Source organism: Cyprinus carpio, chromosome A16 (assembly GCF_018340385.1).
Source record: "Cyprinus carpio isolate SPL01 chromosome A16, ASM1834038v1, whole genome shotgun sequence".
Lineage (NCBI taxonomy): Eukaryota > Metazoa > Chordata > Actinopteri > Cypriniformes > Cyprinidae > Cyprinus > Cyprinus carpio.
Window position 1 is genome coordinate 10,581,839 of NC_056587.1, and position 266,058 is coordinate 10,847,896.

The 266,058-nt window shown below is 37.3% G+C and overlaps 7 protein-coding genes, 20 non-coding genes and 1 pseudogene across 29 annotated transcripts; 23 read left to right on the top strand and 5 right to left on the bottom strand.

Annotated features, from left to right (window-relative positions):
• Positions 1-5,104: 5,104 nt before the first annotated feature.
• Positions 5,105-10,362, bottom strand: LOC109076049 (pyruvate dehydrogenase [acetyl-transferring]-phosphatase 1, mitochondrial-like). Its single transcript, XM_019091877.2, has 2 exons — positions 10,219-10,362; positions 5,105-8,986 (listed from the first exon to the last, which is right to left on the bottom strand). Exon 2 carries the CDS (start codon positions 8,957-8,959, stop codon positions 7,400-7,402), a length of 1,560 nt encoding a protein of 519 aa, XP_018947422.1. The 5' UTR covers positions 8,960-8,986; positions 10,219-10,362; the 3' UTR covers positions 5,105-7,399.
• Positions 10,363-12,731: 2,369 nt separating this feature from the next.
• On the top strand, positions 12,732-12,804 carry trnat-ugu. Its single transcript has one exon. It is a non-coding gene; the product is annotated as a tRNA-Thr (tRNA).
• Positions 12,805-17,766: 4,962 nt separating this feature from the next.
• On the top strand, positions 17,767-17,839 carry trnat-ugu. Its single transcript has one exon. It is a non-coding gene; the product is annotated as a tRNA-Thr (tRNA).
• Positions 17,840-19,079: 1,240 nt separating this feature from the next.
• Positions 19,080-19,150, top strand: trnat-ugu. The gene has a single exon. It is a non-coding gene; the product is annotated as a tRNA-Thr (tRNA).
• A 3,097-nt stretch (positions 19,151-22,247) lies between these two features.
• On the top strand, positions 22,248-22,320 carry trnat-ugu. The gene has a single exon. It is a non-coding gene; the product is annotated as a tRNA-Thr (tRNA).
• A 6,929-nt stretch (positions 22,321-29,249) lies between these two features.
• trnat-ugu lies at positions 29,250-29,322 on the top strand. The gene has a single exon. It is a non-coding gene; the product is annotated as a tRNA-Thr (tRNA).
• Positions 29,323-30,891: 1,569 nt separating this feature from the next.
• trnat-ugu lies at positions 30,892-30,964 on the top strand. The gene has a single exon. It is a non-coding gene; the product is annotated as a tRNA-Thr (tRNA).
• Positions 30,965-33,396: 2,432 nt separating this feature from the next.
• On the top strand, positions 33,397-33,469 carry trnat-ugu. The gene has a single exon. It is a non-coding gene; the product is annotated as a tRNA-Thr (tRNA).
• Positions 33,470-34,794: 1,325 nt separating this feature from the next.
• On the top strand, positions 34,795-34,867 carry trnat-cgu. The gene has a single exon. It is a non-coding gene; the product is annotated as a tRNA-Thr (tRNA).
• An 858-nt stretch (positions 34,868-35,725) lies between these two features.
• On the top strand, positions 35,726-37,830 carry LOC109076045 (annotated as a pseudogene).
• A 578-nt stretch (positions 37,831-38,408) lies between these two features.
• On the top strand, positions 38,409-38,481 carry trnat-ugu. The gene has a single exon. It is a non-coding gene; the product is annotated as a tRNA-Thr (tRNA).
• Positions 38,482-44,393: 5,912 nt separating this feature from the next.
• On the top strand, positions 44,394-44,466 carry trnat-ugu. The gene has a single exon. It is a non-coding gene; the product is annotated as a tRNA-Thr (tRNA).
• A 1,630-nt stretch (positions 44,467-46,096) lies between these two features.
• On the top strand, positions 46,097-46,169 carry trnat-ugu. The gene has a single exon. It is a non-coding gene; the product is annotated as a tRNA-Thr (tRNA).
• A 1,319-nt stretch (positions 46,170-47,488) lies between these two features.
• Positions 47,489-47,561, top strand: trnat-ugu. The gene has a single exon. It is a non-coding gene; the product is annotated as a tRNA-Thr (tRNA).
• Positions 47,562-49,951: 2,390 nt separating this feature from the next.
• trnat-ugu lies at positions 49,952-50,024 on the top strand. The gene has a single exon. It is a non-coding gene; the product is annotated as a tRNA-Thr (tRNA).
• Positions 50,025-51,688: 1,664 nt separating this feature from the next.
• trnap-ugg lies at positions 51,689-51,758 on the top strand. Its single transcript has one exon. It is a non-coding gene; the product is annotated as a tRNA-Pro (tRNA).
• Positions 51,759-55,515: 3,757 nt separating this feature from the next.
• On the top strand, positions 55,516-55,588 carry trnat-ugu. The gene has a single exon. It is a non-coding gene; the product is annotated as a tRNA-Thr (tRNA).
• A 1,661-nt stretch (positions 55,589-57,249) lies between these two features.
• On the top strand, positions 57,250-57,319 carry trnap-ugg. The gene has a single exon. It is a non-coding gene; the product is annotated as a tRNA-Pro (tRNA).
• Positions 57,320-61,055: 3,736 nt separating this feature from the next.
• On the top strand, positions 61,056-61,128 carry trnat-ugu. The gene has a single exon. It is a non-coding gene; the product is annotated as a tRNA-Thr (tRNA).
• Positions 61,129-62,488: 1,360 nt separating this feature from the next.
• On the top strand, positions 62,489-62,564 carry trnat-ugu. Its single transcript has one exon. It is a non-coding gene; the product is annotated as a tRNA-Thr (tRNA).
• A 3,467-nt stretch (positions 62,565-66,031) lies between these two features.
• Positions 66,032-66,104, top strand: trnat-agu. The gene has a single exon. It is a non-coding gene; the product is annotated as a tRNA-Thr (tRNA).
• A 1,520-nt stretch (positions 66,105-67,624) lies between these two features.
• trnat-ugu lies at positions 67,625-67,697 on the top strand. Its single transcript has one exon. It is a non-coding gene; the product is annotated as a tRNA-Thr (tRNA).
• A 2,824-nt stretch (positions 67,698-70,521) lies between these two features.
• On the bottom strand, positions 70,522-72,681 carry LOC109104700 (INO80 complex subunit C-like). Of its 2 annotated transcripts, XR_006161975.1 has the most exons (6): positions 72,354-72,681; positions 72,149-72,247; positions 71,963-72,074; positions 71,706-71,773; positions 71,322-71,531; positions 70,522-71,104 (listed from the first exon to the last, which is right to left on the bottom strand). XR_006161975.1 is itself a non-coding variant. In XM_019117988.2 (5 exons), the coding sequence occupies exons 1-5, from the start codon at positions 72,564-72,566 to the stop codon at positions 71,400-71,402; spliced, it is 624 nt and encodes a 207-aa protein (XP_018973533.1). In that variant the 5' UTR covers positions 72,567-72,681; the 3' UTR covers positions 71,181-71,399. The 2 variants fall into 2 exon arrangements, 1 of the variants encoding a protein (XP_018973533.1); XM_019117988.2 differs by lacking the exon at positions 70,522-71,104 and having other exon boundaries at positions 71,181-71,531.
• A 4,279-nt stretch (positions 72,682-76,960) lies between these two features.
• Positions 76,961-169,297, top strand: LOC109106312 (polypeptide N-acetylgalactosaminyltransferase 1-like). Its single transcript, XM_042771904.1, has 12 exons — positions 76,961-77,354; positions 114,113-114,233; positions 129,558-129,704; positions 131,908-132,076; positions 145,238-145,404; positions 153,971-154,178; positions 155,701-155,871; positions 157,319-157,372; positions 162,116-162,170; positions 164,296-164,394; positions 164,499-164,633; positions 167,354-169,297. The coding sequence occupies exons 3-12, from the start codon at positions 129,560-129,562 to the stop codon at positions 167,498-167,500; spliced, it is 1,350 nt and encodes a 449-aa protein (XP_042627838.1). The 5' UTR covers positions 76,961-77,354; positions 114,113-114,233; positions 129,558-129,559; the 3' UTR covers positions 167,501-169,297.
• Positions 169,298-170,284: 987 nt separating this feature from the next.
• On the bottom strand, positions 170,285-189,132 carry LOC109071561 (transmembrane protein 245-like). Of its 2 annotated transcripts, XM_042772586.1 has the most exons (18): positions 188,343-189,132; positions 187,123-187,240; positions 186,948-187,043; positions 186,741-186,863; positions 185,699-185,890; positions 185,447-185,616; positions 181,917-181,940; positions 179,688-179,792; positions 179,483-179,565; positions 179,313-179,403; positions 176,287-176,385; positions 176,070-176,201; positions 175,862-175,984; positions 175,633-175,778; positions 173,181-173,281; positions 172,334-172,508; positions 171,886-172,080; positions 170,285-171,804 (listed from the first exon to the last, which is right to left on the bottom strand). In XM_042772586.1, the coding sequence occupies exons 1-18, from the start codon at positions 188,934-188,936 to the stop codon at positions 171,759-171,761; spliced, it is 2,613 nt and encodes an 870-aa protein (XP_042628520.1). In that variant the 5' UTR covers positions 188,937-189,132; the 3' UTR covers positions 170,285-171,758. The 2 variants fall into 2 exon arrangements, with proteins under 2 accessions (XP_042628520.1, XP_042628521.1); XM_042772587.1 differs by lacking the exon at positions 181,917-181,940 and having other exon boundaries at positions 188,343-189,130.
• Positions 189,133-189,739: 607 nt separating this feature from the next.
• On the bottom strand, positions 189,740-195,821 carry LOC109105979 (DOMON domain-containing protein FRRS1L). The gene is made up of 5 exons (XM_019119286.2): positions 195,399-195,821; positions 192,709-192,793; positions 192,094-192,232; positions 191,766-192,012; positions 189,740-191,351 (listed from the first exon to the last, which is right to left on the bottom strand). The coding sequence occupies exons 1-5, from the start codon at positions 195,601-195,603 to the stop codon at positions 191,179-191,181; spliced, it is 849 nt and encodes a 282-aa protein (XP_018974831.1). The 5' UTR covers positions 195,604-195,821; the 3' UTR covers positions 189,740-191,178.
• An 18,038-nt stretch (positions 195,822-213,859) lies between these two features.
• LOC109106542 (ALG2 alpha-1,3/1,6-mannosyltransferase) lies at positions 213,860-217,339 on the bottom strand. Its single transcript, XM_019119875.2, is given in 5 exon segments — positions 213,860-214,705; positions 214,708-215,279; positions 215,281-215,306; positions 216,165-216,490; positions 217,129-217,339. Coding segments are annotated over 4 exon segments (1,203 nt in total). The 5' UTR covers positions 216,474-216,490; positions 217,129-217,339; the 3' UTR covers positions 213,860-214,409.
• Positions 217,340-217,493: 154 nt separating this feature from the next.
• On the top strand, positions 217,494-222,341 carry LOC109105977 (protein transport protein Sec61 subunit beta-like). The gene is made up of 4 exons (XM_019119284.2): positions 217,494-217,629; positions 218,071-218,168; positions 218,476-218,580; positions 221,975-222,341. Exons 1-4 carry the CDS (start codon positions 217,627-217,629, stop codon positions 222,060-222,062), a joined length of 294 nt encoding a protein of 97 aa, XP_018974829.1. The 5' UTR covers positions 217,494-217,626; the 3' UTR covers positions 222,063-222,341.
• The last annotated feature ends 43,717 nt before the right edge of the window (positions 222,342-266,058 follow it).

Consider the following 266,058-nt stretch of genomic DNA (forward strand, 5'->3'; position numbering starts at 1 on the left):
TGTACATGTACTCAATACTTGGTAAGGGCTCCTTTTGCTTTAATTACTGCCTCAATTCGGCGTGGCATGGAGGTGATCAGTTTGTGGAACTGCTGAGGTGGTATGGAAACCCAGGTTTCTTTGACAGTGGCCTTCAGCTCATCTGCATTTTTTGATTCTCTATGGGGTTCAGGTCTGGTGAGTTTGCTGGCCAGTCAAGCACACCAACACTATGGTCATTTAACCAATTTTTGGTGCTTTTTGCAGTGTGGGCAGGTGCCAAATCCTGCTGGAAAATGAAATCATCATCTTCAAAAGCTGGTCAGCAGAAGGAAGCATGAAGTGCTCCAAAATTTCTTGGTAAACGGGTGCAGGGACTTTGGTTTTCAAAAAACACAATGGAAAAAACACCAGCAGATGACATTGCACGCCAAATCATCACAGACTGTGGAACCTTAACACTGGACTTCAAGCAACTTGGGCTATGAGCTTCTCCACCCTTCCTCCAGACTCTAGGACCTTGGTTTCCAAATAAAATACAAAACTTGCTCTCATCCGAAAAGAGGACTTTGGACCACTGGGCAATAGTCCAGTTCTTCTTCTCCTTAGCCCAATTAAGACGCCTCTGACGTTGTCTGTGGTTCAGGAGTGGCTTAACAAGAGGAATACGACAACTGTAGCCAAATTACTTGACATGTCTGTGTGTGCTGGATCTTGATGCCTTGACCCCAGCCTCAGTCCATTCCTTGTGAAGTTCACTCAAATTCTTGAATCGATTTTGCTTGACAATCCTCATAAGGCTGCGGTTCTCTAGGTTGGTTGTGCATTTTTTTCTTCCACACTTTTTCCTTCCACTCAGCTTTCTGTTAACATGCTTGGATACAGCACTCTGTGAACAGCCAGCTTGTTTGGCAATGAATGTTTGTGGCTTACCCTCCTTGTGAAGGGTGTCAATGATTGTCTTTTGCACAACTGTCAGATCAGCAGTCTTCCCCATGATTGTGTAGCCTAGTGAACCAAACTGAGAGACCATTTTGATGGCTCAGGAAACCTTTGCAGGTGTTTTAAGTTGATTAGCTGATTGGCATGTCACCATATTCTAATTTGTTGAGATAGTGAATTGGTGGGTTTTTGTTAAATGTGAGCCAAAATCATCACAATTAAAAGATCCAAAGTCTGTGTGCATTGAATTTATTTAATACACAAGTTTCACAATTTGAGTTGAATTACTGAAATAAATGAACTTTTCCACGACTTTCTAATTCACAGCACCTTTAAGGCCTGCCCTTTTAATTCCCATAGTGCAACATGTAGTATTTATTTCAGTATAACAAGGAAATTAGTAGAAATTAATTATTTCCATATGGCAACTCCGTACCATAAATAAAGGGTTAACGAATAATGGTGAATATACAATAACAATACAATGCAATTTAGGATTACTAACTTTGCTTCCTCTTTTATATGTTATCACCACTTGGTTTGCTGTTGTCAATAGACTTCACTGGCTTTTTCACAATCTAACATAGAAAAGGATGATCAGATGGATTGACAGATGAGCATCGGTCCTCTTGACCTTGCTCGTGACTGAAAAAATGGATGGATGGATGAATGAGTGAGTGATAGATAGATGTCTGTCTAGTTCCCCTGGTCTTTTTTGCCTTGCCATCTGATCAGTCCTCAACCTCTGACTCTGTCTCTCCCACACAACAAGTGTTGTCATGGTAACAACCAAAATCATAGAAACAGGAACATGGGAGCTGATTCCTGTTCTTTTATCACATGTGTGCATCTTTTAGGCAGTTTAGACCCTCTGCCAAAACGTGAACAAAACAAACTGTTATGAGATACAGAGCCAAACTGAGAATAATAAAATCATAACAGTGTCAACTGTGTCATCCATCTGTAGCCCAGCACTAACACACCAGTAATACAGACCCCCCCCCCATCCGCACATGTTCATCCAGAGGCTTACAGAGCGTTCAATGTGCAGCGAGAGCACATGCACACACTTCTTTCATCTGCTTAGAGCAATACAACCATCTATGAGCACTCTACAATTAATGGAGGTATCAAATTAATTATAGGCCCCAGAATATTTTAATGAAATATTTGCCTCTGCAAGAGAATTTATATGAGCTACAGTTTCATTTATTTAATAAACAGTTTCTGTTTTAACTTTTATAATGATAAAGCAACAAAACAAAACACAACCAAACTACCTCCTCAGACTTACTATATCTGCCAAAGGTAATTTTTGATTCACCTAATCATCTGTCTTGAGTTGTAAAGATATCTTTTATCAAATGTGCAGTTGCTAAGTCCTCCCTAACGTTACTTGGGATCTGTTTTCCAACAGCTGTAGAGATAACATTCATAGTATAAAAAAGATGTCCACGAGCCAACAGCTGTATCAGTTTAACCACACATCTTAACTGTTAAATTAATTATAGAGAATTCTAGAGGGAATGACAAGTATATTGTTTATGATCATCAGTTGAATGTTTACTTATGAGATTTCTTTAATGGCTGAAGCACCTTTGACCTTAGAACTATTACAATGAAATGATAACCTATTCAAGACAAGACCAGAGTATGTATTCTTAAATGTGTACTTTGATATACTTTTAGACTCTACTATTTAAACTCTATTACACTTTGATGAATGCATAAAGGAAGTGGATAATGAAGAAATGCAACTGACGATGTTTGGTCTCTTTGCCTTCAACCTTACAGACTTTTATGTATTTATCTTTCTATTTAGTCTGCTCCAGCTAACTGATAACAACAGAACTGTGATGTAGAAAAGTAAGAACTTAAAGGAAAAGTTCACACAAAAACTAAATGTAGAGGGGTTTGTTTATTAATCTGGACAGAATTGGACATTTCGCATTACATCACTTGCTCACCAATGGATCCTCTGCAGTAAAATGTGTGCAGAATGAGAGTCCAAACTACTGATAAAAAACATCATAATATTTCACAAGCAATTCACATGTCCATCAGTTAATGTCTGTTGAAGCAAAAGCTGCACGTTTGTAAATTTCTCCAAATGAAGAAACCAACTCATCTTGGATGGCCTGGGGGTGAGTATATATTTAACAACAATTCATTCTTGAAAATTTGAACAAATCCTTGAAATTATCTGTAGCCTAATGACATTAATAAACCGAACTGCAGACAAATCTAAAAATAGTTGTCAGGTGTTCATTAACCCGTTTAAATGGATTCCGCTAATGAAGTGAATCTGTGTGTATTTTACATTACAGCTGCAATGTCAAAATTATGATATTTAAATATCAGTGCATTTAAATAGCTAAATGGCCAATCTAAATGACCAGTTTGACAGAATAAGTCAGTTTCTCTAACTGTTGAGTGTCTGGTGTGGAAAATGAATCATTATGCTTATTGTAAAATAATTTTCACTCCAGAAAGAAAATCTGTCAGATATTTGACCAACCTTAACATGCATGCACCCAGAGCTGGATTGGATGGTATATTGGAGTTTGTTCAAAGTCCTTTATTTAATCTATAGTTTGTTTTGCTGCAGGTAAGACCAATATTTATACAGTAAAATAAGCAAGACAGATCTGCGTCAACGTCTTTATTTAACGTCAATCGGTCAACATGCACCAGTCTGCTCCATATGTCAATCATCATCTCAGTCGCCACACATCTACTGACAATTAACGCACACCTTAGGCCACGTGCATTACAGATAGAAAGTTTATTTATGGATTTTGTTTCAAGCTATAGTGTATTTCATGTGTAAAATTAGTAGTTTTGATACTTCATAGACGTACCAGCCATTTGCGTTTGTTGCCGATTGGCGCCTCCATGCGGAGAACTGGATAATATGCAAATAGCACGATTAAAACCTCGTTTTGAATTTTTTTCTACTTTTGCACTGAATTAATTCCCTCGATATCTAATGTTACGAGAATAAAGGTTGTGTCTGCAAACTTTCTGGATATCTTTATTAGTTTTGTATATGCAAACACACCTCTTCAAGAGTCCACATAATCTGTCAGAGTGACCGAAGACCTCTAGGTGGATGAAGAGGAGCAGGGACTCCCTGGAAGATATTGTAAAACAGTCAGTGTTGCATATTAAGTCTTATCTAGAAGAACGTATATATAATGCCATATGAGTACAAAAAATGGTACTGAAGTTACTATTCATCAAAGAATTATCAAATGTGTCATGCTTTCCACAAAAAAAAAAAAAACAAACAACAAAAAAAATTTTAAGCAGCACAACTATTTTCAACATTGTTAATAAGAAATGTTTCTTGAGCAGCAAATCAGCAAATTACAATGATTTCTGAAGGATCACGTGACACTGAAGACTGGAGTAATGGCTGCTAAATGTTCAGTTTCCTTGGTGAGCATAAAAGACTTCTTTCAATAACAATAATAATAATAATAATAAAAATAATAATAATAATCATCCAGACCCCAAACTTTTAAATTGTATTGTCAGGATAGTGAACAATCAGGCTGTGAGCATTTGGCAAGAACATTACACTAGTAAGTCAGTCCCATAGGCTACATAACTTCAAAACAATGTCCTGAACCAGCTGAACACTTGACATTTAAAGTTTCAGAATTGCCATGTCATGATAGAGCCTTATGACAGACTGACCTACTTACAGTTTGCCAAATCAGAAACTGTGATCTGACACCATGATGGTTTGACCCCCGTCCCTGAGCCAGCTGCTCTGTTTGGGCAGCATTCCAAACACACATGAAGTTCAGTGATTCTTACTAAATAAATGTGCATTCCTAGAATGAAATGTAGCTTCTGGCAGCAAAAGTCACCTTGATCTGTTTAGGTCCGCTAGGCTGGCTTGCTCAGTTTAGAAACTTAAAACTTTACTCTTCATGCATTCATTTAAGCAAAATACAAAAATTGGACAATATTTACTTAGTTACATTTTTATTAAAACATTTGAAATACAAAAGGCAAGAGTACTTGCAGAAGTCATGCCCATGCACCAGCATAGTAATATTGTTAAATACATTTGTGACATGCTGCAAAACATTGTTAAATATATTTATTTAAAATTTAACAAGCTGCAGCATACATTTACTTCAAGTATTAAAGGTGGGGTATGTATTTAAAAAAAAATGCTTTAGAAAACTGAGTCTGGCCAAGTACCAAAAACTTGTAGCCAGTCAGCAGTAAGGGGTGTGTCTACTCATGATGTGGAGGAGAAAGTGCTCAGTGCACAGGATGGATATTAGCCGAGCCGAGCAACGACAGAAAGATAGAGATGGCGGATAAAAAATTAAAGAAGAAAACGTCTGTGGAACAAAAGAAGGCCTGCCATTGGATGCCAAGGTTGCTTTGTTTCTTCTCGATAGGTAACATTGGTTTTGCTTTGTTTCACAGAATATATGCTGTTAAAACACACAGTAATACCAAAACACACTTCACTTATTGATGACATCATACCCTCGGCCGCCTGGCACATCAGATCCTGCCATAATCGTTGCTGGGGTTGCGTACGTATGTGTGGGGTGGCGCTATCAAAATAGGGACGAGACCCTTTTGGGGTAGGGGCGTGTTTGTTTTGGTGACTTGAAATATCAACATTGGCTATCAGAAATCACTTACCCCACCTTTAAGCAATTGTTTTTCCAATATAAAGCAGTCTGTATTTACACTTTAGCAAGCCTATAACTTTATTACAGTATAACTTTTGCTGATTGACTATCATTCGAAACACTTCATGTGGTAATCAGCTGTGTTCTTGTGCAAGAGCTGAGAACATACTGAAAACGTGTAAGAAAGTACAATCACAGAGTTATGGTTTTAACCTTGTCCAATAACCCTCAGGCCAAAAAAATGACATTGAACTCAAGTTCTAATCTCCACCCTGTGGCCGGTAATCACTTGAAAAATTTTGACACACCTGAAAAAAATACTTAGAAACCAAATAAATTACTTTGGCAACACAATCTACAAAGCAAATGCTTCAGCTTCACATTTCTCCACTGTAGTGTAATCATACAGGTCTGTTGGCATCTTATATCTGGTTTGTTTTGTCATTAACCTCTATTTCCTTAAATACTTCTCCTTCACCTTTCAGAGAAAAGCAGCACACATCAGGAAACCAAACAGGGAATTCAGCAATGGCCAGCAGCATTATAAATATAAGATCACTGTCAGAAGGGACTGAAGAAAGAAAGATATGAAAGTAACCATCAAAAAAAAAAAAAAAAAAAAAAAAAACATCAAATGCCCAACTTCTGACTCCATGTACAGGCAAAAAAATAAAGCAGATCAATTTATCAGGACTTTAACAGTAATAAGAAAATAATTTGGTTGAGCAAACCATGTTTTGATGACACTTGAACTCCAAGACACGCTTCATGGAAAACTGTATCTACTGAAGGCATGCTGTTCAAAAAGAACAACAGTCAAATAAAGATGATACTAAAATAAAATATTTTACAAGAAAATGAAACAACACACCTCACTGCTGCTTTCATGTTGCTGGCTAATGGCATTAGAAGCTAATTTGGTTCATTAGAACCTAAATAAAACATTAAAGGAAGAGTGAATTCAAAAATGAAAATTCTGTCATAATTTACTTACCCTCATGTCATTCTAAACCTGTAGGACACAAAAAAAAAAGTCATTATGAGCAACTGTTTTTGTCCATATAAAGCAAGTCAGTGGGGTCCAAAATAAGACTGGACCCCACTGACTTTCAGTCACTGAGACATATTTCAAAATATCTTGCTTTTGAACAAAGAAAGTCATATAGGTTTGGAATTACACGAGGGTGAGTAAATGACAGAATTTAAATTTTTTAAATTGTTCCTTTAAGGTAACTTCTCATTTACACCTCTCAGTTACAGAGCACTAACTTAAAAGAACATATCTGGACCTATATTGCTTCCTATTCTCATTCTTCCTCACTCACCATTTTAAATGACCTTTGTTTCACTTTCCTTTTTCATTCATTCAAAAATTAAAAGCATACAACATAAAAGCAAATTCCGGCAGAATACAAGCACTATATAAAATCTCTGTAAAATCTGCTAATCCTACATTACTAAATTTCCCATCTTGATATATGCTTTTGTGTTACATTTTGAGGGTTTAATTGTGATAGTAGGTCTGCGGTAAGCTCATCATAATTTTTTTTCCGTTTGGCTTCATTCCGCATATTACGCTAGGAATCAACACTGCTCACCTACTGAATATTACGATTCCTTTCAAAAGCAGCTGCCATGAATATGTGAAAATAAAAATGAACATAAAAATACACTCATAGTAATACATTCCACTGGTATAGGTAACATTTTGCTGTGCTGATATTACTGATAATGCAGTGATGAGATTGTGCGTAAGATTAAAATTGATGATGTATGTAACAGAGCATGTGGAAGAAGGAGTCTGTCCGCTTCTACTGTCCACCAATGACGTGTGGGTTAAACTGCACTATAATGATTGTGATATCATCCCTATACATGCGGGCTAATTCCTCTGGCAAGCTTAATGTCTTCGACAACCTCTCATGGTCTACCATTCCAAACTCATTACTCCCAACCGCGTGCCGAATCAGATGTGTAGCCGCATTCTGGTCCTCGAAGGTGGAGGAGATGCGAGCCTTCCTCTCCTGCAACAATCCCTGCATCTGACCCAAGGTCACCTTATAGCCGCCAACACTGACCGGCTGCTCCTGGTGCACTCCGGTGAGATGTTCACCCACAATCCTCACCACCTCCTGCCTGTGTAGTGTTTCCCACAGCCCGTCCGAACCCAGCACCAGGAAACGATCCTGTGGACGAAGACGGTGTCGCATCACCTCTGGTTCCGCTGTAAGGTACGGTGGTGTGTGGTAGTTGGGTGGGATAAACTTGGCGTGCTCATTCTCATGGAGCTGGTCTGGTCCAGACTCAAGAACACGCCGCTGCAGCTCGATGCTCCACTTGAATTTAACATCTCCAAAGGCACGAAACGGCATGAGTAACCCCAACAGTCGATCCTGCTTCACCACAGTCTTGGACTCAGAAAGCGGGTGCTCGGACCGCACACGCTTCATCTCAGATTCATTCTGCGCATTGTGGTCATTGCTGAGTGTGAGGGCAGAAAATGAGCCATCGGGTTCTTGTACACCCAGGACTGCACGGCCATCTCCAGTGTTGGCAACATGCAGCTCATTACCATCAATGTGTGCAACGCATGCAGTAGCGCCTGAGAATGCAACACGAAGCACCCAGTAGTGCAAGAATGCATTTGGGTCACCAACCTGTGCTTCAAGGGATATGTCATTGTCCAACCTTTTAAAAGCACTCACAAAAGCTTCAGCAACATCCGGTTGCTCCCCAGGAACGCTCAGGTCCAGAAGTTCCTGCCAGTATGTGCGCAAGCTGGAGAAGTAGAGGCGTGAAGCTTCTTTGCTGAAGTAGTCGTTGGGATGCTTGTGCCACTGCAAAATCGGGTGAAGAGGTCGTCCGCTCTCCACCGCGTTCTCCAGATCAATCAACGTCTCGTGTGGCAGTAATGAAACGGCAATGTAATAGAAGAGCCGCTCGCTGAGTGCCTGAGCACAAGCGCAGCCTGCGTGGCCATCAAATACACCATAAAGCATGCCACGGGTCTGCAAGCACGTTGCTGCACTTCGGCGATCCTCAATGGGTGCATTTGCTGGTAGTTGGTTGCTGTCAAAGCCCATGACCGAACTGAGGTTCTTGCCATCAAACTCAGGAACTTTGAAGCTGTACTCATTAGCTTTAAGAATGCTGTTAACCTGAGGTGGGGTCAAGTAGTAGGTGTGCCAAGCAGGTGAGGTCCTGTATCCGCGCACATGGTGCCGCCAACTTTGTTCAAAGCTGTGCGGCTGAGTTGCATTGATGCATGGACGAGGAGACTGGCTGCAGTTTTGGCATGTCATGGCTGGCACCAGGATCCGACCAAACCTCCTGCCATGGATGACCCTGAACACCTGGGAGGTAGCAGCCATGATTATTTGACCTTACCCTCAAAGGACCTGCAGGAAAAACATAGTTCAATTAGAAAGATTAAACAAAACTCATATTTCATACTTGCTTATATTTCAAACAGAGCTATACAAGTAAATCAGGAGTCAGGTTTACAATTAAAATAAGTTTGAGACCATGATTGATTATCAAGTTCTTGAGTCTTAATGTAAAAGTAACTTCAAATGAATGTAGTTTATACATTTTAAGTCATCAGAAGATCACTCTTACTAAGTCAAGACTAAGACCAAGGCATGGAAGAGCTGTTCCATTCAGGATAGGATAGTGTCCCAAGGCTATTTATGGTGCTGCCACATTTTTGGCATTGGACGCATTGACTGTCCCCTGGCCCTTTAACATTTACCCATTACATAAAGCAAACCTTTTGCAACTCAATGTACATTGCAACAATTCCCTGTCCTTCAAGTCGGTCCCTTTTTTAAAGGAATTTCTGTCAGTGATTTTCTTTGCCCCAGCCAAATTGTCTTTTGGCGCCTCTAGTGCTGTTATCTGTCCTCATCTTATTGACGTCTAAGCACAACACAAAATTTCCTCTTATTTTCTTGTGATAAGTAAATAACATATTTACATAAAAAAGTTATATATATATATGTATGTTTAACGAATGTTTTATCCAATGGAAACTATGGTGGGGGTGGGGGTGGGGTCACAAAAATTTACACCCTTTTGCAAATAGAGTATTAAAAAGTGCCGTGTTCTAAAAACAGCTCACGGCTGCTCGCGCTCTGTCGTTCCATGCAGTTCAAATCAAGGAGCCAACACTCAACCAGGCGCGTTACTTGAACCATACCAAATAACCGATATATCAAAAGTTAAAACGATTTTAAGTTATAATTTCACAATAAAACGACAGATGCAAAAAAAGGGGAAAAGGCTCAGATGAGTACTACGCCCCGTCCACATCATCATACATCATCCTGCATACATACTCGCCACTAAGTTGCCATTTTGTTTACATTTGGGCTTGGCAACATAATTTAGTAGAAATCATCGCAGAGAAACGTAATCGGATAAATGTCTCTAAATTTAAAGCGAAAAAAAGTTCAGATAGCACACGCGTTTGCACTGCAAATCCCGTTATACTGCGTGACTGTAACACCGTGGAAAAATATCAAACGCTAATGCATCTAAAATATGCTGTATCTGGAAATTATTGCACACCACCGTCACACGAACTGCAAGCGCAACTCATTATAGCCTAACAAAACATAACTATTCTTACCTGAGGATATCACTGGAGGACTGAGTTTGTGGTCGATGTTTGATCAGGCTACATTAGTTCATGTGCAGTCCTGCGAGCCTGGTTCGCCTCCACTCCCACTGGACAAGATGATTGGTTCACTCACGGAGCTGCTACGTCATCAGAGGTGTGGCTGCGGTTAACCTTTCTTTTTCCGGGTATTATTATATGGAATGCCAAGGCAACATAACAAATAAATACATACGTAAATAAGTATATATATATATATATATATATATATATATATATATATATATATATATATATATATATATGAAAATGTGAAAATAAATAAATGCAGAAATACATAAATGTGGGAATATAAATGTTGACATAAATATGTATTTAAATAAATATAATTGGAAATAAATAAAAATGGAAATATTTTTTATTATATTTTTTATATAATAAATATAAAAAAATACAATTATACATAAATGAGTAGAAATACATATTTATTTTATTTTTATTTAATTTTTTAAACTTTACTTTGTATTTTTATTTATGCATTTATTTTATTTTATTTTTATATATTTCTTTGTATATTTATTTATATATTTATGTATTTATTTATTATTTTGGCAAGCCTTTGGAATTCCTTACATCAGCAATAAATATAAAAAATAAAATTATACATAAATAAGTAGAAATACTTATTTATTTTATTTTTTTTTGTTAAACATTTCTTTGTATTTTTATTTATGCATTTATTTTATTTTAATTTTATATATTTCTTTGTATGTTTATTTATTTATAAATTTATTTATTATTTTGGCAAGCCCTTGGCATTACTTACAGCAGCAACAAACACACAAAATATACATTTAAAAAAATGGATTCATGTGAAGTGTGTAATCCCAAATATATATATTTACAAAAGATAGATTGTTTCACTTACAGAGCTGCTACGTCATCAGAGGTGTGGCTGCGCTTAACCTTTCTTTTCTTTTACAGACAGAAGACTCTAAAATTTTCAACAAATTTCCACTTGGCTTACATTCTAGGGAGAGCTCAAAACAGCTTTGAAGTCCTTACAAGTGAAACTTGAGCATGCAAAAGAAATTAAAGCAGAATGTGATAACAAAGTTGGTGAGGGTCATGAGACATTATTAAATATTGACTGGTTTGCATCACAGGGATTATCATAGACAAAATTATGTAATGATTCCTATGTAGATTCCTTCCTTTTGTAATTTATGCCCATCTTAAGTAACTCACTTTGCCTCTACAGACTTTTTAAACTGGTCTAACACAACAAATTCAGTTTGGGAAAAGCAAAATTGATTCTAAATGACCCTCTGCTAAATATAAAAAATATGGGATGTTAAGCATGTTACAGACATGTTAAAAAGCACAAACAAACAAATATTATCATGTCATAATATTATCATTATCATTTTGTATTTGGCAGACACTTTTATCCAAAGAGACTCAAACTGCATTCAAATTTTATTAATTCTTGCTTTCCCTAGGAATCAAATCCATGAACTTGGTGCTGCTAATGCCATACTCTCTTTGAGCTACATGAAAATAATACCACAGTGTTACAAAATATTGTCCATTAATCTTTAACAGTTGCTAATTATGAACAAGTATACACAGCTTGCAAGCATTCCCAGCTGGCTGAGTAAGTTTTGCTGGAAGTTTGTTCAGTAATGTGCAAGGAATCACAAGGCTGCTGGTAATAACAGTCGTGGCCCATGTTGATATTCAGAACAACAGAAAATTAAAAGTGAGATGAAGTGTGATGAAGTAAGATTGAGATGAAACGATACATAAGCGAAATTCCACCTGACAGGTAAATCAGGTAGACAAATCCTTCCAGAAGAAGAACACACGTCTGGGATGTGGAGGTTTGAGAGAAACCAAAGGAAGGTAACAGCTTTCTTTAATACCAGTGTCTGGAGTGTATATAATATGATGATTAATATTTCTTACGATCTCCAGAAAACCCCAAAAATGATCATTCTGTGATCCACACACACCGACAACTACCCTCACAGAGAGAGTCTTTCCATTGTTTAACAGTCATGATGTAAATTCCTCTCTGAGGATGTTACCAGCTAAAGTGGATGTAACAACAGAAAAACTGTGTAACACATGATCATTTACATGATAACGAACAAAAATATATATTAAAGAATCAAATATATAAACTACAAAATAACACAATTATCATAGGAAAATGTCTGATGGTGTTTCAGAAATAGGATGATAAATATTTACTGATAATTCTATTCTGTTCCACTCTTTATTTTTGATCATTTGTCTGTGATTTATGTGATTTATGTTTCTTACATGTTAAAATAGGCATAATATGTGCAAGGATTCTATGTTACAGCAATTAAAATGCCCCACCAACTACTAGAGCCACCCTTAGCTTTGATATCTGTTAAGACATCTCAGGCTGCCTGCCAACTCTTAGGTGTGTCTTTGTTATGCAAACTCAACATGAGCTCTTTATGTCGCTTACATGAGTGACTTTCACCAGCTGAGGCTCCATAGCTCAGTGGTTAGAGCACTGGTCTTGTAAACCAGGGGTCGCGAGTTCGATCCTCGCTGGGGCCTAAATTGGTAAAATTTTGAAATGTGACCTGTACTGAAAATGACCCTGAAGATGACATACTGTGGTCATATAGATGAACATAAATCTTCAATAAGAAGGAAAGCTGGGAATTGCAGATATCAGGCTCACGTTGGGAAAAACAGTCATCCTTGAGGAGACCAACTTCAGTACAATAAAATCAGAGACTTTACCGGCAACACTGTGAGCTGTTCCAACCAGAGGCTTTCAAGAGAAAAAAAATAATAATTAAAGAAATTATTCCTTAATCTAGAGGGTGTGAGACTTATTTCTATGTTCTAATTTCTATTTTCTCAATGTACCAATGAGATGCCGGTAGATAGTAGCAAAATAGAATGTATCTATGAGCTATCAGGAGCTACAGCGTGCATTGTATTTTTTTTGGTTCACATACAGATACAAATGACTGATGTCAAATATTAAAATATACAGCATAAGAATGAAAGTTGTTCATTTGAAACAGTTTATCAAAGTCTATAAGTGTAAAGGGGGTCATTTCATTCACTTTATTTTGAGGCAACAAATTTCAAATTCACAATGGAAGCAGCCGTATGTATCCACAAGCAGATAAAGCTTACAAAGATAAACTGTATGACAGGACATCAGAGAAGGAACATGACGTGAGATGCTGAACTGTTTAGTACAGTTCAATCTGTGTGGTCCTATAAAGTGGATTTCTAACCAAACACTATCTTTATTCACCAGATGCCCTCATGAGAGAAACAAAAACACCAAACAGAATTCCTGTGATTTTGGTCTGATAAATCTTTACTTTCCTCAATAAAAACATTTGGTCAGCTTGCAAAAACAATAAAATGTGAGATCAAGATCATTGGGTTTATTCAAAAGCTGAGAACGGCTTCTGTGAAAATAGTATATGTAGAAGATCTTAATTGACCAGTGTGCTTTGAAATCTTTAAGACTCCTGTTCTTCTGTCATGTAGTCACATTATCTGTAAAGACTGTCTTCAACAGTTCTGGAAAAACAGGGATACTCAGGACTGTCCCATCTGCAGAAGAACATCCTCAAGAGACAAACCTCTGTGTAATCTGGTGTTAAAGAATTTATCCGAGTCAATCACAGCAGAAAGTGCTTCAGGGTCTGAGGAGGTCTGCAGTCTCCACAATGAGAAACTCAAACTCTTCTGCTTGGATGATAAACAGCCTGTGTTTATTGTGTGCAGAGATTCAGAAAAACATGCCAGTCACAGATTCAGCCCAATCAATGAGGTTGTTCCATCTTACAAAGTAGGACATATTTCTCTTGTTTTCTAGAAATAATAAAAACATAATAGGTTACAATTCGTTATATAATTGGTTCTCTCAGAAACTGCACTTTCACAGATTTTCACTTTGCTAAATTCAAGGATTTAACAATTTCTTTTACACTAATGTCTGGTGCATGTGGTATGAAGATGGTTAATATTTCTCACAAGCCCCAGAGAAACCCAATAGCACCTTTGCAGTTAAAGAAAAGCTTCAGAGGGTAAGAGTGGAGCTGGACTGGGACAGAGGAAATCTCTCATTCTGTGATCCTGTAAATAACACACATCTACACACAATAACAACCACCTTCACAGAGAGAGTCTTTCCGTTGTTTTATAGTTTTGATGGATCTGTCCCTCTAAAGATATTTTCAGCTAAAGTGGTTGTAACAACAGAAAAATAGTGTTACACATGACAGACTTTTACATGCTAGCAAAGGGAGATGTTTTATCAGGGGCAGATTTAGTGAACTGGGGCCCCAGGCAAAATATAGGAATGGGGCCCTATACATTTTCACACATTTTCTTAGCTCAACTTTGAGGTTCCTTTTTTTTATTTTTGATGCTTGCTGCTGCACATATAAACATATGTACATATATCAAGAGCATCCTCACAGATGAGAACAACACAGCGTTGGATAAAGTGGATTAGAGCCCTTCACGTGCCTCAAATACAGGCCCTAGCCTGTTTCCCAAAGCTACAGTTTCAGCTTTTAAAAGAGGTCAGTTTTGTATGTAATGTAAAAGTGATTAAATTTAGTTTCGTTTTTTATAAAGTCAATTTAGAAAAATGTTTGGAGCATTTTTTTGTTTGTTAAATGTAAGTTTTTTTTTTTTTTTTTTTTTTTTTTTTTTTTTTTTTAATGGCACTGACGTGATCACTTGCAATTTTTTCTAAGTGGAAACAAATTAACACACAGTCATTTTTGTTCATAAAGGTAAGAGTAATACCTCATTAAAATAAAAATAAAAAAAAAATATATATATATAGTCATAAAGTCTTTTTTTTCATCACCATAACTGATGGATAACTAAAATATAAAAATAAGGAAAAGCCTAAAACAGGCCCAATTATAATTTGCATTTATTTTATAATTCCGTACAATTAAAAAATAAAACAAAAATTATAATGGCATATATGGGCTATGTAAAACTTTGTCCTATAATTGTATAGCTGCTTTTTCTGATTTTTTTGTATGTTGCTCTGTTCTGAATACCTTAATGTAAAGGATTTTCTGCAACACAATTTTTTATGATATGTGAATTATTTTTTTTTTACCCATGTCATAAATTTGTTGTATTCCCGCTTGTAAAATAGCAAACAAATTAATTGTTGTAGGCTAACCCAATCTCATGAAAGTGTGTACAGCAAGGTTTTCTGCTTCTATTTAGCATAATATTTCTATGCAGAAATTGACTTTGGCATGCAAAAGATTCATAAATTCATAATTAATGGCATGCCTGGTTCAGTCGACAGAAATGCGGGACACACACAGGCCTATGATAACTGCTGAAATGTTTGCGGTGTAAATCAAAGGTCAGTCTGAGCGCTTGTGGTACTCACAATGCGTACACCTGCTGGTGCCACGGACTCAGAAGGTTGTCGTGGTAATTAACACCATAAACAGCAACCATCAACCTTTCATCACTCAACACACAACTCACAAATCAAAAACAAAAACGCATTCCCCCTGGCCCCATGGCTTCACAAGGCCCAAGGCGGTCACCTACCTTTGCCTAATGGGTAAATCCACCCCTGTGTTTTATTAATCTACTGACAAAGGGCATCTCAGGAACTGCACTCCAGTGGTTTGAGTCTTACCTATCAGATAGGTCCTTCAAAGTATCTTGGAGAGGTGAGGATTTCCAAGTCGCAGCATCTAACTACTGGGGTGCCTCAGGGCTCAGTTCTTGGACCACTTCTCTTCTCTGTCTACATGGCATCATTAGGTTCTGTAATTCAGAAACATGGCTTTTCATACCATTGCTATGCTGATGATACTCAACTATACCTCTCATTCCATCCTGATGATCCAACAGTACCTACTTGCATCTCAGCTTGTCTAACAGACATTTCTTGCTGGATGAAGGACCATCACCTTCAACTCAACCTTGCCAAGACAGAACTGCTTGTTTCATCACAATTTCACCATCAAGTTAGGCACATCAACCATAACTCCTTCAAAAACAGCCAGAAACATTGGAGTTATGATTGATGATCAATAACTTTCTCAGACCACATTGCTAAAACTGTCCGGTCCTGCAGATTTGCTTTATTCAACATTAAGAAGATCAGGCCCTTTCTTTCGGAACATGCTCCACAACTCCTTGTTCAAGCTCTTGTTCTGTCCAGGCTAGACTATTTCAACGCTCTCTTGGCAGGTCTTCCAGCCAGTTCTATCAAACCTTTACAATTAATCCAGAATGTGGCATCAAGATTAATTTTTAATGAGCTGAAAAGAATACACGTCACACCTCTGTTTATCAATTTGCATTGGCTACCAATAGCTGCTCGCATAAAATTCAAGGCATTGATGTTTGCATACAAAACCACCACTGGCTCTGCACCCCTTTACCTAAATTCATTACTTCAGACTTATGTGCCCTATAGATGCTTGCATTCTGCAAGTGAACGTTGCTTGATTGTGCCATCCCAAAGAAGCACAAAGTCACTTTTACAGACTTTTAAATTAAATGTTCCCTCCTGGTGGAATGACCTGCCCAACTCAATCCAAGCAGCTGAGTCCTTAGCCATCTTCAAGTATTGGCTTAAAACACATCTCTTCCATCTTTATTTGACCCTCTAACTTTTGCACTCACTATTCTAATTCTATTTAAAAAAAATAATTATTCTAACTACCTTTCTAATCTTTTTGTATTCTATCTATTTTCTTTTCATTTATTGTACAATTATAAAAAAAGACCTCTAACACTAGCTTGCTCTATTCTTTTTCTATTCTATCTGTTTTTCTTTTTATTTATTATATTATTTAAAAGCCCTTGCTACGTATACTGCGTTTAGGCTAACTGAGGCTTGTTATAGCACTTATGTATCATTGCTCTTTTGTTGTTTTTGATTGCTTCCATTGTCCTCATTTGTAAGTCGCTTTGTATAAAAGCGTCTGCTAAATGACTAAATGTAAATGTAATCTTTCAAATTAAATGTTTAATCTGTTTTTTTTTTCTCAGTACTAACCAAAATGTAGGATGTTTTATGAATCTGATTCTTCTGCACATTCTTTCTGACTGTAACAATGAGTGACTTTTGATGATTCCCTTTCAGAACCGTGTATGTATGTTTATGTATGTAAATAAAAACATCACTTTTAAAACAGATTAAGTCAGTTGGGATACAAGAAAATGGCCAGTCTGTTGTTTGGACTGAGTTTGATCATCTCAAACTAAAACAGCTTAAAACAGAGTGCTGATTGATATTCATGTTTTCTTACATGTAAGAATATGCATGTGCAGGGATTCTGTATTACAACAATTAAAGGCCCCACCAACTACTAGAGCCACTTCCCCAAGAGCTTCACACCCCAAGATTTGACTTTATCCTCAATCCATTGAAGCACGTCAAGACATCTCAGGCTGCCTGCCAACTCCTTTAGGTGTGTCTTTGTCATGCCAACTCATAATGAGATATTTATGTCACTTTCATGAGTGACAGCCATCAGGTGAGGCTCCATAGCTCAGTGGTTAGAGCACTGGTCTAGTAAACCAGGGGTCGCGAGTTCAATTCTCACTGGGGCCTGATTGCAAACTTTTTGAAAAAGTTTGCAATCTGGTGACAAAAGTGACCTGTTCTGAAAATGGGCCCTGGATTAGGGCTGATGAGGACTAAATACCACATGACATAATGTGATCATTTGGAAACATGAACCTTCACAGAAGAAGGAAAAACTGTCCTTCATGTCCTTAGATCAGGTCCTGTTCCTCCATACAGGCTCTTGTTGGCATGAGAAATACAGTCATTCTTGAAGAGACCAAACAGCAGGCAGACCGACATCAATACAATAAAATCAGAGAATTTATTTTTTGGCAACATTGTGAGCTGCTCCAAAAAGGGGCTTTTAAGAGAAAGAAATTATTAACTAATTAAATAAATTATTCCTTTCAGGTGTGAGACCTATTATACTGTCCTATATATACTGTATATCTAGATATACTGTAATATACTGTACACTAAAGCCATCAGCAGTCAGTTCTCAGCTCCACACACACAGGAACTCAAACCAACCACAGCACTACTAGACTGTTAGGTTAGGTTTAGCGTTGTCAGCTGAATGCCTCTTGAGGGACAAGTTACTTATAGTCAGCTGAATGCCTCTTGAGGGACCATCAAAATAATGTTTGAACAGATATTAAGCAGTCTACTAATTCATAATAATGATTGGTAGGTGACATAGTTACAAAGTAATGGCAAAGTGACAGTGACAAAGTTACTTATAGTTAGTATAAAGGTCTAAGACAGTACAGTATATAAGTCTTACAATCTCCAGAAAAACACACAAAAAACGATCAAAACCAGTCTGTGATCCACAAAAACACACTGACACACTACCTACACAGAGAGAGTCTTTCCATTGTTTTACAGTCATGATGTAAATTCCTCTCTGAGGATGTTACCAGCTAAAGTGGATGTAACAACAGAAAAACTGTATAACACATGATCATTTACATGATAACGAACAAAAAAATATATTAAAGAATCAAATATATAAGATACAAAATAACACTATAATCATAGGAAAGTGTCTGATGGTTTTTCAGAAATAGGATGATAAATATTTACTGATAATTCTATTCTGATCCACTCTTTATTTCTGATCATTTGTCTGTGATTTATGTGGCCTAGAAAGTAAATGCAGAAATAAGATCATGTCCGAATTAAACAGTTGATTTTATATTCATATTTTAGGCATAATATGTTACATGTTAAAATAGGCATAATATGTGCAAGGATTCCTATGTTACAACAGTGATGACATACTGTGGTCAGCTCAGTGGTTAGAGCACTGGTCTTGTAAACCAGGGGTCGCGAGTTCGATCCTCGCTGGGGCCTAAATGATAAAATTTTAAAATGTGACCTGTTCTAAAAATGACCCTGAAGATGACATACTGTGGTCATATGGATGAACATAAACCTTCAAGAAGAAGGAAAGCTGGGAATTGCAGATATCAGGCTCATGTTGGGAAAAACAGTCATCCTTGAGGAGACCAACATCAGTACAATAAAATCAAAGACTTTACCAGCAACACTGTGAGGCTTTCAAGAGAAAAAAAAATAATAATTAAAGAAATTATTCCTTTATCTAGAGGGTGTGCAACCTATTTCTATGTTCTAATTTCTATAACTTACCTGTGCTGTACAATGCAGGTTTATTTTCTCAATGTACCACTGTAATACCTTGAGATACCGGTAGGTGGCAGCAAAATAAAATGTATCTATGAGCTGTCAGGAGCTACAGCGTGCATTGTATTGTTTTTGGTTCACATACAGATACAAATGACTGATGTCAAATAATATTATGTCAAATATACAGCATAAGAATGAAGGTTGTTTATTTGAAACAGTTTATCAAAAGTCTATAAGTGTAAAGGGGGTCATTTCATTCACTTTATTTTGAGGCAACAAATTTCAAATTCACAATGGAAGCAAGCCGTATGCATCCACAAGCAGATAAAGCTTACAAAGATAAACTGTATGACAGGACATCAGAGAAGGAACATGACGTGAGATGCTGAACTGTTTAGTACAGTTCAATCTGTGTGGTCCTATAAAGTGGATTTCTAACCAAACACTATCTTTATTCACCATGAGAGAAACTCAAATGAGAGAAACAAAAAAACATTTGGTCAGTTTGCAAAAAACAATAAAATTAAGATCTGTAAAATCTTTTCTTTAAAGCTTGTGGATCTATCATTGTCTCTATTATTGTCTCTATTATACAAAAATGTAATTGATGCTCTTATTTCAATTATATCAAGACTTTTACATTTCACATTATAGGGCAGATTTCTTACCCAATCATATTTGTGTTTGGACATGGACATCAGAGAGACATCACATATATCATAGTACAGAAGGATCATCTAAAAAAAATTGTTCTGGAGAAAGGAGTCACTTACAAACAAATGAAGTCATTTGGGCTCCTATACTAGAATGTGACCAGTCTGTCATTTAGTCTGATCTTGTTAGACTAAAAAAGTTTATTGAGTGTGATTTGATTTTCTTGTTTTCTCACATGTAAGAATATGCTTATATCTGCAGGGGATTATGAGTTATTATGTAGTCGCTACAGTTTTTGTTGTGGCCTTTTGTTGTAGCTCATATTTACAAAACATGATAGAATACGTTAAAATCGGTAAAGAGATACACGAAATGAAGGGGGAAATAAAAGAGCTATTAGCCTACATAATAATGAATATAATAATATAACAGCAATAATATACAAATATTAAATAAAGAAACAATTAGTGAATGAATGTAAAATTGGAGGGGTGAAATGTTTTTTATTTTGTAGCCCTATATTATTTTATTTTTACATATTCTTTTAACATTTATAAAACAAGCTTTAAAACCTGTCTACATTGAGCGCAATATAGGCTATTGTATATATAGTGGTATAATATAGGCCAACATTGATCTCAATAAAGAATTTTTAAGAGTGTGTTACAGACAAAGTGACTACACGGAGTCGTCACTAAGACCCATGGGGTAGTTTTATGAGAAGTGGGCCCCCTTCTCTCCAGGCCCAATAAGTAGACTATACTATAGTACCATAGAGACCATTAGTAACCCTGTTGTTTGTATCTCTGATCAGCTCCTGTGACTCTGGACCCGAACACTGCAAATACACGTCTGATTCTGTCTGATGAACTGACCAGTCTGAGACATAGCAAGACACAGCAACCGGTTCCTAATAATCCAGTGAGGTTTCATCCATATGCTTGAGTAATGGAACAACATTCATTTAAACCAAGAACACACTTCTGGGATGTGGAGGTTGGAGTCAATTTATATTGGATTATCAGAGTAACCACAGAATCAATCCAAAGGAAGGGAACAGATTTCTTTTACACTAATGTCTGGTGCATGTGGTTTGAAGATGGTAAATATTCTTACAAGCCCCAGAGAAACCCATTAGCACCTTTCCAGTAAAAGAAAAGCTTCAGAGGGTGAGAGTGGAGCTGGACTGGGACAGAGGAAAACTCTCATTCTGTGATCCTGTAAATAACACACATCTACACACAATAACAACCACCTTCACAGAGAGAGTCTTTCTGTTGTTTTATAGTTTTGATGGATCTATCCCTCTGAAGATATTACCAGCTAAAGTGGTTGTAACAACAAAAAAAAAACTGTTACACATGACAGACTTTTACATGCTAACAAAGGGAGGCTACACATATATTAACTGAACAAAATAAACTTAATAAAGAAAGAATCAAATGTAAAATGTAAATGTAAAACACTATAATCAGAGGAAAATGTCTGACAGTGTGTCAGAAATATGATGTTAAATGTTTACTGAATATAATCTGTCCATGGTTCACTCTTTATTTCTGTTTGTGATTGATGTGTGCTAGAAAGAAAATGCAGAAATAAGTTAAACAAAAACTATGTTTTAACATGTTTTATTAATCTTTCAAATTAAATGTTTAATTTGTAACAGTGTTTTTTTTTCAGTAATAACAAAAATGTAGGATGTTTTATGAATCTGATTCTTCTGCACATTCTTTCTGACTGTAATACTGAGTGACTTTTGATGATTCCCTTTCAGAACCGTGTATGTATGTAAATAAAAACATCACTTTTTAAACAGATTAAGTCAGTTGGGATACAAGAAAGTGGTCAGTCTGTTGTTTGGACTGAGTTTGATCATCTCAGACTAAAACAGCTTAAAACAGAGTGCTGATTGATATTCATGTTTTCTTACATGTAAGAATATGCATGTGCAGGGATTCTGTATTACAACAATTAAAGGCCCCACCAACTACTAGAGCCACTTCCCCAAGAGCTTCACACCCCAAGATTTGACTTTTTCCTCAATCCATTGAAGCACGTCAAGACATCTCAGGCTGCCTGCCAACTCTTTTAGGTGTGTCTTTGTCATGCTAACTTTATCTCACTTACATGAGTGACAGTCATCAGGTGAGGCTCCATAGCTCAGTGGTTAGAGCACTGGTCTTGTAAACCAGGGGTCGCGAGTTCAATTCTCGCTGGGGCCTGATTACAAACCTTTTGAAAAGTGACCTGTTCTGAAAATGACCCTGGATTAGGGATGATGAGGACTAAATACCACATGACATAATGTGATCATTTGGATGAGGATGAACATGAACCTTCACAGAAGAAGGAAAAACTGGGACATGCATGTCCTTAGATCAGGTCCTGTTCCTCCATACAGGCTCTTGTTTGCATGGGAAATACAGTCATTCTTGAAGAGACCAAACAGCAGGCAGACCGACATCAATACAATAAAATCAGAGAATTTATTTATTGGCAACATTGTGAGCTGCTCCAAAAAGGGGCTTTCAAGAGAAAGAAATTATTAACTAATTAAATAAATTATTCCTTTTGGGTGTGAGACCTATTTCTATTTACTATATACTGTCCTATATACTGTAATATACTGTAAGCTAAAGCCATCAGCTGTCAGTTCTCAGCTCCACACACAGGAACTCAAACCAACCACAGCACTACTAGACTGTTAGGTTAGGTTTAGGGTTAGGTTTAGTTGATCTGTACCTGCAAAGTAGTCTTGTAAGTAGTCTTGTAAGTTATAGTCAGCTGAATGCCTCTTGAGGGACCATCAAAATAATGTTTGAACAGATATTAAGCAGTCTACTAATTCATAATAATGATTGGTAGGTGACATAGTTACAAAGTAATGGCAAAGTGACAGTGACAAAGTTACTTATAGTTAGTATAAGGTCTATAGTACAGTATAGTCTTACAATCTCCAGAAAAACCCAAAAACGATCATTCTGTGATCCACACACACTGACAGCTACCCTCACAGAGAGAGTCTTTCCATTGTTTTAAAGTCATGATGTAAATGCCTCTCTGAGGATGTTACCAGCTAAAGTGGATGTAACAACAGAAAAACTGTGTAACACATGATCATTTACATGATAACGAACAAAAATATATATTAAACAATTAAATATATAAGCTATAAAATAACACAATAATCATAGGAAAATGTCTGATGGTGTTTCAGAAATAGGATGATAAATATTTACTGATAATTCTATTCTGATCCACTCTTTATTTCTGATCATTTGTGTGTGATTTATGTGGGCTAGAAAGTAAATGCAGAAATATGATCATGTCCGAATAAAACAGAAGATTGATATCCATGTTTTCTTACATGTTAAAATAGGCATAATATGTGCAAGGATTCTATGTTACAACAATTAAAAGGCTCCACCAACTACTAGAGCCACTCTTAGCTATGTTAATACCACTGTAATACCTTGAGATACCGGTAGATGGGAGTAAAATAAAATAGATGTATCAGTATCAGAATTAGCTTTATTCGCCAGATGTGCGCAAACACACGAGGAATTTGTGGTGGTTCTTTTAAGGTGCTCACAAGGGAGGAACAACCTCTGCTGGGCCTTTTCCACAATGGAGTCAATAGCCGCGTTTCCACTGTCACTTCCAGGGGCTTGAATGATCGTGCCTCGTCGGGGCTTCCTCGGGGCCAACGGCCAGGGTTTTTTGGCCCGACGAAAACCTTGGGCCAAAGCGGGCCAGCTGGGGCTAGAGGAGTGGTTATGAACAAAGGCGGAGTTTCTCCGCGTCTAGACAGTGTCAGCGCCGTTCATTGCAGAAACATAACAGCAATAACATTAACATTAAAATTTTTTAAAAAAATAAGATGAGCTCAAAACTCACTTTTCAGTCAGCAGCGAGTGTTTGAAATAACGCGATCCGATGTGGATTATAATCATCATAAAAGGCAGAAATATTTATAAGCGATGTAAAAGACTATGCACGCTAAACATTAACGTTACCATAATAAACATGGTAAATGCAACCACTTGGAGAAATCAGACGTCAGCTTCTTATTCTCTATAACAATCATGTATTTATTTAGTAACATATTTTATCTGTTATAAGTCTCGTCTCGAGAGTTTAGCTCCGCGTAGCATGTCATCAAAATATAATAATGATTTTTGTTCAGGAGCTTTTATAAAAATAGAGTTATTATCATTCATTCTAAATGTGACGTATATAGGCTACTGTGGCTACAAATAAACAGAAACAGTCTCGACTGAATAAGCAGGCTATTTTCATAAGCGTTAAAAATAAATAAATAAAATAGAAATACATTTATTTCTGTGTGATTAATTTTGAGTCCTGATAAATTGATTCAGTATGCTCAATGTATCACTTATAGTAAAACATCAATGCTTTTGAATTTGAATATTTAACAAAGCATGCAAACAAAAGGCCGCTGTTATCATGTTCGTTTTGTGATCGCGCTAGTTCCAGTGACTTATTTCTCATTAGTTTTCTGATAACTTCTCTTTGTTGGTGAAACTGCAGCCTCCGGTTGTGCAGGAACATACTATTGGTTGCATGACGTTGTTCCTGAGATGCGTGTAAAGGGCGGGTTTTAGTGACGCGCAGCGGAGCTTCAGGCTCGACTGTGGAAACGCTGCGCTATTCTGGCCTCGTGCTACTGGCCCGAGGCTATTAGCCCCGCCCGGCCCGTTTTAAGCCCTGGCTCGCACTGGCCCGACAGTGGAAATGCGGCTAATGTGAATGTCCCACTTCAGGTCCTGAGAGAAGGTTGTGCCCAGGAATCTGAATGACTCCACTGCAGCCACAGTGCTGTCCATGATGGTGAGGAGGGGAGAGCAGGGGGGTTTCTCCTGGAGTCCATGATCATCTCCACAGTTTTGAGCGTGTTAAGCTCCAGGTTGTTGTGACTGCACCAGACAGCCAGCTGCTCAACCTCTTGTCTGTAAGCAGACTCGTCTCTGTCCTGGATGAGTCTGATGACTGTGGTGTTGTCTGAAAACTTCAGGAGCTTGACAGAGGGGTCTTTATAGGTGCAGGTATTTGTGTAGAGGGAGAAGAGCAATGGGGAGAGAACACAGCCCCGTGGAGCTCCGGTGCTGATGGTGCGGGTGTTGGATGTGATTTTTCCTTGCCTCACTAGCTGCTGCCTGTCTGTCAGGAAATAACAAAAACATTTGGTCAGCTTGCAAAAACAATAAAATGTGAGATGTTTATTTTCTCTTGTAAGAAAAAATGAACAAGAGAAAGTGAAACAAAAATCAAGATCATTGGGTTTATTCAAAAGCTGAGAATGGCTTCTGTGAAAATAGTATATGTAGAAGATATTAATTGTCCAGTGTGCTTTGAAATCTTTAAGACTCCTGTTCTTCTGTCATGTAGTCACATTATCTGTAAAGACTGTCTTCAACAGTTCTGGAAAAACAGGGATACTCAGGACTGTCCCATCTGCAGAAGAACATCCTCAAGAGACGAACCTCTGTGTAATCTGGTGTTAAAGAATTTATGCGAGTCAATCACAGCAGAAAGTGCTTCAGGGTCTGAGGAGGTCTGCAGTCTCCACAATGAGAAACTCAAACTCTTCTGCTTGGATGATAAACAGCCTGTGTGTATTGTGTGCAGAGATCAGAAAAACATGCCAGTCACAGATTCAGCCCAATCGATGAGGTTGTTCCATCTTACAAAGTATGACATATTTCTCTCGTTTCCTAAAAATAATAAAAACATAATTGGTTACAATTGGTTATATAATTGGTTCTCCCAGAAACTGCACTTTCACAGATTTTCACTTTGCTAAATTCAAGGAGCAGTTTTTTTTATGTTTAAACTCAGGCTGAGCTCACAGAGCAGCAGATTAAAGAGGAGTTTACGAAGCTTCATCAGTTTCTGCAAGATGAAGAAGAAGCTTCAATCACTGCACTGAGGAAGGAGGAAGAGCAGAAGAGTCAGATGATGAAGGAGAAGCTTGAGGAGATGAACAGACGGATCTCAGATCTATCAGACACAATAAAAGACATAGAGGAGAAGATGAACACTAGTAGCATGTCATTTCTAAATGTGAGAACTGTTTTCTTCTTGTATTCAAAACAATTAAACTTACCAGCACAGTCAAACCGTCACCCTGTTTTAGGAATCTCATTTAACACAATTATTTATGCAAATATTAATTGTTTGAGTATATAATAAAATTGTTTTGTTTATTTTCCAGAACTTAAAAGTCATCATGGAAAGGTAAGTGAGCCATCGTGTCATTTGTGTTGTTGTTTTTGAACTCAAACTCACTGCAGTTCTGACTAGTGAATGTTATTCCAGAGCCCACAGTTCACAACAAGATCCACAGATGCTTTCTGGAGCTTTGATTAATGTGTCAGATCATCTGAGAAACCTGACTTTCAGAGTCTGCAAGAAGATGCAGCAACTTGTTTAAAACTGTGGGTGAAAACAGTAATCACTGAAACAATGATCTCACATCTTAAAAAAATAATGACATAAAAGAACCATTTTGGGCTCTTCAAAGAACCTTCGATTGAACAGTTCATAAAATAACTTTTTATTATTTGTGTAAAAAACATTTCAATAATCTAGAGAATTTTTTTTCCCCACTATAAAGAACCTTCTGTGTGATGGAAAGATTCCATGGATATTAAAGATTTTAAATGGAAACATTGATCCTAATAAATAATTTTTAAGAGTGCGTTACAGACAAAGTGACTACACGGAGTCGTCACTAAGACCCATGGGGTAGTTTTATGAGAAGTGGGCCCCCTTCTCCCCAGGACCAATGAGTAGACTATACTATAGTACTCTAGAGCAGGGGTTCCCAAACTTTTAAGCCCGCGACCCCCATGATAAATGCGCTGCTGCCCTTATACCCCCCCCCCCCCCACACACACCACCTCAACAACCCCTTTTTTTGGAGCCTCCACACGCCTTTAACTTTAGCAAACAGCGGGATACGTTGTGTTGCTGCGCGTGATGTACGTACGTAACTTGATTGTCATTGACGCTGACGTAATCTCGTAATGTCTGGGACAAAATTACAATTTGAATTAAAATATATATATATGATATATATATATATAATATATATATTTATATATATATATATAATATATATATATATATATATATATATATATATATATATATATATATATATATATATATATATAAACAAATATTTTTTTATTTGTATCAGACTTTTCTGCAAACACCATTTAACAAGTATTGAATTAACCCTTTCACACGTAAGTTTAAAATATTCTGGCTGACCCTATGCACTCATTTGTAAGGAAATTAATTTCTCTATCCAATGCTGTCACATCACTCTACAAAACAAAGAAAGAATAACCAAACAATACTCTTCCTTCATCAGACAAAATAGGTTTAAAACAACTTAAACCTAAATAATCAACGAACAAATCAAACGAGTTTCACTTGTACATTCTTGTGAGTGTTTACATTCCTCTGCAAGCGCACATGAGCTCAGCTTTACAGAAACTCACTGATCAGATCACAGAGACAGAACAATAACACCCGGACTCTGAGTAGGCTTTAAAAGCCTGTTTCGACCTCACTGATTGGAGAGTTTTTGAAGTTGCTACCACGGATCTGGATAAACTCACAGAGACTGTAACATCCTATATTACTTTCTGTGAGGATATATGCATTCCTACCAGGACTTATTTAACATTCAACAATGATAAGCCATGTTTTACAGCAAAACTCAGACATCTTCGTCAGGCCAAAGAGGATGCCTACAGAAATGGGGACAGAGTCAGGAACACACTGAATAAAGAGATTAGAGTAGCTAAAAGGACCTGCGCTAAAAAGTTGGAAGATCAGTTCACTTCCAATGACTCAGCTTCAGTGTGGAAAGGTCTGAGAGCCATCACAAACTACAAGACACCATCCCCCTGCACTGAGGCGAATCAACAACTTGCTGATGACCTGAATGAGTTTTACTGTAGATTTGAAACCCCCCACATCTGTTCTGACCATGTCTCTACACAACCGTTAACACCTCCTACAATCCCCCTCTCCATCCCTGCTGCATGTCAAATCAGTGAGGATAATGTTCGCGAGGTCTTCAGGAAGAACAAAAGAAGAAAGGCACTATGCCCAGATGGTGTTACACCAGCCTGTCTGAAAACCTGTGCTGAGCAGCTGGCCCCCATCTTTTCACAGATCTTCAACAGATCTCTGGAGTTGTGTGAAGTCCCTTCCTGCTTCAAACGCTCCACCATCATCCCTGTTCCAAAGAAACCCAAGATAATAGGACTTAACGACTACAGACCTGTGGCTCTAACGTCTGTCATCATGAAGTCGTTTGAAAAACTGGTTCTGGCTTATCTGAAGGACATCACTGGACCCTTACTGGACACCCTGCAGTTTGCTTACCAAGCAAACAGGTCCGTGGATGATGCAGTCAACATGGGACTGCACTTCATCCTGCAACATCTGGACAAAACGGGGACTTATGTGAGGATCCTGTTTGTGGACTTTAGTTCGGCTTTCACAAACAATGTTACACTTGACAGACTTTTACATGCTAACAAAGGAAGATGTTTTATTAATCTTTCAAATAAATTAATCTGTAACAATGTTTTTTTTTTTCTTCTCAGTACTAACCAAAATGTAGGATGTTTTATGAATCTGATTCTTCTGCACATTCTTTCTGACTGTAACACTGAGTGACTTTTGATGATTCCCTTTCAGAACCATGTATGTATGTATGTATGTGTATGTATGTAAATAAAAACATCACTTTTTAAACAGATAAAGTCCGTTGGGATACAAGAAAGTGGTCAGTCTGTTGTTTGGACTGAGTTTGATCATCTCAAACTAAAACAGCTTAAAACAGAGTGCTGATTGATATTCATGTTTTCTTACATGTAAGAATATACATGTGCAGGGATTGTGTATTACAACAATTAAAGGCACCACCAACTACTAGAGCCACTTCCCCAAGAGCTTCACACCCCAAGATTTGACTTTATCCTCAATCCATTGAAGCACGTCAAGACATCTCAGGCTGCCTGCCAACTCCTTTAGGTGTGTCTTTGTTATGCTTACTCATAATGAGATCTTTATGTCACTTACATGAGTGACTGTCACCAGGTGAGGCTCCATAGCTCAGTGGTTAGAGCACTGGTCTTGTAAACCAGGGGTCGCGAGTTCAATTCTCGCTGGGGCCTGATTGCAAACCTTTTGAAAAGTGACCTGTTCTGAAAATGGCCCTGGATTAGGGCTGATGAGGACTAAATACCACAAGACAGGATGTGATCATTTGGATGAACATGAACCTTCACAGAAGATGGAAAGCTGTCCTTCATGTCCTTAGATCAGGTCCTGTTCCTCCATACAGGCTCTTGTTGGCATGAGAAATACAGTCATTCTTGAAGAGACCAAACAGCAGGCAGACCGACATCAATACAATAAAATCAGAGAATTTATTTATTGGCAACATTGTGAGCTGCTCCAAAAAGGGGCTTTCAAGAGAAAGAAATTATTAACTAATTAAATAAATTATTCCTTTTGGGTGTGAGACCTATTTCTATTTACTATATACTGTCTGTATATAGTAATATACTGTAATATAATATAAACTAAAGCCATCAGCAGCCATCAGCAGTCAGTTCTCAGCTCCACACACACAGGAACTCAAACCAACCACAGCACTACTAGACTGTTAGGTTAGGTTTAGGGTTAGATTTAGTTGATCTGTACCTGCAAAGTTACTTATAGTCAGCTGAATGCCTCTTGAGGGACCATCAAAATAATGTTTGAACAGATATTAAGCAGTCTACTAATACATAATAATGATTGGTAGGTGACATAGTTACAAAGTAATGGCAAAGTGACAGTGACAAAGTTACTAATAGTTAGTATAAGGTCTATAATACAGTATAGTATAAGAGCATCACTAAGACAAGGACCGGGCCCCGTGTCAGCTAAGGATGGCCCTTGTCTAGTATAAGGGTTTTTTAACTCCACCCTCTTACAAATCCTTCCAGAAGAAGAACACACGTCTGGGATGTGGAGGTTTGAGAGAAACCAAAGGAAGGTAACAGCTTTCTTTAAAACCAGTGTCTGGAGTGTATATACTATGATGATTAATATTTCTTACGATCTCCAGAAAACCCAAAAAACGATCATTCTGTGATCCACACACACTGACAGCTACCCTCACAGAGAGAGTCTTTCCATTGCTTTAAAGTCATGATGTAAATTCCTCTCTGAGGATGTTACCAGCTAAAGTGGATGTAGCAACAGAAAAACTGTGTAACACATGATCATTTACATGATAACGAACAAAAATATATATTAAAGAATCAAATGTATAAGCTACAAAATAACACTATAATCATAGGAAAATGTCTGATGGTGTTTCAGAAATAGGATGATTAATATATACTGATAATTCTATTCTGATCCACTCTTTATTTCTGATCATTTGTCTGTGATTTATGTGGGCTAGAAAGTAAATGCAGAAATATGATCATGTCCGAATAAAACAGATGATTGATATCCATGTTTTCTTACATGTTATAATAGGCATAATATGTGCAAGGATTGCACAACAGCATAATATGTGCAAGGATTTACAACAATTAAAAGGCTCCACCAACTACTAGAGCCACCCTTAGCTTTGATATCTGTTAAGACATCTCAGGCTGCCTGCCAACTCCTTTAGGTGTGTCTTTGTTATGCTAACTCAAAGTGAGCTCTTTATGTCACTTACATGAGTGACTGTCACCAGGTGAGGCTCCATAGCTCAGTGGTTAGAGCACTGGTCTTGTAAACCAGGGGTCGCGAGTTCAATCCTCGCTGGGGCCTAAATGGTGAAGTTTTAAAATGTGACCTGTACTGAAAATTACCCTGAAGATGACATACTGTGATCTTATGGATGAACATAAACCTTCAAGAAGAAGGAAAGCTGGGAATTGCAGATATCAGGCTCATGTTGGGAAAAACAGTCATGCTTGAGGAGACCAACATCAGTACAGTAATATTAGAAACTTTACCAGAAACACTGTGAGCTGCTCCGACCAAAGGCTTTCAAGAGAAAGAAATTATTCCTTTATCTAGAGGATATGAAACCTAATTTCTAATTCTAATTTCTATAATTTACCTGTGCTGTACAATGCAGGTTTATTTTCTCAATGTACCACTGTAATACCTTGAGATACCGGTAGATGGCAGCAAAAACAAAATGTATCTATGAGCTATCAGGAGCTACAGCGTGCATTGTATTGTTTTTGGTTCACATACAGATACAAATGACTGATGTCAAATATTATGTCAAATATACAGCATAAGAATGAAGGTTGTTCATTTGAAACAGTTTATCTAAAGTCTATAGGAGTAAAGGGGGTCATTTCACTTTATTTTGAGGCAACAAATTTCAAATTCACAATGGAAGCAAGCCGTATGCATCCACAAGCAGATAAAGCTTACAAAGATAAACTGTATGACAGGACATCAGAGAAGGAACATGACGTGAGATGCTGAACTGTTTAGTACAGCTCAACCTGTATGGTCCTATAAAGTGGATTTCGAACCAAACACTATCTTTATTCACCAGATGCCCTCATGAGAGAAACAAAAACGTCAGTCATTTTGGTCTGTTAAATCTTTTCTTTAAAGCTTGTGGATCTATCATTGTCTCTATTATAATACAAACATGTAATTGATGCTCCTATTTCAATTATATCAAGACTTTTACATTCCACATTATAGGGCAGATTTCTTACCCAATCATATTTGTGTTTGGACATGGACATCAGAGACACATCACATATATCATAGTACAGAAGGATCATCTAAAAAGTTTGTTCTGGAGAAAGGAGTCACTTACAAACAAATGAAGTCATTTGGGCTCCTATACTAGAATGTGACCAGTCTGTCATTTAGTCTGATCTTGTTAGACTAAAAAAGTTTATTGAGTGTGATTTGATTTTCTTGTTTTCTCACATGTAAGAATATGCTTATATCTGCAGGGGATTATGAGTTATTATGTAGTCGCTACAGTTTTTGTTGTGGTCTTTTGTTGTAGATTATATTTACAAAACATGCTAGAATACGTTAATTAGGTAAAGAGATACATGAAATGAAGGGGGAAATAAAAGAGCTATTAGGCCAAGTAATAATGAATATAATAATATAACAGCAATAATATACAAATATTAAATAAAGAAACAATTAGTGAATGAATGTAAAATTGGATGGGTGAAATGTTTTTTTTTTTTTGTAGCTCTATATTATTTTATTTTATGGCTTCAGAGGGTGAGAGTGGAGCTGGACTGGGACAGAGGAAAACTCTCATTCTGTGATCCTTTAAATAACACACATCTACACACAATAACAACAACCTTCACAGAGAGAGTCTTTCCGTTGTTTTATAGTTTTGATGGATCTGTCCCTCTGAAGATATTTCCAGCTAAAGTGGTTGTAACAACAAAAAAACAGTGTTCCACATGACAGACTTTTACATGCAAAGGGAGGCTACACATATATTAACTAAACAAAATAAATGTATTAAAGAAAGAATCAAATATATAAATGTAAAATACTATAATCAGAGGAAAATGCCTGACAGTGTGTCAGAAATATGATGTCAAATGTTTACTGAATATAATCTGTCCATGGTTCACTCTTTATTTCTGTTTGTGATTGATGTGTGCTAGAAAGCAAATGCAGAAATAAGTTAAACAAAAATTATGTTTTAACATGTTTTATTAATCTTTCAAATTAAATGTTTAATCTGTAACAATGTTTTTTTTTCTTAGTACTAACCAAAATGTAGAATGTGTTTTATGAATCTGATTCTTCTGCACATTCTTTCTGACTGTAATACTGAGTGACTTTTGATGATTCCCTTTCAGAACCGTGTATGTAAATAAAAACATCACTTTTTAAACAGATTAAGTCAGTTGGGATACAAGAAAGTGGTCAGTCTGTTGTTTGGACTGAGTTTGATCATCTCAGACTAAAACAGCTTAAAACAGAGTGCTGATTGATATTCATGTTTTCTTACATGTAAGAATATGCATGTGCAGGGATTCTGTATTACAACAATTAAAGACCCCACCAACTACTAGAGCCACTTCCCCAAGAGCTTCACACCCCAAGATTTGACTTTTTCCTCAATCCATTGAAGCACGTCAAGACATCTCAGGCTGCCTGCCAACTCCTTTAGGTGTGTCTTTGTTATGCTTACTCATAATGAGATCTTTATCACACTTACATGAGTGACTGTCACCAGGTGAGGCTCCATAGCTCAGTGGTTAGAGCACTGGTCTTGTAAACCAGGGGTCGCGAGTTCAATTCTCGCTGGGGCCTGATTGCAAACCTTTTGAAAAGTGACCTGTTCTGAAAATGGCCCTGGATTAGGGCTGATGAGGACTAAATACCACAAGACAGGATGTGATCATTTGGATGAACATGAACCTTCACAGAAGAAGGAAAGCTGTCCTTCATGTCCTTAGATCAGGTCCTGTTCCTCCATACAGGCTCTTGTTGGCATGAGAAATACAGTCATTCTTGAAGAGACCAAACAGCAGGCAGACCGACATCAACACAATAAAATCAGAGAATTTATTTATTGGCAATGTTGTGAGCTGCAGGGGCTTTTAAGATAAAGAAATTATTAACTAATTAAATAAATTATTCCTTTCGAGTGTGAGACCTATTTCTATTTAGTATATACTGTCCTATATACTGTAATATACTGTACACTAAAGCCATCAGCAGTCAGCTCTCAGCTCCACACACACAGGAACTCAAACCAACCACAGCACTACTAGACTGTTAGGTTAGGTTTAGGGGTTAGATTTAGTTGATCTGTACCTGCAAAGTTACTTATAGTCAGCTGAATGCCTCTTGAGGGACCATCAAAATAACGTTTGAACAGATATTAAGCAGTCTACTAATACATAATAATGATTGGTAGGTGACATAGTTACAAAGTAATGGCAAAGTGACAGTGACAAAGTATAGTTACTTCATAGTTAGTGTCATAAGGTCTACAGTACAGTATAGTCTTACAAATCCTTCCATCTCCAGAAAACCCAAAATCTATCATTCTGTGATCCACACACACACACACTACCCTCACAGAGAGAGTCTTTCCATTGTTTTAAAGTCATGATGTAAATTCCTCTCTGAGGATGTTACCAACTAAAGTGGATGTAAAAACAGAAAAACTGTGTAACACATGATCATTTACATGATAACGAACAAAAATATATATTAAACAATCAAATATATAAGCTAGAAAATAACACAATAATCATAGGAAAATGTCCGAAGGTGTTTCAGAAATAGGATGATAAATATATACTGATAATTCTATTTTGATCCACTCTTTATTTCTGATCATTTGTCTGTGATTTATGTGGGCTAGAAAGTAAATGCAGAAATAAGATCATGTCTGAATAAAACAGTTGATTGATATCCATGTTTTCTTAAATGTTAAAATAGGCATAATATGTGCAAGGATTCTATGTTACAACAATTAAAAGGCTCCACCAACTACTAGAACCACACTTAGCTTTGATATCTGTTAAGACATCTCAGGCTGCCTGCCAACTCTTAGGTGTGTCTTTGTTATGCTAACTCAAAGTGAGCTCTTAATGTCACTTACATGAGTGACTGTCACCAGGTGAGGCTCCATAGCTCAGTGGTTAGAGCACTGGTCTCGTAAACCAGGGGTCGCGAGTTCGATCGTCGCTGGGGCCTAAATGATAAAATCTGACCTGTGCTGAAGATGACATACTGTGATCTTATGGATGAACATAAACCTTCAAGAAGAAGGAAAGCTGGGAATTGCAGATATTAGGCTCATGTTGGGAACAACAGTAATCCTTGAGGAGACCAACATCAGTACAATAAAATCAGAGACTTTACCAGCAACACTGTGAGCTGCACCAACCAGGGGCTTTCAAGAGAAAGAAATAATAATTAAAGAATTATCATTTACCTGTACTGTACAATGCAGGTTTATTTTCTTAATGTACCATTGTAATACCTTGAGATGCCGGTAGATGGGAGTAAAATAAAATGTGTGTATCAGCATCAGAATTAGCTTTATTCGCCAGGTGTACGCAAACACACAAGGAATTTGTTGTGGTTCTTTTAAGGTGCTCACGAAGGAAGTACAACCTCTGCTGGGCCTTTTTCACAATGGAGTCAATGTGAATGTCCCACTTCAGGTCCTGAGAGAAGGTTGTGCCCAGGAATCTGAATGACTCCACTGCAGCCACAGTGCTGTCTATGATGGTGAGGAGGGGAGAGCAGGGGGGTTTCTCCTGAAGTCCATGATCATCTCCACAGTTTTGACAGAGGGGTCTTTAGAGGTGCAGTCATCTGTGTAGATGGAGAAGAGCAATGGGGAGAGAACACAGCCCTGTGGAGCTCCGGTGCGGATGGTGCTGATGGTGCGGGTGTTGGATGTAATTTTTCCTTGCCTCACTAGCTGCTGCCTGTCTGTCAGGAAGTAACAAAAACATTTGGTCAGCTTGCAAAAACAATAAAATTTGAGATGTTTATTTTCTCTTGTAGGACAAAAATGAAGAAGAGAAAGTGAAAAAAAAAATCAAGATCATTGGGTTTATTCAAAAGCTGAGAATGTCTACTGTGAAAATAGTATATGTAGAAGATATTAATTGTCCAGTGTGCTTTGAAATCTTTAAGACTCCTGTTCTTCTGTCATGTAGTCACAGTATCTGTAAAGACTGTCTTCAACAGTTCTAGAAAAACAGGAATACTCAGGACTGTCCCATCTGCAGAAGAACATCCTCAAGAGACGAACCTCTGTGTAATCTGGTGTTAAAGAATTTATGCGAGTCAATCACAGCAGAAAGTGCTTCAGGGTCTGAGGAGGTCTGCAGTCTCCACAATGAGAAACTCAAACTCTTCTGCTTGGATGATAAACAGCCTGTGTGTATTGTGTGCAGAGATGAAAAACATGCCAGTCACAGATTCAGCCCAATCGATGAGGTTGTTCCATCTTACAAAGTATGACATATTTCTCTTGTTTCCTAGAAATAATAAAAACATAATTGGTTACAGTTGGTTATATAATTGGTTCTCTCAGAAACTGCACTTTCACAGATTTTCACTTTGCTAAATTCAAGGAGCAGCTTTTTTATGTTTAAACTCAGGCTGAGCTCACAGAGCAGCAGATTAAAGAGGAGTTTACGAAGCTTCATCAGTTTCTGCAAGATGAAGAAGAAGCTTCAATCACTGCACTGAGGAAGGAGGAACAGCAGAAGAGTCAGATGATGAAGGAGAAGCTTGAGGAGATGAACAGACAGATCTCAGATCTATCAGACACAATAAAAGACATAGAGGAGAAGATGAACACTAGTAGCATGTCATTTCTAAATGTGAGAACTGTTTTCTTCTTGTATTCAAAACAATTAAACTTACCAGCACAGTCAAACTGTCACCCTGTTTTAGGAATCTCATTTAACACAATTATTTATGCAAATATGAATTGTTTGATGATATACTAAAATTGTTTTGTTTATTTTCCAGAACTTAAAAGTCATCATGGAAAGGTAAGTGAGCTGTCGTGTCACTTGTGTCATTGATTGTGAACTCAAACTCACTGCAGTTCTGACTAGTGAATGTTATTCCAGAGCCCACAGTTCACAACAAGATCCACAGATGCTTTCTGGAGCTTTGATTAATGTGTCAGATCATCTGAGAAACCTGACTTTCAGAGTCTGCAAGAAGATGCAGCAACTTGTTTAAAACTGTGGTTGAAAATAGTAATCACTGAAACAATGATCTCACATCTTAAAAAAATAATGACATAAAAGAACCATTTTGGGCTCTTCAAAGAACCTTCGAGTGAACAGTTCATAAAATAACTTTTTATTCTTTGTGTAAAAAACAAATAAACAATATAATGTTTTTTTTCCCACTGTAAAGAACCTTCTGTGTGATGGAAAGATTCCATGGATATTAAAGGTTCTTCATGGAAACATTGATCCTAATAAATAATTTTTAAGAGTGTGTTACAGACAAAGTGTCTACACGGAGTCATCACTAAGACCCATGGGGTAGTTTTATGAGAAGTGGGCCCCCTTCTCTCCAGGACCAATGAGTAGACTATACTATAGTACACTAGAGACCATTAGTAACCCTGTTGTTTGCATCTCTCATCAGCCCCTGTGACTCTGGACCCGAACACTGCAAATACACGTCTGATTCTGTCTGATGAACTGAGACATAGCAAGACACAAAAACTGGTTCCTAATAATCCAGAGAGGTTTCATCCATATGCTTGTGTTCTGGGTTCAGAGGGCTTTAACTCAGGAACACACTTCTGGGATGTGGAGGTTGGAGTCAGTTCATATTGAATCGGATTAACCACAGAATCAATACAAAGGAAGGGAACAGCTTTCTTTTACACTAATGTCTGGTGCATGTGGTTTGAAGATGGTAAATATTTCTCACAAGCCCCAGAGAAACCCAATAGCACCTTTCCAGTTAAAGAAAAGCTTCAGAGGGTGAGAGTGGAGCTGGACTGGGACAGAGGAAAACTCTCATTCTGTGATCCTGTGAATAACACACATGTACACACAATAACAACAACCTTCACAGAGAGAGTCTTTCCGTTGTTTTATAGTTTTGATGGATCTGTCCCTCTGAAGATATTACCAGCTCTAGTGGTTGTAACAACAGAAAAATAGTGTTACACATGACAGACTTTTACATGCTAACAAAGGGAGATGTTTTGTTAATCTTTCAAATTAAATGTTTAATTTGTAACAGTGTTTTTTTTTTCAGTAATAAACAAATTTTGGAATGTGTTTTATGAATCTGATTCTTCTGCACATTCTTTCTGACTGTAATACTGAGTGACTTTTGATGATTCCCTTTCAGAACCATGTATGTATGTGTATGTATGTAAATAAAAACATCACTTTTTAAACAGATTGAGTCAGTTGGGATACAAGAAAGTGGTCAGTCTGTTGTTTGGACTGAGTTTGATCATCTCAAACTAAAACAGCTTAAAACAGAGTGCTGACTGATATTCATGTTTTCTTACATGTAAGAATATGCATGTGCAGGAATTCTGTATTACAACAATTAAAGGCCCCACCAACTACTAGAGCCACTTCCCCAAGAGCTTCACACCCCAAGATTTGACTTTATCCTCAATCCTTTGAAGCACGTCAAGACATCTCAGGCTGCCTGCCAACTCCTTTAGGTGTGTCTTTGTCATGCTAACTTTATGTTACTTCCATGAGTGACAGTCATCAGGTGAGGCTCCATAGCTCAGTGGTTAGAGCACTGGTCTTGTAAACCAGGGGTCGCGAGTTCAATTCTCGCTGGGGCCTGGTTACAATCCTTTTGAAAAGTGAACTGTTCTGAAATGATCCTGGATTAGGGTTGATGAGGACTAAATACCACACAACAGGATGTGGTCATTTGGATGAACATGAACCTTCACAGAAGAAGGAAATCTGGCACATTCATGTCCTTAGATCAGGTCCTGTTCCTCCATACAGGCTGTTGTTGGCATGAGAAATACAGTCATTCTTGAAGAGACCAAACAGCAGTCAGACCAACATCAATACAATAAAATCAGAGAATTTATTTATTGGCAACATTGTGAGCTGCTCCAAAAAGGGGCTTTCAAGAGAAATAAATTATTAACTAATTAAATAAATGATTCATTTTGGGTGTGAGACCTATTTCTATTTACTATATACTGTCCTATATACTGTAATATACTGTAAGCTAAACCCATCAGCAGTCAGTTCTCAGCTCCACACACACAGGAACTCAAACCAACCACAGCACTACTAGACTGTTAGGTTAGGTTTAGCGTTAGGTTTAGTTGATATGTACCTGCAAACTTATAGTCAGTTGAATGCCTGTTGAGGGACCATCAAAATAATGTTTGAACAGATATTAAGCAGTCTACTAATACATAATAATGATTGGTAGGTGACATAGTTACAAAGTAATGGCAAAGTGACAGTGACAAAGTTACTTATAGTTAGTATAAGGTCTATAGTACAGTATAGTGTAAGGTCATCACAAAGACTCTTTATTTCTGATCATTTGTCTATGATTTATGTGGGCTAGAAGGTAAATGTAGAAATAAGATCATGTCCGAATAAAACAGATAATTGATATCCATGTTTTCTTACATGTTATAATAGGCATAATATGTGCAAGGATTCTATGTTACAACAATTAAAAGGCTTCACTAACTATTAGAGCCACACTTAGCTTTGATATCTGTTAAGACATCTGAGGCTGCCTGCCAACTACTTTAGGTGTGTCTTTGTTATGCTAACTCAAAATGAGCTCTTTATGTCACCTTCATGAGTGGCACCTGACTGGTGAGGCTCCATAGCTCAGTGGTAAGCGCACTGGTCTTGTAAACTAGGGGTTTGCAAGTTCGACCCCTTGCTGGGGTATAAATGTTACGTTTTTAAAATGTGACCTGTTCTGAAAATGACCCTGAACATGCGACATACTGTGGTCATATAGATGAACATAAACCTTTAAGAAGAAGGAAAGCTGGGAATTGCAAATATCAGGCTTTGTTCTTCCATACAGGCTCTTGTTGGGAAAAACAGTCATCCTTGAGGAGACCCACTATCAGTTAGACCAACATCAGTACAATAAAATCAGAGACTTTACCAGCAACACTGCTCCAACCATGGGTTTTATAAGAGAAAAAAAATAACAATTATTAGAAATTATTCCTTTATCTAGAGGGCGTGAGACCTATTTCTTTGTTCTAATTTCTATCCTGTGTCCTGATGGTGCCGCACATGGCAGCCGAGGTGCTGCGCTCTCCAGCTATTTTAGTGTTTTTTGTTTTTCATACTCAATCAGTTTCACCAGGGATGAACTGCTGAACATTCGGCAGAACACACCACAAAGTCTCCTACCGGTTTTCGATTATTCGGATGTTTTGCTGAACGTTCTTGTTGGTGGAGCAGTGGCACTGATCAAATGCTTCAGGATGTGTAGACGGCGGAAGCGAGCCGGCACACACGTCAAGCTCAGGAAGGGTGGGTTTCGAACGCCGCTTCCTAGTGTCCATCTGGCAAATCTCCATTCTCTACCCAACAAAATGCACAAACTTCTTCTACTCTCCCAGACAAATAAGGATTTCTCACACTCTGCTGCTCTGTGTTTCACAGAAACCTGGCTGAATGACGCCATTCCAGACTGCGCGCTCCATCTGCCCGGCTTTCAGCTATTTAGAGTAGTGATGGGAAGTTCGGATCATTTTACAGACTCAGACCTTTGAGTCTCATTCAGCATAATGAACAAATCTTTTTTCAAATCATTTCATTCATTTCGTTTATTATAGCAAAATGTAACTAAAATGTTACGTGCTACTTCCCTGACACATCTACTACTTACGCAAATGTTGATCACAATACAAACAATAAAAAAATATAATGCTATTAGAAACAGAAAAGATTCATTCATTATTTACCTGGGACTTTAGCCTATGATAAGCTCACCTCACCTCTTATCTGACAAGGATTCGGGTTTGAGTCGTTCGTTCATCGTGTGACAGCCCCAAACACTAAACCTATGCTGTCTGAGCCGGAAAGAGAATTGATTAGTTCATCTTTCGAGTACTCGGGTTTGAGTCATTCGTTCATCAAGTGACAGCCCCATAAGCTAAACCTATGCAGTCTGAGCCGGAAAGAGACTTAATAATAATAACCAACTCTTTATTACCTTTATTACCACATTCAGTGTTGTGGAAAAGAACCATCATGACAGAAATTCACACATTTATAAACTGTAAAAAATAAAAAGCTACAATTTGAGACCAGAAAGGCATCACGTAACTGTAAGAGTAAATAATAATTATAATAATGATGATAATAATAATAATAATAATAATAACTATGCACTCATTTGTAAGGAAATTAATTTCTCTATCCAATGCTGTCACATCACGTGACAAAAGAACGAAAGATGAACTAATCAATTCTCTTTCTGGCTCAGACAGCATAGGTTTAGCATATGGGGCTGTCACGTGATGAACGAACAAATCAAACGAGTTTCACTTGTACATTCTTGTGAGTGTTTACATTCCTCCGCAAGCGCACATGAGCTCAGCTTTACAGAAATTCACTGATCAGATCACAGAGACAGAACAATAACACCCGGACTCTGAGTGGGCTTTAAAAGCCTGTTTCGACCTCACTGATTGGAGAGTTTTTGAAGTTGCTACCACGGATCTGGATAAACTCACAGAGACTGTAACATCCTATATTACTTTCTGTGAGGATATACAGGTCCTTCTCAAAAAATTAGCATATTGTGAAAAAGTTCATTATTTTCCATAATGTAATGATAAAAATTAAACTTTCATACATTTTAGATTCATTGCACACCAACCAACTGAAATATTTCAGGTCTTTTATTGTTTTAATACTGATGATTTTGGCATACAGCTCATGAAAAACCCAAAATTCCTATCTCAAAAAATTAGCATATTTCATCCGACCAATAAAAGAAAAGTGTTTTTAATACAAAAAAAAGTCAACCTTCAAATAATTATGTTCAGTTATGCACTCAATACTTGGTCGGGAATCCTTTTGCAGAAATGACTGCTTCAATGCGGCGTGGCATGGAGGCAATCAGCCTGTGGCACTGCTGAGGTGTTATGGAGGCCCAGGATGCTTCGATAGCGGCCTTAAGCTCATCCAGAGTGTTGGGTCTTGCGTCTCTCAACTTTCTCTTCACAATATCCCACAGATTCTCTATGGGGTTCAGGTCAGGAGAGTTGGCAGGCCAATTGAGCACAGTAATACCATGGTCAGTAAACCATTTACCAGTGGTTTTGGCACTTGTGAGCAGGTGCCAGGTCGTGCTGAAAAACGAAATCTTCATCTCCATAAAGCTTTTCAGCAGATGGAAGCATGAAGTGCTCCAAAATCTCCTGATAGCTAGCTGCATTGACCCTGCCCTTGATAAAACACAGTGGACCAACACCAGCAGCTGACATGGCACCCCAGACCATCACTGACTGTGGGTACTTGACACTGGACTTCAGGCATTTTGGCATTTCCTTCTCCCCAGTCTTCCTCCAGACTCTGGCACCTTGATTTCCGAATGACATGCAAAATTTGCTTTCACCCGAAAAAAGTACTTTGGACCACTGAGCAACAGTCCAGTGCTGCTTCTCTGTAGCCCATTTCCTGCACACGCCTGTGCACGGTGGCTCTGGATGTTTCTACTCCAGACTCAGTCCACTGCTTCCGCAGGTCCCCCAAGGTCTGAAATCGGTCCTTCTCCACAATCTTCCTCAGGGTCCGGTCACCTCTTCTCGTTGTGCAGCGTTTTTTTTGCCACACTTTTTCCTTCCCACAGACTTCCCACTGAGGTGCCTTGATACAGCACTCTGGGAACAGCCTATTCGTTCAGAAATTTCTTTCTGTGTCTTACCCTCTCGCTTGAGGGTGTCAATGATGGCCTTCTGGACAGCAGTCAGGTCGGCAGTCTTACCCATGATTGCGGTTTTGAGTAATGAACCAGGCTGGGAGTTTTTTAAAAGCCTCAGGAATCTTTTGCAGGTGTTTAGAGTTAATTAGTTGATTCAGATGATTAGGTTAATAGCTCGTTTAGAGAACCTTTTCATGATATGCTAATTTTTTGAGATAGGAATTTTGGGTTTTCATGAGCTGTATGCCAAAATCATCAGTATTAAAACAATAAAAGCACACCAATATTTCAGTTGGTGTGCAATGAATCTAAAATATATGAAAGTTTAATTTTTATCATTACATTATGGAAAATAATGAACATTTTCACAATATGCTAATTTTTTGAGAAGGACCTGTATGCATTCCTACCAGGACTTATTTAACATTCAACAATGATAAGCTATGTTTACAGCAAAACTCAGACATCTTCGTCAGATGGGGACAGAGTCAGGAACACACTGAATAAAGAGATTAGAGTAGCTAAAAGGACCTGCGCTAAAAAGTTGGAAGATCAGTTCACTTCCAATGACTCAACTTCAGTGTGGAAAGGACTGAGAGCCATCACAAACTACAAGACACCATCCCCCTGCACTGAGGCGAATCAACAACTTGCTGATGACCTGAATGAGTTTTACTGTAGATTTGAAACCCCCCACATCTGTTCTGACCATGTCTCTACACAACCGTTAACACCTCCTACAATCCCCCTCTCCATCCCTGCTGCATGTCAAATCAGTGAGGATAATGTTCGTGAGGTCTTCAGGAAGAACAAAGAAGAAAGGCACTATGCCCAGATGGTGTTACACCAGCCTGTCTGAAAACCTGTGCTGACCAGCTGGCCCCCATCTTTTCACAGATCTTCAACAGATCTCTGGAGTTGTGTGAAGTCCCTTCCTGCTTCAAACGCTCCACCATCATCCCTGTTCCAAAGAAACCCAAGATAATAGGACTTAACGACTACAGACCTGTGGCTCTAACTTCTGTCATCATGAAGTCCTTTGAAAAACTGGTTCTGGCTTATCTGAAGGACATCACTGGACCCTTACTGGACCCCCTGCAGTTTGGCTTACCAAGCAAACAGGTCCGTGGATGATGCAGTCAACATGGGACTGCACTTCATCCTGCAACATCTGGACAAAACAGGGACTTATGTGAGGATCCTGTTTGTGGACTTTAGTTCGGCTTTCACAAACAATGTTACACTTGACAGACTTTTACATGCTAACAAAGGGAGATGTTTTATTAATCTTTCAAATAAATTAATCTGTAAAAATGTTTTTTTTTCTTCTCAGTACTAACCAAAATGTAGGATGTTTTATGAATCTGATTCTTCTGCACATTCTTTCTGACTGTAATAATGAGTGACTTTTGATGATTCCCTTTCAGAACCGTGTATGTATGTATGTGTATGTATGTAAATAAAAACATCACTTTTTAAACAGATTGAGTCAGTTGGGAAACAAGAAAGTGGTCAGTCTGTTGTTTGGACTGAGTTTGATCATCTCAAACTAAAACAGCTTAAAACAGAGTGCTGATTGACATTCATGTTTTCTTACATGTAAGAATATGCATGTGCAGGGATTCTGTATTACAACAATTAAAGGCACCACCAACTACTAGAGCCACTTCCCCAAGAGCTTCACAACCCAAGATTTGACTTTATCCTCAATCCATTGAAGCACGTCAAGACATCTCAGGCTGCCTGCCAACTCCTTTAGGTGTGTCTTTGTCATGCTAACTTTATGTCACTTACATGAGTGACAGCCACCAGGTGAGGCTCCATAGCTCAGTGGTTAGAGCACTGGTCTTGTAAACCAGGGGTCGCGAGTTCAATTCTCGCTGGGGCCTAATCGCAAATCTTTTGAAAAGTGACCTGTTCTGAAATGACCCTGGATTAGGGCTGATGAGGACTAAATACCACATGACATAATAAGCTCATTTGGATGAACATAAACCTTCACAGAAGAAGGAAAACTGGCACATTCAGTCAGTTCTCAGCTCTACACACACAGGAACTCCAACCAACCACAGCACTACTAGACTGTTAGGTTAGGTTTAGGGTTAGGTTTAGTTGATCTGTACCTGCAAAGTTACTTATAGTCAGCTGAATGCCTCTTGAGGGACCATCAAAATAATGTTTGAACAGATATTAAGCAGTCTACTAATACATAATAATGATTGGTAGGTGACATAGTTACAAAGTAATGGCAAAATGACAGTGACAAAGTTACTTATAGTTAGTATAAGGTCTGTAGTACAGTATAGTATAAGGTCATCACTAAGAATCGCACCGGGCCCCGTGTCAGCCAAGGATGGCCCTGGTCTAGTATAAGGGTTTTTTAACTCCACCCTCTTACAAATCCTTCCAGAGGAAGAACACACGTCTGGGATGTGGAGGTTTGAGAGAAACCAAAGGAAGGCAACAGCTTTCTTTAACACCAGTGTCTGGAGTGTATATACTATGATGATTAATATTTCTTACGATCTCCCGAAAAACCGAAAAACGATCATTCTGTGATCCACACACACTGACAGCTCCCCTCACAGAGAGAGTCTTTCCATTGTTTTACAGTCATGATGTAAATTCCTCTCTGAGGATGTTACCAGCTAAAGTGGATGTAGCAACAGAAAAACTGTGTAACACATGATCATTTACATGATAACGAACAAAAATATATATTAAAGAATCAAATAAGCTATAAAAAATAACACAATAATCATAGGAATATGTCTGATGGTGTTTCAGAAATAGGATGATAAATATTTACTGATGATTCTATTCTGATCCACTCTTTATTTCTGATCATTTGTGTGTGATTTCCGTTGTTTTATAGTTTTGATGGATCTGTCCCTCTGAAGATATTACCAGCTAAAGTGGTTGTAACAACAGAAAAACAGTGTTACACATGACAGACTTTTACATGCTAACAAAGGGAGATGTTTTATTAATCTTTCAAATTAAATGTTTAATTTGTAACAGTGTTTTTTTTTTCAGTAATAAACAAATTTTGGAATGTGTTTTATGAATCTGATTCTTCTGCACATTCTTTCTGACTGTAACACTGAGTGACTTTTGATGATTCCCTTTCAGAACCGTGTATGTATGTTTATGTATGTAAATAAAAACATCACTTTTAAAACAGATTAAGTCAGTTGGGATACAAGAAAATGGCCAGTCTGTTGTTTGGACTGAGTTTGTGATCATCTCAGACTAAAACAGCTTAAAACAGAGTGCTGACTGATATTCATGTTTTCTTACATGTAAGAATATGCATGTGCAGGGATTCTGTATTACAACAATTAAAGGCCCCACCAACTACTTGAGCCACTTCCCCAAGAGCTTCACACCCCAAGATTTGACTTTATCCTCAATCCATTGAAGCACGTCAAGACATCTCAGGCTGCTTGCCAACTCCTTTAGGTGTGTCTTTGTCATGCTAACTTTATGTCACTTACATGAATGACAGCCATCAGGTGAGGCTCCATAGCTCAGTGGTTAGAGCACTGGTCTTGTAAACCAGGGGTCGCGAGTTCAATTCTCGCTGGGGCCTGATTAGAATCCTTTTGAGAAGTGACCTGTTCTGAAATGACCCTGGATTAGGGCTGATGAGGACTAAATACAACAAGACAGGATGTGGTCATTTGGATGAACATGAACCATCACAGAAGAAGGAAAACTGGGACGTTTATGTCCTTAGATCAGGTCCTGTTCCTCCATACAGGCTCTTGTTGGCATGAGAAATACAGTCATTCTTGAAGAGACCAAATAGCAGGCAGACCAACATCAATACAATAAAATCAGAGAATTTATTTATTGGCAACATTGTGAGCTGCTCCAAAAAGGGGCTTTCAAGAGAAATAAATTATTAACTAATTAAATAAATGATTCCTTTCGGGTGTGAGACCTATTTCTATTTACTATATACTGTCCTTTATACTGTAATATACTGTAAACTAAAGCCATCAACAGTCAGCTCTCAGCTCCACACACACAGGAACTCAAACCAACCACAGCACTACTAGACTGTTAGGTTAGGTTTAGGGTTAGATTTAGTTGATATGTACCTGCAAAGTTACTTATAGTCAGCTGAATGCCTGTTGAGGGACCATCAAAATAACGTTTGAACAGATATTAAGCAGTCTACTAATACATAATAATGATTGGTAGGTGACATAGTTACAAAGTAATGGCAAAGTGACAGTGACAAAGTTACTTATAGTTAGTATAAGGTCTACAGTACAGTATAGTCTTACAATCTCCAGAAAAACCCAAAAATGATCATTCTGTGATCCACACACACTGACAGCTACCCTCACAGAGAGAGTCTTTCCATTGTTTTACAGTCATGATGTAAATTCCTCTCTGAGGATGTTACCAGCTAAAGTGGATGTAACAACAGAAAAACTGTGTAACACATGATCATTTACATGATAACGAACAAAAATATATATTAAACAATCAAATATATAAGCTAGAAAATAACACAATAATCATAGGAATATGTCTGATGGTGTTTCAGAAATAGGATGATAAATATTTACTGATAATTCTATTCTGATCCACTCTTTATTTCTGATCATTTGTCTGTGATATATGTGGGCTAGAAAGTAAATGCAGAAATATGATCATGTCCGAATAAAACAGATGATTTATATCCATGTTTTCTTACATGGTAAAATAGGCATAATATGTGCAAGGATTCTATGTTACAAAAATTAAAAGGCTCCACCAACTACTAGAACCACCCTTAGCTTTGATATCTGTTAAGACATCTCAGACTGCCTGCCAACTCAGGTGTGTCTTTGTTATGCTAACTCAAAGTGAGCTTTTTATGTCACTTACACTTACTTAGTGACTGTCACCAGGGGAGGCTCCATAGCTCAGTGGTTAAAGCACCGGTCTTGTAAACCAGGGGTCGCGAGTTCAATCCTTGCTGGGGCCTAAATGAGAAAGTATTAAAATGTGACCTGTTCTGAAAATGACACTGAAGATGTGACATACTGTGGTCATATGGATGAACATAAACCTTCAAGAAGAAGGAAAGCTGGGAATTGCAAGTATCAGGCTCATGATGGGAAAAACAGTCATCATTGAGGAGACCAACATCAGTACAATAAAATCAGAGACTTTACCAGAAATACTGTGAGCTGCTCCAACCAGAGGCTTTCAAGTGAAAAAATATATAATTAAAGAACTTATTTCATTATCTAGAGGGTGTGTAGAACATATTATATGTTCTAATTTCTATAACTTACCTGTGCTGTACAATGCAAGTTTATTTTCTCAATGTACACTGTAATACCTTGAGATACCGGTAGGTGGCAGCAAAATAAAATGTATCTATGAGCTATCAGGAGCTACAGCGTGCATTGTATTGTTTTTGGTTCACAAACAGATACAAATGACTGATGTCAAATAATATTATGTCAAATATACAGCATAAGAATGAAGGTTGTTTAAAAACAAACAATCAAAAAAAAATAAATAAAAATAAAGTCATTTCATTCAATTCAATTTATATTCAATAAACAAAAAACAAACAAACAAAGCAAACAGCCGTATGCATCCACAAGCAGATAAAGCTTACAAAGATAAACTGTATGACAGGACATCAGAGAAGGAGCATGACGTGAGATGCTGAACTGTTTAGTACAGTTCAATCTGTGTGGTCCTATAAAGTGGATTTCTAACCAAACACTATCTTTATTCACCAGATGCCCTCATGAGAGAAACAAAAACGCCAGTCATTTTGGTCGGTTAAATCTTTTCTTTCCTCAATAAAAACATTTGGTCAGTTTGCAAAAACAATAAAATGTAAGATGCTTATTTTCTGTTGTAAGAAAAAGAAATGATGGTGCATGTTTTGCCTTGATGTGAAACATCTAATCATTAAGCCGTAGTGGCTGGTGGTGAGAGAGCAGGTGAGGGGACAAGGCTTGTGGATCTATCATTGTCTCTATTATAATACACACATGTAATTGATGCTCCTATTTCAATTATATCAAGACTTTTACATTTCACATTATAGGGCAAATTTCTTACTACAGTCATATTTGTGTTTGGACATGGACATCAGAGAGACATCACATATATCATAGTACAGAAGGATCATCTAAAAAGTTTGTTCTGGAGAAAGGAGTCACTTACAAACAAATGAAGTCATTTGGGCTCCTATACTAGAATGTGACCAGTCTGTCGTTTAGTCTGATCTTGTTAGACTAAAAAGGTTTACTGAGTGTGATTTGATTTTCTTGTTTTCTCACATGTAAGAATATGCTTATATCTGCAGGGGATTATGAGTTATTATATACTCTACACATTTTTTTTTGTTCTCTTTTTTTATATAATATATACAAAAAACAATATAAAACACTAAAAATATAAAAAGAAAAAACAAAAAAAGAAGGAAAAAATAAAATGAAGGGGGAAATAAAAGAGCTATTAGGCTACATAATAATGAATATAATGATATAACAGCAATAATATACAAATATTAAATAAAGAAACGATTAGTGAATGAATGTAAAATTGGATGGTTGAAATGTTTTTTTTTTTTTTTTTTTTTTTTGTAGCTCTATATTATTTTATTTTTACATATTCTTTTAACATTTACTGATAAAACAAGCTTTGAAACCTGTCTACATTGAGCGCAATATAGGGTTTCATATATATAGTGGTATAATATAGGCCAACATTGATCTCAATAAAGAATTTTTAAGAGTGTGTTAAAGACAAAGTGACTACACAGAGTCGTCACTAAGACCGGGGTAGTTTTATGAGAAGTGGGCCCCCTTCTCCCCATGACCAATGAGTAGATTATACTATAGTACTCTAGAGACCATTAGTAACCCTGTTGTTTGTTTCTCTGATCAGCTCCTGTGACTCTGGACCCGAACACTGCAAATACACGTCTGATTCTGTCTGATGATCTGACCAGTCTGAGACATAGCAAGACACAAAAACTGGTTCCTAATAATCCAGAGAGGTTTCATCCATATGCTTGTGTTCTGGGTTCAGAGGCATTTGACTGGACTGAGTTTGATCATCTCAGACTAAAACAGCTTAAAACAGAGTGCTGACTGATATTCATGTTTTCTTACATGTAAGAATATGCATGTGCAGGAATTCTGTATTACAACAATTAAAGGCCCCACCAACTACTAGAGCCACTTCCCCAAGAGCTTCACACCCCAAGATTTGACTTTATCCTCAATCCATTGAAGCATGTCAAGACATCTCAGGCTGCTTGCCAACTCCTTTAGGTGTGCCTTTGTCATGCTGACTCATAATGAGATCTTTATCACACTTACATGAGTGACAGCCACCAGGTGAGGCTCCATAGCTCAGTGGTTAGAGCACTGGTCTTGTAAACCAGGGGTCGCGAGTTCAATTCTCGCTGGGGCCTGATTAAGATCCTTTTGAAAAGTGACCTGTTCTGAAAATGGCCCTGGATTAGGGCTGATGAGGACTAAATACCATAATACATAATGTGATCATTTGGATGAACATAAACCTTCACAGAAGAAGGAAATCTGGCACATTCATGTCCTTAGACCAGGTCCATTTCCTCCATACAGGCTGTTGTTGGCATGAGAAATACAGTCATTCTTGAAGAGACCAAATAGCAGGCAGACCAACATCAATACAATAAAATCAGAGAATTTATTTATTGGCAACATTGTGAGCTGCTCCAAAAAGGGGCTTTCAAGAGAAATAAATTATTAACTAATTAAATAAATGAATCATTTCGGGTGTGAGACCTATTTCTATTTAGTATATACTGTCCTATATACTGTAATATACTGTAAACTAAAGCCATCAGCAGTCAGTTCTCATCTCCACACTCAAACCAACCACAGCACTACTAGACTGTTAGGTTAGGTTTAGGGTTAGATTTAGTTGATCTGTACCTGCAAAGTTACTTATAGTCAGCTGAATGCCTCTTGAGGGACCATCAAAATAATGTTTGAACAGACATTAAGCAGTCTACTAATACATAATGATGATTTGGTTGGTGACATAGTTACAAAGTAATGGCAAAGTGACAGTGACAAAGTTATTATAGTTAGTATAAGGTCTATAGTACAGTATAGTATAAGGTCATCACTAAGACTCGCACCGGGCCCCGTGTCAGCCAAGGATGGCCCTGGTGTAGTATAAGGGTTTTTTAACTCCACCCTCTTACAAATCCTTCCAGAGGAAGAACACACGTCTGGGATGTGGAGGTTTGAGAGAAACCAAAGGAAGGTAACAGCTTTCTTTAACACCAGTGTCTGGAGTGTATATACTATGATGATTAATATTTCTTACGATCTCCAGAAAAAACGAAAAACGATCATTCTGTGATCCACACACACTGACAGCTACCCTCACAGAGAGAGTCTTTCCATTGTTTTAAAGTCATGATGTAAATTCCTCTCTGAGGATGTTACCAGCTAAAGTGGATGTAGCAACAGAAAAACTGTGTAACACATGATCATTTACATGATAACGAACAAAAATATATATTAAAGAATCAAATAAGCTATAAAATAACACAATAATCATAGGAATATGTCTGATGGTGTTTCAGAAATAGGATGATAAATATTTACTGATAATTCTATTCTGATCCACTCTTTATTTCTGATCATTTGTGTGTGATTTATGTGGGCTAGAAAGTAAATGCAGAAATATGATCATGTCCGAATAAAAACAGATGATTGATATCCATGTTTTTCTTACATGTTATAATAGGCATAATATGTGCAAGGATTCTATGTTACAAAAAATTAAAAGGCCCCACAAGCTACTAGAGCCACCCTTAGCTTCAATATCTAGTGTTCCTGTGGCTCAGTGGTAGAGCGCAGAAGGTTGTGGGTTTGATTCCCAGAGGAACACATGTTAGGTTAAAAAGAATGTTAGCCTGAATGCACTGTAAGTCGCTTTGGATAAAAATGTCTGCTAAGTGCATGAAAGTAATTATCTGTTAAGACATCTCAGGCTGCCTGCCAACTCAGGTGTGTCTTTGTTATGCTAACTCAAAGTGAGCTTTTTATGTCACTTACATGAGTGACTGTCACCAGGGGAGGCTCCATAGCTCAGTTAGAGCACTGGTTTTGGAAACCAGGGGTCGCGAGTTCAATCCTCGCTGGAGCCTAAATGATAAAGTTTTAAAATGTGACCTGTTCTGAAAATGACACTGAAGATGCGACATACTGTGGTCATATGGATGAACGTAAACCTTCAATAAGGAAAGCTGGGAATTGCAGATATCAGGCGCATGTTGGGAAAAACAGTCATCCTTGAGGAGACCAACATCAGTACAATAAAATCAGAGACTTTACCAGAAATACTGTGAGCTGCTCCAACCAGAGGCTTTCAAGTGAAAAAAAATAAAGAAATGATTAGTGAATGAACGTAAATTTGGATGGGTGAAATGTTTTCTTGTAGCCCTATATATATTCTTTTAACATTTACTGATAAAACAAGCTTTGAATCCTGTCTACGTCGAGCGCAATATAGGGTTTCATATATATAGTGGTATAATATAGGCCAACATTGATCTCAATAAAGAATTTTTAAGAGTGTGTTAAAGACAAAGTGACTACACGGAGTCGTCACTAAGACTGGGGTAGTTTTATGAGAAGTGGGCCCCCTTCTCCCCAGGACCAATGAGTAGACTATACCAGTCTGAGACATAGCAAGACACAGAAACTGGTTCCTAATAATCCAGAGAGGTTTCATCCATATGCTTGTGTTCTGGGTTCAGAGGGCTTAAACTCACGAACACACTTCTGGGATGTGGAGGTTGGAGTCAGTTCATATCAACATGGTTAATATTTCTCACAAGCCCCAGAGAAACCCATTAGCACCTTTCCAGTTAAAGAAAAGCTTCAGAGGGTGAGAGTGGAGCTGGACTGGGACAGAGGAAAACTCTCATTCTGTGATCCTGTAAATAACACACATCTACACACAATAACAACAACCTTCACAGAGAGAGTCTTTCCGTTGTTTTATAGTTTTGATGGATCTGTCCCTCTGAAGATATTACCAGCTCTAGTGGTTGTAACAACAGAAAAACAGTGTTACACATGACAGACTTTTACATGCTAACAAAGGGAGATGTTTTATTAATCTTTCAAATTAAATCTTTAATCTGTAACAGTGTTTTTTTTCTCATGTAGTGGGATTGCCCCTTTAAATAAAGTCTGCGTGGCCCCTTTAAAAATAGCTCACTGATAACATAAGTTGGTACGTCACGCAATCAAATCACGTAGATATATAGACGCAGGTGAGACCTGTCTGCGTAGGTCTTGTATCTTCTTCACTCCTCGGTAAAGGCAGGTTTGGTTCGGCTGGAGAATTATAGATGGGAGGGAATTATAAACTTAGAATATGGGTGTTTGTGGTAATTTAACTTAATTCGCATGCTTGATTTAATGTGCTTGTTTGGTGTAATTTTAGATTAGTCGGTTACGTTCGGGCATTGTTAGTGAGCATGTGAGGGTTATGCACGTCAAAGGTAATTTTATTTTTCCCTTACCCTATTTGTGTGATTTTTAAAATGTGAGAGGAGTGGGGGAGGAAGAAGAAAGTAAACGAAAACATCTTTTATTTGTTTTACAGAAGTTGCTAGCTGCTGCTTTGCTGTGGCTCAAATGCCGTTTCCAGTTTTGGGACGCAGGATTTTTGTGCTCACGCGATTGCATTGAACGCCTTCGCTATCGCCTGTATACCGTTCGCGTTGGATGCGCTGTAAAACCGTGGCCTTTGATTCCGGCTCCACCTGGTGTTCGCTGGTGTAATTTCATCGCGTTTGTTTTGTGTATTTTGTTCAAGTGTATGTGCAACGGAGTTTGATTGAAATTGATTTTGTTTCAGTTCAGTTTGTTTTATTGTATTTTATTTATTAGGTTTTGTTTATTAACCTATTTAGTTCATATTGTTTTTTTGGGGTTGGTTGTATTTCTTGTCTTGCTTTACATTGATACTGCTCCATTACATAGCTGATACATTGTGGTTTGTTTATTTTTGTTCTTTCTGATTTTGGTTTATTTGGTCGATGTGGAATGGGTTTAAATTATTGTACTTTTGGTTTTGATTGCTTTGAGTTGTTTTTATTTGTATTTTGTTTTCTCATGGAGCGGTGAAATGTTTTATGCAAAGACATAATTCCAAAGAAAGAAACCTCCTTGTTTAGTTTATCTGTTTTTGTGAACTGTTTTCGTGTATTAGATTTATTATTATTATTATTATTATTATTTTATTTATTTTTTTTGTGTGTGTGTGTGTTTGGCCCAGTGTAGGGGTGGCTGGCCCATGTGAAACTGACTAATGAAGCCCATTGGGCTGATTCATTCACATTGATTAAACTTGTTTTTTTTTTTTTTTTATTGATGTTGAGCTCAAGGTGTTTTAACCCCTTAACTGTCACCGTCCCACCTGTGGGACGCTTGGCGCTCTTTTTTTTGTTGTCCTTTTTCTCTATAAAAACTTTTAGTAATCATCATAAATTATATATCATTTGAAAGCTTAGAAGCCCAAATTCATTCTGTGAAAACCATTTTGAAATCGGAACATGGCGTTACCATGGAAATGGTACTTTAAAATCTTATGGCGGTCTCCTCCCCCTTAGTGGGCAGTGTCAAGTGTCATATTACAAAATGCATTACGGTCTTTTTGAATCAAAAGTTTTTTATAATCTTGGCAACAAACATATCATTGGAAAGGTCTGAGTCTCATGATTCCATATTTGGGGTTATTTTGAGTATTGAAGTAAAAAGTTGACAGAGAAAGGGGTCTAGGGAAAAAAATTCATTTCATTAAACAAAATTCAAAGGAGTTTTGATGGCTCCCAGTGGCTGTGGTATGACGCCCTAAATAAAAATCTCACAGGAACCTCAATTTTTTTTCATATCAACTTCAAATTTGGAACATATAACTTATTTAGACACAAGGCTTTAATTTTATACCAATTTTAGAGTAAAACCTGTTAGGTAAAATATAATAAATAAAAATAAAAATAAAATGAATATAGCACATTTTAATTTACTGTACATTTAACACTTCTATAACTTTTTGATACTTAAATTTTTTGAAAAAAAAATCCACTTTTGACAAAATCTGCTAATTTTTTTTCTTTAATAAGAGACCCAACCTTAGGTCTATATTCCAAAGTGTTCATAAAAATACAAACAATTTAAGTTTGGATAGTGCACTTTAATGTCTATTTTTAAAAAGGGGGTGACAGTTAAGGGGTGTAATAATTAAGTGAGAGATAAAATTGTAGACCTGTGGTTTGGTCTCTGCTTGTCCTTTTCACTTAGTGAAAGCCTGTTATCGGGGAGGCTTTCAAAATTGGGGTATTGAGTACGGGCCTTACTAGTGTAAGTTTGATACGTATACGGTCACCCTCAGTGCTAACCAAAATGTAGGATTGTTTTTATAAATCTGATTCTTCTTCACATTCTTTCTGACTGTAATACTGATTGACTTTTGATGATTCCCTTTCAGAGACACCGTGTATGTTAATGAAAACATCACTTTTTAAAACCGATTAAGTCGTCAGTTTAATCCAAAAAAAGTGGTCAGTCTGAGGCATTTGTTTGGACTGAGTTTGATCATCTCAAACTAAAAACAGCTTAAAACAGAGTGCTGATTGATATTCATGTTTTCTTACATGTAAGAATATGCATGTGCAGGAATTCTGTATTACAACAATTAAAGGCCCCCACCAACTACTAGAGCCACTTCCCCAAGAGCTTCACACCCCAAGATTTGACTTTATCCTCAATCCATTGAAGCATGTCAAGACATCTCAGGCTGCTTGCCAAACTCCTTTAGGTGTGTCCTTTGTTATGCTGACTCATAATGAGATATTTATGTCACTTTCATGAGTGACAGCCATCAGGTGAGGCTCCATAGCTCAGTGGTTAGAGCACTGGTCTTGTAAACCAGGGGTCGCGAGTTCAATTCTTGCTGGGGCCTGATTAAGATCCTTTTGAAAAGTGACCTGTTCTGAAAATGACCCTGGATTAGGTCTGATGAGGACTAAATACCATATGAGAAGAAAATTGGGACATGCATGTCTTTAGACCAGGTCCTGTAAGGAAATCTGGCAATAGGTCCTTAGACATGTCCTGTTCCTCCATACAGGCTCTTGTTGGCATGGGAAATACAGTCATTCTTGAAGAGACCAAACAGCAGGCAGACCAACATCAATACAATAAAATCAGAGAATTTATTTATTGGCAACATTGTGAGCTGCTCCAAAAAGGGGCTTTCAAGAGAAATAAATGATTTAACTAATTAAAATAAATTATTCCTTTCGGGTGTGAGACCTATTTCTATTTACTAATATACTGTCCTTTATACTGTATAATATACATACTGTAAACTAAAAGCCATCAGTTGTCAGTTCTCAGCTCCACACACAAGGAACTCAACCACACACAGTACTACTAGACTGTTAGGTTAGGTTTAGGGTTAGATTTAGTTGATCTGTACCTGCAAAGTTACTTATAGTCAGCTGAATGCCTGTTGAGGGACCATCAAAATAATGTTTTGAACAGATATTAAGCAGTCTACTAATACATAATGAATGATTTGGTTGGTGACATAGTTACAAATTAATGGCAAAGTGACAGTGACAAAGTTATTATAGTTAGTATAAGGTTATAGTACAGTATATAAGGTCTCACTAAGACTCGCACCGGGCCCCGTGTCAGCCAAGGATGGCCTGGTGTAGTATAAGGTTTTTTAACTCACCCTCTTACAAATCCTTCCAGAGGAAGAACACACGTCTGGGATGTGGAGGTTTGAAGAAACCAAAGGAAGGTAACAGCTTTCTTTAACACCAATGTCTGGAGTGTATATACTATATTTCTTTACATCTCCAGAAAAAACGAAAAACGATCATTCTGTGATCCACACACACTGACAGCTACCCTCACAGAGAGAGTCTTTCCATTGTTTTAACAGTCATGATGTAAATTCCTCTCTGAGGATGTTACCAGCTAAAGTGGATGTAGCACAGAAAAAACTGTGTAACACATGATCATTTACATGATAACGAACAAAAATATATATTAAAGAATCAAATAAGCTAGAAAATAACACAATAATCATAGGAATATGTCTGATGGTGTTTCAGAAATAGGATGATAAATATTTACTGATAATTCTATTCTGATCCACTCTTTATTTCTGATCATTTGTGTGTGATTTATGTGGGCTAGAAAGTAAATGCAGAAATATGATCATGTCCGAATAAAACAGATGATTGATATCCATGTTTTCTTACATGTTATAATAGGCATAATATGTGCAAGGATTCTATGTTACAAAAATTAAAAGGCCCCACCAACTACTAGAGCCACCCTTAGCTTCGATATCTAGTGTTCCTGTGGCTCAGTGGTAGAGCGCAGAAGGTTGTGGGTTCGATTCCCAGAGGAACACATGTTAGGTAAAAAAAAGAATGTTAGCCTGAATGCACTGTAAGTCGCTTTGGATAAAAATGTCTGCTAAGTGCATGAAAGTAATTATCTGTTAAGACATCTCAGGCTGCCTGCCAACTCAGGTGTGTCTTTGTTATGCTAATTCAAAGTGAGCTCTTTATGTCACTTACATGAGTGACTGTTACCAGGGGAGGCTCCATAGCTCAGTTAGAGCACTGGTTTTGGAAACCAGGGGTCGCGAGTTCAATCCTCGCTGGAGCCTAAATGAGAAAGTTTTAAAATGTGACCTGTTCTGAAAATGACACTGAAGATGTGACATACTGTGGTCATATGGATGAACATAAACCTTCAAGAAGAAGGAAATTTACCGGGAATTGCAAATATCAGGCTCATGTTGGGAAAAACAGTCATCCTTGAGGAGACCAACATCAGTACAATAAAATCAGAGACTTTACCAGAAATACTGTGAGCTGCTCCAACCAGAGGCTTTCAAGTGAAAAAAAATAAAGAAATGATTAGTGAATGAACGTAAATTTGGATGGGTGAAATGTTTTCTTGTAGCCCTATATATATTCTTTTAACATTTACTGATAAAACAAGCTTTGAATCCTGCTCTACCTCGAGGAGAGCATATAGGGTTTCATATATATAGTGGTATAATATAGGCCAAGACATTGATTGATCAATAAAGAATTTTTCACCAGAGTGTTGTGTTAAAGACAAAGTGACTACACGGAGTCGTCACTAAGACTGGGGTAGGTTTATGAGAAAAATGGGCCCCCTTCTCCCCAGGACCAATGAGTAGACTATACCAGTCTGAGACATAGCAAGACACAGAAAAACACGTTCCTAATAACCAGAGAGGTTTCATCCATATGCTTGTGTTTCTGGGTTCAGGCTTAAACTCACGAACACAACACTTCTATGATGAGGATGTAGTAATCACATAACAACAACATTAATAATACTCACAACCCCCAGAGAAACCCATTAGCACCTTTCCAGTTTTTAAAGAAAAGCTTCAGAGGGTGAGAGTGGAGCTGGGACTGGGACAGAGGAAAACTCTCATTCTGTGATCCTGTAAATAACACACATCTACACACAATAACAACAGACTTCACAGAGAGAGGTCTTTCCGTTGTTTTATAGTTTTGATTTATCTGTCCCTCTGAAGATATTATGCAGCTCTAGTGGTTGTAACAACAAAAAAAAAACTGTTACACATGACAGACTTTTACATGCTAACAAAGGGAGATGTTTTATTAATCTTTCAAATTAAATCTTTAATCTGTAACAGTGTTTTTTTTCTCATGTAGTGGGATTGCCCCTTTAAATAAAGTCTGCGTGGCCCCTTTAAAAATAGCTCACTGATTGCATAAGGTGGGTGGGTACGTCAGGCAATCACGTAGATATATAGACGCAGGTGAGACCTGTCTGCGTAGGTCTTGTATCTTCTTCACTCCTCGGTAAAGGCAGGTTTGGTTCGGCTGGAGAATTATAGATGGGAGGGAATTATAAACTTAGAAATATGGGTGTTTGTGGTAATTTAACTTAATTCGCATGCTTGATTTAATGTGCTTGTTTGGTGTAAATTTAGATTAGTCGGTTACGTTCGGGCATTGTTAGTGAGCATGTGAGGGTTATGCACGTCAAAGGTAATTTTATTTTTCCCTTACCCTATTTGTGTGATTTTTAAAATGTGAGAGGAGTGGGGGAGGAAGAAGAAAGTAAACGAAAACATCTTTTATTTGTTTTTTTGAAGTTGCTAGCTGCTGCTTTGCTGTGGCTCAAATGCCGTTTCCAGTTTTGGGACGCAGGATTTTTGTGCTCACGCGATTGCATTGAACGCCTTCGCTATCGCCTGTAAATACCGTTCGCGTTGGATGCGCTGTAAAAACCGTGGCCTTTATTCCGGCTCCCACCTGGTGTTCGCTGGTGTAATTTCATCGCGTTTGTTTTGTGTATTTTGTTCAAGTGTATGTGCAACGGAGTTTGATTGAAATTGATTTTTGTTTCAGTTCAGTTTGTTTATTGTATTTTATTTCATAGGTTTTGTTTATTAACCTATTTAGTTCATATTGTTTTTTTGGGGTTGGTTGTATTTCTTGTCTTGCTTTACATTGATACTGCCCAATTACATAGCTGATACATTGTGGTTTGTTTATTTTTCCATTCTTTCTGATTTTGGTTTATTTGGTCGATGTGGAGTGGGTTTAAATTATTGTACTTTTGGTTTTGATTGCTTTGAATTGTTTTTATTTGTATTTTGTTTTCTCATGGAGTGGTGAAATGTTTTATGCAAAGACATAATTCCAAAGAAACCTCCTTGTTTAGTTTATCTGTTTTTGTGAACTGTTTCGTGTATTAGATTATTATTATTATTATTATTATTATTTTATTTATTTTTTTTGTGTGTGTGTGTGTTTGGCCAGTGTAGGGGTGGCTGGCCCATGTGAACTGACTAATGAAGCCCATTGGGCTGATTCATTCACATTGATTAACTTGTTTTTTTTTTTTTTTTTTATTGATGTTGAGCTCAAGGTGTTTTAACCCCTTAACTGTCACCGTCCCACCTGTGGGACGCTTGGCGCTCTTTTTTTTTGTTGTCCTTTTTCTCTGTAAAACCTTTTAGTAATCATCATAAATTATATATCATTTGAAAGCTTAGAAGCCCAAGATTCATTCTGTGAAAACCATTTTGAAATTGGACATAGTGTTACCATGGAAATGGTACTTTAAAATCTTAAGGCGGTCTCCTCCCCCTTAGTGGGCAGTGTCAAGTGTCATATTACAAAATGCATTACGGTCTTTTAGAATCAAAAGTTTTTATAATCTTGGCAACAAACATATCACTGGAAAGGTCTGAGTCTCATGATTCCATATTTGGTGGTTATTTTGAGTATTGAAGTAAAATTGACAGAGAAATCTAGGGAAAAAATCATTAAACAAAATTCAAAGGAGTTTTGATGGCTCCCAGTGGCTGTTTGTGGTATGACGCCCTAAATAAAATCTCACAGGAACCTCATTTTTTTTCATATCAACTTCAAATTCGGAACATAACTTATTTAGACACAAGGCTTTAATTTTATACCAATTTTAGAGTAAAACATGTTATGTAAAATATAATAAATAAAATAAAATAAAATGAATATAGCACATTTTATTTACTGTACATTTAAACTTCTATAACTTTTTGATACTTAAATTTTTTGAAAAAATTCCACTTTTGACAAAATCTGCTAATTTTCTTTCTTTAATAAGAGACCAACCTTAGGTCTATATTCCAAATTTTTCATAAAATACAACAATTTAAGTTTGGATAGTGCACTTTAATGTCTATTTTAAAAAATGGGGGTGACAGTTAAGGGGTTAATAATTAAGTGAGAGATAAAATTGTAGCCTGTGGTTTGGTCTCTGCTTGTCCTTTTCACTTAGTTGAAAGCCTGTTATCGGGGAGGCTTCAAAATTGGGGTCTTGAGTACGGGCCTTACTAGTGTAAGTTGATACGTATACGGTCACCCTCAGTGCTAACCAAAATGTAGGATGTTTTATAAATCTGATTCTTCTGCACATTCTTTCTGACTGTAATACTGAGTGACTTTTGATGATTCCCTTTCAGAACCGTGTATGTTAATAAAAACATCACTTTTTAAACCGATTAAGTCAGTTACAAAAAAGTGGTCAGTCTGTTGTTTGGACTGAGTTTGATCATCTCAAACTAAAACAGCTTAAAACAGAGTGCTGATTGATATTCATGTTTTCTTACATGTAAGAATATGCATGTGCAGGGATTCTGTATTACAACAATTAAAGGCCCCACCAACTACTAGAGCCACTTCCCCAAGAGCTTCACACCCCAAGATTTGACTTTATCCTCAATCCATTGAAGCATGTCAAGACATCTCAGGCTGCTTGCCAACTCCTTTAGGTGTGTCTTTGTTATGCTGACTCATAATGAGATCTTTATGTCACTTACATGAGTGACAGCCATCAGGTGAGGCTCCATAGCTCAGTGGTTAGAGCACTGGTCTTGTAAACCAGGGGTCGCGAGTTCAATTCTCGCTGGGGCCTGGCAATAAACCTTTTGAAAAGTGACCTGTTTTGAAATGACCCTGGATTAGGGCTGATGAGGACTAAATACCACATGACATAATGTGATCATTTGGATGAACATGAACCATCACAGAAGAAGGAAAATAGGGACATTCATGTCCTGTTCCTCCATACAGGCTCTTGTTGGCATGGGAAATACAGTCATTCTTGAAGAGACCAAATAGCAGACAGACCAACATCAATACAATAAAATCAGAGAATTTATTTATTGGCAACATTGTGAGCTGCTCCAACCAGGGGCTTTTAAGATAAAGAAATTATTAACTAATTAAATAAATTATTCCTTTCGGGTGTGAGACCTGTTTCTATTTAGTATATAATGCAATATAATGCATATTGTATACAGTATAATGTAACATACTGTAAACTAAAACCATCAGTTGTCAGTTCTCAGCTCCACACACACAGGAACTCAAACCAACCACAGTACTACTAGACTGTTAGGTTAGGTTTAGGGTTAGGTTTAGTTGATCTGTACCTGCAAAGTTACTTATAGTCAGTTGAATGCCTCTTGAGGGACCATCAAAATAATGTTTGAACAGGTATTAAGCAGTCTACTAATACATAATAATGATTGATAGGTGACAAAGTTACAAAGTAATGGCAAAGTGACAGTGACAAAGTTATTATAGTTAGTATAAGGTCTATAGTACAGTATAGTCTTACAATCTCCAGAAAAACCCAAAAACGATCATTCTGTGATCCACACACACTGACAGCTACCCTCACAGAGAGAGTCTTTCCATTGTTTTACAGTCATGATGTAAATTCCTCTCCGAGGATGTTACCAGCTAAAGTGGATGTAACAACAAAAAACTGTGTAACACATGATCATTTACATGATAACGAACAAAAATATATGTTAAAGAATCAAATATATAAGCTACAAAATAACACAATAATCATAGGAATATGTCTGATGGGGTTTCAGAAATAGGATGATAAATATTTACTGATAATTCTATTCTGATCCACTCTTTATTTCTGATCATTTGTCTGTGATTTATGTGGGCTAGAAAGTAAATGCAGAAATAAGATCATGTCCGAATAAAACAGATGATTGATATCCATGTTTTCTAAAATTTAAAAAAAGGCATAATATGTGCAAGGATTCTGTTACAAAAATTAAAAGGCCCCACCAACTGCTAGAGCCACCCTTAGCTTCAATATCTAGTGTTCCTGTGGCTCAGTGGTAGAGCGCAGAAGGTTGTGGGCTTGATTCCCAGAGGAACACATGTTAGGTAAAAAAAAGAATGTTAGCCTGAATGCACTGTAAGTCGCTTTGGACAAAAATGTCTGCCAAGTGTATGCCAACTCAGGTGTGTCCATAGCTCAGTGGTTAGAGCACTGGTCTTGTAAACCAGGGGTCGCGAGTTCGATCCTCGCTGGGGCCTAAATGATAAAGTTTTAAAATGTGACCTGTTCTGAAAATGACACTGAAGATGTGACATACTGTGATCATATGGATGAACATAAACCTTCAAGAACAAGACATTTACCGGTGGCCTGATGGTCATTCTGGCCTGCCGACTGTCGCTGTGCAGTCGATCAGGCTGACGTGCTGCAACTGCGAATTAATTGACGGATTTATGAATCTAAGAATCAGGCGATCGCGGAGTGAAAATGACACCACCACATGACCCAACATCAGCGAAGCACTGCCTAATTGGCTATATCCAGAGGCAGGCTTCATCTTAGAAAACCGTGCAAAAAATGGAGCAGCAGGAGAAGCAGAGCTCCACCTCTGCGGGAGCAGAGCGGGAACGTATAAAAAGGAGAAAAGCCCTGGCCACAGACGCATTAAATTGATGCAAAATCCCAGCCATGTTCACCAGTAAGGGAGCAGGTCGGTCAGCATTACATTTACATTATATTTACTAGGGGTGGGACGGTTCACTGAAAAAATCGAACTGTTCGGTTCTCCACACAACGCTGTTCAACTTAAATCTGACAAAGCATCTGTAATATGGTTTACTATAAATAACACGTAAAACAAACAGGGTTCAGTTAATATATGTTTCTGTTGATGGATGAACATTTTGGCTTCCCAGACATTACAACAACAGCGATGAGAAAAAAATAAAAACCGTGGCCAAACCATTCACTTTTGTTCAATACGAATACGAACACTGGATCAGTGCATTCTTTTAAAGTGACAGTCCTTATATTTATCGAACAGCAACAACAAAGAAATCACTCACTGCTCTTGATTGAAAAGCTTTTGTAAATTTAATAAAGATTTATCTTTAATTTGTAGTCCAAAATGCAATGCTGGTTTACATTTGATTACTTTATTCAATTTATGTACCTAAAAACTATGCTATATCTACCTAAAAAACCCTGAAAGTCAGTTTATTTTATTTGTAGCTTTACTCTGTTGTATTTATTTGTGCTGTTGCTTGTAGTTAGAATATTCTTAATAATATGATAAAATATATATTTTTTGAAAGTATCGTTTTTCCATAAACATAGCACATACTGTGAAACAAACCTAACCGTGAAAAAGTTGAACTGTTCCACCCCTTATATTTACGTAATCATTTGGCAGACGGACGCTTTCATCCAAAGAGACTTACAATAGATACAAACTATTCTAAAAAAAAAATTACAAATATATATAATGATAGAAGTTTTAAAAGAGCATCTTTATGACAAACTAGCACACTGTTTTACATATGGGGACACAGTATTTTTTTTTTGTGCCAAATTTGACCAGAAATTATGATTTTCCATTTCTAGCCTACAATATGTAATCTAGTCTACAATGTTTATTTATTTATTTTGAGGTGACGAAGGAAGCAACAGTAGCACTAGTGCTCCAAGTGCTCCTGCTGTTAAACAAAAGGGGGTGGACAGTTCAGCTTTTGAGTCAGAGCAGGAACCTTCCGGTAAAGTTTAAGCAATAAGCAAAACTAAACATGCTGGCTATACTCTTAGAACAATATGTGCTTTTATGATTTATAAGATCATCAGTAGTAGGACTGTGATCATGGGGACATACAATTGATGGCTGCATAATTAATATAGATTATTGAAAGTGCTTATTTCATATAGCAAAGAAACTAGATGTGCAGAGTGAGAGAGAGAGGGATTCAGGGAAAGATGATATAGATGGTGGATTCCTAGTGAGTTTTTTAGGGTTTATTTATTCATCTATTCATATTATGTATGGTCGTCTACCTGTTACATCAACTAACAGGGTTAGCCTACAAGTTTAGCAGTCTGGTGGACACATGAATTGGGTGGTGGTGACTGCACCAACAGAGGTGGCCTGGGGTGGAGTCAAATTCCCGGCCTGATTTACTGTCCCAGTCCGCCACTGCGTTCGGGCATTGTTAGTGAGCATGTGAGGGTTATGCACGTCAAAGGTAATTTTATTTTTCCCTTACCCTATTTGTGTGATCTTTAAAATGTGAGAGGAGTGGGGGAGGAAGAAGAAAGTAAACGAAAACATCTTTATTTGTTTTACAGAAGTTGCTAGCTGCTGCTTTGCTGTGGCTCAAATGCCGTTTCCAGTTTTGGGACGCAGGATTTTTGTGCTCACGCGATTGCATTGAACGCCTTCGCTATCGCCTGTATACCGTTCGCGTTGGATGCGCTGTAAAACCGTGGCCTTTGATTCCGGCTCCACCTGGTGTTCGCTGGTGTAATTTCATCGCGTTTGTTTTGTGTATTTTGTTCAAGTGTGTGTGCAACGGAGTTTGATTGAAATTGATTTTGTTTCAGTTCAATTTGTTTTATTGTATTTTATTTATTAGGTTTTGTTTATTAACCTATTTAGTTCATATTGTTTTTTTTGGGTTGGTTGTATTTCTTGTATTGCTTTACATTGATACTGCTCCATTACATAGCTGATACATTGTGGTTTGTTTATTTTTGTTCTTTCTGATTTTGGTTTATTTGGTCGATGTGGAGTGGGTTTAAATTATTGTACTTTTGGTTTTGATTGCTTTGAATTGTTTTTATTTGTATTTTGTTTTCTCATGGAGTGGTGAAATGTTTTATGCAAAGACATAATTCCAAAGAAACCTCCTTGTTTAGTTTATCTGTTTATCTGTTTTGTGAACTGTTTCTTCGTGTATTAGATTTCTTTTCTTTTTGTGTGTGTGTGTTTGGCCAGTGTAGGGGTGGCTGGCCCATGTGAACTGACTAATGAAGCCCATTGGGCTGATTCATTCACATTGATTAACGTGTTTTTTTTTTTTATTGATGTTGAGCTCAAGGTGTTTTAATAATTAAGTGAGAGATAAAATTGTAGCCTGTGGTTTGGTCTCTGCTTGTCCTTTTCACTTAGTTGAAAGCCTGTTATCGGGGAGGCTTCAAAATTGGGGTCTTGAGTACGGGCCTTACTAGTGTAAGTTGATCGAGTCATATACGGTCACCCTCAGTGCTAACCAAAACGTAGGATGTTTTATAAATCTGATTCTTCTGCACATTATTTCTGACTGTAATACTGAGTGACTTTTGATGATTCCCTTTCAGAACCGTGTATGTTAATAAAAACATCACTTTTTAAACCGATTAATTCAGTTACAAAAAAGTGGCCAGTCTGTTGTTTGGACTGAGTTTGATCATCTCAAACTAAAACAGCTTAAAACAGAGTGCTGATTGATATTCATGTTTTCTTACATGTAAGAATATGCATGTGCAGGGATTCTGTATTACAACAATTAAAGGCACCACCAACTACTAGAGCCACTTCCCCAAGAGCTTCACACCCCAAGATTTGACTTTATCCTCAATCCATTGAAGCACGTCAAGACATCTCAGGCTGCCTGCCAACTCCTTTAGGTGTGCCTTTGTCATGCTGACTCATAATGAGATCTTTATCACACTTACATGAGTGACAGCCATCAGGTGAGGCTCCATAGCTCAGTGGTTAGAGCACTGGTCTAGTAAACCAGGGGTCGCGAGTTCAATTCTCGCTGGGGCCTGATTAAGATCCTTTTGAAAAGTGACCTGTTCTGAAAATGGCCCTGGATTAGGGCTGATGAGGACTAAATACCACATGACATAATCTGGTCATTTGGATGAACATGAACCATCACAGAAGAAGGAAAACTGGGACATTCAGGTCCTTAGATCAGGTCCTGTTCCTCCATACAGGCTCTTGTTGGCATGAGAAATACAGTCATTCTTGAAGAGACCAAATAGCAGGCAGACCAACATCAATACAATAAAATCAGATAATTTATTTATTGGCAATGTTGTGAGCTGCTCCAACCAGGGGCTTTTAAGATAAAGAAATTATTAACTAATTAAGTAAATTATTCCTTTCGGGTGTGAGACCTATTTCTATTTAGTATATTCGGTCCTATATACTGTAATATACTGTAAACTAAAGCCATCAGCTGTCAGTTCTCAGCTCCACACACACAGGAACTCAAACCAACCACAGCACTACTAGACTGTTAGGTTAGGTTTAGGGTTAGATTTAGTTGATCTGTACCTGCAAAGTTTCTTATAGTCAGCTGAATGCCTCTTGAGGGACCATCAAAATAATGTTTGAACAGACATTAAGCAGTCTACTAATACATAATGATGATTTGGTTGGTGACATAGTTACAAAGTAATGGCAAAGTGACAGTGACAAAGTTATTATAGTTAGTATAAGGTCTATAGTACAGTATAGTATAAGGTCATCACTAAGACTCGCACCGGGCCCCGTGTCAGCTAAGGACGGCCCTAGTCTAGTATAAGAGTTTTTTTAACTCCACCCTCTTACAAATCCTTCCAAAAGAAGAACACACGTCTGGGATGTGGAGGTTTGAGAGAAACCAAAGGAAGGTAACAGCTTTCTTTAACACCAGTGTCTGGAGTGTATATACTATGATGATAAATATTTCTTACGATCTCCAGAAAAACTCAAAAATGATCATTCTGTGATCCACACACACTACCCTCAAAGAGAGAGTCTTTCCATTGTTTTAAAGTCATGATGTAAATTCCTCTCTGAGGATGTTACCAGCTAAAGTGGATGTAGCAACAGAAAAACTGTGTAACACATGATCATTTACATGATAACGAACAAAAATATATATTAAAGAATCAAATAAGCTATAAAATAACACAATAATCATAGGAAAGTGTCTGATGGTGTTTCAGAAATAGGATGATAAATATTTACTGATAATTCTATTCTGATCCCCTCTTTATTTCTGATCATTTGTCTGTGATTTATGTGGGCTAGAAGGTAAATGCAGAAATAAGATCAAGTCCGAATAAAACAGTTGATTGATATCCATGTTTTCTTACATGTTAAAATAGGCATAATATGTGCAAGGATTCTATGTTACAACAATTAAAAGGCTCCACCAACTACTAGAGCCACACTTAGCTTTGATATCTGTTAAGACATCTCAGACTGCCTGCCAACTCCTTTAGGTGTGTCTTTGTTATGCTAACTCAAAGTGAGCTTTTTATGTCACTTACATGAGTGACTGTCACCAGGTGAGGCTCCATAGCTCAGTGGTTAGAGCACTGGTCTTGTAAACCAGGGGTCGCGAGTTCAATCCTCGCTGGGGCCTAAATGATTAAGTTTTAAAATGTGACCTGTGCTGAAGATGACATACTGTGATCTTATGGATGAACATAAACCTTCAAGAAGAAGCAAAGATATCAGGCTCATGTTGGGAAAAACAGTCATCCTTGAGGAGACCAACATCCGAGACTTTACCAGCAACACTGTGAGCTGCTCCAACCAGAGGCTTTCAAGAGAAAAAAATAATAATTAAAGAAATTATTCCTTTATCTTGAGGGTGTGCGACCTATTTCTATGTTCTAATTTCTATAATTTACCTGTGCTGTACAATGCAGTTTTATTTTCTCAATGTACCACTGTAATACCTTGAGATACCAGTAGATGGCAAAATAAAATGTATCTATGAGCTATCAGAAGCTACAGCGTGCATTGTATTGTTTTTGGTTCACATACAGATACAAATGACTGATGTCAAATATCATGTCAAATATACAGCATAAGAATGAAGGTTGTTCATTTGAAACAGTTTATCGAAAGTCTATAGGAGTAAAGGGGGTAATTTCACTTTATTTTGTGGCAACAAGTTTCAAATTCACAATGGAAGCAGCCGTATGCATCCACAAGCAGATAAAGCTTACAAAGATAAACTGTATGACAGGACATCAGAGAAGGAACATGACGTGCGATGCTGAACTGTTTAGTACAGTTCAATCTGTGTGGTCCTATAAAGTGGCTTCTAACCAAACACTTTATTCACCAGATGCCCTCATGAGAGAAACAAAAACACCAGTCATTTTGGTCTGTTAAATCTTTTCTTTCCTCAATAAAAAAATTTAGTCAGTTTGCATAAACATTAAAATGTAATATGCTTATTTTCTGTTTTAAGAAAAAGAAATGATGGTGCATGTTTTGCCTTGATGTGAAACATCTAATCATTAAGCCGTAGTGGCTGGTGGTGAGAGAGCAGGTGAGGGGACAAGGCTTGTGGATCTATCATTGTCTCTATTATAATACAAACATGTAATTGATGCTCTTATTTCAATTATATCAAGACTTTTACATTTCACATTATAGGGCAGATTTCTTACCCAATCATATTTGTGTTTGGACATGGACATCAGAGAGACATCACATATATCATAGTACAGAAGGATCATCTAAAAAGTTTGTTCTGGAGAAAGGAGTCACTTACAAACAAATGAAGTCATTTGGGCCCCTATACTAGAATGTGACCAGTCTGTCGTTTAGTCTGATCTTGTTAGACTAAAAAGGTTTATTGAGTGTGATTTGATTTTCTTGTTTTCTCACATGTAAGAATATGCTTATATCTGCAGGGGATTATGAGTTATTATGTAGTGGCTACAGTTTTTGTTGTGGCCTTTTGTTGTAGCTCATATTTACAAAACATGATGGAATGAATATAATAAAATAACAGTAAAAATATACAAATATTAAATAAACGATTAGTGAATAAATGAAAAATTGGATGGGTAAAATGTTTTCTTGTAGCCCTATATTATTTTGTTTTTTAGGCAGATTAAAGAGGAGTTTACGAAGCTTCATCAGTTTCTGCAAGATGAAGAAGAAGCTTCAATCACTGCACTGAGGAAGGAGGAAGAGCAGAAGAGTCAGATGATGAAGGAGAAGCTTGAGGAGATGAACAGACAGATCTCAGATCTATCAGACACAATAAAAGACATAGAGGAGAAGATGAATCGAAGTGACGTCTCATTTCTAAATATGAGAAATTATTTCCATTTCTTCCTGTGCACAAAACTTACTTTAAACCTGTATTGAGAAGCTATTTTGACATGATGAATAATATATATATATATACAGTATATATATATATATATATATATATATATATATATATATATATATATATATATATATATATTATATATAAATAATTCTATGAGATACTAAATTGTTTTGGACTGTATATTTTCCAGAGCTTTAATGCCACAATGGAAAGGTAAGTGAGCCGTCGTGTCACTTGTGTCATTGATTGTGAACTCAAACTCACTGCAGTTCTGACAAGTGAATGTTATTCCCGAGCCCAGAGTTCACAACAAGATCCACAGATGCTTTCTGGAGCTTTGATTAACGTGGCAGATCATCTGAGAAACCTGACCTTCAGAGTCTGGAAGAAGATGCATCAACTTGTTCAAAACTGTGAGACTAAGATATTGCAGATTAAACATTTGCAGGATATGGAGGATATGTAGGAAAAACATTCACCCCCAAACTTGACCCCCATATTTAAAGTCAGATGAATAAAAAGGGGTCTTTCCATAAAACAGAGCAAAATTTGTTAGAAATAAGATGTGTTTATCACTGAAAGTGTATTCACTCATACTATTTAAATAAGCATCAGAATAAAAGCTCCTGTTGTTTGTATCTCTCATCAGCTCCTGTGACTCTGGACCCAAACACTGCAAATACTTATCTGATCCTGTCTGGTGATCCGACCAGTCTGACAAGCAATGAAACATGGCAACAAATTCCGGATAATCCAGAGAGATTTGATGAATATTCATGTGTTCTGGGTTCAGAGGGCTTTAACTCAGGAACACACTTCTGGGATGTGGAGGTTGGAGACAATTCAGAGTGGGTTATTGGAGTAACCACAGAATCGAACCAAAGGAAGGGAACAGATTTCTTTTACACTAATGTCTGGTGCATATGGTTTGAAGATGGTAAATATTTCTTACAAGCCCCAGAGAAACCCAATAGCACCTTTCCAGTTAAAGAAAAGCTTCAGAGGGTGAGAGTGGAGCTGGACTGGGACAGAGGAAAAATCTCATTCTGTGATCCTGTAAATAACACACATCTACACACAATAACAACCACCTTCACAGAGAAAGTCTTTCCGTTGTTTTATACTTTTGATGGATCTGTCCCTCTGAAGATATTACCAGCTACAGTAGTTATAACAACAGAAAAAACAGTTTTGCACATGCCACGCTAGTAACATTACATCTGCCTTGAACGGAATGAACTCATAAAGGAATAAAATTTTTCAGCTATCTGAAATCTTTCACTCAGTAAAAATACTGATTGTTGTATGTTAATAACATCTCCAGAGTCTTCCTTTTAACAAGTCTGTCTTCAGCTCTGTCCTCATCTTCAGGACACTACATACCTTTTGTCACTTTTGCCTGTGATGGTTTTTCAGTCTCATTCTACAGTTCTAAGCACGAACAAATGAAGTCAATTGGGCTCCATATAAGACAGTGGCAAGACTGTTGTTCTATTTATCGAGTTAGCATATAATTGTTTACAGGTGTTTAGTTTACAGTGCTTTCTTAATGTAGCTTCAATGAGTAACTCAAAAAAAGTTGAGGCTTTCTTAGAAGAATGTGTGAGAAATTTCGGGTTTGTTGGTTCTTCCTTCAATGCATCACTGTAAATACCTCATGATGCTGGTAGATGAGAGCAAAATAAAAACCATCTAGTTATCTGTAGCAATACTGTGATTTGCTTTGTTTTTGGTTTACATACACAAATACACAAAGATCACAAATAGAGGTGATATCAGATTTCATTTCACCAAATATACATCATAAGAATACAAGTAATTCACTGAAAACAATCCACTGAAAATCTTTTAGGAAAAATTGTCACTCTGTCTTACATTGGTGTAACCCAATTTGTTCTGATGCAAGTATGTTTGTCCTTTACATCCTGTAGCATTCAGTGTTCAGTCAGCAAGTACATGTTTGTTTGGGGGAAGAGTACTCCATTAGGGCACAATGCAGGTGGCTTTACGTAGAGTCAGGTATCCAGTCACCACATCTGTTGGCAACTGACGGATGTAAGAAAACTCTTCCGTCGATGCAAAGTGCAGTTTAGTCTGAGGGTCAGTATAGTTTGCCTAGGACACAGATACAAACATATTCAGGTGAGGTTCCAGAAATGAAGAGTTATAGAATTTAAAACAATTTAGAATTTAAAACTAACCAACAAAAACAAGAAATCCAGTGTCACACCTTGTTCAAAAGATTTTTCTTGTACATTATTAATTAAAAACAATTTACAGCAGACTCACCAGAAGACCTGAGATGTCTGAGTACTTTTTAGCAGGTTTCATAGAGGGAGGTGCATCTATACTGCAGTCTGACAGAGAAAAAGACAATTGGGATTTGAATATTGTCAGCATAAATCAACAATGACACTCTGACATGACATTTAAAATATAAACACATCCATGTACTTACATGGTCTGGCAATAATTATATGCCTTATATCACTTCTTTTGCAACACTGATTCATTCATGTTTTATGAATTTAGTAAGTCAGACTCACAGTTAGGATCAGTGATTTTCCAGGGCAGTGCTTTCTCCGCTGCTAGAATCTGCTTCAGATTCTTCCACGTCCGATTCTTCTTCCCTGCTGCTGCTCCACCAATACCTGAGTGCTAGTGAAGGAGGAAGAACTTATGACTCCATTGAACAGTAACAGAGAGCATTTTTTCTGTCTTTACAAACTTACCACAAAGTTGGGGTTCTTAAAAGGAAGACATTTGGCAGAAGTTTCTACATCAACAGCTCCCACAGGTTTTCCCTCAGTAGTGGACTCCAAAGGAGCAACCTGTGACCGATGCCGCACCATCAATGAGAAACATTCCGTTATCAAATGAACCAAGCCATGTAAACGCTAGACCTGTGATGAAGTGAGGCTAGAATTAATTATTTACCTGAGCTTGAGTAGTTGACGATGCAGGCTGTGTTTTTTTCTTTTTAGCACTGTTATTATTTGGCTGCGCGGTTGTGGGGGTCGCGGGACTAACACGTTTCTTACTCCGGGCCTGAGCAACTAACGCCGCCGCGGTCACAGCTTTACCCGTCGAAAGCGTCGCTGGATTCAAATCCTTTGCTTTTGATACTCCCGGTTCAGAAGGGGCAGACATTTGTCTTCATTGACTTTTTACAAACATAACCTGAAATTTAATAAACACATTAGCCTGCAGCTAGTCACAACATCCCGTTCACCCGGAAGTAATGAGAACGTGCCAGACGTTTGTATTCCGTTGCTATACTCGATTTCGCCAGATGGTTCCGCTGGTGTTATAAGTTGTACTATAATTACTGTAGAACAAATAAAAAAAATCAAAGATCATTGTTATTTATATATTTATACTAAAATTATTATCTTTCAGCTTGTTTTATATGTGTTCTTCTTTTTAGTTAGATGGCCAACACTTGTTCACATCTGAACTGAAGACAATAAAATAGATGTTCTGCACACAGTGAATGAGCCTGACATCTCTGTAATGTATTTGCAGTTTAATTTGAAATAGGGCCAGCACATTGTCTATTCCTTTTCACAGCAGTTAGCTGAAGTTAAAGGGATAGTTCACCCAAAAATGAAAATTTGACTTTTATCTGCTTAACCCCGGGGCATCTAAGATGTAGGTGACTTTGTTTCTTCGGTAGAACACAAATCAAGATTTTTAACTCAAACCGTTGCAGTCTATCACTCTTATAATGTAAGTGGATGGGAATCACGGCTAAGACATACAATAGAACTAAAAAACACATACACAAACAAAACCAAATTTAACCCTGCGGCTCGTGACGATACATTGATGTGTCACGGCACAAAACGATTGGTCTGTACAAGAAACTGAACAGTATTTATATCATTTTTACCTCTGATTCAGCAATGTCTGAATGTCACGAGCCGCAGGGTTTAATTTGGTTTTGTTTGTGTATGTTTTTTTTAGTTCTATTGTATGTCTTAGCCGTTATTCCCTTCCACTTACATTATAAGAGTGATAGACTGCAACAGTTTGAGTTAAAAATCTTTGTTTGTGTTCTACTGAAGAAACAAAGTCACCTACTGTACATCTTGGATGCCCCGGGGGTAAGCAGATGAACATCAAATTTTCATTTTTGGGTGAACTGTCCCTTTAAGTTTGATTTATGCTCTATGACAGACTCAATATAGAATACAAGAAGGTAATGCCATTTATATTTCAATCACATGTGTTGTTGGGGGAAATAAATGACTAATTAACTTTGTTAAAAACAGATGTCAGGTAATTATTTCTCATCTCTCTGAAGAGTTTGATACTACATCCACCACAGTGGCACTGTCCTTCACATTTCCCTTCTCATCTTTCTTTCAGTGAGCGAGAGAGAAAAACAATGAAATTTTACACAGCATCAAAAACAGTTATTTCCATTTTAACCATTCACAGTGTACTTGTAAATTTGTGATTTTAACTGATGTACAGATCAAAAAACAACAGCCTTAATATGAAAACATTTATATTTCTTCTCGTTAAGGATGTCTAACTTGAGTTTATTTTTTATAGCAATCAGGTATATAGAGTTATAGAAAGGCTATATAATGTTTTGCCTATTTTACATCATATCCATAGAGAGGAAACTTCAAAGAGGTGAGTTTCACCTTTCTTTATTTCATTCTCTCTGTTCTTGTCCTTTCTTTGAATGCCATTACTTGTCATTTCACCTTTTCTGCCGTCTCAAATGTCAACTTCATAGTTCACTACGTTCTCTTTCATATGGACCCCTCTGAATGTTTTGAAGTGAAATATTGTTGGAGACATAAAGAGAAAAATGTGACAGAGTAATCACATGTTGTCCTCGAGTTTATTCATTGCTGCCAGTACTTTTATCATTAAAACATCTATTCAAAAAGCAGGCTATGTCATTTTCTTTATTGCACCTGGATTCCTTAAAAATTTAATGACAAAAAGTGATCCTACTGCTCCAAAAGCAAAGACATTGTTGTAGCATTTCATGACTTTGCAGGACGGTCAAAAGGCTAATAATTCCTGTGACATTTGAAATCCTTTGTGAATCATGAAGCATTTGCATTAAACTAACATAGCATTCAAATACAAATGCTCAAACATTAACTCTTTCTTTTTACAGCAGTAGTTCTCAACCTTTTATAACCTGTATTCAGAGATGCCTTCATGTAAAGATATTTCCTTTGGCACTTCTGCAGTCTTATAGTGAATAAAACTTTCCCACAGTTTATCCTGGTATCCTGTTGACATTGCTTGATAATTATCACTATTATCACGCACATGCACACACACTGATTCGTCTTCCTTGAAGAAAACAACTGAGATGTTGCAGGCGGCCGCTGATAAGAAGGGACGGAGCTCCTCTTTCCTGCTGTAGTGCTGGTTCTGCATCCTCTCTTGGAAGTTGACCTGAATAGATCTGTTTGGTTCACCTCAGTTTAGTCCTGCTGTAGTGTTTCAGCTGTACTATGGCTGAGTTACTGTTTTTATACAATTTTAAGAGAAGAATGGGGCAAAGAACGCACTGAACACATTTGACATCTCATTTATATTTCATCAAGATGATGCTGCTACAAGTGGCTGGTGCATGGAATACATAAATAAATTATAGATGGAGATTCTGTGTTGAGGTTCAGTTGCAAACAGTCATGAATATTTAAGAGTCAAACTTAAACTGCAATAAATGAAAGATTGGGCTTTTTCCTGGGTCATTGTTTAGAAAGTCACTCAGTTCCAACAAACCTCAAATACACAACTGAATACTGAGAGATGTCTGCTGTGTGTGCACTAATGTTAGTCTAAGGAACAAATGCACAAAGAACATTACAGAATAAAAACGGAGACTATATGCAGCGTCAGCAGTGCGAAGGTTTGATAAGTAATATTAGTGTACAGTATTTTGATTTAATAGCACCAGATATGGCACAGATTATTTTGCACAAAGATATATTATTACATCACTAAAACATAAGCATAAGTCATAAGACAAGCATAAGTCAAGCAAGCACACTTATGCAAAAATAATAATTTTTTTGCATATTAATATTGCTATTTTCGTTAAAACAAGCTAAATTCTGAAGTGACTTAAAAGTAAAAAAAAAAAAAATCAATAATGACAAACTCAGAGTGAACTCAGAAAATAGAGTGAAGAACTGAATATTAGAAAAATATTAATACTAAGGATTATGATGAATCAAATAATCAAATGAAGGTTTTTACAGCTGCCAAGCACACAGGGCAAGGGTCATGTTGCTGTTGCCATTTTATTTTTCTCAAACCAGGAAGTAAGTGTGTGTTTTTTCCAAAGTGCAGAAATAATCTCTCACTACAGGATGTCAACATTATACACCAGTTTATATCAAAGCAGTGCAAAACAAAGTGGTAGAGGTAGCATGATGGGTGACATTATGTAAACTTATATAAGAAAAAAAAAAAAAGTAAGTATCACTTTAACAAAAGGGTAAACATTGACCAAAGTGCTGTTATTTTAAAACTTTCCCAATAGTGGACCCATATCACAACATGAAACTGCCCTCACCTGTAATAATTACCAGTGGTCTTAAATGGTGCCCAAAAGGGTGCTCGTAATACAAAGTTTCAGACATTGCTCAGATTAAGTACTCTCTGTGATGGTGCCATGAGGCGTCGCTCACTTGTAGATCTCAGGCTTCTGGAAGGGATGTAGATTCGTAAGAGTGAGTAGAAGTAGAAGGGTGCTGAGCCTGTGGATGTATTATATGCAAGCATCAATGTCTTGAACTTGATGAAGAAGGCAACCGGTAGCCAGTGCAGGGAGATAAATAGAGGTGTGACATGGGCCCTTCTGGACTTGTTGAAGACCAGTCATGCTGCTGCATTCTGAATCATTTGAAGAGGTTTGTTTGTGCATGATGGAAGTCCAGCCAGAAGAGCATTGCAGTAGTCCAGCTTAGAAATGACAAGGGCGTGGAGAAGAAGTTGTGCAGCATGCTCCATTAGGAAGCATGCTTCATTCATAACAATAACATAGCATAACAATGCTACATTCAAAAAAAAAAATGCAATGGTCATATAAACATGATTATAAAGGCACTTGATAATGTGCCTAATACAGTATTTGTACCAGCGTTTGATTGATTTGTTGTCACACTTCTGGTGTTGTTCATGCAAAACACCACTGTCAACATTGTTTATGCAAAACAAAAATGTGTCATTTTGCATTTGTTGGGCCAGGGCAGTTCATGAATAAGAATTATATGAATAAAGCTAGATAACCATCATGTATTTACTATTAAAACTGAAAAAAACTGTAAGAACAGCATCCGGGAGGTGTGCACTGGCTGGGTTAGTGAAGGAATAAAGCTATACAGAACTCTCTCACGTTCAGAAGACAAACTCTGCGGCTTTTTTTCTTCATAATGGCTTGTATTATATATTTAGTCAGACAGTTAGAAGGTTGATGATAATATTTCCACTTTCCACCCATGGCTCTCCCACATTTGTGCAACAGAAGCCATTAATGCCATTACATTGACAGTTCTCTTCCGGGTTGACAGAGTGGGCGGATCTCTTCAGATGCTCCGTTAGACCGAGTAGCGGCGCTCAGTGCTTTCAGCCGGAGCGCAGCGCTTATCCCGCGGACGGAGTGTCCTCGATCTTCGGCCAGTTTACACCATAATTACCAGCGACCAGGCCGCCCCGCGCCCACTAAACTAACGGGTTAACATTCCTCTCGGAACGAGACGGCGGAGTTAGAGAAAAGCGCTGTATTTTACGCCAGCTCTCCGCTCGATCATGTTTGGGATTAATTTTTGAGGTACTGCGATCTGAAGATCACATTTTTTCCAGCGCGTGGAGCCTCAGAACTGCACTGGGACGAAGCCAAAGGACTAAAGGCGGTCTCTCTTAACGTCTCGTGCGCTGTCGAAACGAGAAAAGGTAAAATCACTTCATTTCTACATCTAACATCTAACCCGCGTAATTATCGGCTACCGAGTCGGTTTCTCGGGCTCTTCTGAAGCCGGCTGGTTTTCTGGTCTGATCATGTGTCAGTGTTAAGCAGCAAGACAGGAGCAGTCGTGTTTCAGTACGGGAATTTGACTTTTTTATTTCTTTTTCCCTCAATAAAATTTATGGTAGGAAATCGAACCCGGGCGCAGTGAAGGCATGTATGTCTAGCCGTCATAACAAATGACCCCTTTAACACCTCCTAGTATGTTTGATTATATTACTAGGCTACTTATTTAGTAGTTTATTTGTAAGTAATCAAATATTACCTAACAATGAGCAATACATTTGCAACGTTAATAAAATACAACAATTTATTGTTAGTTCATGTTAGTTTAAGTCCATTCAGTAATGTTGACAGATTCAACTTTTGTATTCAAGTATTAGTATATGTTGAAGATTTAGGAAGTGGTTTTCATTGTTAGTTCATGTTAACTAATGGATTCAATAAGTTAAACATTTACCCATGTTTTTAATTATTAGGCTACCTGAAAGTACTTATTCAGGTTCTTGTTTTCATTCTAGTAGTTAGTAGTTGTTTCATCCTAGTACAGGTTAATGAGACACTAGTATCTCAGGTTTTACTAGGAACATTCCTTATATCAGTAGTTGCAATTTTTTTTTAACTTTATGTAATTATTAGTTAAAATGTCTGCTTTATAGGTACATTAAAAATGTCACAGCAATTGGAATATATATTACCGTCTAATAAAGAGCTACTGATATTCAGTTGTCATTAGGAAAGCTTGATATTAATAGATATACTAACAGATATAAATAGATATTAATAACCCTTAAAATAGTCACCAGTACTCAGAGATTAGTACTAACCATTAGTGAAATTCAAATTTAGAATTGATTCTAGTCAGAATTAAATGGCTTACATCTGAATGACAAATTCCCATAGAATTCAGTGGTGACGTTTTGTTCGAATTTGTTACAGAAAACATCGGAGTAGTTATTCATCATTTTGGAATAGTGCCTAGTAACAAAGGAATAAGTACTGATAACTAATTAGTAGTGATTTATTCAAAGGATACTAGTCACCAATGGGATAAGTAGTAGGATTTAGTATGTAATGAATAGTATGTAAAAATTAGTACAATGACAAAGGAAAAAAGGGGAGGGGGGGGGGGGAGGGGGGGGCTAGTCATTGTTGGATTAATTGAAATGGCTTGCCAAATGTACTTCGCTGTTCAGATTGACATTGCTGTTCAGACGTTTGCTCTTTTGAGGGCTGCTCCAGTATGTAGGAAGAGTCAGAGAGGTAGGCTGACATAAAATAAATAAATAAATTGATCATGCAGCTGATCCCGAGTGAGTTGCTTCTATTCTTCTGCTGTCGAATTCAGTGATGGGAAAATTTGACCGCCAGATGACTTGTGTGTTTGAATTATGTAATTCTGCATTCTGCTTATTACTGAATAGCACTTGTCTGGTATAAGAGCTGTTTTATGGTTCAGTGGCCCTCAGGAGCACATTGATGACATGACAGGCAAAATTGAGCATGTTTTTGTCGAACACCCCAAGTTGTCATCATCACGTATCGTGTTGCTGGCTGCCTAAGCATTACTAAATAAGTTGTCAGTCATGCTTACAGCCAATGACGCTCCTCAAACTGCTGGCAGATCGGGCAACGTCCACTCCTTTAAATTTGATTACATTTGGAGCTCTGTGTTGGGGCCGTCTTTATAGATCCAGTGGATGATTGACCATCAAGACAGATGGTGCACTTATGTCTCAGTAATCACTGGAAGGACCATTAGAAGATGAGAGCATGGATATGGCAGACGGCGGGCCCCTAGAGTCAAAAATGAAGCTGTACAAGCAGAGGGTGCAGGAACGAATCTGTCATGTTTTTTCACAGAGGAGAGAACGAGCTATCCATTATTCATCTGCTACTTTCACTGGCCTTCTTCCCTGCTCTAAACAGCGAACTGGCTAGGTGGATTTTGGACAGACCCCTGGCTACATGTGTGCTTTAGTTGGGGGGGGATTGATAGTCCCAGTGTGTGGGGGGGTAAAGCGTAGCCTGAGGGCATCAAATGGTAGCTGTGCTTGGAGAATACGTTAAACCATAAAGGGTACAGGCAATGCATCGCTTTAAGACTGTGATTTATTTCTACTCTGTGCCGTATTGTTTTGATACTTTGTTTGTGAATAATTTTTACAGTTAGTTTTTTTTTAAAACTCCAAAAACTTAACTGACATTACAAAACAATATTATAATATTATACAAAAATGGTGGAATAAAGTAGTAGGATAAACATTAAAAAGAAAAAGACCTAAGATGTAAATTTAAAATGGATGTAATGTTAACTATTGTAAAATATAGTGGAAAAAAGAATGCAAAATAATTAATAAAGAACCATTTCAATGGAAAAAAATAGGTTAAAATAATAACACAAACATTCGTTTATAGGATGATATTTTCATGCAGTTGAAAACAATGTATAATAAATGGATAAAAATAGTGAATAATCTTAATGGTAAAATATCAGTTATGAAATAGAAAATTCATTCACACCATATTTTGTTAAATCACAATAGGCAGTGTTTTGATGCAGCAGTCTTTTTTCCATTGACATAATTAATTAGTAGATTTAACCAATGATTGTTACTTAAAGTTGGCATGAGATAAAAAAATCATATTATTTAGTAAATGCATGTTTAAGATCATATTTTGAATGATTCATCCATGTATGCTTCATTTTTTTTTTGTTTAAATTGACCTCATAATGATAATGTCACAACTTGATCTTCCAGTAAAAATGAAATGGTATACATCTGGTAACATCTCTCTAGTGATGTATACCAGACTTCTCCAATCAATTAGTCTGCTTAAACTCCACCCCTTTGCAATCACCCACATCTCAAAATCCAATCAACAACCTCTGAATAGAACCAAAATTCCCACCCCACACTTTTCTCCTTTTTGGATAATCTTACACTCAGAGTTACGTCACAGTATGGAATAAAATATCTGCTGCTACTTCCGTTTCATCGTGAAAATCCAAAAAGTCATTAATAACGTAATGTTCTTGGCGATAGTTAAAGATATGGTCAGGCAGTAACTTAGTGCTGAGAAGTCTTGGAGAAGATACGCTGCTGGGTCCTACATTTATAGGAAATGAATCATAGTCCACGGGATTAGGCTGTGCAGCAGAGCCTGCTGTTTCCCCTCTCAGCAAGACTTCAGCACAACTGCAGATGTTCATCCTTAATGCGTACAGTTCTCGGCATGTGCATGCGCACGCTCAATTGCATGTTGTTGGACTGACAGTGTCAGTGACAGTGACAGCTCTGCTTTTGACACACTACTGTGCGTTTGCCTTTAGCTTGGTTCTTTATGTGTAAGTTTATGCTGGTGTGTGTTCGTTGATGTTTGTGTTGGGGAAGAGGGGGGTGTTGTTTAGTGTGGCTTTGGAACAATAGTCCCATTCTGTGACTCTCCCTAGCTGCTGCCCGGGCCTGGCCGAGCGCTTGCCAGAACAGACAGACAGATGGAAGGGATCGTGTTTCTGCCGGCACCTGGCATCACAGAGCACAGGAATGCCATTATTCTTTGCTAACCCAGCGGCCCACTCGCTTTCCTGGACGGGCAATGTCGACGCGAGGGTGGAACTGAATTATAAGTCACATGGCACAAAGAATAACAGTTGAAGTGCTGTTAAATGTCATTGGCGACATCTGACGTGAGAGCTTAGGAGAGTGATAGCTTATGAAGGAAAGCTTAAGACTGTTGTCCTGGGTCATCGGTAATGGATTAGATTAACACCCCCGTTAACACTTGTGAAGCACTCTGATACTTAGATTCGGGTTAATGGGAATCTCCAGACGGCCGGTTGATGGCGGCTGCTAGACGAGACAGGACCTTTAAGGCCATATTTTAATACATAGGCTTTAAATAGAAATGACCGCAAACTAATAATGTTTCATAACCTTTCCTGCTAGTTCCTGGCAGTCAGAAACCACTGTTTTTTTAAGCTTCATATCTAACCTCAATCTGTCTGTTTTAAGTTTGCCCAAGATTCTCTTCAAGATTGATTATTAGAAATAGTGTTGTAGATGGTTTAAATGTATCCTAAAGAGTGGAATTTTTTTAAAACAAAAATCAGCCAAATAGTTAACTTTTTTTTTGTTGGAATATTTATTCAATTTTTTTTGGAAAGATATACAGTTTTAAGAACAGTTTTAGGATTTGAGATATCCCCGCCCCCAAACTCACACCATTGGTTGAGGCAGTGTTGCTATGTTGAACTGGTTGGAATAAGCAAACCTTGTTTGCAGCAATATTTAGCACCTCATAACCACAGTATTTACAATTTTAGAGGAAACCTATTTATAAATGGCTTGAGCAGAAAGTAAATTGAAAACTTGAACTAACTAATGGTTAATGTTTATATTATTTCAAGTAATGAACATATTTCTTTATGGTTAGTTTCAGTTAACTGTAATAACCCTGCATGTGCACATTTAGTAACTAAAACGGTTTCACTTGAAATAGTGAGGTAGGGAACTGAAACATCAGGGGATGTAAAAAGAAAAGCTGCCTAACAGAGAGGGGGAACTGTCCTGTGAGCGGTGGAGCAGTAGACAGATGAGATCAGCATAAAATTCCTCCAACACCAAAGTTACGTTTTAAAAAGAAAAGCGAAAATATGGAAATCGCACCTAAATATTGGTAAGCTTTGGGTAGTATAAGTAAGTAGGAGGGCTGCATAATTGTTGATTATTCCCTTGAAATTGCAATAATTAATTACGATTTACAATTAAATGATGTTTATACCATTGTTTGGTGCAACTGCATGTTGTATTTTTATATGAAAATAAACAAGCTGAAAACACTCTAACTGAAAAAGTTTTATTGCTTTTCTATAGTATTAAGCCTCAAATGTCTATTCCTTGGATTGGTTTCTTCTTTAAATTATAAAAAAGTAAAAATAAATGGTATTATAATGTATAAAATTAAAATAATGGGGAAAACCCTTAAGATAATATGTAGAAAGAAACAATTGCATCTTAAGCATGCAGAGTAACATAAGTGGACTTTGAATGTTTAATTGCCGCTTTGAACAATTACGTAATTGTGGCATCCATAATTGTAATCGCAATTAGAAATTTGATTAATTGTGCAGCCCTAGTAAGTAGGATGTTCTGTATATGTCTAATATGTAAGGGATAGAAATGGATCTGTGGAACATAAAGAAGATATTTTGTTGTGTTTTTCACTATAATGGAAATCAATATTCACCGAATGGTTTGGTTACCAATATTCTTTAAAATATCTTGTTTAATGTTCTGGCAAAGAAAGAAAGTCATCCAGGTTTGGAACGACATAAGGGTGAATAAATGATAACAGCATTTTTATTTTTGCGTGCACTATGCCTTAAAGTTCCAGCCATGTGTTTGTCTAACAGAGGCAGCTGGGCTGTAATTAGATTTCCTACAGACTCTTATCGCTGTGGAGATGCGGATCTCCAGCTTATGGTCCACCGGCTAACAAATTCACCATAATGATGATCTCTGAGTATATTCATTGGATTGGAGGCAATATCTGTAGGAAATGTTGATGGGTTTTTTTTGAGCCAATGTTGCACTGTTCAACGCAGATCTGAAATGGAATTAAAGCTCATTAGGTCTGATTTGATCAATGGCCTGTTGGTCGACGTCACATCCTCTTTATCATTAGGCTGTCTAACATCATCGTCAAGCTGCTATTTTGAATCCCCACATCTTCAAACTGCATTTGGAGCATATTTGGCATTGTTGACATTAACAAGATTATTTCTTCTCATAGTGGGCTGGAGGATGATTAATCACAGGAGATCCCCTTCTCCACGCATTGGGATCCTACTTTGATTTCCTTTCATCTTCGCTCTTCACATCTCCCTTGCTATCATTCTCTCTCTCTTTCTCTTTCTCTCCTCCTTCTGTTGCGTTTAGTCTATCTTTTTAAATATTCTTTCTCTCGTCTCAGTCATATTTGGTAATAAGCCATTTTGCCTTCGAGCATAAGGACCTAAATGCAATATCATAATTTTCTGATCAGTGTCAGTTGCGAGACAGTGATCTAAACTGATGTTTTGTGATGACTAAAATAATAAAAGCAAGTACTGTGGTAGTAAAACTCATTTTAATCTCCTGCAATATAAGCAAAATACATATCTGGAAATGGTTCAATAGAGCATCTGGCAGAACTTCGGAATTAGATTGGAGTAATGAGTTAGTTGTCCACTTGTTTCCTTCTTCTAATGAAGTCAGAGACATTAAACTATAATAAGTGGCGGATGGTATAAAGCCTCGGGATGTAAAATGACTGGATTTAGATCGGATAACAGAGGCACAAAGGAAACAGGCGGATTACACTGTGATAAAGAGACATGCGCTGAACAGAACTATAGAAACTGGGCTGTTGGTCGAGTTACAGACGCGTGTACCGAAGAGAACAGAATCTGGATTGGAGGTTGGGTTACACCGCTGAAGAGAGAGCTGCGTTGTGTGTGAATGTGAGTGGAGGTAGAGGGGATGTGACATTGAGACGGGGGCGATTCTAGGATTTCAGTCTTACAGGGGCTCAGCTTCTCGCTTGAGCTGGTGTGAAAAAGTGTGAGAGGTTGCGAGTTGCTTGACTGACACTTAAAAAAAAAAAAAGTTTAATCTAAAAATGTAGTAAAAATTTTAGAGATGTGCAATGCATTAGCACCATACTGCATTTTGTCTAATATTGGTATTATTATTTTTTATATGTTGAAATCATACCATACTGAATATAAATTACTGTTGTTCAGAAGTCTGAACCGGAAGATGCGGCCAACTTTACTTCAGTATTGTGACGTATTTCCAACTGATATGGAATATTAAATAGAGGGCGGGGTTTTATTTTAGCGCACCACCTCTCCACCTCCAACTAATGGTTTGAGGGGCCTTGTTAAGGATAATCTGCCCAAGCGGTAAAACTGACATCATCAGAGAAGGAATACCATTTTTTTTGGATTAATTGTTCACCTCAAGACTAGCAATGTGTGCTAACAAAGTAAATAGTGTTAATTTTGATTTCATGATTTCACTTTAAATCACCGTATTTGGCATATGAGCTGGTCCACCACTGACTTTAAGAAAGGGTAATTTTACTTTAACGAAACTTTAACGTTTCACAGATTTTTAAGGTGCTGAGATTGAACACTTATTGTAGCAATGAAAGGTTTGACAGTGAGATGGCTGGTGACCTCATTCTGTGCTTTATGACATCAATGAAATGCCTTCTGACGTGCGTATTGGAGGAAAAACTGCAAGTGTGTATGCATGTGCTGGACGGCCCGATGTTAGCGTGTGTTTGACAGTGCTTCTGGCCTTCTCTGAGTTGTGTTTTATGGAAATGGGTCATCCTTAGCCTAAAGGGATCAGAGACAGACTTGTCTAAAGGAACAGCGCTGATTTCAAAACAATACCATTAACAGACGGGACAGTACTTGTATGTTCCACTTCAGTATTTGGGAAAAGTATTTCAGGGCTAATTGAATCTCTCCTTTAAGTGTTAGTGTTGCATAGTTCTTGTCATGATTAGCCGTGTCTTAACTTTTTATCCATTTGCAAATTGGTGGTGGTGGTGGTGGGGGGGCTTGGGTCACAACAGGGTTATTATTGTTACGAAATCTAAAACCATAACAACATTTTAATTACTTAAAATAAAATAAACATTAACTGAAATAACATAGAAATATAAAAAACCTTAAACTTATTAGATTTGAGCTAGTTTCCAAGGCAACACTTCTTGTTTTCATTTAGCTTAGCTGGATGTACTAAAATAATAAAACTGAAATAAAAATTCATAAAACTATATAGACATATAAAAAAAAACAGAACTGATGACAAATACACAATACATCAAAAATACTAAAACTGAAAAAATAAGCTTTTTTTAAATATTTTAAATTTATTAACTTATCATTTATTATAGTAATAATAGTAAATAAATAAATAAATAATTTTATTTTACTGTATCTCCTCTTATAACATCTCACACAGGAAGGATGTGCCAAATATTTTCATATTCTCATTCACTCCAACTCTGTTTACTTGCAAACTGCTACCATAGTCAGATTATCTGTTAAATGTTGTTTAGGTTTGCTTTAGGGGATAGAACAGCTTGCTTGCTCAGGCTCAGCCGCTGTTGTCCTATCCGTCTCCACAGACCTCATTCTGCAATGCTAAGTCCTCATTTTCAGCGTATTAAGCTTGTATCGCTTCTCAGTCGATGGGAAACCAAGCCTAACGGTGTTCATGTTTATGTAGCTGGTCTCCAGAGCTTAAGAAACAGGCAGTTTGCACCTAATTTACAACTACAGAGCATGATGCTTAGCAGAGCAATGCAGTGATTCGACAAGAGGGATGTAGGTATACAAAGATCCCTGAAGACTTTAGATCGAAAAATAATGATGCAATATGAAGATTTTGTTGTGTAAGTTCTGCTTAGGGCTACCCAGTTAATTGCTGGCCAGTTAAAATTGAATTGATAGTGAAGTGTCCATTACAGCATTTTGTCATTATGACAAAGACTTTTCAATCATTCATTCAATCATTCATTCATTCATTCATTCATTCATTCATTTTTATAGGACAAAAAAATACATGTAATAGAAATTACATACATTTCATTGTACATTTATTTAGTCAGTTTTTACATTTAGATTCCCTCTGACATCATCTAATGCTCACTTAAAGTGAATCTTTAAAAACAGTAATAATTTAATAACACTATTTATAACTTTAGCAGATCTCAAATCAGTGTTTTTTTTTAAACTGTACATTATAATGTTTTGTTGCCTTAATTCACTTGATGCATTTTTTTTTATTATTACTATTAATTTATACAAAATAGTAAAGAATTTTAATCTCTGCCTATTATTGGTAATCTGTCATAGCCAATGAGATTCATCTTTATTATGGCTGCATAATCAGTCATGTACATGTGTGCAGTAACAAATCAGAGGTGTTTGAGTGTCTTTTTGAGTTGTAAGCAGTCTGTTCATGGTTTATGCTTCTGTTTGCAGAGGCACTTGAAAATGAATGCTGAAGAAACATCCCTTGACACTCAAAAAGAAGCTTTGATACCAAAGCGATAAGCCTAGGTTGGTAATCTTCAGTTTTGGTAGATGATGCTTCTCTCGCTTATGTAGATATTGTAACAGCCAGTATTCACAAGAAAGCTCACAGTATAAACAACACAGTGTAAATAAGAGATTCATTCTGTGGACAGAGTCCAGAAATCATGGCCAGTCGATGCGCTCACGGTGAACTGCAGGGCTCAAACAGTCGCATGAAAAAAGTGAACTTCGAGTGACACCGTCATTCATTATACCAGGATGAGAGTGTTCTAGTGTTGATGTGTTGCTCACTTCCCATGTATAATTCGTAAAAAATTTGAATAACAGTTTTGTTTTTCATGGAGCTGAAAGAGCCAGTGTGAAGTTGACCCTCTAGACAGCTGATCTTCTTGATCTTCATTTACTGATGTATGAAACAGCAATAAAGTAGTCCAGAAACATACTTTACACTTGTTTATGAATGCATAGTCTAAATTAAGCAGTTGCCCTACACAAAACAAGGATTTGAGCTCTTTTCCCCACCAGAGTATTATTTTTTAATTGCCAGTTAAAAAAAAGTGAAAGTGAAAGTGACGTGACATACAGCCAAGTATAGTGACCCATATTCAGAATTCGTGCTCTGCATTTAACCCATCCAAAGTGCACACACACCGCAGTGAACACACACACACACCACGAACACTTGCCTTGGTATTGCTGGCCCGAGACTCGAACCCACCACCTTAGGGTTAGGAGTCAAACTCTCTACATTTTTTTCAAAGACTTCATCCGGATTCAAAATGATGATTAAAACATGAATTATCAGAATCCATTAACACCTCCAAACTTGCAGTAGTGTACCTCTTTGTGGGTGTCAAATGAATTCTTGGTAATGTTAGGGTGTTTTTATTTACATGCTGTATGAAATGAATGTTTAGTGATCATGTGATTAACAAATTCTGGTTTACACATTCTTTGTTTGTTTTTGGATCTGGAGATGGTGTACTATTCCAGAAGATCTGTAACAGTGCCCCCTACCCAACAACAGTGAAAACATCTATTGCCGGAATAACTTGTCAGTGGCAGAGAAACAACAAAAAAAAAATGGCAATGGTGGGGAAGGTGCTAATGTAAATTTTGTTAAGTGACATTAATAACTGTTAATGTCAAGAGAAATAATCAACACTTACGATTAGTCATAATTGGAGTCCTGGTACAGCAGTGTCTCATAAATTCACCCACACTGTCTCTCGTTCACTGTTTTTGCTTGGGGCTGGAGTGAAGACAGCTTGTGCCTTTCTTGATGCATTCTCTGGTTTCGCAACACATTTCGTTGCGTGTGTGTGTCTCGCTGGTTTGGGGTTGGCAGACGTGACTTGTCCATAGCGCTTGAATCTGTGGCTGTGCCACCCTGAAGTGTTTACTCACACTGTGCTCTTGATTGATTTTTCTCTCTCTCTGTCCTCATGCAGTCACCCTCTGTGTCTCACAAAGAGAGAAAAATCCTGTGTAGTGATATCATCTGGGTTTTTGCAGGGGTCTTTTTTCTGTTCCGTTCAATCAAGCACTTTAAAACTCTAACAGACATTAAACTGTTATCTTTGCTTCGTGTCTTTTGTTACATTAGTGAATCTAGCGCAGCAAACTAAGTATTTTTAGACATATGACCATATATTTTTAACCCCTTCCGCACAGACCGTTGATTCCGGAAAATTGCCATAAAATTGCCGCTTCGCCTTCTGTGTGAACGCAAACACGTCCCGGGATTATAGCACTACATTAAAATATTTTGTTTATTAAAACATTTCCTGGAGAGTTTATGCAAATGTAAATGAGATTATGCATTGCTAAATTGATATTTTCTTTCTCATTTGTATTAATATTTTTATTTGCAATGTAAATCACTCAGATATTCTCCAAAGATTTATTTGTAGACTTTTTTCTTATTGCAGTGGAAAGCAGACACTTCTGAAATATATTTAAGCTTATTAGTTTTACTACTATCTCATTTCTCCTTGCCCAGAGGACATCGTTTAAAGAAATGGCACAGCTTGCCCACTCTCCCCTGCTCAGTCTATTAGCACAGCTTCTCCTCTAATGCAAGTTATCATTATGTTTCAGACTGTGCTGCATGTTTGCACTATGACGTTTACCCTCAGACTACAGTCATCCACAGTGCAGAGCTGTGTGGGTGTGCATCTGTCTGCGTGTATCTCTCACTTTATATTTTTGAGGCTACAAGGGAGCAGGTTCACATGAAATCTCAAGCAGCCAATTTCAAGAGCTGAACATGAGGAGTGAATGAAAACTGAAATGACCCAAAAGTAAATATATGTCATCCTTACAATATGATAAATTTACCTGATGAGATGCAACACTGCATAAGCCGTTGTGTTCTGTTTCCAGAAATTACATGCAGCACCTTTAAGATTTTATTATTCTTTTCAGAGAATGTATCTTTTATGTTTATGTTTTGTCTTATTTCATTGGAATTTTTTTTTCTACTTTTCAATGTGAAATAAAAATTGACTCTATTTACTTTTTTCAAGGACAGTCAATTTATTGTGCATGATTAATCATGGTTATTCGATAAAACATTTGTCTACTTAATTTTTCATCTAAATGTAATAGCTCCACTTCTGGAATGACTTTGGCTGATGTCCCAAATCCCTCTTACAATCCATTCGTAATAGCAATACACTGATATTTTTTTCAGATGCTGATAATCCAATATTAAAAGTCTATTATTTTGTCTAAATTAATTAAACATAAAAACTAAAAATGAAATGTGATTAAATTATTAGTGTTGTTAAAGATTAACTTTAAGCAAATGTTAAAAAAGACAAGGGTAATAAACAAGCAAGAAATGAGCATGAGCAATAACTTTTCTACAACAATAATACATTCTATTGTGCATTTTGTATTTCTGATTATTTTGTATAAAAGCCACTTACCACAATCTAATCATTTCCTTTGATCAAAACAAAATCAAATCCATTTTTGGGTTAAATATTCTCTTTTCAGAAATGCCAAATTAAGGAAGGAAGTTGGGCTGTGAATGCCACTTCATGTTGACTTCACACATAGCCCTCACTAAATGTATTGTTTTATCATCATATTTTCAAAGAAATGTTTTTGCAGTGGCAACATGATTGCACAGTATCGTTATTAACAGGATATCAGCAGCCCACGTCAGTCTCTCTGCAGCAACTAGAGCAGGAATAAAGTCATAATGCTTGAAGGCTGACAGAAGAGCAATCTTTGAGCAGACAGTGCTGTTGCTGTTTGTTCCTTTGACTCATCCCAATGATGGATGCTCAAATCCTGAGCCCACTTCTGTAACACTGAGTCACATGGTGCCAGGGTTTAGCGAAACACTTCGCAGTGCATGTCAGGGATAGGTCTGACCTTTGGATCTGTAGAGAGGTAATTTCCCTCCTACTTTGTCTCCATAGCAACTCCCCTTCTGATGAGGTCAACTCATGCCCTTATGGACATGCTTGTTCATGTCTCTCCCCTGAGTCTCATCTTACAGTAAGTCGGGAGAATTATTCCAAATGCCAGGCGAGATTTGTTTTTGTTTTCTTGTTAACATTTTGTGCATGTCTCAGTGCAGAAACACAAACTGGCTGTGAGGGCCCAAGAGTCTCTGCTGTTGCACAGACAGTGAGTCAGCCTCTTCTCCAAGTACACTCGTCTGATTTTGGGAGCTGTTTGACTCCTTGGTGATAAGCCTATGGTTAGTCAACAGTTTGAAGCACCCAACTTCTAATTTTAAGAGTGTCTTTTTTGAGACTCCCCTTCTTCTAAGAGAAACTGTCAAAGACAAATCCAGCCATCATTAAGGTATCCATCCAAATGCTGGTTTGTCAGATATCATCTTGTTAATGTGCATACTACCAGTGTTTCCTGCACGCAACAACGAACACAGTCGTGATGTCTGATTTGTGGAAATGTGCCTCTTATGAACATGATCTTTTTAATAATTCATTTAGAAAGATTCATGAAACAGCCTCATACTAGCTTGAGGCTTGAATCAGACTCAATCAGTCAGTGAATTGTTCAGTTGTCACTCTCAACCATACTTGCTTAACGTGCGAGAATAAACCTTATTGGTTCTTGTGGAAGCTTGTATGTGCTTGCGTGAGAAGTGAAAACAAAACTATTAGTACTTCTGCGTTAAAAAAAACTTTGATTTACCATATTTTATGTACTAAGTATGTGTGTTGATTTATGCTTATATGTGATTAAAAGTCACTATCTGTTCATTATATAAAGCAACTTGGATTAAATGGCTCAATTCCTACGGTTTACATTTACATTGTCTTTTATGAACAACATGTACATTTTGGGGAAACTGACTTTTTTAATGGAGCGAAATAAACCTCTCATGTTTCTTTAAAAATGTCTTAATCTGTGTTTCGATGATGAATGAAAGTCTAATGGGGTTGGAACAACATGAGGGTGGGTAATTGATGATACAACTTTTATTTTCAGTTTTAAGTATCCGTTTAAAAGTTGAAGTAAGAAGCTGTGAACATATGAGCTCAGTGAACTGAGGCAATTCTGAACAACCTTTACTGAGCCATTTGTTATTTGTCAAATAAAAAAGTAATTTGGCTTCTAAATGTTTCATTGTAGCAGCCAAATGACTCCCTCGTTTCTTTTTGTCTGGAGCACTGGGGTGAGGTTTTTATTCAGAATTAGAGTAATTTAGTTTATTAATAATAAACAAATCTCAGTGCGCATTAATTATGAAAACTCAGCAGCATGCTTTGAAAATGGATTGTATTGTGTGGGAATTTTCTGGTCTGAAGATTAATGAACATGTCTGCTAATAAAGAATCAGTAAGAAGCCGCTGCGCCCATTTTCTAAAACAAATCTGCAATTCATTTCTGGATGGACAAGCCACGCACATACACGCATGCACACATTCTCCATGAGATTATGAAGTTTGAGGAGCCTCTTATCCTAGTATCAGTTGAGATGAACTTGCAGTGATGTTAGGCTCAAAGAGGATTAGTAAAAGACACAGACACCTAAAAGAGTGATATTGTATGTGTATGTGTGTGAGGTACACGCTTGACCGATTGTTGGCTTGATTGGTCACAGCCCGGTCAGAAAAGCCACAGAATATCCAGCAAGGATTTACAGGAGTCCAGCAGATCAAACCGGAACATCTCCGCACAATTCCTTCTCTCAACCCACTCTCATCTCTCCATCTCTCTCTTCATCCTCCCTCCATCGGCTCTCTCATCTTGTGCACAGGCCCAGAGGATTAGGTTGGATTTAAGAACACACTGTATGAGGAGATCACTCTAAACCCGACCGGCCCGGTTTGCTGTAGTCGGCGAGAGATTCATTGCCATATCTCATCTCTATGTGCGCTGCTCTGTTCAGTTCTGTTCTGTTCTGTCGTAGTGGTTCTGCTGGCTTGCACCTATTAGTTGTGCTGTTTAAGCTCTAAAGCTAATTATATTAGCGTGGATCTGCCCGGGAGTCAGTTAGTCATTCATTTAACACCATATCTGGCACAGTTTGTCTCCTACCGACTGATGTCTGAAAAATTAAGTTTCCTTTTCATCAAATTATTAAATTAAAGGGATACTCCATCCCAAAATGAAAATTTTATCATTAATCATTTACCCCCATGTCGTTCCAAACCCGTAAAAGCTTAGTTCTTCTTCGGAACACAATTTAAGACATTTTGGATGAAAACCTGGAGACTTGTGACTGTCCCATAGACTGCCAAATAAATAACAGTGTCAAGGTGCATAAAACGTATGAAAGTCGTCATCAGAATACTCCAGGAAAACTCCAGGTTTTCATCCAAAATATCTTAAATTGTGTTCAGAAAGCAAATGGAGCTTTTACGGGTTTGGAACGACATGGGGTTAGTGATTATTGACAATTTTCATTTTGGGGTGGAGTATCTCTTTAAGGTCAGATTTTAGAAAATAGTGAGTAGCCTGTTACGGTATTAAATTGAAGAAATATATGATATTTTTTGTGTACATAGATGTAAAACATTTAAGTATGCGCAAAATTAACATATCGGTGATCGGCTGACTATTATGATTTTTTTTTAACATTTTTTTTTTTTTATAAATTTTATCAGTATTGCCTGATATTGTATATTTATTAGGGCTGTCAAATGATTAATCACGATTAATCACATCCAAAATAAAAGTTTTGTTTACATAATATATGTGTGTATACTGTGTATATTTATTATGTATATATAAATACACACACATGCATGTATTTATTTAAGAAGAATATGTTATGTTTATATATTAAATATATTTATATATAATATAAAATATAAGAATATAAATATATAAATGTATATACATGTAAATATTTTCTAAATATATAATTTATGTGTGTGTGTTTTATATATACATAATAAATATACCCTGTACACATACATATATTATGTAAACAAAACTTTTATTTTGGATGTGATTAATCGTGATTAATCATTTGACAGCCCTAATATTTATTATACAATTTTTCTATTTTTTATTATTCTTTTTTTTAATATTGTAAATTATGTTGGAATGCTTAAATTTACTGCATGCTTGATGTTTGATTTTTCAGTTATATTTTTTTATTTAGACATTTTTATTTTCTATAAATCTTTCCAAATATTTAGTTTTGTTTATTTAGACAAAATGTTACAGAATTTTAAAAATCAATACTTGTGCTGTTAATTATTGACTCAAAATATTTAGTAAGAAATTAAATGTAAATTAATTTATTTTTAATTAAAAAAATTATTTAATGCTTTCATTACTTTTCTTGGTTTCACTACTAACATTCACCATTTTTGAAAGTTTAATTATGGAATGTTAATGTTAGTAAACCATTTAAACAAAAAAAACCTTGGTTATCTTGCTCACTTCCACTCGTAGGTCAAAAAAAAAAAAAACATGCTGGAGGAAGACACTGGACAGTTGTTTACTACTGGTCACAATGACATCACATCCTGTGCACCATCTCTGTTTCCTGATAGCAGATAGCAGTAGTATCCGTCTGTTGAGAGTTAGGAAGACACATAAGGAGTTAAACGTCTATTTTGTGCACATGAATAATACCATTTAGTGAGTGGAGTAAGATAAAACCCAAAAAGTGCTAAATGTCGTCGTCTACAGTGACATTTCATCATTTTGTCAACAACTCGTCATGGGTTTTTGGAAAGGAAGATGTTTTGGTGTGTGCGTGCATGATAATAAACCATATGGGGATTTCCATATCAGACAGGAAGCACTGGGACAGTAAGGAAGCTCTCCAAAAAAGCTCTTCAAATGCACAGTTGGGGGATCTCACCTCAGCAGTCTGCAGACATAATCGCAGCTTAGTGAGATAACTGCAGTGTCAGAAATGCAACAGCATTCTGTGTGTGTGTTCAAAGTCTGTCTTTTCCCTCAATGACTTTATCTTCAGCCTCTTGATAGCCTGTATCAGCTCCTTACAGCTGAATACACACACTGCACATAGTGTAACCATTGTGTTTGAGAGAGACATTGAGCAGAAGAATGGTCTTGTTAATGTGCGTCTGTGCTCCCAATGAGTTTACGTATTAATGACACGAATCATCTCTAATTTATCTCTGAGTGTGCCACTGTATCAGCTTGTTTTATTGTTGCGGTCATGCATGCATTAAGGAGATGGGAAATATTTATGTTTTTATGTATTTGTGTGTGCTTGTGCCAATGTTAAGCCAGTAGAACTCACTCTCTCCATTGGGCTTGAGTGGCCTGAGCTCGTGCACAGACTTAATCTAGCAGAGGCCGAGAACAAGGTCAGCCGCCGGACACTGTGTGCACGTCAATTACCACACAATAAATAGAATATTGATGAAGCTCTAAATCATAATTGAGAGGCCTTTATAATGAGTGAGCTGGAATGATTGCTAACTGGCTGATTCAATCTGAAGCCAATAGCATAATTAGTTTAATTCTTGCGGCTTGACTGTTCCACTTTCCCGATTAAGGTCATCTGATTTGTGAGCTGAACTTGGAGAACGTGTGTAGCTGATGGGTTTTAGCATGTTTTTGTGAATCACGGATATTAAAATAAATAATTCGGCGATAATTGTCTTAACCCTCATGTTGTTTGAAATTTGGATGATGTTTTTTTTCCCTCGGTGGAACCCAGAGGAGTTATTTTTAGAATGTTTTTTTTCCATAAGCGTGAGAGTCAATGACATAAGAGTGTCCACAATGAAGAAAAGGAAAAAATCTTTTGCAAAATATAATTTAAAGCACATTAACCAAGATCTTAGACATGTTTTGATGTTGGTTTCATGTGTTTTCGAAAACCTTTTTTTATTCCATTCCATTTAATGACTATAAAATGATGTAGTATATCCATTAAGTGAAAAATCTGGGCCGAAAACCGAAACTGAAAATGCGTTCATAATTATTTATTATTTTATTAAATAATATAAAATAACTTTAAGACTTTTTTTAATTTAACTCAATAATTTTAATGATACTGAATTTAAAAACAAGCCAGTAAAATAACCACACTTTTATTGAAAGTAAAACAATAAAATTAGACAGAAATTTATATTAAATATCAATATATTATTTTTATTCAGTTCTATGTAACAGAATATGATTTTTTTTTTAATTATCCAAATAATATACAGTCCTACAAGGCAGTTATTATCAGAATATGTGAGCAGTGCATAGCATCATTTTACCAGCGTTGCCCAGTACAGCTGTACAGCAAAGTAGCGCTTTTGCTTCTGTAGTTTTTTAAGTAAAGTGAAGTAACATTTGGGCAAGTATGGTGACCCATATTCAGAATTTGTGCTCTGCATTTAACCCATCCAAGTGCACACACACAGTAGTGAACACTAGGGCTGTGTATCACCAGCAAAGTCACGATACGATACATATCACAATACAGAATTGCACTGAATTTCAAAACAGCTGTTTATGAAACATTGCATACTATAGGGCCATTTCTACCTATTGGCAGAGCAGGCAGTTGACCTCTGCATTATGAAGGGCCTCCATAACTGTACCACAGTACAATATAGGTAATGGCATATGTTTCATGTTTACATTGTGCACTATCTTGTTTTTAAGCCCATAAGTAATAATGTACTCGTTCTAATAAATTTATATTGTAGTGTACTCATTCTAATATATTAAAATCATCATTGCTGGTAGGTTATCATTGCACAAATCAACACACTCTCTATGTTTAAAAAATAAAATCTAAAATCTCTCACAGATCACGCTGCGCGCGCGTACACAGACATTCTTTTTAGCACTGCCCCAAAATTTTATCAATAAAATAGCATAATCGCTGAAGAGCTACATTATCTTTCTTAACAAGGAGATGGTATCATCGTTTCTAAAGCAATTAAATCCACAGCTTCACTGTTAATAGAGAAACACGGCAAATGGTGGTAATTCTTAGTGTACATACACAGCCTCTCCTCTCTCTCTCTCTCTCTCTCTCTCTCTCTCTCTCTCTCATAAATGATCACTTGATAAATTACACTTTTCTGAGAATAGAATATTGAAGTGGAGATCACTAAACTGGAAGCTAACCGGTGTTTTCAGAAAGCAAGCACATTTATCCATAGTGGGGGGAGAGCGTGCACATGGTTGCCAGGTTGACAAAGATAAATAACACACTTGTCAGATATTTCCGTATTGCGCAAGCGGGAAGCTCTGTTTCGGGGAACCCTGATTGGGTTCCTCTGTGGCCAGATTAAACCTTGTCGTAGCCTATATATTATGCTCTATTCACTTTTCTGCTCTGTTTTAAACGTTCTTGTATTCAAATTAAGCGTGGTCCACTGCTGCTCACGTACCACAATCTCAATATAGGGCCAGCTGTCGTCAAATCGTCATATTGAACAATGTGTTCAATGAACACACACACACCCGGAGCAGTGGGCAGCCATATTGCTGCGGTGACTGGGGAGCAGTTCGTGGTACAGAGCCTTGAACAAGTCACTCACCCAACCCACGTCATACAATCACCAAAACAGCACTGGTTATTCACTCCACCCACCGACAATTCCTGCTTTTATTTAAATCTAATAATAAAATAGAATATTTTAAAACTTTTATTAAATATATTTTAAGTATTTTCTAAGGTTAAAAGCATTGCAAATATCATACATTATTAAATTATATCATTTACGTTTTTGAAGTTTCACACCGCATGACATTTTACAACCTAAACTGGACCTAAACTAACCTTGTCTTGTTATAAAGGTCAAATTATCTGATATTTTAAGTGATTTGTTTACCTTGTCACACAGACATGAGTGTTTGCAGGGGTCCCTCTGTGATATAAATTCCTGTTTTATTATTATTCTTTGCGCTTCGTGATGTTCATTGGACCACATGACTTGTTGATGGCTGCATCTGATTTGGCTGATGTTTTGTTTTTTACAAAACAATTGCGCCAAACTACTTTGTTTTCTTTTCAAGAATTTCTTTCTTTTAATGAAATTCATTTAATTTGTAATGTATTTTGAAAAAAAAAAAAGAGTGCCATGTTACTGACTCATCTCTCTTTGTGTTAAACAGAAAAACATACAGGTTTGAAATGACATAATAATAATGCTAATATACTTTTCCTTTAAAAAACAATCAGACATTTAATGATCTCACTGTTTAATTCTCTCACTAGAACTTCCATCTGCTCTTTTTGGGTTTTCTCGACTGATGTTGGCATGTAGAGTGAGAGACTGAGATAAAGCAGAGGAATTTGTGTTAATTCTGATCATTCAGTCCCCCCCCCTCTCTCTCTGTCTGAGCTCTGGTTTGCTTGATTGGTTGGTCTTCTCGTCTCAGCGGCTTTACTGCATTCCTTAGTCTGACCCCCTGAGAGCCGGGCTGAGTTAAAAGGGGTGAAACTTCTCTGTTGTCTTCCTCTCTTTTGCCTCACTCTTTTTGTTTCCTGTTTTCTTTTTGAAATAAATGTAGACATTATGGTAATTTAAGAGAAAAATAAGTTGTTGGGTGAATGCAGGTGGTCTGAATGCAGGTGGTCTTTTTTTTTTGTGCATGTTTTGTTCATTAGTGAAAGGACTTCTTGAATTGGAAAAATGAGGTGATGGAACCAACTGAGTGCACTAGATGAGGTCATTCACATGTCCATTATGCTTCAAAAATATTGTGTGTGTGCATATATATATATATATATATATATACACACACACACAATATTTTGTATATGTGGTATATATATATTAAACACACACACATATTTATATGTGTGTGTGTATTATTTTTTTTTGGATGGATGTGTACAAGTCTTGATTGGGCAGAGTGACTCAGCAGACTGAGACTAAAGCAAACCTCAGTATTTTAAGCCACAGAGTCATGTGGTGAAATGGCAGTGGAATTGAGACATGGCCCTCATTCCTGTAGTTCTCATTAAGAGTAGAATGAGGCCAAGAGGAAGTCTGTTAAGTGTGTGCTGGGGATGGGGGGTGGGGGCGGGGGTGACTATTGAAGTCCTACAGGTGCCCGGCATAAACTTGGATGCTAATTATAACTGAAGGTGATGTTGGCAGTGACTTGCTATGAATACAGCAGGGTGTGCCTGTCTTCTTATTCCTCACCAAAGGGATCAGGGCTGTGTACCACAGATGGAGAAACTCTTTAGAGGAAATGAGCTGTTTGGATTGTAATGACAGAGTGCCAACAAAAAATTTGTTGAACTGCATAAAACGGCTCTGATAAGCCTGCTTTATTAACTAGGTTTGAATTAAATTTAAATGTAATATGACTGTTAATAGATTAAAAAAGTGAATTTAACCTTTGTTGGTTGCAATCATGCATCACATGACTTTTCCAAATATTAGTAAGAAGTAATATATATTTTGTTGTGTTTTGTGTAATGATGAATTAATCAAATAATCGCATGCAAAATATTTACTCAGAAAAGGTTCAAAATGTGAAGACAAACATTCTGGTAGACTGGTAAAAAAAAAGCCAATAAACATAAAAAAAACACTTTCGAGGTCAATATATTGTTTGTTTTCTTTCCATGCCATTGAGCATACCATCAGTGGCCTACAGTGCACAGCAATCAATTTTGCAATCAAATTTGATTGTTTGTCTGAGATTGGTTTCAAGGTTGTTCACACAGGATGTGTTTGAGCATTCCTTCCACAATGTTTTGAAGTTGTTGATCTACAGTATATGTGGCAATTGTGGCAATTGCATTGTGTCTTGTGCAATGACAACCTGCCACTTTGACCACTTTGTTCTGTTTTATGATATTTTGTTCCATCCAGCAGTTTTTGAACACAAAATGTTGTCCCATGCTGAGGCAGGATACTTGTGGTAGCTGGGCTGGGCTTAGCAGGGCTCAGAAAATCGCTAGCCTGACGTCCCAGGGGCTACTGTGTTTTTCATGCGGGCTACAAAAATGCATCACTGCTCTGCTCGACATCTTGAATAGTGAAGTTCTTCTATGAAGTTGAAGGGTAAAAGGACCTGGACAAGAGCCACACTATATGCAAGTTGTGTCTATTATTTTTTGTTTGTGATTCAGAACATGCTGAAGTCTGTAGTAATTCACTACAAGTATGCTGTTACAGGCACACATTTCTTTTCCTGTTGGTTCTTTGCAATGCTGGGACATATGCTGGCAAATATAACCTTCCAGATGACATGCCAAATCACTTCCATTTGTTTTATTAATAAAAGATTTTGGAAGTAAATTCATTATTGATCATTACAAATACTTTGCTTAAATAGTCACACAGTAAGAAAAAAGAAAATCTGTATAGAAAAAAGATGCATCGATAATTGTTTTATTATCAAATAGCAGCCCTCTGAATCGTAATCAAATCGAATCGTGAAGTGTCTAGAGATTCCCACCGCTAGGTATTATTGTTTTATTTGTCACCGCAGTTGTGCTTTAAAATAAAACCAGACACACTTTCAGGTAGGGCTGCACGATTAATCAAAATTAAATCACAAAGACGATTAATCACGATTAGGCTGAAGCTTTCATGCGGATCTTTCAGTGAAGTGCAGTTCTGTGATCAGCAGTAAATCTCCATCCGAAGGCCAGAGGGCGCTCTCGCGCAGAAACTCCAAATACACCCCGCAGAAGAAATCAGGAAGATTAAACTGCTTTCATTGATTCAACGTGACTAATAAACACACGACTACGACAATATATGGTTTAACTGAGTTTGTCTTATTATAATGTTTATTATAATAAAGTATTTAATAATGCAATGCTAATCGGCATAGCCTTTATCACTGCTTAGTACTATGAAATATTGTGTGCCTTATTCTGTGTAAGAAGCCATATCATCTCCCAGGACTTACTTCAAACACTCGACTGATGTTATGAAGTGAATTTGGAGTAAAAACATGTTATTAAATGTGGTATTTTCACACGCTTTCAGATGGAACAGCATTTACTACACAGAGCCGTAGTTCACTGAGAAGATATGCAAACAGCTTTCATAATCGCAGAACGATTTCTTCGATTTTATTATCGCGCGATTATATCGTCTGCAATTATGAACGCGATTTTGCTTAACTTGTCAGTGAATTACAGCTCCGCGTAGTAAATGTTGTTCCATCTGAAAGCATGTGATGGAGATTTACTACTGATTACGGAACTGGCTTTCTCTTTCTCTCTATAGCTATAATTGGTATTATTATTATACAAAATAGCTAAATATCAAACAGTGGACCATAAAGATATATTATACATATGACTTACTTTATATTTGCCTTGAAACAGTGTGAATTGTGAAAAGCACTATACAAATAAGTCTGACTTCATTTAACTTGAGATAGGTATAGGAATGTATTGTGGCACCGAATTAAGAATTTGTTCCCCAGACTTAATATGTGAACAGTAACTTCATATCTAACTAATTTGTCTTAAGATAAAAGCGAACATTAGCCAATTTATTCTAACTTAAATCGCCGTGGTTAGCACTTAATATTTCTGTAGTGCAGCCAAACAGATTAAATCAATCATAAAAACATACATAAAAGAATGCGCATGCTGATGCCTCAAGCGTTTAAGTCAATAAGCTGTGCAGTATTGTAAACCAATGAAATTGGGGGTGGGCGGAGTGACATGTATTGCCCCGCCCCATCGTCCAGACCGCACTCTAATGCTTGCTGCTGACTGTGGACTCACAGAAACATGCTTTTTAATGAATTGAATGAATTAAATGTTGGTTGTTATTTCAAAAAAATTGCTTGTGTTTATACATGGGTCAGGGAGTATGATTCAATACTTTTTTTTAACACTTTGTACATTTCTTTCAATAATTGAGGGCACTAAATTTAAAGGAACATGTTTATCTGACAGCCCTACAACTTAAATTTAAATGGTTTTATCATTTTGGGATTATAAGGCAGCAGAAAGTATTGTGTTTTAGAAAGGCTTTATAGTACTTCAGTTTTTTTTCCATTGCACTGAGAGCTTTTGGAGCACATTGTTCATCAGTACTCCGGCTCGGCTTCTGTGCTTTAGGAAGTTCTTTTAGGAGCGCTTCAGTCACGTGAAAGAGTTTATTTGAGGTCAAAATGGTCTCTCTCTTCTGTTTCAAATAATCCCACTCAAAATGCTGTATCGACATGGCATGCATTTAGCACATGCACTGCCAAAGTACTGAAGAGAAAGAAAAAGTAATTAAAAAATAATAAAAAACAACTTTTAATTAAAATGGTCACGCTAATAATTCAACTTGTAATTTAAAAATTTTATTAAATGAGAAAGGAATGCAATATAGAAGCATTTTTTTGTCCCACTGTAAACAAGAAATAATGTTTCAAAATTTATGCAAATGAGACGGGTGATGTGTTGGATGTGTTCTGTTCTTATAAGGAAACCACTTTTATATGTCCATCACATAACCTCCACAAAAGATTTTAAATGTGTCTTTTTTTTGTTGTTGACTGAATGAAAAATGTCTCTCTGCTAAATGCTGAACTCTCTTGTTATTTTCTCCTGGAGTAAATGAGTGCACAAATTTGATTTGAAGATGAGAAATTAATGCTCGGTCAACGCTTCTTTCCCAGTGCTGTGGACTAAGAGGAACTGACTGTGCCAGCATATGTTTGTGTTTATGGTGTGAGAGAAAAACTTTCACAGTGACAAAATTAAACGTGATTATCACTCGCTAATACTTCCACATTCATGCACAGGAAATTGTATGTGTGTTTAAACAGGCAAAGCGCGGCTTGTATTTATCGGAGGGAATACAGGATCCCTCCAGTTGGTCTTCTGACCGTGTGAATGTCTAAAAACACTGATTTGTCCGTTTCCTTTGCAAACAGATAAATGCAAACACATTCTGTTTTTATTTGAATTACTCATAAAGTCTGGATCTTGCAGGGTCAGCACTCATTCATAACTGTGAGCAAATGCATGTGTGTGTTACAGATGGATAAGAACGGAGAAGTCACCTGACCATGAATCTCTCTGATGGCAGGACGCTGATATATTCATTTATTTGTCTGACTTTCCAAACAAGTGTGCTTTGGTTCAGCAGAGTGTGCGTGAGTCTGGGTCTGAGGCAAATATGGGAAGGAAATAGCGTGCATAGATGACAGTCATTTTGGTTTTGATGTTCGTTTGAGGGTGAGAATATTAACACATGGCTTTTTGGTTTTAGTAAATTCTTGCTCACCTTAGCACGATCAGGTCGGTTTTGTTCTCAGTCAAGAGCAAATGTCACTTTAGCTTCATTACCTGCTTAAGATGTGGGATTTGGTTTAAAATTGATTCGTTTTTTAGAGTCATTTTTTATATATATTTATTTATATATAAATGTGGGTTGGTTGGTTGTTTTTTTCTTTAAGATGTTGGAGAAACTTTGATTATTCCAGAGATGGAAAAGCTGAAATTTCATCAGTCATTATGCCAGTGTCATATAATCCTTGTAATATTTTGATATGGTGCTTGAGAATATTTTCTTATTATTATTATCAGTATTGAAAGACAATTGTTCAGCTTAATGTTTTTGTGTAAACGTGATACTTTTTCCCCCCAAGATTCTTTGATGAAGAGTTCAAAATGACAACTTTTATTTGAAATAGAAATCTTTTGTAAAATTTTAAATGTGTTTACTGTGACTTTTGAACAATTTAATGCATCCTTGCAGAATGAATTATTTTCTTTAAAAAAATCTTACTGATCCCAAGCATTTGAAGGGTAGTGAACAGTATATAAAATATACAGAATGTAAAATAATATTTATGAAATCCTTGATCAATACACTATTTAATAATTCTTATAATTAACATATATATTTTATTCATTCATTAAAATTTCTTATGATGAAATTTTGTGGATCAAACGTTTTTTTCCTCTCTCTCAGCCCTTCTTAAAACACATGTTCTCTCAGAGAACATTCCTGATTGTTTATGTCTGTGAGTTGGAAGTGAAGAGTGTCTTCCTTGTTCTGCTGCAAAATCCCTAAAAAGGAAACAGAGAGAGAGACCACAAAGAAGAGAGATTGGTAGTTAAAGATATGAAAGCAATCAATCCCTTCTATGAACCGAAATGATACTCTTCTTTTCCCTCTTATAGTGTGTTCTCGCCAGCGTAGAGCTGGCCATTCTGTCTGACTCTTAGGCTGTTGTGTCTGCCTGATGCCCTGTGGCTCTTGTATGAGCTTGTCCGCCCACCCTGGACATGTCTGGAAGCTCTCTGCACTGTTTCTTTTTGCTCTTTCTCCTTAAAGTTTTGACTGGAGTAGTGTTAAGATGGAGGAGGGGAGCCCTGCCAAGGAAAAAGCACAGAGAACAAGGAGAGAGAGAGACTGAAAAAAAATTGAAAGCGAAGAAGCTGTGCATGTTATACAGATTTATATAAGTCTTTCTCTTACACTGACCCATTTTTTTCTTTGCAACATTTTCATTCTGCCAATCTTATGGTGGAATGCTCTACCAAAAAAAAGAATGAAAGTGGGTGAGCGAGTGAGAGGAAAAAGGTTGAAGACGAGAGAGCGAGTGTATGTGTGTGCATTGGGGTTTGGGTGGGGTGTTGGATGTAATACGGCTGAGATCACTGTGTGCTGCCCTGAAAAGAATCACATGTCACTCACCACAACTAACTACAATTTAGTAAACTTCAAAATCTTGATTACATGTGATGGATCAGGACTGGAGACTGCATGCCGTGTATTTCTGTCATATAGTCTTTGAAAGAAATACCAGTTATTACTATAAATGTTTTTTTTTAATCTTATGTCATAAGATATGTCATCTTTGTTTCCATTTATTTTACTTAATAAAATGACAGCAGTAATTTTCTAGATTCAATTTTCTTCTTCAGTAATTAAATTCAAAGTGGTTGTAAAAGTGCAAAGACTATCACAGCAGGTTGTAACTTCAAAATTTAAGGCAGCAATTAGAGGTGAGTTTTATTTTAGTGAATAAAGCCCTTAGTACATCAGTGTGTAACTTATGCTGCACTGCATGGAACTCAGATCATGCTGCTTTTAATGTTATTGCTTTTCTGTGTCTACCTGGTGGGTGATAAAATGGGCAAAGAACCTCCCAAGGATTTAAAAAAAGAGGATGGGGCCTTAAACTTTTACATTTAGCAGATGATTTTATCCAAAGAAACTTGCAGTGAGTGCATTCAAGCCATTTAATTTGGTGATATTTGGCAATTTTTGTCAATTAACATTATCTATTAAATCCACTTGCTACACTGTCTTGTGTTTCTGACTTTACCAGCTCAATGGCACTAACAAATAGACAAAACTCATGCACATATTTTCTTTGCACTTGACCCTTGTATATACACTCTAAAAAATGCTGGCTTAAAAACAACCATTTCTGGGTTATTTGGCAACCCAGCACTGGGTCGCAGAACACATGCTGGGTTATTTTGACCCAGCTTGTTGTGTTTTATACATTAACCCATTTGCTGGGTTGTTTTTTTGACATATTACTGGGTCAGTCAATCTATTGAAACCCAACAATCTGAACCCAGCAATTGGTTAAAAAAAAATAACCCAGCATTTTTTTTTAGAGTGCAGAATAACTACCCAGCACCTGGGTAAAAAATGTTTAAAATGACCCAACAGGCTGAACCCAGCATTTTTCAGAGTGTAGCAGTCACACAATAGTCCAACTTGACCCATGTGTGAGGACATGGTGGTCTCTTTCCACTGAACATTCATTCAGCAGGCATTTTGAAAGCCATTATGTAGCAGTTGGGACAGCAGTTGTGTGATAGAACTAAAACTACTAAAATTTTGTACTTGACTTGTTGGAGTTGTCGAATTACATTGGCTCGATTCAGCTGCAAGGGAATTCATATGCTGGATGAGTTGGAAAGTTAATCTGCCTCCAGACTTTCTACATGTCAGTCATAATCCCAATCCCATTCTCAATCCCAATGAATCTCTTTCATGCTTTAATCCCATTTGTATGTGGCTGTTGTCCCTTAAAGGAGCAGCTCTTTGATTGCATATGCCAGTATAGAGGTTGTGAGAATAGTTGGCAACTTTTTAAAGAACAGAATAGTGATACAACTTGATAGTGACAGAATTTTTTGAATAACATTTTAAGAATTAATATTTAATGTAATCATTATATAAAACAGTAGGGGTTTAACGATTTGCTTAACTCGCAATGCAATACAATTCATGATACTGATCTCACAATACGATTTTCTAACCATTTCTTTTAACAAAATGAGATTTAAGACAAATTGTAAATGAAAAGGTGTCCTTTTATTATTTCTCAGACAAAATTCTGCACATTTCTTTGTAAAATTGAAATGTCAAATCTAAATTGAAATTTTAAAACAAATCACAAATCAAATAAATAAATAATACAAATCAAATAAATCTCTTCATTTAAACAAACTAAAGATTTGCCTGTGCTCTTTTCATTTGAAATTAGAGGCAACCACTGCATTTTTATCACTATGCAAACAAAGCTGCTGCATACATGCAGGGTGAGTAGTTTTTTTTTATTTAAATTATATTTAATAATTTCGAAAATTGAAGCAAAAACAGAATGGTCTTTAACTTTGTAAAACTATACTATATAAAACATGAGCTGAATGAGAATGCAAATTCACTCTCTGACAGCAGGTGGCACTTATGGAACAGCAGCGATACATCGTTTCCTTTGTTACCGCTGTAAACAAAGCAGAGCTGCTCTTATGAACACTGCATTAATATGCTTTATACAGAGGCGAAGTGTAAAGAAAATACCATGTAAACTTTTCTGCAGTCAGTTCTTCTCATAGATATTCATATAAACCCCACCCCAAATTGTATCGCTATTCGTTTAAAATCTCAACCGACTTGAATCGTCACATATTTTTATTGATTTTTAACTGGTTTGGGGCAAAGACTATAGCGTACCCAAGACGTGTCCCTCTTATAGTTTTGAATGGGGAAAAATCTAGAATACAGAGTAGGGATGCAAGATATTATCAGACTGATATCGGAAACGGTCGATAATTGCTTTAAATGTAAATATTGGCATCGACCCGATATGAAAAATTATGCCGATATGTCTTGCCGATAAGAGGAATATGTTAACTCACATGTGCTCAGGGTGTGCTAGTGATTAGATCCCGTCAGCAGTGTGGCTCATTCTTGTAGCAAAGTTTTGTCTGATTGATGATTAAATTCACTCTTTTGGATCGCTGCATTTAATCTGTGAATACAGAATGACGCATTATTTTTAGTTATTTTCAAAGCTTCAATGTACTGTCAAAAAACCTTCATTATTGTTGATTTAATTCTAACAAATATGTTTTTGTTAAAAACTAATCAAAATTAAAAATATTTTGATTATGATTTTTGCAGCGGAAAGACTAGGTGTCGTTTCCAAACTAAAGGAAATATATTGGTATCGACCAAAATGAGGGGAAAAATATTGGGATATTGGCAAAAATCCAGTATCGTGCATCCCTAATATAGAGTATGAATATAGAGCCTCTATGAATATATTTAATAATGAATGGATGATAAAACATGTTTTATCTGTTGCTGTTTTGTGATGCTTCTGTAATTCTGCAATTTTATAGCAGTAAGAAAGATGTTTGTCGTTGGGTTTATGATGGATTTTGTGTGCAAGTTTTATTACATCGGTTGAGGTTTTGGCTTATGTGTCTTGCATTTTAATGAAGAGGGACATTTTGTTGGTTTTCTCTGGGTTTTTGCACCCAAATACACACAGAGTTTCTCCACCAATGGACACCGATACTTAGCATGTTTTAACAGTCTGTTTTGGGTTGAGTGCCACATGTGTCGTTTGAGGCCAAGCTCTCAGACGGTTCTCATGCTCTCTTAGGTGTGGTGTGGAGCCAGATGGACAGAGTCAGCCTTGCTCCCTCATTTCCTTAATGATGTACCTAATGTTCCAGTGCTCTTATATACACACACACTCTTCATAATAGTAAAGGCCCCGGGGTATGTGTGGTTTCACATGCTCAAATGTGAAACGCTGCACGCTATTGTCTCTGTAACACTTCTGTATATTATGTAAGCAAATCAAGCAGGATTCGTATAACATTCGGCTGAGTGCCAGCACATGACACGTCCATACGCTCCATAAAACCCTCATAAATTACTCAGTCTCAATCACATTAGCACCAGCACTTATAATATGCCACATTGATAGGTGGGCCGTGATTTCCTTATAAATCCTGTCATCTTGCCCTTTCTGATGTGCAGTCAGATGAAATGCGCTAGTTTGAAGATTAAAGGATGTTGCCATCATTTACTTACCTTCCAGTATGACTTACTTAGTAATGAGGCACAGTATGTAATTTTCACTACTGGAGGGTAGGTCTGGACGATTATTCTAATATTCGTTCAGTGGGTTTGCATTCGATTTTCAATTTTGAGATTCGAATATTCGATTCGAGGGAGGGGGCTGAACATATTCTTCTCTCTAACAACGTGTCTACACCGGACGCCAGCGATCCGGCTAGACAAAATACAATAGAACCTATTATTCTGTCTACACTGGACGCAACAAAGTGACCATTGAAAATCATTTGAAATTTGTGTCAGTACGTCCTAAATAGAATGCAGCAGCAGTTTACTGTCAGGAATTTGTCAGCCATGCGCGCCACATCCAGTGTAGACAGCATAATAGGTTCTATTGTATTTTGTCTATCCGGATCGCTGGCGTCCGGTGTAGACACGGTGTTAGAGAGAAGAATATGTTCAGCCTCCTCCCTCCGAAGCTTCGAATATTTGGTGTTGATTACTACCGAAGCTTAAAAAATGGTATTCGGATCAGCCCTACTAGAGGGCACATATTCAAACAAACAAAGAAATAAAGGGGTAGTTTGATGACGCCGTGATTCGTGAGAGTGGAATCATTGGAGTTGTCGTCTTCAATCTAAAAAGACTCAGGCAGAAATCATGTTCATGGATGACCTAATGTTATAAAGATTTATTAACATCACTGCAGTATGAAGCAGGGTAGGGCTGAAAGCCGTGGAAGCGGGCCGCTGGAGCAATTGCCAATGAGAGACATGTGCGACACAGCTAAAAAGCAATGAAGCTTTTATTATGCCACAGTCGACTGCTTCCGCTCCTTCTGGTCATGCGTATGTGGGGTAAAGCAGCGCTGTCTTATCATACTAGATACATTTGAGAGTGTTGAAAGTTCTGTTATAATGCTACTCTGTGCATCCGCTTTGTGGCTGCTATGAGACACTACACTGCAGTAAGCTACATTGATATTAGAATATCAAATTAATAAATGTTGGATGGCTTATATTGTTAAATGGTATGCAGTTAATTTTTAAATATATTATTTGATGCTTTATTACTGTTAATAAAACTGCATCTGATTATTATGTTAGCCACTTAACAAAATAGATTTTTCTCTGAGGCATGGTAAAAAAAAAGGTAATCGCGCTAATTCAAGAAAACGAAAGTTAATCCAAAAATCTTACATATTGTGCCTTTAATTATGAATTAATATTATTATTATTTTTTTTATTTAATTTAAATTGATTTAACCTTCAAAGACCGAAACAGCCGCCCGCGTCTAAAAATAACTGTTGTTCTTTAATGTTGAATAACTTTTGAACCGCTAATCCTATCTGAATGCTTTAAAAAGTGATGTAAAACGGAGATTCTCCACGTTTCCTTGATATCCTATTTCTCTCATTTGGATATTCAGAGGCACTGTAGTGTACATGATTACTTCACCACATTTTGACAACATTGATTCTTCAGAAGAAACCAATGCATTTTGTTCCTCTGAGACAAACAGAAACGATTGTTGACGCTTAGTCCCACCCCCATGCCCAGATTGGTTCAAACTGTCCCATATTCAACCAATAAACATAGGTTTTGTTCTTTTGAACTACTATTTAACATATTTCTTTGGAAATATGAACGAACACAAAGTGAAAGTCTGTCGTGCGTGCATGAATACAAACACAAAATAACACATTTGCATGAGAAAACTCTCTGAAAAAACACACGACAGAGTACTTTGACATAAAACAAATCAAAAACAAATCAAAAGGATGAAACAGTGGTACATATCTGATAAAGCACTTTGGGTCGCTAGGCGATGTCCCGGTAAAAACAATTCTGACAATATTTTATTTGGAAGTGTAAAACACCCAGATACAACTTTCTAAAGAAAAATATCCAAACTTTAGGAGTTTCTGTTTGAGTACACAGTAAAAAACACCCAATTGTTGCTTGCGTTTTTCTTAAAATTCTGTAATTTCATTAATTCTTAGAGAAAACAAAAGAAAAATTGGGACTTTAAATTAGTTAGACTTAAACTTCAAGTTCTCCTGTTTATAATGATATATGGCACTTGATGCTGACTGCTAGAATAGGTCTGAAAAACAAAGAAAAGTGCCAGGTGCCCCAAAAATGTTCCAGGTCTTTAAGGGTTAAGAGTGAGCACAAGGCTTTTTAGAACCTTTAAACTAGATCATTTTTATTAATTTGGTTGAATTATTTTAATAGTTTATTAATAATTATTTACTTATTCTAACAATATTTGCCTAAATCGCTGAACATTTGAGGTTTAATAAATTATTTGCCATTTTATTAATGTGACCAAGTGACCCTGACATATTACTGTGGCAACCAGTGAGGGTTCTGTCCACTTCTGTCCGTGTTTTCTGTAGGACTTTGATTGACAGGTGTCATTGTGAATGATGCTTGTACTGTGTGATTCTCTGTCTGGGTTCATTTCCTTTCTGAAACTTTGACAGTGTTGTGGTTGCTGATTTGATAAAGAAAGTATCACTGTGAGTGAGAAAGCACATATTTTCTGGTGTGTGTGTGAAAGAATAGTGTGCCATTTCCTTATGGTTTGGGATGATGATGATTGCATCGATGATCGGATCTATAAACAGGAAGTCAGTGTTCTGCTGTGGAGTGGAGCAGAGGCTATATCCTGTCATGCTGCCCTGATGCCATCTGAACATATGACGATGTGTCAGAGACACAGAGAGTGAGATAATGGAAAAAAGTTGGCCAGAAGTATTATGTTTTTGTTGTTTATTTTTCTTTGGCATGCATGAAAGGTGTATTGACAGAGCAGAGTAATTTATGTTCCTTCAAGCAGTGGAAATCTGAAAACATCACATCTCCTAATTTTCAAAGCTATTGAGTAGATTAATCACTGAATTGCTCCACTGAGACATCAGCTCTAGAAAAACAGTGTGAAAATAAAATCGCAAACATTCCATTGACTCAATGTGAACGTCCTGTTTATACACTGTAGAACTAAATGTCAGTTTCCAGTGTCAATTTTCAAACAAGCTTTTGCAGGCATGTGTGTGTGGGTGTATAATTGTAAAATATGTATTATTTTTTAGATACCCAGTAAAAGGGATGCTCAGTATATTGGTTGATATTGGATATTTAATTGTGCATTCTTATTTCACCAGTTTTTACTTTTTGATTGCTGTCTGATTGGGAAAAACAGTGCTACAGACTGTATGACTGTGTCCATCACAGGTGTTGCTTTCTGTATGTGATTATGTGTGTTAATAAGGCAGCAAGTCAGCCTCTCTGAGGGCCATAAAGCATTTAAGAGGGAAGAGCAACTGCTTTTGTGATAAATTTAGTCCAGGAGCATTGCTGCTGAAAGTGAATTGATCTTCATTGAGAAGAGTCAGCTCAGTGTTTTTTTATTTTTATTTATGTGTTTACAAGAGGGTTAATGTAAGTGCCTTTGTGTGGGTTCTTGTTAGTTGTGACATTAGCCTTTTTACTTACAGTATGAACATTATCAATTATTTTTAGTGTATGCAATGTATTTGTTTAAAGCAGCATTTCCTTTTTTAAAATATAACCACCATGTAGACATATTCACAGAACAAAACTCCACCCCAATCCATGATTTCTAGTCCATTTATGAAAAGCAATATGCAAACACGATCATTCTGAACATGTCATGGTAGTTATCGGCATATTCAAATATTCAGTATTTGAATATTCAGCAATCTGACTTGCTGAGAGATGTCATTTACAAATAAAATTTTTAAACCCCTTTAAGAAATGGGTTGACAAGTGTAATTTTTTTCATGTTGACATATTTCCTACTGAACAGGATGCTGATGTGGGGCAAATCGCTGCCAGAAATTAAACCAAATATGGAAAGTATATTTTTAAAAATATAAAAAATGTCAAAATTAAAACTAATAATAATTTTTTTTTCCTTTTTAGTAATTTTTTTTTTTTTTTTAAATACATATTTTTTAAAGAAATTATTTTTTGTCCATTTTTTTTCACTGCATTTTGTGTATATATGTATTAAAGTTTATTTTGTTAAATTTAACGGGTACACCCAAATATCAGTATTCTCAAAGATAACACACACACACTAACTTAACTTGATTTTTAGCTCAAGTTGTCTTAAAGTTACAGTAGCATAAACAACCGTCCAGTCCAGAAACATGGTAGAAAATAATTGTGTAAAACTAAATTACAGTGAAAAATAAACCTCAACTAACAAGTGAACTTAAATCAAAAGTTGTTGGTGGGTTGTTTTACTTTGTATCAGGGGCGTTTTATCCACTCAGTACATTAAGTTCTGAGTAATGCTAATTAATAATTATTTAGTATGACAACTTGCGTTTACTCAGTATTGTAGAAAATGGTTATGTAAAACTAAAGTACAATGAAAGAAACTTTGACTAAGAAGTGAACTATAATAAAATGGCAGAAGAATTTATGAAATATGTGTATATTAGGAATAGGCATTTTTAAAAAATACTGTGTTCGAATATTTGGACTCATAATAAAATTAATTTTCAAGTATTTGTTTATTTAAATGACGTTTATTATTTTTTAAAAATAATAAGTTTAATAAGAAGTTTTTGCCAACATTTCGGAACAAGCTTATGATTAGGCATTATACACAACAATGTTCTACAACAGCGTATCGTCTCAGTGTTTTCTTTTAAACCGAAGAAAATAAAACGGATCATGCCAATTACAGTACAGAACGTACAAACACTCCAGTTGGCCTAAATCGTGTTTATATTGTTTCATATGTTAATATTGAGGAAAAACAATAATATCCACATGCTCGGGTGAAAGTTGACTCCTCAGTCTGAGAACAAAAAGAACGCGCGCCAAGACAGACGTTCCAGAGACACAAAGATAACGGTGCGCTAAGCAAAGTTTCTTACAGCGCTGAGAGTTTTTTGTTATTAAAGCACTCTCCCCGAGGAAAGAAGAAGAGAACTCAGATTCACTGATTCATTTGATCAAAAGTAATTCCATTTTATAAGATCAATTAGTAAGATCATTTTGATCAAACTAATTCCAAACTTCGCAAGTCTGATGACGACGACATTCTGTGATCAAATACAATCAACTTGTTAACACGCTCCACAGGGCCACCTGTATAAAGGCTGATGTAAAGGCTGTTTGTTGCCTTAGTGACCTTCCCACAGTAGATGAGAGTCTTTAATTGGGCCTTTGTTCACCTAGCAGCTGTTGCCATGGTTCCTGGCTCTATTGCTAGAAATGTCAAACACCTCAGAAACACAATCAGGTTTTTAGGAAGTTTTTCTAACAAGCAGAGTCTCTGGGTTCAGATGCGGTGTGTGTGTGGAAAGGTCTGTACAGTGTGTGAGGGATTGGAAAAGTGCTTTTGATGAAGCAGAGCGGCTCAGTGACCAGCACCTTACTCAAGACCCCACTGCTACTGTGTGTGCGAGTGTCACTGTCCGTCTGATAGAGATGTTGGGCTGCATGCTGATCATTTATTCATCTTAGCTCAGAATGCGGTACGCCAGAGCCGCACGTAGGAGAATAACCCGGGATAACTGATTCTGACTCCATCATCTCTACAAACACACACACACAATGCGTGAACACTACAGTTGAGGTAATGAAGGAAAGGAAAAGAATATATTAGGCTGGAAAGAGCACCGGCTTAGAGGAGGAGAGACTGTCTGAAATAATCTTGTAGTCGTTTCCGACCATGACTTTGCTCTTCATTTGATAGATTTGCATGCGACTGCTTCATTTTCATAGTGATTTCTGATTTCCCACGAGTCTGAACCTTAATCACCAGTCACTGTGGTCATTCTTCTGTAGTTCTCTTGAAACCTTTTTAAAAGGAGAATGTGGGGCATCTGCTAAACAATTTTTAGAGATTATTTTTTAGATTACGTATTTAGCCTAGCCATAAGTTTTTGCATTTGCAAAAGAAATTCTAAGGTTTTGTCTGAAATGCTGCATCTGATGTGCTTTCTGTCATTTTATGATCCACAAGGGTGTACCTTTATTTGCTATTTATTTGTTGTCTTATTTACCGATCATTTCTTGTTTAAAGTCATAAGAGCTTTATTTTGATTCGGATGTGACTAAAAATTATGGTTTCAAGCGTCTGAGTTGTTTACTTTTTAATTAGTGTATCCATTTTCACCATAATGTTGATAAAACACCACTGATGTACATTACGTTATGAGACATTTTGATAAACAACAGACAATTAATGTCTAATTATTCAGTGTAATAGTTTGTATTTGAACAGAATTTATTTAAAGTGTTATATATGTGACATGGGTTAGAGGTTTAGAGCTTTGAAAATGATTTCATGTTTTATTTTCTCTTTCATTTTCTCTCTCTATATGTAGATATATAGGTTATATATGTTTTTTTCTTCTTCTTATATTTATAGTCCACATTAAAATTATGGGAGGAAACTGGGACTGAACTTGAACTTAAACCTGAAATGATGTTGTTTTTAGTATTTTGAAGAATTGAAAACAATAGGTGTATGTCTTTAAAATGTGTATATTAATTTAAACTAAATTTTAATTGAAAAGTATGTTATATTTGAATACAAATTTGACAAAATTTTTACAAAAATTGCATTCACAAGTGGGTTTAAGATTGCACACAATACTTTTGAACCCCACTGTATTTGTATTAATAACTGATTCATTTAGACAAATTCTTATTTTAATCATATTTACTTAACACTTAAAAATGTGCATTATTCACTGACAAAACTGTAGATTTATGATCATTCACGAAGATTATCAGCCAACCTGATTAAACAGCCTAGTGGCCTATCACTGTTAAATGCTGTTAAATGTTTAATGCTGTCTAATGCTTGTCTTGTATGTTACAGGGAGCATGCGTGAGTAACAGGTTTTTGTGGCGGGACCTCAAGCTCCTCCCCTCATCTGGAGCCCCTGTGCTGTATGATACGAGGCCGCCTTCCTTCACACTCTCTGACCTCAGTTCAAAAGGTATGCACTGAATATACAGCAGAAATTATGTCATTATGTGATTATGGTTAGTCTCTTTATGATCCAAAGTGTGAATTAATGTCAGCTCTGTATTACTCACGATGCATGATTAATGTAGCGTGATAACGAAGCAGTTTGCATATACTCTCCGTGTCTGAAAGCGAAGAACTCTATTACAGTCCTTCCGCATGTAATGTGATAGCATTTTTTTTAATTTACGTAATTAGGTGGTCAACTATGGCCACTTGTTAGCTCTGTGGACTTTTGCACTGCAAGTGATGTTGTGTTTAATTGCTTTCTGTGATGAAAATTACATTTTTGAAAGAAAAAAGAAAAAAACGTCTGACTCCTGTCTTGCTAAGGTTAATGTTAAAGTTAATTTAATGTCACTCGATTAAATAATAGTTTTAGTGTCATTTTTTTTTTTCATAATTTAACAAAATTACAGCTTAATTGGAAATGATGGGCCATTTTATTCTGTGCTGTGGAAATGATGTGGGTCAGTCGTCATTTAAAAATTTACATAAATCATTTAAAAAAAAATAACATTGAAATAGTTTGTTTATATCACTATTTTACTTTATTGTAATTTTAGTAATAGTTATTTAGTAAGCTTAATAATTTAAGTAATACTTTTGTAGGATTTTTATGTTTTAAGATTTAAAGTGGGTCAAGATAAAAAAAAAAGCTAAATTTATTCATATAAAGCATTCAAAGTAGCAAAATAATATAATAGGTAGGGGATTTTTTTTTTTTTTTTAATGTGATCTTTGCGTAACAAAATGAAACAAATTGAATCAAAAGGCTCCCTGAGTTGAAGAAACACCGGGTTGAAAAGTGTTTTCTGCAGTTTGTTTTAATGTGAGTGTGTCTGTAGCTCTGTAAACTTTAAATAGACAGTAATGCTTATTAATCTGGGTTACACCACAAAAAGGCTGAATGATTGCAAATTGAAGTATTTAATTGCACTTGCTGTTGCTGCCAGGCTTTACATTGATAATCAATTTGTGTTTGTTTTCTGCATTGGGTGCAGTTTTTGCATTACAGCTCCCTACATCTCTGTCACACTGTTTCCCGCTCTTATGTGTCTTTGTGTGTGTGTGTGTGTGTGTGTGTGTGTGTGTGTGTGTGTGTGTGTGTGTGTGTGTGTGTGTGTGTGTGTGTGGCTTGTTCGCTGTGCTGGTTTGAAAGAACCTATGCTCAAGGCATATCTGTTAGAGGAAGAGGAAGTGCCTGGGGGAAGTGCAGTTGTACCTAGGGTTGGGTGTCGATTGGGATTGGGTTTTTACGATACCAGTGCCAAATCAATACTTTTTAAACGGTACCGGTGCCTAAACGGTGCCTGAACCGATACTTAAAAAAAGAGCCACAAAAAAAAACTTGGCACCGGGTTTCGGTACCCAACCCCTAATTGTACCTCAGTCCGACTTCTATACCAAATTTGACATTAAAGCATGTGGATGCTCTGCATCATAATGAACCTCCCTCAGGTTCTGTGAGAGATCATAATTATTTCCTGCCACTCTTCTATATTTTTGACTGTGTTATCTTAAAACAAAAAATAGGAAAGCTTTTTTTAGCTGTTTTGAGAATAGAACCATGGAGCCTTGAAAGTTTCCTGTTCACTATATCCCGCTATTTCCAGCCATTTGACACACACATGCACACACACACACTCCTTCAGCACTTTGTCTGATATCTGGTGACAATACCACTCACTGCCGGTTTCTGAAATTAGACTGGTAGGTTGTGCGCTATTGTTGAATTCTGGGTAATACTGCAGACCTATTAAAGCATGGATCCTGTTATAGTGTTATTTTACCAGTTGGCTCATCCCTATAAACACACATGGGATTCATGGGAAAGTGAGAATCATTCGTCTTTTCAGCTACATCCTCCTCCTTTTCTTCTTTCTCCATTCGTCTCTACTGAAGTGCTGACTTTGGTATTAGTAATATGTTTTTTTTAAGGACATTAGTTTTTCCTATGTCAGGAAAGAGTGGAATTTATCATACTGCATATATATCATGTTTGGTTATGGGTCCACACACGCACGTGCACATTTTTTATACACAGATAGTTATAGATTTTATATGTTAATCGTAGCAATTAAAAAAAATGTTTTACTTCATACCAGTTTTAATAATAAAGACATGCCCAAAGGGAGTTTTTTTTTTGGAGATTTTGTCAGGTTTAGTTCACTTTTGGGTACAAATTTGTCCCCAAAATATGGTTAAGTAGCATGACACACACACACACACACACACACACACACACACACACACACCAGGGGTTATCTGAGCTGTAAGCTTCCAGTCTGAAATGAATGTGTAAAGAAACTGTCTTACTAAAATAACGGCAAGAAAACACATTTTTCTATTGAGCTGCACGCAAATAAACAAAACATACATAGCAACCAGTATTCCCCAAACAAAGGACTCTTATGAGATGGTTAATGAGTCATTCAGAAAGTGTCACAAACTCTTGAGTTACCGATTTGAATCAGTATGACAAACTCAGACTTACATTACTGCAAATTATGATCATTATGTTCATGTCGAAATGAAACGAGGTTTGTGAGACTTAAATTGCCGTGACAATGTGTAGTTAATGATTCACAACAAATCATTAACCATTTATTAAAATCATCAAATTCAATTAAAAGAAATGAATAATTGTATTCAGCAAGATTTCTGTTCATCAAAGAACGCTGAAAAAAGAATCACAACTGTTTTCAACATTGATAATAAAAATAAATGTTTCTAGAGCAGCAAATCAGCATATTATAATGATTTCTGTAGGATCATGTGACACTGGAGTCTGAAGTATTGATGCTGAAAATTTTACTTTGCCATCATAAAAAAATGAGAGTTTAAAAAATATTTATACTGTATTTTTAATTAAATGAATGTACAATGAAAAAAAATGATAGGATCAGTTAGTCATGTCAGCATATATTTTTCCACTACTTTAACTCATCAAATTAATTTTCAACTATAATTAACTTGCACTGCCAATTTGTATTACACTTCAAATTTAAAGCAGCAACTGAACTTAAGTTTGAAGTAGGAGGAATTTTTTTTACAGTGTAGCCTTGGTGAGCATAAGAGATTTCTTTCAAAATGTCAAGTAGTCAGGTATGTGCACTTATAATTCATGTGTCCAAATGTTTGATTATTGCCTCAGCTCACAGTTGCATAGACAAATACAATAAAATACCAGTGTTGTAGTGTTTTGTCGTGCTACAACGCAGCTCGTTGGCAAAAGTAGCTTCCTGTCATAAAAGCTACGCTATTTTTAAAGCAGCCGAGCTACTGTCACACACTTATGCCTTGTCATGGTATGGAATATGTGAACCACAAAAGCAAATATGAATAGCCCAGACAGAAATGACTTCCACACACAGCTGATAGCAGAAGTTTTACTCCGGCTTGAATGTCTCTGTAGAGCGGGAGCTGGATGTGCTCTGCAGGAGTCATTAGGAGACTGAAGCTCACCGTGATAACTGGTTTGGGTCTGTTAAACAGCCGCGATTCTTTTGCTGTCATTCACAGAGTGTTCATTATGCAGGAGCGTATCTCGCTTGTGTGTTAATTATGAAACTAAGTCTGGCAGCTCCGTCCCGCTCCGAGTTGGATTTTTTTCTTTGATGTTTTATCATTACACACACCCATACATAGTCATAAACCTCCACATCTTGAACATTTTTTAACACCTCTTCTGAATACGTGATGAATTATCATTACAGGAAACAACCATTTCTCTCCTACTCTCTCTCTCTGTCTTTCTCTTTCTCTCTCAGACGTGGAATCTGCACATATCAGTCTTTTGTTTTTCACAGTATAGGTAGGTTGTGTTTCTGACGTTTCTGTGAGCTTTATTCAGTTGTGTATTTAAATGTCTGTTACAGGCTTCTTTGTGCTTATTGTTCTCTCTTTTTCGAAACAGTTCTGTGAATTGTTGATAATTGGGGTTTGTGCTAGCCAGAAGAAAACATCGCCTTTCATGAAGTGTTTTTGCTGATATATAAACACAATTCAGAAGTTTGTTGAAGAAGTCTGTTATGTTCACCAAAGCTGCATTTATTTGATTAGAAAAATATAGTAAAACAGTAATGTTATAAAGTATATTTTTGTTTGCTTAATATTTTTGCGGAAGCATTTTTCCAGGTTTCTTTGATGAATAGAAAGTAAAAAAAAAAAGCATTTATTTGAAATTTTTGTAACACTGTAAATGTCTTTACTGTTACTGTTGATACATTGTCTGCTTCATACATAGATAAAATATTAGTTAGATATATTAGCTATATATACATAGATAATATATTAGTTACAATTTATTTACAATATATTTAGAGCTACAAATTTAGTACAGGCTTCACTGAAGCATTCAGCCCACTTTGCACATCTGTCCCAATAAATCTTTTCATCCCCACTTATGCAAAATGATTGTTTGAAGTGCTACAGGTGTTTGGGATGTAGTGGTTTTTGTTGCTATGTAGTGCTTTAGGAGGAACAGTATGTGTGAGAGGGATATGTTATTATGTTTTTAGAAATCTAATGGGAAAAGCCATAACTGCTCCTTCGGGTGTGCATTAGACATACACTTATTTTTAACCATTGTTATTTCATAAAAAAGAATTGATAAATGAAATGAATTCATTGTGTTTGGTTAGATAATCTTGACAATGTTACTGGTACCAAATAAGATGTGATTTTTATTGAGTGTCAACAATGGTTGCAATGCCAAATGTACTTCATTGTAATTCCTCATTTTTCAAGATTGATGTTTTTGGAGAAACGCTGAAATTTGATGCTGGCAGGGACTCAGTTGATTGACACCATGCTTTTTCACACCAGTAACAAGAAGTTTTTATTTTTATCTCAAATCCTGTTGACGATAGTTAAACATGTGACACACTCAGCAGGTTCTGATGGCCCTGAACTTCCCCATAAACCTGACTGCCTTTTGTTCCTCTGGAAGATACCTAAACGGAAGTTAGTGAAATGTAGCAGTCGTGTGTGTCTTGTACCCTACACTGACGGCAGAACTGCACTACAGTGCTATGCACACCCACAATCAGTGAAGTGTTAACTGTGAGTGTTTAAACCCTAAATTTGAAAAATCCCACAATGCAAACTATGACGTGTGAAGTGCACACTTTGCAGCAGGATAAGCCCTTTTGAGTGTTAGTGTTAATTGTATGTAGTGTGTTAAATGCCAAGGTATTTAGTACAGTATTGACACTGAGGGAGTTTCTTGCCAAGGCTCTGTTTGAATAAGAAAGATAATTTAATGAGTTTCTTTCCGGTTAGAAGAACATTTGAACCAATCTTGATGCACAATTTCAAAAACACAATGCTCATGAAACGATGCATCACATCTGTATGTGCACATTGACGAACAATTATAAAATAGCCAAGACTAAATCCAAGAATACACAGCTCTTCTGTAGACAGGCTAAATATGTATAATTTTTATGGCACAACTATCATAGACCTGCAGATTATGCAAAATAGCAGAATCATTGCTCACAGCAGGCAATTCTGAGTCACTATACCTGCCATGGAATTTAACGCTCTTAGAAGGAGCATCTCTGAATTCACTGCCAGTAAAAATATTAAAGCTAAAGTAAAAATTTGAAGAAGAAAAAATCCCCCATCTCTATACTAGTTCTTCTTACTGTAGATCTTGTGATATGATCCCTCAGTGCGCATGATGCATATTTAACCAGAACTGACAAGCAAACCAATTGAAAAAGACATGAATCACATCACACATGGATCATATGCACACTTCAGTCAGACAAAAATAGAGCTGTTTCTGGTGTCTTTAGTACCCCCTGCTCAGAGCGTTTGGCCGCTGCATGCACGCTGTTCTTCAGTGCAGTGTGGATGTGCGCTCTTGCGGTTAGCACGCATGTTGAGTTGAAATCTGATAAAGCGTAGCTCGTTAGATTTTTAGGACCCATTCATACTGTAATGGCATCAACCTTGTAATTCATTTATCTGGCTGCTGTTAGGGAAGGACTAATCTAATATGCATAATTCAATGTCGTACTAAAGTCAAGACCTGCACGAATGTGCAAATAAACTCTTGACTGTAGTAAGTGTAGATGCCATATTGAATTTTTCATGAATTAAAGAAAAATGTTACAGTGAGGGACAGATGAGCATATTTATGTCTATCATTCTTCATTTTCTCTATCTATCTATCTATCTATCTATCTATCTATCTATCTATCTATCTGTCTTTCTGTCAATCTGTCTGTCTGTCTGTCTGTCTGTCTGGTCTATCTATCTGTCTGTCTTTCTTTCTTTTGTTCGTTCTGTATGTCTTTCTGTCAGTATATCTATAGTTATTTCTCTCTGTCTGCTTGTTGTTCTGTCTATTGTGTTTTTCTATCATTCTGTCTGTTTTTTTATGTATATTTGGTATAAAAAGTGCATTAGAGAAGAAATAGGCGCTTTCACAGATATCATAATATCGACTGACATTTTCTAGTTATTGTCTGAAATAGGAGAACTTTACTGAAACATTTTGAATGGGAGATAACAGAAGTGGAGGCGTAGAGAGAAAGATGGAGGGACTGTGAATAGGAAGAAGGAGATGCTGTAGGGGTTTAATTTGCTTTTCTCTAACAGACGGCAACAGCCAAAGAAAGTTAATTACCCTCCCGTCTCGCATCTCGATGTGTGTGCGTGATGCGACCAGGGGTGCGAGCGGGTTTCTGTGCCCATCTGTTTTCCTGCCAGCCAGAGCTGTTAAGAGGCTCTCTGCTTTAGCATGCGACTGTTCTTTCTCTTTCACTCGTTCTCTTCCTGTGTCCCTTTCTTTCTCCCACATGTCTGTCTGTTTCTCTCATGTTTCATGTTGTGGATTTGTTTGTGTGACCGAAGGCTGTCTCATATTCCTGTTTGTGTGTGGCGTGTTGAACAGGAATCCACCCCCCCCTCTGTATGTGACACACAGGTGGTGTGCTTGTCCATATGTCTCAGGATCAGATAACAGCATGAATATTGCATGACATGAAAACATGTTAAGAATCCCTTGCAGGAAGTAACACAGGAAGTGAAACTCAGAAGCATAAAAGAACAATCACAGTCCCGCTCTGGTATTTGCTGATTGTGTTGTGTGTGTACCTTGCAAGTGCAATACGTGCATTGAGCAAGTAATGTTATACCCTACGGTCCCAATCGAATAATTGTTTTACATGGGGGCATACTGTCATGTCAGCATTAACAGGTGCTATTAGAGATTTTATTGCGGTCTGAAACGGTAATGTGTGTGAAAATATTAGGCTGAGTTTAGCTACATTTTTTTTTTTTTAAAGATGCTGTATGTAACATTTTGACTCTACTAAAGCATAAAATACCATAATATGTTTGCAGATATTTAAGAAACATGCTGAGTTAACATGTTTATCTGAAAAACAATGCTACAGTCAGTTATTCTCTTTTGAAAATGTGCGTTCTGGGCCGGAATGTTGGGCTCCGTTTTGTTTCGTGAAACCCGCCCACTGCCAGTTTACCAAATTGTATGTCAGCACCCCGGGTTGCCAGTTGGTGGAAAAAACAGCATATTTCATTTCATTCATCGTTCCTGTTTGTGTCGTCAATCTGGCAACCTGCATGTGTCTGAGGAGGAGGGGCCGGGTAAAAAAAAACCCCTTTCAAATATTTTGAAGTTGGACTGCAATACCTTTTTCAACCACTCCGTGTCAATTCCTACATAAAGCACCTTTAAAGACCAGTGTCACGTGGTACTTTAAAGAGCAGGTCAGATGGTATTTTAAAGTGTCCCAATATTGTATTGGAGTCCCCTACATCAGGTTTAAATGCATCTAAGGTCAGAAAACATTGTAATTTTCTCAGAATATACATTTAATATTAGAGTCATTTGCCAATGATTAGGAAATGATTCGTTTCAAGCAAGTTCGGAGCAAGCCCCTCCCTTCCTAAAGCATACTCTGCTCTGATTAGTCAGCTGGCCAAACCTGTTGTGATTGGCACAGAGATGAGTCCTTGAGCCAGTTAGCCAGCGCTACCATTGACAAAGCACCTTTACATAAAACAATAATATAGTCAATCCGTTCTTATAATGACATAAAATACAAAAACACTTATGCAAGCGAATTGTGCCCACAGCTAAAGTTTAGCTGCTAAACTGTGAACACTAGGTGGATACGTTAGCCGAGTGCTAACGTGACTAACTGATTAAACAATACAGTTTGTAAACCAAAATATGTCTACTGTAATGTTTGAAGAACGACAGACAAAAGACGCTTGGTCTTAACTTTTAATCAGAACGCAGAACAGTTGTATTACAGGAGCACCAGCCGAAATCACTCATCTCTCCCGCATTAACCCTGTAACTGCCAGTGCAGCACAATAAACAGCAGCTTCACAATTATTATAAAGTCTGCGTGTTACACTACATTCTTTATTATTAAACAAAGTAATTAGAACAACGTCAGTCTACAATAATTTACATATTCTTAGGTTCACTGTGAATTTTTAGAACTACTTCAGTAAGACAGTAATATCGTGCTTTACCTGGAAACCTAAAGCTGCACTAGGTATACATCACACATTGGCACAAAAAAATTATATTTTGAGCACTCAATTGAAAATGTACACCTAACGTATCAATCGTACTACTTACAGGTCGTGGTTCAGAGAGCTTGTTAGTCCAAATTAAGAAGATTAGAAGCCAACGAAGATAAAAGCCCAGATTATAGAAGCAGTTTTTGATAAAATGACAAGCACACAACAAAAGGCTCGAATTGTATTTCTGTGGTATCCTTGAACACCGCGTCTTCTCAACATGATGTAAACACACTAATAGCAAAAGTGTTTGTGGGCAGATCAGACTCTGTTCGTATGCAAATTTGTTACCCAGTGACGTACAGGCAAACAGGCAAAAGAGTCGAAAATATAAGGACTCGTTACGGCGATTCAGAACCGACTCTCTCTTTTGAGAGACAATATCTTTATTTATCATGCACTTTTTTGATTAACAACTTTGCAGATTGTTTTCATTTAAGGATAGCTACGTTATAAACTGCGATTTTTCAAAAACCCATCTGACCTGCTCTTTAAATTGTGTCCGAATTGTCTGTATTTACATGCTGTGCAAATGTATTGTATGAATAAAATTGCATCACTATGTCCTCACATGACCTAATTGGCGTCCTTACACACAAGCTTTATCATAGAGTCACGCAAATGTTATTTTTACATACACTAAGTCATCCTGAGAAACAATTACCATCCAGTGCTTATAAGACAATGGTATTTGTCCAAGGAAGTGTGTTTTGCACTTATTGGTGAATGGGACAACAGGACTGTGCATAAGAGAACAGAATGGTGAAGAGAGATTTTATTCAAATTTGTTTGTACAGAGTTAAGGTAGTTGAATGTTGTTTGTCATTTTTATGCGTAGCGTGACATGTAATGCTTGGTATTTTTTATGTGATATTTAAGCTACACAAAACGTAATTTTCCTAAGCGCAGACTCCTGGCTTTTTGTTTTCTCTCACAATGTGAAAAACATTAGTCATTACTGTACTGTGATCTAGTCCCACAGTTTAATGAGCAATTTCCCATGAATTGTTTCACTGGAATTACTAATTTCTCTCTCTAAATCCTCATGTGTGTCTTTCCCCCAATTTGTTTTTGTGGGCTGAAATTGAATTTTCTCCCCTGTTCTTCATTTGTAATATTCACTATTAGCACCCTTTACTGTGGTTAATGTTTCTAAAGTGGAGAAACCCCAGTAGACCAGTTCATATATTTATTTTATTATTTTCATTATTTCATTAGTCTGTGCCTGTGATGCAGTTATTCTTATATGTCCTGAACATATGTACAGTTACATAATTTTTAAGCTGTCATCACCAGTCATTGGCATAAAGTCTGAAACGCATTACAGCTTTTTCTAACTTAGAACTACCCACTATGAAATCATCCTCATGCACTGTATATATGATGGATATGTCTTAATTATGCAAATAGATTTGATGCTTGCAAACTTCAACAAGTCCAGCAAATACATTGAAAAAAATATTACACTGGAGTAGGACACAACTTCATTTTCTTTATATAATAATGTAACTTCATAGGGCTTTTGCTGAATGATACACACTACACACACACAAACCTCCTCCAAAGGAGAGTGTATATCTTTCATATCTCTGTTCCAAGTCACTCACGTTCAGCATCATTCACATTTTCATTCTGTTGTGTAACCTACCCTGTCCTATTATGTTTCTAGATGACATAAACGATCTCATTCAGACTGTGTTTGTATTTGTGATGTCAGACTTTGCCGTTTTGAGCCGATGCACTAGGGATATATGTGTCTGTTTTCATCTCTCAGGCCTGTGCTCACCCAGGTGTGTGTGTGTTGTCACAGTGATTAATGTCTGGCCCAGCTGGCATGGGCAGGAGCCTTTGGCGTTGCCACTGTGATGGACGAGGGCCACCAGAACAGTGGTGTTACTGCTGTGCCAGTCATAACCTTGAGCTCAACACACACACACACGCTCTGCCTGCAGGTGAGACCCCCTCAGAGACATCAGACGCCAGAGGTTTTTGGCAAGCTTTTGACTGCTCTAACACAATGCTGCTCCGTTCTGTTTGACATTCAATTTTAAGTCATTTAAATATCTTTTAATGGTCGCACCTGTAAACATTAGAAGAAAAAAAAAAGTGCAGCACAGTTTCCACAAAAATATTCAGCGACACAACTGTTTTAATTGACAATAATGAGAGATGTTTCTTGAGCGCCAAATCAGTATATTAGAATGATTTCTGAAGGATCATGTGACACTGAAGCCAGGAGTAAAGATGTTGAAAATTCAGCTTTGCCATCACAAGAATAAATTTAGGGGCACTATGAAATTTGTTTTATTTTTTCCTAAATTCTGTTTTATTTTTTTCCAAATTCCTTTTTTTCCGTTTAAATTTTTCTGGATTCTGTTTTTTTTTCCATTTAAATTTTTCTTGACTCCTTTTTAATAGTTAAATTAAAGTTTATTAATCAAAAAGCATGTCTAATTAATTAAAACCATGAAACGTATACATTTTCACATCAATTTAATAAAAAATGTAACAAAAATTACATGTTTGGGGCCCTATGAAATTTTTATTTTTTCTCACCATATTTTTTATTGTTACCAAATTCTGTGTTTTAGCATGTCTAATTATTTGAATGCATAAAACAACTTAATTTATGTTTTTTTTTCCTTTTTTTTTCTTAAAGTAGCCTTATGATTTTTTTTTCCCTCAGAAATTCTGTGTTGTGTATTTTAAATTTTCTGGTTATCAAATGAAGGCATAAAACATTAATTTATTGAAAATTAAGCAAACTTTATTTTTTGGCAAACAAATGGGATTTACTATTAAAATTAAAACATGGAAGAAATGTGTGATTATTACTTAAAAAATAATGTTTGTTTAATTTTAGTAATAGTAGTAGGCTATGTACATTCTACTGAAAAATAGACTTCAAATCAATGTCTCAATGTCTTCAAATCGATGTTGTTCATGTGTTAACGTCCTCATTTAGTGAGACAGCAGATGCTGTAATCACCGCGAGTGTCACGCGCACTTCAGTATATGTGTTGTAAATGAAACTGCGCGTCTGCGCCATTCATTAACAGAGACACGCAGAACATGCAGGATTCATATTTAAATAGACTTTTGCGGCTTAATAGTTACAGATGCTAGTCCATATCGCAATTTGATTTAAGTGTAATGACCTACTTTTGATTAATTCATTCAAAATTGGACAAAATCCGTGACATTCCGCGCTAAACTGTGAATTCCATTTTTATGACTGGATTCCGCGTTTTCTGCATCACGGACATCATAGGGCCCTATAAATTGCATTTTAAAATATGTTAAAAGAGAAAACTGTTATTTTAAATTGTAATGATTTTCCTCAATATTATTGTTTTTACTGTATATTTGATCATATAAATGCAGCCCTGGTGAACATGAGACACATATACAGTGTTTTTTCAAGCCTTGCAAAGCGGCAATAGTAACTTAAGAAAATGTTGGTGTAATTATTTATTTTTTAACATTTATGACCCATTAAAATTTAATGGTTTAAAGGGGAGATATAAATGTAATGATATTCCAATGAAAAAGAGAAAAACACTTTAATGTACAATATTTATACGTATCATTAATTTTGCCTTAGATCTAGGAAAAGTTCACTATACTGTTAATTATATAATTAGCAAGTCATGGGGACACATGCTACACAAATGGCACTGTTTCCTAAGAGTGTTTTCGTGATATTGTGAATCATATGAAAGTGTGTGATTCCTGATGCCTGTGTGGGTCAGAAAATACAAAGAATGTTTGTTTTTGTCTTTTGATGGCTTGCTGTTCCCTTTAAAATGGCTGTCTAAGCAGATTCCCTCTACCCTTATGCAGAGCACACACACACAAACACACTTTAAAGAACTCTATAGGTAGGCTACAGTTGGATGGGGACAATGACAGAAGTTTAGTACTGCATTCTGGAGAGAGAGATGGAGTCACAGAGGAGCAGCTTTCAGGTTTGTTTTTTGTCAACTGCAGCCTGCTGGGCAGCCTCCTGCTCAAAGACTCTGTAATGGACTGGAATATATAAATGTTGTTCCAAACCTGTATGGCGTTCTTTCTTCTGTAGATGACAAAAGACAATATTTTGAAAATGCCAGTGGTTTATTCTGTCCATTCAGTGTTCAATGTTATTTTAGACCCCAATGACAAAAACATTTGAAACCTTCTTCAAAGTATCTTGTCTTCCACAGAAGAATTTCATACAGATTTGGAATGACATTCATTTTTGGGGTGAGCTTTGGGTGAAACGGCTTCCTTTTGGACCTGTAGTTTATATCCCCTACTTTTACAAACACGTTTACTCTCTGGGCTCAGGGTGAATGAAGTATTTGTAGTGAAGGATTATGTTCTACAAATTGGTTTTGAGTTTTTAGGGCTTGTCTGATTTCATAACGATTCACTGGAGCCTCAGGGTGTGATCCGTAATGCTGTGTAATTATGTTACAATGACCTCTCCTTTATCAAAGCACATCACATGCTGCTCACCTCCCATAGGAACATCATCCTTCCTTCCCTTTCATGTCTTCCTCATCTTTCCTATTTTCTCATTGCATTCCTAGTTGGCTAATAAAAGATTCATTTCCAGTTCATTAATGAAGGCAGATGGCTGGATTAAAGAAACCCTGTTAAAGATTGGAATTTTCACCCTCTGTTAGGTCAAAGGTCAAATCTGGGATTTTGTTTGAATAGTTTTTGGAATAATCACTAAATTATCTGCTAATGTGGTATAGTGTGACTACTATAGTCAAGTGTCTTTTATTAGTATTCACCTTTCACTGCTTGAGGTGTTTGAGATGGATTTTCTTGCTCTTTTGATATAAAAATATCTTCTTGTACTATGGAGAAATACTCATGTTCACAATGCAGAGCTTCCCATCCAGTCCACCAAGACCTTTTTTAGAAATTAAGCTGTAAAGATAGGTAATTCATGATTATGTTGTCATGAATACATTTATATATGTTTAAGTGAAAGTGACATGAAAGTGGTGTCCCATACTTGGAATTTGGGCTCTGCATTTAAGCCATCCAAGCACACACACAGCAGTGAATAGTGAACACACAGCAGTAGAAAGCCATTTCTACGCAGTGCCCAGGGAGCAATTGGGGGTTTGCTGCCTTGCTCAAGGGCACCTCAGTCGTGGCTATTGAAGGTGGAAGAGAGCGCTGTTCATTTACTCCCTCATCTATAATTGCTGCCGTACTGAGACCCGAGACCTTTGTGTTATAAGTCCGACTCTCTAGCCATTAGGCCACGACTGTGTCGTGTTATATGTGCCCATGTTTACATTTCGAAGGCTATTTAGTGTTTAGTAATTTAGCGGTGATGATGATCCTTATATCACATGCAAAGAGTTCAGCCAGTCATAACAGAGGTCATTTAAAAGGGTCATATGATGTTGCTAAAAAGAACATTATTTTGTGTAATGCAATGTGTTTGTGGTTTAAGGTAAAAAAACCCCACATTATTTTCCACATACTGTACATTATTGTTTTCCTCTATGCCCCACCTTTCTGAAAGGTGTTGATTTTTACAAGGCTCATTGTTCTGAAAAGCGAGGTGTGCTCTGATTGGCCAGCTATCCAGTGCGTTGTGATTGGCTGAATACCTCAAGCCTGTGACGGAAATTTTACACCCCTTACCCTACTGTGATGCCGTCTCCCGGGACGATGAGACAATAAAACCCATTACAAATGAGGCATTTGTTGCATCCAGTGGGGACATAATTACAGATTATAATGACTTATACTGTCTTTTTACAAGTTGCGTTGTGTATCGCGCCATATAAACATAAAACCATGTCTACATTTGTGATTGGAGAAACGACAAACAACAAGCTCTACTCTACACTACTCAAAACTCATGTTTGAATCGTCAGTGGCAAATCCTTTACATATGAAAACGTACTTACAGGCTGTGAGTCAGAAGCGCCGGACTGTCCTTGCAAAGTTGAAACTGCCCCACTTTATAGAAACAGACACTGATATTGTAGGCTACTCTCCACGAAATGGCACCAGTGGCAACAGTGAGAATCAAAGTTACGCCTTCTTTCTTTGCGTGAACATTTAGGCAGCGTTATGCAAATCTTCCCACATAGTGACATAGACATGTGGGGGCGTGTTAGAATGAGCTTTAGGAGGGTGTGGTTGACTCTTAACTTTCATAAAGAATATCTTTTTGGATTTAAGACTTTAGTCTTTGCAACTTTACAGATCTTCTTTATACACCAATAGCTTGTAACACTCCAAAGAGAAAGAAAAAATTGAAATCGCATCATATGACCCCTTTAAAGATGTCATAAATATATGGTAGGAGAGGCTTTTTTTGGTGCAAGAAACCATTACTTTGTCCCTGGACTTAAGGGGAAAGGATGTGAGAATATGTCCACTCTAAGGTCTCTTTGGAAAACCTGTAGTGCATTATTTTGGTGTGAAGATGATAAAGTGTCTGTGTTTGTAACATTTTCAGGTAGCGGGCATGTCTACGGTAAACTCTTACAATTCTGAGGCTTGTATAGATGTAATATATGAATTTCTTGAGTATGGTGTTAAAAACCACCTAGTGTACAGTATGGTGTAACTGACTTCTGGATAGTTTAACCCACGGTGTCTGGTTGTAAGTGTGAAATATCACCGTCAGCTTTTCAAGTGTTTGCCTGTACCTGTGTTTGCGCGTAACACCCTGTGTGTGTTTTGTGTGTTTCAGGTATGAAGATGAGGAAGTTTGCGTACTGTAAGGTGGTGCTGGCCACCTCTCTAGTGTGGGTGATGCTAGACATGTTCATCCTCCTCTACTTCAGCGAATGCAACAAATGTGATGACAAAAAAGAGAGAGGATTGCCGGGGAGAGAGAGTGAGTACATGCCTACACACAATTGTGCTGTATATCGTGAAGTTATCACATACTTTTGTTAAATAATAAATATGCCTTAACACATCAATTACAGACACATTTTGGCCATTTTACTTCTAAAATGTGTTCATGTTCAACTCTTTCAAACTATTTTAGATTTTAGAATTTTTATATTATATTGTTATATTGATGTAACAATAATTGTAATAATTTAACAAAAAATTTAAGTTACAATGGTAAATTATTTGTAAGTGGCCTTCTCAGTACAGGTTTTGCCAGATTTCCCTGTTTTGTTTTTCTTTCTTTCTTTCTTTTACATCTTTACTTTTTTCTTCCTTTCTTTCTTCCTTCCTTCCTTCCTTTATTTATTCTCTTTTTATATAATCAGTCTTTTTTAATATTTGGTGAACACAAGAATCGACAAACAAATTATACACACATTTAATATAAAAATAAGGACACACATAGGAATAGACTTGTGTTGTTTTTACAGTTTATAAAAAGCTGACTGACCTGAAATCCGAACCTTACCTGTAAAAATAAATTTAGCATTTTTACAATTACTATAAATACATTATTTTTAACGGATATAATTCATTTGGAATGGAAGAAATCTAGAGCAGTGGTTATCAACTGGTGGATCCATTCTGATCTGTTCTGATGTAGTCATGGGCAGCAGGTGGAAAGCAAAGCTAAATGCAAATAAATCAATTCAGTTTAGCATATAAATGGAGAAGAAAATGCTTCCTATTTTTTATGTAGTTTATGCCAATCACAGTCAAATGCTATGGACTGTTTTATTCCATTGTAATAATGATAAATGACCATATTTGATTTTAAGGACATTTTAGTTTACTTTTTATGAGTTGAACAATTTTATGATGGTGATTAATCTCCATATAAAGGTAAACTATTAATCTGAACGCAAAACCAGTTGGGAACCACTGCTTTAGAGACTATAAAAAGGTGCAGAAGGAAGATCTAGAATTCGAAAGGAACAGTCACAGAGAAAAAGTATGTGTATAGTGATGCAGTGTGAAAGCATATGGTCTCGTAAAGCTTTCTTTTGTCACTAACTGACCCCCCAGCCCCCTGGTCAGGTCACGGTTTGTTCTCCGTTGGTCACTCCTAAGCTGCTTTACTTTGGCCATCATCTCATAGAACAATAGCCATAAAATAATCTGATCACAACATTAATAAAGCACATTTCTGCTGGTTGTGCTTGTGTCTTTAGTGATGATTATATGATTTTTACCCTTCAGAATCCCTCAGGAAAGTCATTGGATTTTGCTGAGTAGGGAAACAGGACAAAGTTGCCTTGTAATGTGCTCAGTCTGAACAGCTAAATCCTGCCCACTCAACACGCATGCGGCTCACCCGTACATACACATACAGTGTACGCAAACGCGCGACACAAGGCTTAAAAACAGGCAGTTTGCCTCTTAGAGCAGATGTAATCTCACACTGTTGCAAATCTGACCTTAATCGCACCAAAGCATGTTTTTTGAGTTAATGATCAAAGCTCAGTGCTTATCTACTCACACAAAATCCACAAAAAAACACACACTTCACTCACACACGGCACAATAAACAATTGTGCACAGACATCTTGACCACAAATTATTTTCGGTGGGCAGGATTTATATAAAAGTTTTTTATGTACTTTTACACATTTGTGGTTGCATTTTCACCATTCTGAAAAATTTTAGGACAAATATTATGATCATTGTTTTCTTTTTAGTTTGTGTAAGGAGAGAACAGTGTCACTGAAGAGCATGACTGAGATGAAATATGAAACATGATATGTAAAAATCAACATAAATATCCCTTTGGAACAGGATATTTTTTGTTGTGCCAATTCCAGTTTTGCAAAAAGTGTGACAGTAATTTTTCATTATGTGTATTACATAAAATGTAAGCTGTGCAAAATATCCGTAGAAAGACACATGACATCATTTGAGATGTGGTGGAAATGCTACTGTGGTATTGTGGGTTTTCATTAAAAATGCCAAAAATAACATAATTCTCCTGTGATGTGTGTATATCCACTTTTGGACAGATTAAATAAACTAGTGAGAGCATGATGGGTTTATTTTCTAAAAGTCCACCAGGCCCAAAATTGGCCATAGTTGGAAAAACGCCCATACTTACTCATTCGAAAGCCAAGGGAACAATCTCGAATCCATGTGTGTTTGTGTTCCAGTTGTGGTTCAAAGGCCTCATGACGGCCCAGGGGAGATGGGAAAGCCAGTGGTCATCGCTAAAGACCAACAGGAGAGGATGAAGGAAATGTTTAAGATAAACCAGTTTAACCTGATGGCCAGTGAGATGATTGCACTCAACCGATCTTTACCGGACGTGCGTCTCGAGGGGTGAGTGTCTGCTCATTTATGATTGCTTCCTTTAAAGTGAGTTTGTTTTTGTTTAATAGATAAATTTTAGGCTTGTAACTGACCACATGAACATTTTGAAATGGAGGTTTGGTATTGAGCTGTGAGGGCCGGTGTTTGGCTGTTTGACTTATCGTATAAATGATAGACGTATCGTGGAGTGTGTGTGTGTGTGTGCTTTTTGCTGAGTGAAATTTGTATGTGGCAGGAAGTGAAATGTAAACATTGATCCGTGAAATGTGCTTATTTTCTGCCCCTCAGATGAATTACCAGCGAAGGATTTTTTCTCAGCTCTTTTTGAAGCAAAGCAATAGAATAAACATTTTCAATTAAAAGATAAGAGTGTGTCAATTACATAGTCACAGTCATGAACTAACTTCACACACACAGTGTCACAGCCACAACTTTCACCTTCACAACAATGTGATGATCTAACTCTAACTAAGAACATGTTACTTGTTAATGCACAAACTTAGTACACCAGAGGGTCGAGGGGAAACTGGTTGAAATTTGAGTGAGAATGAAAGCGCTGAACTCTTCTTCTTAAAGCAGAATGTGGTCTGCTCTCTTTTCAGCTGTTTTCCAACTTTGATTTTGTAAATGTGAAAATAAAGCCGCATTTGGGCACACTGTACTAATTGCTTTTTTTTTTTTTTTTTTTACTTGCTTTTCCTACACTACACAGTGTAATATTATAGTTTTGTAGAGAAATTCATTATTCATCTTCAAGATTTACAGACTTTCTGACAGTCAGGTGTGTCACAAACTGTCAACTTAGACAGGAAGTGACCATCTGTTCGATGTATAAGCAACATTTTTTTTTTTACATGCAGATTGTCTGAAATGTAGATTAGTTTGTTGTAAAACACCAGAGTTTGTATGGTTTGTTGTTTTGCAGAGTTACGGGATATGAATTTCTGCTCATCCAAATGTAATTAAATACATATGTTAATTAATTGGAATTATATTTCACAATGTTACTATTTTTTCTGATTAAATTAATGCAGCCTTGGTGAGCATAAGAGACTTTCAGAAACATTTAAGAAAATCTTACCGACATCTAACTTTTGAACAGTAGCATACAATTACGTAATTAATTATACTAATATGTGCAACAAGAACACTGGAAATAAAAAGTATTACAGAACATTTGAATAAAATTAAATAGCTATTTTATATTGTAGAACATGTTTTTGGTGAGCCTTTTCACAGTCATGTCCAAACTCAGTTACATTTGCACAAGCCAATGGACTGTGAACTGCGTAGTATGTGGTGAATTGTTTGATGTGTCACAATCATCCACCCTAAGTGTTTTTTAAACACCTACTATCCTAAACGTTTGCCACTTCAAATATTAACTGCTAATATTTGTGTTGTAAAGGTCAGATTACCTTGTGTGGATAGTGAGTGTGTGGATTTTTCACACTACGTAATATAGCTTCAATTTCTGTTATGCTTTGCAATATTAAGTTCACTGAGGTGAGACAGAGAAAAGGAGAGATGTGTAGAGAAGATGTCACATTCGTCCTTGAGAAAGCAGAGGACATTTGTGTGTGCGTGGATTTGTGACGCTTCTTTTGTTCTGTGTGATATCGCTCCAAACAGCCCCTCCGTTCCCACTGCACTAAATAATGTGGAGTTTGTCCCTCTACAGTGGACACACATTCTTTCAAAAGGCCTTGCCTTGAATATTTACGGTTTTAATAAGTCCCTGGATGTTCTCTCTTTCAAGGCGTGACCATGGAAAGTATTCCACCCTGACAATAATGTCACCCGGGGTCTCGGAGCAGACGTAATATTCACACACTCGCATACAGCTGCACGTCAAGCATTACGTCAAGTGTGTTTAATGAACTAAATCCTTTGCATATGCATCCTGGCAGTGCCTCGCGGAGTGATAAATCACTGGGTCACTGGAGAGAACTGCAGGTCTGATAAAAATGCCAGGTCTATTGGTGTTTAATGAGTTTTGTAATTATGTAGGGCCAAATCTCTACCTCTTTCTTTTTGTTTTACATGATCTGATATTAACAGATTTATTGTCAAACTGAGACTCTCTCTGTGTGTGTATGCAGGTGTCAGTTTTTCTATCTCTCAGACAGCAGTTAGCATTGTTTGTTTTAGAATGCTCATATTTCCCTTGTAGATATAAGTATATAAATAATACAGTGAAAAAGTAATATTGTGAAATATTATTACATTTTACTATTTTCATGTATTTTAAAGTGCCCCCATTGTGCCATTTCGAATATTGCCTTTCATGCAGTGTGTAATGTAGCTGTATGTGAATGTAAATGATCTGCAAAGTTGTAAATCCAAATGTACACAATAAAATTATTGTCTTCCAAAAGAAAGAATCAACTCTCAGCAGCCAAAGCGAGCCATCAGTAATTCGAATCCCACTTCTGTGACGGCTACACGTCATGGGGCAACACATTTGCATAATGCCCGCCTATGTTCTAAGTTGTGTCCTATGCTGTGAAAGTAAATTCATTTTATGTTCACTTCCAAAAGATGAGGCTGCAAAGAATCAGTGGTTGACATTTTTTTGACCTTGAATGCATGTAAACCTTTTTTAGAAAACACCCAAAACAATATTAGGAACCTTATTTCAAAAATGGCATAATAGGGGTACTTTAAAATGTAATTTATTCCTGTGATGCAAAGCTGAATTTTCAGCATCTTTACTCTAGACTTCAGTGTTACATGATCCCTCAGAAATTATTCTAATATGCTGATTTGCCACTCATGAAAAAAAATTCTTATTATCAATGTTGAAAACAGTTGTGCTGCTTAATGTTTTCATGGACACTAATAAATTCTTTGATGAATAATAGAAAGTTCAGAAGAACTGCATTTATTTTAAATAGAAATATTTTGAAACATTGTGAATGTTGTTTCTGTCACTTTTGATTAAATACATGCATCCTTTGAGCTGATGCATTTGATTCCAGTTTGTTTCAACCAGGAAATGAGTCAAATAACTGTTTTAAAGTTTGCACATGGTTTTCTATGTTGATGTGACAGAATTTGAGCAGGTAGGGGATGTGCAGTGTGGGTGTGTATGCTGCAGCATCATGTTTGTTTGCCTCTGATTTTCAGAGAGCACATGGTCTGACGTGTTTCGTTGACTCTACAGCTCAAAAACATTTAAGAGCGGAAGAAGGATCCATTTTCTCACCTCCCTCTCTCCCTCATTCATTCTCCTCACACACACACTAACGAATCTGCAGAACCCGCATGATGCGATCATGTCGACATGCACCAAGACGGTGTCCAGCATCTTGTTAAATTCATGTCTTGTCGGATCTGGGCTGTTGGGGTCCAGTGAGTGTGTATAGAAAATCACACGCACTCAAGATAAGCTTGTCATCTGTATAGTCTACTAGCTGTGTGTTCTGATAAAATAATTCACAAGCAATTGTTCATTTACTTCTTGTTGTCTCTGCATATATTAACTGAGGAAGGAAAACTGAAGCACTTCGGCTTTAAGTATCGTTTTTCTTCTGGTTTGATTATCAGATTCTGATTGGACTGATTTGGCAGTATCTTAGCAACGCTCTTCAAACATGCCATTATGCTTTACTTTGCATCTGCAGATAAGCCTTTTCCCGGTTACCTCTCTGTTTTCTCTGACCTTCTGCTCTCTGTCTTGTCTTACACACACACACACACACACACACACACACACACACACACACACACATACATACACACACACATATATATAGCGCTTAAGTGCTGAGTGTGATGTGTACTAAATTACTGTTTTGCTGCTCTGAATGGGGTCAAATGGAATACATTATTCTGTTTCTCTAAATTGCATATCAAAGGAAGATGAGCGAGAGCTGGAGAGAGAGATCTGATATCAAAGAAGTAAGATATCTCAATCTCTATGGAAGGAAGGAAGTGGAATAACTAGGCGAGAACAAAAAAGGAAAGTGGAGATGAAAGCTACTGAAAATGTGTGTGTGTGTGTGTGTGTGTGTGAGAGAGAGAGAGAAAGAGAGAGAGAGAGCGCAAACATCTTCATGTATTTGTGCCTGGTTGTGGCTGTTTCTTCCCAAACACTCCCCTGCATAAACTGTCCCAATATTGTGCCATCTAGATGAGTCTCAGTGTGAGACACGATCCTTGAAAACTTGGCAAAACGGGAAACTGAAATCTGGATGATTTATGAGGCCAATAAATGAGTTTCACGTTTGTGTTTTCACATTTTGTCATTGAAACTGTGGTATTTAGAAATCGGACTTGGAAAACATCTGATGTGCTGTGTAGACATTATTAAAACCACGGATTAAAACAGTTCAACGAACAAGCAATTTTTTTATAAAACATAGCAGGTTTATTATAATGAACTAAAACTATATTCATTACTTAATGTATGTTAACTGAAAAAGAAAGCAAACTTATTTTATTTCCGTTAGCTGCCAAGTCAACATTTCTCATTTTCATTTAGTTAGACTTGATGTATTAATAAGTACAAGTAAAACTAATAATAAGTCAATTTAAACTATATAGACGTGTAGACATAAAAAAAATTACAAAGTTGAATAGTTGAATGACTAAACTTCAGCTAAAATGAAAATGGAAAAATAAAAAGCAAATTCACAATATTAAAGGGATACTCCACCCCAAAATGAACATTTTGTCATTAATCACTTACCCCCATGTTGTTCCAAACCTGTAAAAGCTTCGTTCGTCTTCGGAAAACAATTTAAGATATTTTGGATGAAAACCGGGAGGCCTGTGACTGTCACAAGGATGCGCTGTTTCTACGTGTATTTAGCTTTGATTTGAAAGAAAACAGCGCATCCTTGTGGCGCGGCTGAAGAATCATAAGAACAAAACAAACACACCTTGACATGGATATACACACATAAAAAAATTGACAAAGTAACTTCATAAAAAACACTTTACACATTGTTTTCTTCGCTTACAAAAAGTGTTCCTGTCGCTTCATATAACCCAGATTGCACATCTGATAGCAGATGGAGTATTCTGTCAACGACTTTCATACCTTTTCTGGACCTTGACACTGCTATTTACTTGGCAGTCTATGGGACAGTCACAGGCCTCATGCTTTTTATCAAAATATCTTAAATTGTGTTCCGAAGACGAACAAAGCTTTTATGGGTTTGGAACGACATGGGGGTAAGTGATTAATGACAAAATTTTCATTTTGGGGTGGAGTATCCCTTTAGTAATTAATGAAACTAAATATCAAACAAGATTGACTGGTCTGGTTCCAGTTGCGCGAGACAACAGTTGCACCATTACTGTTTTAACAGTCACATTAAGCTGTATGTGAAATCAACAGAGCAGAACACATCACAAGTGTTCAGTGTTGTTGGTTATAATGATCTTTGGCTGCTGGCTCCTCTTAAATTTTTAACTAGCTTCAGACACACTTCTTTTACCCCATTTCTGCTGCATGTGCATTGTTTCTCTCGCTGCTGAAGACATAAAGCACCCTGTTACTGATTAAAAAAAAGCTTCAGTCAGATGACAGAGTTATTTTAACAACCGTAGCATGGAAACGGTGGTGAAAGATTGCTACTGTTGTTAGAACACTGTAGAAAATTAGAATGCTGCAAGGAGTTCCAATAACAATAGACTACTAGTCTAATTAAACAGCTGATCTTAATATTCATATCTAATTCATCAGCTTGACTGATGAAAACATTTTTTAATGGGAATATTTTCTGACACCACTGTTTTGACCCCAGTAATTTTGATGGCTGTTTTGACAGTACTTTTTCGAAGTACTACTGTTGTCCACAAGGAAATTAATAACTGTTCCAAACTATTGTCCTCTGTATGAAGACCTCCAATGGGAAGGAAATGCAAAGGCTTGACCTTTTGGATTTTTGGATCATTAATTGAACATCCCTGCTGTAGAATATGATCCCCTTAACCAGATTTGTTGTTGTATATTGACCTTCATAACATGATTAGCTGTTCAAAAGTGTGCTTGATTGCCTGATTGGCTGTTCTGCATACTGTTTAACAATGTGATTAACATAATCACTGTGAGATTCGTCAGCTAAATTGTGCATTGCTTGATTTCTCGTTTTGCCTTTTTTATTCTTGTTTCTTTTGTCTCTGTTTACGAGTTTTTGGTTTGCCTTCCCAGTGTGGCAAGCAAAATGTTTTTGGCTTGTATTTCTGTAATTAGCAAGTTGCACAGAACCATTAAAAGCATATGGTCAAGACTGTAAACTCACAGCCAGCATAGATTTACACAACCATGCCAACACACACTGTTTTTATAGTTGTGTGTCACATAGAGGGAACAGCTCACAGCTGGAAACAATACTGACCTTTTCTCCTTCTTGTGTGTGTGTGTGTGTGTGTATGTGTGTTTGAGTTTGATGTTGAGAGCTGTACTGTGGTACAGTAACACAATATTTCCTTTCTTTTTATGTGTCTTTTACTTTCCCTCAGATTCAGGTAGCTTTTACTGGCTTAAGTTTCTGAGAAGTCAAGAGAGACATGCCTTCTAAAAACATTGGATGAGAAAATAATTGACTGCACAGAGTGAACAATAAATAAATACAATGAAATATGAGATTGATTAATGTATAAATAATTTGCACTTATATACTGGAGTTTTGGAGACAATGCAAAATGCAGACAAAAACATGCGAGAAGAGGCAGTGTTAGTATTAATATCAATTCAATAATTGCAAGCAAGGATGCGTTGTTTTCGTTCAAAACGTATCCTTGAGTCAAAGTTGAAACAGAAGTGCATACGCAGTTTGCATCCAGCAGATATTCTCCAAAATGGTGCTACAGTGATGCGGAGAGACACAGAGGAGAAAAATTGTATTCTAACAAAAAATATTCTCGTCGCTTCGTGGGTGGGTATAAACTCATGTGTGCGGGATGCGGGAGAATAAGGGTGTACTCTCACTAGGTAATCTTGACCATGCCTGAGCGTGTTTGACCCCCAAAGCCCAGTTCGTTTCACTAGTGTGATCGCTTTGTGCTGCGCTCAGGCGGAGTTCGTTTAGCCACTCCTGGCTCGGTTTGAAATGGTGGGCCAGAGCACGGTTCAGTTGGGTTCGGGTACTATATTCATACAGCCTTATCTCAAACCACACCAAATCACTCAAAACAATAAACCACCAGCATGATTACATATATATATATTGTGAGAGGGCCGTGTGTCACTGCATCCCAAACGACTCAAAATATTAAACCACAAAGTTAAATAAACGATCCACTCCACTGTGCTGAGCAAGCGCGATTCTCTGCTGTCTTCACATGCTATCGGAAACTTCCTATTTCCCACTTATGAAGTCGTGATTACGAGCACTTTGCATTCTTTTCTGTTAAAAATAACAGGGAACAGTGGTTTGACTTTATCGGGAGCATTCATGTGAACGCTGCTGCAGTCTTAGGCCCTCCCCAAATGCTCTCATTGAGTGAGGCGCATGATGACGCCCATCCCAAGCCAGTACTGATCAACGCCCACCCCTCCTGTGACCCATGGCAACGGGCTTTCATAATAATAATAATAATAATAATAACAATAAACTGTGTGAATACACGATAAAATAATTGTCGGCGTTAATTAATTAATGTGATAATGCGTTAACTTGCCCAGCCTTAATAAAAACATAAAAATTAGTCCAGTGTTGACTTGAGTCCACAATTGTCATTTGTAGTCTGTTTTGGATTATGAAGCCAACTGTGACAGCAGCTGATTGCTTTTGTATTTTCATTGGCTGTTTTGATTCTTTTCTTAAATATGATGAAGGCGCTGGTCAGAGAGATTTGGAATTAGCATGTGTGTGTTTGAGATTACGATGACTTTGAGAACTGATGACTAACCGATCCTGTGTGTCCTCTGACTGTTATCTCCGCTTTAGAGGGAGAGGAAAAGTAAAAGAGAAAGGCTGTCCTCTATTATTCCTCCGAAACACACACACACAGCAGAAAATGTGTGTAAAATCGCAGTGAGCTGCATCATTGGACTAACTTAATCTAGTAGGATGTCCTGTAAATGACTGAAAAACTACAGCTTACTTTTGTCTTCCACTGCATCTCTCTTTCTTTCTCTCTGTGTGCTGAAGTTAAACAAGATTTGGCCAGAGGAGTCTGATAAAAAAAAAATCCAGTCTAGTAATGCGTGTATGTTTGTGTGTCTGTGTGTGTGTGTCTGTGTGTGTGTGTGTGTGTGTGTGTGTGTGAGATGGAAGAGTTCTACAGACCTACGGCTGTTTTTGTCTCTCTCTGATTGCACCAAATATATCCAATTATTCCTAAGACCTGAGAAATGTGATTTTGTGCGTGTCTAGTGTCTCAAAGGGTTTGTGGGAGCATGTGTGTGTTTCATCTTTGATTCCTTCCATCTTTTGATCAGCCATTTGTTTCCACATTGTCGCAGCTATTTTAGGCTGATTCAGCCTTTGCTTTTAGACACATGCACACAAACACAAACACAAACACACACACACACACACACACACACACACACACACACACACACACACACACACACACACAAACACACACACACACACATACACACACACACACACATATAAAGCCATGGCTAGACATATGCTACCTCACCCACTCAGCTCACTCACACTTTGATGGTGTCTGTGCTGATTGGAGGGAAGGGATGCATGATCTCCCTGCTTTACCAAATTGATTTTTATAGAGAGACAGAAAATCTAGGAGAACGGACACCAAGGAATGAGAGCAAAATCTTTGCTTCCTTTTAATCAAGCAGGTAGCAGGGCTGACCAATCAGACGCCTCGGCTGCAAATTAAACCATTGTCTGGGGTCCTGAGAGTCGACATCAGGTTAATGAATTTAAAAAGAGCAGTCTGTGTGTTTCCGGATGATGAGCTTAAGAAAGATGGGGCCGGGAGGGTCTGTGTTACCGCAGTGAAGGGACATGATGGGCTACAATCCCTCACCTTCATTTAATTAATTGTGTGTGATGGCAAATAGGTTGAAAGTAGGGCTGGGCGATATATCGAATATTAGCGATAATATGGAAATAATTTTGAGGACGATGTCAATTTTTAAAATATCGGGAATATTGAATATTTCAAATTCAAGCATACTTTCCCAAAAGAACGTGGCGAACGTCCAAAAAAGGAACATGTAACTTTGGACTGCTCTACACGCCTCTACTATGAGAGCTTTCATGAGAGCAGTTTCCAGATAACAATAGATTAAATCCCCGAATCAGAGCTTTGGGGTTACAAGGATACATTTTCTGTCCGGTGTTTGCTTATTTTAAGCAATCTGGCAAGCATACGCACGCGCTCACTCCTCATTGCGGAAGAACTGCCGACGATGATCTGAAAACACTAAGCTGGAGTTTAGCGATCAAAATGAAAGTGTTACTCAACCACTCTGTGTTCTGTCATGAGACCTCAACTGTATTGTTTGCGATTGTGATCGCTGAATAAATGCACTTACTCGACTGCTGATGTTTGAATAGAGAAACATAGGCTATTGCCATTTGGAATTACTATTAGGGAATTTCACTGTTATATTTACCAATTTTCATAATATAGACAGAGAGAGTGCAAAAGTCTTTGGTATTCATTTATATATATATATACATATATATATATATATATATATACATATATATATATATATATATATATATATATATATATATATAGTGTGTGTGTGTTTTTTTATATATATATATATATATATATATATATATATATATATATATATATATATATATATATATATATATATATATATATATATATATATACAGTACAGACCAAAAGTTTGGAAACATTACTTTCTTCTGCTCATCAAGCCTGCATTTATTTGATCAAAAATACAGAAAAAAAATGTAATATTGTGATATATTATTAAAATTTAAAATAATTGTTTTTAAATTTATTATACTTTAAATTATCATTTATTTCTGTGATGCAAAGCTGAATTTTTAGGATCATTATCACATGATCCTTTAGAAATCATTCTAATATGATGATTCATTATCAAAGTTGGAAACAGTTCTGCTGCTTAATATTTTTTCAGAACATGTGATACTTTTTTAGGATACTTTGATGAATAAAAAGTAAAAAAAAAGAAAAAAGAAGCTATGTTTTTAAAATATAAATATTTTGTAATAACAATATACACTACTGGTCAGTAATTTGGGGTCAGTAATTTTTTTTCTTTCTTTTTTTTAAATAAAATTAATACTTTTATTCAGCAAGGATGTGTTAAATTGATAAAAAGTGATAGTAAAGAAAATATATTATTAGAATATAGATTATTAGAAATGTTTTTTTTATTTTGAATAAATGCAGTTCTTTTTAACCTTTTATTCATCAAATATATTAGACAGCAAAACTGTTTCCAACACTCATAATAAATCAGAATATTAGAATGATTTCTAAATGATCATGTGATAGACTGGATGTTACATGTGACACTGAAGGCTGGAGTAATGATGCTGAAAATTCAGCTTTGCATCACAGGAATAAATTATTTTTTAAAGTATATTCAAATAGAAAACTATTATTTTAAGTTGTAATAATATTTCACAATATTACTGTTTTTTCTGTATTTTTCATCAAATAAATGCAGGCTTGATGAGCAGAAGAAACTTATTTCAAAAACATTAAAAATAGTATTGTTTCCAAACTTTTGGTCTGTACTGTATATATGTGTGTATATATATATATATGTGTGTGTGTGTGTGTGTGTGTGTGTGTGTGTGTGTGTATATATATGTATATATATGTGTATATATATATATATATATATATATATATATATATATATATATATATATATAAAAGAAATAGCTATGTGCTTCAGCAACTAGCTCCCCATCTAAGAGGGTTTTTAGTGTCAGTTGGAACATTTCATGTTTCATGCCACAGAGATTCTCTTGAAACCGGAGACAATTGACAGACTTTTGTTCTTAGCTAAAAAACAATTGTAAAAAAATAAATAAATAAAATACTTATCACGGTTTAATTATTTTCCCCAATTGCATAATTTAAATTGTGAATTGCATGCACTAAAAAAGTTGACAGAATGCACTTTCTGTACTTGTTTTGCACTACTTCAGTTACATATAGGCCTACATGTGTTCATTTAATAAAAAGCAGTAAGTGATCACTTGGTATAGTTTTTTTTTTTTAACTGCTTAAATTAGCTGTTCAATCTAAATTGTTTTTGTTGTTTTTTTTAATGGGCAAAAGAAAATCATGTTTTTTTTTTACTATTTAAATATGCAAACATATCAAGATATATATTGAATAGCATACAATTTTTTACAATATCGTGATATAATTTTTTTATATATATCGCCCAGCCCTAGTTGAAAGATGTCACGCCTCGTTTGTCTTTCTTTTAATGTTTTAGTGTTATTGTTTTTTGTGTAAGTTATTATCATTCATTTCGAGCATTGTGGTTATGTTTTGCCTCTGAATGTGGTTTTGTACTTGATGTTTTGTCTTTTGGGGTGATCGCAGGGCAAAATCCCCCAGCTGTGCTTGGGCAAACAGGAAATGAGGCAGGAAGTGGAAGCGTGTGTCCCACTTTAGCTCTCCAGATATAACAAACACTGGCTTTCCTGTTCCTACCACAGCATAGACTGGCACAGTTACCTGCATTTACATAATCGACAAACAATCAACACATTCTCTGAACCTGCCCACAGCCCCTCAAACGACCAATCAGAGCTCGTGCTCTGGCTGACTGACTGTGATTTAGACAAATGAGGAAGTAGAGGAATAGAATGTTTATGGAAACATTTATTGGAATTTTAGAACATATTCTGGAATCCAAGAAAGACTGTAATCTCTCTTTCTCTCTCTTCAATTAAATTCATTGTGTGTTTTATTTGAACGATCTTATTGTCAGAGCATTTCCACAATAACTGACTGCAACGTAACAATAAACAACACATGCAGATTTAGTTACCAAGTAATATTAACAAATAAAATGCAATGAACAAAAGAATAAAACAACTACTGAGAAAGTATCTAACAATGAAATTAACAAAAAATGGTTAAATGAAGTAACCTTAATTTAGCAGAACTTAAAGGAATAGTTCAGTGGTGCCCCTAAAGGGAAAAAATTAGATGGAGGAAAAATCATATTTCAAGTGTTTTTGTTCCCCTGAGAAACTTTGGAGAGCAAATGCAAAAAGGTTTTTCGTGCAACTGCAAAAGTTTAGTGAGGGAACACAAAGCTTTTGTAAGTGAATGCAAAGTTTCTTAGGAGAAATAAACCGTTCCTTGGGAAACGCAAAACTTTTGTGAGCAAACGCAGAAGCAGTTTATGCTTTTATGCTAATATGCAATAAGAAATAATGCGGGAATGCTTGTATGCATTTTATGCTAATATACAAAAGCATATTCTTTTTTCCCATTTCTTCTTATTTTCCATTACAGTGTCCCTTTAGGGGCTCCATATAGTTTACCCAAAAACCATCTGAAATTTGAAGTCCTGATACTGAATCATGTACTGAATATTTTTTCTTTTTTATTTGTTCAACTTAAACAACCTCATATTCAAATTCGGTGTGTCACGAAAGTTTACAAGACAGAAGAACCAATCACATTGTCATTATTGACATCACATGGCCCATTTATTTTCATTGTATGAAAGCATTCTTCTAAGCTTCTGTTGTGTTTAGACATATTTTTAGATGAACTGTTCCTTTAAGAAGAATTATCTAAAAATAAAGACTAGATGAAAGTGCTAATCACAGCAATGTTTCTGTTGGTGAATACTAATGCTTAACTCATTCACACTGAATATTGCACCATACCGTAAGGTGTGATCAAATCTGCCAAAGTCACAAACATTCATTCAGACTCTCTCTGTCATCATTTATTCCAGTGTCATCTGTTTTTAGAGCTCCTCACACAAGATGAGATGCATTCTTAGTCTCTCCAGCAGCTCACCGTGTCTTCATAACAGCCTGTCTGTTTCTGATAAGAGCTAATCTCCGCTCATCTCAGACAGAGCTCTCTGTAGCTCTTCAGACCCTGTGTGGTCTGTTTATTTGTGTGCTCAGGAGGGAAGAGAGTTGAGAAGAATAGCTTTTTTTATAATATCTTTATCTTGATTGTCTGCCAGTTTGGCTCATTCTCATTGCCTAATTTTGTGTTTTGCAGGTGTAAAACAAAGGTGTATCCAGACGATCTCCCACGCACCAGTGTGGTGATTGTGTTCCATAATGAAGCGTGGACCACTCTGCTCCGAACGGTCCAAAGCGTCATCGACAGGTCACCGAGACACCTGTTAGAGGAAATCGTGCTGGTGGATGACTTCAGTGAGAGAGGTGAGTGTGTGCACTAGTGTTGGGGACCAAATGTTTCCACAAGGATAATAGTGGAGGGTCGTAAGTTCAACAGCTTTGGAAATATAAACATTTGGTCACATTTGGAAACATTTGGTCTTAATGAAAATATAAAAATGTTTTTTTTTGAGGTCAATGAAAAGTTCCCACCATGTAAAGAAAACAAATGTGTGTGTTTGCTGAAGCATTTTCTTGTTTGTTAAAGTGACAGTTCACCCAAACATTCTATCATCATTTATTAACCCATGTGTTGTTAAAAACCTATATACTGACTTTTTTTTCCTTTTCTTTTTTTGGAACAGAAGATAAGAAATTTTGAAGAATGTTCATGCTGCCCTTTTCTATACAATAATAGTGGAAAGGCTCAAAATGACAAAAAAAGCACCATAATAGTAGTCCATATTATAGCTTTTTAATGTAAGAACAGAAAAAAAAAAAAAAAGCAATTTTTGTGCAAAAGCTTGTCTTGAAAATCTTGACAGCCATTGACCATTCACTTTCACTGTATGGAAAGGAGCAGTTTAGGCATTATGCAATAAATGTTTCTATTGGCAATCCCAGGAAAAGTCAAAGAGGTTGTGAAAGCCTTGAGAGTTAGGAAATAATGACAGTTTTCTATTTAGGGTGAATAAAGTTGCAATGTAATAGATCTTTTACTTTGTGACGTATATTTAATTGAAACAGATTTGGTTCTGTCCATCAGTTGTTGACTGGATGGAGGCAGATCTAAATGCAAAATTCTGGTTGATTTTAAAAAAGGGGCGGGGTTTAAACAGAGTACTGACATTTTGATTATGAATCATGAATGAATTTTTCACAGTTAGCTCAATAACATACCTGTCATTCCGACAGATGTGTGTGGTGTTAAATGCTGAGAGGAGAGCGTGATAGCACAGAAATCTCTCACATACACAAATAAATGCTCTCACACAGATCTGTAAGTTAAGATGAGAACATTGTACTGCAGGGCTCCGGAGGTAATGACATGGTTTTGTTTTCACTTTTTGAAAATGCCTGTCTCATGTCAGCTCTGCTTTCACTGTGTGTATGTGTGTGTTTGTGTGCAGTGAAAGAGAACAACACATCTGGAGGAAAAAGATGGCCGTTGACCTTGTTGCATATTAACGTCAATAGTAAAATGTGATTTACGCACTGGAAAGCGAGCGTGTTTGTTAAGACAGATTTATACAGAGAGAGAGAGAGTGTGTATGTTAAGCCTGACGTCTCTGACTAGCTCTATTGTGTGTCTGCTGCTGTGTGGGTTTGAGGCTCTAGTCTCTTTATCGTTATCTGCTGCACTAACCTATAATTTTGCTAGATTATGAAATTAGTGGATTAGTAGGTGTAATAAATACATACCTGAAATTACATTGTTATTAGCCCGCACATACACACACACACACTCACATATACACTAATGTTAAAAGTAGGGGTCCAGCTATTGAAATCTTTTACAAATCTCTAAATGATGAATATCAATGTATGTTATAATATAGCATTTAAAACGGCTGATTTAGATTTTTCTGTTTTATTTCTAATTATAATTTTTTTCCCTTTTTTTTAATGCAAAATAGAATTTAATATCTGTCATTTATCAGTTATCGGCCATAACATGAAAATAATTGGTATGGGCCAGAATTTTATTGCAAGTGCATCTCTATCTTTGAATATGCAAATCATTATTAGAGCTATTAAAACCACTCGAGAGCTATTAAATAATTGTGAAAACAGAGAAAAAGGCTTTGAGCTTCTTCATATTTCTAGATCTCTAATACTGTGCATCTCATCCGCAGTGGTTTCAATTTTATTAACTTCTAAATGATATATACATTAGTCTATTGAGGCTAACACCTTACTCTAAAACTCATTAAAATGTCAAAATGACTAATTTCAAACGATAAATCAAATGATCATATGCATTTCTCCTGCTCTGCAGTGAATCCTGGGAAATCTGATTTAGTTGGTGTTGCGCTTATTAGAGTAATTATTCAATCTAGGTGAAGACAGACCTGCGCCTTATTCTACCGACATTTTTTTTTTCCCATAACCCTGAATCATTTTCTCCATCACTGCACAGACGCCTCCCCCCGGCGTTGATGTGAGTGCCAAGTGTTGAGGCAGTGACACGACCAAAAACACTGAACATTTATGATAGTATAGTGAAACAAAGACAGTGAGTGATAATGCTGATGTCCAGCACTTTGTCATATATTTTTTGGTAGAATGCCATAAAGCAACAGTGAAGTTTGTGATGGATCATGTAGTTTCCTGTTGATTTTTAAACTCGAACAAAGAGCTTGGAGATAAGATGAGATAATAAAGAAACTGACAATAAATTATAAATTAATCTGTATGGTATAGTTCTTTTTTTTATCCTAAATTTAATTGTATTTAGGAATGAATTAATATAATTATTTTGTAACATTTCTGGAGAGGCATCCAAAACAATTAAATTACATTTTGTGAAAAGCCTAAAGTACAACCAAAATTCACTCAGAAATTCCCCTCATGTTGTTTTAAATGTGCATTACTTACATTCTTCTGTGAAACACAAAATAAGATATTTTAAAGAAAGTGTCAAGAGTGAAGGTCAGTGAGGACTAAAACAATATTGGTCCTCCACTGTATGGATAAAAAGGACATTTTTCAAAATATCTTCTTATATGTTTCAAAGAAAAAAGTAAGTCATGCATTTTTGGAATGACATGAGGGTACTGTAAGTAAATGATGACTGAATTTATTTTTGAGTGAAGTGTCCCTTTAAAGATCACTTTAGTAGCAATATATTTTCATGTTTTAATTCCATTCTTGTAGGCTGTGTTGAAGGACCCACCAAGTGTTTTTGCACTTGCAGTCCTGGTTATGCCACTGACTTTGAGTGACTGAAGAGGTCAGAAGCGTTTCAGCTGACTGTAGAAATGTGTCCAGCAGGCCTCTCTCGTTGGAAGCTGCTCCGGAGTGCTATGACCTCTGCGTGACTCTGTTGCCCACCAGCATTATTGCACGAGTGCTCCATGTGACCCAGCTCAGGGTGTACAGCTCCTGGGTGAACATTCACTCACAGACACAGACAGCAGCCAACAAAACTGCTGAGAGCACTGTGATGTGATGACACAAACACACATACAAAATCTTATACGAACACATACATTGAACTCTGTTAGGAAACTTGCTGTTACTTCTTTAATAGGATGAATAGAGGAGGAAAAAACAAGATTGACAATGCTGCAAGACAGATTTGAATCCACATTGCCTGTAATAATATTGCAGATCAATTTGTCAAGAGTGCATTTGACCAGAGTTCGTGAGGGGCTACAAGGAGTTTGTGAGTTTGTAATATCAAGTAAATATTTAGGTCTAAGCAGTTTAACTTGCAAAAATCTTTGGGAATCCCTGCTCTAGGCTATTACGACATGAATAGCTTATTTAACATGTTCAATAGTTTGAGACATAAAGCTGTTTTATGTCTGTGAATATCTGCTCAATTCAAAGCTTCATTCTTTCGAAACACTGACCTTACAGTTTCAGAAGAACACTATTTATCTGAAGGACATGCTTGTTTATTTTTTTCACCGTATTGATTCTCTCTTTCTCTCAAGGTTCTCTTTGTATTTCTTATGCTCTCTTTCTGTTATCAGATATATAGTTTTTAATGGAAGGTTAATAGTAAATGTAACTGCTAAGATCTGTGTTTTCCTCATTAGAGATTGTATAGGTGTGTGTTTGCCTTGTACTATTTCTTGTACTATTTTTCTATGCAAGTTAGTTCATATTGCATCTGTGTGTTGATGACTACATGAAGTTTACAGGTCCTTCTCAAAAAATTAGCATATTGTGATAAAAGTTCATTATTTTCCATAATGTAATGATAAAATTAAACTTTCATATATTTTAGATTCATTACACACCAACTGAAATATTTCAGGTCTTTTATTTGTTTAAAACTGATGATTTTGGCATACAGCTCATGAAAACCCAAAATTCCTATCTCAAAAAAATTAGCATATCATGAAAAGGTTCTCTAAACGAGCTATTAACCTGAATCAAACTAATTAACTCTAAACACCTGCAAAAGATTTCCTGAGGCTTTAGTGGTTCATTACTCAAAACCGCAATCATGGGTAAGACTGCCGACCTGACTGCTGTCCAGAAGGCCATCATTGACACCCTCAAGCGAGAGGGTAAGACACAGAAAGAAATTTCTGAACGAATAGGCTGTTCCCAGACTGTATCAAGGCACCTCAGTGGGAAGTCTGTGGGAAGGAAAAAGTGTGGCAAAAAAATCGCTTGACCGGACCCTGAGGAAGATTGTGGACTTTGTTTAAGCAGTGGACTGAGTCTGGAGTAGAAACATCCAGGCGTGTGCTTTTGAACCAGAAACGCAGCGGCCAGAAAGAGCCTGACCTGGGCTTACTCCAGTTTTTTCGGATTTTTTGCATGTTCATTCGGAAATCAAGGTGCCAGTGGTTGGAGGAAGACTGGGGAGAAGGAAATGCCAAAATGCCTGAAAGTGTGTGTGTCAGCTGTGGTGTTGGTCCACTGGTTTTATCAAGGGCAGGGTCAATTAGCTACCACTTCATGCTTCCATCTGCTGAAAAGCTATGTAGACACGAAACTGTCCTACAGTGCCAAAACCACTGGTAAATGGTTTATGATACTGTGTTCAATTGGCCTGCCAACTCTCCTGACTAAACCCCATAAGGCCGCTATCGAAGCATCCTGGGCCTCCATAACACCTCAGCATTAAGGCCGCTATCGAAGCATCCTGGGCCTCCATAACACCTCAGCAGTGCCACAGGCTGATTGCCTCCATGCCAACGCCGCATTGAAGCAGTCATTTCTGCAAAAGGATTCCCGACCAAGTATTGAGTTTCATAAATCTGAACATAATTTTGAAGGTTGACTTTTTTTGTATTAAAAAACACTTTTCTTTTATTGGTCGGATGAAATATGCTAATTTTTTGAGATAGGAATTTGGGTTTCATGAGGAGCTGTATGCCAAAATGTAAAAGACCTGAAATATTTCAGTTGGGTGTGCAATGAATTTAAAATATATGAAAGTTTAATTTTTACATTATTTCTCAGTAGGCTATGTGCATGTTTTTTTGAGAAGGACCTGTAGTACACTACTACTTGGGTCTTGTTTACGCACCAGTGTGGCTTTGGCAGTGTGACTTTGTTTCTGTGCTGTATGTGTGTTTGTATTCTCAGTAGGCTATGTGCATGTTCGTTTAGTGTGTGTGTGTGTGTGTGTGTGTTGGTCAGGTTTTGCCTACACTATGTAGACCAAACGTCTATACAATGTTGATAAAACCTAAAATCACTTAAACTGTGGGGACAATCCAGACATCCTCACAAGGAAAACAGCTTAATAAACATACAAAAAATTCTGTCATTATTTACTCACCCTCATGTCGAGGGTTGAACCGTCGAACTTTTCTGCTGTTTTGTCCAACCAAGGGAAAAACCCAGTGGAATAAATTGTTGTTTCTTTAGAATCAAGTAATTTCAATAGGATTCTGCACAATCTGGAATTTTGCTTGAGGGTGAAAGATTTCCCCGCACATATTTTGCATTGGCTTCAAGTAGAATTTGTAGTGTTTACCAACAGAAAGCTGTGTGGTTTGAAAGTGACTTCATATATTGCTGCACTATTGTTTCATACATTTTCACTGTATTGACAAAGAGACATTTTTCTAAATAACTTTTTTTGTGTTTCACAGAAAGTAAGTCATACAGGTTTGGAATGACAGGACAGTGATTAAATAACTTATTTTTGGGTGAACTATCCCTTTAAGATCAGAAGTAGGGGATCTAAACCATTATTACCTCAGTATACAAGCTGTACAAATCAATTAAACTGTTCACCTTGACAGAAAAATCACAGTTGGAGTAACTGTAGCCACATCAGAATTTAGTCTGTAGGTAAGAGACTGCAGAGACATTGACAGAGTGTTCATGCAAGAGTGCTTTGCTTTGAAGCCTGTGTGACACACACACACACACACACACACACACACTCCTGTCTAACCATTGCAACATTTTGACAGATGCAGAAAAGACACATCGATGTCTTCTTCTCTCACTCTGTCACGTACACACACATGCACCAGTTCATTCAGTAATAGACTGACTGCGCAGGTCACGTCCTGCATAAGAATAGCTCCCAGCCCCCCTCCTCCCTCATATGTGCTAATCTGCCTCTCCTCTGGTGATATAAAGACCCAAATTCTTCCTCTCATCTTCTTGCCGCTCAATTTTGTCCTCTAATGATGTCCTCTTCCTCTCTCGTTCTTCTTCTCTCTCTTTCCGCCCACTCTCTTTCTCTCCTTTATTTCCACTTAAACGAATAGAGGAGCAAGGCAGGATATTGATTTATGTATGCATAGTAGGGGTGGAACGATACATGTATCCGTACTGAACCGTCACGGTACGGACATTTCGGTTTTGTGGATGAGCCCATACAACAAATACAGGCAATTTACTCCCAATCCAGAAGGGGGCGCCCGCAGCAATGCAACACTGTTTGATAACTGGCCACCAGTAGAAGAACAGCAAATACTGTGAGTTGTGCACTTGAAACCAAAGCCAACTAGACAGTGACCATGTGCTGACTCTGAATGCGTCTTGTGCACTCAACTGTTTGTGAAATGGAGCTTTGTGCTCGTTTATCCTGCCTCTCTCATTAGGCACAAATCCAAATATTCCATAATATTTCCATATTTGCGATGTAACATCTGAATACTAAACTGTTATTTATTATGTAATTATAGGCTTTGTACTTAAGTTCCAACGGTGACACAGAGGCGGGCGCGTTGATGTTTGGTTCACTTTTTATTTTGACAAAGTACCAACTGCTGTCAAGTTAACAATGTTGGATCTGTGTGTGTGTGTGTGCGCGTGCGTTCCGGTGCGATCACTTCAACAATAATGCATCACTGTATAAAGGTCTGCTTTTATTTGTGTACACTCAGAATGAAAACAAAACATTGTGCTTTTGTAAAATAAAGAAAACAACAGACCGTAAACACACACCCGGAGCAGTGGGCAGCCATTTATGCTGCGGCGCCTGGGGAGCAGTTGGGGGTTCAGTGCCTTGCTCAAGGGCACCTCAGTCGTGGTATTGCCAGCCCTAGACTCAAACCCACAACCTTAGGGTTAGGAGTCAAACTCTCTAACCGTTAGGCCACGACTTTCCCACGACTCCATTAAACCACATGTAATGGAGTTTGCAATGCATTTCATTTACATAATGTGACATATTTGTGCCTTAAACTGGGAAATATTGCAGAATGGAACTTACATGATGTCAGGTTGTCTGTATGTGTGAAGGGGGGGGGGGGGGTCACTGGCATGAGAAATCCCTGCTATTCCTGCTGTCTTTGTAGTTCTAAGAGTTCTGTTCTGTTCCACATTTCACACTTCAAATAAAGCATTTAAGAGCAGATAAACCCACTGTGAGACTGTAATGCATAGACGTGTCCTCCCGTTAGATCTCTTAATTGCTTGTGATTGGATCTGTGGTTGTGTTTGCCATAAATAGATTTTTTGGACAGATTTGGACCAGCTTAGAGAATTTTTTTTTTTTTTTTGCTGCTTTCATTAAAGTAATCTCTAAAACTAAAATGAAAATTCCATTATCTACTTATCCTCATGTTTACAATATTGTGTTGGACAACAGGAGGCCTTTGAGTCAAAGAACCAATGACTTACAAAATATATGTACCATCTTAACCATAAATGGAACTGTAAATGAATTTTGACGTTTCGCAGGCTCCTTCTGTATTGTTTCAGTCTGACCTTTAAGTTTGAATAATCTTGTCAGGCCATTTGTGGTTTTGAACTAGCTTATTTGATCAAAACAGAGAGCAATGGTTTCCCACAGCAGTGATTTTAGATCTGTGTTTAAAGGCTGAGGATGTTGTTCCACATGAGCTGAGAGCTGTGTTAAAGCGTTGTCATTGGCAGCATGAACCGAACCGTCCATTTATGTTTTTTAACCGTGATTTATGTTTGAAGTGGGGGGAAATTATTAAAGAAAGGTTTCCTGTACATTGGAAAGACAAAGAACATGCCTCGTCACACACTTTTTCGAGCAATAATTTTTATATTACAAGAGTTTCATTTTGTTTAGCCACAGTCAGAACAAAAAAAAGTTGTTGTTGGCAGCCACATAAAAAAATACAACTTTAAGGGCAAAATAAACCATTAGTTGACAGGAGGCATTGGCAGACTATTGAACAAATTATCACGCAGTTGAAGAGAGGTAATCAACAAAACAGTTATGAATGTTTACCTAATTAATATTCTCACCTAATTAATAATCATGAGCCAGGCTGATAAGGTTTATAATCTGCAGATCATGCCTTAGCTCATGACTAAGACCTGTATTCAGTGTCTGTAGTTTGCATCTGGAGTGTTTTTCCTTCACTAAACATCCACTGATGGATGTTGAACGAAATTATGATTTTAATCTATATAATCTATATATAATTCTTGTTTATGTGAAGCAAGTGTATAATTGTTTGGTAACTTTATGTGCATGTAGACTTCCTGAAGAAGCAGTTGGAGCAATACGTGCGGAAGTTGGAGGTTCCTGTCAGGGTGATACGGATGGAGCAGCGTTCGGGCCTCATTCGCGCTCGGTTGAAGGGGGCATCCATATCCACAGGTCAAGTGATTACCTTCCTGGATGCCCACTGTGAATGCACCACTGGTTGGCTAGAGCCTCTGCTTGCTCGCATTAAACTTGACAAGTAAGTGCTACTACTTTCAATATACAAAACTTTAAGATATTTACTTAAAACTTTCAGCATCGTAACCCTGGAGTCCTAAGCTAACTTTTCTCCCCTAGAATGTGCTGCTGGATACACTGGATATGGGATGTAATAGTACGTGGGATCTATTTTTGTGAATAAAAATTGTGAAAATTTTTAGTGATAATTTAAATGTGTAGATTTGCTTGGACATAATTTGCCTAATCAAGGTATGTCCTCATAAATAAATAATGAATATATTTTCTTTTAGAGTTGGGGTTTAGGGTTAGGGCTAACTACTAGTCTACTACTATAGACTAATTACTTGTCTATAGTAATTATTATTACCTTTATATAAAAACAATTACATAATGTGAACAATATACAGAACTGTAATTGCATATTAAGATAGCAAAAAATATAATAAAAAATGGACGAACTGAATGATAAATAAATAAACAAAAAATGCTCACAAACAGTGCATTCACATTTTAAGTAGGAGCATAAATCTCCAAAGTCATTCACAATAAATAAAATCATATCTGTGTGTGTGTGTGTGTGTGTGTGTTTTGGTCTGCACCAATGGAACACTAACCAGATGTGACATTCTTCAGTCTGGCGTCTCCTCAAACCCAGTGTGTATGTTTGAAAATACAATCGACACTGACTCACATGTCACTCACTTTATAAATGTGAAGAGTGTGAGGTATTTATTTGTGATGTTGCGAGATTGTTTTTTTTTTTTCAGACTTAGTGTTAGTAGTTGGGAAATAGCATTCCACTAGTGGATTGATAGCTCACACATATATGCGGTCACAAAAAATGACACACCCAGAACATGCCTTTCATTTCACTTCTGCAATTAGTGGTAACAAACCAGTCATTTTCACACACACTTTATTTTCTGCCCTTTTGGCATGTTGGTTTGCAGAGAGCGGAGCAATCAATAGCTTTTAGAGTATCGTTTTTTCCCCAAGTGGTTTATTACATTTTTGTAGTTTGGTTTCACCACAAGCTGCATTTGTGTGTGAAATGGAGAGCTTGTAAGCGATAGAAACATGAACTCACTTTCATCTTTTTTTGATTCTTTGAAGATATATGTGCAGAGTATTTCTCCACTCTTCTAAATGTGCACATGCCCACATACACATGCTGATTCTCTGTGTTGTCTTGCCTCAGGCAGCCTATTGGGGCATCATTAGCAGATGAAGCTTCAGTCTGCTGAATTTAGGAAAGGAAAGTGTGCCTGAGTGTGTGCGTGCGCAATCCATCCTCATCGCCTGGTTTAGCATCACAGTGGGCTGCTTGGTGCTGATTGATGACACAAGTTTAGCGAGACGTCCCCTCTGATTTGTGTCTGCATCTGTTTGAGTAAAGAGAGGTGTGTCTGAGCAGGTGCCAGCTGAATTCAGAATAAAAAAAGGGACGTTCTGTGGCAAACAAAACGTATTCATTCAGGTGGATGAGGTCAAAGCAGTGTAAGTATACTGCTAATATAATTTGTGTGTATGTGTTTACACAGGAAGACCGTAGTGTGTCCCATCATTGATGTGATCAGCGATGACACGTTTGAATACATGGCAGGCTCTGATATGACATATGGTGGGTTCAACTGGAAGCTGAACTTCCGCTGGTATCCGGTACCACAGAGAGAGATGGATCGCAGGAAAGGAGACAGAACACTGCCTGTCAGGTAACAAACTGAAATGCTTATCATGAAGTCAGACAAGAGAATCAGGATTAAATATCTATAATAAACCTTACCATGTCCAATCCTAAGTCAAATGTCCATGGAATTAACTACCATACTAGTCTTAAAGGAACAGGCCTAGTTCACCTAAAAATGGAAATTCTGTTTGCTCACCCTGGTGTCATTCCAAACATTTGTGCTTTTATGTTTTCTATAAATGAAGAAGGTATAAAAATATGTAAAAAAAATAAAAAAATAAAAAAATAATTCAAAACAGTCAAAAAAAAAAACACTGTATTTGTAGTCTATACAACTTGTGTGCTATATTCCAAGTCTTATGAAGCCGTATACACTACCATTCAAAAGTTTAGGATGAATATGATTTTTTTTATAATTGGATTTTTTTTTCCATGTTTTTAACATTTATGATGACATAATATAAACATAACATATTAAAACATATTATATACCTGGACATCCGGGTATAAATAGGCCGACGTGGCATTTGTTCACTCATTTTGTTCTGAGGAGTCGAGATGTGTCTCATCCCACTCAGAAGCAGTTTAGAGTTGTGATACAGGGGACACAACTTCTCTGTTCCCTCCATCAGAGAACGGGCGTTACCATACATAACTGAGACGTTCTCTTTCAGTCGGTCATTTTGATGTTGTGTTAATGTTCTGACACTAGGGGTCCCTATACTAAACTCCACAGTTGTTGAACTGTGTTAAGACCCCGATATACTTCAAATGAAGTTCATTTTCGTTCTTCGTTTTCGTTCGAAAGAAGTTCGAAAAGGCTGAGCAACGGTATACTGTTTCCAAACTTTCCAACACCCCTGTGCTGCTAGAGGCGGGGTGTAGATTAATGTAAATTCGTTGCAATGCTTGAGTGTATCCCCTAAACACAACAATGATGAAATGAAAAAGTGTAGGCAATCTAGGTGTGAGATGGGCCCCAATGCTCAGAATATTATAGACAAAAGAATAATGATTTGCAGCAGTTCAGAGTTAATTATCATGTTTGCAATGCCCAAGATTTATGACCTTGCACTCCAACATCCGGGAGAGCGGCTATGTAAGGCAGAGATCACCTGACAAGAAAAATGATGGTTGAGAAGTCCTAGTTGTAACTTTGGGAAAGCGTTTATTTCCCAAAGTGGGGAAAGAACACTACAGAGACAACATCCTACCCGAAGGGGAGGTAACATGTGGAGATACATCCTATGGACTCAATAATAGGGAGTACTACATAGGAAAGATTTCTCTGGTGGACTCTGCATAAGGGGAGGACTACTAAGCACAGAAACAAGTGACAGACCGATTGTCTGTCTAGAGGAAACACAGAATCCTATTGGACCAAAACACATATGGGGCCGCCAAAGGAAGCCATAACATATGGAGCATAACTGTGCCTGACAAAATTGACACTGACACCATGCCCATTTCAGGACCCGATATGAAGCCCGTGCTGAAGCAGTCTCATATGCAACAGTCCCAATGGCGTAAGCGTGGCTGAGGATGCCATATGCACCAGGAGCCTCTGAAAGTATTTGAAAGGAACCACTATCTTGTACCTGAGCATTATCAAGCAGTTCAGCACAGACAGAGCATGATCCTCTGAGAGGCACGCTATCATAGTGACCAGATCCAATCCACACTGAAAAAAGAGATACTCTGCACAAAGGAGAGTTGCTCTTCTCTCAGCTGACCCGAAGTCCCAGTCGGGGTAGGTGGTTGAAGATCATGCCCCTGTATGTGCAAAGCAACTCTCACGAGTCATGAGTCCTCACCCTTCTTGGGTAGAATGAAGTAGGGGCTGTAAAACCCCTTCTTCATCTCAGCTGGGGGGACAGGCTTTATCTCACTCTTCGCCAGAAGAGACACAACTTCTGCTTGAAGAACAGCAGCACTCTCGCCTCGCAATGAGGTGACAGAATGCCACTGAACTTTGGCTGATGCCTGGCTAACAGAATCGCATATCCGAGTCGAACGGTCCTGAGGAGCCATCAGGAAGAGTTGTGGCACTTAACCAATTATGCAAACACCTTGCCAACAGTCGCAGTGGAACTACATTCAACATGCCTGGGGCAGGATTTCCTCGTCATACAGACTCAACAACCTGTTGCATCGCCATCACCACATGGGAGGGCCAGAAACACCGGGAGTGTGACCAGGGATGGAGGAAGTACACCCAGGGGTTCACTTACACGTGGCGGTGTATTCACGGGGAAACTGGTTGAAAAATACCAACTGATGAGGATATTGAGAGTTGAAATGCAGTTTGCATCACTCTTCCATAGAGGGCAGCTGCATCGGTTCGAAGAAAAGAAGGAGTGATACACTAGCCACGCTGGCACATCAGCCCTCCGGATAATCTGCGCCGTCGACCTGTATAGCCCATGTATTTTATGGTTCAGTCGCTAATGCATTTTACACTGCACTGGTCTCCGGGGTTTTTGATCAAATCAATGACATCATGTGGCAGACACTATAATCGCCTGAAACACATGCAGTGACAGCCATGATGGTGACCGCAGTGACTACTACTGCAGACACAGCTTGTTGTACTGTAATTGTATTACTGTTATAAGCTCTCTTGATTGTCCACCTATGATCTGTTTAACTAGGACGCTTTTTTGAACAAAGTGCCATCTCATTGTCAGTACAGTACATCCGATCGCATTTCAAACAGCACCTCAAGTGTGCTCATTTAGCGATGTCTTCTCTTTTCCTATCATTAGAGACCTTTTAATGTCCGTGCTGTGAATAGAGAAATGTCATCCGTTTTGGATCACGAGCCCCGACATGAGAGACCTTGAACCTGCGCTATGGCACGGGCTCCAATTTGGTAAAGGCTCTTCAGTAAACTCTAAGAGAACATCTCCTTGTTTCCTTCTTTTTTTTTAAATGCTAAAAGTATTTTATACAGCAACTTAAAGCTGAACGCTCTGATTTCCAAAACCCCCTAACCCACCAAAACATGTTAACTTAACACAAACTGAGTTTATCATATCAACACACACTCTCTAACAGAACGCTCTGATTTTCTTTAGAGCATCCTTGTTCTTTTAAGCAGGACATATGTTTTTAATCAAACGCTCTCTGCTACTAGCACTTCACACGTTGTGAGTTTTCGACTCGACCTCCCGACCCCGTCGTTTTTCACTTCACTCTAGCTGTGTACTTCAGTGCACGGGACTCCTGCATGAAACAACTTGTTGCCAAAAATCACAACGACTTCAGGAAAACATGACTGTGAATGAGACCCGTGAATGCAGTGGATGCATGGAAGGAAAAATGGGAGAACATAGGCGCGCCTCTGAGAGAAATGGCACGAACAGCGGGTCGGAAGAACAGACGGATGACCATAACGCAGGGCCTATGTTATTGCCAAATTGCAGCATGTAATAAGATCTCGTTCCCCTGATTGACACGCAACTCTCTTATTTACACAACGCAACTTGCTTGTTTGTGGAATAGAGTGCAACAGGTGAGGATCAAGAGCTGCTTTTTATAAGATAAACATGATCGTTCCCTGACAGATGACCTGTTTTACACTACTGTTTAAACGTTTTTTGTATTTTTAGAATCATCTAAATGAATGCCACTTTATGGCATCGGATACTCTTCCAAATAGACATACGATTCTTTGAACAAAGATTGTGCACTTATGGCAAGCTGTGGGGGGACAGTACATGCAGTATTCTACTTCTGTCACAACCTTCAATGCTCTTCGGTTTAGAGACCTGTAATTAGTATAGACCCCCCAAATGGCCTAGTAATTCCAAGACAGATTTGTCAAATATTTTGAATGATCAGTTCTCACGCTTTGTTCATGCTGAGAACAAGTTTAGTGCTGTACCGCTACTAGGCAAGTGACTCCAATTTGTGGGGATCTTAGGTTCATTCTCAACACATATTTCTCAATGTTCGGTCCAATTGCCGTAAGGCGCTCTCGTAACAATTCCACGTTTGAACTGTGCCATATTTAGTGCATATCAAAGTTACTGAGACGATTGGTATAGAAAGTCATTCTTTACACTAATATTCAATCCTTGTTGAGAGATTTACACCCCCACACATCTGCACCTAAACAGATATAAATTGAAGTTGTACAGTGTTTCAGTTAAAGGCCGAGGAAGATGTAAATCAACATTCGTTGACCTGGTCTTTTTGTAATAAATATCTACGCCGTAAAGCGTATTAAAGCAAATGTGCATACTGAATACAATCATCATGTACCAACAATCTAGAGAAGGCTGGCAGAGGTTCTGGATGGTAACAGTTCATTAGATTCTTCTACGTCTTCCATTCTGTCGTCCACATTTACATACTACTTCTATGCTTGGTTTTCTACCAACAGATCCTTTTTTCAGAGCAACACATGTAAATTGTACATTGTTACTTATCATGTACACATACTTGCTTTGATGTACTCCATTCTTTTTTTGCCCACTATTTTTTCCCCTCACGAGACCCTTCGTTTACTTCATCTCCTTGGATACTTCAGAGCTAGTACTCATATGAAAATAAACTGAGGACACATATTACAACATGACATTTCTGTTTTCAGGAATCTTTATCTGACTGTGAACATCTCGTGTTGCTCCTTTGCCTTTCTCTGTTCGTGGATCTTGGATTTCTGAAAACTGTCTCTGAACAGAGAGCGCGTGCTGAGGACATCATCATGGACTTGTGGAACACGAGTGAAAGATATATACCTCAGAAGGACTTGATGTTGTTGCCAAAATATTGTGCACTGTAAACATAGATTTCATTTTAAGATGTCTAATCCCCTGATTGAAACGTTGTACGTGCTGTTTGTAACTTTCCCTCCTCTACAGAGTGCCTTTGTGCAGAGGAGGAAGAGGCTTTAAAGCAGATGTTCTGTCCCCTGAAGGACCGTTAACCTTTTTCAGTATCAACTCAGCCTTTTTTTTGTTCATTATCATTTGTGCTACACACTATGAATGATACCTCATGTCTGACATGAGACTTGGTGATTTCCAGGCGTTTGGCACTTATGATGAAGCGATCAGGGACATCTGGTTTGGGCTGAGAACAAGAAAACAGAAGATCAGCTCAGGGTCAGTATCCACTTAACGCGATCTCGCAAATATACACCACAATTGCCTTCCTAATCCCCAATTGCAAAAATACCTTTACAAATAGTGCATATTTTAGTGCATCATAAAGTTACGACGTATTGTTTCATGCTTGAGAATAACATATTTATCCTGTTTAGCATAAACCAAATCGGGGGGACGTTTGAGATTTGTCACATGTTATCACGTCGGTCACACTGTGTTTATTGTTATTTATACGCCGTTATAGTATTTATACATGGGATATCATCAATAAAAAAACAACATTATGGCTTTGAACTTTCTTCTACTTTTCACCTGGCAGTCCCACTCAACACACATTTAAACAGTTACACGTTTTAAACACAGATAACCACAAAATGGTAACACAATTTCGTTTACACAGAGAATCTATTTTAAAGTTTTGACAGGTTACTGTAAATTATATAAAACAATAGAGACTAGGCATATGATATACAATATAACTACAAAATATATATAGATTCAGTATATTTACAAACGATATCCATTATTTAAATTAAATTTTGATAAATCAATATATAATTTTACTATAGCTAATATCTGCACCATACAATTGTAATGTACAGTGGAATTTAGCAAAAACCCCTTCATATTTTTCGTTTACTTGCTTGGTTATGAACAATTTGCATTTTACTCTTTTAAACTATATTAAACTCAAGCAGTAGTTACATGTGGAATTTACACACAGCTCATAATAAGTTAACACAATTAAAACATTTTGGGCAGATGATATACATATCTACTTTTTATTTTCTTTTTATCTATATATAATTTACAGTCTTTATTAATCTCTGATAATCGGACAAAATACCTATCTTATATTAAATTTGACTATTTGCGTAGTATATTTATGTTACAAGATTAATAGTGCCACTTATCAACCATCCAATGACTCATTTAGCGAAGCCTTAGCACAGAACACCTTAGCATCTTAACCACCCACAAAACCCTAGAAAAGCGCAAGTTAATATTGTTCCATTAACCCTTTTACAATTCTGCAGTGTGTAGTTTGTTTGTTTTACAGTAGTTGTGACGAAAGTCGGATTTATGGAGGACATCTCCTCCAACAAATCCCTGAGACAGAGACTGCATGTGTAAGCCGTTCTCCTGGTATGGTAGAAAAAGTGTCTACCCTGACGCCCAATACCACGGCCACTACTACTCGCTGGGAGAGGTCTTCATCTCTCGTCTGTCTACTCTCTCATCACACCCACTACACACATGAACACCACACTCACACACACCACACACTCGCTGCTAGCCAAAAAGGGAATCAGACTTCAGATGTGATAAACACATGTCTGATGTGTGTGGTCTGAAGCACAGGTGTGAATTGCGAGAAGCTGTTTTTTTCCTCGGTGTTGACCTGTGTCACAGCACATTGAGTGTTTTTTTTTTTTCATTCCAGTTCACTACCTGTTCACAAAGGAGAGAACATTTTTATTCTCTCCTAGTCTGCCTGTCTCCTGTCCTCACTTGCTTCCTGTTCCCGAAAACTCACCCTTTCGTTCAGCTGTCCAACGCAGCTCTCTCTTTTTCAACATTTCGATGAATAGAAAAATGCATGTCTTCATCGTCTGATGGTCTGAACTCGCTCAGACGAGTCTACTCTAGTTCTACATCTGGTTAAGGATCTGGACTGTTTGTTGCTGTCCTATGTAATTCACTTTTAGCTCATCTTTGTCCATCTCTTGCCACTGTATGGTGACAACTGGTAAAGGTGTCAATATTACAGACCGAAAATAAAATGACGATTGGAAATCACAATATTTTCAATATTATAGCCACTTTACTTTATGTTTTAAGGTTTTGATGAGTTTTTATTGTTATGTTTTGTGAAAATAAACTCTAATGTTCAAAATGGCTTGCCATTTATTTAATCACCAATAAGATACACGTCACCATAATAATATTTTATTCATGTATAGTTCGTTTACACATCCGTGGAAATTTAAAAATTTTTCATTCTATATTACGTTTCTTTTGTATTTCAATTACTACTCCATTGAAAATAAAATCTTCAATGCTCAAAAGAATATGCAGGTGCTTTAGAAAGCATTATCTTTATTATATTGAAACGTTAGGTGCCAGGTGTAACATTTTTGTTTTCAATTTAATTGTCAGCTCCAATTTTTTTTTACATTTCAAAAGAGCGGATTAATTCAAATAATTTTTGTTTGTAACAGTTTGTTTTATTAATGTCAATATCCCATCAAAATAAAAAAAAAAAGACTGCTGTCTCTTTTGATCAATGTAATGCATCCTTGCTAAATAAAAGTATTCATTCATTTTAACAAAAAATCTTACTGACCCCAAGCTTTTGAACAATAGTGCATGAAAAGGTTGAAGATCGATCTTTCACTACATACCTATTTTTGTATCCGATGGAAAATGTATTGGAGCGGTGCTTCCTGTCATTGAATTTACTAACTCACTCAACTTCATAGGTCAAACAACATACTAACTAACCCAACTTCAAATTTTTTAACCAATTGTTTATTTTTATTTACTTATTCTTTTTAATTTTTATTTTGTTTTAACAAATATTAGCATATATATAATTATCATCCAATAATGATATTACATTATAGAAAAAAAACTAAATTAATCATAATCAAATCTGAATCTAAACCAATTGAGAGCTGTTGAATCTGAATTGCATTCATTTTGAATCTAAATCAATGTCATCATAATCAAATGTCTTAAGAAACAGCTTCTATTTATTATCAATGAATATTAACTGGAAAATCTTTGGAAATACCCAACCCTATGAGGGGCCAATTCTGAATTGCATTCATTTTGAATCTAAATAATTGGAAAATCTTTGGAAATACCCAACCCTATGAGGGGCCGTGCATTACAGTGATTACAATCGAAAAAAAAAAAAACCATTGGACTGTTTGCTTTGTAAATCATAAAAGCCAAGTAATAAATCAGCGTTTGTATGAAGCACTGGCTAAATATAATAGCAGTGAAGCTGTTAAATGTGTTTGTCATGGTTTAAGCCCTGCTGATCTGACGTTTGTGAAACTCAGTGTTTTGGATGAAAGCAGTGAGCTGTCTTTCCCTTCATCTGCTGTCTTTCATCAAGTACACATTTTTGTGTGTATGTATGTGTTTGTTTGTTTGATTGGCACAGTTGTCTCTCAGTTTGTCGATACTCCCCCCACCCCCGGTGTGTGATAAGCTTTGGGTAATTAACCATGTTTGACACTTAGACAGAGACGTGACTGTGTTTATTCATGCAGGAGAGCTGCTTGAGTGTGTCTAATCTATTTGTGTGATCTGTCCGATTGCAGATCCGTAACGTGGAGACTAACCAGTGTCTGGATAACATGGCCAGGAAAGAAAATGAAAAAGTGGGCATTTTCAATTGCCACGGCATGGGCGGCAACCAGGTCAGCTCCTCATATCTTTCTCACTTTTAAAACACAAACTTGGTCATGTGTTGATGCTTGACATGCACGACACTGATGTACTGTGACCTTTTCTGTCCGTTCAGGTTTTCTCGTACACAGCCAATAAAGAGATCCGAACTGATGACCTCTGTTTGGATGTGTCTAAACTCAATGGTCCAGTTATGATGCTCAAGTGCCATCACTTGAAAGGCAACCAGCTCTGGGAATATGACCCTGTGGTAAGTGTATAAACGTGAAACAGATCACAAAATCTCATTTACAGTAATGTTCTTATCATTCTATGGGGCAAGGCCTTACACCAGGATAAATGTTAAAATGCACGTTTTGAAAGTATAGCCAGAATACGTAATCACCTTAAACATGAGACTAGAATTGCTTATTAACATTGTCTGTGTAAAGTTACATGCTCCTGGAGGGCTTTCTGCTAAGTAATCCTTAAGACCTTAATTAGCTGGTTCAGGTGCATTAGGATTTGAGGTCATTTCTGCAGGATAGTGGTCCTCCAGGAGCAGGGTTGGCTACCCCTGGTAAAAAAAACTTGCTTGATGAGCATAAAGATACCTAAAAGGGTTGTTAAAAGGACAGATTCTGACAGCTTTACTGTTGAGATACACATTTTTGTATTGATTGTACAGAAGCATGATTGTGCTTTAATGATAATACAAGTTTATGCTTTTAATCTGTTCTTTAATACCTTCCCCCTAGACTTCCACTGCAAGCCAAATATTGTAAATGTTTGTTTTTACAAGCTGACCATTGAAAATTGTTGCTTGTGGTTATTAAGGACATGCCCCAGATGTTGTTGATAGAGCTTAATTTGTTTTGAATGTTGTTTTATCCCGGACAAGCCCCCAATCCAATTCTGTCCAATCCTGCTCCTGGAGGGTCACCTTCCTGCGGAGTTTTGCTCCAGCACACCTGCCTTGATGTTTCCAGTAATCCTGAAGACCTTGATTAGCTGTTTAAGACTAAGTTGTCTATAATAAGAGTAGCCCAGGGGTGTCCAATCCTGCTCCTGGAGGGTCACCTCCCTGTAGAGTTTAGCCTTAACACACCTGCCTGGAAGTTTCCAGTGATCCTGAAGACCTTGATTACCTGGTTCAAGTGTGTTTAATTCGGGATAGAGCTAAACTCTTGGATGGTGGCCCTTTAGGAGCAGGATTGGACACCCTTGGAGTAAGAGCTAAACCCAGCAGGAAGTTGGTCCTCAAGAAGATCCAATGTCAAGTGGTATCAGGGTGAAGCATTACAATTATGAATGACAATTATGACTTAATGACTTCTAGGTGATGACAAAGATGGTGCAATGTGTAAAACAATTTGCCAAACCATAATTTTGCTCATGAATTGTTCCTTGAGCATTCTCTTATGCATGCATGTATGCGGAGGCGCTTTTGACTTTTGATTTTCACCTCTAGGGTCTTGATGGCCTCATATGTGTCATATAACATCAAGGACAGCCAGCTAACCCTTTAAAGCAGTCTGTCTGCAGGGTGCCCACTCATCCCTTTCTTGTAATGTATGTGCATGAACATACACCCCGTGGCTTCCCTTATAAACACTGTTGAAGGGATGCTAGTTTAGTTACATTTAATCACCTCTCTGTCAGTCATGAAAATACATCATTTTAGTTTACAACTTAAACGCACCTTCAGGCCTAGGGAGAGTGAGTTAGCCAAGGGGTGGAAAGAGGAAGATTGCTTTCTGCAATTCTCTGCTGTTGGCTTAAAGAGATGCCTGTTACTTCAAAGCCTCCTCCTCCTCCCCCTCACCCCCCTTCTCGCCCCAGATTCGAAGCCCCCACCACGTTGGCCTTGTGCCTGGAGAGACGGAAGGCTGCACAGAATAGAGAACTTGAGCAGAGACTTTCCACTCTCAGATAAAGGTTCTGTTTTTCTCGTGGGGAGAGAGAGACAGACAGAGTGGAAGGAAGGGAGATTCAGAGTGAGCGTGATCAAGAAATCTCTTGGCAGTGAGAGCACCTCTCCTGCATGCATTACCATACATTACCTTTGCAAGCTCATCGATGTGTGCGTGTGGCCTCACACCTTACACTGTGTGTCTTATAGGTTCTACCGCTATCCGAATTGTATCTGTGCAGCTTAATGCTTCCCGCTAGAATGAAACTCTAGAGCACTCAGCTCACCCAAGCCCCATTACACACACATGCTCCACTGTAAAGCAATCCCTGTGCATCGACAACTTGTCTCTGCCCTGGAGCGCACAGGTTGTCCAGTCATGCATGTATAAGCGCGGAGTGGCATACTGCTTACTATCACTAATATCATTGTATACTATGAATACTGAGCACAGGAATACCTGGATGACTTACTATACTTGCCTGAATGTGCAGAATAAATCTAGCTCACAGCATGGGATCGCACAATGCAGTATGCTCAACTTGAACTTGCTTTTCTATTGTGACAAATTAAGCATAATATCAGGCATGATCTTTAACTCCCCCTTTACGTATTTGATTGTACTGCCAACCATTGAGACATTTAAAGTAAATTGGTCTAAAAATGTAAAAGCATTTACAGGGCTCAGTGGTTAGTTTTGTTTTTCCCATTTTTACCTGCTCTAACATTTTCACTGGTCCCAAAAACAAAATTATTTTTAACATTTGTATTTTTTTTATAATAAATTAAATTTTAGAAATTTTAAAATATGTATTAATATATTTTTATATTTATTTAATTTTATATTGCTATTTTTTGTGTGTGTTTTAAGTACATATACATAATCAACAGATGTAAAATTTTATGACAACTGCTGGGTGATGATAATTGGATGCCATTTGTGGAATTAAACTTGCAGAATAGTGAGATCAATGTGTCATATAGCAATATACTGTAAAGCAACAATTCCATTCTAAACAACAAGTGATTTTGCAGTGATGTCTCACACATAGTGCATGTCTATCTCTCTCTTCCTGCAGAAGCTGAGCCTGGTGCATGTGAACAGTAATCAGTGTTTGGATAAAGCGTCCGAAGATGACAGTCAGGTGCCCAGCGTCAGGGACTGCACCGGGAGCCGCTCGCAGCAGTGGCTGCTCCGCAACGTCACACTGCCCGAGATATTCTGAGCTCGCACCCGGACGGACAGATGAACAGACTCTCACACCGTCACTGATGGAGAGAATGTGAGAAAAAGGACTGCTTTCCTCTCAATCCTGGTGGTCTGCCTTCAAATGATCTCAAAGAACAGAACCGCATATGTATATGAATCTTCCCATCACTCCACCTGGCAGAGGAATGAACGAACGATGGAGAGAAAGACTCGTGGAGAAAGAAACTTGAGTTTGATGCCGTTATCCTCCTCGTTCGAGGAGCTGCGGGCATTTTGTTTATGTTTACGAGAACGCCTCCCTTTTAGAGTATCAGTGTGTGTTTATGTGTGTGACGGGAATGTGTGAGTAACAGTGTTTTCCACAGGAGTTTCACCCTTTTTCTTAATTTAAATATTTTTCAAGCCTTGTAGAAATGAAGGGTATCTAGCACATGAAGGAGAGGCTGATGTGTGTCTGAGTGCATGTGTGTGCATGTGAGATTTCAAGTGTGTCACATATCAGGATGGATCTCCTGTCTGTGGACATTACAGTGGTTTGCTATCCGTTTGAAGCAGGGGCTCCCCCTACAGGCCACCGACACACACTGACCTGTCCATCATTCTTCATCTCAGCCAGTGGACTGCCAACAATCAATCCCCGTATAGATCTATAATCAATGAAAAGGATGACTGATCATCTAGGACGTTTTTCATATCATCAGTGCTCATGTCACTTTTTTTAAACCAGTGGTTGATTATTAATTTTTTTTTTGTTTGTTTCTGCATTTTTGAGTGCCACGTACAAGCACTTTTCACTTGTTTGGTGGTGTTATTTTATGTCAAGTCTGTCTCTTAAAGATATGATGATAATTTAACATGCAATTTCAGGATGGTCCTGAATTGTTGCCTTCCTTTGGGTTCCAGCCCTTCAGCTGACATGGTTTACCCATAAGCACATGGGTTGATCGGGAAGAGATGGATCATCTTCTGTCATATCATCCAACAGTACAAGGGCTCGGTCTCACTGTGTACACGCACGAGAAAGAACACTTTCGTCTGATATCGTTCTTTGTTTACGTTCACTTCAAAATTGTTACTGATTTTGTGTAGAATCAACGCATTTGGCATCTAAAGTAAAAGTAATTTCAGCATATGTCTTTAAACAGTTTGATAGCCTAAAGAGATTGTCCTGCATTTCAGATTCATGCATTTCATTCTTCTGATTTTATTTTCAAATGATCTAAGATTTGATTTGAGCTGTGATGGTTGAAGATGGTTGGGTAATGAAAGTGAACCCCTGTTTTGAGATTTGTCATGTGGAATTAGGAATCAGTTTTTTTTTTCTCGACCCTGTCCAAATACATAAATGATCTGTACTCTTTGTGTCCTGGTCATTAGTCCGGTTTTTAACTGGATTTTCCAGTAGTATTGATAGAAACTATGTGTACAAAAAAAAACAAAAACAAAAAAATCTAAATTGTAAGATTCTAGATTGTAAAATAAAAGATTGTAAATTGTGAGATTCTTAATGTGGGACTGTAAATGCACATTCTAGATTCTAAATAAGATTATGAAGCGATTCAAGATTGCAAATAAAAGCAGTTTCAATGCAAAGGATGGGTGAAGATCTTGCAAGTATTTGGACAGGGCCTCAAGATCATCTGTAGAGATGTGTGAGTGTGAACAAGTGTGTGTGTGTTTATATTTGTCAAAGGGATGTCTTGTTTTGTTTTGTTTCATTGATGAGGGTCTGGCCTGCTGATTGGTGGGTTAGAGAGCCCTGTGTTAAGATGATCCACAGGCTGGAGAAATAAACCACAGAAAGTTTACAGTCCAACTTCTCAGTATCCTTTATGATGTTTGTTCATGTGCACACAGTTTAGTTCCACAGCAGTGGTTTATAGGTTGTTGTTGCACAATGGGGCACCATGTGGGGTTAAGGTATTGTGCATTGTGATTTTATACCCTCAAGCTTAAACAACAGTTCACCAATATGTCAGGTTTCATGTGCAGTATGTTAATATAATAATTGTTGTTATTCATAAAAAAAAAAAAAAAAATTGATTTGAAGCATCAAATTTGAGCACAAAGGATCTTGACTATAGATCTATGTTAGGAATTTAGAAAAGCATTTGGCTGTTTCAGATTTAAATAATTTCATTTTTTTCTCCTACTTTTGATGTGATAAAAATATTTTTAAAAATGGAACACTGGAATCTTACAAACAAAAAACAAAAGCCTCACAAACCAAAGCCGCACGTCCCATGTTCCTACTGTTCATTTAACAGATGACAGACGCACTCGGCCTTCTCACTTTCACTCACACTGCACCCGAGATCGAGATCGTCAATAGCCCAGTTCAGTGTAATTGAGCGAGTGAATGGCAATCGATTTCAATCCCACCTCAATCCTTTCTGAGGTGGCGCAATTTATAGCTTTCTGATATGATGGTGTGAACTCAACTCATCAGAGGGCATCTGAGGTCAAAGGTAACTGCTTAAATGTATGCTACTTCTGTTCTGTAGAAATTGATATTCAAACACCTCAAAAGCCCATGCTATTTTTCTTTCTGTAAATGGTTGTATTTTACAGAAGTCACTCCTGATACCTAAAACACAAAGTAAAGTTACTTATTGATCGAAGTATAATGTATGCTCTGAGCACCAAATCATTGAATCATTTGAACATGAATCCTCTGAGAGGTTTAAGATCAGCATTCTCTGATACCTAAAATATATCCAGCGGGCTGCAACATCCAATTCCCTAAATGAGCCTGATAAAACAATTCAATTTTACACATCCAGAAAGACAGCATACAGTATACAGATGTACCCAATTAAAAATTCAATCAGTTTTATTAAAACAATTAAATAGTGCTGTGTATGAACAAAACAGTCTTTTTTGTATTTCACATACAAAAAAAAAAAATCAATAAAATAATGCTTTTTTTCCTTTCACATATAGCTATTACAACAATTAACTATAAATCATATTTCTCCTATATGGCATGAATCAAAAAAGTGCATCCACTTTCACTGTCTTTAACAGAACATGTGTACAATGTGAATAACCTAGCCAAAATAAAGAAAAAAAAATTATTAATAATAGTAATAATAGCAGAGTGAGTACTTTATCTATTCAGTGCAATGTTAAGGCTCTCCAATAAACAAGCTGATATCAGCATTTGGTCATTCTCTTTGCCTTTAGCTCTACCTAAACTACTGTATATCTCTTTTAACTGGTTAAAAGATGATTATTTATAATGTTTGAGCACTGAACAATAGTACTGTAAGAACAAAAAGAAATAACCATACAGGGATTTTAACATCCTTCCAAAGCAGGAAGCTCTGCCATAGAAGTGAAATAAAATCCAAACAGAAAGAAATGCGTAAGAAACCGAAGTACATAAATATTGAAATGTACTTGGTTTGCAATGTACTTAATTAAGGAGCTTGAGGTAATGTGATTATGAGCAAATATAGAAGTGTGTAATGCAGACACTCAGACTAGTTTAAGTTAGTTTCACATTGTTATAGTCAAGATAGAATTTGTTCAGAAACACTCTTCTGCCTGAATAAGAACATTTAGGTCAGTCCTACTCTTGGAGATCATCCTGTTGGGACTAACCTCCACAGGAAGGTAACTCTCCAGAAACAGAGACTGTATATGTATGAAAACAGGAAGACATAACACTTTTAAACAGGTGTTTGAAGAGTAAAATCTGAAAGTAAAATCGTTAACACACACTTAACCATTTACATGACAACAGTGCCAAACACATCCACAATATGGGATAAATAATCAGTACTACCAGATAAACCAAAAAAAAAAAAACCCATCAGTGATCTATAGGCTAAAAACATGGTCTGTTGAGTGGGACCCTGGTGAAATGTTACAGTAAAGCACAAATATAAGTGTGCTAACTAATGCTAGCATCGCAGCACTAGTATAACTCACCAGTACAGTGCTAGACAACGCACAGGCGTGCTAACTACTAAACTTTGCACTGAAGTGTGCAAACAGCACTGCTTTTTTGAACCTGGTTTCCCAGCATTACCCAAATTTAGCATCACAGTGCTAAGTGCTAAATAAACTGCTAGCACAGAGGTCAATATCAAGGGCCATCATTATTCTATGTGCTATGAGAGCCACGTCTGCAGAGAATGTAGCGATTCTGTTGCTGTGAGATCTCTTAGGGTGAAGATACTGAAAGACTGCCCTCTTTTATAGTCCGTGGGATACCCCAGAGAAGGAGGTGCTGTTAACAAGTGTAACAGACTGCTCAAACGTCTCCTTCATTCATCGCTTTTCTTCAGCTGCATTGGGGTTTCTGCGAATGACCTGAGAAATGAAGAGAAAAAGAGTCTGAATGGTGATTACAATGAAAAGTAGTTAATAGAGACAGATGAAAGATTGTATCACCTGTCATGAGGTACAGGGAAGTGGCTCTGCACTGGCGTTTGCTGACAGCTGCTAGGACTCATTAGCATGGCGCTGTAGATGTTGGACGCCACCACCAGTATGCACAGCAGGATGGGTCCAATTATGGCACCCTCCAAACCTAAATAGTATGCGCCACCTGCTACCGCGAGGCCAGTTAAATATGGGTGTCCACCTCTGCATATACAAATAATTATATTAATGCAAATTATAGGAGAGTGTGGTATACAAATATATACAAACAAGATGAGAACAAATTCTCAACACACATATAAACACAATCAAAGAGGAATATTCTGGGTTAGTGAACGAAGACAAAATGGTAAACTGTCGTTTTAAGCTGTAATAGTGTTTGGATGACAGTCAACCAAATTTGGACACCACAGAAGGAACGTAAAAAATCAAGTAGCGTATAAAAAGTCAAACACACCCTGATATATCAGAGTAAATTGCCGTGTCTACGAAGTATGTTGGCAGCAGATGGCAGAAGAGCAGCAGCAGAGCTTTGACTCCCTCCCCCTGTGCCAACCACAAATCCAACACCGCTGGCAGTGCCGCCCAGTACGTCCCCAAAAATGGCACTGCGCCTAAGATAGCTGCCATTGCTGCAGAGAGAGAACAATAGAGAGGCAAGACAATAATGAGAATATATACAAAGTTTTTTAACATTTAAAGTCACTTATGCTCAAATCAAAAATTTGAGTATTATCGAAAAATCTTGATTTCAATTTAAAATAACTTTATTATTTTCATATACTTTAAAATGTATTTTATTCCTGTGCCTTTCCTCCAGTCTTCAATGTCACATGATCCTTCAGAAACCATTCTAATAAGCTCAAGAAACATTACTTATTACAAACAAAAGCTGAAAACAGAGTAGCAATTTTGTGGAAAGCATGATATATGTTTTCAGGATACCTTGATGGATAGAAAGTTCAAAAGAACAGCATTTATTTGAAACAGAAATCTTTTGTAACATAATAAATGTCTTTAACTGTTGATCAATTAAATGCACCCTTGCATAAGTATTAATTTCTATTCATTTCTTTAAAAAAAAATGTTTACTTATTAAAGGTAGTGGACACAGCTAAATTAACAGCAAGGACTGTTCAACACCACATGTAAATAAACAATTCATTTTGTCATTCATTCACAACAGACCATACTTCTGATACATAACAGAAATCTAATATTTTCTGTTCAGAGCCACTGCCGGTGTGAAACATGCTGAAGACAAGAAGAGGAGAGTCTTTTATATCTGTTTACTTTAGTCTTACCTGAGGGGATGAAGACAATGTTGATGCCAAATATCGTATGTGTAAGCCAAGTATAAAGGCCATAGAATCCAGCCATCTTCAGAGAGGCATCAAACACACCCCTGTGTACAGAAAACAGTCTGAGACAGCAGAAACACAGAGGGCTTTTCTCCCCTCAGTCTAATACTGACTGGAGTCAGAGTGAATCAGTCTCTCTGGAATAGCGCTCATGAAAACGGGTCTAATGGAACATCTTTGTGCATTCTGGGTGACGGCAGCATCAGCACACACACACTGAGCTCAGGTAAAGGAAACAGTGAATTCCTCATTTCACTTTTAGAGCTTCTGGCATTTTCTATGAAGGGAAAACTGTGACTGTGAATATAACATTTTTATCCAAGCAAATTACATTATGCTAATTTTTACTGGAGAAACCTGGAGTTAAGCATCATGCTCAAGAGCACCACAGAGCTACAGCAGATTTGTGACCCCAATCATTCTGCATTTTCTGGGTCACCCTAACCTGCAGATGAGCCTCCAAATGTTTAACCTGCATATTATTACCAGTCAATTACACCCCATTTCAGTTGCAATCATGATTTCTGTTAAATGATCTGTTCAAATGGCACAATGGCAAAAAAAGCAGCGCAGTCTTGCCCTCTTGTGGTGAATACAAAGTACAGTGTCTTTACTGGTGTTAAAGGGACAGTTCTCCCAAAAATCATTTGCTCACCAGTGTGTCATTTCAAACCTGTACAAATGTCTTTCTTCCACAGAACACACACAAGAAAAAAAAAAACCTGGACCCCATTGACTTTCACTTTAATAGACAAAAAAAATATAAACAAAAAAATAAGCCAAAGTATCTTCTTTTGTGTTCCACAGAAGAAAGCAAGTTATATAGGTCTGGAATGACAGGAGGGTGAATAAATGATGACAGGATTTTCTTTTTTTCATATTATTATTATTATAATTTTTTAGGTGACCTATCACTAATATCACTTTTATGCTAACCTTCTGTATATTCTTCATATAGACTTCCATTGTGAGTGCATTACGGTACACAAATTATTGCCTTTGCTTTTACAAACTGATGGATGAGTCAAAAATCTGTCGCTTGTGGGGACATGCTTGTATTTTACTTTAAATATCCCTTTAAGCCAGTGGTTCTCAACTAGGGGTCTCAGCAAACTTCCAAGGGGGCTGCAGGATGATTTAAATATATTGAAAAAAAATTCAAACAATTAAAATGCTAAAAATATAATTAAAATGCTAAAAATAATTAATTTTCCTATGCAGACAATATAGTTTTATAGCTATATATATATATATATATATATATATATATATATATATATATATATATATATATATATATACATATATATACATATATATATATATATATATATGTATGCATATATGCACACACACATGTGGTCAGAATTGTTGGTACCCTTGGTAAATATGATCAAAGATGGCTATGAAAATAAATCTGCATTGTTAATCCTTTTGATCTGTTATTTAAAAAATACACATAAAGCTAACCTTTCATTGGATAATAAGAATTTAAAATGGAGGAGAAATATCATTATGAAATAAATGTTTTTCTCTAATACACATTTATCTGTGTTCACCAAACCTATCTTGAGTGTTTGCTGCTAAAAAGCTAATTTTTTTTAGTTTCATCTGATCATAGAAGCCAGTCCCATTTGAAGTTCCAGTCGTGTCTGATAAATGAACATGCTGGAGTTTGTTTTTGGATGAGAGCATTTTCTTTTCTTGAAACCTTCCCAAACAACATGTGGTGATGTAGGTGCTGTTTTTTTTTTTTTTTAAGGTTTTCTGATCCTGAGACTCAACTATTTTCTGTAATTCTCCAGCTGTGGTCATTGGAGAGTCTTTAGCTACTCAAACTCTCCTCCTCACCGCACATTAGGACGATATAGACACACATCCTCTTCCAGGCAGATTCATAACATTTTCTCTTTTCTTAAAGCCACTTTCTAATTTGTGATGGGTGATTAATTTGGAATTTGGCCTTTGTGTTCCCTTCCATGTATATTTCATGTTCATAATCACCCTGGTGTGCTCAAAATTGTGAATATGAATGGGAATATATTTCAGATACATTTTCCTCAAAAGAATTTCTAGGGGTACCAATAATTGTGTCCAACGTGTATTTGAGAAAAAAAACATCTATTTCATAATGATATTTCTCCCCCGTTCTCCAATGAAAGGTTTGATTTTTTAGATTTTTTTAAAATAAAAGATAAAAAGGATTAACAATGCAGATTTATTTTCACAGCCGCCTGTGATCATATTTACCAAGGGTACCAACAATTCTGACCATGTGTGTGTGTGTGTGTGTGTGTGTGTATATATATAATATTTTTATAGCTACAGCTCTGTTAATATTATATTATACTGGGGGTCTTTGAGACAAACCAAACCTACACATGGACATGTGTACCTGATGGCCTCTTCCACAGACTGTCCGATAACGTTTGAAGAGGGTCCAGGTTGGGAGAGGGGTGTGAGGCTGATAACCCATTTCACAGGTTTGTAATATTCACCACTGGAGCTCAGCAGGTAAAACAGTGTGGTTAGGAAAATCACCTATGCATTCAGAGAAACAACAAATATTCAAAACCACCTCTAAAATCCAATTCCATCAATCTGATTGTGTATGTGTGTAGTACCAGAGACAGGGCAAAGTTGAGCAGTGCGGTGCCGCTATGGAACAGTACGGTGAGCAGCGTGGTTGTTGTGGTTATCAGCAAGCCTACATTTCGACTCATCACAACCCACAGAGACTCCAATATCTAGCGCAGAAGACAACATATTTGTCAATCTGTCAAATAAAGACACTCCCCACCACACATACACACACACACACTGGAGCCTAACCGAAAGCAGCGTCTCGATATTCTCCTGCACAAATGAGGCGATGTCCTGCCAGTCCAGTATGTCCCCCAGCCAGCTGTTCTGCCTGTGCAGATGTAACTTGTGTCCACGGTGTCGTCCAGTGTGAGTCACGTTCTACAACACAGAAACACAGACTGGAATACAACAAAAAACCAATAAGTCAGTGAGTGTGTGTAATTGAGTAAGGTTTTGTGATTACCTTGACAATCCAGGACTGATAGAGACGGTCCCACAGTTCCAAAACTTGTTTCTCGATCACAGCTGTGTTGTTTACTTTATCACCCAACATCTTATGAAGCTACAATGCACACATACACAAAAACACCAACATAATAAATGCGTATTCAGCTTTACCCAGACATAAAGCATAAAAGGTTAAAGGTATGAACATAAAATCAAATTTACATTTTTCTTGTCAGTACATTCAGCAGTACACATTAACAATATTTCATTGACAAACTAAGTAATTATTAAATTACATATAAAGATGATAAGGTGATCAGAAAAAGCACTCTAAAGTTCAGCTGATTGCATTTAATATAAATCCAAACTATGATACATATTTATTTAATTGCATTAACATGCAATTAAGTGTCCAAAAACATTCAATTCAACACTAAAGGACAGTTACAAACCCCTCCCCCGTCCAGTATTTGGCAAAGGTGACCACATTAGCATACTGCTGTTACCAGCCTACAGACAATGCCTCAAACAGGAAAAAACGGTTTCTAAAACAGTTCACAAATGGAGTGAAAATGCCATCTCCACACTGCAGACCTGCTTTGAATCCACAGACTGGCAGATGTTTCAAGATGCAGCAGGAGACAACATACAGGAATACACAGATTCTGTGATATGCTATATTAACAGATGCACAGAGGATGTTGTCCCATCCATGAATGTTAAATAATTTCCAAACCAGAAACCATGGGTCAAAGGTGAGGTGCGTGCCAAATTAAGATCTCGAACTGCTGCCTTCAACTCTGGGGATCTAACTGCTTACAAGAAGTCCAGGTATGACCTTCAAAGAACCATCAAATTAGCCAAAAGAGACTTTAGGGACAGAGTGGAGTCAGAATATCATGGCTCTGACCCCAAACACATGTGGAGCAGTTTGCGCTATATCACTGACTACAAAGGAAGGAAAAGCAGTTGTGTGTCTTTGTCTGCCTCCTTAGCGGACGAGCTCAGTACATTCTATGCTCGCTTTGAGACAGGCAACACATTCCCTGCTGTGAAAATACCTGCTGACCAGGACAACTGCCCTTTGGTTCTAACCACACTCGAAGTGAGTAAGGCCTTCAAGAGAGTCAACGGCCGGAAAGCTCCAGGTCCAGATGGTATTCGAACGTCTAGTCAAATCCCACATCTGCTCCTCTCTGCCTGACACCTTGGACCCATTACAATTTGCTTACCGCTCAAATAGATCCACTGATGACACCATTGCAATGGCCATGCACTCTGCCCAGGAACACTTGGAAGGAAGAGACACCTTTGTGCGGATGCTGTTCGTTGATTACAGCTCTGCATTTAACACAATCATCTCTACCAAACTTATAGCTAAACTGAAAGATCTGGGTCTTAACAGTCACTTATGTAACTGGGTCCTGGACTTCCTGACCGGCAGACCCCAGGTGGTTAATGCACTCACAGCATGGTGTGCTGATAACAATCTCTCTCTAAACGTCAGCGAGACCAAGGAGATGATCGTGGACTACAGGAAGTCACAGAGAGAGGGTCATGTTCCCATTCACATCAATGGAGAGATAGTAGAGACAGTTAAGACGTACAAGTTCCTTGGCATTCACATCTCTGAGGATCTTTCCTGAAGCCTACATTCAGAGACCGTAGTGAGAACAGCCCGTCAGTGTTGGCATCTCCTCTAACATCATGTCGAATTTCTACCGCTGCACTATAGAGAGCATTCTGACCGGCTACATTACTGTATGGTACGGCAACTGCTCTTCTTTGGACCGCAAAGCTCTTCAGTGAGTGGCGAGAACAGCAGAACTCATCATTGGACATAAACTCCCAGCCTTACAGGACATCTATCAGACTCGCTGCTTAAGAAAGGCTCGCAGCATCATCAAGGACCGCACTCACCCTGCTCATCACCTGTTTGCCACACTGCCATCTGGCAGACGCTTACGATCCATCCGATCACGGACAACCAGACTTCTGTCTTCAAGCCATCAGACTGCTTAACAACCAGCTATCCTTCATCTAAAACCGGAATACATGCTGCTCTAATGTTTACTTTTATTGTACTTGCATTGCCACTTTTTTAATATTCCTTCATGTAGCTCTGTGACACTACAATGACATTTTGGACATTGCTCTACTCAGGAATACAATCGGAATGTGTGCTGCTCTTGAGTTTATTTATTGCATCTGCACTGCCACTTTAATTTTCCTTCATGTAGCTCTGCGACACTCTACAATGACATTTGAGACACCGCTTTACCCCAATAATCATATTAGTACCTCAGGACTACTTATGAAAACTTATTGCTCTTAACACTATCTACCTTTATTGTATCTGTTACTGCCACTTATTTGTATATAATGCTCTGTTCGTGTCTTTTCTGCCTATGGGCACTGAAGTCACTCAAAAATCTCAGTGCTCTCCACGTACGTCTATGTCTTTTATGTCTTGTTATTGTCACTGTATGTCTGAGCCTCGTCACAAGCATTTCAATGCCCAGTTTTCCCCAGTGTTAACTATGCAAATGACAAATAAATGCCTCTTGACTCTTACTGTATGTATATATTTTTTTAAGTATATTATTTCTGTAATTAGTACCCTTTTTAAAAGTAGCCTATGCTAAAGTAGGTAATGATAGGTAAAAATTAATAGCCTGAATGCACTGTAAGTCGCTTTGGATAAAAGCGTCTGCTAAATGCATAAATTTAATTTTTAATTCTTTTTTATTTTAAAGTGCACTTCTTTTCCATAATGGCGTATTCAAATAACACAAATGACATTTGAGGGCAGTGACACAAGGGAACATTTTCAGTTAATAACTTTCAATCAGTTTCTCACACAAAGCAATAATATTACTTCATAAGTTTTGGAAGATAGGCAAAGATTCATATGGGTTATTGCTATGGTACATTGGTGCTTTTTTTTTGTAATTTCCCCATTCATTTTATCTGTCTCTTTACATTTGTTATGAATGTTGTTTCATGTAGTCTTCAACAGCACTGTAAACTGTTAATTCTGACCTTATGTGTGATCCATTCTCTCCCATGTTGGTAAACATTTGTGGCAGCAGAGTTTACAGCCTTCTGGATAACTTGGGCCTCTGGGAGCCAACTACACAACACACAAACAGTTGATGGTGCAACATTTCTAACTAAAATCCAGTGTATGATAAGTGTGTGTTTCAACTTACTTGGCCCACTCTGGGTGGTTGGACACGGTCTCGTTGATCAGGTTACTGGTGACCTCAATGATATGAACACTCTCTTGGTGCATCTGTGAAAACAGAAATATCATTGGTGAGAGATGATGTGTACGGTGCGTGGGATCAGTCACGGATCACGTCTGACACGCAGTGGAATAATCAGCCCAAGGGCAGTGGTTTGGAAACACAGTACCATAGCTGTGAGCAGCAAGGCCATGAGCAGTGTGCCAGTTACCAGCAGGAAGATTATGAAAATACTGATCAGCTTATCCAAAGAGCGCTCCAGCCACACTATCATCTGCAAAGAAATGAAAGAGAGAAAGAGAGATCAGTTTCAATAAAACAAATCTGATCATTCATGCAAGTGTGTGACAACACAGAAACCTGCTTCCCTCTGCCAAACCTGAGGAACAAAGTTGTGTTCTTTGCTTCTGAAAACCGAAAAGTAAAAGCTCACCTTTTTCAGTGAAACAATACAGTTCACCCAACAATGAAAAATACTATGCTTTTCTAACATTTTTTGAAGTTTTCTCAATCCATGCAATTGCTTTGTGTGAGGAAGAGACAGAAATTAAGATTAAAATACATTTTTGGGGAGAACTATACCTTTAAAAACTTAACAGAGGATCCAGGGATCAGTTCTGAGCTTCAGAGAAGTTTAGTTATGCAACCTTATTTGCATTTTTATACATAACCCTGTGAATATATTAATAGTTCCTTTCCTTTTTAAACCACTCTGACACTTGGATGACTAAGCAAGACTCTCTGCTGAGTGAATGAGCTAACAGCACCACTGACGATCATCTTGTCAGGAAACAGTGAGGGGTTGTAAGCAGGAGGAGATGGGCATATTTTAGTTTTTGGCAGGTGGACTCGGTTTCTCTGCTCACCCAGCTTCTTTCGGCCCTACGGGCGGCACTTGCATGTCTAATCCTGTTCCCTGGTTCCGTTAGTGCTAAATGTTAACACACACAAACCTGGTAATGTTGATGATGAATTAGTACAAAGCTTACGCTGTTAAAGGAAACTGAAAATAGACTAAAGACTAAAAGAACAGAATCACTCCTTCTCCAAAACTTTAAAGCCTAATATGCAGTTTTCTAAAGATTCCCGATGGGAGGGACATACTGTCAGACCTGAAAATAACTTCACCATCTGCTCGTGTTGAGCCACATTCAGACTCATCTTAATCTGACACAACCCAAGAGATGCTACTGTACATGGAACATTTACAATCAAAAAAACAACAGAACAAATATTCTTTGACAGAAAATTCTGAAGACTTATATTGGTGATGTCAGACAAGGAAAGTTGTTTCAGAAGATTACAAAGACATTTGAAATTGAAAGAACATACAAATAATCATGCACAACGGGACGTTTAAAAGGCTTAAATTTGAACATTATGGTGAACATTCTGCTATTAAGCCATTAGTTCCATATGATACAGAAATCCCATAATGCATTGCAGCAATATAAACTAAAGATGGCAGACGACGCTAGAGAAAGTTTGTGGTTGGCTCAACAAGGCTGCATTTAATGGATCAAAAATGCAGCAATTCTGTCAAATATAATTACAGTTCAAAATAACTGTTTTCTATTTAAATATTTTAAACTGTAATTTATTTCTGTGATGGCAAACTTGACTCTTCAGCAGCCATTATTCCAGTCTTCAGTCTCACGTGATCCTTCAGAAACCAGTCTTATATGCTGATTTGGTGCTCAAGAAATATTTCGTATTATTATCATTGTAAAAAACAGTTAATATTTTTGTCAAAAACATTTTTTAAGGATTGTTCAGTGAATATATAGTTCAATTTTAATCATTTTAATTATGAGGTGTGCAGAGTTTCCTATGTAGAGCGCTGGAAATCAATCACTCCTAAGATTATCACTTCTACTTCTACCTGCACTAGGCAGCTCACTAGTTCTTGGAGCGAAGCTTGTGTGCCTTCTCAGAACCAAACCGAAGAAAACCCCTTTACCAAATCCACCCACACCTGAAAAACTCCACCAGCCTTGGTCTCAACAGACCAAAACATCCCTTCACCCAAACCTCCATTCCCACTGTCTGTTCTCGCCCTGCATGCATCTCACACACTCTGAAGACAACCAGCCTAGCACACATCTAGAGCTGTGGAAGAGACCGTGGACTTTCTCAGGGTTTTGTTCTGCATTTCTTCTGAATGTCAGTATTTCAATCACATCCGGAGTCACACGCTCCTTTCCACAGCACAAAGCGCCACACAGCAGGAACAGCCATAAGCCAGTGAGTGAAGCAGAGCTCAAAGATGGAGGGGTGAAGTGGAGAGGGGGAAAGCATCACTCTAAAGCTTTTAATGGGAGCGCACACTGTCATTCTTTCATTCTCTTCCCCTTTGTTCTTTCTTTCTCTTGTACACCTGCCAGCACAAATGATTTACCTGCTTGTTAAGCCAATGCCAGAGCTTTGAGGAAGGAGACAGAGAGACAAACAGTTATTAGAAACAACCAATCAGTATGCAGGAAAGCAGCAAACATCAACGTGGTTTGAAGGCAAAAACAGACCAGACACTGAAGTTACAAGAGATTCATATTGAGCAAGACATGGTGTGATGTGGTGGGCTTTATCAGGAAAAAACAGAAAGATCTGCTATGATTGTCCTCTTGTGAGTGTCATCTTTTTTTTTTCTTCCTCCTTTCATTTCAGTCATGGATATGATGGTGATATAAATATATATATATATAAACACGTGGTAAAATTAGCAAAGAGATCCAGATCACGTCAGTGAAACACTGTTTTCTTTGCTTTGCTATGGATTCATTTTTAAACAAGACAGTATGATGCTGGCTATTCAGAGAGACTGAAAGTAAACAATGATGCAGCACTGAGTCTGAGTAGAGTAGATCCAACTAATGTCTCTACAGTGTGAGTAAACATGCTTTTACCACTATTGCATTGTCTGTTCCAGACCGGTTGATGTATACTGAGTATTTAAGTTTTTAACCCAAATGACTCATGTTGTTCTCAGAGTACGTCACAGCAGTGTCCATCTGTTATTTTAATAAGCGAGACTGTTAGCCAATCATAGCAGTGGGCAATTACTTTGGAGTCTTGAAAGCCCATCTATAAAAACAGACCGTTCTGCAGAGAGGCTCAAAAACAGCACAGAAAATAGCCAATACTTTTAAAATAAGGTTTTCTGTTTATTTATTTTTTTAATGTAAAATCACACTTACATTATAAGTGAACCTCAGAGAACATTATAAAATGATTAGAAAAATGCAATTCATGACCCCTTTAAAATAATCACATTTTTTTGCATACAGTTGGAAAAAGGATCACCCCCTTGTGTCAGTATTTTGTTGAACCACCTTTTGCTTTAATTACAGCCTTTAGTCTGTTGGGATGTGTCTCTACTAACTTTGCAATATTTGCCCACTCTTCTTTGCAGAATTGCTCGAGTTCAGTTAAACTTGATGGTGATGGTTTGTGGACTGCAGTCTTCAAGTCATTCCACAGATTTTCAGTGGGGTTTAAGTCTGGGCTCTGACTAGGCCATTCACCTTTTTCTGCTTCAACCACTGTGTGCTCAGTTTTGCTGTGTGCTTTGGGTCATTGTCATGTTGGAAGGTAAACATTCTTCAAATTGTCTTCTTGGCAGAGGGCAGCAGAATTTGACTATTTTGCCCCATCTATTTTTTCTTCTATCCTGACAAGTGCTCCAGTCCCTGCTGCAGAGAAAAACCCCCATAACAGGATATTACCACCTCCATACTTTACTGTAGGAATGCTGCTATTTGGATGGTGAGCTGTGTTGGATTTCTGACAGACCATTTGTGACCCTGGACCACAAAACCAGTCTTAAGTTGCTGGGGTATATTTGTAGCAATAGCCAAAAAACATTGTATGTGTCAAAATTATAGATTTTTCTTTTATGCCAAAAACCATCAGGATATTAAGTAAAGATCATATTCCATGAAGATATTTTGTAAATTTCCTACCATAAATATATCAAAACTTAATTTTTGATTAGTAATATGCATTGCTAAGAACTTCATTTGGACAACTTTAAAGGTGATTTTCTCAATATTTTGATTTATTCTCTGATCCCAAACCACACATCAATGGAAAGCTTATTTATTCATCTTTCAGATGATGTATAAATCTCAATTTCGAAAAAATTACACACTGGATTTGTGGTCCAGGGTCACATTTGGTGTTAAGGCCAAATAATTCATTTTAGTTGTGACTGCATGTGGCTTTTCTTGAGGAGTGGCTCACATACAAGCCACATTTGTGGAGAGTTTGTGATACTGTTGTCACATGCACAGAATGACCACTCTGTCATAAATTCCTGCAACTGCTTCAGAGTTGCTGTACTCTTGGTCCTGATCCAAGGAGGGTCTGTGTTGTACCAAATACCTTCCACTTCTTAATAATAGACTTGACTGTGCTTCTAGGCATTGATAAAGCCTTTGAATTTTGAAGCCAAAAAATGTTTTGTATCCATCTCCTGACTTGTGCCTGTCCACAACTTTCTCCCCGAGATCATTTGAGTGCCTTGTCACCCATAGTTGATCATTTTCTTCAGTTGCACTACCAAGGACTGAAATGCTCCAGGAAAGCTTTTTTTCATGCTGAACTAATCAAAATGAGCACAGCTGATCACAGTTGAACGTCAAATGGCTTTGTGTGCCATTGAGAAGGTGATTAGCTACACCTGACACCAAGTCATTTAGGAGGGTATGATTCGTTGTTATTTTTTTTCTGACATGTTGATATTGTCTTTCACTTGGATGTTATAAGTTGCACTGAGGAAATACAGCTGGATAAAACAAAAACTGTGTTCAGGCTGCAAAGCAACAAAATGTGATTATTTTAAAGGGGGGTGATTCTTTTCTATACCCACTGTGTGTGTAGTTGCTGTTATGAGAACCAATTTTGTTTTGTTGTTTTAGTTTATGTCAAATTTAGGCAGTGCACCTGTCACAAAAACAAATACAAAAGATTTTTGTTTGTTATATATTTATTCTGGTGACTCAATGAGATGAATATTCCACATACACTACTGTTCAAAAGTTTGTGTCAGTAAGATATTTCTTTTATTTTCTTTTTTTTCAGTAAAGATTTTCAGTACCAGCTAGTAAGTTTATGTTCTCAAGCTAATTTTACCATTTGCTTTTTGGTAAGCGATAATTTTGGACCCTGCATGTTTTCAGTACATTTGTTCACAAGAGAACGCATGCCTCAACATGTGAAAGAATGAGGGAAGGCAAAACTAAAGGCAGGCTCTGTGTTACTCTACTGGATTACTATGGGGTCAGGGAGGAGTGGGCAAATGTTTCCTTAGAGGTGTAGGATTTCATCCAGACTGACTGAAACAGTGCGTTTTCATTCTCTTTAAACAGTCCAAAAGATCAAACCCATTCAAATGAAAGTGACATTGTGAAACTCTGGGCACATTTTTGAGCTAAAGTTGACTTCATCTTGTTATAAACCTCAAAAAATAAATGGAAAAAAACAAAAACCTCTAAACTAGAAATGCAACATCACTGAGCACAGACTAAAAATAGTTACTCTTGATTTGATCTGAGTACTTGAGCTGATTTGAGTGACAGGAAATATGTTCCAACTATTAGGTTAATAAGATTTTTTCTTGTAGAATTACTCGATCTCATTGAAAACAGATTCTGTTGAATATTTTATTTTGTTCCCAAATGCCTCTACAAGTAATGATATGAACAGAAACATCCACATCTGACCTTCATAGCTTTTATACTGTCAGCTATGAAAACGTCTTGTCTTAGTTGGGTGAGAAAAAAAGAGAATTAGCAAGCCACAACCACATTCAGTTCCTCTTTGTAATCACAGATCTCTGTCACCTCCAAAAATAAATGTGCACATGTGGCGACAACTACCAGCAAGCAGACAGACGAGTGCTTTTGCGTGTGTATCTATATAAGGTATTACCTTAGTGTCGACCCGAACCAAGAACTGAGCTAGGCCTTTGATCGGTCCAGGCATCAGAGCATCCTGTCTGTCTTTCACAAACTTCTCAGAAGCAGCCCACCATTTCACTAGAGTCCGTCCGATGAAGTCCATCATCCCAAAACGGACAACCATCTTCTTCAGAACCCAAACTGGAAAATATAACACCCATTCATGATAAAATGCATACTATCCTACATATGTTGACCTTAAGACCAAGAACACAAAAATTACCGCCAACAGGGATGGGCAGTAACTGTAAGATCCAGAGGTTGAGCCAGATCTGCACCAGCACTATAGCCCACGCGAGCAGCACAAAGTAAATATCACTGGCCTTCCCTTTGGGCTGGATACCCCTGAACTCTAGTCTGCTACGCCGCCGGGACGAGGGAATGCTAAAGAGTCCCTTTGGGTAGTCCATCGAGTCTGTGAGGGAAAGGAAAAATCTTCTTTACTAATGATGACAGAAGAATTGTTATTACCATACTGGAATTTCTAACCTCCGTACAATACCTTGAAAAATATTGCCTTTTGATACAGTTTTAGATACCAAAAGAAAAAATTGTCACAACAAAAAATTTACTTTTGATATAAAATAAAGTATTTATTTATAGTACTTATACCATAAAGTGTGTTTTATTATACCATAGAGTCGAATTCTATAGAAATAATATTGCTATTATAATATAACCACTATAAAAAGTATTTCATAAGTATAATGAATTATTTTACTTTACACTGCAGTAGTACAATTACAATAAAGAGCTGGCGGAAAACTGCAAGGAAGACTTTTCTATGTCTACGTTTCTATGACAACAGGTTTACAAATGCTTCTCAGTACAAATCTAGTAAAATCCTGTATTCATATGTTCACAGAAATGTCTGAAATTATATGATTATGAAAATAAAATGTACCTGGAGAATACCACGCTACCAAAATTCAAGTTTAACTCACAGCAAATGCAGAGATTGTTGCATTCACTGTGAACCAAACAGCTCTGAGACACTAAAAACACCGGATCATGAGCTTCTCACGTGTAAAGGAAAATAGTGCCGCGCTTCGCTCTGAAACATGCAGCAAAACAAACTATATACTTATTAAATTAAAATATACACACTGCTAAAAGTCAGTCATAACCTGACCCACAGAGAATTTTGCACATTTAAATAATTTCTGCAGAATCCCACAGATTTTCCTTCAAAAAGGTTAAACGGCTCTGCAAATGACTTTAAACAGCTATGTGACAAAACTGGTCTGTTATCTTTTTTGTGTCACCTTTGCATTGTTCTTTGGTGCTCTTCTCTTCCTGTGTCTTTTCAGCATGGCTGAAGTTACTGCAGGAGATTGCCATGAAGATTGTATTCGCAGCAAAGGACAGCACCTGACCAGAGAGCTCACCTATACAGAGAGAAGAGAGTAAAGGTCAGAGGACATCAGGAACAGAGGTAAAACACGTGAGAGCTAGAGCCTCAGCCTCTTCACCTTTCCCTGGTACAGCAGGCTTCTCCTGAGAACCCACTATTAGCAGTAACACCACCACCACAAACACAGGCACACGCCAAGACCCTGTCAGAGAAACTGGGAAAAAAGACAGAATTTTTAGCATTCCTTCATTGATAGAATTGTAGGTCAATGCTATATATAAAAGAGGTCTTACCCAGGTAGAAAATAAGTGCTGTCCATACAGGCACAGACATTGTACGCAAGTAACCTTCCATGCCAGGTGTCCACTTAAACGCCACAGCTAACACGTACCCCACAACTAAAGTGCCAACCTGATAAAGAGAATGACAAAGAACACATGGGAATCTCTGGTAACCACTGTGCCTGCACCAAACATTTGCCACCGATCTATTTATAATCACAAAAACCCTCAGTATGTTCGCAGCTCTCGTAGGCACTGTGAGCGTGTATCAACAGACACTTCAATTAAGTGGGTCAAAGAAATTGTTCTACCAAGTAAGAAATTCTGTCATGAATTCTATTATAATTATCAAAAAATTATATCGTTTATTTTTTTTCTCTTCTTCCCGTTCCTTTAAAATACAGTCAGTTCCACTGCCTGGCTTCTTGAATAAATCAGCACCTTCGTGTTTTCTTGTTATGAGATGATCGCAAGGTTCTGCTGGATGGCGCTTTTGTGGCTGATGACAATTTGGACTAAAAACAGGCATCACATGACCTCTAAGAATTTAATTAAGCACTAAAGGGAAGTAAAAAAATAGGTCATTAAATTGAATGTCAGGGTGAAATATAGTCCTGTAGAATTCTTGTAAATTTTAGAAGAACTTAAAATCATCTGGCCTATGTGTGTAGCCTAAGGGACATATTTTTTAGCATCTTTAGCATCTGCTCCACTTCCCATTCATATATTAAGCATGGGTTAGTGTGGCCAGTTGTGTCATGAATACTTTTGTATACAAACATATTTGCACGTGGTTAGTTTGTCCAAAGCCAGATGTGGTCATACAGAGGTTGACAGATTTGCAATATAAATACATGATTCTCTGATGGATGAAAGAGAGGCGCAGAAATGTGACACACCATGACGGGGCTCGACACTGACAGAAAATTATTTAGCAGCACTGGGGAGAGTGACACTTGACAAACTTGAACACTATAAGATATATACTACACTGCATATTACACTAGCAAACTTTGTTACACAATAAGATTAAACAGTTATGACTATTACAAAAGTTTCATTACTAAATATTAATAAATATACATCAATTCTCGAACTGTTCTGTTATCTGTTATGTAGGAGTGAAGTTCTAAGTCCCTGTCCCACAAACACTAGGCCTGTACCACCTGTGCATTGTCTGACAGGCGTGTCTCTGTCCCATTCACATGTCATTATACACAGACAGAACTCACCCACGCCGCACTGAAACAATCCAAGCCGAGACAGATGACAGTACAGACGTGACTGAGGATCACTTGCATGCCAATAACGCTCCAGAACAGATATAAGAAATAAAGCAGGGGTACACCGGCCCCCACTACCAGCAGTACATTGAGCCGATCTACGACCAGTCCGCCCAGAGTCTCCACCCCGTAGTTCACGCACCACACCGGTACTAACAGAGTCCCAACCACTATCGGTGTGCCGGTGTCCTGCAGGCTGCTGAGCCAAGAGCGGCCGAGGCGGGCGAGCGAGTATTTGAAGGGGTGCAGGAAAGTTCCACACAGCACTGCCCAAAGCAGCGGCCGTAGAAAAGCCTCCAGGATGAAGTAGACCAACACGGATGCTCCGCAACAGATCGCCACGAAGATCATCGCCCCCGTGTTGTAGAAGGCCTGTTTGATGTTTTTGTCGAACTTTAGGGTCGACTGGTGGCTTAGTAGTTGGCTCACCATCCCGACCGCTGGCTGAACGGTCTCGCTGAACGAGACGTAGTGTGGCCGGGTTATGCGTGGGGTGTCCGGCTCAGTGGCCGCGCCTGGACCCGGGTCCTCTGAGTCTGCCATGGTCACTGGCGTCGCTCCGCTTGTCCGGAGGATCCAAGGAACCGCGGGTTGGGCAAAGAGTGACGTAACGTGTCCGATGAAGTCTGGGAAATGTAGTCAAGTTACAGTGCATTTCAGCCCACCAGACACTGACTTTTCTTGATATGACTTTAGTAAGATACAAGGTATGATATTCCGAATGCCGTAGAGGCAATTATTTTTTTAATGTAGTGGTGTTGATGGTTCGTTATCCTTTTAAGGCATAATTCACACCAAAATAAAAACTGTGTCATCATCACCAAATCTGTATGACTTACTTTGTTCCATGGAACATAAAACAGTTATTTCAAGAAATGTCTTATTTTTGGTTCATATAATGGAAGTCTATGGTAACAAAAGATATTTAATGCTCTTCAAAAAAAAAAAAATGTGTGCAAGTCTGAACTCTGAATTCGAAATAATATACTAGATTACCACTATTTCTGCCATATAAATTTAAGACTGTTTTGGTTGTAATATTCAGTGTTTTAATGAATGGTTTGAGTGAGTGAGTGAGTGAGTGAGTGAGTGAGTGAGTGAGTGAATGAATGAATCAATGATTTTTGGCTCCCTGGTGGCATAACAAAGACAGTCACTTGTCGCCATCTACTGGCATAAAAATCTAACGTACAGAAAGGATGACTGAATGAAATAGTGAACAAATATTTTAGGGTGATCCAAATCCTATACTATTCTTCAAGGCACACATTGTGTTAAGTAGCCTACTTCGAGTTCAGACACTGGCAAAATATTCTTATTTTATCCAGACAGATATCACAACAATACACATTTTCAGCTTTATAGCTTTATTAAAAAGTGCAGTAGGCTATGTGTTGTGTTCAGGACCAACAGGCATCTTTTTTCCCAATTACAGCGAGAATTCACAGTAAACTTGTCAGCATGTATCTAAGTTGTTAGCGATGTAGGAGCTTGAATGTCACGTTTAAAATCTCAATGGCTCAGTCTTTCACTATGCACGCTCATTATTGCATAATCTCTAATACTGTCAATGTAAAAATTTCAAAAGTATATTAAAATATAACAAACATATCTACATTCATGCTACATAACATGATTATCTCTGGCCTGCACACATCAAAAAAGAATTGCATCACTCCTCCAAGTACATTTCCACATATATGTTATGGTGAATATGACAACATTTTTAAAACTAAATACCTTTCTAAACATCTTTACATGTTGCTCTTTAGTCTGCTATACAAGTGTTATAACATGACATTTTCAAAGAGTGCCAAATAATTACCAGAATTTCACTGGAATGAAAACCAGATGATTCCAGGTGACACTGATCTTAATGGCTCAGATGAGGCTAGTTTGCTGGCACGCATCATCAAATACTCAGCTGGCAATGCTTGGTAACTGGAAGGCAGTAATGTTTTATGAATACTATGTATGTGTGTTTGTGCTGTGGGGCCTGTTATGTACTGCTGTAAATTGCGTTGTCAGTCACACACAGGCATTCATTTACATCACTCTGAAGTCCACAGCATTAATAAATGGTAATCAGAGCTGTAATATATTGGAAAACACTGTAAAGCAGACAACTACAAACAACAGAGCACCTCTACTGAGATTTGGTAAAACATATTCCATTCAATAGAACAAGGCCATTCAGATCCCCGTAGAGTTCTTTAGTGGGACATAATATATGCCACTGTAGAGATGCAGTCACATTTACCATTGTTCAGCAAATTTTTGTGGGTGAAATCCAGTAATTTCTATAGAAATTCATGTGTTTGAGAATTTTACAAGGCAAAAGATTTCCTCAGACAGATTTTGCAATGGGTTCAAGTTTTCATGAATCTACAGCTTTGACTAATAGAAAGCTGCTTGGTTTGACAGTGATTTTGCTGAAATTTAACTCATGTGACCGCACTTTAAGTATACTGAATATTAATATTAATTTGGCTCAGATTGTTTCAACTACTGTAGGCTATACCTACCGTAACATATCATTTGGGGTACTCTGCTCTTATCATAATGAAATATATTGTAATATGTAATAAGTGTATGGTTGAGTCTATATCCTCAATGAGAATCATTCCTTTTATACAACTGATTATTAATTCGCAGTCCAAATACCTTCTTAGTGTACGTAGATTGAGGATATTATAGAATTGCAATTTATTGATGCCTGTTTCTAATACCGTAAAGTTGGCACACAATCGTGCTAATAGTGGCTCCAGTGACATGGCTTTGCTGGTTATGGTGTGCCCATCAGTAGATAGAAGGTAAGAGCAACGATGAGGAGGAGGCAAAAGGGAGAAGAGAATGTCTGATAGGCTGTGGCAGGCATGAAAATGTCCTCATATTTATAGATGCTAATCATGCGATCTGACACCGGTGGGGAGTCAATGTCATGCCTTGTGATGGAACCTGAGAAGAAAAACAGAACAAAATCCCCATAAATAGGGCAACATTAAACTCAGCTGAATTTGAAGCCCGAAAGGAAAACTTTAAAATGAAAATTTGCTGAATATTCACTCAACCTCAGCCCATCCAAGGCCATAACCACCATAGACATTGAGGGGGACAAGCCTCCCCACCCACCCAGTAATTAGAAATGGCCAAACTAACACAAACTAACACTGTCCTCTGTTGTCCTCTCACATCAAAACCCACCAACATAAACAGTTTTGGACTGTTCATAATTTATTTATATTTTGCCTGTAAACTGTGCTTGATCTGTGCATATTTTATCAGCTGTTTAGATTCTCATCCTGATGACACCTATCACTGGATCCACTGGAACTGGAACTATTCTTATAAAATGAGGCTTAATTGCTTTACCTTGTATGGCAGGTCCCCAAGCAAACAGATAGTACCAGCTCAGGTGCAGGTCTACCAGCGTCTCCTCCCGCGGCACATGAAGAGGCCGTTTGAAGCGGCACATGACGCGGTTGTTTTCAAAGATGCCCTCCTCGTCCCGCGCCGGGTTGCGCTTGATCTCTTTGGCCCACTGGCCCACATTGTAGAAATGATGGATCCGTACACGTCCATTATCATCATGAACACAGCCCATGACATCATCACCTCCCTACGACAACAATATTATTGTGTATTTCTTAAAAGGTCTGAAAGCATTCACACCAAATATATGCAATCCCTCTCTCGCTACCATTTTTTTGTCGGAGGAGAAACCAACAGCAACCCATCCATCAGTGTCTGCACTCATCTCAAATTCCACATCTGTGCCAATGCGCCTGAAACTCAGGAAGTAGTCACAGGTCTCTGCGTCACAGCCTGGTTTGCCATATCTACAGCAACAGAAAGGTAGACAAAGTGAGACACTTAAAATGTGGACAGTTTATTCATTCATTTACTCACATTCATGTCAATCCAAACCTATCTGACTTTCTCTACAAAACATAAAAAATTTACTGCTAACTTTAATTATATGGAATAAAAAACAGCTAAATATTTGCACAGAAGAAATACATACACAAGGATGAGTAAATGATGACATTTGATGACTTTAGATTTTTTGGGTGAACTATTCCTTTAAGAATAACCATGGAAACATACATTCAAACATCCTACTACATAATGTGCATATATATATTTCATGCTTCAGAACATTTCACTTAACGACAATGAGTAGCAGCTTGACTACTCGGACTGACATTAATCACACTTGAGTGTACTGCATAGCATGGCAGACTGCAGTTTGATTGCAATAGACATTGACACTATAGTTTATAGACTCATTTTAACCATTATTCCATCTGCTCACCTGATGCATCCTTTGCTTATTCCACAGTCGCTTACTTTGATGCGGGCAAATGGGTCTACAGGGGGTGCAGTTGGGAAGGGGTAACCTATATGAGACATTAGACACAATACATTAATAAACTGGTTTCAGCTAGTCATACTACAAAAATAATCTTTACTGGTATCATATATTTGTATGTTACATTAGAATTTTACTTAATACATTGTGATGTGGGATGGACAATGACTTTGTTGAACTTCAATTTCTTAACCTTAGCTTTGGGTAAAGTTTGCGTAATGCAGCTTGTTGTGTAACATTTTTTTATCACACGCACACACAAAGGTTTGAGAAAAAACAAAAACAATTATGACCCACAAAGACCACCTAGGGTCTTTAAATCTTTAGTTCTTAAATCTTTAAAATCTCTAAAACTCTGAAATTTTACATTTTACCAGCTCCAAACCTTTGAAATGTAGTGAATGTTGTAGTTTGTTTTTTTTAGTTTTGATATCAAATTTTATTTATTTTTATACATACAACAAACAACAACAACAGTGCCCGGCCCGGCCCGGCCCGGCCCGGCTCGGCTCCATCAATTCGTGCCTCTGTACATTAATGAGACATAAACTTGTCTTAACCATATAATCAATTTGTAGTTACAAGGATAAAACAAAGTTTACATGTGTCCATAGATTAATAACGGAATAGGACACTCCCCAAACATATGAAGAAAAGTACTCGCTGACGCAGTGTTACAGAAATGGCAATTGTAATTTGGTTGTTGTTTCATTTTGAATCTTTTGCAAGGAGCTATTATACATGCTCTATGAATAACTATGAAATATATAAGACAATGAGTCAAGTTTTTAGAGGTTAAGGTTAGACCACACTTTCTTCCAAGTCAACAGACAAATTAAGGTCAGATAATTCCTGATTTCAAACAGATTTGACAGAGAAAGGCATTGTAAAGTGATTAACAATTCCACCACACACCAAGGAAATAGATGGCTGACCAGGAGATTGCGCAATCCAATCCCGCACAGAATGAGATCTCCTTAAATTAACTCTATATGCAAAACCACCCCAGTGCGCATTTCAAATGAAATAAATTAAGATATTAATGTCTGTTGTATAAAATAAAAGTAGCACAAAAAAGGAACGACAAACAACTTTGAACAAGAACCAAAACAGACTGCACATTACCGAGAATATAGGTCTGCCTAAAAAAAAAAAACAGAAAAATATTTGGATATGTGACCGATCCACTCCAATGCAAAACATGTCCCCAAAAAGCCCACAGTTTCAAGAACTAGTACCTCTGCTTTCTGAGAAGAGTTGAACATCATCTGTTCACCGTTGTGCCGTAGTTTTATTATCGCCAGATAGATGAGAAACAGCTGCGGACCCAGTGCTGTCATCCTCCTAAGGACTGGGTTTAGGTTCCTTCTCCTGGCAGACATGGCTGGACTTAAGTCAGGAAAAACAGCAGCGTGACATTATCCTGCGTATATTTCACTGGGTATGCCTGCCGTGCACCCTTCAGGATCGCTGATCTGTGCCATCTCAGCACACGAAAGATAAGAGTACGCGGCCGCTCGGAGTTACTTTTCCTTCTGTCATAGATGTGATGAGCCCGCTCAATCTCAATATCATGTCCTTTCAGTGCAGGAATCCACAAAAGATTAGCTCTGAGGAAGCCGTCTGCATCAGAGCCTTCCACCCCCTCTGGTAACCCCACCAGTCACACGTTATTTCTCCTGCTCCTATCCTCCATGTTCATCACTTTATCGGTAAGTTGTTCTAGCTGCTTTCTCAGGTTCTCCTATCCTCACGTGCAGCTGCTGGAACCGAATCGACCTGGTCACGTGTCTGTTTTGCCACGATGGCTAGCTTTTCAACTTCTGCTTTTAGCTCTTTTACAGAATTGGTGGTCGCTTCTTTGTCCATACGTAGGTCACGCAAAACTGGGGTCAGTACAGAGTCTATCGCATCTCTTACATTCGAGGCCACAACTGAATCCAAAGTACTTTGCTGCTCTTTAAGTGCTAGCTTGATACCATTAGCAATGGCGCCATCGAGATCCTCTTTGTTAATGGTGGACTCTTTGGTGGAATTTTTTCTTTACTGGCAATTGCTCAATCACTCTTTTCCAATTGTCTTTGACCGTTGAAGTACTCATGATGGAAGAGATAGAGAATGGTTTGAAATTTACTTTAATTTACTGCCGTCGAAGGGTCACATGATCTCCTCTATGTTGTATTGTTTTGTACATTATACATGATATTAAATACATTTATGCTTTTGAACACTGTCTCATCAGTTATGTTACATAGCTGTACCTACAACACTGGTCCAGTGATGTGGCAATAAGAGTTTCTCAAAAAAAGTCTATTACAAAATATGGGGTTGGGAAAGCCTGCGGGTAACTGGATGCAAGTCTTGTGGAGTGCTGACCAAGGTGCTGATGTTGTACCATATGTTTATATCAGCGAATCAAAAACAATCCCTTGTAAAATATATATATATATTGCTAATAATTATCAATAACAGGCAATATTACTAACCTAATTAATAGGCCTGTGGTCTAGGAAGGGAATCAGACGGTGACCATTCACTACACAGTGCTTTTATGAATTGCAATCACATATACTGAGAAACAACACAAAAACATGCATTCAAGACTTCAGATTATGCATAACGGTCCATCATACCTTCGTCTGAGAGGTATCTGGATTCGAGGAACTCGGAGGCGAATGTGCTGTAAGAATCTTTATGGGGTTCTTCGTGCCCCGGCTCTCCGTGTTCTCCATGGCCGGCCCGCAGTACATTATCATCGGTAGGGCTGGCAGAAACCGCCAGCCACAACGTCGCATCCAGCAGCACAGAGATCTGCAGCAGCTGATGCACAAGATACATGACTGGATGCTCTTGACCTAAAGACTCGATAATGGTTATTGTGCACGAGAAGAGACTCGGGTCTGATTTACATTTCGCATTCCAGTACTGATGCTTACACTGATAACAAATAATAAAATGTAGCTAATTAAATCGCTTTCATGATAAAGCGTTTCTGTTGGTCCGCAGAGGAGGGGGTTCTGAGAGGCGCCAGGCTCGGCTGCAGTTAATGAATAGGGCTAAACCAATCCGCTTATGGTGAGATTTGTAACCGATAGGGATGTTGTTTGATAATGATACGGCGAGTAGTCATACTATCAACCGTATACAGTATTCAGCTATAGCATTTTTTAAAATTTATTACTGAATTATTGTACATTTCTGAATTGATCGGACCGTCGTACACTAATTTAACACATCATCTCTCCCCTCTCCGGCCGTGTTTTCTTCTCCTCGCACGTCAGTCGATAGAGATTACCAGTTTTTGCGTTCCAATAGCATCGCACTACGTGTGAAAATGAGGCGCAGTCAGATACTGTAAATGTTTAAGGGGAAAATAATGTAAAACTGCTGCAGCAAAACACGCTAATTGGTTAAATAAAAACGTTATAAAAGGTACTAAACATATATATTTTAAAGACTGGCTACTCAGGCCTAATTCTGTAAATTTTGTAACATCGTTTTCTAGTAAAATATAAATAAACCTATAATTCACACATTAAAAATGTAGCCTACAATTAAGCAAGGCAATAACTATATTTATACGATAAAATATTGTTATAGTTTGGTTTTATTAAGTATGACCCACCTTGTATTTTACGCCAAATTAGATACGCCAAAAACAGAACTGTTTAGTTCATTTGTATAGGATTTTTAGTTTTGTGTGTATGTGTGGTTAACAATTTTGGTTAAGTTTTTATTTTATTGGTCAATTGATGAATTAAATGAATTAAACGTCATTGTGTGGCCTTTTCATTGCGCCATCAGATGTATTATTATACATTTTACAGTAAAAAACATTGTAATAGGTCAGAGGTTTTAAATATACAGCCCTTTTATCTTCTTGGAACATTGTCATTGAATTTATTATATGGTAAAATTATGGTAACTCATTCTGTACAATGTAAGTTCTTAATTAGACATGCAAGAGCAGATTTTTGAAGTTCTCCTTTTTCAACCAAAAGCTTCTGTGCTTTTCACAATGGCAGGGATGTCCAAACTTGGTTCTGGAGGGCCACTGTCCTGCAGAGTTTAGCTCCACCTTGCCTCATCACACATGCCTGAAAGTCAGTATGCTTAGTAAGACCCTAATTAGCTGATTCAGGCGTGTTTAATTGGGGTTGGAGCTCAACTCTGCAGGACAGTGGCCCTCAAGGACCGAATTTGGACAATGCCTGCACAATGGCAATAGGTTGAATGTAAACCTCTCATCAACCACAAGATGGCAGTGTTTAATTTCTAAACAGAAAGAAGATGTTGCATGTGGCAATATTGTACAGCTTTTTAAGTTTGTAGCATTATGGGAAATGATGATGTTTATACAGCATTTAAACTATTTATTATGATGTACAATTAAATTATGCTTTTAAATGTTATACTATTATATATTATTTTGATATTTTTGTTACAGTGCACTAATCATTCTGAGATTAATTTTGGTCAGACTGAAACAGCTTTGCTTATATTTCCCTATATAATTTGTATCACTCATTCCTCCTCTTGTTTTAACAAGCCCTACTGTCAGACGTCACTCACAGTTTTAAGAGATGACTTTTTCTAGCCAATATCTAAGTACTATGATGAAATGATTCAAGTAGAACATAAGAGACCATCAGCAGATCCATGAAAGGCTGAAAATAAACAATACTGAAGAGAGAGAGAGAGAGAGAGAGAGAGAGAGAGAGAGAGAGCTATCCAAAAGACCTTAGAACAAATCACAGCACTCTTAGGTTCTTTATTGTCCTTTAAAACCCATGGAGCCTTTCCATTCAGATCAAAAGCAGACAGCTGCAAACAGATAACATCTAAACTATCTAAATGATTTATTAAAGTCAAAAATATGAATATGAAATATGACTGAAACAAACTAAATACATCACAAAGTTCTTTTTTATGGGTTAGATCAAGTAGAAATAGATCCGTAAGCTAACAATTGCTCATTACAACATCTAGAAGAGTTGGTAGAAACATTCTCATAATATAATATAATTAAAATGATAATATATTAGATAAAAATGATTGTTATACTATATTAAGCATTTTATAAAAGACAAATTCAAGATCAATTTAAGACTATTAAGAAATACATGGTCAGTATTATTAGAAGTATTTAGAGTATACTCATATAACCATTTCTCACATTCATATTGTATAGTTACAGATGTTAAGTGGCACTATAGCCACAATGTACAGCTTAAAATTCGCCCCTCCAAGGGGTCCACTTAAACGCAGGCACCTCTGAATCAGTCTCTCCACTCTTCTCAGGATACAGGCAATTACCCGCTGCTTAACAGGACTATTCAAGTCTACCTAAACCGACATCATCTTTAATAGCCCTATCCCATCAGCACACATATACACACACACACACACACACACACACACACACTGTGTCATGCAGTTATAAGACTCCATCCTCCACCATTGGCCACGCCACCATCCCCCTCCTGCCATCACACAGGCACGATCACTCTGTGTCTAATAGCCTTACTCAATTACGGCCACAGTGCTAGAGGAGAAAGGATGATGAGATCCCCTAACATGTTAATGAAGAACCTACGGCATACCTGCCTTATCTTAATAACCTAAAACACACACATACACTCTCATACTCACACACACAGAGCAATCCACCAAATGTCAAATGTGTGTCTCCTGGGTATGTGTGTGAGAGTGTGTGATTGACACCGAGACAATGGCCGCAGGTCCAATTCATGAACGCAGAGGGGAGACGAACTGATGGAGGAAAAAAGGAAGAGAAAAAGACAAAGTCAGAGAGACACAAGTACTCTAATGTTACAATGGAACCTGCTTGAAAAGTTATTTTTAAGGCATGTTTTGCATTTGAATATATACAAACAAAATTTTAACATGCAGTGCTGATATCAAATTAAGTCTTTGATTTTCACTTGTTAATTAACATTAAAAGACATATTAACAATATTAACAGTAAAAAAAAAAATTGCATGGTTTTAATTTGAATTCATTTATGTAATTATTCAATGTAAATGTCTTTACTGAACTAGAATGTCAAGCTGTCGACTTAAAATTTTAAACCATCATTGAAGATGAAATATTTAAGTTGGCATCCAAAAGAATTCTATGCTGCAGCTTTCAATTTTATATGTGTACATTAAAAACATACGCCAAGGAAAGCAAAATTCTTGCCATCTTAAAGTCGAGGTGCAACATTAGTATCTTTTATTCTGTTCTGTGATGTATATCCAGTTGAACCAGATTATCACAAAGGACATGACTTGTTTGACTTGGTTCTATTCATCAGTTGCTAACTGGATGGAGGCAGATCTGAATGCATGCTTGCAGTCGATTGTAAGAAAGGGGCAGGGTTTCATAAGGTAAAAAATTCATAAATAACATGAGAAGTCTGGACAGCATACATGACCAGAAAGAAGTACATTTTAAATGTTTTAAAAAAAAAAAAAATCACACCTGTAAAGATAGAAGGTAAAACAAAGTAACCATAATTACATGTGCTGCAGTGCATTGCTGGAAGAGTTATAGGTTTCTGTGTACAGTAAAAAATAAATAAAATTAAAAAATAATAAAATGCATCAACCCAGATTACTTGCTGTGCTTGTTGGTTAAAATCATATTGCATTTGAAAAGCTGCATAGAGTTGCATTATATGACCCTAAAATTGGCACATTCTTCAGAGTAGCAAACAAACAAACAAAAACAATCAAGCAAATTATCATTGAGTGTGTATTCAACCCCTAATGGTCACAATAACCAGCTTCACATCCCACCATATGTGAACGCCTGGCCTGGTCAACCATATTAAACCAGGCCGCGGTTTCACCTTGAGGGCTTGCTTTTATTTCCATATTAGCATATTTTACAGATACTATTTGAGTATGAGCACACACCCTGAAACACTTCACGGTTATTGACAGAAAGAAAAAGGGCCCTATTATTCCTGAGAGATCTTGTGTGAGGCTTCATCTTAACTTGTCAACAGTCCTTACTTACTGTCAGCAGAGCAAGCACTGGTGACATACTCATCACTCTTTCTCTCGCTTTGAGTCTAGTACACTGAACAGACACGCACACATATACCGAAGATCGATAGACGTCTGCGTCGCCCACTGAAGACGCGACTGTCTGCCGCGGCCTAATCTCGCGTCCCCGGGAGCACATTATGGGCACGTGCCGGCTGTTAACCCATTAATCTGGTGATGGTCGGATGTGTTATGTTCCCTCTCCCATGGGAGTGTGTTGTGGTGATAGATTGAGCTCTATGTGTATGCGCGCACAGCAAAGAGTGATCTCCAATTCTTAGTTTGAGCAAATAGAGATCAAGGGCGAGCACTAGTGAGCTTTCTGTTTCTCTCTTAGTATCTGTCACGCTCATTTGGAGTCTGGTCACAGATATTTCCGCTTTGTCTGACTGCCGCTTGATTGCTGTTTGATCCCGGAGCGATCGCAGCGTTTCTCTCGCGAGCTCTTCCCGTCAATCTGTTTGCTTTGCGATATTTGTTTCCGCGGTTATACAGGTGTACTCAGCTAATCCGATTGGTTTGACAGAGGCTGTTAGAACACAAACACCCGCGTGTTCCAATCAATAGCGTCATTAAACGTGAATTAGCGCTAACTCAATCAAACTACCCAGTTTAGCGCCAGTCTCGGTCGTTTAGCTTGGTTACCCAGGGAGGCCTTATTGCTGACTGACGCGTGGATCTTTGTGGATCGCGGCAGGAGCTGACAGTCACTCCGGCTGCCCTCAGGATGGATGACAAGCAAGGGCGTATTGTTTTGGTTTGAACACTGCGGGGGTTGAAGTGTGAACTGTTTTAGCTCCCTCGAGAGGTTTATTTGTTTGTTTGTTTGCTTAAATGTTTATTTTTGTAAAATGGCCTTTTGTGCTATCATCCACACATGCAAAGTTGGTTGATAACATAACTGCAATAAAGACATAGCCTAGTAAACAATTACCCTACTTATTTACATAGGATGTAGTACTTATAGTTTTGGTTATTGGGGGATAATCCAATAACCAAAAAAGGGGAAAATAAGGAGTCTCAGTGGTCTCCTCTAACATATCTAATAGTACATTTTTGCAGAACACTTCAAATGTTTTTAAATCCAGGGTATGTTTGCTGACTGCAGCTTGTCGGTGTGTCTACGGGTGCACACTGATCAATCACATCTCCATTCATGCCATGTGTCAAGATGCATTATATGTCAAATATATATGGTTCCTTATGTTTCCTTCCTGCTGGTGCAACCACAGGCCTCCTTCCAATCCCGTCAAGAGAAGAAAATAATTTTATAAATGCAGCAAGACAAGATTCACTCTCTCCATCAGGAAACAACTGTTTTTTTTGTCTGATACTTAAAGAGGCAGATGTAAACAGCAGTAAGAAATTAGCAACTTTAGCTCTGTGTGTGTCTGTGTGTGTGTGTTTTGGCTATCTTCAACTAACAAGAAACTGATTTTAAAAAGGAAACTTCTTAACAGTGGCTTATGTCCTTGAAGACTGTTCCATTCGAAAGGGCTCATCCCTATGCCCTAATCCCTTCAAAGGGTTTACCCTCCGGAGTAAGAGCTTCGAAGGGTTAAAGGGTGTAGGGGACCAAACAACTCCACACACAAATACCCCACCATCACACAAACAAATGCCCACATGGAGGCGCCATCATCATGCAAAGAATCTTGGATCATGGGAGCCCGAAGTGTCCATCAGTTGTACCCTTCAAAATCCTTCATTCCGAAGGGCCCATTGAAGCGGCCAGTTTTGAGCACTTCTGTTTGGAATGACCCTTCAATATGGCGGCCATGATTGTTTTCACTTCGAAGTGCCCTTTACCGAACACCCGGTAAAAGAGTCGCATGATAACGTGCGTCATCAGTACGACACACCCTTTACAGCACTGGTTCTTTACGGCTTTTGTTCACACAGGGCTCGTTCCATGACTGATCCCAGCAATGTTATCAGGTCCCCAACCTGCGTTTGCATTCGCACAGAAGGCACTCCGTCAATTTTCCAGGAACAACGTGCAGTGTGAAAGAGGTTTGAAAGACATACTGCAACTTCCTTGGAACACTGAAGAGTACTGAAAATATATCCACTTTTGCGATGACTCGACAACAAAGGAGAGGCTTCCAAATAATTCAGGTGAAGGAGAAAGATTCTGAGGAAAATGGCACCAAGTGCTGTGTTATAAGGGGCACCACGGCCTCTAATTTTCACACGCTTGGATGCCATTGGCCATTGCAGAGCAATGACATTAAGAGAATCAGGCTTCAGTATTCTAAAGAGAAAGGTGTTTCCCAGATGCGTAAGCAAAGCTTAACGCAACATCGAGAGACATCTCGAAAAGGAACTTCTTAACAGTGGCTTATGTCCTTGAAGACTATGAATAGAAATGGCTCCTTGTCTCTAACTTGTGGAGACAATAATAGTTATTCAAGCAAGTATTATGCCTTGCAGAAATGAACATTATTACTTGCACAACTTGGTTAAACTGCAGTAGCGATGCGTAGTAAGAATCAATACAAAAAGAACAATAATAAGTCAAATAAAAATGTAAAATAAAAAGTGTACAAATTAATTTTAAAAAGTAAAAAGGTTGCTTTTAAGAAACATATCTTTCCATTTTGACCAGTAACAAAGTGCTACAAATCATCTCAATACCATAATAACTTTTTTCTTGTACAGTTGCTGTGACAGCAAAAAGTATGTGGTCACACTTTCACACTTTCATGTGTCCACCTACCTTTTTTCTTTTTTCTTTTTTTTTTAAGTACGCAATCAGCACATGCACTTAATTCAGCAAAACTGCATTCTGTGTGCGGCTGTGTAGATTTGATATATTAGGTTTTAGTCACAAGCCCCCCTGCTCTGCCTCGTGGACAGATTCTCCTAATGAGAGACCAGTGCATTTGTGTACTAACATCATTACTGTAATCACAGACACTGATGAGGTTATCATTATCATGATATCCATGGTCGTACACACAAACAGTCGCACATGCACGCATAAATAATCTACTGTCTGAGTGTTTGTTAGTGTAATTGATGTAGATATGAAAATAACCTGCAGTTCCTGCTGTAATTGGTACATATAAAATGTGATAAATGAACACACTACATAATAACTCTTTAATTAATACATGCACACTGTACAAAGCTCCACTGCGGATATATATGCATCATGTACTACAAAACATTTCTTTATATAGATTTATACTGCTGTATCTCACATTAAATCTCATTATTGCAGTAAAGAAAAAAGTAATGGTTGTAAATGACAAATATCCTGTTCATATATATATATATATATATATAAATATATATATATATATATATATATATATATATATATATATATCTATATATATATATATATATATATAAATGAAATTAGAATAACAAGGGAGTTATACACTACAGAATTCTTAAAATTTTAAAACCTTTTCTGACTTTGTAAATGGTAACAGAGAAAAAACCCTGCATCAAACACACAAAGACTGAGTAACATACACTACCAGATTTTCTATCTATTTCGGATGCAATTTGTCTACTAAAATTAACTCGAAATAATATCCAACTGGATGGATTCATTAAAAACAGTAGTCTGTGCCCGTCATACACTACACAATTTTTTGTGCCCAATATCTGCAGACTAGCTCTGATTTTTGGATTTGTTTCTTACAAACACACACCTTTCACTTCACAGGACATTAATTGATGGACTGGAGTCATGTGGATTATTTGTTGATTATTGTAAGTCTTTATTATCTGTTTGAACTCTTAATCTCATGGCACCCATTCACTGCAGAGGATCCACTGGTGAGCAAGTGACATTGCTTAATTTCTCCAAATCTGTTGAAGCAACAAAATCATGTACATCTAGGATAGCCTGAGGATGAGTAAAGTTTTAGCAAATGTAAGTTTTGAGGTGAGCTATATCTTTAAGGCTGAAATATGTCACAACTCTTCAAAGATTTTTGCCCTGATGTCTATAAACTGTTCCTTTAACAAATTCAGTATCAAAAAAAGAGAAAGTCTGAAAAAAATTGGAACAATGGGATTAGGGGAGGAAATGACATATCCAAGTGTCTTTGTCCTGTTTGATGCCTCTCTATTGACCCTTAGTATCTCGGCAACTCCTCTGTGGATAACAGTACAGATGTTTGCGGTGTCGTAGCGCTCAGTGATTTCCCATGTGTTCTCCCCTCCCTCCACCTTCCTTTCTCACCTCTCCTCCATCTGATATAGATTGCTGGCTGGGGTTCAGTTGCTAATTGAATATGCTATGCGTCTGTTTGAATGACAGGAAATGGGGGAATGATGATTAAAAGATGAAATCAATTCAGCTCAACAGCTGCTGTTTGCTGTCAGTTTCATTACAGGCATTCAGAATAAAAGGATTGAGATACTTACGTTTGTTAGCACATTAGCGGTCAGCTTTTATAGTAAAATGCAGCCATAACATCTGTTTAGTTTCCTGGATGAGAAAAGGATGCTTGTAGAACAGCCTAATTGAAATGTTGAATCTCACTAGGTGGGGCTATTTGCTTAACTGAATGCATCAATGCTGCTTTCCTAGCATTTCCACATCCACACACACATAGAGTTTACCCTCTGACAGACCCCTAAGCGGTGATTATCTGTACAGGCAGCACAGGGATCTCTCATAAGCATCCTAACCCCTGCCTGCCAATAATTAGCCCAAGTTAATTACAGCCCTACTGCAGGTTAAGCTAGTGAAAATCACCCAGGAGATACCCTCACACCTTCAGAAACACACACATACAGAGACCGGTTTTATGAGCTCAGTGTCCAGAGCCGAGTCCGATCAGTGTCAATATTGTAACTGACAGCTGACAACACCGGCCCTCAACACTCGCATACACATAGCAGGCGCTCGAGCAACAGGGGGGAGTGCGGGATGGAAAGATTAAGAAATGGCTTCGAGTTCTGATGTACTGGGGGTACTGACTCACTCTTGTTTCCTTTGGCTGCATGCCTTTGCCTCCCTCAGATTTCTTCCTATCTTTTTTTCTTTTTCACCCCCTCCTTACCTCCTGCATTAAAACAGTTTTGACGTGATTGGTTTTATGTCGAGTTGCAAAAACTCTAATGATATGATTGGAAATATAGGGTGAAAACTATCTGTTAGCATTTCCATTCTTCTAATGATAGCTGCTTGGCTGGCGCAGGATCACCGGAAGTTGTGACTCAGTTCTGTAGGCAAGTTGTTTTGAGCTCTGACATCAAAGACAGTAGACTACTAAAAAAATAACTCCATTTCACACCATTGCTATTTTAGCATTATTTACACACTTTTATATCATTTATTAATATTTGTGAATTTTTTTCAGCTCTTATTTCAATTTTACTTAAGTTATTTAAGTGTTTGTAATTCTGATATGTGCTTTTGTCATTTTTATTATTATTGTTATTTTGGTATTTCTGTATAGCCAAATTCAGTTTTAGGAATTAAGTATTTTAGTAGTTTAAGTATTTAAAGCTTCGGTTTTTAATTTGTAATTTTCATTTCAGTTTTTTCTAATAATATTTGTATATGAAATTTATATAATATTTATATATTATAAATATAATATAAAAAACTAATGTGTATATATTATATTTATACAGATATCTAATATTTGTTTTTTATTTTATTTCAGATTTATTTCAGTTAACAAAAAATATTTGTAATTGTTTTAGTTAACAATAACAACACTGTTTGAAACTTTCACAGGAAACAGGAACTGGTAAAATGTGTCATGTAATATAATGAAATGTCTGTAATTTATATACACAATCCATATTTTTATTTCTGCAGAATACACAGCTACTTTTTAAAGACTGTCAGTGGACATAAATGACTTTTGGGCCTAGATGGTAGTTATGACTTCTACTAGGGGTAATGTGATACTATTATGGGTCAAATTTCACTTTGATTGATGAGGTCTAATAAAAACGTGGGGTTACACACAAAAAGTGGATGTGAGAATGTGCTGGGTGTGATTCTACCAAATGGTGCAGTATTGATTTTGTTTAAAATAAATTATTTTTTCTTTATAATCAGCACAGGGTCATCAAATCTGTTCATGAAAATTGTGTGCTCTTAATTAGTCGCTTATTTTCAGAATATGTGTTTTCCTCATGGGCTTGACAGCATCATTTTATCAAGCGCACATAATCACAATCACACTCACAATAAACTCTTGTTTCCTCAGTGAGTTATTAAAATCATATAACCTTCATCACTCTCATGGGAATCTGAGTGATAGCTGGCCATCCGAAACAACACAATTAACCATTAGAGATCAGTAATGAGCCAATTAACAATTACACACTCTTTAAGAGTCATCAGTGTGTGCTTAATTCACACCTCTGGAACTTGTTAATGTTGTGTTTTTCATTCAACTGGTCTATAATTTCCCATTTTCCACTCAGTCAAATTGACTTAGAGAGCATTCCTTTGACATTTCTATGCTTTCAACCATTTATTCATACCCCTATCAAACCTCAAAAAGGGGAAAATGTTTAAAATACTGTGAATATTAAATGATATGATTTGAGGTCACTCTATCGCTTAGTCCATGTTACTGAAGTGTTATGCCAGTGTGGGCCTTCACTTATTGAAGAGTCCCCAATGACCTTATTATCCTGAATTATGCTTCTGTTCCAATGAAATGCTTCTATGTATGCATCCACTAAACACAGCCTCAGTTAATAGCATTACCCTTAAAAACTCTGGGGATGACCAAGACAACCTTAACAAAACGTTAGAGAAAAAAATCAACAAAGATGCACACAGAGCTCGACAATTGCAAAAAATCCTTTTCTTAACCAGATTTTTGGATTGTTTTCTAATATATATATATATATATATATATATATATATATATATACAGGTCCTTCTCAAAAATTTAGCATATTGTGAAAAAGTTCATTATTTTCCATTATGTAATGATAAAAATTAAACTTTCATATATTTTAAATTCATTGCACACCAACTGAAATATTTCAGGTCTTTTTATTGTTTTAATACTGATGATTTTGGCATACAGCTCATGAAAACCCAAAATTCCTATCTCAAAAAATTAGCATATCATGAAAAGGTTCTCTAAACGAGCTATTAACCTAATCATCTGAATCCACTAATTAACTCTAAACACCTGCAAAAGATTCCTGAGGCTTTTAAAAACTCCCAGCCTGGTTCATTACTCAAAACCGCAATCATGGGTAAGAGGTTAACCCAGAAGGCCATCATTGACACCCTCAAGCGAGAGGGTAAGACACAGAAAGAAATTTCTGAACGAATAGGCTGTTCCCAGGGTGCTGTATCAAGGCACCTCAGTGGGAAGTCTGTGGGAAGGAAAAAGTGTGGCAAAAAACAAAAAAACTGCACAACGAGAAGAGGTGACCGGACCCTGAGGAAGATTGTGGAGAAGGACCGATTCCAGACCTTGGGGGACCTGCGGAAGCAGTGGACTGAGTCTGGAGTAGAAAACATCCAGAGCCACCGTGCACAGACGTGTGCTTTTGAACCAGAAACAGCGGCAGAAGCGCCTGACCTGGGCTACAGAGAAGCAGCACTGGATTGTTGCTCAGTGGTCCAAAGTACTTTTTTCGGATGAAAGCAAATTTTGCATGTCATTCGGAAATCAAGGTGCCTGGTGTCTGGAGGAAGACTGGGGAGAAGGAAATGCCAAAATGCCTGAAGTCCAGTGTCAAGTACCCACAGTCAGTGATGGTCTGGGGTGCCATGTCAGCTGCTGGTGTTTGGTCCACTGTGTTTTATCAAGGGCAGGGTCAATGCAGCTAGCTATCAGGAAATTTTGGAGCACTTCATGCTTCCATCTGCTGAAAAGCTTTATGGAGATGAAGATTTCGTTTTTCAGCACGACCTGGCACCTGCTCACAGTGCCAAAACCACTGGTAAATGGTATACTGACCATGGTATTACTGTGCTCAATTGGCCTGCCAACTCTCCTGACCTGAACCCCATAGAGAATCTGTGGGATATTGCGAAGAGAAAGTTGAGAGACGCAATACCCAACACTCTGGATGAGCTTAAGGCCGCTATCGAAGCATCCTGGGCCTCCATAACACCTCAGCAGTGCCACAGGCTGATTGCCTCCATGCCACGCCGCATTGAAGCAGTCATTTCTGCAAAAGGATTCCCGACCAAGTATTGAGTGCATAACTGAACATAATTATTTGAAGGTTGACTTTTTTTTGTATTAAAAACACTTTTCTTTTATTGGTCGGATGAAATATGCTAATTTTTAGAGATTTTGGGAATTTTGGGTTTTCATGAGCTGTATGCCAAAATCATCAGTATTAAAACAATAAAAGACCTGAAATATTTCAGTTGGTGTGCAATGAATCTAAAATATATGAAAGTTTAATTTTTATCATTACATTATGGAAAATAATGAACTTTTTCACAATATGCTAATTTTTTGAGAAGGACCTGTATATATATATATATATAATATAATATAATATACTGTTTCCAGTTAACTTTTCTTGTTTCAAGAATAGATATTATTTACTTTTCTTACCCGATTGGTAATAGACATTTTCTTGATTTAAACAAAAACCTAGATCAGTTTTGTTAAGTTGTTTTTAAAAACAAACATTTGTCATGGAATTTTTTTTTTTTTTTTTGAATTTTTTATTTTAATTAATTATATTATAATTAATAAAAACTTTATATAATTTCCAGAAAACAAGCCTAAATATGCATCTCAATTTATTTTAATATATAATTCATATTTACTGATTTTTTTTTTATCCATTTATCCATTCTCCAAATTCTAATGGGAAAGCCTTAAAAAAATACAGAACATTTTGTCGTATAAGTTATCTCTCTTGGAGTTTTATTCAGCTTCTAAAACAGATGCCCAATTACTAATAAACATCAGTGGTCCACAATGTCATTATCTCAACAACCGAGTTTCCCCCAAACCCTCCCCTCCCCTCCCAACAGCTCAGCTCACACTGTTGACTCTTAATTAAATCCTTGGCACGCATATTCCTTTACCTCTTCACACACACACACACACACACACACACACACACTCGCACAATGAAGTGTTGTCTTACTCGCGAGCTGATAGCTTTTAAGGGTGGGTGCTTTTATTGAGAGACCACGCTGTGGGTTTATCAGAGCGGTCTGTGAATAAATGGCTAACCCTTGTGCCCTCTCTCTTGGCCGTCTCTGTAATTCCGGCGCTTCCATTAGCTGCTGTATTGATAACGGTCATTAGCATATTTATGGTGATGGAGGGAACGTTATTGTTTGTGTTGGTTATTAATCTTCCCTCTGAGCAACTGCTCTGACAGCTCAATCTATTCTGCCATCGCGACACACACCCACTCACACGCGCAACGCTTTCAAGTTGAACGCCGCTTTTGTTTGAGGGTAAATAGGCGTCGTCAGGGGGCGCGCGGGAAGCAGGACAGGATGGGTGATTGACGCGACCCCTCCTCAGGTGAGCGCTGATCTCCAGCTGGGCATCACTGTCACTCTGCCAACCGCTGCCAGCGTCACGCGATCGGTCCTCCTGATTACAACAGGATCTAAATGCACAAATTGAAATGCATTTACTGTAAACATGCCTGTAATATAGCTAAATGCTTTTTAGAGTGATTGAAATGGGACAGTTGAAGTCGATGGGCATCAAAAGTGCCTGGTTTGCTGAGTGCGTGTGTAGTTGACTCTGAAGGGAGTTGTTTTTGTGCCTGAGGAGGGAGGGTGGGGGGTAGCTGAGCATCTAATCGGGTGTCCCAGGTGACTGGTGTATATGTGAGGTGTCACTCCTTCTGTTTGAGTGACAGCTCACTGATTAAGGGCCAACTGAGGGCTGGAAAGCAGCCAGGATCACTGAGGGCAATGAGAATCTCCACCACATGCTCTACAAACCACACACACACACACACACACACACACACACACACACACACACACACACACACACACACACACACACACACACACACACCATCTCCATAAACACACAGCATTCCTATATCAGAGCAAAACACCTGGACAGGGAGGCAAAAACAGAAGGGGTTTGTTAAAGGTCTTGTATTCTTGTATGGGTCAACATTTATAGCTCAGATGATTTCCAAAGCTTCAATGGTTTACAAAGCCATATTTACCTGAATAAAAATAATCCCATCATATTCTATAGCACTAGATATGAAATAGCACATTTTCTTAGCTTCCCGCATCACTGGGGTCAAACAAGATGTGCTTGAAAAAAAAAAAAAAGTGACATCATAATTACATTTATTTTGTCAATTAAAAATAAAACATTTTTTTTGTGTTGTTGTTGTTGTTGTTGCTTAAAACAATGAAAAAATATTTTGCCAATGCTTCATTGAAAATAATTTAACTGGCAAATTGTTTTATTATGTCTATTTCTCTAACAAATTGGCAAAACTCTCTTCTTGCTTTGAGCATAAATCTACATTATTTTTTTTATTTTTATTTTATTTTATTTTTTTACATTTTGCCAGTGCATATAGGATAAAAAAATAAACAAAGCCACAAAGCCACTTTTACCTGAATAAAAATTATCCCTTGTATATTTGATGTAACGGTCATATCCATAACAGTTATAAATTACCAGTAATCTTTAATTGCACAGAAATCACATTTTCTAAGCTTCCTGCATGGGGCCGTTGTCTATTATAAATTTGACACACAACGTTTCTTTATCTTTGGTGATAAATAGCTGGTTTTATTGAGGCTATCATTTTGCTCATAACTTGCCACGGAGAGATGTTATTGATTGCTATTTTAAAAAACGGAGCAAGATTTTTATTTGTTTTATACCACAAATGTAAATCAAAGCCCACCCCTCACAGCACACCAATAATCCCCAACAGATATATGCTAATGCACTGGAATATTTTATTGAAGCTGTAAAATCTCAAATCATAATTTGCAAGCGTTTCATATAAGAAAATGCTATAAGACAGGCTATGAATACAAATATTTGTAAACTAATATGTCATACAAAACAGTCAAGAGATATTCCTGTCTGTGTGTATTCATCAGGGGCAAGATTTTATTCCTATTTCCTTTTTTGACCCATTCAATGCCACTTCTATAGGGAAAAACTGCTGTTACTACAAGATTTACCACTGGTCATCAAATAATCAATTGGAAATTAGTGTCATGTGTCTCATGCAAATATCTCAGTCAATGCATCTCTTTCTGCACCATTTCAGAGCTGGAGAAAATGTAATGCACAGAGTTTAATTCATGTGCAACTGCACCAAACAATATGAAGCCCAATATGTCTCGCTCATTGTATTCTCAAGTGCAGGCTTGATGAAAACCATTAATTACAGGTCATGTCCATCACATCTGCACTGCAAAAACTAAAAAAATTTTCCCATTCTCCTGTTCAACAATCATATCCAAGTATCTTTAGCTCTAACACAGCGAGAAGGTTTGAAGGTTGTGCATTCTGACCTTGTTATTGTGCCCAGTTGATTTGCATGTTCGCTGGCCCCATAACCCCTCTTTTTATGTATGATTAAAACCCAATCAGAGCACGGCTAAAAATAAGGTCCTCATCTTTAACGCATCGAGTGTTTATGAGGAAATGCAACAAAAACTGCTCCCAAACTGCCAACAAAACGGATGTGATGCTAGCGAGGCAATACATCTGACCGTCTGCAATACAGAATTAAAGCCTATTTAAAACACACCCCCTTATTAATTTAGCATGCGAGCCCAAGTGCACTGAGGTTATCGCAGATATTCAGAGTTTCATATGAGTGGACGGGTCATTTAAAGCAGTGGTTCCCAACTAGATGGCCTCAGCAAACTTCCAAGGGGACACCGAGATGACTTAAAATGATTAAAAATAAGACAAATCAAGTTTTCATATAAGCTAAAACAACTAAAAATCAAGATATTTCTTGTTTTAATGTATCCCCACAACAATAATTTCCTTTGAAAAATTTTTTTATAATATGGAAAAGCATTGGAAATAATTAAAATGACATGGTAATTTTATAACAAAAAAAAAAAAAAAAAAACATTTTTACAGTTATTCTAAGCTCTACAAAATTTTATCGGGTACAGATGCATCTCAATAAATTAGAATGTTGTGGAAAAATTCATTTCAGTAATTCAACTCAAATTGTGAAACTCATGTATTAAATGAATTCAATGCACACAGACTGAAGTAGTTTAAGTCTTTGGTTCTTTTAATTGTGATGATTTTGGCTCACATTTAACAAAACCTACCAATCTCAACAAATTAGAATATGGAAGCCCAGGTTTCTTTGACAGTGGCCTTCAGCTCATCTGGATTGTTTGGTCTCTTGTTTCTCATTTTCTTCTTGACAATACCCCATAGACTCTCTATGGGGTTCAGGTCTGGTGAGTTTGCTGGTCAGTCAAGCACACCAACACCATGGTCATTAAATCAACATTTGGGAGTGTAGGCAGGTGCCAAATCCTGCTGGAAAATGAAATCATCATCTTCAAAAACTGGTCAGCAGAAGGAAGCATGAAGTGCTCCAGAATTTCTTGGTAAACGGGTGCAGTGACTTTTTCAGAAAACACAATGGACCAACACCAGCAGACGACACTGCACCCCAAATCATCACAGACTGTGGAAACTTAACACTGGACTTCAAGCAACTTGGGCTATGAGCTCATCCACCCTTCCTCCAGACTCTAGGAACTTGGTTTTCAAATGAAATACAAAACTTGCTCACATCTAAAAAGAGAACTTTGGACCACTGGGCAACAGTCCAGTTCTTCTTCTCCTTAGCCCAGGTAAGACGCCTCAGGAGTGGCTTAACAAGAGGAATACGACAACTGTAGCCAAATTCCTTGACACATCTGTGTGTGGTGGCTCTTGATGCCTTGACCCCAGCCTCAGTCCATTCCTTCTGAAGTTCACTCAAATTCTTGAACCGATTTTGCTTGACAATCCTCATAAGGCTGCGGTTCTCTCGGTTGGTTGTGCATCTTTTTCTTCTACACTTTTTCCTTCCACTCAACTTTCTGTTAACATGCTTGGATACAGCACTCTGTGAACAGCCAGCTTGTTTGGCAATGAATGTTTGTGACTTACCCTCCTTGTGAAGGGTGCCAATGATTGTCTTGTGGACAACTGTCAGATCAGCAGTCTTCCCCATGATTGTGTAGCCTAGTGAACCAAACTGAGAGACCATTTTGAAGGCTCAGGAAACCTTTGCAGGTGTTTTGAGTTGATTAGGTGATTGGCATGTCACAATATTCTAATTTATTGAGATGCACCTGTATATATTGAGGTTTTATTATTATTGTTATTTTTTCAAAGCTTTATTTTATCAGTAAACTTTAAGAGTCATGTAAACGCATTGGTTAAAATGCCTGAAATGTCTGGAAATCTGAAATCTAATTACTTTAATTTTACTAAAAAATTTTAGTTAGTTATTTCAATATATCTAACCCCTAGTATCTGTAAATGCAGAATGTTTTGAAAACAAATCTTTGGCATTAAAGAGAAAGTACTTGTTATAGACAATGGAGTCACACAGGTTGAGAACCAGTGGTTAAATTCACACAACATCATCGTCCCTTTCCATAATGTCATTCTAAACCAGTACGACTTACTTTCTTCTTTGGAACACAAAATGGTGTTTTAAAAAAAATAAATTGCTAAGTAAATGGAGTCCAAAACGTTGTATTTATTGACTGTAAAGAAACAGTTGAAACATTCTTCAGAATACAAAATGTATCTTTGTGTTTTGTAGATGAAAGAAAGTCATGCAGGATTAGAAATGACATGAAAGTAAGTAAATAATTACAGGGTTGGAATTTTTGAGTGAACTATCTATATTTAATTGGGATATAACTGGTGCTTTGTGAAACTTCGCTCAAAGAACAAAACAGTTCAAAAGTGATTAAATTAAATTAAAATGGAAATGTTAACACAACAGTGACCTGTTCTAAATTTTGGAAGAGTAAACAGGCCATTTTTCTGCCTGGTCAGCCTATATCCAATACATCCAAAAATAAAACCTTCAAGAGACAAAGACAAACGACAAGGCACGATGCAGCATCTCATTTAATCAGGGCTTTGGTCTTGTATCAGTAGCATCAGGAGATACACAGTCAGTAACAAGCTCAAACTCAATACAGCATATGACCTTCAGTGTCCTAAGAAAACTTTTTCTTTTTCTACTCAAACAAACTTGTTATGAGCATCTTTAGTTTAAGACTCTTAGCATCCTCCACTGTTATCACTAAACAAAAGCAGAGACACTGGAGAACAGAGCAGGGCACAGAAAACTTCTCTATTGATTTCTGCCTGAGAAACTCTCTAATAGGCCTTTGGCATAAAAAAAAATATACACATATATGGACTCAGGCCATGCCGTGATATGCTTGATCAATGTGGCTAGAGTACAATAATTCATTAACCTCTTGGTCAGACGAGTGCTCCACATTCTTCAAGGCTTGTATTGAACTTTTAAGCCATGCTCTTTTCTTTAATTAGAGATGACATACTTTCATTAGTCCCCCCATGGAAACCAGACTGGTACAATGCATCCGTGTGCTTGTCCGAAGCGAAATGGCCTTTATGATGTCATAATTGGTTATTGGATAATGTTGGTGATATGACTGTAGAGCTCCTCGGTGAAGGCCTGCAGCGAGAAGCGCTGCTGTACCCGCTCTCTTCCAGCCTGTCCCATATGCTGCTTGAGCTTAGGGTCTGTAACAAACTTTCGCATGGCTTCAGAGAAGCACTCAGGGGTGGGTTCACAAAGGAAGCCTGTCTCATCATGGGCCACAGACTCTAGTGGTCCACCTGAGTTAACAGCAATAACCGGGCAACGGGAGTACATGGCCTCAATGGGTACAATGCCAAAATGTTCATTGCTTGGAGTGTACATACACAAGTGCTGCTGTGCAGCAAAGACAGTTTTTGTTTGTCTGAGAAGGACCGCAGGAAGGTGATGTGGTCATCCAGGCCAAGAGAGATCGCTAGTAAATGCAGTTCTTCATAGTGCTCTACATTCTCAACCACACGCTCGTCATAACCCCCTGCCATCACAAGGTGCACGCGCTCCCATTCCCCCACAGACAGATGCTCCTTCAGGGCCGCTAATGCTTGTAGCGCCAATGGCAGGTTCTTTTTGCGTTCATAGCGGTTGATTGACAGAAAGATGAGGCTTCGTCCCTCAGGGAGTAGCCCGCTGAGGCCCTCTACTTCAACATCGAAAGCTGACGAGTTCAGAGAGGGATAAAGGACGTTGGTTTGAATCTCAGACAGTTTGGGGAATGTCTGTTTGAAGACTCCTGCAGTGAACTGGCTGTTGACCAAAATGCGGTCGGCCATGCCTGTGGTCAGTTCCTCGAACCAGTCGATGGGGCCGCGATATATGCGCTTCAGAGCAGAGCGACGCTGAGTCAGTAGTTGGTCAGGAAAATGACAGTAGAATAGGACTTTCTTTCTGTGGCGTGTAACGCAAAAAGGGAATACATGCTGAAACCTGAAAGAAGTAGATGGGCAAACAAAATTAACCCTTGTAGTTGTGAGGATAACGATTGTCTTGATTCTGACTGGTCAATCACAGCATTGTGTGGTCTACTAAACTGTTTAGCTGACCAATGTTTATGGCATCTTTTATACTGTGGTCATATTTTGTGTGTCTTGATGGCTATTCTGTAGCTCAAACTGTAGAGCATGGCGAGAGCCACACCAAGGTTATGGTTTGATTCCCAGGGAATGCATAAACTGAAAAAAGAATGCTTGCAATTCAATGTTGCTTTGGATAACAGCATCTACGCCAAATGCATAAATGTAAATGTATAATGCATTACTTAGCTCATTCTTCTCATATAATAAAATTATTTCAAGTTAAAATTATTTCAATTATTATTATTTAATTATTAAAATGATAAAACTATTTAATTATTATTTTGTAAACCTATTTAGTTAATCAGAAAATATATCTAGATATATTCAGTTCAAATTAACTAGGAATTTAAGTTCAATATTATGTTAGGAAATGTTTCTCAATACTTTGCTAAAGTCCACCACTGAAAAATAGCAGTGCTGTCAGGCTGAAATAAAACAAAATAAAATATTTGATGAAATGTTGCTGTTGCAATACATAAAATAAATAAGTTTAAATACTAAAAATTACTTAAACTGAAATAAAGCTAAATAGAAACGTAGAAAGACAAAAGCAAAAAAAAAAAAAAAAAAAACCTTGAATAAAAATTGAATACTGACAATCTAAAAATAAAAGATAATACAAAATATTAATAAATACTTTAATAGTATAAAAATAATACTAAAATGACACCAATAATTAGCAGTTAGTGTTAGTAGCATTAGTAGTTACCTGATCACAGAAAACAACATCGAACTCCTCCCCACTAAAGAGCACAAGATAGAGTGTTACATAAATCATGCGCAGGTACGCACACAGAGCATGGAAATAACCAAACACGCTGGTGGGCAGCCAGTCGCCCACACACACCACAGGCAGGTCAGGGGAAAGCGTCTCAGAGAAGCAGTGCTGGGGGTCATAGTGTGCCGTCCAGATCTGAACGCTGCATCCACGAGAGCGTAGAGCTACAGCTGCATCCACCACCAGACGCTCTGCTCCACCTATACCCAGATCAGGGTGCAGGAACACCACCCGAACCATCCTGTCCCGACCAGAACCTGTTCAGTCAAAAGGAGGTCAAATTAATGTTTTCACCTCATTTTTAAGCTCAAGACAAAGCAAGTAGATCTATCGCCAGTGTTGGGAAGGCTACTTTGGAAATGAAGGAAGGTTACAGATTACAAGTTACCCTATTTAAAATGTAATAAGTAGTGTAACTGTTTCAATTACTTTAATAAAGTTATGGGTTAAGTATACACACACGCGCGTTGCAGATACAGTTAACAATGTTTTTATCAGAAGATTAATCTTGATCACATCAGGTATCTCGTCACTGTGTTGTCACAACAGGCCAGCCTGCGCGCGTTCATGTCACTTGGTCACAATCTATCATAAGCTCTAATACATTCTATTATGTTATTAAAGTCGTGCAACATTAAATGTCTGCAGATATCTATAAATAAGCTGGGCACGTGAACTCAGAGCTGTAAAAAACCCTCAGTATTCATTCTCAATGTCATATATTTAGTAAAGCGTTAGTCTAGACTCAGTTTTTACCCCAATAAGTAACACTGTAACAGCATACAGTATATAATGTCATAATTTTGTTTACACAAACTCGAATTGTGCTAACAGTGTCAGTTAACCAGACAAAATGTTTTAAAATATCGTTTCGAGAAAGCACCTGTACGCTTACCTTTACTGACACTAACTCAGCTGTCTGTATGAATGATCAAATACGGCTCAAAGCTCGCGAATTAGTGAAACTGGCTTCCTGATTGAGCCAAAATGTCTGCCCTACTCTGTACACATCATCCATCGCACATGACACGTCACTGCACTCCTTAGAACCGCCTTTGAGTTTTCCCTAAATGAATTCTGTAGCTTAGCTATATTTGCTGAAAATCTTTGTTTTTATTATTATCTGTTTTGACGTTTCATGTCAAACCTAGGTTCAGAAACCAGCCTAAATGTGTTCAAATGGAATGCGCTGGATCACAGTTCCGGTCAGGCACGCTGATGGTTCCTACGAGGGTCCTTTCTGTGGCTGTCGTGGCCTTTTCAGTGAAACGTCATCAATAGGCTCTCTCTTGTTGTAGTGGTCTGCGTCGGCTGGAGTTCAGTTACAGAGGCAGTCTGCCAGATTCAATCTTTTTTTTTTTACCCACAGTTTCCTAAACATATATTAAACAAAATGGTAAGTTTCTTGATGCAGTTTTTCGTAGTTGTGTAGCGTATTGTATCTGTATTGCTAACGTTATCTGGTAGCCAGTCATGCTTTGTAGTAACGAACCGTTATTGGAATAGTTAACGTAGTACTGTTATTTATTTGCTTAGCAGCCACTTAGATTTGATTTTTAATTACTGGAGTTGGGGTTTTTAATAGTATTTAGTTCCGTGCCAGTAGATTTATACTCAAAGTTTATAGGGCTCGTTCGCTCTCTAGCTGCAATCACCGCATTTGTTTGGGAGACGTGGCTCTTTCAAACCCCCACACCAACTCTTCAGTCTAAATCTGGCGCATTCTCATAGCGTGAATATTTACTATCCTAAAAATTATATGTTGCATTATCTCACGATTACGTAGGTTTGAACATCTAGTGATCTGTATCTTTTTTTTTTTTTTCTTTCTTTTCAGCCTGGACCCGCATCTAGTGCAACAAATGTTGGTGCCTCCAGCCGTTCCCCCAGTAAGACGGTGGCCCCCCGCACTGCTGGGACCTCAGCCAGACAGAGGTAAGGTCCTCGCAAGAACAGATGTGTTTGGGTCTTAATACACCATCAAGCTGAATCAAAGAGTTTTCTTTGTATGTCTGTGATTTGATCAGCAGACCCATAATGATATTGTTTAATTAGATCTCTGTAAGTCACAGTTGACTGATGAGGCCCTAATCAGTGTTTTGTCCTGCAAATTTGACATCATCAGTGTTTGATTTAATTAATCAGCTGACATTTTTATTCAGTTTGAGTGTTTGATATTATCTGACACTTATTTATGAATTTTTAAGCAGATAGATTTGTTGTTTGTGTTGATTTTTCTCAGGAAAGCCCCTAGCAGTGGTGCTCGCAGCGGAGGCAGATCCACAGCATCAGCTGGCACTGGAGGGATGTGGCGCTTTTACACTGAGGACTCACCAGGACTTAAAGTGTGAGTACTCACACAGAATACAGAATACTCTTTTACTCCGAGATAGAAAACATTTTACACTATCGTTTAAAAGTTTGAGGTAATTTTTTTTTTTTTTAGAAAGAAAGAACAAAATAAATTAATACTTTTATTTAGCAAGGATGCATTACATTTATAAAAAGTGACAGTAAGAACAATTATAATATTAAATAAAATTAATATTACACTTGTGGAATTTGCGATACTCCAACCCTGAAGATACTGAAGATGATACATTTTGAATGGATTTTGAATCTCTTGAATGGTGTTGCCATGGCGATTTATTAAAAATAACAGTAAAAAAGATAACATTAATTTTCTTATATCTTTACAGTGCATTATCCAAACTCTTCAAAAAAAAATTTACATATGGAGAACAAGTCATTCTGAGTAAACATGTTTATGTGCCCCGGGTGCCTCGTGTTTTAGCAACCTGCTTTTTGCAGGAGCACTTTAAGCTCCTGAAGTTGAAAAAGAAAATAAAACTCTGAGCCGAAAAGCACCCCATGTTAATGACAGGACAGCTGATTCAGTGGTTGCCAACACACACACACACACACACACACACACACGTGTGCGCACTCGAACTTCCATTAGTATTTGTAAATATTAAGCCGCAAAACAACTATTTAAATATGAATTTTGTGTGTCTCTGTGTTAATGAATGGTGCAGATGCACGGTTTTGTTTACTATGCATACTAAAATCCGTGATGCTTGCGGTGATTTTAGCATCTGCCATCTCACTAACTGTGGACATAAATACTTGAACAACATCTCCAGAACTGCTCTGAGAGTCACTTCATGAGCATCTGACTATTTCATTTGAGTAAAACTATCCTCATAGCATATGCACACAGAAATCTTAAGGTATTCACGGTAACCCGTCAAAATAAAAGTTTGGTTTTGTGATAATGACCCGAGCAGTCACAAGGAGGAGCAATAGCGAAGCTGGGGTCCAAAGGGTTGTTTATTTAAGCAGGTGTGCAAAATAGGCAAATAAATAGGTATAAGAGCTTAAAACAAAGATTGTAATAAAAACTGTCTAAAACTAGAACTGCAAGTACTAAAAACAGTACCAAATCCCCTCTACAACATCGAGGCTGGAGTTTCCCTTGCTACACAGCACCACAATCATGTCCAAGCTCTCTATCTGTTCACCCCCAACTTCTAGTGGCGGCCATCTTAAATACACCTTTTTTCCCGCTCTTCCCAAATTGGAACATACCATTTTTTAAAATAAAAATCTCTTGCCTTTCGACTCTTATTATATGCATGATTTAGAGACAAGTTTAAGTAAATAAATACAATTAAAAAGAGAACGAATAAACCAACACATTTGCACTAACATTACCAGTTAAACTCGTGATGGTAGATATTTTCAAAGTCTCTCCATCACAGGTTTAACTTAAAGACAATGCAGCAGAAATATATTACTATTGTTCAGTAGAATGTACGTAATAGGCTGCTACTACTACTACAAAAATGATTAAAACCTTATTTTTAAGGAATAATCATACAATATTTATTCAATGTTTTAATTGTAATATTAAATGACCTTTATTTTCCAAAAAATTAAATTTGTTTAAATTTCATTACTAAAAGATAGATTAAATGTTTTATCCCTTAAAAAATGTAAATACACCACACAGAATTTCTGAACAAAAAATTCATAAGGCTATTGTAATAATAAATGAAACTGAATAAATGAAATAAATTAGACATGGTAAAACAGAATTTGGTAACAAAATATAAGGTTGGAAAAAATAAAACATTTCATAGGGCCCGAAACATGTACTTTTTGTTAAACTTTTAATAAATTGTTGTTAAATTGTTTAAGTTTCTTGATTTTAATTAATTAGACATGCTTTTTGATAAAACTTAATTCAACCATTAAGAAGGAGTCCAGAAAAAAATGTATTACTGTAAATGCATGTGCCTGCTGTGCACCATTTTCCTGATGCCACTGGTGGCTTGGGCCCGTCATCGTTGCTTGAAGCTATATTTCTTCTTCAAAGTGAATTGAATTTTGAGAGCTTAAACATGCTCAAACTTGAAAAATATATTTTTTGAAAATTTTATTAATTTTTTTTAGCAGAGATTTTCCTAATAAAATTCTTAGAAAAAGTGATATGAGTACAGTTTGGGAAACATAATTTAGATATATAAGTGGCATGTATTTGAAAATAGACTGCAGAAATAAAGGAATTTAAAAAAATCACAGCCAGCCAATTTAGATTAAAAATTGTTGAATTACAAAGACACATGTTTAGATGTTGAGCAGTTTTCTTTTTCAGATTTTTGAGTGCTTTTTTTATGTAATAAAAAAATATTTTGCTATGTAATGCTCTCATATACAGTTTGTATTTTTCCTTTTTTATTGCTAGTCATTATGATTTCTTTTTTAAATAAAGGCTTCGTGTGGGAGGAAAAATCCACTAGCTGTGAAATCATGTTAGACATTTTTTATTGCTTAATTTAAGGACAAACTAAGGTTACGATTTGAGATAATTAATGTGCAAAGAACCAACACAGATGCTCATTTTTAATTCATTCCCTCAACTCAACAGGAAGTGACATGAAAGGGAGGGGCAGAGGGTTCTGGGAGGTTTAGCATTTATAAGGATAAACATGAAATTTTAACGACAGGAAATTGGCCTTGTGGGCTTAACCTCCGTCTTTATTTGATATCTCCCCTGCCGTTTCCCCTCCTACAGCTGTGTGTGTGTGTGTGTGTGCTGTATTTAGAGCCATTCTCTCTCTGCAGCTAACTTCTGTAATAGTGTTTTCCTCTGAAGTGATTTTTGCACGTTTTTTTTGTTTGTTTTGTTTTACATAGGTAATGTTACATCTGTTCATTCCATACGTTCGCTGAGCATGTCAAAATGGATTTGAGTGTCTACAGTGGCAGTATTAACAGTCAAGAGTCTCTTAGAGTAGGACAGTCTGTGTGGAGTTGTGTGTGAAGTATTTTTCACTCTTTAGGTTTTGTGTGTGTCTGTGTGTTTTGAGTTTAATTAAAGTTCGGTCAGAAAAGGTCACATCAATTAAAGCCTGAGGGGTGGGCCTTCAGTCAGCATGGTTACGTGGCTGCCTAGCGACTCAAGGGATGGTCAGTTCCTCCTTTAATAAAGCCCCACATTTTCCAACTAGCTCATTAACAGTATCCGACTCGCCAGCGTTTAGAATCCTAATTACCCTGTTTTCTATCACATGGTCAAGACGAGCAGCCCTGATTGGCCCACTGGGAGGAAATTTGTGCTGAACTTTTTATTTAAATCCCCCTCTTATTGTATATATGTGTGTATATATAATATAAAATGATCCTAATGAGATTTGTCAGTAATTTAATCTGTTTCTCTTTCTCCCTTGTTGCAGTGGTCCGGTACCAGTTTTAGTGATGAGTTTGCTCTTTATCGCATCTGTATTCATGCTGCACATCTGGGGCAAATACACCCGCTCCTAAACCTGCATGACCTCTGGACTCCGACCCTGAAACGTGTCACTGAATCTTAAGCCATTGGACCTGGACCAAACTCTGACCATCAACACCCCAATCCCTTTTTCTTTATTAAAACCAACATTTCAAGGGGTTTTCACCCACACACAAGTTTACCCAGCCACTACAACCATTTGGTAAATTAAAAACCATCAGTTTTTTTTGCTCACCAGATCAGGACATTTTTTTGTTAAAAATTTGTACAAACTAATATGTAAGATTGTACAATAAAATGCTGTAAAACGACACTGTTGTTGTTCTTTCATCTACAGTGGGGGAAAAAAATGAGAGGGTGTGATTTGCATCACAGGGTGTAATTTGCATATCTTCAGTTTGTGACATAAGAAGGGGTTGTATGCAAATGTGCATTCCTGACATGCTGTTAGTGCACAAACTAGATCAGCTACACCCGTCTCTGAGAGTGATGCAATATTTGCTATTAACCCAGTTCCACTGAACCTGCAGCTGTCCCATCAACGCAAATGCAAACCCTGTGGCAACCTAAATCTTTCTCTGCAACACAAGTATATACAATGGTAATCTTAAAAACTGAGAATTTCTTTAAATCAAAGCTATTTATATTTTAAAACTGCACAGTAGGTGGTTTGCTTTAAATGGCCTGTAAATGTCATATATTCCTGATCTGTACTAAGTTGATGGTTTTCTTTCCAGTCTTTACAAGTTTCTCGGCACTCCAGAAACCAGAAAATCTATGGCTTCTGAGCTCCTTTAATGAAGATGGACATGTTTAACTTGTCTGTAATGTTAACAGTCTAATGGAGGGGATTGAGTTTGATACAAGCACAAAGTTCATTTAATGTAAATAAGGAGTTGTGGTTGATACTAGAAGAACTGTTTAAAGAACAGGCAAGTGGCTATTAAAATATTTGTAGTGACTGGCAGAATTGAAATACACACGCTATATGAGTTACTGAGGGACTCGTTTTGTGCAGTTCTACAGTTTGTCACTTACCTCAGTGTATGTCATACAAAATTAGCTAAAGGGCAAGCATAGTTTACCCCAAAAATAAATAAAAAATATAATCCTTCAGAATTTCTATTCTGGATTATGTGAAATGGTTTTTGCTGATATATCCACAAATAAAACAGAAGACGCAGTTGTTTAATTATAGAACCGAACGTCAATCATGGTTTTCCCCACCTGCATTAAATCAGCCTGTAGGAGGCGCTGTGACCCACTCTTACAAGTTAAGCAGCCTCTCAGTGTCGTGCTAGTGTGTTTTGAGTCTGTGTTCTTCATTATTCATGTCCTAACAGAGAGTAAGGTTTCCTTCTGGTTCAGTCTAATCCCAACAGCTAACAACGCAGTCAGAATTATTCAGTATCATCTTAAAAATGGATCCATATGGGCAAGGACTGATGCATTTGAATGTGTATGAGAGATTTCATGGAGTGTGTTTTAATTGTTGTCTACTGGGTTCAATGTGCTACTTTAGGCCGAGATCCAGTGTTTATGATTAATGCATTAACATATAGTATACAATACACAAATATACAGTACAGTCTACAACACATTTAAAGAACAAAGTGTCCTGTAACTCAAGGAATTTTTTTTTTTAATAATAAAATGATTTCTCTACGCCTATAATTTCTTACGATTTTTTTTTTCATAAATTGCACCATTAGTGTATTTTTTCCACACAAATATGTGCCCACTAGCATATTAATGGACTAGAGGAAGCCACACTAAAAGGTTTTCAGAATTCTGTGAAATTTGATGTATTTAGATGAGCGTGTTCACAGCTCAAGAATCAGTTTTTTTTTCTGTTCATATATTTTTCTTTCTTTCTTTTTTTTTCTTGTAACCATTTCCTGAGCTCTAACCACTGCCTGTGTAGAGGGACAGCCCCAGAGAAACACACTCACACAGATATCACCAACAAGAGCTGCATGCAGAGGTCTCATAGAAACAGTTTCAAAGGCCACAAGGCTCATTTTCAATGCAGACACCTTTCTTTCTTTCTCTTTCTGTCTCACTCACACACACATATGTACAGACTTCCTTCCTTGTTTCCTCAGAGGACACACGCGGGCAAGCGTTCACCGCTGTCCTTTAGTGATGTCAGTTTCAACTCGTTCTCTGTATCAATTCAGTTATATAAATTCAGTTTTAATTAAAATTAGAATGAAATTATTTCAAAGTGAAAGGGAGTGATGTGGAGGAAACCATAAGTGGAGCGGATCTGTTTGGAAATCCCAGGTTGGCAGTAGCAAGTCAAGGTGGAAATGCAGGTTTAGTTCATCTTGAGAGGATGTGGTTCAGGAAAGAGCACAGTTTGTCTCCGCCCCCAAAAGTCGGTAAGGTGGACCCTTCCACTTGGGGAAATTCTGTGTAATATTGGAACAGGAAAGAGAGGGGAGTGGTCAGGTCTAAACGGGGTCCAAAATGCTTTGTGATCCGATGATTCAAACCACATTTGAAGGTAGGCAGAAAGGCATGTTAAAACACTGCATTCTTATGTGTAAATGCTAATATGTTGTTTATTAAAAGTTTGCCTACAAACGTGTCAGACCTTCATTGTGCTAAAACAAGAGAATTAAACATTGTCGGTAATACATGGCCAATATAAAAACATTTTCCCGTAATGGAACACCTGAGATGGATGATGATATCAGGTGCAAACAGGCTTGGTCATGCTCGGCTTTAATCTGCCCAAAACAAAACATGCTTCATGCCATTGATTATTTCAACAGTTATTTGAAACACTGTAGAATTGCATTTACATGCACAGTAACCCAGGTGTGTCACACATTACAGCAGAATCTTTGACATGTGACTCTAATTACAATACAAAAAGTGAGATAAAAACAGATATTCACATTTAGCAGACACTTTTATCTAAAGCGACTTAAAGTGCATTCAGGCTATACATTTTTTTACCAGTATGTGTGTTCCCTGGGAATTGAACCCATGACCTTTTGCACTGCTAACACAATGCTCTACGACTGAGCCACAAGAACAACAATGACAAGTGCACTTTGCCTTCTTGAAAGAGAAATATAGTGTGAGGATGAGTTTGTAATCCAGGAGGTGATGATACAGTGACATTCGCGTAAGTAGCACAAGAGACACAGTGGTAGCAAGCCACTCCTTGTCTGTGGGAAGTCGGCCTCCTGCATTCTTTCAGATTTGGACTTACATAACACAAACTGTATTCTGATCTGTGCCAAGGAGATTCACTGTTCTTAGGAAATAGATAAGAATCACAGAATTATTACCCTAAATGTTCATGTGTCTGCTCACATTAAACATCTAAGTGAGTTTTTATCATGACCCAGCACATTCACATAGATACGGGTGAGTTTTTTCTTGACTTCTTCAAACCATTTTAAATGTATTGGAATAAGTACCTGATAAAGGGCTACAAGTATTTCTAAAATATTTCTGCAAGATTACATTTCTGATCATCAAACCTTCACAATATCTCACTTCTATTATTAACTAAATAAATGTAATAAAATAGTATTCTGTAAAATTGCTCTGTAGAATGTTTGGCGCAATGACATCAAAATTGGGGACAGTGTATTTTTTATGTATTCATTTATTAATTACAAGGAATGTAGACAAAATCACTGAATGGAAATATAATGTTTATGTTCTTTGGAAAAAGTGAAAAGTAGAAATTCCCTTTTTAAACACTTTTTTTTTTTGTATAAATGTACTGCCATGGACAAGTTAAGAAGTCTGGGTCAGGGACAAATCCAAAATATTTTTTTTGTTTCTCTAATTGAAAAATCACCCATACCACACACACTTTCACCTATTTATGGTTGAGAATGAAGTGTTTAAAGAATGAAGTGTTTTCAAAAAGAAAGCTGATGCTGTTCTCCTTTATTAGTCTCTCTCTTTGATCCGTGAGTCTCTGATGTTTGGGTGTATTTCTGTTTCCGTCTCAGTCTCTGTCCATTCGTGCCTCATGTGCACGGTGTGTGTTTGTCTGTTAGTGTAGCTAGGGTGTATGGCTCAGTGAGTTTGAGCCATATTGGAATTGCCTGCTCTCCTCAGGGAGTCAGAGCGGACAACTGGTGTGGAATGGTGGGAGAAGAGCAGCAACTTCATGATGAGTGTGTGTGTGTGTGGAAGCATGCTAGGAGAGTGCCTGGTTTTAATGGATCATATGGTTGATAAAGCGTGCAATGGAGAGACAGCCACTATCGATCCTACATTAAGTCCAATGCTACCGAGGTCCTTTGAGACGCACACACACACACACACACACACACTGAGAAGAACACTGAGTATGTATGTATCATTGCTGACATTGCTTATATATAAATGACAGAAATATTTCTTCATTTTTGACATTTTGATATGGTTGTAGCTGAATACTCAGTTCAGTGAGTCAGATGTTGATTCAGTATCTGCAGTATCCTTCCTTTAGGATTCGTCATACTGATTCAAACTGATAACATCTGGTCTTTTTGAACTAACTAATTGAACAATTCATTTAAAGGGTCAGGTCATAGGAGTCATCTATTTATGACTCAGACAATGTGTCTGAAAAGATTTTTAAACCCGATTTAAAAATAACGGTCTCATAAGAGTCATTTGTTTGTCAGTTGAACTACACTGTACTGTATGTATGTTTAGATTCACTAAAAAGAACAGGCTCATAAGAGTCATTTCTTCAATAATCAGACTACACTGCACTTTATATTTTGATTCACTAAAAACAGGCTCAAAAGAGTCATTAGTTCATCAGTTAGACTACACTGCTCTTTATATTTTGATTCACTAAAAACAGGCTCAAAAGTTGATGATTGATTTATTCATCAATTGGACTACATGCCACTGTATTTGATTAACTAAAAGGAACACACTCTAAAAATTCAATTAACTAATAATAAAAATAAATTAAAATTTTTGACTCAATTAAAATAACACACTAAAAAGAACTGGTTCATTGGTAATCAGACTACACAGCGTTTTATATTTTGATTCACTAAAAACAGGCTCAAAAGAGTCATTTGTTAATCAGTTGGACTACACTGTGCCATATGTTTTGATTCACTAAATAGAATGGGTTTGTAAGATTCATTTGTTTATCAGCTGGACAACACTGGTCACACTAGTTTTTTTTTTGTCTTTTGTTTGTTTGTTCTATGTTTGATAATCATTTTGCAGCTCACAAGGACATTAGATAGATGTTTCACCCTACACTGTATTTTCATTGCATTGCATTCAATTCTACACTGAAGATTCAGCGGCTAGAGAACACCACTATCCAAAATTGGTGCAGGAAACACTGAATTATTTAAAAGTATTATCTTAAATATGCAACGCAAACTAACTAAAACACAGCCTACACATTAATTCATTGCATTCACTGCAACATCAATCAGAAAAGGTGTCAACATATACAGTAGCCTACATGCCTAGCATAGGCCTGCTAAATATCCTGATAAAAATCAAATAAAAAGAGCAGTTTAATGAATGTCAGTTTTGATCAGTCAATATCATTAATGAGGAAGAACCTGACGGTCATGTGAGCAAGAGAGCAGACGAACTGACAGAAGACAAGCAAATGATCGCAAGCCAATGAGCTCAATATAATCATCTGATATAAAGTGATAACAGTGTCATCGCGTCTTCATTTTGAACAGTGGCACATGGCCAAACGTCAGCTGGCACGGTGGTGGTTTAAACCAAACCCAGCCGATCATCTGGAACTGTTGTAACTCTGGATGCCTGACAGACAGTAAGTTGGCCTAATGTGATCCTGCTGGCAGCGAGGAGCGAATCCCCCCACCTTTCTTTTTCTCTTTCTCTTGATTTCTCCACCACTGTCTTTTTTCAGGTCCAGACAGACAGAAATAGCAGGGAACAGAGTGCTGAGGAGGCAGTAGCGCCAGCAGTGATGATACAGTGCGTGTGACTGCCGCTGGAATGCGGAGTGTGTATGTGGGCGCTTGTATGTATGAACGTGTGACCTGCCGAGGAATGTGCTACGTTCGAGTGACGTTGGGGGGCACGAGGAGATCCCAAGTCACCGATTAAAATGGTGCATGCAAAGCAGTTGGTCTACCCTCTTCATATTACCGTATGTACTTTCTAATATTAACCCCCCTCTCACCCGCACACATGTTCTGTCCCATCCCTGAGGTGGGTGAGTGTGTGAGTGTTATTTTTAGGCCCTGCTTTTTTCCACTACTGCATCAGTACTCTCAAGGAGGACAGTCAGGTGGTGAGACGTGAAAGGGGCTTGCCTAATGAGAGAGAGCCAAAGACAAGACTATGTAACAAACACTCAGCACTTTTACACAAATACACATGCTGTAAATCCCTAAAGACCTCAGCAATTGTAACACATGATTTTGTAGGGTCTGGATTAGCTGCTTACAAGACAATACACACGTGCAATGTGTGTTTCAGGGGTGCTTTGTCATTTACAGACCCTCATGCACTTTCAAACCATTATAAACTGTTTTTAGTGGGAGACAAATTTAGGTATTTTGCAGAATGTTCTGGTTGCTTTTCTGTTCACTGAAGGTATGCTGTCATGCTTCAAAATTCGTAAAAAAGTAATCAAAGTAAAAAAGTCAATAAATAAATAAATGTGTGTGTGTGTGTGTGCGCGTGTGTTTGCACAAACTGTATGTCTGTCAAAGCCATCTGTCACACCTTAATTGATAACACAGCTGTATTATTTTAGTCTTTTTTATTTTTGAGTTACATGTTTTATGAATGTAAAGTTTTTTTTCTCTGTTTATCTGCAGTTTAGTAATTGTTAATCAAAAAATTTAAATTAAAAAATTAAAAATGTAAAAATATTTTAGGTAATTGAAATAAATTTGAAATGAAATAAAATATATTACATGACAACTTAAAAAAAGAAAGATATTTTTAACTAACTTAAAAGATTTAACTCAAATGAAAATGATGAAATGTTGCTGTGTCTAAGTACTAAAATTACTAAAACTAAACACACAACTGAAATAAAAATAAAGCTATATAGAAATATAAAAACTAAACTAATGATGAAAGCACATAATAAATAATTTAAATCAAAATGAAAACTGAAAATATAAAATTAATGGCTTATTCAAAATATCAACAAATAATATAATAGTATAATACCAAAATAACACTAATTAAATACTAATATTTTCTTTGCATGGTTTTGTAAAACTTTAAAAAGCTCAGAAAGTAAAAACAAACAAACAAAAACATAGCATCATATGGATATTGTTTTTGCATGACTTATGTTTTTGCATGTCTTCTGTTCTTAGAAACCATGAGATTGAGTAAATTGACAAAAATTTTATTTTGGGGTTAACTATTGCTTAAAAATTAAGTGAACTGCATTAAATATCTAAGGAATTTGGTATCAAAACTGAGAAAATGGGGAAGTCGTGGCCTAATGGTTAGAGAGTCGGACTCCCAATCGAAGGGTTGTGAGTTCGAGTCTCGGGCCGGCAGGAATTGTGGGTGGGGGGAGTGAATGTACAGCGCTCTCTCCACCCTCAATACCACGACTTAGGTGCCCTTGAGCAAGGCACTGAACCCCAACTGCTCCCCCGGGCGCCGCAGCATAAATGGCTGCCCACTGCTCCGGGTTGTGTTCACAGGTGGTGTGTGTTCACTGCTCTGTGTGTGTGCAAAACTGAAATGCAAAATTCTGAGTATGGGTCACCATACTTGGCTGAATGTCACGTCACTTTCACTTTCGTCACTTTCACAAAATGACTCCCAAGTTCCTAACAGACTAAATCGTTTTCTCTCTCTCTCTCTCTCTCTCTCTCTCTCTCTCTCTAAAATTTCATGTCTAAACAGACGTGACTGTTGTAATGCTTTAGGGACAGTCGCGAGATAGGGGTTATGAAAGCATGAGTGTGCATATGTATCCTTGCTGTCCCAGCCAGCATCAGCCTGTGATGTCACGGGACAGGGGATGGGCGCAGGACCAGGGTGTCAATGTCACGTCTCACACACTCTGTCCTGCTCTCTGTCCTGCCTCTCCCCTTGTCCACTGCAGTACAGTACATCTCTCACTCTTCTCATTTATCTCTCGTCTGTCTTCTTTGTACATGGAAAGGACACTCTTGTTTTTATGTGTGATGGAAAATCAGTCTGATTCATCTACAGTCAGCAGAGTCAAAGCATATCTGGAGATATTAGACATGGTCTCGGTTGCCTTCTTTTAAGTTGAACATCTTAATTAATTTACTAACTAATGACCACAGTGGTTGTCTGCTTCATCAAGTATGTAAACTCACATGTTCAAAAACTCAACTGCTTCAAAACTGCTGGAGTACTGTATTTAATTTGTGCTGTGGAACAAACTTGAAAATGTCTTTAACATGAATCGAAAATAACTATTCTTAAAAACCCTTTGTCAGTAGAGTCAACTGCTACTCTAAAGATGTCAGTAGTCGAGATCTAACTGAACAACCTGCATATAAGCCTCAGTCTTTCATGATGGGTGGACAGGGACGTGTTGTGAGGTGCTGGGACATTACTTTGCATAAGGAACATACATCCACCCTTCCCACATTCATGTTCTGAATTATGCAATCTACACATTTTAATGTTTTGTAGAAACAGTTTGGCAGAGTTTAAACCAGCTTTGCTTCTGGCCCATTATTGTGGGCAGACCTTCTCCAGGTTGTTCAGACTAGTTAAACTGTGCTTGTGATCCACAATGTTGGATTGAGATCAGAGACTGGCATTGCAGGGCTTTCAAGTGTTTAAAGACTTTTTCAGAGTCTTGCCATATTTCCTGCAATTTGCAAAGATTTGCACCACAAACATTGCTATGATTTTTGTCTAAAAGGCTATTGGTCACATCTCACCACAAAATCTCATCTCACCCATTACAACTGGGTCACTGTTACGCCTTCTTGCCAACTCTAGACAAGCTTTCAATGGTTCTTGTTGAGTATTTGGTTCTTTCATTCAACCCTCCTAACCAAGCCCCTCCAGAGCTCTTGACATGGTTGACTAGTATCTAAGCTGCTGAGCTCTGCACCTTCAAAGTGAATGTTGGTCTCTTTATAGCTTTTCTCAAAAACCACAGAGAGTTGAGGACTGTCCTATTCTAGGCAGTGTGCAGGTGGATTGATGCAGCTTCCACTTCCAGGCAAATGAAGCAACAGTCCCCTAGTTTCCACAACAACACTTTATCTCCTTTAACACAGTTTTCAAAATATATTAAGGGGAAGTTCATCAAACATTGTGTTGTGTGGAAAATTACACCCTGTCTATGCTGGACACAAGCAGTGCATCGCGATGCATAAAAAGCAAATAAAACCCATTACAGTCAAACGACTAATCAACAAATCTAACATTATAAGTGAATCGCATGCCATGGCTGATTTAAATGCAATTCCTCACATAAACCAATGTCACATTAAAATATTTTTAGACATTTAATTACAAATGTAACAGAATTCATTTATTCATTTAATGTAGAATTGTAATATATAAATTTAACTAATATTAAATTTGAAATCACAGAATTAAATGTTAATGGAATTTTCCATTCAGCAAAAAAAAAAAAAAAATAGAATTAGCATGTAATTTCTGTAACCTAAGGCGGACCTAAATTTTACGGTCACTTTAAATGCAAATTAGATATCTAAAGCTTTATATACACCTTATCTAGAATAAAGATCAATAGCTTGATACACGAAATGTCATACAGTTTATCTTGTAGATTAAGCTTGTTTTATTGAACAAATGCATCAATAAAGTCATTCATCATCATCACATGCTGTAGTCACATCATCATAGTCACGTGATATTCACTGATATGTTTATTTTTAGATTAGAAGCGTTCTTGTTTTATGGTATAGCCTTTGATATTAACTTTTCAAATAATAACTTTGTTCAGTTTTAACCTCTAGAATAGGCAGAGCCTTGCTAATCAAAGGACATGTAATTTTGCTGCTATTAACCTTGATCTCTGAATTAGGGCCATTATAATTCAAGCACAGAATGTTGTTTTCAGGACTTAAATAAAATGGTGCTAGTCCCGTTCAGCTGAGAGGTGTGGCCGGTCAGGTGAGGTTGATTACTTTGATGTGTTGGCTATAGGCAGCGGTAGAGGCTCTGGGGTGAGGAAAGGGAGGGGTACACAGAGCACTCATCCAGCCATGGCTGCACACAGCGCTCCTCAATGATTCATGCACAGGAGAAAAATGCAAACTCGCAGATTTAGCGCACATATATTTGTTCTTTTAAAAGATTGATGGCCTTGAGCAGACAAAGAATGGGGTGAATAACTAATGTATGTTTTTGTTTCTTTTGAATGTGCACATTAGAGAGGCAGCTGATAATATTGTTTTTGAATGTGCTAGTGAGCATTTAACTGGCTAAGGAGTTGTGTGCCGGTGTGTGTGTTGCCCCTTCATGCATAATTGAGTTTTTCAGAGAACAGGTTGCAGTTGAGATTATTATATATTAATATATTTTTAAGTTAGAGATGTTTTATGATTTGTTTCTCTGTGGACAAAAAAAGGCCTCAGATAAAGCAGAATAATCAGCGACTCCACCTACGAAGTTTGAAGTTTGAATTTAAAGTTAATAAAAATTACTGAAGTACATTTTGCAAAAAAATGCTATTTCAGTCTTTATATTTCAAATGGCCTATTTACACGCTTTATGCTTTTTCTTTGACCGGATAGCTATCCGACTGTGAAAATACCAGGTGTAAATGCCCTCTGAAATGCAACTACAGCACACCATTACTGGAGGTGGCTTGAGATGCATTGGATGCAATTGGACAAATGTAAATGAAAAAAATATTTATATAGGTGTAAGAGCATGTGCAACCAATTCCCACATCTCCACAGATATGGCCCATTGCAGATGAGCATCTCTCTTCAGCAAACATTCCCCAAACTGATGCAAATGATACACAGCCTTCAGGCATCAAATCTTCAATCTGCAGCATCTTTGCATGTTCAACACACAATCATCTTCATTAAAAGTGGTGAATGCTAAATTCTTTCACCAGTGCTGATGACTCTTTCTCAACTGTTGTGGTCTTTGATCTTGAAATCAGCTGATGATAAATGTAACTCATCTGTTGATTTTGGTGACGTCAACCCGGTTAAATTTGCATGTAGCGTAGGAACTGAAGATCAGTTTTATTTTCATTTTGCAGAGACAGATTTATGTGACCAAGTATAAACAAAACAATTATTAATGAAACGGATAGCTATCTGATCTGGGAAGATGCATGAAATGACAAGTGTAAATAGGCCCAAAATCTCATGTTTAATTCCATGTGTTGCTTGCCATTTATTTGTAATTATTTGTAAAATGTACTAGCAATTTGCAAGTGAAAACAGTTTCTACGTCTTTTTTTGTGTACATTTATTCCCACGCTGCCATTAAAATCTTCAATGCCTTAGTCAGCAGATACTAAACAGCCAGTTTCTCTGTTCTACGGAAATAAATTGTTTTATATAGGTGCCGTGTGTCAGTTTGTTTTAAATTGTCATGTGTTATTTTGTAGTACACTGTCAGCAGTTAAAACATTCTTCAGAATAGAATCTTTTGTGTTCCATACAGTTAAACAGGTTTGGAATGACATGAAGGTGACTAAATGATTGCAGACTTTCCATTTTTGAACGAATTATCCCTTTAACATGTCAACACAGAAAGTCAGTCACCTGAAGATGCACTCTCCCAAACCTTTGTTCCACATCAGAAGACATCTTTATAATTGCTTGGGAAGGATTCATTGAATACATTCTAATCTAATTTAATTATGTTCAGGGCTGCAGTGGGACTAAATCAAGAGTATACAGCCCTGAACATCACAGAGACCCCCTTATGCTCATATATAAGCTTTTGGGCATGAAGGAACTTGGCTGGGAACTTTAAGAGACAGAGATGACATGCTAGACCTGTCTGACTGCTGCTACACATTCTCTTACATTTCCACAAACAACACGCACATGCTACTACGGATGTGCACTAGTACATATTTTCATCGACTAGCCCATTATGCAAACAGAAAAACTCCAAACTTACTGAGTCAGTCTGTGTAGAGTGTGTGATTCTGGGTTTTTATGCGTGTGTGGAAAGCTGGCAGTTGTCCTGGGTTTATCAGTGCATGCGCCCAGAACGTGTCACCTCACGCTGGGGTCTTCCCGCCTATAAAATATGCATCACATACAGGATAACATGGAAAGAGCGAGGCAGCACACCGCACACTCAGACTGGGACAACAATTGGGCTTTGCACCATTGAGCAGAAGCCCTTGCAAACACACACACACACACACACACGTACACACAAGCACAGCTGTGAGACTATCTAAAGGGATGGTTAGAAGGTATATCCTGGCTTAATCTTGATTTGCGGTATCTGTTACATTTTAGTAAACAAATATGGGGGATCATACAGTGGCAGTAACATAAGACACAACAGCACTTTAATTTGGTGATGAATGTGTAATGTGTGTGTGTTTATTTGATATGAAGGATTAAGCAAACCTTTGTTCTCATCAGGGTTTCCACAGAGTTCCACAAATATGTGTGTGGCCAAGATTACAATTGCAATAGCAGTAAGGTGCAGTCACATTTATCTTTTTTTTATTTCTGTTAATTTTTAGAGGTGAAATCCAGTCATATCAATAGTAATCCGCATGATCTGGAATTTTGTGTGGGGGCGAAAGATTTCCCCATGCAGATTTTCAAAATGGTCAAACTTTTTGATTAGAAAGTGATTTCTGTGTAAGTAGCTACCACTGACAACAGACAATACACATGATTTTTTTATTTTATTTTATTTTTTATTTTTTTGCAGAAAGCAACCCTTTAAAAATTCCTCCATACTATATAAAAAAGTTTCAACCCACTAATATTGAAAAGTTAAGTTTAATTGCTGCTTTAAATGAAAAAGGCTAAAAATTCAATTCAATTCAGTTTAAAAAAGATTCAGTTTTTTAGTTACTGCATTGGGTATCACAAACTACAAATCAACAAGCATTTATTCATCTAGATTAATGTTCATGTATAAGTGTACTATTGTTCATTGTTAATTAATCGTTGTTAATAATAAATAAACTAATATTTAACTTGAACAAATGTTACAAATGTATTACTATAAGCAGAAATGAACTTTAATCAAGATTTAAAAAGCTAGAAACGTACTGTTTGTTGTTAGTTCATGATAGTCAATAAATTAACAATGAATTAATAATAAATTAACTAACTTATAAAGAACGTTACAACACTGCAACTACTGCAGCTACTTTGAATTCAAAAATACTAATGAAGACTCATAAAACTGGGTCAAAATGAGAAGAAATAAAGTATTGCAAGATAAAAGGATGGAAATGTTTTATATAATAAGAAAAAACAAGATGAACATGATGGAAAAACTTTACAGAGCAAACGTGGCAGTGTAAAGATGTGTTGCTATCTTTCTGTCAGTCTTTTTTTAAGAAGTCGGTGGCTAAAAACAACCCTTTTATGATAGTAATCCATTATGGTTCTTAAAGTCGCGATGAAACGGAAGTAGCAACAGATATTTTCTTTCATTTTGTGATGTACATCTAAGTGTTACAGACTATCAAAAAAAGTAGAAAAACTTCATAATAAAATAACTCCTAAGAAGAACATGTGTGTTCATGACATTCAGAATGTTCCAACTTTTTCATCATACAGTTCTCAGAAAATAACTACGTGGCTTTCTAGCTGTGGGAGAGACAAACTATATGAAATATGATGTGTGTTACATAATCCTCTTATTTACTCCTGAGAGTTACTTTGTACTGCAGCGCAGGTTACACACGTCATTATGTCATCCTTGCAACACTGTCCAGCCTGAATGACATCAGAACAGCGTTCAAGGCTGACCACACCTCCACAGACACATGACCCTTAACCCAGACGAATCTTGACCACTGCACATCAGGGACAGATGGAATGTAGTCACTCGCTGCCAGAAACTCAATAGTGTGTGTATGTTTGTGTCTGCTTGCGTCTTTGTCAGAGAGAAGACGCTGGGCTGTGAGGTCACAGCTGTGCTGGTCATCAAGCTCTGCCTACAGCAGCTGTCTCAGGTCCCCGTGAGACAAATGGGAAAAATCAGATTGTTCCTCACAAATAAACAGTCAAACAGACATGTACACACAACAAACACACATGGTTACCGCAGCGCATAGACTGCACTGAGAAGGCAGCTGAATAATAAAGTTTTCTGATGTGCATCTGCTTTCAACTCTGTCCTCCGACGTGATTTTAACCCGTCAACACCCTCCTTCAGACCAGAAGGGAGCACGTCATCACAGCATCACAGCAACATGCTCACATACAGCACACGTTCACTAGGCCGCTGCAGTGACGCTCTGTAGACCACAGTCTGGGCAACTGTCCATCTGACAACAGGAAGTCTCCTTGGCCCGAGAGTTTTCTCGTTATTATTTAAAAAAAAAAAAAGACATTACAAATGACCTCAGCCTGCATGAAAGCTTCAAATTTACATGTGGTTGGCTTCCATTTTGCCAAAAAATAAAAAAATAAAAATTTAGGAAACACGATTGCGAGCAGGTATGTGATTCTGTATGCCTGAATATAAATGTGAACTGACTTCAAAACTAAAGTTTGTGATTTCTTTGCACTAATAGTATCACCAGTTGGTCAGGATGCCAAAACACATGGCATCACTACAGCTACAGAGGCACAGTTTTTACACTTCTAGGGGAAATCAACTTAGAAATGTTTAATTAAGGTTATCTTTGCATATGTAGCTGGGATAGAATAAATAAAATAAATAATAATAAATAAAAGCAAAAACCCAGCTACAGAACCACAGTTTTTACACTTTTCAACCTAAAACTGCTTACCTGTAGTTATCTTTGCATAGTTAGAATAAATAAAATAATACAAAGTAATAAATTACACAGTTTTGTACCTGCATATTTAGCTAGGACAGAAAAAAATTACAATTATATGTTTTATTTACATAGATTACAGAACATTTTCATCTGGGATTGAATAAATAAAATAATAAAAAGTCATTAAAAACCCTTTTTGCCTCCACATATTTAACTAAGATAAACAAAAAAAACTTTACAAATAAATATACTTTATTTGCACAAATTCAAGTGTCTAAAAGCACAAATTTGTAGAATGCATAAATTAGGTTTAGGCATACATAACACAAATGTGATCCTGGAAAGTTGAATAAATAAGCTTTCCATTGATGTGTGGTTTATAATGATCTGACAATATTTGGCTGAGATACAACTAAATGAAAATCTGGAATCTGAGGGAGCAAAAAAAATCTAAATACTGAGAAAATCCCCTTTGAATTTTCCAAATGAATTCTTAGCAATGCATATTACTAATCAAAAATTAAGTATTGATATATTTACAGTAGGAAATTTACAAAATATCTTCATGGAATATGATCTTTACTTAATATCCTAGTGATTTTTGGCATGAAAGAAAAATCAATAATTTTGACCCATACAATGTTTTTTTGGCTATTGCTAAAAATATACCCCAGCAAGACTGGTTTTGTGGTCCAGGGTCACAAATGAAGACACACAAAACCATATGAGCACACACTCACACAAACATTTTTGTATCCTCAAAACATAGCCAAAAGAAAAGAAAGCCTGAAACATGATCAAGCATGACTTTTGAGTGCAAGAGAAGATTTTTTTCATATGCTACACAGGGACTGGGTCACTGGACTCCTGTAGTCTGAAGGGCAGAAAACAGTGTTAAGTCTGGTTTAATTCACTTTTCGTCACAAATAAAAGAGTACTACAGTGAACTATGTGAATCTTTGCTGGACAAGAATCCTGATTATGGTACATGGTTCAACAGTGTGAGTGTGTCTTTGTACTGCCGTCTGTTAAATGTACTATCTGTGACAGTCTGCAGTGTGTAGGAGTTTTCTAAGGAAAGATAAAAGGCCTCTCTGATGCTGGGGCTTGTTGGCAATACATTTCTCAGTTTGCATATGATATCTCAATTTTCATACGTATGCTATTTTATAGTATAAATAACACTTCATACTGAAAATTCCAAAATGGAAAAGTGCACTTCTAAAGGAATGGAATGATGGACACTTCATGCACTTGACTGTCACAGCTTTCCTTATGTAGTGAAGGGGAGAGACTATCAGACTCCAATGCCAGATGACAAAATAATCATTTAAAATTCAGACATTAGACGGTAGAGTACATAGTGGTATAAGTACATAGTGTATAGGTCATCATTTGGGACAAAACTTATGTCTCCCAAGACAACCAGGACCAGTGGCATCATTAGACCCTATTAATTGGGACATGAGCCCCAGTAAAACACGCAGTAGAATATTATTGATAGATCCTTATATGTCAGTGAAGATGACCATATACTGACCTGAGAATATTTTTTCTGATAACATTTCAGCAATCAAGTAAGCTTGTGAATGACTCTGTACTGTAGGTAAAGACGATTAATATTAATTTATATCCAGAACTACGGTGGCCAAGGAGTGCAAAACAGATTACAATTCTGAAAACAAAATAACAAATTACAAACACAAATGCAAATCTAAAAAACAAAATAACAAGTCAGAAAACACGACAACAAATTAGACAAACCGGAAGAGGTAGGTATAGTTTGAGACAGCGCCATTGGATTGGGTATCAACACTTTAATAGCAGCTGAACTGGTTAAGCATGTGCCCTTGGCTTTTTGAAGCGATTGACCAGGGTTCGATCCCACCTTTTGACACTTTTTTTTTCTCCCTTTTCAAATCTCGCATCACATCGTAAAGGCATTTATTTTCAATAAAAACTAAGGAAATAATCAAAAAGGTGAAAATAAAGTATAGGGTAGGGTTAGGGTAGTTGTAGGGAGGGCTTTATTGTACCAATAAGGTGGCATCCATTTTATAATTTGATTTAAAATTATAATATACACTCAATATGTTATTATTGCATACTGTTTTATAATGTACTACAATACTGAAGTGCGGATAATTGCCACTATTTGCAACAAGTAGTATACATAGCAGAAAATCCTGCTATTTTAACATAGTGCAAATAGAATCGATTGCTAATACAAGATTTGAAAAGGGAGAAAAAAAAGTTTGGCAAAAGGGGGGATCGCACCCGGGTTGATCGCGTCAAAAAGCCAAGGCCACACGCTTAAACATCTGCACCACTGGAGCTTATGATTCATGGTTGCTATTTATTAAAGTGTTGACTAGCTCGATCACACATTACAGAGCAGAATTACTGCCAATAAGGAAGGTTATTTGCACAAAGTGTAAATAGACACTCCGTATGTTTTATTCCATAGTAAGTGCAATTCATACAACACATTAAAACTGAGCTACTTTAAGACCATCTCTGAACTTTCTACTGGTTTGTCTTATTTATCGTTGTTTTTTCTGACTTGTTATTTTGTTTTCAAATTTGTCATTGTGTTTTCTGACTTATTATAATGTTTTCTGAATTGTTGTTGTGTTTTCTGAATTGTTATTTTGTTTTTTAGATTTGCGTTTGTAATTTGTTATTTTGTTTTCAGAATTGTAATATGTTTTGCACTTCCCAGCCCCTTTACAGAACACTATTAACATATGTATATATGACACCAAAAAAGAAAAATTGATTTTGGCCAGAAACAGACATTACATTAGTCTGTAAATGCAAATCATCTTAACATGTTTGTTACCATAAACCAGATGCTGTTTTTATCCAGGTTAAAGCTAACTATAAACATGTCAACAGCTTAACTAACTTCCGTAAGATTCTTTTCAAACTGTTCCGCCATGGCAGTTGTCTACCTAAAAGAAAGTGTTCTTTGACAAGAGATCTTTGTCTAGTGCAAACAGTAAAGAAGGGTGCTCGCAACTGCAAGATCATGGATTCAAGTTCTAGTGAATGCATTAATTAAGAAAATGTATACCTTAAATGCAATGCAATTTGCATCTGGCAACACTTAAAATATGAAACACATTTGCACCTTATTATGTTTTGCAATTCAATGCAGTTCATGAAATTCAACTTAGCTGAATAGATGAAGTGTTTGTTTTCATACACTTAAGAACAATATATCTTTGGGCTTAGATTCAGATATCAAATGGCCCATCGCAAAGTTTATATTTTTGATAGCAGCCTGAGTGTGATTGAAGCAGGAAGCACTAGTTCCAATCCTCAAAATGTACACATTGTGCTACAGCTGTGCCTCCCTGGAGGCACTTACAACACGTATAAGTGTGTGAGAGAGGAAGAGTGAGTGAGACAGAGAAAAACGAGGTGAGTAACGGTGATAGTCTTGGAGGACTGTGTGGTTTTGGATATTGCTCTGGTAATGTTCTCATATATAATAGATCGGAATCTGAGATTCTTTGTCTTAACAAATCATTTCAAATGTACTTTTCATGTTCTGCTGTCTCCTGTAACACGTGAACCCTGTAAAAAAGACATATCCTGTTACATGATACACACAGACCCAAACATACACACTCAAGACATTTAATTGCAGTTTGCAAGCCCTGTTTGAGTATCACAAACAGGGGTTTTACCAGTTTTTATCACCATAGTAACATACACTACATGATTACTCTGCTTCAGGGCAAGGTTTCTTCGAGGTTATAGATTTTAATTACTAAAAACAATAAAAATAATTAATTACCTTAATTATATTATATTATATATATATATATATATATATATGTGTGTGTGTGTGTGTGTGTGTGTGTGCGCACTTGTGTGTTTATTATGCATCACTTTGTTGTATTCCTCATTTTTAAGTTACTTTGGATAAAAGCATCTGCAAAATGAACAAATGTAAATGTAATTTATATAACAAATAAACAGTATTTTATAAATATATATCATACATAATAAATAAATAGAGTGTTTACACACACACACACACACACACACACGCATATTATATATATTTAAATAATTTCAATTTATAATTTATTCCCACACTTTAACTTTGTGAGTTTAACAGTAAGACGAGGATAAGAGTGTGCTTGGTAATTTAAATATAGTGTTTATAGACACACACTCACACGCTCAGGCATTAAAGGCAAAAGAAGGAATAGATACTGAGTGGAAGAATCGACAAAGAATAGGTAATATAACAAACACAGTTTAGAGTGTGGCTGTGAAAAAAGATGCTCATATTATATCATCCAATCCATATCCATCTTATTCCAAATGTAGGAGCGAGCCATTTTTAACACATTTAATGTCTAAGGCTTCTGGTGTCATATGCTTCTAGTTATTTTAGCTATACAAAAACAATCCCTTATGCTGCTTAATATTGCAAACTGGTATTTGTTATATTATTTTAATTTAATCATAAACACACTGGTTTGTAGTGCAAACAGTTCTATTTACTCCACTTTGTTATTCTTCTATAGTTATTACTTATTTATAGTGGCTAATGAATCAAACGCCTCGCACATTCACAGAAAATAGCTCACTTTCGCATAAGCGGGGCCGACATGGGTCATACTCTCCTGCTACCACCCTTACTCCTCTCCCATGGCTCAGGTGCTGATGTTCTTGTTGGTTTGCACATGCATGTTTATTTCTAAGCCCAAGCATGAGTTTCAGAGTTTGCAAGTGTTCTCTCCCAGTGTAAAAATACTGCCCATATGATGGCAAGCGCGTGGCATGGTGCTGATGACACAAGTAGCGCCTCCAAATAGCTCCGCCAAGCCTAAAAATAGCCTCCCTCTGAATGCAGCCAGCCACAAATACAGAGCTGCACTATCGTTTTACTCACCCTGAAAGAGAGAGAGCCTGTCCCTTGCTTAACAGTTTCATTATGTGAGGAGTGCGTCACTATGAGGTGGAAAAAAAGTGAAAAAGAGGGAAAAAATTAAAGAAAGGAAAGGAAAGAAAGAGTGAGGCCGTAGTTGGCAGGGGGAAACGGTTACCAGAGGGGATTATGGGGTTCGGCAAAACAAGAAGTCTGTATGTATGCGTGTTTTGGATCTTGGTGTTGGGTTATGTAATGAGATGTATGCAAGTTTCTCTTGAAAACGAATAAAACAGGGGTTGTAATTTTTCACATAAACTTTTATGTATTGAGACAGGTGGCAATTTAAAAAAAAAATGTAATTGTGCATTTTATATCACATAACTCAAACCACTTCCTCCTCTTATGACACCATCACGATGGCCCACTGCCCCTGATGCTCTCACCACAGCAATGACTCCATGCCAGACCGCTTTCCACTCCTCCGCTCTGGCCCGTTTGCACAGGACACACACACAAACCAGGAGCGTGTGACGCAGCCAGACTTGGTCGGGCTCCTGTGGCCTGGTTCTCAGAGGCAGAACTGACTGGACTCTTTGTCTCAGCGACGGAGTTAAAAATAAAACCCGGGAAAGAGTTTGGCTAGCATTATACCAGAGTTAGTGATATGTTTCACAGACGTCTGGGGGATAGAGACCCCTCTTACACACTCAGACGCATACGGACACACTCACACACCTCTCTTGGGGGCTGAACTCACCATGAACTTGGATGTGAAACACATCCCAAAGCAATTGCCTACAGTGTTTTCTGGCCCGATCGGGGGCGTCCACAAAACCGCCACCTCATGACGGAACACTTGTGTCATATTGCGTAACTCAAACACACATGCAAATTCAATATACGTCCATGTAAACACGCAGCTCTTATACAGCTGTAATGGTAAATATGATTCGCCTTTTCCTTCAGATTAGTAAGAAAGAAAAAAGAGGGCATTTTATAATGGAGATTTTGGGAAAGATTATGAAATGTAAAACTCACAGATAACTTTTAACCCAACACTACCTTGTTCTCTCAAGTGTGCAGTGATTCTGAACACCCTTTCTTTTCACAAATATATTATGTGCCACATAATATATAAAAACAAAATTATGGCCAATGGCATTAAATTACATAGTTGTTTTCAAAAATGATTTAGTAAAGTATTATTTTGTTATTACATTAAAAGTATTACATTTAACTCAAATTGTAAACAATTTAAAGCTTTAAATATAAAATACTTTATAAGATTTCAAATGAAATATTCCTTGACTTTAAAAGAGTGAGTGAGTTTAACAGTAAGACGAGGATGAGAGAGTGCTTGGTAATTTAAAGCTGCTGCCTTTATGTGTGTGTGTGTGTGTGTGTGTGTGTGTGTGTGTGTGTTTGTGTGTGTCAGTGAGAGATGTTATGGGGTCACCTCATACCCCCGAGGCAGGGCAAACCCTTGGCACATACTGGACTCAAGAAAAAGTCACAAGGGATCCCTCTCGCCAAAGTATACACACACCCTCACACACCCTACGATGCCATAGAAGAATTTGTCAGCTCACTGGATGAGCTGGGTGGGGTAGGGGATCTTAAACTACACCCCACCCCTACCTCCCAACCCAAAGAGGAATCAGGTGGTGCGACGACACAGAGTGTGATGGAAAGAGAGCCAGATATATCAGCAGGCGAGCTATTAATGTCTCACAGGCACACACACGTAACACAGGGATATGGTTACAGTGCATTATATGGAGATGATGCTCTTAGACTCTCTGGCTTCGACCTGTACATTTGTAAGTTGTATAACAACTGAGAGGCTGTCAATGGAAAGTGTTTTTTTTCCCTTTCTTTGTATGTGAAAGCTTAAGTCGTTAGCCAAAATGACCCAAATATAATCTCTCTGTACCTCTGTACCTTTAGAATAAATGCTAAACAGTACAGTTTACTTTTTAACACTTTTTATGTATTTCATGAATGAATTTTGTTTTTGTTAACTGAAATAAATCTGAAACAAAATATAAATATTAGATGCATATTAGCAAGAAAATTAGAAATGGTAATGCCAAACCGACATTTGTTTTGTGCTAATACATTTATCCTTTAGATAGTATGGACTTTTTTCACTAATGTGATGTGCAATTGCTATCTTATCTGCTCGGTAGATTGATATATGCTTCATATAGTACATTTTTGACACACATGAAACCTTACCTGCCCTAAATGAAAATGTTTTTGTGTGTGGTTTGGTCTTGAGTTTATGCCCTAAACATGCCCTCATTATGGTTTGGGTCTGTGAGGTGTCATCTCAGCAAAAACATATTCTATGTTTCTCTTTCACTACATACAGACTAATGCCACACGCCTGTGTAAGAGGCACACACAAAATAAACTGAAGTAAATAACCAATGTATACACAACAAATTAATTGCTTTGCATCCTTCCCCCATTCATTTCTGGCAAAATTTTTCATATGTACACAAATACACCCTTGCTTGTGCTAAGCCTGGCCTGTTGCTGTTACACCAATAAAAAGAAAGAAAGAAAGCTCTAGATAGAACAACATACAGAAAGAACAACTGACCAACAGACAGACAGACAGACAGAGAAAGATAGATAGATAGATAGATAGATAGATAGATAGATAGATAGACAGATAGATAGATAGATAGATAGACAGATAGATAGATAGATAGATAGATAGATAGATAGATAGATAGATAGATAGAATGACATAGAACAACAGACAGAATGACAGACAGATAGATAGACTAGTTGAAGGCTGAAGATCAAAGTAAATTCTTCTGGGGTGGTGGGGGGTGGGGTGGGGTAAGTACTTGCGTATGCATGTGCACAAAATTTTTGAACTAGATACAAATATGTTATTGCTCAGCCAACACAGTTCACTCAGAGTAGTAGCAGCACAAGGATCTGTGGATTCAGTGCCGAAAGGCCAGAAAAAAAGGTCTCTTCCTGGCAGGGTAAATCTTCCTGTGGAATTCAGACTACTCTGTTAGCTGCTCCTTATCAGAAAGAATCTCCTACGTCCCTAATACATCACCACAATCACTCCGTTCCTCACGTGGAATGTTACATATTCCAAATTCCTCACACAATGTTGAACGCTTCCCATTTCAGAAAGCATTGGCAGGCATGGTTACCGCATCAGCATCACGTGAAGCACTGAAGAATCAGGAAGTCTCAACTGAGAATCTGAAAAGGACTACAGCAGGAATTCCCTCTGCTCTCACAATTGGGACAACTCCCACACAGACAGACACTGCTGCTCTGGTTGGCTCTCCTAGTCAACCAGACCTAGTATGGTATGGGGAGTGAATGCACACTGCAAATAAAATCCAAAATGATAAAGATCCCAGCCTTAATGTGTATGAGGTTAATGCCGTTCCTTCTGAAGTTCGCTGTAGCGAGGCGTCTGAACATGCCTGAGGAGTGAGAGTCACACCAGATAAAACCTGTTACACAACAAAATAAAAATGACCACAGCATTTTCATATCATCAAGATTAGGAACTCTCTCACTGATATTACTCAGGCCGATGGAAGCTCCTGCTGCTCTCCCTCATATGGGCATTAGTGGTCTGCTTCCGTAAGCCAAAACACTGTTAATGTATTGTATCATTAGACATGGAAATTCAGCTATAGCCACATGAGTTTTAAAAAGTGCCTTAAACAGAGCTGACAGTTTATTTGATGATCTTCCTAATAATGTATCTAGCTAGCAATATGATTGTCTTACTGTATTACTTACTGTTATAACTGTTATAAGTTAAATCTAATCTAAACAATAATCCAAACAATGAATTCACTGAGATATGAATTTGGGATTTTCCTTAGTTGTCAGTTATAATCATCAAAATTAAAAGAAATAAACATTCATATATAATATACAAGTTTCACTTTTTGAATGGAATTAGTGAAATAAATCAACTTTTTGATGATATTCTAATTATATGACCAGCACCTGTATAATTGTGTATGTGATAAATAAAAATCTGGAATCTTGAATTAATGTATCATGAAACACTTTACTGATCTAGTATTAACATACGGTGGTAGGCCTACTGGGTTCAGTCAACCTCCCAGCTGAATTCTGTCTCAGATTGTTCATATATTTCACATTTTAATCATAATGCACACTAACGGAAGGAAACCACACGCCAACACAAGAGACATAAGACAGCACATATTTTATGTTTCAGTGCAGAATGACTGTATGCATAGGAATAGTGAGAAAAAAACTCACTAAAACCAAAAATAGACTAAAACCAAAACACATCAAACACATGACTTGAAACTGTATCCCATATAAAGTATAGATAAGATCTATGAAGCATATTAAAAACTTGAATATAAGTTCCAATATGAGTACAGCAGTGATATTGAGCTCGAGGCCTGGTGTCTCTGGAGTGTTTTGGTTCATTAAGAGCCATATTGGCCTAGAGAGGCTGAACACAAAATAGCTTATGATTTTTATCATACTGTCAGTCAAAGCAGTAACTACTTTCGATGGCCCACTGAAGACAGGTGTGTGTGCGCGCATGGGTATAAGAGAAGGCAAGAGAAAAGCCCTAGGCTTTACAGAGATGAACAAAGACATCAGGGAGCAATCCGTAACACAGAACTGCTGCAGGGACACACACGCACGCATGTAACACAAGGTACGTAGACAGTCGTGCAGTTGTCAAAAGCCAGCGCATTCCAATCATCAGGCTGTGTTTTGTCTCTCTCGCTCTCTCGTTGTTTCTTTATGCCTGGCTAAATTTGAAGGTACAATCCTTGAATGCTCATACAATGAAAGAACCAAGGAACTGGTTTTGTAATTGATATGGGTGTTGCTTCTAACGAACAATCTGAAAGATTACTGTTTAAGGGTATTGGATGTTTCTTTGCTGCTAACAGGCACTTGCAGAAGTTATACTGGAAACTTTTTGTTGTAAGGTTAAATTAGTTAAAATGAGAGTGAGTTCAGTTAACCCGTGCTGTGTAAACGGAACCATGTTGCACTAGCTTTTTCATTCACTCAGTGTAAAAGGGGATTCTAAACTGCACATGCTCTAGTTTCCTGTGTGTATATGTGTGTGTTGCATCGTTTTATGTGGGGTTTTAGTAAGTCACAAAGGCAGAGAATTGAAGTGTGTGACATCCGAAGGTTAAAACTTGCATTGAAAGACTTGTATATTGTATCAATTTTGACCTTACTTTTCAGTGTTTTGGATGTTGCCTTCTTTTATATTTACTTTCATCACTGTTACTATGGTTAAAGACTTATTTAAGGTTATCACAATGGAAAAATAGCTTGACTTGACTTGTTTGTTTCTACAGAGTATTCAGTGTGCTCCTGTAAAATGCTGTCTGAACGGTCAAACCTATCAATAAATATAATTTTCAATTTGAAACAATAACTTTGTGAACAAAATAAGTTTATAATGTCTTTAATAAAATTCTAAAATTACCAAAGGATAATATAAAAAATATTATTTTACATTTCAAGTTGCTGACTGCTAGAACAGCTATTAGCAAAATGAACTGTGCTTCTCTTTATGTTTGGCTTTGAGTGTTTATGTCTGTAATTGGCCCTTAAACACCCCCAGAAGTTGTCTGTCCGATCATCTTGTTTGACCCAGTGGCATTACGCTCTTCCTGCCAACTAAACATATTCTCATTACAGCCACTGCATGCACCCACCCACCCACACACACACACACACACACACACACACACAGACACACACACACACACACACACATATTTTGAGCAGTAGTGCACACTCTTATACTCTTATACCTCAAACATATACTGCCACAGATGTGGAAACACAAACAAACCTTTTTTAAACAAACATATTTCAAACACACATAGAATAATCAAAACGCCATGTACCGTACATACATTTAAACACAAACACACAGTTACACACACATTTACACAAAGTGCACATTCTCTGGCTCCCAGCAGTGTTATAATGAGAGTGTTGGCAAGGGCATATGGTTATGTTGGATTAATCCAGATGAAGTGCTGATTATTTAACTGAGTTTTACTCATCTTTTAATGTCTGACTACTTCTGCTGACTCAGGGCTGTTGACCTTGAGCAAGGTATGCATGTATGTGTTCAGCTGCATGTGAGCATGCCAAAGATAAACTCACATTGTCCAAAAAATAAGGATTCCTCAGTAATTCTTTGTAGAACTGCCTACCAAGAACTTATTTTTTGGAACAGTTTTAAGCTCTTCTTGATGATCTTGAGATCCTTTTGATGTCCATAATAGGTTCTTTAGATCTGTGTATGATCTGTTAAAAGCAAAAGTATTTTTGCTCTTTAAAACACTAACGTACTCTTGAATCTAAATTGAATCTCTAGGACCAGCCCATCTTATTCCATTCTTCTCTTTGGGACCCTTTTTCCAAAACCCCAAAGAGAAGAATGGAATAAGATGGGGTTTTAAACCTTTTTAAAGAGAAATGGATTATGAATGCAAAGCAGCCTGGACCAAAAGGAAAAATAAACAAATAGAAAAGTAAAACGGAACGCCTATCTCTAAATCAGGTGTTTGTTTACACACAATTACAAATGCGTACGCACAACGCAGTGTGAAATTTTCAGTTACTCATCATCACTGCATATTCCAAACACTTACACAGTCACAACAAAAATCTCTAATGTGCTTTCTTGAAGGTCTCAGGACGTAATACAATGAAGCTGGGTGGGCTGAGTGCATGTTGGAAACAGTCATTATTGGAAAGAGAGATAGAGATGACTCTGTGTGTGTGTGTGTGTGTGTGTGTGTGTGTGTGTGTGTGTGTGTGTGTGTGTATGCCAAGTGAGGGGAGCATTTCCCTAAGGGGGAACGTGCCACTTGGATCGGTAAATCACCATCGGACCCCCACTCTGCTCTCCTCCCCCACTTCAGACTGTGAGCCTGTCAGAACCGATCATTTCATACAGTCTCCTCAGGGACAGAGAGAGAGAGACAGACAGGCCCAGAGAGAAACTTACAGAGGGGGTTTTATTATTATGAAATACATATGAATAACTTCAATATTTCCATCTTCAAGCTTTCCATAACCTGTTGCGCACTAGATGATATACATTTTTTTTTCTTTGTTTTTAATCATCACTAAATGCTAAAAATTATAAAATAGGTTTCATTACAAAAGCTCTATTACCTCACACTGGACAAAAATAACTATAATCCACACAGAAAGTCATTCTGAAATGTATTTTTCTGATAAAAAAGCTGAACAGTCTGAAGATTGTGGAGGAGGGAGAGAGGTAAGAAGTGTGTCTTATTAATTTATGTGCTGCTGGGATGGTCTAATGAGATTACAAGCAGAGATGGTAAGGAGACAGAGCCACTCTATTAGAACTCTGAGTCAGACTAGGAGAAGAACCCAGAGCCCCAGGCCCCTTCCCAGCTACACTGCTCTGCTACAGGGGCCCCAAACCTTAAACCCAGGGCCACTGTGGCTTATCACATACACACAGACCTGCGTGAGTCAATGACTATGTAGAGCACTTGTATGCACACACACACACACACACACACACACACGCATGTTTAAATGGAGATTTAAAATAGATTTGATACTATTTATAAAAATGCTAATTACTTAATTATTAGACCAAAACACTAAAATTTGTACCATGTTTTTAATCAATTTTTTTTAACTATTGTTTATTTGAAGGCTATTCTCAAAATTAGGTTTCACTAGATTTAGTTAGCTTCTGGGAATAGGTTGACATAGGCCCCTAAAACTTTTTTTTTTCATTAAGACATAATTTAGTATGTTTCTTAAGTTGTTTTTCTTGTAAAGGTGATTGCAGGTTTTACTGTTCAAAGCATGATCCACACACACAAGACAAAAGACAAAAAGTGTCAGAGCCATGGTGCTGTGGGTAGTACATTTCCTCAAAGCATGTGAAGTGCCATTGTGTTCATGAAAGCACAGGTTTGAGTCCTGCCTGCATTATTTCAGTTTCATTGCTCAGTTGGTACACACACTCCAACATTTTGTGCGATGGTGGTTATGTTGATAACCTGAGTCAGAATTCAGCTATTCGTTCCTCTTTTTAGTTGTTTTTTGAAAGAAGTATCTTATGGTAATTTATTTGATGTTGTGATGCTTAATATTTTTGTGGAAACCATGATACAGATTTTTTTAGGAGTCTTTGATGAAAATAACAGCATTTATTTGAAATCAAAATCTTTTGTAACATTAGAAATGTCTTTATTGTCATATTAATCATTTAGGAGCTCTGGGTTCTATACACACACACACACACACACACACACACACACACACACACACACACACACACACACACACACACACACACATATATATAGCTTATATGATAACAACAATATTAGCCTAGTCACGTAACACAACCGGAAGCTCTGAACACATTTACGGGCATCTATCCAACTCCTTCCTCAGCATTTGCCCTCTCAGTTTGCTCTCTTCTTTTCCAATTTCAAATCCCTTCTTACAAGGTCTCCGTGTTTAGACTCATGTACATATGGGGAAAGACTCTTAAGATGGTCTTACGAGTTAGCGTGTCATAGTGTGACGTGTGCAAGGATCTAGGCTCTTAGGGCACTCCTGGCTAGTTAACTACTTAAACTTTTCCGACTGCGGCTTCCCCCGCTCCTGTTGCCTCATGGCTTTTCCCTAACTCTGTGTACTGGGCCGTGCCACAAATAGCTACGAGGAGGGATGAGTACGTTTCTGAGGATGGTTAATAGGCTTAATGGGGTAGCCTGACCTAACGAGATCATCATCAGTGTGTTTGTGAGTGTGCTTGAGCATATCTAGAGCACACACAGACACACAGATTGACACACTTGGTATTCATGGCTATGGCTGTTAAGTTAAATGTAAATGATACACACAGGTGGTAGATGTGGTTTACAAGTGAAATAAGGTTACAAACAGACCGAGCTAAATATTAAACCATGGTGGGTTGGTTTCTTGTTTTAAGCATAAATTTCACTAAATGTTATATATTACTTAAAAAAAAAAGGAAGAAAAAATAAACTTCAACTCAATACAATAAAATTCAAGAAATATTCTTCTATATATTCTCTAAATATTTATATATATTGTTTCTCAATAAAGTGCATATTATTTCAAGAATGTTTAGTTATTTTTACTGGAAAACAAGACAAAATAATTACTAATACTAATCCACTAATAATTGTGAGAATTATTTGAATTATTTTATTTATTATTCTTAATGAGTGACCCCAAGGTTAGTTATTTTGCATAAGACACTAAAATGTACCTTTTTCTTTACTGCGTCAGATAGATGGATGGATGGATGGATGGATGGATGGATGGATGGATGGATGGATGGATGGATGGATGGATGGATGGATGGATGGATGGATGGATGGAGTCAGATGATAGATAGATAGATAGATAGATAGATAGATAGATAGATAGATAGATAGATAGATAGATAGATAGATAGATTCTATCTTGAAAATGTTTGTCACACACAAATTGTTATATATGTACAGAATGAGACCCAGAAAATGTGTTGTTGTTGTTTTTTTGCAATGTAATATACTGTAGTGTGTGTGTGTGTGTGTGTGTGTGTGTGTGTGTGTGTGTGTGTGTGTGTGTGTGTGTGTGTGTGTGTGTGTGTGTGTGTGTAAATGATGTGCATCATAATCCTGGATGGAATTCCCTCATGAGTGTGATGCAGTGTAAAGTCAGCTCTGTGTAATCCTAATCCAGACTCCACATCTGAACACACAACGTGTCTCCCATGTCGTCATTCCACTTTGACAGGATTACCTCCTCTTTATTCCTCCTGCTGACCAAGAATTCCATCAGCAGCTCACCTGTCACATGCGCATGCACAAACACACACATTCACCATGAGATTTTAGTAGGCGCAATTCCTTCTTCCTCGTTTATAAATACTGTCAAACATTCTGATAAAGATGTCAAAAGTGGTATTTGTGTAATCAGCATGTAACCTCCCCTGACCTGATTTATTTTATATAAACTGGGTTACGGAACATTCTTTTTTTTCCCCCACAGTCTGGCTGCAGTTACCAAACTCTGGTGAACGTCTGCTGTGTGAACTCTGACTATATCTCAAGTAATAGATCAGTCACACTGGGCCTGAATGGGTCTCTTTGTCTCCCTGTACTGCTACGACCGGAAACACACACACGCACGCATGTACATGATGCATTCTCAGAAGTTCTGCGTAAGAATGCGCAGGCCACCCAGCATTGGTCACGCTGTTGTTTTAGGACTGAATCGTCGTTGTCTTTAGGCAATAAATCAGAACGCGGCACACTTAGTGAATTAAATAAAATCATCCCAGAGTGCAGTCTCACTCTTGCTTTTACTTTGTCTGTCCTCATCTCGTGTTCTCTCTCTTTCTCTTTCCTCAAGATAAACCCACAGGAGGTATGAAGACAATGCTGACTCTCATACTCCCTTCAGCACAGAACACTAGAGGCAATGAACTTTTAATTTGATGTCTTTGTTTCTGTCTCTAAGTATACTTCTTTTCAAAATCTCTCATTTTTCATTTGCGCTTGTGTCAAACTTGCTGCTGCCAGCATGCCGGCAGTGTGTGTGTGTATTTGTGCAGTCTGCTTGTTCAGACTGCTATCATCAAGGGAACTGTGAATAAAATCCATAACTTTCATTGACATGTGGCGGAAGCAGGAATATCTGGATTTCAAAAGCGAAAAGAAGCATTGAAGGATAAATGCTATTGGACAGATGCAAGATCAGGGCATTTGCATTGATACAATTTGTACTCAAAAACATTCACATACAAAAACTCTCAAAAAAACGCAGATGTCCTGATGTCTTTAAAGCATTGATACATTTATTTTTTGTAAATATTGTAATTATTTACTTAGAAAGAAGTACACTTGTCTCCTATACTTAACCTAAAATTGTGATGTAATGTCAGTAGTGACAGTTTTCTTCTTTATTGTGTTTTATATCATAGTGAAACAGATAATCAGAAAAAAATCAATTCATCATTTGTTGATTGAATGGAGGCAGAGGTGAATGCAAGATTCCAGTTGATTGTAAGAAAGGCGTGGGTTTATGTAGACAAAACAATTTGAGAAATCCACCATACGTCACCAGAGAGATTTTAATTAAATTAATAAAATAAAATAATAATAAATGAAACAAATGCATGGATGAATTGTCCACAATAAGATCAATAACATGCATTTAGAGAATAGAGATCATTTCCATTTCATACTGACTAAAAAAAAAAAAAACTTATTTGAAAGGTTAAATTAGTCATTGTGTATGCAAAAATGTTAACCCAACTGGGGTTATTTTACTATTTATTTATTTTTTTTAAAAGAGAATTGTTATATACTATACATAGCAATGCCTGTTATGTGAGTGAACGTGGTTGTGAGTGTGATGCCCACATCTCAAAATCCAATCAACAATCGATAGATAGAACCAAGTTTCACCCTACATTTTTTCTTCTTTTTTTTTATAATCTGGTACATTTGAATGTATGTCACAATACAGAAGAGAAAAACTGTCTCTACTTCAATTCCATTGCGACTTCAAGCAATCAGAAAAAGAGTGTCAACTGTATTTAACCCCTTTCAAAAGCTGCTGAGAACAATTTAATTTGCACCTGCATCACTTCCGCTATAACATTCTCAGAGTTTTTCTTATCTGTTCTGTCTGGCATTTGGGAAAAGGTCAGAAAAGAATGCACTCTGTACACTGCGAGACAAGCCCAAATAACAGCGTTACTCCCCAGCTTTGTGTCGCTGCATCCTGAAACATTTAACTAACATTGGACCATTTCAATGCACAATGGAACAATGCTGTTTTAGGAGTGGAGAATGTGTGTGTGTGCTGCTAGTTTTCATGTTCTTTATACATGAAAGACATAAACTGGCCTCCATGACAACAAATAAACAACCTGGACAATTTCCACAGCATCTGCTGCACTTTTATTAATTAGCGTATACGCGTATTTTCTGTGTGTGTGTGTGTTTGTCAATGGGGTCTCGCTGACTACATTCAGTGGGGCTTTGTGAAATTGTGAGTCATAATTCTGACGATGGGTGTCTTTCCACCGGAACAAACAACACGAGGAACAAAAAGAATAGAGCAGTCCTCCTTTATTCTATAGCTAGTTCCTATACAAACGCATACACAAACTGTTCAGCATAAAACCTAGTTTTGGGACCATTTTGCTCAGTATAAAATTTTTAATTCTTCAGCTGTAAAGTCATTTTTGTGGGCTCAAATGTGTTGTTAAATAAATCGGAGGTCTAATCCCGACACTAACACAAATGAGACTTCTGTGTCTGTGATTTTGAATCTCTTTGGGACTTTATATCTTCAAGCATGCTTGTATGTGAAGAGCGATAGTGCTGTACTGGAATATTCTTCTTGACAAATAGATTAAACATTTATCATTTTCATTGCCCATGCTGATATATGCCAGGCCGAATATTAGAACTTGCCATTTACACATACTAACAGCACATCTAGGTCAGGTTACTGCAATAACATGAGAGAACTTTTTACTGTAACCACTGACCTATGTTGTTGGAGGCTGTCCTAAATAACGCATACTGTAGTAATGGCAGATGTTCCACTGACTAAGACTCCTATCGATCATAGCAGACTCTGTGAATCTTATTTGATCATAGTAAGTAAAATAAATCTTAGTTGTGAACGTGGCTTAGCAATCTCTATTCAACGCGATGCAATAAAAAGATAATTCATCTACCGTGAGTGAATGTTAAGAAAAATCTTTAAGTTGTTCTCACAGGATGTATACACAAACAAACACTCCAAGACCAGCAAAGTCTGGGGTCGGTAAGATCTTTTAATGTATTTGAAAAAAAAAAATTATGCATACCTATGCTGCATTTATTTGACCAAAAAGCAGTGAAACAGTAATATTGTGAAATATTATAATTTAAAATAACGGTTTTCTATTCTAATATATTTTTAAATGTAATTTATTCCTTTATGAATTTTCAGCAGCCATTACGCCAGTCTCCAGTGTCACATGATCCTTCAGAAATCATTATAATATGCTGATTTGTGGTAAAGAAACATCTCTTGTTACTATCAATGCTGAAAACAGTTGAGCAGCCTCATACATGTTTATGACAACATTTTGATTCTGTATTGAGCAAATAAGGGTTACGAAAAGGGCATTTATGCTGTTTCAAGCAGATTTTGAATTACGTGGCCTGCAGTGAGTTTTCCTGTGAATTTGCACAGTCAAGTGTGTGAGTGGAGAAAGTGAAATATTTCAGGGTAGATGCAGATCTGTCTGTGGTTTTCTCAAAGAGCTACAAAGACAAGTAGTGCAATACATATCCTCTTACTGCAACACACACAAACTCACGTCACTAGGAACAGGGTGCCTTGTTACACAAGCCCCCATTGGAAACAGGATGCTGCCTTATCACACACATAGACCCAATGAATAAACACACTAAGCAACACAAATTAAGAAGTCTGTATCTAAACCCTGTCACCGCTTTTGAGAGAGTGTGTGTCAACGAATGTGTTAAAAGTTAACACTGAGAGCTGTTATTCACAGAATGAATCAGCAGAGAGGAAAAACGAGAAGGAAATGTTGTGGTTGAGCACGCACGTACACGTTAACGCACTCTTCCATACACACACACACACACACACACACACACATATACATATATATATATATATATATATGTGCACGCACACACTCGCGCACAAAAATAGCTCAGTCAGCATAAACAACACATTTCATTCATAAAAAAGCAGCTCAGTCACCGCCCATACATGGACTGTCATCATCGAGTCATGTGACCTTAAACCGCACAGAGCAGAAACAGACATATGCCCTGAAAGGGAAAGGAGTGAGAATAGAAAACTAGAGAGAAAGAGAAAAGTAGAGAGATGAGGATGTTAACGGTTCTCTCGTCATCGCTGGTTGCAGTTCCTTGGTCGATGAATGTAGGAAATACCACAAAAACGTCACGTGGACAGAGTTCACTTTCCATTGTGCGCAACCCACCCCCTCACACACGCTCATACACATTTGGCAATTGTACACTAGAGTCACCAGCTGCCTTTCTCTCCACCCACGAATTTCACCATTGCAACAAACAACTTTCCATGTTTCGCACAAACACTTAGACAATTACAGCATGACAGCTGCATCCATGATGGGCTGCACATCACAAAAGACTGCGTTTGTCTGTGTGTGTTTGTGAGAGAGAGATTCACAATTCGTGTCAGATGGACTATTGTTTCTTTGGTCTATATTCAGTTCTACGTTTATTTTTGTGACAGGGGAACTAAAGGCATTTATTCTTGACAAGCTGACGCATAACGTGTCCATTGACTTTTTTCTATATCAAAATCAAGATTTTAGAGTCACATGTATAAGGGGAAGTGTATATCTTAGGTCCTGTAACAATTCATTTGAAGTTGGTCACAATTTTATTTACCTCTTGGCTTCACTAGTTCATTTTAAATGGTCACAAGTGGTACAACTTAATTTGTATTCCATGCAGTCTCTAAATCAATATGATGTCATAAAAACTGCATCTATTATTAACTGTTTAAAATAGTTTTAGATAGACTATAGCTTGTCACATTGAAGGATGTCATGTATTTTGTTTAATTAATATAAAGTATTTAATTAAAATCTACTATAATAATTTATTATAGTCACACTTCAATTTCTCTCAAAATAGAGATATAAAAAAAGAATATGTGTATTACTTGATCTTTTCAATCAGAAATTACATATCTTTACACTCAGAAACTGAAAATTTCACAAACAATTACAAAGAAAAGTAGCACACTGAATGTGAATTTTTTTAAGTAGAAAAACTAAAATAGTATTTTCTTGTAAAGTAACCGTTGTTTAATGTACTACTTCTGAAAAGCATATATATGTATACAGACATATGTGTACATACGCTTTTCATTATTTGTGATGCAACTCCCCAGACAGTGTCTGTGTTTGAGTGAAACAGAGATATTTCAGTTCCATTGTAACTTGTGACAGAGAGTGAAAATGCGTAGGTAATCTGCAGGTGCGTGGGTGTGTCACCAGAGACTCATGACCAGCCACTTCCTCTTTCTACAGGTATACACTAGTCACATGGGAGGCTGGAAAGAGGTCGGTCAGGCGGTCAACCAGACTGAGGTAGGCTACGTGTGACTTCCATAAAAGGACATCTAACTTGCATTAGAAAGACCATGCACAACATCTTGATTCTGAAAATGACTGATCTAATTGTCAGTTATTGTGTAGTTACAATTATGGAACAGACTCGGACATTACAAATAGCATAACCTACCAGTCAGTCAAAAATAAACCTTGGATGACATCTTTAAAATAATTTCCAGAAACATGCTAAATTTAGAAAACAAGTCATTATGCACGTATGTAAATGAGGTAGAAAAATAGACATCCTAGTATTGTGACAAATTTAAACAGGACAGCGCTCTGTAAACAAGGCCATGCTATTGCATAAATCACAGTTCTGTAATTAGACTGTTTCTCTAACAGCCCTTGTGTTTTACCAACATACACACATATGCACGCACACAAACATCCGTGCTCACAAACACACAAAAATGCGTTTTGCCCAGCCGTGCGTAGGAGACCATTGCGTGTTTGGTACGGAACCAGGCTGTTGAAGGCCTGAGTTGTCATGGCGATGATAGTTTGATTCACCATGGCGACTAATGAGTGAAAGAGAAAGGGAAAGACAGACATGAGCAAGAGAGGTTGCATTGCATCATAGGAAGAGAGAGAAAGAGAGAGAGAGAGAGAGAGAGAGAGAGAGAGAGAGAGAGAGAGAGAGAGAGAGAGAGATCCAACTTAAGCATCATCCACCCAACAGTTACATGAAACCTGCCAACGCTGGCTGAAAAAAACTGTAAATATGAAGATGATTCAAATGGTGTGAAAATCAAAACAGAAAAGCAAGTGCTTGATTGCTCATATTCTTTTATACCTAATTGAATTCAGCCATCCACTCACATGCAAATTAATTCTTTCCATGCTCTCCTGTGAGACAATAGTATTTATTATATGTATTCTGTACACAGTATGCATAAAAAACTCACGTAGGCGACTCTATTTGCCAAAATACATACTGTACAATACTGTATCCACATACTGTAATACTGTACTGTATGTGTGTATGTATAATATAGATAGACAGATATAGATATAGATAGATTCCACCAATTCAGCTTATCTTCATTAAGATACATTCATGTGTGATATGATCCAAAAGTAGCCTATACTTTTAACATCAGTCAGTCAAGCATTTTATTGTAGAAATTTATCTAAGTAATTAGAAATAAAACACGATAACCATGTATACATGCATATTTGTCATTTTAACTGAACTTAGGACAGGTTGTGGTGCTTGAGACATTGTGTGGCTATATTTAACACCGCAGCATGACGGTTTCTTGTGCAATACCATCTGAGGGCTCAAAGGTCATGCACATTCAACTGAGATTTCCTGCCTTGCCCTACACAGACTGAGATTTTTCTGGATTCCCTGAACCTTGAAATACATAAATAAATTCTTTGTGATTTTGCATTAAGAGATGTGATTTTTGATTTGTTTGACACTTCTCTCATGAAATTTGGCACAAAGTGATGATGAGCCATAATCCAGCTTGCAAAGACTGAGATGCTCCTTTTATACCCACACATGACACCCTCACCCATCACTTACCGTAAACTGTTTCAATATTCTGTTCTATATTCTATAACCTTTTATTTTGCCTCTGTCCCAACTTTTTTGGAGTGTGTTACAGCCATCAAAATCAAAACATTTTTAAATTTACGAAATACATTTAAGTTGCTCAGTGAAAACTTGACTTTTGTCAATTAAATTAAAGTTAAAGAGAATGAACAAATCACAGATTCTTGAATTTATTGCATTTTACAAAATGTCCCAACTTTTCTGGAATTGGGGTTGTACATTTGATTACATTTGGCTTCAATTTCTGTACTTGTTCTGTTGTTGCGCTATTGCTAATTCGTTTATGTGTTCTTATTCTATTATTGCATCCCTATTTACTTGTTCTTAATAATTTGAAATCTAAATGTGACTTCATTTTTGTTTGGCAATCTATAAGAATCGGAATCTGTTAAGTCAGCAAAGCGGAACGCCTTCCCATTAGTCATTTAAGATTTCGGAAGTGTGCTCACTAGCACTTTCCGTAACCCACATCGCCAAAGTCCAGATTTTACCCAACAGTCTATGTGGCAATACATCAAAGTGTTGAAGAAAAGCCAAAAAGTAAGCTAGTATTTCATTCTGAACATAACCAGAGTTAACATCCTCTCTGAACATCCTCTCAGAGACAACATCCTCTGTGAAATTCTAAGGGGGTCAACGACGAGAATGTGTAATAGTTTATTTCTAGCAGCATAGTAAGTTCTAAAAGGGAAAAACCCTTAATACATTCCTCACATTTTTAATTGGTGAAACAGATCCTAAATACCAAGCTCTCCAGTGTCTCCAAACCTCTCTCTTACTCACTCCTCTGCTCGCTCTCCAGCCAATATAAACAGACCCACTCCATTTATTCAGCTTGTGACAAACATTAAGTCCCTAATATGTAACCGCTGGGGAAGGAACAGAGCATGACTATGTTGGTCAGAATATAAACAGTGAGTAGCCAATATTTAGAGAGAGCCTGATCCGTCACAGTTGGTGTTAGCTAGTTATGTTGTATGTTGGAGATGACCTCATCCCTCTGTGACAGTCCAAGCAGAACACATTTGAATAGAAAGTTTGAATGAAATACCATTCCAGTGGTAAAGGAACTCATTAGTAATGGAATTGTTGCTATGACCTAAGGGCTGATGGACATTCATAGTATTACCTGGGTGATTTGAATACTGTTTCTATTAATAGTGCAGATAGGGCCCTGTTACGTAGGTTGTGGTATGAGTGTAATAATCATAAAACGCCTCCAGCCATTTGACCTGGATATTAAATATAAACAGGCAAACAAATATAGCTAGTGACAAATATATTTTCAATAGTTATTTATGGAATCCTGTTTCCATCTCAGAGTAAAAAGCAAAACAGGAAGGGGTGAGAAAGTTTAAAACAAGAAATAAAGTCACAATGTATCACCTTGTGTCAAAATACAGATATAAATCACAATTACAAGAAACAAAGTATCAACTGTGAGAGCCACATTTATGAAAAAGAAGTTGCAATTATGAATAATAAAGTCACAATTGTGAGATAAGAAGTTGCAATTTTGATAATTATTTATAATAAAAATAAAGAGAAAGTCACAGAGAAAGTCACAAATAAAGTCTCAATTATGACAGTCACACTGTTAGAAAGTAGCAACTGTGAGATATAGTCACATTTATTAATTGTGAGATCTCAAGTTGCATTTATAAGTCAAACTGCATGACAAATTCACAAAATAAGATGTCAATTATAAGAAATAAATTCAGTTATGTCTCAGTTATGACAATTTCATTACAATATTAGCCACACTGTGAGATATTAAGTCATAATATCTATAAAAAATAAAGTCACAATGATTTATTTATTTATTTATTTATTTATTACTTTGAGGTGAAAACATGCATCCACAGTCATCAGCTTTGTAGAAAGGAAGAAAAATAGGACTTCTGGGCAGATGAACAGATAAGTGGTTGCGTGGAGTTTAGCAGTTGGACACATGCATGCTCAACACTTCGTTTGAATTTTCCAGTCTATATTAGAGATTCAGGTTAGTGGAAATTCACCTGTTCAGCAGCTCCTGACTAATGAATTAAAATGGTTGATTTATTCCACTTCTTTTTTTCTTCTCTGGTAATATATTACTTTTGGCGCTGCATTGATCTAGAATGACAACAATCTAAGTCTTGTTTCTTCACCCCTTTTTTAACCTTTCAGCAGTACTGAGTGCATATGTGAGAAAGAGAAAGAGCATGTAACTAGATATTTTTGGCTTCTTTTAGACTCTCCTCCATTTAGGAACTTCCATGACCAGTACTCCACTTGGAAAAAAAGAGAACAATCTACCCACGCTTTTCCATTTACATACAGATTTATGTGGTCACATTTTAAAGCCATATCACCTAGGAGAAGCAAATGTTAGTTAAACCATAAGATGGTGTTTTATGTTCAAGTAATCAAAATCTTTAATTCTTCATCTCTCAGAGTGTGATTTTGTCTTCCTTAACCCTGTCTACCCTTTAACTATGCATCCAACCACCCTATGACGATACAGATTTCCGTGACCATTTAACCCAGCATGCAACACTACTATACCTGTAACTTAAACCACCCATGGGCTGCACACTCGGCTGGCCCACTGTGATGAATTCATTCATCAGCTGCCAATCAAACCTGACCCTGACCCCAGCCACTGGCCAACAGCGTCTACACTAACAAAACAGTCTGCAGGTGCTTCTCTCCACTTTGTTCATATTATTGAGAAAACTACTTTTTCAATTATTCTTAAATTAACAAAAAAATCAGGACTTAAATTTTCTGGAAAATCAGTACTTTAAGCTTTTCAGCATGGATAAAGATGAAATGCAATTGAGAAAATAAACTATGTGTATGAATTAAAAGTGATAAATAGAGTGCAGACTGAGTGTTGTAGGCAGTTCAGAAGAAGACCATACGTTTTCAGTCAATGAAATCAGATAAAGCCTGCAGGGGAATACAAGAAAAAAAGGAGTGAAAGGATGAAGTGAAAGTGAAGGAGTGTTGATAAAGGTGCTCATGCGAGATAGAGCAGCTCTTAGCTTTCTTATACCGTGTTCAAAACCACTGGAGCCAAATCACAGACAAAAGCCTCACTGTTTCAAACTTCCTGTGTGTGTGTGTGTGTGTGTGTGTGTGTGTGTGTGTGTGTGTGTGTGTGTGTGTGTGTGTGTATGTGTGTGTGTGTGTGTGTCTGTGTGTGTGTGTGTGTGTCAGACCGCCCAGGTTGACTTTGTATGTATAAGTATGTGAGAGTTATTCTTATATTAAAAGACTTCAAAAAGATATTAAAGTGAAGTAGATATAGTTAAAAACAATCACAATGACTAAACAGGAGATAAGCTGGGTTTTTACAGCTTAAGTTATAGTTTAATGCCTCAGTCAGTTCTCTATAAAACACCACCACAGGCACGTGTTCATGGGCTGACCACAGAACAGGTGATATGAATTGTCCTCTTAGCCAATCAGGCCTGAGGGTTGCGTGCAGAGGATCCAATCAGGCTGGAGGCTGCTGAATCTCAGGCAATAAGAAATGAGTTTGACCCTTCGTCTGGCCTCAAACACCTTCAAGGACTACACAGCTACGTCAGTGTGGCTGTAACTTGAAATACGTCAACAATAGATGCATCACATGCACATTAGTGTTTGCTTATTGTACATGAGCAGCCAATAAATTCTAGCTATACTTTTTGATCATGATGCTTAAAGGTGTCATAAATTTTCTGGGGTCAATATATGGCAGATGATTCTCAAACAAATTCTGATTGTTCCCAATGATAAAAAAAAAGAAATTGAAAAAAAGAAATCTAATTTCTTTTATTATTAATTTACAAAGTACAGAGCCCCCAAGGGGCATGGTTTTGTGAAAAAATGAGAAAAGCAACACAAAAGGTGAGAAAATGCAAAAGCTCATGTCTGTAAAAAGGCACTTTTTTGGTTAAAGCACAAGTTGTCAATGTGTCACTACTCTTCTATGCAAATTATTTTTAGTTACAAGGACTTTTATTATCATTTATTGTAGAGGACAGTGAAAATTTGACAGAAATGCTGAGGAATAGGGAGAATGGGATGACTTGACCTAAGCCAGGTCCCATGTGCACAACAGATTCTCATATATTACAATTATGCTTTTTGCAGTATACAGAAAAATTACATCCAAAGTGACTAACTTTGAAATGAACATGTACATTTCAGCCTTTCATAGGAATCTAATGCAGGACTTTGATGTCATTAACACCATGCACTACTATTTTAATACCATTTTCATTAAACAACCTTTAGTTTGACCTCATCTCACATGTATCACTTATCTAAGTGCTTTGAATGAGTATTCACTGTTGTAATGGAGTCAGATGGGGAAGTCCCTCTCTCTCTAGAGTGAATATCGGTTTGATTCACACTGTAACCACTGTACTGCACACTTGGCGGCCATCCAGCTTTCCGCTGATCCAGCACTGAAGAACCCATCGTATCACTAAACACAGGAAACATCATATAGCTTATTACATTTTTTATCCTCTCTGAACTCTACATAAATATGAAAGAGGTTTATGTTTGGATGTGTTTGCTAATACATAGTATTCTCTGTGTATTACAGATAAAGAAAGCGATAAGCTAATGTCCTTCCTTCTTCACACAGAAGCACTAAATAAAGAGCCTATTGGTTCCCAAAACCTCCAGCAATCACAAGACAGAAGAAGTATAGAGTGTTCGCTTGTGTGCATCTTCCCACAAAACCCATCTCTGACATTAAGCTGTCAATCTTGTATGTAGTCACAAACTACCGATTGTCACATCAAAGCCAGAATGTGATGTTTCCAGTGTTCTACCTACTAGATAAAACTGCAGTTCAATCTCAGGTGTCATAAGTTTCATTTAACATGCAAAGTAGTATGCTAGGTGTAGTGACCTGGTCCCGACCTACTTTTATAGGCCCTGTGAAATCAGGACAGAGTTGCCCATTTTGCTGTAATGTGGTTTATTGGTGAAAGCAAGCATGGTGGGGTGGGGGAACTGACATGGCGGCTTAATGCAACTATTTATTATACAAAAACATCTTTGTCCAAACATATAGATAAGACCATGTGCTAGACCAGCACATCTGAATCATATCCTCTTAGAAACATACAAACACACACATACACCCCATACATTCACTCAACTGGCCTATAAATGCAACCATAGGAAATATGTACAAAAACAGCTCTGCTTTGTAGCCATGTCGCAGAGTTAACTCGCCACCATTACTGAACATGCTAACATGAATAGTCTAGTTACCTAAACCTAACATTATTAGATATGAATGTTTTACACACAAACTCTATACCACTAAATGTATAAATTCTAAACATATGCATTATATCACCAAGGAATTAAATAATCAAACTCTCTTTACTTTATGTCTATTGTATTTGTTCATCATTAATATATTGCTTTTATAAAAATGTATAAAAATATAAAAATATTTCTTATATAAGCTAGAGTTAAATAAAGAAAAAAATGTTTAAATTCAATTTATTTCAAAGACACTAATAGCAGTAAAAAAAAAAAAATATCATAAATCCAGTAAAAGACACCAAGGACTAATCTAATCACCTTAAGTTGTTTGAGAGCCTTTTCAAACATAATTTAAGAGTTTAAATATTCTTGGAAAACTGCCCAGTGGGAAAAACACAAGATAAGACATGAATGAGGTTCAGAATTTTAAATTTTGAGTTTCTCATTTCATTTTATCACTCTCATATACACACTATGTACAAATATACACTAACCACACATTAACTTAAAGCTTTAGCAAAAATCACTGTCAGACAAAAGTTTCAAAAGTATAAAGGTCACCTAATTGCTCCCTTTCTACTAATAACAAACTATATCTAACTGACATTTCCATTTATATGAGAAGACTGATATGAGTCATGCAGATCCTAAATTGAAAAATGCCGGAAAACAAGGCACACCTGAATGAACAAACAATGGAATATGGATTAAATTATTAGAAATAATAATAATAATAATATTAATGTTTTAACCACCAAACTGCATTCATAATTCTCACATTGTTATCTATGACAGAATTTTAGTTTGCATTGCATTTATTAATTTTTTTGACTGGGCTGATAGTTTATTACAGATTGCTACATCATTATACATGAAAAATGTTTTTAGAATGACATCTTATGCTGTACATCGAATGACTTTCAGTGAGGATGTGTTAAAGGGTTTGGAGAATCCCTGTCTGAACATGAGACCCTGAGTCATTTGATGAACTAAGAGGATGAAAGTATTTGCTGTTTACCAAGCACCAGTATATCACGATCTCTCTGCATTTGAGAGTGGGTTTAACAGAATGAAACTATGTGTGTTTGTGTGGTAGATATACAGTGTCTAACATCTTCTACACTTTCTAAAGCTTTCAGTCAAGCACAGACGTTTGTTCAGAATGCAGGTGTCAGGAACAACAAATGCAGGTAATTCCATAGTTGTTCAACCCATTTGAAATCCGTTGAGTGAAGCTGCATAAAACACGCAACTGTTATGCAACCAATGCCTTAGTTAATGACAACATCCCACACATACAAACTGCTTAGCATCGTGTGTGCCAGAAAGAGGGTGTGGCACAGGTTTAGTGTGAAACTTGAAAGAGTGATTCCGGAATATGACGAACACTGATGGACCTTATTGGGCAATTTGAGTTGGAAAAATGCAAGGGTGGGTGGTGGGGGGCAGTTTTCCCACACCTGCTGCTGGGAAATTCATAATGGCAATGACAGGTAGATCTTCAAAACCCACACAATGTAAGAATGTGTGAGATTGTATTTTATCATCATTGAACTCTTCTTACAGCTTTCTCTATGAATACACCAAAAACAGTGAGTAATATAACCTTTGTAAGTGTAAACGTATCATTGAGAGTGACCCCAGATTTAAAGGTCAAGATGCCGCTATGCTGATTCACGACTATGATGGAAGGTCAGCAGACATGAGACAACTTTTCAACTCGATTTCATTGACCTCAAGTATATGTTTGCCCTTACATTCACAAAGGTGAAAATGTGGGTGTCGGAAAGTACGCTACTCCAAACACTGACATAAATGAAGCAATTCTGCATCCCTGATTACAGAAATGGATCGCATCTTGAGAAGAGGAGTGCAAGCTACATGAAAAACTCTCAGGGCCCCAAATATTTCAAATTTAAGTCCTGAAAGCCTGATTTGAAGACATGGTTGCTCTGAAATCACAACAAAAACTTTCAATAACAAGTGTTCAAATCATTATAATAAGCAATTGTTGTTGAAAAAGAAAACTGGGAAAAGAAGCCCTAAATTATAAACAAGTTAAAAACTGATTTGAAATTTTGAGCTGTGAGAACAAGGAATATTTTCTCCAGCCACAATTCATCAAGTAGATGTCATGTGATTAATCATAGTGTTTAAGTGAAAGTCAGTCC

Coding starts and splice junctions, on each gene's coding strand:
- LOC109071561 (XM_042772586.1), bottom strand. CDS start 188,936: ATGGCAGACTCAGAGGACCCGGGTCCAGGCGCGGCCACTGAGCCGGAC. Junction 186,864..186,947: donor GCCTGCTGTACCAGGGAAAG/GTGAAGAGGCTG, acceptor CTCTCTGTATAG/GTGAGCTCTCTGGTCAGGTG. Junction 176,202..176,286: donor ATCAGTCCTGGATTGTCAAG/GTAATCACAAAA, acceptor TCTGTGTTGTAG/AACGTGACTCACACTGGACG.
- LOC109105977 (XM_019119284.2), top strand. Junction 218,169..218,475: donor GGGACCTCAGCCAGACAGAG/GTAAGGTCCTCG, acceptor GATTTTTCTCAG/GAAAGCCCCTAGCAGTGGTG. Junction 218,581..221,974: donor GACTCACCAGGACTTAAAGT/GTGAGTACTCAC, acceptor CCCTTGTTGCAG/TGGTCCGGTACCAGTTTTAG.
- LOC109076049 (XM_019091877.2), bottom strand. CDS start 8,959: ATGGCTGCTACCTCCCAGGTGTTCAGGGTCATCCATGGCAGGAGGTTT.
- LOC109104700 (XM_019117988.2), bottom strand. CDS start 72,566: ATGTCTGCCCCTTCTGAACCGGGAGTATCAAAAGCAAAGGATTTGAAT. Junction 72,248..72,353: donor CGTCAACTACTCAAGCTCAG/GTAAATAATTAA, acceptor CATCGGTCACAG/GTTGCTCCTTTGGAGTCCAC. Junction 71,532..71,705: donor CAGACATCTCAGGTCTTCTG/GTGAGTCTGCTG, acceptor TCTGTGTCCTAG/GCAAACTATACTGACCCTCA.
- LOC109106312 (XM_042771904.1), top strand. CDS start 129,560: ATGAAGATGAGGAAGTTTGCGTACTGTAAGGTGGTGCTGGCCACCTCT. Junction 145,405..153,970: donor GGATGACTTCAGTGAGAGAG/GTGAGTGTGTGC, acceptor ATGTGCATGTAG/ACTTCCTGAAGAAGCAGTTG. Junction 154,179..155,700: donor GCTCGCATTAAACTTGACAA/GTAAGTGCTACT, acceptor GTGTTTACACAG/GAAGACCGTAGTGTGTCCCA.
- LOC109105979 (XM_019119286.2), bottom strand. CDS start 195,603: ATGTATCTTGTGCATCAGCTGCTGCAGATCTCTGTGCTGCTGGATGCG. Junction 192,233..192,708: donor ATAAGCAAAGGATGCATCAG/GTGAGCAGATGG, acceptor CTGTTGCTGTAG/ATATGGCAAACCAGGCTGTG. Junction 192,013..192,093: donor TCTCCTCCGACAAAAAAATG/GTAGCGAGAGAG, acceptor TTGTTGTCGTAG/GGAGGTGATGATGTCATGGG.